Source organism: Trichoderma harzianum, assembly GCF_003025095.1.
Source record: "Trichoderma harzianum CBS 226.95 unplaced genomic scaffold M431scaffold_2, whole genome shotgun sequence".
In the NCBI taxonomy this organism is placed as follows: Eukaryota; Fungi; Ascomycota; class Sordariomycetes; order Hypocreales; family Hypocreaceae; genus Trichoderma; species Trichoderma harzianum.
The window spans coordinates 1,287,891-1,542,615 of record NW_020209250.1 but is presented as its reverse complement, the minus strand read 5'-3'; the positions used below and the strand labels follow the sequence as shown (position 1 = coordinate 1,542,615).

The following is a 254,725-nucleotide window of genomic DNA, read 5'->3' as shown; positions in this document are numbered from 1 at the left end:
GGAGTATAGACACGTGGATGCGGATTTCGTATTGTGATGCGGCTGCGCCGTCGGCGTCGATCAGCGGAGCAGCATGCGATGTCTCAAGAGAGAGTGCGTTGTGGAGACGACAAAGCGATGATGTGGTGATGATTTGGTGATAATGGCTATGGGCGGTAGCTTCACGAGAGGGCCATGGCCGAGTAAGGCGAGGATTGGAATCCGTCCTGAAGGCCTTTCAGCTGGGTATACAGACGGAGTAGCTTGAACAAATCAGGCGCCTTGCTCAAATCAGACAAATCATGTGGCGAAGCTGAGGATCTTGGGCAGAAGGACCACGCGACCGCACAGCTGGCACAGCATTTACCGTTGACAGACAATCGATCGGGATGGTGTACCGGTCTCACAGATGCTAGTCCTACTGGTGAGACACACAGCCTGTAGAGAAGAAGAGGCCTTTGGTTACGCTGAGATGACGGCTAAGTCAAGTCGCATCAATCACGAGCTCAGGGAGCAGGTCGGTGGGCATCGTGATGCGTCATGTGGGCGTTGGCCAATCAAATTCGTCAGGCTCTGACGCAGGCGCTGATGTTCAGGCACGAAGAGCGCTGAAGGTCAGGCTGATGGGTCAGTGACATCACTGAGGTCTATATTTGAACCGACCAATCACAGCGGCGGATGAATGGCCTTGTACAAGAATGCACATTGAAACTTGAAGTCGCTCGCATCGCTTCGAGGCATTGCCTTCAGAAATTTGAAGGGTTATTTAGAGTAGATTGATCGTTTAAGCTAATATGACACACTCTATGTGATACTACAATGTCAATCAATAGAAGTTAGACAATAGACCAAAGTACATGTATCAGCCTTCTAAGCTATAAGCAACATCCAACTACATGTTGTCATTATGTTGCTCTAGAGCCGCCGATTCACTACTAATTCATATGAGCACTTGTTTACCCAACTCTCGTTTTCCTGCTAAACATTCTATCCAACTTGCTGGAAAGCGCCGTAGCCGAGGCGTGTATGGCAGATGTCAACCTGGCAAAGGCTGACTTGATGCTAAAGCTTGGCGGTGGCTCTGAGTTAAAAGGCAATCAATCTGAATCTCCAAAGAAGCTTTCATATGATTCATACAGACTTAAGCGTCCGCCTCGTGACTTTACATTAGATCGAGCAACTCAGAACTGAAATCATTCCACTGGCCAATGTCTCCCAAGCCCGGAAAAGTCAATACAAACAATACTCCATAGCACCAGGTATCTTCCATTTCAGAAGACGACTTGAGCTGGGATGATGTCTGTGAATTCTACAATTGCCCAGGCGACCCATTTATTGCGTTTAACGAGCGTGCCCACGGCAACATCTATCTCAAATCCACCATTACGTTACATGGCAAAGAGGCCCCTGACATGGCCCCCGTGGAAACCCCCGTGGAAACAACCATCCCAACAGGACCATGGGAAGACAGACATAGACAGAGCGCAAAGTCCATTGCAAATATGAGAGGAGAGACTAAGAAGAAGGCATTACTATCGCGAATTGGGGGCGCCGTAGTTGGCGGCGCATTTCTTATTTTCCCGATGTGGCTGATGGTGCTCAAACAAGAGATATATCTAAGCCTTGGCGTGACAACGGGCTATGTAGCTGCGTTTGGTTTACTCATGGCGTTATCCATGGGGTCGCTGGATGCTGTTTTCGCGGCTACATTTGCTTACGCAGCTGTTCTTATGGTTTTTGTTGGTGTTATGATGCAGAATACCAGCTCAAGTACTCCATAGTTGACGGATGAACGTTTCAGTACGGAGCATATACACAAATATTTGGGTAATCAAGGTTGGTCATTTCTCAAAAAATGAGGCAAAAAATGAGGCAAAAAATGAGTGGAAAGTCAATGCAATCTATTTTAAGTTGCATGATGCTTAAGAGACAACTTTGTCCGCAGGAATGTCAAAGCTGCATGAAGAGCTTATCTTCAGATCATCCGCCCTTATTGTCCATGGATGCTACCGATATATGTGGAGCATCAATTGAGAGCGCAGATCAAGCTTCAGCAAAACTCAATGGGTTGCATGCAACGTTCCAGACCAAACATTCCAGAGCACTTCTAGCCCAAGCACGTTCCATGCAAGTCTGCGCATCACGGATGTTCCGAGTCCAACAAGATCAACGCCTTGGGCACATGGTAGCATAGCGATGTCAGGTTGAACAGGGCTGTCTCAGCTCCACCCATTGTGTTTTTTTCTTCTCTTTTTCTTTCAATTGTTGAGTTGGGTCTCAGGCCCGCCAATTGAACAGACACATGTTGATGATACTCGACCTGAATGGCTCCGGGAAGGCCTTAACGGAGTAATAGTTCCTCGTTGTTTTCGCCCTCTCAACAACCGGGAGGCGAAGTTGTAGATGCTAGTGCCGCCACCTTAGGAAAGACACTGTGGCTGACAACTTGCCAAAAAATTGAGGCGCCCGCATCGGAGACGACGAGAGATCAGCCTTGTATCGCCGGTTCTTTACGGGACGGCACAACCGAGAAGAGGGTGCAAGTAGATTGTGGCACCGACGGAGCCCGCCACAGCCGCTGAAGACGCAGAGTCGAAGGCCTTGGCGAAAAAACATCAAGCGCCTTTCAGTACAGATCGCCAAGGGCTAGAGACACGGCTCACCCGCGGGTCAATGCAGAGTAAAAGACTTCAAATTATAAGTCTACGAGCGTGCCATGCGGGTTTATGCCGGCGCAATAGGAGAAGGTGAAATCATTTTGGGGGCGGAAGTGCCGAGGTCGAAACAAATTGTGTTCTCAGTGCATAAATGGGTGCAGATTACTCGTGCATGGTCCAGGTCCAAGTCATTGAAGGCAAAATGTTATTCCCAGGACATCCCGTGTCCGCTGAGCCCAGATCTGTGGCCGATCGACAGCGACTGACATCCATGGCGGCTCCGTTTGCGACTGTCACGGGCCTTTGCAGAGTCGCATACTGCTAATACGCTAAGATGGTGTGCGACATCCAGCGAGTCAGCTTCTGGTGAGTGTGACCGAGAACTGCGCGGATTCCTTCGGCGACTCGGCATGTGTGTGTCGGTGCCAGAACTAAATCGAAAAGCTGTCACATCAAACGCCACACCAAACGGAATGCGACATGGAGGTTTCACGCCAGATAAGGACATCGGAAGAGGACGAGACCAAAGGCATCTCGTTGAGACATCTCGTTGAGACACGCCGCACACAGCAAGATGGTCTGGGCCTGCTTCCGGCCGCGTACAATCACAAGCTCGTGAGAAAACGGAACACGAGAGACAAGACACATGCAGTGTCCACCCATCCGCGGGCTTGGGTCCGAATCCTTGGACAAGTCCGGCTTACTAAAGTGTCTCGCCGTCTCCGCCCTCTTCTGACATTACCTATCCTGGCACCCTCAGCCTCTGACAAGGAGAGAAAAAAAAAAAGTTTGATTCAGTAAGATAAGAAGACAGGATAGGAGAGCCGAAGTGGTAATTAAACATGCATACAGTACGACGCTGCGGCAGTGGCCAACATTTTCCTTCCTGGGTGGCGTTCCAAGGTTCTGGCGCCAGATCATGGCTGCAGAACCAAGGAAATTAAAATCTCGGAGAGGACAGTTAGCGGCGCCCCCGCGAATCTACGCGCTCTCAACGACCCCAAATATGGCCGTCGGGTTGGACGATGGCGCGCGCATTCGGGGAATTGGGCTCTTGGTTGGCCCAGAGGCTGAGAAAAGTTCCGCCATGGGGGGGAGGGAGAGAGAATCAGGAGGTCGCTAAAAAAAACCGCTCCAGAACAGCGCCCCCCTTCTAAAACAGGCCGCTAAAATTGGGCAGCTGCAAACAAGGCCATTCTCCGGGCTGCAGCTCCATACTGACTTCATTTTCAGTGGAGACTGCGGGAACCCCGGGCTGGGGAATTGCAGCTTGCACGAATTCCTGGAGATTCTGGAGTCGGCCAGGCCCAATTTACCGCCGGCTGGGCCAATCCCAGCCGCAAGCAGCTCGCGTTGGGGCCCTGGTCGTTTGGCTGCTGCCTTCGTGGTGGTTTCTGCTCCGCTCGAGAAAGGCCGAGCGCTGGAGTCGCCACTGGGGGCGCTCCGTAAAGGGAACACGGACTGTGCTGAACAGTACTCGTACACAGTAATGCTGAGCCAGTAGTGTTGGAACATTGCATGCTTGTACAAAGCCCTGACTAGCAATAGTTCGCATACATTTGCCCTTTGATCCGTGAGCGGTTTTCGCTCGGTCCCCTTTAATAGTCGTCGATCTGCTCCCGCCGCGCCTGCGTTGGTTTTCCCGTCTATCGTGGCGCCAAAGCTTCTTCAGCCATTCACAAACTCTAAGCCTTGGGCTTGAAACAGTCAATACCTTGATGTACTCGGAATAAAAACAGCGAGCACCCCCGTCTTCGGCTCCTTATTGTGATACCCGAGTTGCTTTGCTTCGCGGCTACATTCACAGCTGCACACCTGCATACAAAGTACCTGCATATAACGCATCAGCCTCTCGTCGCTCTCGACTTCGAATCTACTTCGCCCTCTACGGCACACATCCGGCATCTCTTCACATCACAATGGCCATCCGGGACCGATTTCGTCGCGCCCTGCGCAGATCTGACGACTCAGACACTATTTCTCAGACAGACTCAAATGCCACAACAGACTCGACCCGACAAAGCTCCAGCGACGAATCGGCGCCTCAACTGTCGCTGAAAAAGACAAGCTCGGTGCTTTCAAGGCTATTCAAGGACACCAAGGAGAAGGAGGCCAAGGCTGAGGAAAAGAACCGCAAGAAGAACAAGGGCAGGACCTGGAAGCATCCCAGCGAAAAGCCCCTGACGGAACAAAACCTCAAGCACCAGGAGATGCTCAGCCATTTCACCATGACATTTGGCGCCAGCGACCCGAGCCAAGTCGTTGATCTCGACTTTGACGGCATCAGCCCGTGCTGCACTCGCAACGGCAGCCTCGACCTTGGATCGCCAGACAGCATCTGATCTGAGCTTTCTGCAATATGCACGATGCACAGCCGGGAACCGATGCTTATGCGACTTGCGACCGGAAATTTTCCCCATTCGCCAAGTCGATCACCGGCTATATGGCTATATGCACGCAGCGCATCGATTCACACTTTCGGTACCTGACCAGGCACACAGCAACCATGTGCTGGTTCAACAATCCCTTCACTGGGGAAAAAAAATTCAATATCGCCATCCCTCGACGACTATACATCCTCTTCGACCTTGTCTTATTTTACCTCTTATTTTTTCGACCTCCTTTTTCTCCTACTTTCGCTGTTTTAATATACACGATGCGGAGGATGGACGCCACCTACACCTGCGCTAAACACCGGTGCCAAGCGTACCTGCATGAGGGGACAGATCTAGATCTACTAGACCGTCGAGCCTCATGTGACCGCTGCTTTTTTTATTTCCTTGGTTCAGCAATATTCTTTCTTCGTGCAACCCACACCTCGGCTCCGGCACGAGGTGTGCGCGTTCACCCTGTGTTATGTTTTATCACGACGCAAACGGCTATGACTATGGGGGCGGCTTTTACAGCTAGATATGGGGGGTTCTGGCATCTTGCACCGGCTTTTCTTTTGTCTATTATGGAATTGGGCACATTCTACAGGAGTATCATGCTTGCTGTAGACGGATCATGGCGTTGGACGGGAGCACTCGACACAGCTCGAGCAACTGGGTTACATATACAGTACACAATAATGTGCTCGTATTTTGGTAGTTTTAGAAAATATTTTAATGCATTTCAGTATTTACTTACACATCATCCCTGTTCGTTCCTGAAAGTGAGCGTAATCTGCCTTGTATCTATCTGATTATAAAAGAGGTCGGGTAGTGCTCTCCAAACTCTGAGGCTCTTGAAAATTACGTCGCGTTGACGATTTCAGAAGCTTATTCCAATGTTTTCCTTCTACATGTCCGTGAAGCAAGTGAATGTGAACCCTATCCGCCCGTCACTACTAATTACTATGTAGGTGCTCTCCCGATATTGGGTCTTGATAGCCATGGCGTTTCATTTCGCGTTCTCTTTACAAGCCATGAATTCACAACACGAGGCATCCGGCTACTCTGTAAATAATTACTTTACCTTCCCAGTGTAGTGCCGCCCCTTCCCCCCCGTATCTATGATATCCTATAAATGTCTCCCCTTTTTTTACTTTCTCTTGAAACGTTGAGTCTTCTCTTCCACATCATTTTTTACACTGCCTGTTCGTGATGCAACAGTTTCTCTGGAAACTTCGGGTCTCCACCAGCCACCAGGCAGCTGGCGAACGTCTCATAAAGCTGGCAGGTGCCCTCCTTCCCTCTTGTTTGGAAAATCTCGTCACTGCCCAGAGTTTAACACTCTGCCATCTTAAAAACATTTTGAACGGCAGCAGCTGGATCTGTGAGACTCTAATCTTGCATCGAGAAAGACACGCTCCCATCAACTACCTGTACTCAAATTCATCGTGAGCGGCCTGCCATCAACCATGCCTCTCAAGTCGTTCTACACCCTCAAGACCAAGGCCGTGCCGGCCAGGTACGGTCTGAACAAGAACATACAGGACCTGCTCATTGCCCTCGATGACCACCATAACGGCTCTATCGACGCAGAGGAGATTGGCAGACTCGTGCGGTTGAGTCCAAAACGCCGAGCGGCCATCGCCAATACTATTACGAAATGCGCCAACATCATCAAGAATCAACCCAACGAGATTCCCACGTGTGTCGACGTCATTGAGATGTGTACAGAGCTTCTGGAAATTGCAGGTCAGTCAAGACTCGGGTTTTGCGCGTTCTCTTGGCCTCGACATGTCATCACATATTAACACGTCAATAGATAGGAAATCTCCGGTTGATGGATTCCCCTTCTTTCGGTTGCCAATGGAGATACGAGAGCGAATCTTCGCTCTGATGATAAATAATGTGTTCCGCACCAAATCCGTTTTGCCGGCAAGCAACAGGCCGGGCCCCTGCAAATGTCCTCGTTTCGACCGAGACAACACCTTTCAGACAACGCAAATGAAGGACCTGAAGCGCATCTTTGGTCCCAATCTAATAACTTTAGAATTCTATCGAGTATTTTTCCGCACCAAGACGTTTCGATTCCGCTGCCCCTGCGAGCTACGATCGCATTTAACGAATAACAACATACTCTTTGACAACGTAAGGAAAATCGTGGTTCAGTGGAGCGGTCCCGAGGCGGCAAAGACGTTTCAGCTCTTGAAATCGGTTCCCAAGCTTAAGAGTCTGGGAATCGTAATCTCTAGACTGACATACATTCATCTCAACGAACGATCGGCCTTGATGAAGTCTTACTTCCCTCTGGCATACAAGAATACACGACTGGGAGACGTCCTGGGCCTGGACGAGCTCTTAGAAATACGTGGGCTTAACCAGGTTGAAGTCATGATTGCGCATTCCTCAAGAGGTGGTACTCAATCAAATGAGATGGATCGGGCAAACCTCTTGGATCTTTTGTCTAGCAGGCTGACGCAGCCAAAAGAGGTAAATATACAACTCCTAACTCTCTATAATGAGCGGTCATCTAACAGCATATAGTACGACAATGATGTGGAGTTGTAATGAGAGAAGAGATGCGCCAAGGACAAAAAAAGGGACTGCTGAAATGTTTTGATCGGGTAATGGTACTAATAGCATGCGATCGAGTAACGGGGTCTGTTTCTTCTTCGGCTGATGGGTTTGGTAGTCTTGGTTGTGGTTGTTTTAAGCTTCGGGTACAATGGGTTGACGGACGAATAGATAGAGCAAAACGAGCGAGCAAGCGTGGTCATAATGGATAGAGGTCAAGGTAATGGACCACAATGACCCGCAGGCTCAGTCTTATAGAAATGTAGATCATAGCATGTAACAACAGATAAATTACGAACAGCCTTCACGAAGAATAAAGACCTCGTACTCAAAAAACGTTGTGATTGTTCTTGTCTTATACTCATACAAAGTATGGGCATCCGGCTCAAGATCAGCAGGCGAGGACACGCTGGTCGAGCAATGGAAAAAGACGATAAGGCGTATCTACGTTTTGAAGAATCTACGAGACACTTACCGTTCAAGCAAGGTGCTTCTGGACACTGCAGTGAAAATCAGATCCATTGCCATTACAGTGAAGCTCCGCGGCATATCGTAACGACGGCTTCCAGCCTTGCGGGCATAGACTGTGGAGGAGGGCAAAGAAAGAAAATATTTGCTCTACCGCTTGGAGAAGATTAAGGGTGTAAATAAAAATGCGCACGGTACATAAATACCGTACGAATATGTCCTCGGTCCAGTGAGTCACGTGGGTATGGCACGTGATTGCTTACGTTGGCAAGTCGCTGTGTGTGCCCTACTTTGTGCCCCCACAAGGGCCGAAAATTCCACCATGTTTAGCGAGTCCTGGGAAATCCTCCGCCCTCTTCTCTTCAACCCGAACCATCGAATCTAACGAGCAGCAAGGCAACGTCCCATACAGTTGCCCAGCATGTCGCTCGTCACGGGAGAGAAGACGAACTTTCAGTTCGTAAGTGGTTTCCAATTCATCCCGGACAAAACGTTTCCAGCTGCTACGGAATTTACGCGGCGTGTCGATGTCATCATCGCAAAGAACAAAAATTTCCAGAGCATTGGAGATGCTTTTGCGGCGGACTGGGAGAGGGTGGAAGAGAAAACATGAGAGCAACGTTTTTGGGCTAACAATCATTGTCTCATCTAGATTCTCCGTCTTCTTAACACCAATGTTGACGGAAAGCAAAAGGTTATGTACGCCTTGACCAAGATCAAGGGTGTCGGTCGCCGATACTCCAACTTGGTCTGCAAGAAGGCCGATGTCGACCTGAACAAGCGGTACGAGAATCCACCAATCCATGCTATTTCTTTGTTGGCGGAGGCCGCGAGTTGAAAACCACAAAAATTGAAAGGAGTTTGGAAAACTAACATGTGTTTGAATTATAGCGCCGGTGAGCTTACCTCCGAAGAGCTCGAGCGTATCGTCACCATCATCCAAAACCCTACCCAGTACAAGATCCCCGCCTGGTTCCTGAACAGACAACGCGATATTGTTGACGGCAAGGACTCTCACATCCTGGCCAACGGTGTCGACTCCAAGCTCCGTGAGGATCTGGAGCGCCTCAAGAAGATCCGTGCCCACCGTGGTCTCCGACACTACTGGGGTCTCCGTGTCCGTGGTCAGCACACCAAGACTACCGGTCGTCGTGGCCGAACTGTCGGTGTCTCCAAGAAGAAGGGTGGCTAATGGTTTTACTGTTTTCGGTCTGGGGTGGACAGGCGTGACGGCTGGGTTTTTCATCACTGTGATGAGCATTTCCATGGGACTGCTTTCTGGCATACGCAGCTGGTGCTGTACTCTAGATCAGAGTCAAATGAATTAAAAGCATTTTCAAAGCGTTACCATGATGGTGTTGATATTTGTGATTGAATGGTGATAAAATCCTACTGTAGCCGTGGCTGTCGAGATGTGCACATTTTTACGACGTGGAGAAGACTACAGCCGATGAATTTTTTTTTTTATTTTTTTTTTTTTTTTAAATCTATCACCCTTCCGAAAGTCAAGTTGCAGTCAAGTTGCCAGAGGGTATCATTTTATTCCTTTTTTTGGTTCCTATCTGATTTCTGTGCTTTAATCCTCATGTGTAACCGCCATATCCAAAACCTCGACTCTGCCTTGGCCCTTGGTCTCGTTGCCAATAAAATCAGACAGAGCCTTGAAAGCGCCCGGCTCAACAAAGCCCACAACTTCCCATTCCGAGCCCATGACGTCCTGACTCTCAACCTGCTCCACGTAGCTCAAAATCCGGTCTTTGACGGTGCCGGCTGCTTTTGCTTCGCCATCCTCCTCCTTTGCGGCGGCTTTAGGCGCTTTGACTGCCTGCTTGAGAACATTGGTAGAGCATGAAACTCGGAGCTTCATCCGAGCTCGCGCGACGGGAATGGGCTGATATGCGATGAGTGCCTTCATGGCATCCAGGGCCTGACTCTTTGCGCTCTTGGTGGTGACAACGCCCGTCCAGGTGTGCTCCCTAGTCTTAGGCTTGGCCTCGCCAGCCTCTGCCGTCGTGGGCGTTGCAGTTCCCGAATCCGTCGTCTTTTCTCCGCTGTGCGCCTGCGAGCTCAGCATATCGAGGGCCTTTTCGATCATGCCGGGAGTGTACACTCTCTTCGTCCGCGGATCGACCAGCTTACTGACCACGATGCTGATGACCTCATTATGCACCCTTTCTAGCTGCGCCGCCCGCTCTTTGTCGCCAACTTGTAGTTCTCCTTTTTTCAGGATCTCGAGGACGATTTCGTCGGTGCTCTTGCCCTTGCCAAACGCCTTTTCGAGATCCTCCTTGGGCGCAGTCTGGCCCTTGGAGACGTTGAGGAATACGTTTGGGATCTGGAGGACGTTGTCGAGGTCCGTCTCGATGCCGGAACGCCATTCGAGGACTTTGTTCTTGTAGCAAGCGATTTCGAAGCGCTTCTTGCCCTTTTTCAGGCGCACGAGCGAGACGTTTGTGAGCTTGATCTGGTTGGAGGGAAGGTTGATTCGTGACATTGTTGCGAAGAATTATCGAGTAACAGTCGTGAAATGCTGAGAGTAACGAAAATAGTAAATGGAAAAGATAAATATCAACGCTTTATGAAGGAAACGGGTGTTGGTTTTGTTGTTGCTGTTTGGAAGGACGTGCAAGAAAAAAAGAAGACGTCAAAGTTGGATATAAATGTCAAGGCTAGCTGACTTGCAGAGCCTTGGCGGGGGATTATCTATGTACTCGTACCTGAGGATTACAAATCCGGACCTGGCTTAGACTGAATCTGGGCGATGATGTCTTTGCCACTTCTCTTCCATGCTTTTACTTTACAACCCCTTTGTAGAAAGAGTCATAAGAGAAGGCTTTTGAGAAAAGTCGATCTACCACGATTTCATTCCTTTCCGATTTTCTGCCATCATAGTGTAAATTCAGACTAGAATGTTAAACACCTACCAGATGAGCGATTGTATTGTCATAGTAGAAGTGACCCAATCCAGCTTAGTCTCAGGTGTATTTTTCTGCCGCCTGGTCATATCTGGAAGCTGATGCACACACTTTGAACTTTTTTTTCCTCTTGCGCTACCCCACCAAGAATGCGAAGCAGCCTTGCAAAACACCCTGGCCTTTGAATTCTTGCTCTGCTGATATTCGCCTGGTACTGCCCCGCCTTTGAGTGTGTTGAGTCACAAGGAGTCACAAGAGGGTCTTGAGAGTCATAGAATCCGCATAAGCCTTGCCGTGTTGGATCTGTTTTGTCCAAGATTTTTATTCACAACGCTCTTGTTTTGTTCGACGATATCCAGAACTATAGCTAAAAATGGCTGACGCTACGATTGCCCCAGCCGTTGAGGACACGACGGTTAATGCCCCTGCCGCAACCGGCAAGCAGGACATCAACCCGTGGTCCGTCTCTGGAGAGGTCGGCGAGGATGGCAAGGTCAAGGCCATCGACTACCGAAAGCTCATTGACGAGTTCGGCACCAGCTTGATTGACGATGCGCTGTTGGAGCGCTGGGAGAAGGTGACGGGAAGCAAGCCGCATCGATTTATGCGCCGTGGAATTGTCTTTAGCCACAGAGATCTTACGACAATTCTTGATCGTTATGAGAAGGTAAGAAGAGGATGCGAATGGTGTTATAAGCCTCTCTTCAGTATGAGACTTTGAATCTAACGCATTTTTTACAGAATGAACCTTTCTTCCTCTACACTGGACGAGGCCCTAGCAGTGACAGCATGCACATTGGACATACTCAAGTGTTTGATTTTGTCAAGTATGAGTTTCATGGAGGCCTTGGCTTGGGGCGAGTGTTCTAATGTGTTGTCACAGGTGGCTCCAGGATGTTCTTGACGCTCCCCTGATTATCATGTTGACAGATGGTGAGTTGTCTCTATCTCAAGATCTTCATTGAATTGTTGCAGGAAAACTAACTCTTTTATCCAGATGAGAAATTCCTCTTCTCTGAAAAGCGAACAATTGAGGAGGTCATGAGCTACACTCAAACTAACGCCAAGGACATCATCTCTGCCGGCTTCGACATGAAGAAGACCTTCATCTTTTCTGATTACGAGTTCATGGGCGGCGCTTTTTACAGAAACATTTCTAGATTCTCCAAGAGGGTCACTTTCAACGTGGCCAAGGCCGTCTTTGGCTTCGATGGAAGGTGGGTTGTCTTTCGAATGCTTCATTTACGTAGTTCACCGCAACGAACAACATGTCACTGACCTTTCTTCCCTCATCAGCTCGAACATCGGCAAGATTCACTTCCCCAGCATTCAAGGTGCCACATCCTTCGCCACATCCTTCCCCCACATCTTTGGTGACGATGAGAAGAAGACGGCCAAGATCCCCTGCTTGATTCCTTGCGCCATTGATCAGGACCCCTACTTCCGTTTGACGCGAGACTGCGCCGTGAGCCTTCGCTATGCCAAGCCCTCTCTGGTGCACATGAGATTCCTGGATGCTCTGCAGGGCCCTGGCTCCAAGATGTCGGCCAGTGACGACACCTCTGCCATTTTCATGAAGGACTCGGCCAAGGAGATCAAGAACAAGGTCAACAAATACGCCTTCTCAGGAGGTCGTGAGACTGTTGAGGAGCACCGTGAGAAGGGAGGCAACCCGGATGTCGATGTTTCATACCAATACTTGCAGTTCTTCCTGGAAGATGATGAGGTTTGTGCCCGTGAGATCTTGATAGGAGCAAGTATCGCTAATACTATGACTATAGGAACTGGCCAAGATTAGGGCAGACTACCTCAGCGGCAAGCTTCTGACTGGCGAGGTGAGTGCTTCATGTAGAACCCCTATGAGTAGCGGCCGGTATACTGACTGACATGTAAATAGCTCAAGGCGATATGCATTGCGAAACTCCAGGAGTATGTCGGCGCATTCCAGGAGAGAAGAGCCAAGGTTACAGACGAGGTCGTGAAGCAGTTCATGGCCGTCCGCCCGTTAGAGTGGCAGGGAAACCCCAAGGTGCCCCGTGCAGATCTCGTTGTACCGGTAGTTAAGGCAGATGAAGCCGCTGCCTCTACAGAAGGTGGCCCCGAAAAGTTGACCAAGAACCAGCTGAAGAAACTGCTCAAGGAGCAGCAGATTGCGGCGAAGAAGGCTGAGAAGGCGAAACAGAAGGAAGAGGGAGCGGCCAAGGCTGCGGAAGAGGCCAACTAGACTGCGTCTCTGTATAGGGTATGCATTGTTATAAGATGAAATAAGAAAAAAAAATGTTAAACACCGCTTGCAAGTATCACTCACTCCACAGGCTTGGGGAGGAGTTTACAGATATGCATTGAATGGTGTTTGGTAATACGATATACTCCCTAAAAGTAACCACATCCTTGAGAATGCTGTATTACATACTAAGGTATGTAGTCTTGTTCGTTCACGTCAATCATACAACCTGATCGAATAAAAGAGTCACACGGCATGAAGAAAATCCATTCTATAAAAGTGAGACGAAATACAGGTAATATTCTCCCTGATTCTGACTGAATAGGGGCTACACAGTATCTCTGTACATCATCAAGTATAGATACCTAAGTTGCCCAACTGTGAGGCCTGAAGCCATAGCGATACTCGTACTCGTACCTCCTCACCGCGTTCGCTTTGAGTGCTGATTGGGGCCACGTGAACGGTACGTGCCGGGGCCTGAGAGCCTCCACACCCGATATGGCAATATGTGGGGGCTATCAGTATCCCGGGGGGACCTTTGTTTTGCATGGATAGCACGGAGTACTTTGTGTATGGGCGTTACAGACACAAGCACGGAGCATGAAGTCCTAGGAAGAGCCTAAAGAGATGTGAGACTCGGCGGGTATGTGAGGCCTGTAAGTACCAAGAATGGCTTCATTCTATTTGCAGCTTATATAGGTGTGACAGGTACCTGCTTTTGTATTGTCTCGTTGCTTCAGCGATCGTCTTTCGAGTCTCCGATGGCGATCGCTTGCGGGCCATCAAGGGACTCGGACAGTGCTAGGCAGGAGATCCGCGACCGGCGAAGGGGGCTGGCGCACTAACAGGCAGCAACGCTACTGCAGCGACTATCTGTTACCCGACTCCTATAGCCAGGAGCGAGGGGGTCACAGTGCGCCTCAGCAACACTAACAACAGGTACCTCACAGTAAGAATGCGTTAGGCAAGGTTCCTGAGCGGCTTTGGGTTGAGTTTCCCCGGGCTTGAACCAAGAGGTTGGGCTGCCTGGCGACTGCTCGCATACGTAATGACCGCCTCTCTCGGCCAGCCACGCCCTTTATTAGCCGGCCCTTCGTCCTTCTTCCATCTCTCATTCATCAATTCCTCTCCCATCTCTATCATCATCTCCATCTCAATCCGCATCGAGAACTCTGGTACCTGACATCACTACCATCAGTCACAATGCGGTTGTCTACTTCCGCCCTCGTGCTGGGCGCTGCCTCGTCGGCCATGGCCTTCCAGGACCAAAAGGTCCTCGGCGACTCCAAGCCGGCTGTCAAGTTCGGCGGCGACTTTGAGGCGTTGGCCTCGTCCCTCAAGGAGTCGTTTGGCGAGCTCACTGCCGATGCCAAGGCCGTCTGGGAAGAGGTCTCTCTGCTCGCCCCGGATGCCATGGAGGCGTTCATTGCCGAGGCCAAGGGCATCAAGGCCAAGAAGCACGACCGCAAGGCCGATGGCGAATGGGACCATGTTGTCAAGGGTGCTGACCTCCAGAAGGTGTGGGTTGAGGACGACAAGACTGGAGAGTCCCGCCGTCTGGTGGGCGGCAAGCTGTCCAACTACAGCCTGCGAGCCAAGAAGGTCGATCCCGCAAAGCTCGGTGTCGATAAGGTGAAGCAATTCAGCGGATACCTCGACGACGACGAGAAGGACAAGCACTTGTTCTACTGTGAGTTTCCTAATCAATACAATTCCCCTATACGCAGGCCTCATGGCTAATCAATGTTGTGCTTTACAGGGTTCTTCGAGTCCCGCAACGACCCCAAGAACGACCCCGTCATCCTGTGGCTCAATGGCGGCCCAGGCTGCTCCTCCCTTACCGGTCTCTTCTTTGAGCTGGGCCCGGCTTCTATCAACCAGAAGATCCAGATTGTCAACAACCCACACGCATGGAACAACAACGCTTCCGTCATCTTCCTTGACCAGCCGGTCAATGTGGGCTACTCATATGGCAGCGGCTCAGTCAGCGACACTGTCGCTGCTGGCAAGGACGTCTACGCCCTCCTCACCCTCTTCTTCCACCAGTTCCCCGAGTATTCTACTCAGGACTTCCACATTGCTGGAGAGTCATATGGCGGACACTACGTCCCCACCTTTGCGTCTGAGATCCTTTCCCACAAGGACCGCAACATCAACCTCAAGAGCATTGCTGTCGGCAATGGCTTGACTGATGAGTTCACCCAGTACGCTTACTACCGGCCCATGGCCTGCGGTGACGGTGGCTACCCCGCTGTCCTGAGCGAGAGCCAGTGCAATGCCATGGACAGCTCCCTCCCTCGCTGCCAGAGCCTCATCAAGAACTGTTACGACTCGGAGAGCGCCTGGCTCTGCGTGCCCGCTTCCATCTACTGCAACAACGCCTTCATTGGACCGTACCAGCAGACTGGCTACAACCCCTACGATATCCGTTCCAAGTGCGAGGATTCCGGCAACCTGTGCTACAAGGGTCTGGGTTACATCTCTGAGTACCTGAACAAGCCTGATGTCATGGAGGCCCTCGGTGCTGAGGTGTCATCCTACGACTCCTGCAACTTCGACATCAACCGTAACTTCTTGATGCACGGTGACTGGATGAAGCCCATCTACCGCCTTGTTCCCGACCTGCTGAAGGAGATTCCCGTCCTTATCTACGCCGGTGACGCCGACTTCATCTGCAACTGGCTCGGCAACAAGGCCTGGGTCAATGCCCTCGAGTGGGAGCACGGTGACGAGTTCCGTAGCGCCAAGACCAAGGACCTCACTGTTGGAGACAAGACATACGGTAACGTTCAGTCATCACACAACCTCACCTGGATTCAGGTCTACGGCGCCGGCCACATGACACCAACGGATGAGCCCGAGGGCAGCATCAACTTTGTCAACCGCTGGATCGCCGGCGAGTGGGTTGCTAAGAAATGATGATGAATGATTAAGATATCCGATGGGTTTTTTGGTATAACTGGGCAGTAAATGACATATGGGCGCGGGCTGCATGTTTTGTATTATGAATTATTAGTAAGAAACAAGAATAAAGACTTACCTTTATTATTATAACTTTGTATTTGAACGTGCCATGTTGCTTTTTGTTTGCTTGTTTCGCAATCATGGTATTATGATGTTTGCGTATCTCGGAGATGGCATAGCAATGAAGCAATTAGTCCGAGCGGTGTTTGTCGGTGATGTTGCGATGGGATGGTTGATCTCCGCAGGTGTTCCAACCCCCCGCCCCCAATTGCCTTGCAAGGCAGAAGTTCCGGTGCGGAGATGATGGCATTAGACGGAGGTTAGGAGTACATCTTTCCTCGTTCGCGAGGACAATTTCCTGCATTTGCATGGGGTACAGGGTATGCAAGGATGTCCCAACACGGTGACGAAGTAGTATCTGTTGGAAAGGTAGCAACTGATTCCGTTCCATTTCCACTCTCCCCTCTCTATCTCCTGACGGCTACGGCTAAAAAGAAAAGGACGTTGAAGATATCTTGATGACGCAGGCAGTGTGGCGATGAGCTTGGCTTTCTTGGAAGTTTGGTCGCCCAAATGCCGATATGCATGGGGTGGTGGGATCATTGAAAGGTGGACTGATTTCTTCTCCCCTCCATCTCTCGCTTTCGCATTCTCTTCGATGATTGACTTATGATGCCTGGGGCTGGATACATGTAACTCGGCCAGCACATTGAAAGTGACAAGAAACGAGCTGTGCATTGGGTTGATATATCCAATCATTTGGAGGTTGAGATACTGCACGTGCCTCAATGGGTTGACTGGCGTCTAATCCTGAGCCCGTTGCGGCCGCTAGGTGTTTAGTGAAGGGCCCTGCTAAAGTTTACTGGTATAATCTGTGGAGAACAAAGTCCTAGCACCCCCATTCTCGCGCTTTCAAAATACTTGGGGTGGTAGGCAGCAAAATACGCGGGGGGAGAGCCGAGGATATTCCTCCCTACGACTAATGCGAAGTGCTCGCATGTGCCCTCCTCGTGAAGCTCCTCGGCATGAATATCCATTAATCTAATCGTGCGGGGGGGGGCCTATTAAACACGGGGTTCAGGATCAATATAATAGCAGACAAAAATATCACTGCAGGGTAGCATCCCAGCGATGCGGCGCTAATAGCTCTCCCCCAACAAAAAAGTAAAAAGAGAAAAAACTTTTCTCTAACTGGCTGCTTGTGAGAGCTGAACTTGGGCCGTTTGCCGCTTCCGGCTCCGCATATCGCGGCCACAGCACGGAGAAACGGGGTAGATGCAACCACTCCGTCTTTCTTTGGTGCGGCTGGCCGGGAGGCAAGAGGAAGTTGGTGTGGCGATACGGGAGGCTAGCATTGATTGAGAATGTTTTTGGTGCCTTTTGAGATTTGAGTGTCGCGTGGTTCCTGAAAACTGGAAGCTGGAAGCCGTGCGAATAATTTAGGTGACGCTGCGAGTAGTTAGGTATCCCGTGTATTGCACGGAGCATCATTGCCGGGTTTGCACGGCAATGGGGGATGCGAGTGCGAATCTGCTTGTGTGTTTCCGCCGATTGAGCCGAACCAAAGTGCTGCAGAAAGCAAGGGAACAGCCCATGCACAGGTGCTACTGTACCGGTATACAATCGCACTCGCATCGCTGGAATGGAAGAAAACGGGCGGCATTTGCTGCATTCTCGTCCTTTTGGGCCTAGAGCCGATGTTGGGTTCTGGGTGGAGATGACAGGGGGGGCTCTTAGAACGACCAGAAGCTGGGCATGGAAGAGCCTGGCCAATGACCATGCCTGGCGACTGTCGAAAGGAGATCAAGCATGGCGCAGGGCCTTCATTACCTGGGCGAGCACCAGCTGGGTCAAGAGTTGCGCCATGGTCGCGAGCATAATGGTACTGCCGTGATAACGTCCAATGGATTGTACTCGTATGATTTTGACCTCCAGTGCTGATTGAGTGACCGCCCGACCCGGTTCGGCTGGCACGGCCCCTGATGCGGGAGTTGTTGGTCGGATCGATAGGCGACGAGTCGCAATCGTGGGGAGAGGCGAGAAAGCCGATGTTGGTGCGAGCATGAAGTGGAGGGGAGAAGATGGGATGAGGGAAAAAAAGAAGAAGAAGAAGAAGAAGAAGAGAGAGGCTATCTAGATGACTTCTACTGCAGTCGATATCAAGGCAAAGGCTGTGTGAGAGCTGTGTAGTCCTCGGCACTTGTTGGTGCCCCCTATATCCCCTATCCCCAAAATCTCGTTAGGATAGGCTACAATACAATTGAGTTTTTCTGTATTCCCTCCTCTCAGCTCAGCTGCTCATCGAGGCTGGCTTCAAAAGCGAAAATCGGCTCCTGCTCCGCGGGCTCCGAGACGACCAGGGGGACGTCTGCTTGGTTATCGCGCGATATGTAGCAGCTCTTTTTGACTTTGGCCCCTGGCTTGCCGAGCGGCCGCTGAAGCTGAACAAGGGAGCCATTATTAACGACCGACAAGTTCGAATTTTTTGAAATTAATGCCGTTCGTGGTTTAGAAAACAAGTACCGAGCGGTGGTGCGTGACGTCCATATCGCGTTGATGCGAAATGAAGCTCCCGAGAACTAGGAGTAGTATAAACACCAGCTCGCCTCCCTCGATGGCCTCTGTCTGACACGCCCCAAATAGAATCTTCACTGATCAGGCTTATCTCTCTCCCTTTGGCCCAATTCGCCAGCCCTGCCGTTTGTTGAATAATTGCTACTCCATCCGTATCTTTTGTCAAGCACACCAAGTAATACTGTACGATACTAAACGTCACATATCAACGGCGGTACTTTGCCGTCCCATACAATAAACCGAAACCAGCAACAACGAGAAAGTTACTTCGCCTTCGCAGCCTCTGATCTGCTGGGCCACCAATTAAAAAGAGCAATCATCTACCACCATCTACATCTGGGTGGTTCATTGTTATCCCATTTTTTTTTTCTCTCGCTTGCATCATTGAGACTTGGTTGAACTGCTCCGTTGACCCGCCTGTTGCCCCAACAAATTCGCCAGGCGTGTATTTTTTTTTTGGCCCTCTCTTTCTCACCCCTCCCTTGGATCCAGCCTCGGCGGAAGCGGGTATCCAGAGCGCCCTCTTTTTTTATTAATTTTCCTCTGCACTCTCGAGCTTTTTTAATATCTTTGTCATCGGGGACGAATTCCTTCAATCCTTCTTCTTTTCCCACTTCGTTTTTCATTATAGCCTGTTTGGCGTGCGTTTTGCATTGGCCAATATAGCCTGGAACTTTATTTTGGGGCAAAAGCAAGAAGCTTGGAACAAGCTTGTTGTGTTTGTTAGCGACAAAAAAAAAGGTACTTGCGACTACACTGAGGGCCCCCAGTAGTTGAACGACGACTTACACCGGTTGGCAGCAGAACTTTTGTCTTTTCACCACAACAAATTTGACATTCGTCTACACAAAACTTGCACGGTTTCTTTCACCTGGCAGGTAGCATCTCGACATTCACCATGTCCAAACTCCAGATCTGGGCCTCGATGCCCGAAGCCCACCTCTTCAACTTCCCTCCTGCCAACCCTCCGGCGCCAATCCCGCCGGCACATGTCCCTGCCACTATTCTGAGGCCCTTCAACATCCCAGATGATCTCTATGTGTCTGCTCTGGATGCTCGAGTTCCGTTGACGATTGCCGCTCTTTATGCCATCTCAGCCAAGCTGCTCAACAAGTACAACAAGGCGCGCAACAAGAAGCCCTGGGGCATCAGCAAAACACGCCCCTTCTTCGTCTTTGTCGTCCTGCACAACATCTTCCTTGCCGTCTACTCTGCCTGGACCTTCTGGGGCATGGTCGGCGTCATGCAGAGGAGTTTCGTCAGCCCCTTTGGTCCTGGCGGCGTCGCTGCTACTGCTGATGGCTTCTGCCGCCCCCACGGACCTCGAGGCCTGGGCAACTCCATCTACTTCAACGAGACCACTTTGAGCTGGGATAGTGCTTCACCGAGCTCCGTTGCGCATCTGCTTGCTTCCAATGGCATGCCTAGCACCACCGAGCCCGGCCGAATGTGGAACGAGGGTCTCAACTTTTACGGCTGGATCTTCTACCTGAGCAAGTTCTATGAGGTCCTCGACACCTTCATCATTTTGGCCAAGGGCAAGTACAGCTCTACTCTGCAGACTTACCACCACGCCGGTGCCATGATGTGCATGTGGGCTGGTATGCGGTACATGGCCATCCCCATCTGGATCTTCTGCCTCTTCAACTCCTTCATCCACTCTTTGATGGTGAGTTTTTTTCTCCTGCTGTTGACCTACAGCTTTGTCCGCATCTTCCTTTTGCTAACCCTGCTCTCTAGTACACCTACTACACTCTATCGGCCTTCTCCATCAGAGTTCCCACGGCCCTGAAGCGTTCCCTGACCTCCATGCAAATCACCCAATTCATCATTGGAGCTACATTCGCCATGGTCCCATCTTTCGTTACATACGTTTCCCCCATCACCTCTACCCACGTCGTCACCGAAGAGTCTCCCGTCACCAGGAGCGCCCCGATCGACTACATCATCCCGACCGCTGTCAGTGCCCTGGATTCGCTCAAGCAGCTTATCTTTGGATCTGCCGAGGTCGCTGGCGCCGCCGAAGCTGCGGCCGCGCCCACCATCAGCAAGTCCACCACCGTCACCCGGACGTTCGACCTTGTCCAGCCCTGCACTCTCACCACTGGTGAGACGTTTGCCATCTGGATCAACGTCGTCTACCTTGCTCCTCTCACCTACCTCTTCATCAGCTTCTTCATCGCCAGCTACGTCAAGCGAAGCAGCGCTGCCCAGAAGCTCGGCGGCAAGGCTGCTCGCGGCATGGGCGATGAGGTCACCCTTGCTGAAAAGGCTGGCTGGGAGGCTGCCCGTAACGTCGAGCGGGAGGTCTACGGCGGCGAGCAGATGGCAGAGGGAAGCAGCAGCCCCAATGGCAAGACCAAGCGCAGGGCTTAGAATGGCCTCGTCGTGAAAAAGGTCAAGACAAAAAGGCTAGTTGGCAAAAAGGGGGGCTTGAAAGTTGTAGGATACTCGCGCTGAATCAATACCATCGGTTTGGTTTGGTAATTCGTGAGATTTGGTTTTTGCTATATCATTTTTTACTTATGGGCATGGTGGAAGAAAAGACAAAAACTTCAGTTGCCCCGGGCATGGCGTTGTTTTATTTTAAAATCCTTAACTGGATGGGCTTTGGGGGGAGTGGAAAATTATTCATTGGTTTCACTCACACACATTAGTATTGCATGGACAAGGATAGTGTTGCATGTTCACTTGTCGTAATTATCAAAGCTGAAAAAAGAGATACACGACTCGAATAGAATCTGAGAACTGACCGGATTATCGGATCAGAAGATGTTTCTTTGGTTTCACATTAGATTTTGTGATATGTGTCTGATACCTTATTCCTATGCTTTGTACTGTAGAGCGATGCCCCTTTTCCCTGCGTCAAGAGGTGAGATGTCCCCTTTTCCTTGCGTCAAAACATGTGTATTTGACTTGACAGAGAAACTACAAGCAGAACCCAGGAGAAACGTTTTGAAATATGTGTAAAGAAAGTCAATTATCTGTCTATAGAGTTCGCCCTCCGGCTCACAAAAAACAAGCGGCTAATCCGCCATCGGGGTATTACCTCCTTTCCAAACAATCCCGCACAGAAAAGGAAAAAAATAGGATATAAAAATGTAAAGGAGCTGCCCAGGAGGGTATCCCGCTAAAGAAAACGCCCGCTTTCCCAAGTCTAGTAGTTTGTCTGTTGTCTCTGAATCTGAATTTCCGTCCTGCTCGGCGAGTTTTGTCCGAGATGCGTAAAGTTTCCATGCAGTATTTCAAGAAAAAGAAGAAAAGATGGAAAAAAGGGGGGTTGAGATGTCTGACCAGATTCGCTGTAGATCGAGTTTGCCCCATTATCAAGGAATCGGTTGGGGTTTGTGTAAATAAGGACAAGGAAAAGAAAAACAAAAAAGAAAAGAAAAATCATCAATCTGGTCTAATGGTCTATCGTCATTTGAGTTGCTCGTAACTTCATGTGTTCGCTCTGGGTATCGAAGATGCCGCCGCAGCGGCGACACGAGTGTAGTAGGTAGTAGGAAAACCGGCCTGCTCCCTGATGGATCTTGCCCACCAAAAAGGAGTCATATCGGCCGTGTAGGTTGATATTGCGGCTCAGCCGCCAGGTCTCTCTTAAAAAGTGCTCCAGTTCCAGTCTCGCGGGACGCTGGCCGGAATCTCGGGGCCCTGGGGCAAGCCAAACGGCGTCGCTGGCTGAGCAGCGATGGGTGTGGAAGGGACCGTGCGATGGGCATCCGAGGATGCTGGGCTGGACACTAGGCTGCTTTCGCGGCTGTGCCATGTCTTGAACTGCTCGAAGCAGTGGTTGCACGTGCGTGACGGGACAGCGCGCGGGTTGAAGTTTGCGTTCTGGTCGAGCGGAAGCGCATAGCTAGAGTGCCAGTCGCAAAAGATGTTGCCACATTTGCGGCAGTGGTGCCGCCGGACAAAGTAGCTGAAATTGCGTTTGCACGTCGGGTCGTCGCAGATGGTGGATTCGGTGTCGGGCTAATCAGGGCAATGTTAGCGATAATCTGTCCTGTAGATGAATCTCCGGGTTCAAACAAACCTTCCAGTGCTTGCGCGTAGGTGGCTCCGTGACGTCGGGGAAGAGGTCGAGATTCCACTCGCCATCGATGCTGCTCTTGCCGCTCTCGCTGGCGCGACGGCCCATGCGCTGGCCGACGATGCCACTGAGGCTCATGAAGCCAGTGTTGGAGCGGCGCAGCGTCACGTCAGACCCAGAGTCGGAGCTCGAGTCGCCAGATCTTGACTTGGTCAAGGGTCGTTGTGGGAACTCGTCGTTTGGTCGCAAGGCAGCCGGCATGTAAACGGGCCGTACATTGGTGGCGTGATGAGCCTTGGGCGACGGCGGTGTCGAAACGGGATGCTGCTCATGGAAGCCGTTTGAGCTGTTTGGCGACAGCTGAGGTCCTGGAGGCAGCTGGAAGGACTGCGAGCGGTTGTGGCCATGAGGGCGTCTGCTGTTTGGCAGAAAGTGCCGGGACTGCTGCTGAGCACCCGGTACAGAAGGCATGATGAGCTGGGCCGCCATTGTTGTCTACTTTCTTTTTATTACTTGTCCGTCTCTTCTCTTGTTGGGATTTCGGTTAATCCACAGGTTGATGCAAGAGAATAATGAATGGCGGAGTTGTGCCACGTTGATGCCGCCGCGCGGTGAGTGGCTTGGAAATGTGTAGAGTTTGTTTGGTGATGAGTGAGATAAAATGTAAGAGCGGTTGCCCCAAGGGTGTGTCGCACGCTATGCAGTAAAAGAGAAGAATGGAAAAGATGAGAGTTGACGATGGATAGAAGGTCGATTCGACACTGCTCTACTTGGGGAGATGAGGTCGAGGGATGTACTCGGTATCGAGATCGAGGGCGAGACGAAGATATAAAGCAACCAAGGGCTGCAAGTGCCAGGTACGTGTACAGGCGGGTACTTGGCCGGTCTGGAGCTTACTTTGCTGGTACCGACCGAGTCCGTCGAGTCGAGATTGATCCTCTGAGAATCGCACTGGGTCCTCCTATTCTGTGTTATGTCGGGTGTGTCGGCGAGTGGCCGGATTGGTGCGATTGGACAGGGGGCGGACTATCGCAGGGCGGCAATTGGACGGATGCTGACCGGTGGCGATGCGAGTCGCGGATTTTGGTATGTGGACGGCGTGGTAGTAATATGGAGCGTGGAGTAAGTAGTAGTTCCAGTTATTGTATTGATCTGGAAGAACAAGGTTGGTGCTGGTAATCCAAGCGCAGTAGTTGGCCGTAGCCAGGAATATGAATGTTCCTGACTGAGAGAGTGGGAGAGGTAAAAAAGAAGAAGAAAAAAAAAAGTTGCGAGCAATATCCTCCCCCCAACTGCCTTAGTACTGCTACCTTGTGCAGCTCTGTCCGCTTTCCCTGTCTCATGCACGTCGTCCAGGCCACAGAGGAGCTAATGTACGTCTGTCCTGGTATTGAAAGCAACTACGGATACCTCCTACCTGACCTTACGGAGTAATATGTACGAAGCTGCGTCAGGTAGCCTGTACAACGGGTCTGGACGAGGTACGGAGCACAAGAGAAGAGCACCGTAAATGCATGTACTGTATATACTCCGTATGTGTAATGTACTCGTCCTACTCGTACGCTGCGAGCCACTCGGACAAGCAAATCCAGGCCTTGCTCGGGGTCTGTGTCCCTCTCTCGGCGTTTGGCTCCAGTTGTGTGGCACAGAACTTTGGGCCTCTGGGGAGGATTGATTGAATTGGTGGGCACCCCATTGGCCCGCTCGGCCACTCCCACATGGGCTAAGGCAGCATGCTAACAATAAGACAAGATTTATTTTTACCCAAGCCTGGGCCGTCGAAAGTTTCGATTGTTTTGATCCATTGACGTTTTTCCTTTGCGTGGTCAGTACTCTGTGCAACTGCCGATACCAACAAGTAAGCATAACCCGGTATAAATCAGCCAGCACTCAGCTGAGCTTACATGTCCTGATAGGTAGCACCAGACAGCCGTACAGCACTGTAATACCTTAGTACTTCTCTGCCCATCCATGCTAAATCTCATGCCTAAAGCCGTGACATGTCAAAATTGATGAAGATTTTTGGGGTCCCCGGCCACAAATGCAGCTCGTTCGTCATAGTAAGCTTAACGAGCCAGGGTGGCAGGTGCCTTGTTTCCCTTTTGCGCTCTCAGCCTGTCCGTCCTCGATTGCCTCGCGATGAACCTGAACCCGATGCTGCTGCTGGTGTGCGTACAGGATACCCTCCGCAGCGCCGGCGGATGTAAGGCTGGCAAAGGTACCCCGTACCTGTTCGTGTATCACCCAGAAACGGCATCGACCAACGAAATGCGCTAATTACCTGCTTGTTCCTCCCCCCAGCGCCTGGCTGCAGCGCAAAACGCGCGCCCCGTTTGTCGTCCACTGGTCGTTTAAGCCGTTCCACCGCCTACGGCCAGCGCGAGCATCTCCCAGCACGAGCGCCAATCTCGTGAAGCGGAGCGCCACAGGCACCAGCGGCAACACCAACGGCAACACCAACGGCAGCAGAAGCAACGAGAATGCAGACGCCATTGAGTTCTGTCAACTCTGGCCGCCCGCTAGCACTCGAGATTCGCCCCATGGGTATCCGCCCGATTGGCATGTAAGCGGCGTGGTTGTCCAGATGGGATTTAGGGGTCCTGGAGCTACACTGGAAGTTGCCGTACCGTACGAGTTCCGCCAGCGTCGGTCTGCTTATATACGGAGTACTTGAAATTCTGGTATTACTTCCAGACAGACAAGACAACACCAAACAACGCCAGAAAAGATTGGCATCCATGAGCGGCAGCATCTCGATCGGCTTGTGGCAATGCAACGTACCTACTAGATGTATCTAGTCACCGCCGGGCCACGGCTAAAGCGTCTGTGATCACGGACATTAGGGCTCTCGCTTCTCGCAAGCATCGGCAGTGCTAGGTGCTGAGACGCCTGCTAATGTACTTGCCTGGTACTGTTAGCTTCCACATTCACATGCTCTCTTTTTTACTTTTCTTTTTTCTCCCGAGCCAAACTCGCAGCACCTCAGCTATGCTTTACCTTTGTCCTTATTTACTTTGTTCCGTCGAACACCATTCCTCATAATTTCTCTCGCCGCCCTCCTGTTCCCTCTACTAATTCGTCTCTTCTCTCCTCCTTGGCATGAACCTTCTCGGAGATGCCACTCTCTCTCTGGTCCCAAAAGTGCTCCCCCACCCCCAAGAAAAAAGACCCCAAAACGGCCCTCGCACTAGTCCCACCACAAAGTTCTCGGCGTGTTGATCTTCTCGCTCGTAGCCTCTTGGCTCCTGTTCCTGGACAAGAACCTTGAGTCTTTTTTTGCTCTTCTCATTTTATTGACATGGTTGTTATGCGGGAAACTGCATAGAGGCCCTGCAAGTCCGGAGCACGGAGCACAGCCACGGATGGCAGCCGACACACACAGAGCCACCTATTCACTGCCTTTGCTGCTGTATTTGTCGCAAGACAGCCGACCTAGCGATGTTTTACGAGCATTTCGTTCCGGACATGCTCCGGAGTGTTCCAGGTTCTGCAGGGGTGCCCAAGTAGGTAGTCGCGCTACGGGTACTCGTACATGGTTGATGCCCCAAGAAAATAAACCCCAGGATATCAAACCATGCCATAGCTCCGACGACCTCGGTGAAACAATTTCGGCTTGGCATTTTGGTCGGCCTCATCCTCCGTCTTTTGCACCGGCTTGGGCCTCCAGTTCAAGCGTCGTTGCAGCTCAGGACCCCCGTCTCATGCCTTCTCACCGTCTCTGCTAGCCCATTACACTGAGGATAGTTACACCGCCAGGTAATCCAGAAAGACGGTGTTGATTTAGGGCGCGAAATGGAAGCACTACAAGATTCCAGTGCGGCTCTGCGAAGATCTTGCATAAACAATCAGCTGGCTAGTTTGCCACCGACCGCCGCAAGCTCGCCAGGAACAAGTGTTTGCCTTTACCGTATTTGCCGCCAACATAATACCGTACCTGTCTATTCTCCTACCGGTCTTTTCTTGAGAGATGGAACCAATCCTGGTCATCGTTTTAACGACCAAGTCAACGACCCTCGGCCCGGTCTAGTGGAATGACCCGGAAAAAAAAGCCAAATCCACAACGGGCCATACAGTGGCAGTATTCACGGTTTCCCCCCCCCGCCAAGTGGACGCAGAAAGCACGGCAAGCAGAAGCCACCTTGACTCGCGGTTTGTTCTTCGAAGCTCACTAGAGCGAGTCGCCACAACGGGCGCCCCGTCAGTGGGAATCTAGCTTGATCAACAAACAGATGGCGGCCTCTCTTCTGAATTGGGCACCGCATCTACGGAGAAGGTGGCATTTGGGCACTCGTACTTGGTACGCCGTCATCCATATGGGCCAACTAACAAACTCAGTGTTGTTGTATCGTGGCCACCGTTGACATTCTCTCTTCTGTGTTCAAGAGGACGCGCTTGGACGAGTACAGAGTACATACTACGGTCATAAGTCTCCGCCTGCATATGCATGTACATGCAGTCATACAGATACATATTCTGTTGAGGGAAGATATCATGGTCTATTTTGGCCGCGTGCCTCACCGCGGGGACGACTCGTGCTCGAGACCATCTCTTACCCAGTCAGAGAGGCAAAGCGAAGCTGTGGAGATGGGCTCTGCGCTCTGCAAGCTGCAAGCTGCCACGAATCGCTGAGCGACGGGAGAAGCGGGCTAACCCCGCCTTCGTTCTGGTGGACATGTGTGGAAGCTTCGTGCATCGTTCTGCTTGTTCCAGCGTCTCATTGAGCATTCCGTGGGCCGTCTCCCAACGAACTGCGTCCTGAACGTCGCAGTGCGGCAGATGAATGTTCCGGCTTGATATATGCCATGCCCCCTTGGCGGCGAGAGGAACGATGGGGTGGTGTCGTGCTGCGTACGGAGCAGAGCTGTGCCAAATCCAGGGCCATGGGCACGGGAGAGCTTGCCATGTGGTTGCAAGTTCGCAAGGCATCAGCCCGGTATTACTTGCTGGTGCGGTACTGTACAGGTACTCGTACATGCTCGTACGTTCTTCGGCAGCTGGACCAAACGGGGGTTCGAAATGGCTTGTGTCAATCATGGCCAGCCCGGCCAAACGCCACACACCTTCTTTCGCCTCAAGTAACTCTGTGCCGTTGGTTTGATCTTTTCCGAATGGGGCAATCGCCTGCACGACTTGATGCCCGCCTTATCGCCACGCTGCTATTGGTGCATCTATGCCTTAACCATGGCTTCATACCAGTCATCTCAATGTCTGTGATATAATACGAGTGACGAGCACTCTGATTGGCAGATCCCTTCCTGCGCCTTCTGGCCACACACGCTGCAGCCTCAAGCCGGAGACTGCCAAATCACAAATTCTTGCTGAGAACTCAAGGGCCAAAGGGGGGTAGGAGGGGCCAACTTTCTCCGCCCATTATCCCGCATCGTCGTCGCACTGCAGCTTGCGGAGGAGGGGCAGCTGGAAGAGGGAACTTGAAAATACACTTTGTAATAGGGCCTCAAAGGGAGTTGGGTCTCAACGTGCCATCCACACAGGCCTCAAGGTGTGGCCGCTGGCGAGCATGTTTTTCTTGCTTTTTACCTTGTTTTGTTTAGGTAGTCCTCCTCACCGCTTGACATGCATACGATACGATATTTGACAACGCAGACCGGGCGCCTCGTTTTTTTCATTTACAGGCGTCCTGCGGGAGGTCATTCGGACATGTCGCTGCTGCGTTGTTGGGAGCCCGTTGGCTCGTCTTGGTCTTGATGGTTGGTGAGATGGGGGCCTTCTTGCAGAGTAAGTTCTATGATTCATGCTTGTAGATGTATGTATGTCAATCACATGGGTCGATGATCGTCAAAAAGGGGGCCTTGTCTTTTTGAGGGGCCGACCTTATCGAGCGAGATCGACTTGTTACTCGTTGAGGTACCGCCAGGAGAACTGTGCTCACCGATACGGTAAAGATGCCCAATGGTGTCCATATTGCTCCAGTTCCGGCCGAATGTCTCGCGTATATAGGTCTAACAGCGGAGGCATTGTTCCGCTCACGAGTAATAATTCATTCCACATCCACAATGGGAGGTGAGGATTTTGTACATTGTTTTCCACATTCATTGGTGATCTTATTCTACACACTGTAAGATAAGGTATCCAAATGTTTCTTGGAACCAACATTGGCTTGTAAAATCGCCATTACTTTGCTATGCCGATCTCTTGCTCTTCCCTCGAGAGGGTACTATGACGTCCATAACAGATAGCTGCTAGCATTGCTTGCATCCTGTATCCATGTAAAAGTGCACATCATACATCATACATCAAGGCATCTCCCATCTGCCACTCTTCCCCCCGTCCTTTAGAACGACCCGGAGCCCCTCGATCTTCATCCCCTTATCCACAGCCTTGCACATATCGTAGACCGTCAGGGCCGCCGATGACGCCGCGGTGAGCGCCTCCATCTCAACCCCCGTCTTCCCATCACACGAGACCGTCGCCCGGATCTCGATCTGGCGACTCCCCACGACCTCCAGATCGACGCTCACGCGCGTAATGGCAATGGGGTGACACAGGGGGATGAGATCCGGGGTGCGCTTCGCCGCCATGATGCCGGCAACTCGAGCCACGCCGAGCACGTCGCCCTTCTTCATCTGGTTCTCCCGTATAAGCTTGATTGCCGTGTCGTCTGAGAAGTGCACTGCGCACGCGGCCGTGGCTACGCGCGACGTCACTTGCTTTTCTGAAATGTTGACCATGTGTGCTGATCCTGACTCGGATACATGCGTGAGGCGTGCTGAGCTTTGGTTCTTGTCATCTTTGTCATTTCTCAGGCTCCGTGAGCTGGAGAGTCGCCGTAGTTGTCGCTGTTGTCCAAGGTAACCGGGGGTAGCTGTTGTTGATACACCAGACCATGGCATAACACGACCGATAAGCTGCCGTGTTCCAGGTGGCATAGTCGTGAGTGTCGGCGCAACAGGATCTATCATGTATTTACTTAGCATACATCGCCAAGTTATATCAAAGGCCGGTGATGGATGGTAGGTGATATCGTACATTCTCATTCCCATTCGCTTCGACACCATAAGAGTTACGAAACGGCGCAGAGGGGCTGAACAATGCTACCCTCCTGGCCGTGCTTTTAATTTCAGGGGATATGCTATGCAGCTTTATTACCCACCTATCAATATCATCGGCCGGTTCGGCATGTGCTCTAGCTCTCCAAGACCGGCATGCTTTGCTTTCTTCCCCTTGACAGCTATTCTGATGACATCGAGCAGCTCAGCTTCGTTTGGTGCCACCCCTAATGGAAGTTCGGTGCCGGCGAGACCTTGCCGGCGGTTCATCTCAATCTGCTTCATGGCCTCAAACGCCTCTTCATCTATGGGGTCTCCGCTGTTGGATTTCCTCAAGATATCCCGCAATGATACCTCGGCGTTTCCAAAAAGGCAGACCTTGAGATTGCCATCACTCGTAATCCGGAGCCGATTGCAGGTGCCGCAAAAATTATGTGTCATGCTTGTGATGAAGCCAAGGCGGCCTGCAAACCCAGGTATTTTCCAAGTCTTGCTTGTATCGTTCTTTTCATCGCGAACCTTGTGCAAGTCAGGGTACTTGCCCCGGATTACGTCCAGCATCTCATCGTACGAGAACATTTTGCCCTTGTTCCACTTGTTGCCGTCGAAAGGCATATACTCGATGAAGCGTACCTCAAGGTCTTTCTCTCTTGTCAGTTCGACAAAGGGAAGGATTTCCCGGTCGTTGAGGCCACGCATCACGACGCAGTTGATCTTTAACTTGACCCCGGCACCTAACGAATTCATCTCTAGGACGCGGTCGATACTTTTCTGGACAGCATCAAATCCCTTTCTCCTTGTCATGATTTGGAATTGCCATGGATCCAAGGTATCAAGACTTAGATTTACTCCAGTAAGTCCAGACTCAATCATGCTATCCAGCTTCCGGTGCAATGAAATGCCATTGGTGGTTATACATAGTTCCCGGAGCCCGTATGGGCGTAGCGCACCGAGTTGGTGCATGAGAGGCAAGATGTCTCGCCTTACCGTGGGCTCCCCTCCTGTGAGCCGAATTTTGGACACGCCTTGTGATACAAAGATGGAAGACAGCATAATAATCTCGGGGCTGGTCAGGAGATTCCTATCAGGAGACAGCGGAACACCTTCTTCTGGCATGCAGTACAGACATCTCAGGTTACACCTTTCAGTGACGGAGATGCGCAGATAGTCATGCTGCCGGTGAAAGGTATCTGTAAGAAAGTCTGAGAAGGGCTTAGCATCCCGGATGCGATCCCGACGCGAAAGGACACTCGGAGACGGAGGAGGCGGCGGAATCGTATGGTTTGGCTGAGGCTCTGGTTGTTCAGCAACCGCCGAGGTTGACGCAATGTGTCGTGTCAAGACAAGGGCGCCAACAGATGACCGTGGGAGCGAGACACTCGAGGGCAGCCGAGCTGCAAGATGGTGTATGGACTTCATCTGGCTCAAAGCCGATGGCAAAGCGCGCCGAGACATGTGCGAGTGCAAGTATTGGCTGCCGGCTGCACTCTGTAACTTGGGTGGCCAACTGGCCGGAGGAGGTGGATGTTATGTATAGAAAGGCTTAATATGCGGTAGCCTGTTTGTAGACTTATTCTCTTGCCATGCTTCTGCAGACCAAGTAGAAAAGAGGGCGCCCTTGGCCGGAAATCAATGCGAAAGAATTTCGTGTAAAGAAGACGAAGCTGGACTGGAGAGCGAGCTGCCGTGCACTTCCGGACCCTGGGCCTAGTAAGATCTGTCGTATAACCGGTCGAACTAAATCAATGGACGACTGTGGTTTGATCCAAAGCTGCAGATGTATATCGAAACAGTTGAACAAGCAAAGAATCTGTTTCGAACCGGTGGGTTGAGACAGGAAAAAGAACTGAGTTTCGCCTCCGCGGTCATGAGTGCGATAATGCAACCAGGACGATAAAGCCTAGATGCTTACCTGAACGTGCTAGCAGAAGAGGGGAACGGGCTAGGCGAGTTGGAGCTGCGGGCGCTAGCTGGAAGCGTTCAGAAGGTTTACAGCTCTTGCAGGTGCAAAGTACCTGTGCGTTAGGGCACTTTCGGGCATTGGGACCGGTACTGGGGACTCTTGCACCACACCACCTCTAGCTTCAATGGTTCCGCCCGGCATCGCTAGTTGAACCTCTTCCCGTTTTCATTCGCTCGCTCGCCAACGGAGCAATATCAAAAAACAATCCCACGGCCGCGCCAATTTACTGTATCTTTGCGCGTGAGCGTCTTTTGGTATCCAGTTGATGTTTTGCGGCTAAACGACGTGCTGTCTCTTGTTTCCTTACCAGTTTGCTGGTCCCTCCCAGTCGGAAGGAAAAGATAGGCGTGAGCCCTCAGTTCGGCGTTCAGCCTCCATCAGCCGGCATTACCTCTAGGAGAGAGTACAGGCGGAACGTGGAATAACGACGGAATCAGAGAGAAGTATCCATTTCAATCATTGAAGAAGGATATCCATATCGAGCATTGAGCGAGGGAGAGACCCCCCATGTGGCGCCAGCCAATCTCCCTCTCTCTGTGCTTTTGAAGTCGTATACGATAACCTGTCGTGTAAGAATTCCACGGGGTGACTCTCAGGCCAGCCCAGACCACCACAATGCATTCTATAGTAGCTTTGGATTGTATGTAATCATGCTCATGTTATCCCCAATGCTTTCCACCGCTTGAATGAGGACCTAATTGTTGGGCATCACAGCTTCGCCTCACTGCAGGCCGAGTCCAGATGGCCGATTTGTTGCAACCCTTATATCCTCGGAGGTGCTTGTCCGCTCAACTGAGACCTTGCAAGTCACCAATGTCGTAAAACTGTCCGCTGGACCTGGATCTTCACCCTCCTCTTCGGCAACCGGCGGTTCAGCGAGTGTGCCTACTTTGTTGTGGGCTCCGTCATCCTCCAAGTTCCTCATTTCCATAGCCGATCAGCTGGATGTATTTGGGGCGCTTCATCCTTCTACGTTTCACGCAACAGTTCGCAATTACAGCTCTCTGTGTGGTGGGAAGCCGTCCCTTGTTCAGTTTGGAGCTCGAGATACCGAGATCCTAATCTGGTCCGCATCTGGATTAAAGCTTGTAGTCATCGATGTGTGCGGCTCCGGTGCGGTCGAGATTGAGAGTCCCAAATTCCACCAATCCGTGTCTGCATCACGAGGCCTATCCCTCCGCCCAGAGTCCGGGCATTTGGCGTTACTTGGTCGGTCTGGTGGCAGGGATATCGTGAGCCTCCATCATCCCGTGAGTCGGCAAGTGCTCAGGTCTTGGTGTCCAGAGACGCTTGATGCGCAGGGCATTACCTGGTCCCCTGACGGCCAGTGGCTTCTTCTTTGGGAGTCACCTGCTCAAGGCCACCGCCTCCTCATTTACACGGCTGATGGCGAGCATTTCCGTACCATTACAGCGTCTAACCTTTTGAAAGGGCCAGATGCTGACCTGGAACTTGGAGTCAAAATCTGTCAGTTGAGCCCCAACACAGAGCTGTGTGCCATTGGAGATTACAGTAGGGATGTTACTCTTCTCCGTACGCCATCTTGGAGGGCACACCTAAAGTTGCCTCATCCGGCCACCATAGTCCCAAGGGATACTCTCCAGGTAAGCTACAGCATGTACACAGCATCTTCAAGAGCTTCTTTGTGATACTAAGGCCATCTCAGGTATGGCAAGAGAAGATTGAAACCGAATCTCCACAGGCGCGAGCCACCCGCACTTTTGTCAGGGCTACTCAGATATTGTCACCCCCGGGGCCTGCTACCGATGCTCAGTCTGTGACTGCTGAAGTCAAATCCGGCTGCTCATTGGCTGCATTTGACGCATCCTCGACCCTCTTGGCAACAAGACTGGAGGACTCGCCGTGCACTCTATGGATCTGGGATGTCGTTGCGGCCGAGCTTCGAGCCGTCCTAATCTTTCACAGTACTGTTTCCTTCCAATGGCATGCGAGCTCCCGTGAGCTCCTTTTAGTTACTTCGCAAGACCCTGCGCATCATGGAGTCTCGTTCATCTGGGATCCCCTGTCTAATGGGCCGACGCCTCTTGTACCAGAGGACGTCTTGCCAGAGGGAAAAGCGGTGGGCAAAGCACAGGTTGCATGGATCAACCGCGAGACTGAAGTTCCCGTCTTGTTTGTCTCTGATGCGCAGCACTACCTTTTACTCTCTCCGTCCAATGCTGGCCAGGATCCGAATCCTTGGCAGCAAGCTGCCGTAGGCCACAGTGGAATCGCTCAGTATGATAGCCCGACGTCGTCTGACTACGCTATGGCCGATGCAGATGAGACAGCAATTGCGGATGATACCTTTTCTTTCAGAAAATTTGAGAGGGCGTAATAATTTGGAGCAATATTTGATAATATTTGATTTTCAAGTCCACCTGGTCACTATTAGGACTCTGTTCAAAAAGAAATGAACGACCAGAATACCCGCCACTGGCAAACAAGCTGCAACACACGGGCACAGGACAATGCGTATGCGCTATGGCACCAGGCTCCGTTCAACCGAGTTGTGGCGTTTTGGCAGCCATGGGTGCCAAATGATAGTAAGACCTTGCAAGGACAAGTTGGCGCAAGGGGGTGCTCTGTATGTGCATGGTGGAAGGAAGAATAAAAAGGAATGTCTATGCTTCATTTTCTTTTTCTCCCGCGGGGGCCGCATGGATGGCCGCAAAACAAGCTTGAAATAAGCCACTCGACAAACCAATGGTCAAAAAGGAGACCGGGATTTCCGCCTTAATGGTCAGATGTGCGTTCACATCAAATTATCAGAGAACGAAAGCCTCACGTCTCAGCGCTCTAGGCGGCCCAGTCTCCAATATCAGCTCTTTGACCACTGAAGCCAATGGCTGCCGTACAGTGCTCTTGTTTGCTCCGAGTTATCACTCTCTTCCCCTTCTTGTTCATCCACAGGCAGGCTGAGCGGGCCTGCCCTGTCTCCTGCAAGCGATGAGCGAATGTTAATGCAATTACGCCATAGTGTGAGCGTATGATACCCTAGCCCCCGGGATTTGGGTCTGGCTATCCTCGATCACCTATTTAATCACAGCGCAGCCCAGTGTCGTCACTTGAGACATGGTCAAGTCCGGGAGCATGGGGGCATACCATTCGTGACGGGACTGCTGAGTCGGAGAGTGTCGGCGGACTGCTGCCGCTTTGCCGCTGTCGTATCGGCAGTCGGATGGAGCCCACGACTTTACGGACTTTAACTGGTGCCTAGACAAAGAGGGAGAGACAAAATGTATGAGTTGTTGAGGTGTGTTTGGCTGCCAATGGCCGGTAGCCAGCCTGATGTCAGAACAAACACACGGCAAGCGACTTTCCCTAGCCTAAGACATGATGAATGCCACTTACTATGCCAGCGAGAGGCTTCTGTCTGTATGTGGACTTCTCTATAAATATCACTGCTTCTTCCCAATAGTCGAACCATCAAACTTCAACTCTTCCTTCTCTCTCACGTCTACACCAAGTCTCACCATCCCTCCTATCTCTCATTATGCCCAGCAACGGGAACTCTACAACGTCCCTTAAAAGTGTTGAACCGGGCGACATGACTGGGGAATATTATATTCTCTTTTCCAATGTTCGTTACAAAGCAAACCCGATCTTCCTTGCTCACTTCTATATCTTCCGTGTTTATTCTAACATGGTGGTGAACAGTTACCATTTAATTCGACCTGGCAACAAGTAAAAGACTGGGTTTCGGCATCTTGTGATGTCGACTATGTCGAGGTATTTCCCGTCAGCAGTTCGGGATGGATCCGCCTCAAGGGGAAGGGTAATTTTAGGAGCGCATTCAGTAAGTTGCCCAAGGGCTCCAGTCACAGAATGTTGAGCTGATGGTGTGATACTAACCTTGGGCGATTTAGCATACATGGATAACGAGCCATTCAAAGATCGATGTATAATCGTTGATGGCCGAAACGAAACCGAATGTGTAAACATCAGGGTCAAACAGCCGGCGCGCTTCAACCGGAGATCGAGCCTGACCGGGGGGAATCGGGGCCGGAGAACGGCACTGAGGCAATCCCAGTCGCCGAACCAGGGCCCCATGCCACAACACCGTCGCACTCACAGCCTCGCTCAGACTGAGGTTGATGCTGCTGATATTGCAAACACTACACCGGCGCGGGCAAATGAAGATGTTTTGGCTCTAGCCAACTTAATTCTCGGCCTGAGTCTGCGGAGCACTCTGCAAATGCAGCAGCAGTATGCTCTTCCACTTGGCTTTCCTTTTTATGGTGGGGGCCTTTATACTATGGGCAACGCCAATACTTTCCCTTCTTATGATGGCGGTCATGAACAAGATGAAGCTATTTTTGCGGATGATGCCTCTCAGAGCTCCCATTGATGTTGATGGCACTAATGATGGCACAAAGTGGCGTGCACCATGCAAGCCCCCCGGCTTTTGAAAGGAAAGAGCTGGAGATGACATTTGTGGAGGATTTCGTATTCGAATCCGGGATAGTTTTCTTTTCTTTGCTGCTCTTTGCTTTTTCTGGTGCGCTGGCGTTTATGTTTTTGCTTTTGTCACAAAGATTGTCATGAAACCCATCCTCGCTCTCTGTGTAGATGGGGGCTGCAATACTGTTTTAGTTTTCAGCTCATTCCCTCCCTTCGATGCCCCCTCATCAATCCCTATATTGTCACTCATTTATTGTATTTAATGTACCATGTCTTCCTGCATTTTTGATAGTTTCGATACAAGTACACGCAGTATCTATGCTACAAATCCCCCCTTATCAACGTGAAGTGTATTAAGCCGAAAAGGCCAGCAGTCTGCCCCCAGCTGCCTCCCCTATGGCTAATACTGAAAATTATAGGTATAGACTGATGCGACGGCAACACGGCTCTCTACCGTGGTAGAATCGTACTAACGCGCGGAGATGTGAGACGTCAAGAGACACGACTAAACATAATTGCGCTACGGATACCGGGTATTCGGAAAGACGGGAGAGATCCGAGCCTACGGAGGTCAAACATGATGGAGGGGGCGTGTATGAAGCTGAGAGAATTGTGATAGCTCATATGGATACTCTTGTATTCTCCCTTGCTTAACTCAGTGGAGTAGAGATGTGCCTTGGAGCAAAAGTTATGGTTCATGCCGGTGATTCTTTTATATCTAGATACGGTATGTTTGCTGATGGTATGGGAAGCTCCCCTACAAATCTCACTTACCGTCATCTGATACGCCTTGCTTTTCTTTTTCATTTCATCCTTTCCCCAGGCTTCCGCGAAGAGAGTGAGACATTACAGGTACATTTTGTCATTTGTCATATACAGGCGGGATCTGATGGCGGTGGTCGAGATCGTCATCTGTGAGTGCTGCCTCAGTTGTGGCTTTGGGACATGCATTATCACACAGCTAGGGTGATGTGATTGGTAAATCACGCGATTAGTTATTGTCTCTGTGGGCATGCATCTCCCATGTACCAGCAGATGACATAAAGTCTCAGTATTGTTCGAGCTAGCTGTCATATTTGATTAAAGTGCGTGTGAGTACGTATAATATCTGGTGAAGTGTGAGACGACGCTGACACACCGGTGATATCAGTGGGCAAGCTCTTAGAATAATGAACCTTTGCTGCAGCGAACAAAACAATAGTCACGATGCTACGGATCCGATCCTTATTAAAAAAAGAATTATGCCATGCTTCCCTTTTTGTTCTCTATTCATCAATTTATTTAGCCGTATCTCGAATCTATTCGCGCGCCTTAAGAAATGAACAGACATGCGATTAGATGGCATATCCTTGTCTGTTCAAAGGGAATGTCTTTCCATGAGCGAGTTAGCTCTAAAATGTAATTTCGCTTTTATAGGAGATTTTCCTTTTTTGAGACAATTGCAAAATCTCGACCCTGGTTCAGCAAATCATGCAAGAGAGAGACATTACGATGCGGAAACTTTTCTTACTTACAGGTAGGATACCGCTGTTCTGGTGTTATAGTCGAAAGAATGCCTATAAAACTCATAGATAGAGTTGTTTGGAAATGGCTGCAAATGTTACATGCCTGATTGTAGAGAAAGATGCGGTCGGGGAACGATACATATAGAGCCTCATTAACCTCACAGCTCTATGGTTCAGTCCGATCGGCTGTCCCAGCATAATTCTAGTCGTTCGATTCAAAAGCTGAGCATATAAAGCCTTTTTCTGAACAGCATCTGACAGATTATTGAACCGTCCTGCCGTGCAAAAAAGGCCCTCTATACCTCTCAATACAGTAGCGAGCGGGCAATCCGCTGGCGGCATCTCAATCTGATGCCAAAGTGAATCGACAGGTAATTTGCCAGCTGCCCACTTCTCACTTTGCTCGTTGATTTGAACACCTTCCAGACTTTGGAAAATAAATTGAATCCTTCGCTTCTCCATCATCCCGATCTTGAGTTAATCTTGTTCATCCTTCCTTCATACACCCAATATAAAGTCGTCCATCTCTATCATCATGCCCAAGCACGCTCTTACCCTTCATGACGATGAGAACCCTAGTGGCAAGAAAAGCAAAGTTGAACGCGGCCTGAAGCAGAATCACATACCAACAGACGGGGAGATGGAGACGATGTCAGTGCGAGAGAAACTCCTTGCGGGTGTGTCTTTTAGCTTCGTCAGGAGGCAGCAGGATCAACAGCAGAAGCAGCCAGCGCACAACCAGCCAAGCTATGCTCCAGTAGCTATCTTACAGAAAGCTTTGGATGAAGCCTTTCGCGTGAAGCCGAGCATTCGCCACAGTTTAGATGATGCACCCGAGTCTGGAATGATGCTTCCAGGGGAGATAGAAGAGAGGTTCTACGATGAGAGTCTGGATCAACGAAGGAAAATTCTCACAGACCATTATCATCAAAGAATGACCCAGAGGTAAACTTACAGTTTGAAGCTTATTTATAAGAAAGACTGAAACTAACGCGTTGGTGATATAGACGAGATGCAAGTCGGCGATTGCAGGCAGTCTTGAGGCAAGCGAATGACAATCCGTTTGCGCCTCCAGTGGAGACTTCAAGCGAGCAAGGACCAGAAGACAACTTACGGCTATTTCTTCAATCTGTTTGCCGTATATATGGCTACAGAAAACTGCAGATGGACTTTTGTGGCTTCATGAGAATCAAAGTTCAGGACGACCTCAAGGGAGAGCCCCTTGGTTCTGTGCCTAGGGAGCCCACCGTGGAGCCAGCAGACAGCGTGAATCTCGATGCTAGCGAGGGGAACATCGCCCTATATGAATGCGACGTGTAAGTACAAAGATAGGTGGTGCTTTTGAGCTTGACTAACATTAACTCTATCAAGGCCCAACCAGTTCGGCCGTGTCACCACGTGGATGTGGCTCAAAATTTGTAGACCACTTGCGGCATACGAAGCCGGACATCATCCAGCACCAGATGTGTGCAAGGAAGAAGAAGAAAGAGAAGACGAAGCCTGGGTCATCATCGCAATCCCAAGGTCTCAGATCGAGACGCTAGAATATGCCTGGAGCTTGAGCCATGCTCCTGAGAATGAGACGCATGGAGACTACATCATGGACCTTACGGTTCCACATAGCGTGCGGGAGGATTCACAAAACTATGAAAAGCGAAAGGGGCTGGCATTTCGATATAGCCGGGATGGGGTACCCAGTATTGCATCGTCGAAGAAAAACAGCGACGGCGATTCGATGTGGTTCGGATTCCGGACTGACGTTGACGAGATGCAGTGGGAGAGGATACAGGAAGACATGGAAACGAACTCGTGTCTCGTCCACGCACTTTCGAAGATCGATGCCGAGTGGGTTCACGTAGGCCAAGAGCAAGGCAGAAAGATTGAACAGTCTAAGAAGAGAACTGAGGCTGAAGTGCCTCACAAGACGAAGGGCGCGAGCGGTGTGCGGAGGTTTTCGAACCTCAGGAACGAAGTCCATTCAGAGGACTGTTAGCTTTTTTTTTGTCTCCCACGAAAGGGTGATTTTGTTGAATGGCATGATTGTGTAGCTAGTATTCTATTTTGTCTTGTGGGTTGGTCTTGAGTTTAAGGGTTTGAAATATATCATTTTGCTTCTTGTATGATTAGACGTCGCATGAACAAGTAATCGCCGCCCGTGGAAGATGACGGCAGATCGAGCGGTCTTTACATGTTGGATTCGTCGATTGTCAAGAGTAGTCTGTATCATAAATGTAGAGTTCCTCAATGTGGTATGATGTAATCAGCCGTTTTCATTGGTGTGTGAATTCGGTTTCCAATGCCGTCGAGGAGCATCAAGTGACTAGACGATGCTTCCAGTAATGCATGTCTGAAGACATTACGCACATCCGCTTGCCATATAATATCAAGACACGGGGTTTGAAACGATTGGAATGCTCATGTACGAATTGCCTCAGAGACAACTTCTCTCGTGATTCTACGAACGCTAGGTATCTCAATAACGACCGGATATCGTGGGTTTCTTTGACTTCAACACGAAGCCAGCACTTTAAACAGCGACCAAAGGAGTTAAGAACCAGAAAGAAAAAACATCAAGGAACGAAATTTTCGGGCCGACGGTGCCCAAAGGATGAATTATTCGTGCTTACACCGGGTTGGCGCATGTCCAGCTGATCAAATCTAGGGATATGGGGAGCGGACTAGGAACTTTGTATGCCACCTGAAACACGCTGCTGTGGTATCATGAGATGCCGCCAAAGATTGTATTGGAATTCTGCTTTTAGCCTCTACATACATAGCCCATAGAGACTTGATGCGGCTTTCGACAAATGCATCGTTTCTATACATTTGCCAATTAGGGAGAGGCATGAGCTTCACTGCCTGTGAATGCCTGGTTGGGCAAATGGAGGAGCTGTGGCCGCCTCTGATTGGCCGGTGGCACTCGGGACGTCGATGACAAATGCCACATTGGGGATCAAGGAGAGGTTCCAAGTACCGGTACCTACACATGGCCTGAAGAGGCTGTACCTCTTCTATCATCACCAATGAGATGTCTCCAAACTATTAATTACATAGTTTGGCGCACAGATACACCAAATCAAGAGATGGAATACAAATCTCTTCAATCGTCACCCATTTCAATTCTGGCTCCGATCCTTGTGGCTCAGCAGGCATCAGTATAATCGCAAAGTCACCAAAAAGCTCCTACGTGGGGCAACTAGTACAGTGTACCTGTACCATCAATGTTCCCTTTTCCCTTTTGCGGGCCGGGTTAACATTGCACCAGGTCAAATGCTGGCAGCTACCGCCTAGGTGAACCTTCTAGCTGGCCAACTGCAGCCTCCCCACCAAAGCCCGCCAGGCATCGTGGGAACTTTTCTAGTGTGCGCCCCTCCAAACCACCACTTTCCACCACCTCAAAAGCTGCTCCTGGCCTGACTCTGAACTGTTGCTCTTAGAGGCGCGTCCAGTCTGACCTAAAGCTCCTTTCAGGTGCTATCTTTGTGTTTCACACCCTCACAGCCTCTTTTCACCCCGTTGCGAGCCGCCGAGCGCGAAGCAAATAGCCCACCATGCAGGCCCCTGTGTTGGTTATGAGTGCGTATACCCAATGCCCGCCTTGCCCATTCTATCAAGAGAGAGGCGGTGACTTCTTCTTGACACGCGAGTCGGGATGGATGTTGGTCCCTGTGATTATAAGCTGACGCATTGCTCGCAGACACCAATGCTGGTGAGAGACAGACCGGACGGAGAGCTCAGCTGTCAAACATTGCTGCCGCCAAAACGTGTGTTGATGCACCCGCCATGTTGATCAAAGCCGAATAAACCTAGCTGACTTACTTTTTTCCTATTCTAGCGTTGCCGATATCATCCGATCATGTCTCGGTCCCAAGGCCATGTTGAAGATGCTGCTCGACCCCATGGGCGGTATCGTCCTGACCAACGACGGCCACGCCATTCTCCGAGAAATCGAAGTTTCCCACCCTGCTGCCAAGAGCATGATCGAGCTCAGCCGAACACAGGACGAAGAGGTTGGCGATGGCACCACCACAGTCATTATTCTGGGTATGTCAGGTTCTCGTTTCTCCCACTTGCTGAAAAGGATTGCCCAACGAATGGAGGGGGGAGGGGCAAAAAAGGGGGGGAGACTCATGAGAGGAGAAAGAAGTTTGGTTCTGACTTTGACTTAGCTGGAGAAATCCTGGCACAGGCCCTCCCCCAACTCGAGCGTAATATCCACCCCGTCGTCATCATTTCCGCCTTCAAGCGTGCCCTGAAGGATGCCATCGAAATCATCGACGAGATCTCCCTACCGATCGATGTCAATGACGACAAGGCCATGGCCCAGCTCATCTCCTCCTCGATCGGCACCAAATTCGTCTCTCGATGGATGGATCAGATGTGTTCTCTGGCTCTCAAGGCTGTGCGGACCGTTACCTGGGAAGCTGGCAATGGCAAGACCGAGGTCGACATCAAGCGATATGCCCGTATCGAAAAGGTCCCTGGCGGCGAAATCGAGGATAGCAGGGTTTTGGATGGGCTCATGTTGAACAAGGATATCACGCACCCGAAGATGCGACGACGCATCGAGAACCCCCGAATTGTCCTGCTGGACTGCCCCTTGGAGTACAAGAAGGGTGAATCCCAGACCAATATCGAAATCACAAAGGAGGAAGACTGGAACCGAATTCTGCAGATTGAAGAGGAGCAGATCAAGATTTTGTGTGATACCATCCTCTCCGTCAAGCCCGACCTGGTCATTACCGAAAAGGGTGTTTCTGGTGAGTTCGATCCAATGACCCCTACACGCCGCAGAATTCAAAACTAATGGTGCCATCAGATCTTGCCCAGCACTACCTAATGAAGGCCAACGTTACGGCCCTTCGCCGAGTTCGCAAGACGGACAACAACAGAATAGCCCGTGCTACGGGTGCCACCATCGTCAACAGAGTGGAGGATCTTCAAGAGTCAGACGTCGGCACTCGCTGCGGTCTGTTCGAGATTGAGAAGATTGGTGACGAGTACTTTACATTCCTCACAAAGTGCGAGGACCCCAAGGCCTGCACAATCCTGCTTCGTGGCCCCTCCAAAGATGTCCTCAACGAGATTGAGCGAAACCTCCAGGATGCTATGGGTGTTGCCCGAAACGTTATGTTCCACCCTCGACTATCACCTGGTGGTGGCGCAACCGAAATGGCCGTCTCCGTCCGGCTGGCCCAGAAGGCCAAGGGTGTTGAGGGTGTCCAGCAGTGGCCATACAAGGCCGTTGCCGATGCTTTGGAGGTGATCCCGAGGACACTGGTGCAGAATGCCGGCAAGAGCCCGGTTCGCGTGCTGACAGAACTTCGTGCCAAGCAAGCCGAGGGCAAGAGCTCATGGGGTGTCAACGGCGATACTGGTGCCCTTGCGGATATGACTGAGTATAACGTGTGGGAGCCCGAGGCTATTAAGCTGCAGAGTCTGAAGACTGCTATTGAGGTATGTTGCCGTGATGCTCATGAAACCCTTTGCCCCGATCGGAGCAACCGAAGCTAACTTTGTGATTACTAGGCTGCCTGTTTGTTGCTAAGAGTAGACGATATCTGCAGTGCCAAGAAGATACAGGGAGGTGGCGCTCCTGGAGTTGGAGGTGGTGACGACTAAACGAGCGGGTGCAAGGTTGAGGATTGGAGACGTAAATGATGCCCTTCAAGAAGCCATGGTCAGGGAGGATAGCATGTCAGGTTTGCTTGGAAGGGCCAAAGCCTGTTCCAACACATGTTGGGACTGGGGTGGGAGCATTTTCAGACGAATCTAAGGGGGAAACGAAAATTTTCAAAATAGACACTGGTATTAAACTAAGGGCCGCTGAAAGAGGCGACACATAGATCTATGAAATGGCATTCTATACGGGTATCACTGCTTCTATCTATAATATCATTACAACATCACCAACTCTGTCTGAGAAGGCGATAAGAGAGACCTCTTCAATCATATGTTCAACCTTATTTTGCGTTCTTCCCCTTTCTCCCAGGCCCCTGCTCTTTCTCAGTCGTCATCGTGAATGACGAGGCCCACGGGTTCTGTGGAAGTGCTGGTAGCTTTCTCACTGCCATTTCTATCGGTTCCGCTCTCCTTCGTGTTTGAATTCCTGTTTTCTTGGGAGGCTTCATCTGTTCCAGGTGCCGCCGATGTCTTGTCACCATTGCCATTAGGTCCTTTTGCGTTGTTGCCGTTCCCTCCTCCTTTGCCCTTGTTCGCCTTTCGAGCCTTGGCCTTGTCCCTCTTCTCGCGATTCTTCCTCGTCTTCTCCTCATCCTTGCGCAGCTTCTCCGCCTTGTCCTTTTCAAAATCGTCCTGCTCGCGTTCCCGCCTGACCTCTTCGTCCATCTCCCTCAGGCGCTCGTACTCACGCCGACGGGCGGCCTTGTAGACGTGGAACTCGCCGGAGCCGGCACCGGCGCTGGAGCCCTGGACATTTGTGACGATTTCGGGCGGCGGCGGGCGCTTGCTGCCGGGGGCGAGGGCGGAGGACGGGACGCGGATCTCCTGGTCGGGCTTTTTGAAGAGGGCGTCGACGGAGGCGGCTTGGGCGGACACGGGGGTGAGGGCGCGTCGCTTGGTTGGGCGCTTGGAGCGAGGGTCGGCGGAGGTTGGGATCGACTCTGGGCCTTCGGCGGACATGGTGGGCGAGTTGTGTTGATTTTTGTGCGAAAGAGGTAGGTTTGATGCTGGGTTGGTGATGCTTGCGACGCGATGCGACCAGGAGGGTAGAAGTTGTGAAAAGAGAGGCAGCGGCTTGTTTTTAGGGCTCAATGAGATAATGAGTGTTCCAACAGAGCTGTGGACAAATTTCGATGCGACGAGGAGCGAATTGGCGATGGAGGATGTAATGTTGTTTGTCTGGTGAGAGCTGGTAGAGGCAGAGAAAAAAAAATCCATCACAAAATACAGGCAGCCATGACGGCCTCTGTCCAATGTCGATGTGCTGCTAAAGGCACTAAGCCAAGTAGAGGTTACAGGGACTAGGAGCCTTATAAGGAGTGGAGGGGTACCGCCGGAAGCCGAGATCTAGGCCGCTACAGATTCAATGCACGCAAGGCACGCATAAATAGGATCGTTGAAGCCATGAGTTGAATATTGATGCTGTTGAAATTGGAATGACAGACACTATGAAGCCTATGAGAAGAGGAGGTTAGTGTTTTCAATATTTGATAGTAGGGGACAACAACTTCAATACGTATTATCTGCGACAAACTCCGTAAGGAGGCCAGGATTGTATGATGTGCTACAGCCTCGAAACTTCCATCACCCACTGCGCCACATCCGAAGCGCCTCCTGCTCTCCCCGGGGCAGCTTTCTAAGCATTTCCTCATCTTGAAGACAGCTTCAAGGACCACTAGCCGAGTCACTTGAGGCAAAATCTCGCCGGTCAGGTGGCGGAGACGCTGATTTCAGCTTGCACGGGGTACATGCTTAATCTCAGTACAATTGTCCATGTTGATTCCATTAACACACTTGCTGTATCATGTACGCCTAAACTCTGCCGGCTCTCAGCAAGTTTATAGGGACCAGTACTTGCATTCGGTATTGATCGGTACCTCAGCCTTACCAATAGCCGGATGCCGCCACCTTTAATACCCATCTACCATAACCAACCATCTACCGCAACCCAGCCTCTGTCGCTTTTAACGACTCACCGTCTTCTAACCTCTGGCCGTCTTTTTGTTTCATCTCCCTCTACTTCATCTTCTTCTGCCTCCTTCGCCCAGTCCTGATTTTCCTCTGGGAGCCGATTTCGGGACAAGGGGTGTTTGACGCCAGTAGTTCGAAACACAGCAACATCCAAACTATCATCCCACCAACGCTTACAAAACACACCATTCACCCCACCACCATCTATTAATATCTGCCAGTCCCGCGGATCGATCGATCGATTTCGACCTCCCATCTTGAGCCTCAGCATCTTACTTGATACCCGCACGTGCGCATAGCGACCATGGCAAAGCCGCGGCTGATTATTCTCATCCGCCATGCTCAATCCGAGGGCAACAGTAGGCCTTTCTCCCCAGTCTCCTCTGTGCCCTTGACCAAGCCATAACTGACCGCCCTCGTCCAGAGAACCGCGAGATACACCAGACAATCCCCGATCACCGCGTTAAGCTCACGCAAGATGGCTGGGCCCAGGCCCACGAGGCCGGTCGCCGCCTGCGCAAGCTGCTCCGCCCAGACGACACCCTTCACTTCTTCACCTCGCCGTATCGTCGCACACGAGAGACCACAGAGGGCATCTTGGCCACTTTGACGTCCGACGACCCCGAACCCTCGCCCTACCGTCGGTCCAGCATCAAGGTCTACGAGGAGCCTCGTCTACGAGAGCAGGACTTTGGCAACTTCCAGCCATGCAGCACCGAGATGGAGCGCATGTGGCAGGAGAGGGCGGACTACGGCCACTTCTTCTACCGCATCCCCGACGGAGAGAGTGCTGCGGATGCCTACGATCGGGTTAGCGGCTTCAACGAGAGCCTGTGGCGCCAGTTTGGCGAGGACGACTTTGCCAGCGTGTGTGTCCTAGGTGAGCTTCATCCCGTAGCATTCTCGCTGTGATTCCGTCTAACGAATAGTGTGCAGTCACTCACGGCCTCATGTCTCGTGTCTTCCTCATGAAGTGGTATCACTTCTCTGTCGAATATTTTGAGGACCTTCGAAACATTAACCATTGCGAGTTTCTCATCATGCGCAAGCAAGACAATGGAAAGTACAATCTGGAGAACAAGCTTCGCACTTGGTCCGAGCTACGAAGGGAGCGAACACAGGCTATCCAGGACAAGGAAAAAGACGGCGAAGACAAGAATGGTGACGGCACCAAGAATGGCGAGGGCTCCAAGGATGCCAAGGATGCCAAGGATGATTTCAAGCTGCAACATACTCAGAGCTTCGTTGCCGTTCGCCGGTGGGGAGGCTGCCCGAATGGTTGCAACCACGCCGCTCATTACAGTAGCCATCAGAGGGCAGCACATGTGCCGCGGCACGAGGAAAAAGGCTCTGCCACGAATCTTGCCATGAGGAGACAGCAACGCCATGTATCGAACAGCTCTGATGAGGGCGACAGTGAAGAACCCCCGAAAGAATCCAAGAAGAAGGTTAACATCGAAGCGGCTCGGGCATTTGACGAGATCGTTTCCTCTCCCGACGGCACGCCGTCCTTCATCACCGCGGAGGATCGCATACGCCACATCAAGTATCTGCACGTTGGACGGGATGCCGGCGGGACGTACTCAGGCCACCCCTCGATTGCGGGTAGTGACACCGAGGCATCGGACGATGAGAACATTCGTCGCACCCGTATGGCGTCCCTGGATTCTCGAATCAAATCTGGCAGTGCACTAGCTAACCGCCTTGGAGATGAGCCTGGGCCAGATGCCAGCGCTGCGGACCATGAGCCCGAGGCAGAGGATCTAGATGAGGTTGAAAGAGAGGACAAAAGTATTAGAGGAAGCGTATACTAAAAAGCAGAAGAAGTAGAAACTGTTGTCGTTGTATTGGGCTGGGTTAACGTGTCATAAACGTGTCAGACGAAGCGACTTTGGGACTGTTTTGTTTTGGGTGATTTGATACCTATATAGACTGGATTGTCTGGCATTTCTGAGTGGGAAACGAAAAGCGTGTTGCTTTATTGTTAGATTGATTATGAAATACATTGGCTTTGGCTTTGATTTTGACATTACGCCGTATCGAAACATCAAATATCAGACACAGTTGAGATACTTGGGCAGTCAGTCTTGAACGAATATCAACTTTGATGCTAGTCTTTGCTAACCATATCCTTCTGCCTATGGCATTTTTGCTACCAACCTTTTTACTTCTTCTCGGCCGCCTGTTACCATCGCATCGCTATTAACCATAACATCCCTTGTCCCCAAAGCGCATGAGAATGCTGCAAAAAAAAAAAAAAAAAAAATTCCCCCAAAGCCAATATAATCCAGCAAATGTAGTTTTTCTTCTCCACCCTTTTGTCCCACTCCCCTATCCATTTATAGAAAGAAACCAAGTGTCCATGTCCCTTCCCTCCTCCCTTCAGATCGTAGTATTGGAAAGGCCCCCTTTTTCCTCCGTCCTATTTTTCAAAAAAAAAAATGGCAATGTCAATAATCAAATTAATACAAACGACCAAATCAAAGCAAGCATGCAGCACGCAAATCGACGAGGTCAGGAAGTGGAAAAGAGAAAGAGAAGAAAAGAAGTAGAACAGAAAAAGGGTACGGATGAAGGATGAGAGGCTAGAATATAATCCCGTAATATGAACAGAGTAGAAAACAACAACACACAGCCCCATTGCGCATACAAAGCGGTCCTTCTGACCAACATGTCCACTCCCCCCAGAAAAAGAAATATAAAAGACAGCCCAAAGAGAAAAAACGAGCTCCGTCCAATCCTGTCCTTTATTTAATTAACCCTTTGCCCAGTCTTTCCCAGCCGTAGCCCTGAATAATTGCCTCCCTAGTCTTTTCCCCTGTCTTGCCAATCTGATGCCAGCACTAAGAACAGAGAGGAGAAGAAATTCCACAAAAAAAGATTAAGAAAGGAAAAGAAAAGCTAAAAAGAAGGGGAGTCAAAATGAATTCAACCCTCCCATCTTTCCATCTCACACTAAAAGCATCCATAGAGTGGACCAGGCGGCCAAGTGGCCAAGAAACCCGTTAAGAAAACCCTTCAAAACGTGATTTGCCTGCTGTAGAACGTGATGCCACATGACTGCTCGAATGTCTCGGGTTAGTCATGAAGAGCGAGAAAGAAAGATGAAGAGATAAAGAAGGAGGAGAATGATGATGATGATGATGGCGATGATGCAGTAGAAGAAGAAGAAAAGAAGAAGAAGAGGCTCATGAGAGGAAATTGTTGCATGTACATCCTCTACAAGCCGCCAACCTTCGTTCATGAGATTTCCCCAACACAAACGGTGGGTTTTGAAATAGAACGAAAACCAATTTTGGGTAAAGAAGAAGAGAAACCCGGAGGTTAGAAGAATCTGGCCATCGCTCTACTGAGATCGATGAAGTCCACAGGTTTCGTCACATAGTCGCTGAATCCCGCTGCAGCACATTTTTCTTGAACGTCCGACATTACGTTTGCGGAAAGCGCAATGATTGGCATCTGAGGAAAGCCATACCCAAGTTCCCATTGCCGAATCTCTCGGCAGGCTTGATAGCCATCTTTGCGTGGCATGTGGAGATCGCACTGCGACAGACGTTAGTCAAACAAGTTCATCTTCTTTTGTCAAAAATCAGAGGGCTCTCATTAACTCACCAATATGAGAGAGTAGTAGTTGTGAGGTTTCGAAAAGACCTTTTCGAGACACTCCTCTCCGTCGACTGCAATGTCTACATCGACAGCAACCTTCATCAGGAACTTGGTCATTACTTTTTGGTTGACCGGATTGTCTTCCACCAACAGAACTCTGAAACCTTTGTTGCCCATGCGCTTTTGAAGCTCTAGGGAGCTTGCCTTCTGGCTCTCAAGCATTTGTTGTGCGGTCGATCTATTCCAGTCGGTACTCAAATCCCGTCTTCTGTCCGGGTCGAAGATAACTGCAAAGCGCGATGGCTTAACGGGCTTGTAAATGAAGTTGACCAAATTATCCGAGAAAAGCTGCTCGTATTTGGTGCCAGATGAGTATTTCATCACTTCCTGACGCTGGACCGAGTCCGAGAGAATCAGGATCATTGTGCTATCCATCTTCTGGGACTTGGTAATCTGGTCCATGACGCTGATGACCGCCTCGGCCTCACCCAAGTTAATGACAATGTGAGTGAACCGGATCGGGTCATCGCCGCCAATATAATTTTCGGCCTCTTCAACACTGGCGACAGCGGTGATCTGATGGGGTACATCTTTTGGTAGTGTCATCTCGATGTGCTGTGTAGTAGCTTCACGGCTGTGTGTTTGCGGGCAGATAATCAGTATCAAGTACATTGGCGGGCGGAAGATTTCAGATAGCAGTTTCTTGTCTGGCGTTACGCTCCGTGCTGCTGAGCTCCGATCGGATGGCATTTCAAGCTTCATTTGTGACAAGTCTTGGCCGCTAGCTTTAGCAGCCTCGCTAAAACGAGCCAGCCCCGTATTCATTGATGTAATGGACGACCGATCGGTAACAAGTGACTGACCAGAGTGAGGAGATTGGTTAGAGCTCCCCGTCGAATCGCCTCCAGGAGAAATGAATTCGCCACCCACAAGACTTGCCGCATCCCCGACGTGCCCACGCTGGGCTGGGGTGGGAGGGAGCATCGCATCATGGGCACGCTGCCCGACCTCAGCAGATGTGGGAGGCACGAGTGTCGCGGTTGACCCTGGACTACTTGGCATTATAGGCCGGTCTTCGAGCGTAGGTAGCGAGCAGCGAGCCGTGAATGTGAAGGTTGAGCCCTGGCCCATGACTGCCGTCCCCTCCATCTTGCCGCCATGGAGCTCGACAAGCTGCCTTGAAATAACCAGACCAAGTCCGCTGCCACCGTGCTGTCTAGTGCTACTCTCGTCGATTTGGCTAAAAGGCTTAAAAATAAGAGCCTTTTCTTCTTCAGAGAAGCCACGACCAGTGTCAGTGATGATAAACTCGAGCATGATTTCGTTTTCTCCCGCAGTTGAGTCGTCCCCAGTGTATACTCTGCACTGGCTAAAAACCTCTCCTTCCGACGTGAACTTGATGGCATTTCCAATGACGTTCAAGAGAACCTGGCGTATCCGAACTTTGTCTCCCTTCACCCATGCTGGGACATCCGCATCGACCAGGTAGTTGAGCTCAAGTCGCTTGGAAATGGCCATGGTCGAGACGAGTTCGTTGACGTCTTCGATGAGCGAACGTGTGTGGAACCATTCATATCTCAACTTCATCATCCCCGCATCTACTTTCGACAAATCCAAGATGTCGTTGATGATCATGATGAGACTATTGGCGCTAGTCTGAATGGTATTGGTGTAATCGCGCTGCTCTTCGTTGAGCGTGGTATCCTGCAAGAAGCTCACCATGCCCGATATCCCTATAAGGGGTGTACGAATCTCATGAGACATGTTGCTCAAGAAACGGCCCTTTGATTCCATGGCCTCTTTCAGCTTCGCCTCAAGAAGCTTGTGATCGTTTATATCCGTGGCAGAGCCAAAGTAGGAACTCGCGCCGCTACCAAAGTCAATGGTGTCAATCTCGACACAGCGAATGAGATGCCATCGATATTCTCCAGTCTTTGAACGCAGCCGTACTTCCGTCGTGTAGGATAGTCTGCCATTGGAGTCTGTACCCACTTTGATGACGCCCTTTTTGGCAAGCTCTGCTATCTCGGGATTGGCAAGCTGATAGCCAGTCTCTTTGCCAGAGTCAACTTGCTTGCTCGGTTTTCGTCCATGGCCCTGAGACTGCGCCAGACGCTCCTTTGTTGCGCCGGTAGGTGTGTTTGTGGTGTCACTAGAAACAGAGCTCCCATTGTCTTTTCGGTTTGATGATGACGGTGGAGATGTCGGCTGCGAAGAAGGAATGCGACACCTGGCCAAGTCCTCCGGATGGACAAAATCCATGAAACCCAGGCGCAGTGCATCATCAAAGCTCTGGCCGGTGTAAGACAGCCATTGCTCGTTTGCAAATGTCACGCCGTCCTCTTCAGTCGCAGTAAATATGATTTGCGGGATCAGGTTGGCCAGTAGGCGGTGCTTCGCTTCCGAGGCCTCAACTTCCTGCTGGCGGGCGGCCTTGATTTCTGCTATGCGCTGCTCATGAATATCCAGATATGAACCTAAGAACTGCACAACAGCCCCACGCTTGTCTTTGGAAGCCACAGCGCGAGCGTAAAACCACCTATAAGCGCCATCAAACCTCTTGATTCTCACGGTACTAGAAAACTGCTCTCCAGTTCGCAGTGAGTGACTCCAGGCGCTAAGATATTCATCGCGCTCGTCTGGGTGGATGCTGCCCCAGGGATCTGCGGACAAATCTGCTACTGTCTGTCCTCGGTAGGACAGGTAACGGCTATTGACCCAGACGATTTCGCCCGTCTGCGGTAACGCAACAAATACCTGGGCGGGTAGCGAGTCCAGGATGAGGCCCTTCAATTTGTCAGAAGGCGGTGGCATGTCGGCAGCTGAGGCGATAAATGAGCTGCTCCTATGCAGAACGCCTACATTAGACGCCAGCGGGGGCCGGCCGGGCAAACTGGCGCCAGGGGGCAGGGACTGGAACGTCGAAGCAAAGTCTGCCCCGTAACTGTGCAGAAGGGTGTGGCTTCGTTTGAACGGGCCCTGCTCGAGTTTCAAAGACTCAGGGTATCTATCACCCGCCAAGGGGTCCAGGTCAACGCTCCCATCCAAGCTATTACGGGAGTGGACGTCTCTTGGATTAGGCTCATCAGAGCGCCCTGTGTGCCTATCTGCCAACTCGTCGGTGTCCATCATGGCAGCCTGGGGAGTTTGAGGAACTTTGCTACCAGACAAGCGAGATGGTCGCACATCTCCCGAAGGGTCGTCCTTGGACCCAGCTCGAGACCGCTGTGAGTTCTGCCTCGCAAGCTTGCTGCTGAAATAACCTCCCGAGGACTGGGAGATGCCAGCTGGGCTCGCTGCAGGCTGCCGTCTTTCCGCAAGATAGACCAGAGCCCCTGAATCCCATCCTGGAGTGCCGGTCGGGGAGTCAGTTGTACTCTTAGAAATGCCAGAATAGTCGCTTGGGCTGGTGATGCTCCCCGCTAATGACTGCTGTAAAACAGCCGTCTCGTCAGCCGCGAGATACGCAGCGCTCTCAATGGGCCGCCCATATGCCGAGACTGCACCAAATCCAGCCGTAGATGGTCTTCTACGCTTAAGCCCGGCAAGTTCTGTCTCGAGGTTGGTATAGTGCCGAGACAGCGAAAAGGACGTGGCGAGATGTGGTGCAAGATGCTCTAGCGAGTGCCGTAGATTGGCCGGGTATGGGATGACGGGGCTCAGAATGGACAGAATAGCAATTGGAGCAGGCTTGTCTTTCTTCTGAGTCTCGGGTTCCGTAAGATGCTGGCGATGAGTACTCTCTGGTGATTGGCTGCTTCTCGAATGCGATTTCTGGTGCATTGTCGTGGCATCAAGCTTGAATGGGTGGGGTTGTAGCTTAGAGGCTAAGACGTTCGAAAGGGGTATGTGTAAAACCGTCCATGAGTGATCAACGCCGATGGCTTCGGGAGGGCGCAGTGTGGTGTAGTCTGTCGGCGTGGGATCGGGGTTGAAAGACTCCTCGTCAACGGTGGCATCGGTGAAGAAGGGGTTTTCCTTTGGATCAGGTCTAACTGCGGGTGATGGGGCCGGAGATTGCGACCATGGCGATGGAGGAGTCTGCTCGTACTCTTCATATTTGGGGGTGGGCGGCCGTGGGCTGTCGTCATCTAGTATGGTGTCACCAAAATGAACCTTAGCTCTGATGGAGGCACGGGTGGCACCAGTGGCGCCGGAAAAGAAGGACGACAGCTTGGTCGCAGAGTCGGATCTCTTGTTCTTTGGTCTCTTCGGTAGCTCTTGGCCGGGTGTTCTTGGACCAGACCTGAGGACACCTGTCTGACCCATCGGCGGTACAGACGGAGCCACTGGCGCCAAGTAAGGATAGTTCCTCGTCAAAGCTACAGGTCGCCCACGCTCTAATACTCTCATGACGCCGGTGTTGTCAATCAGGGGGTCGGCTTCATAATCGAGAGCCTGGAGAACCGGGAGGACTCTGCCCTGGCCGTTGTATTTGGCCGCAAAAGACGCCTCCCAGCTAGGAATGTCCCGTTGTTGCTGTTGCTGTTGTTGCTCTTCTTCAATACAGTCATGCTGCTCCAGGGTGCTCTTGTTAAGCTTGGCGTGGTCATTTTCGGGTGCTGCCGCTGTGTGGATGGACGCAGAGTGTGTTTGGCTCCTCGTCAAGTATGCAGGCCGACGAGGTGCCGCCATTACCAGTCCGTCCTGCGACCTCTCCTTATTTTCTTCGAAGCTGGTAAACGAGTGACGGCTTGCGAAAGCAGGTCGCTTTGGCCCGTCCACGGGCGTGCCGGCGGTAGGGCTGGCGGCGACATCATCGGCGGCGTCGTTCTCCGTACTTTGCACCGCACTGGTGCCCCTCGCCAAGTATTCCATACTGAGGTCATCCTGCTCATGCTCATTATATGTAGCCTTTTGTCCCCACGGCACATTCTCAATGTCAGTGGTATCGGCCGGGATTGCCAACGTCACACGCTCGGCTTTGTACACTTCTCGCATGACCTGGACGACAGTGCTCCACCAGGCGTCGAGACCTGGCTCTGCGGAAAGCATTAACGAGAGATCATATAGATTAGGGGTGGGGAAATCAAAGTTATCGGGTTGCGGGGTGGCTCCCGGTTGAAAATTCAAAACCGAAGCCGGTGTGGACGTCTCTGATAGGACTCTATCGAGCACGCCGCGATGCTCAAAGGCTATCGCTTGGGGAGAACGGGAGTAACCTGATGCAGGAGAAGGTTGAGTGGGGGGTTGAGAAAAACCTGACGGGCCAAGGCTTCCAGGCGGCATAGCCATCCGAGGGAAAGGGTACGACGGAGTGCTAGCGATGGGTGCCGGGGTCATGCCTCCTCGGATTGTGTTTCCAGACTCGGTCGACGTGGTGGTAAAGGCAGAGGAGGTTGGATAGGGGGAATTCAGGACTGCATCCTCGAGAATGGGTGCCACGCGGGCCTTATCGGGCTGGCCTAAGGGCAGTTCTTGAGCGGAGATGTCCCGCAGCTCCAGATGGCGGATCAACTTTCCCCGATGTTCAACAAGCTTCTGCTGCGATTGGTTTGGTCCCTCAGCCGTCGGCGTCTCACCTTCTGCGGAACCGTTGACTACAGAGGAGCGTAGAGTAGTGGGCGAGGAAGTATGGCTGTCGTGCTCGTCATCGACATTTGCGTCGAGATTGGCACTGGCGTGGGCATTGGCATTGGCACTGGTATCGACATGGAGATTGACATCAACATCGTCCCGGTTCTGGTTCTGGTACTGATTTTGCTCCTGGTCATGATCCTGATCCTGGTAGTCATCATCGTTGGCACCCCGGCCATTCACATCAGTTATACGCCGCGAAACCGAGGGCCTAGAGGCAGTCGAGTCTGCAGTTGGGTTCGAGGAAGAGAACGGATAGCTAGAGCGGCGTGCTGCCATTGCGCTTTTGGCATGCGCATATCGATCCTGAGAGGTGTTGGCCGTCACTCGTCCATTTCTCGCAGCGGTCGGGTCGGTATCATCGACGGTCCAATGAGTAAAGGGTCCGGTGGGCAGCTCCAGTCGACGCGTCCAGGAGGCCGTCGAGGTTGGAGACGGAGTCTCAGTCGAGGTTGTGGTTGAGGAAGAAGACGCCGGGATGGGGAGAGAGGGCGAGAACAGGGCTCTCTTTTCGGCCGAGTAGCTCTGGCGTGGCATGCCTCATGCCTCTTCTCACAGAAGAGGGATGGCGGTGGATCTCTCAGGTCAGGTCGGCAAGTGGGATGCCGCATACGCAGGACAGGGCGGCAGCATCCAAGGTGCAGGAAAGGCTCAGAGACGACGGCAGCGGTAACTGGCGAGAGGACAGCAAAGGCGGAGAGGAGGGGCCAGCCAGTGCGGTGATGGCTTCTCGGATCTGTTTCTGGCGTCTGCGTGGTCTCTCTGCAGGTGTCTGGTCTTTTTGACTGACTGAATGACTGGCCGTCTGTCCGTCTACCTGTCTTGTTTTCCTGCTTCTTTTTTTCCTTGCCCGGCTCTTCTCACTTACTTTCTTCAGACTATCTGTCGTCTGCCTTTCTGTTTCTGTCTGTGACTCGTGACTCTGCTTCCTTCTTTGTCTCTTTGCTTTTTCTTTCTTTTCTCTCACTCTGTGTCTTGTTTCCTGCTTCTTGTCTCCGTTCCCCTTTGGCCTCGGCTTCTATTTCGCTCTCGTGTTCTCGCTACGCCGGGCAAAACGGGTTGGTTGTGTGGAGAGGTTTGGAGGTCAAGTGTCTGGTGCGGGAAAAGCGCAGTGCTGGTGGTGGTTGTGCTTCCCTGTAGGGCCTCCTCACACGTCACAGCGGTGCGGCAGGTATAGCGAGCACAAGCAGTGCAGTGCAGTTCTGGTATCGTTGCGGTAGTCGAGCCACGGGCCAGGGCAGGGGTGGGGAGATGGCAGGGAGAGCCAAGTCGTGCTGCTGCTACTGTTCCGTCCAGTCGTGCTGGTTGCTGCAGCCGCCACTGCTCCGTACAGGACAGTACTGCTGTCACTACTGCTGCTTAGGCTCTCCAGGTCCAGGCCTGCTGCAGAGCCGGAGACCTTTTCTTTGGGGGGAAACAAAACTTGGAGAACGCTGCAGAGGCTCGCGACGGGGGCGCAGAAACTGGATGGATTGCATGGTCTGGTTTTGGCGGGCAAAGTTTGGCTCTGCATGCCAAAAAAGCGCTTCCACAAAACCCCCCATGTCATCGCCCCCCCAGAAACACCCCCCGGCAAGGGCCAGTGCCAGGCCGCTTAGGGGAGCGAAAAAAAAAATTATGACGTAGGTGACGACAGGAACTGGAGGCTGGCGTTCATCATCAGCCCAGGCCTTATTCACTAAGAGCCCGCTAAGCACCAGCCAACCCCCAAGGCCCTTCCGGTGAACCAATCCAGCGATCCCAGGAAGCCCCACGTCAAGGGGTGTGAAGAGGTTTTTTCTCTCTTTTTCATTACCACGGTCTATCTGGGATTTTGCCTTTTTACCTGTACTGTGCTTGCGGTGCAGGCACATGTATTCCTCGTCCTTTGCGCTGGGAAACGCAGGACTGAACCGACGCCTTGGGTTGTAAACGCCAAACACATATGAAGCACGTTCGTGGATACATTCAATGGATCAGATCAATGTGCTCGTACAAGTACTAAAGCCGCTTGAACACGCTAGCAGTGCCTGTAGCCGCACCTAAATTCGTGCTGAATAACTTGAAGTTAGCAAGTACTCCGAGCGTTTGTACCAGGCCGTTTCGTACAAAGCGATAGAGGGTCTTGGTCGTGCTAACGGGCATCATGAAGCTCGCGTGCCTTTTCCCCCAACTCTAAATTGCGGCCACGCGGATTGTCTACACAAATTACGGAGTACAGAGCATCTCAGCTCTCCGGCTTGGCTTCCAGGCTAACGGGACTTACCTCAGGGCGGGCTGCTTTCCACGCTTGCCTGCAAACGGGGCATATGTTGTCGACGTGTCTGTTCCATATTCACATTTGCATACATGTACGCTCGACCTGTCGTCGATGCCATAGGTACAACGTGTATCCAAGCAACGGCAGCTCACGCAACGCCTACATGTAACCTCAGCACGGTGCTGACCGCTGACCGCTGACAACGTGAAGACATTGATCCATCCCATATCAACGGATGGATGACTACAGTGCAGGTACATGTACAGAACCGGCTGGCTGGCTGCGTGGCGCCTGTTGAACCACTCCCTCGCTTCAGGGCCTTGAATGTGCCACAGCTATTCGTATGGGAAGTGTCCAGGTAGATAGGTGAAACATGGGCACTTAAAGCAACATTGAATGCGAAATGCCTCTGGTAATACAGCTATCTGTCAGCCAGCTGCGAGTTGAGGCTTCAGCGCCAGTGGTGTAGGACATGTACATGGAGTCAAAACAGCTGTCTGCTCGGTCCGGCCTAAAATGCTGACCGCCGTATCGATGCAATGGTGCGGCCCGATGCTGATGCTTTACATGCGGTTGAGGATACATGTCGATACCTTACCCTCGAAAGTGCCAGGTAGAGTGGCACCGCCATGGAAGATTGGTACCATCGCGAGGAGGTTACGAGCCAGGCCAGTGCTTGTACATGTTTGGGACGGGTACCAGGTGGTGGCGTGTCCGAACAAGGAACATGAGCACTTGTGCCTTTCGATCCCTCGGGAATCAAAGACGAACGACACGATGGCCTCCTTGACCCTTCGCTCAGGCAGCTCGACTTCGGGTCCACCAGCCAGGGGCGCGTGGGTTACGCAGATTGCACGCTAGCAGCTTACAGACCACAGCGGCGCCGAACAAAAAAGCTTCGATGCCATCCATGGATCTCTTAGCACATGTAGCCAAGTTGCGAGCTTGCCTGCACTCGTACGGAGCACCGTACCAGCAATCTCGAGCCCTGCAAATTGATCTCGACTAGCATCCACATCCACGCAACCTTTCCCCGGACGCCAGCCAGGACTAGCCCTATCCAACGAAGCTCCGAACTGGCCGTTTGAGCAATGCCTCATGCTGTGTTGCAATCCTGTATTCCATGCTTGCCACAGCTGACTGGTCCCCGTCCAGCGGCTCTCCTATCCGGCCGCTCCCTGCTTGTGTGTACATGACATGTGCCTATGCCCTTCCACCATCCATGGAAGAAAAAGGGCATTCATGCAATGGATCCTGGCCAAAAGGCTGCGAGGCCGACGCCGTGCTACCGCCTGCAGGGGATGGCCAACACCGGGTACGAGGGACGAATCACGGCCACTCGAAGTTTGTCAGGCCATGTTGTGACGTACATGTAATCATGCAGACCTCAAATGATACTGTACATGTTTCGTGTCCTCCGTGCAACGCGAACAACATGCGATGCCCTCCGGGGAATAGACCGACAGATCGACCGCTGATCCGTTGGCGGCGACGCTCTCAACTTCTGCTCTGTACGTCTGATGACGGCGCATCACCGTACAATCATGTCTCACAAATGGGAACAAGACACAGGCAGGCCCGGCTTCGTAAGAGCAAAACAAAAAGTCCCCCCAGTCAGTATGTGACATCTCCCCCACGGGGCCTACTGCAGCAACGTCATTTGTGAAGCAGGGCAAAAGGCTGTCTCCCGGTGCAGCCGCAAATACTTCGTATTATCCCTTCTTTTATCGAGAGAGAAGAAACTTTGTGATCCTTGGCGAACTCATTATCATCTCATATTGCTGTTCCATTTCCGTCACCTCCCCCGAGGTCACCTGAACGCTTGTGCGCAGCTACAACCGAAACCCCCCCGCTCCCACGACTACATACCTTGACTGTCCGGGCTTGCTTGACCCTGTATGTTGTAAGTGTAGGTAGATTGTAGGTAGACTTCTTTTTTCGGATGCAAGCTCTTCGCCAAATGAGGTTATTTTTAGTCCGTTATAATTGGTAAAAATCCCCGACATAATGTTCCAAACCTAGTATACATGGTAAGCGAGAATTTCGACTCAACTCCATGCCCTTCTTTGAGACCGCCACTGACATGTACAAGTATTCCTCACCCAAACACAGGCATCGTGCAAACGGGAACAAAAAGGAAAACCAGACAGCTAAACAGACACCTCCTATGACCACCCAAAGCCCGGACCATTCGCCTGCGTCCGCGGCCTCTATACCCACCCACCTAATAGGATGCCAAACTATCTGTCTTTGGGATACTTCAAAGAACCCCCCTGTAGGCCGTAGCGGTGGGGAGTGGATGATGTCTATCCGCTAGAAAGAATCGGCCACCGATATAAGTGGCAGGGAAGGTGATGCAAAACTTGCCAAAACCAAACCCACCTTGGCACTGGATGCAATGCAATACAGCCTGGCGGAAGGGTGATCGGTCCGAGCCATCGAAAGGTGAGAGTGGCCTAGGGAGAGGGAGAAACGAAAGGGCGAAACTCTGACGATGGCTCACCCCCTAAAGCACGAGCAAGCTCACTCGAGTATCTCTACATATTTCCACTCCGGTGCGACTATCCAGCTGGACCTTGGAGGGCTGTGCAACTAATCAAGGTATTCGCTGACTCGCACGTACATGTAATATGAGATTGTGGCAACCCAAACCTCGTAATCTATGTACTCGGAAGGCCCTTTCATCGACGGCCCCGTCAGGTACATAATAGTTCTCCGTCTTTCGACGAAAATCCCAGAGAAGCGGGAGCAACTTGTCCGGGACACTGGATTGTATCCACAGTACTCCGTACATAGCTCATTTCAATGTTGGCAAACGACCCGCTTGCCGTGCCAGCGGAATCGCTTGCTCGCGGCGTGGATATGCTCTTTGCCGGGCCCTTGGGGGCTTCCTGTCTGTCTTCACCGCATCACGCCACCATCCACCACATACCTAAGAAATGAGAAAACCGGCCCAAGCTACAACTGAGACATGCGACGAGACCGATATCGCGAAAGCCACAATGCCGCTACCCGAGCTCTTTGTCACGATGCGGCATTCTGAGGTATAACGAGCACAGCGTCCAGGAGCGCAATGACGTAGTAACCCGCTACTAAAGCAACTTGTCGTGGTAGCAAAGGGGGAGGTTCAGCCGCACTCGCTGGCGGGCAATTTGTTCACCTATTTTAACCCTTAGCATGTTGGGTACGATGTGACATGTTGCTGCAGGAGATGATGGGGAGAGGGAGCGGGCAGTTGAAAACAGACATTAAGCATCCGGCACTCGGGAACTGGAGAGAGCCATGGAAACTTGACGCCACAATCGACAGCTTTCTATTTCCAGATCACGGCTGGTCGTGGTCCAAAAGGCGTCCGTTCTTTGTCATCAGCAACAACCGAAACCCCCAGTACGAGCACCTACCGTACTGTGCCCGTACGGGCGACAAACCGGGAAGGCGCCTTGTCCCAACGGGTGGGTGACGTCGAGAGTGAATTTGCGGCCCGCTATTGCGTCGGTGGCGCACCATTGGAGATCCTGGCCGAATCCGTATTGGGGAAGTGGACACGACGGAGACACGTGTCGCTCTGAGCCTGCTAATGGCTAATGCAAATGCACGGCGCTGCGAATGGACGATTTAGAGGTAAACTGACATTATGCCTGTAGTCATAGTTATTGGCAAGCAAGCCGTGAGGCGGCAGCCTTGATATGCTTAGTATGGAAGACCTCTACAAGAGAGAGGCCAAAGGTAAGATATCTACAATACCTACTACGGAGTACCTAGCTAGGTAGTCGTATTTAAGACAACGGGCACTTGTACGTTTGGTTCTAAAGCCAACAGACCTAAGCCCTGCCTAGAGGCATGCTAGCTGTTGCTGCTCGGAATCGCCTGTATTGACTCGTCGCTACACCAACTGACATGTGCAAATCCGCACTCTTCCAAACGCTGTCAACCACTGCGCCGTCTCCGCGTATCCGAGATCAACAATGAATCGTACCCGAATTCCACAGAAATGGCGATCTTAGATCACCACGGGTCAGGAACAGGTCTAGTTTTCCAGACAACGCACTCTGCGCTCCACTTCGGGACCCTTTCCCAGCCTTCAAGCCGAAAACTTGGAGTCTTTTCTTATTTATTTTCCTTCTTTTTTTTTTCCCGAAGACAATGGCTACCGGGGATGGAAAAGTCCTACCTGGACCTAAACGAGGACTCTCCACTCGTCATCACTTTCGGGAGTCCGGTAATATTAGCACTGCAATCCGGCTCAGTTGAGGCTTCCTTGTCAATTCCTTGCCAGAGACTCCACCATTGAAATTGCTTTTCTTCATACTAGAGTCCAGGGTCGGCGGATCCTCGTGCTTCGGCATTGTAAAGCTTAACATGGCCAAAAATAAACTGCTGCGGTTCTCGACGAGAAATGCGCTCCCATTACATGGCTGAGCTGTTGTGGTATCTTTCTTCTTATCCGAAACTGTGGTGCTTTGTATTCTATGCACAAGATTGATATACGAGCACATGCACCTAGGACTGGGTACTTTAATCAATGGACGAATCTTGGCCAATTTGCATCAAATGTATTGTGTAGGTATAACTACATAACTGAAAAGAGAAGAGAGGCTCAATTACATTGCAATGACCAGGTGATAACGAAGCACTTTTTCAAACAAGCTGGCTGGACTACAGACCGGACCTTCTCGACCAACTCAAAGCGACACACTCGGCCGGCTGAAGCCCAGCTTCTGTTTTTGAATCCGGGGGAAAATCCCAATAACAACAAGAGCCGACAAACTTAGGGTAGCCCAGAGCTTCACCTTCAACACGTTCTTGTTATAGTCGGTCTGAGTCGCACTGTTGATGGTAGCCAGTAGAAGCAGCAAAACAAAGTATCCGCTGTACCGGTGGTACTTCCAGATGGCCTTGGCGTTGTCCTCGCCTCCATACAGCTTCGGCGTAGCCCACATGGTGAAGCCGACAAGGTATTGCAGCAGGAGCACGATGGAAGTAATGACGCCGAGATAGCCGTGCGCCGAGTGGAAATGCGCATTGTGGCTCTTCTCCTTGTTGTACTCGATGATGGTAACGCCAGCGACGAGGGAGAGGAATGCCATAAGGTTCAGCAGGCCGTGGACACGCTGCCCGAGGCGCTTCTGATCGCTTGTATGGGTGGGCTGGAGGAACAGAACCGACTGTACCAACACCAGCACGGCGAAGGATTGGGCAAGAGGGTGTCCCGAGAAGAGGATGAGAGGCTTGGTGAAGACGCTAGCCCAGACGAGCACGACGAGGAGCCAGATGCCTATCTGCGCGATGATGCCAGTGCCTTGTTTGCTTCGTGTTAGGGAAGCTTACGTCCGATCTATGTGTGGTGATGCAATCTCGAGGAGGTACATACCTAGGACCAGGTTATTGAGAGTTGATTTGCCCTCTTCTTGCGCAACATCTCCAGGGCGGCCAAGAAGCGGCTCAGTCTCACGGCCTGCCAGCCCCTCCTCGGAGCCGTTGGGAAATCGTTCTGGTAAGCCCGTAGCGCTCGCCATGACGTCGATCTGATAATGTAAAACAAATAAATGATATTGAAGGATGGAAAGTTTTGATAGGCTAGCGGACAGAGCTCCGACGCAGTCCTGCTGCAAAGCTTCGGAAAACAAGTCCCGTGATGATCCAGCAACTGGAGCTGGAAGTCTGATTGGTATTCTTTTGCCCTTGGCTACTTTGAGCTATGCCGGCTGATCACAGGGTATTGATGGATGAAGAGGAGAAAAATGAGCAGCAATCAAGAGAGATGAAGGCAGTTCGGATCAGTGACGAGTTATTGATGTAGATTCCGATTGCAGCACGTCATGGCCGCGCGACCAGGCTTAAGCACCGATTCGGCTTAGGATGCCGCTGTGGGGAATACGATAGATAACAGCAATCGGGAAGTTGGACCAATCAGCACCGTCGATTAGCAAACCACAAGCACGACGGTGGCCAAATATGGGGGCCGTAGCGCGGGGAAGCCCTGAAGCAGGCGCTGGGATAGCGAATAAACATAATTGTACCTTGGCAGCACGTCAATTGAGTGGCATTGGGGCGTGGATACGAGGTGGTGGAAGCAAAGGTGTAACTCCATGTGCAGTGTCCAAGTAAAGACGACACTTAAGCCGTGTCACTGCGTGTTATCTACGCAATAACCCGGTTGTGCCTTCATCTCATGAGCGTACGTCCACCGTCAGCGAGTATGGGGAACTGTTGGACTTCAATTGCGTATTGGCACAGCATAGGTTCTCAAATGCAGTGGTGACACATCCCGTATTAGAATGCGCGTGCTCAAAAGCATTACAAAATGGCCTTGGCAGATGAATTTCTCGGACTGCTTCGCTGATCCGAAGGCGCAGGTCCAGCCACCTCTTCTCCGCAATGAGTGTACCGGCTGGCCTCGGACATTTCTGGGGACCGCATCCTTCATCTTTACCCTACATTTGCCTTGTCTCATTCTAATCAAAGGAGGGGAGACGAACGAACGGTTACAGGCCCCATGTGCAATCCCAGAAGAAGACAATTGGTCGTGTGTGCATCTTTGAAGGCTGCCGGGCTAAATAATCTGGTCCACGATATCGGTAACCAATAGTTAATCTTCCGATTGACGTTGCTGGAAGCCTGAAAAAAATAAAGGTGGCGGCTAAGGGGCCAAGCTCCGCGACTGGCTGCTTGTACATGCCAAAGCACTCGTAAGATATCCTTCGTCTCATGATATATGCACCACGTAATAGAATTGTTGATTCATCATTTTAATCTTAATCTAGGGTGGCTATCGCCTATGGCTATCCGCTCGAGTATCCCCTCGACTACTTTTCATTGAAGACATTGTCGAAGCATAAACTCCAATCAGCCAGCTTCTTTGGCTGCATTCCATTGATAAGACAGCAACCACCAATTTACAATTACAAGGGCCAACTGATGTTAGACGGCCACAGACCTTAATACAAGCCACTCTTTGGAAGGATTGATGCGCTTCCCCGCTTATTTGGCCGGTTGACGCCGGGTCTCAGCGCCGGCCGGCTTCGGAGGTGGCCGATTATCTACAGCACATGCAATGTCCACTTCAAGGAGGGGGCCGCAGTTCTGCTTATCAGGCGGTCGGGGCACGCGACTTCAACAGAAAACAACATCAACCGTATTCTGCTTCTCTTAACTCTCATCTCCCGAGCGAATTCACTCTCTAGTGTCATATCAGACTGTCTACTCTCAGATTTCTCACACAATGTCTTCGTTTGCTGATGAGGTCGAGTACAAGCTCGATGCCGTCAAGGCAACACAGCTGGGTGCTGAGGAAATTGACAAGACATTTCGGCCAGCATGCATCGGTAAGCTCATCCTTCCCATTTACTTATGTACGGACATGGGCGTGTATTTATTGACACGAGTTTCAATGCATCAGATCTCGTCTCAGCGGGATTGGGTGGCAAGGTTCTCGGGTTCTCAGATGAGTGGTTTGCTGAGGCCAACAACCTCTTAACCCCAACGGCCCCCATCAGCCAGCCAGGCAAGATGGTCTATACCGGAGCTTGGTACGACGGCTGGGAGACTAGACGCCACAACTCTGAAGAGTTTGACTGGGTCGTGATCCGGCTTGGTGTCGCTTCTGGTACCGTCAAGGGTGTTGAAATAGACACTGCCTTTTTCAATGGCAACAATGCTCCTGCCATCTCTGTGGAGGGATGCTTCAGTGACAATGACGAAGAGGTCGTCTCATGGAAAGGTGGTCGAGGCAAGTGGGAAGCCATCCTCGACATTCGAGAGTGCGGGCCAACTCAAAGGCACGGTTGGAAGCTTGACGCGCCCACCAACAAGCAATACACCCACGTAAGACTCAACATGTACCCGGATGGAGGCATTGCCAGATTCCGTCTGTTTGGACACGCAGTGCCTGTATTCCCCGAGGACAAGGACGCCGTTTTCGATCTTGCAGCGGCGCAAAACGGTGGCATTGCCATCTCGTGCAGCGATCAGCACTTTGGTACCAAAGACAACCTGCTGCTGCCAGGTCGCGGAAAGGACATGGGCGATGGCTGGGAGACGAAGCGTTCGCGAGGCAAGGACCACGTCGACTGGACGATTGTCAAATTGGGTGCCCCAGGGTACATCCAAGAGTTTGTCGTGGACACGGCGCACTTTAGAGGAAATTTCCCGCAAAAGGTTGCAGTCCACGGTCTGTCATGGCAAGGAGAGGGCCAGCCCGAAGCGAACTCTGAGGGATGGGTTGAGGCTGTATCACCCAGCAAGACTGGGCCTGATCAAGAGCACAAATTTGTGTCTGCGGTTGGAGATGTACCCCTTACGCACGTGAAGCTTACCATGATACCTGATGGAGGAGTCAAGCGATTCCGAGCCTTTGGCAAACGTGTGGCGTAGAACGGGAAATTGCATTTGGGCATTAACGAAATTTCATTGTACTTTAGCACCAATTTGTGGTTTAGCCACCGAAACAAAGAAGAAGGAAAGAAAGCTTTGAGAGGAGAAAAATAAAAGTTTAAGGGTATCTAAAAAAGCATAAATAGATAAATCGTTTCCCCAGTCGCTTGATGAAGCCGTCCGTGAGCACCTTAATTTTTCTTCAACGGGGAATTGATCGTGCAATAAGGTGCACTGAGTTGGCCAAGGAGATTGCGCACGGACCACCCGGTCGATGTCCGTATCCGATGACGAACCTATAGCTCACAACCGTTGAAAGTGGGTAGGATAGTAGACCGCTCTCTTGTCAAGGCCACCTCCCACGCGACTCCAGACGTCGGCCGAAACGCGCCTTTACTCGAGCAAACAAGCAGCGGCCTCTGATACGATCGCAATACCAAACTCGAGCTCGAGCTCGCCCGTGCATCGACCACCGGCTGCGGCATCCCATGAGCCAGACACTCTGGTCCTGCCCCTCCTCCCACCATGGATCCTGGGGACTCTGGCAGCGACAATGGCGGCGAGAAGCGGCGAACCATTCCGGCTGATCTTCCCACGTCGCTGGACGATCGAAGACACGCAGCGGGAGAATTCACAATGCCGGAGACGGAGATGTACGACGGCTGGCAAGGTGCGTTGCGTCGTGGGTTGTGCTGTGTGGCGAAGAGAACAAAGGCCCCCTTTATAGCCAACACCTGAGCATCCCTTGCATAGAATTGGACTTGCTAACTTCTGGATAGGCCAGTCCCAGTTTCTCACCTCACCGGTGCTCGCAAAGCCACTCAACTTTGGGGATCTGTCCCTGAACGATTCGAACCAGGACGACTTCGTCGGTAGCGGCCCAAAGGATAGCGACGCCAGACTCATGGAAATGCTGGCGGCCCAGGCTGCGCATCGCAACGAAGCGGCGCTCGAAGATGAGGATGCCATTATAACAAACGACAAGATGACGGAGTCGGAGAAGAAGGACATACTACAAAGGGCCTTGACCATGGCGGCCAGCAACGGCGACACCGAGAAGGTCAAGAAGCTCCTCGAGGGAGATGCAAAGCCCTTTGTCGACGTCAATCTTCCCGACGACGATGGAACCCCCGCACTGATATATGCCAGCTGCTTTGTTCGTCTCGCTCTCACAATACCAAAATAAGAAATCAAATATGCTTGTGACAGCTAGCTAACTTATATCTCCAGGGTCACGAGAAGGTCGTCGAGGCTCTCATCGAGGCAGGCGCCAATGTGAATCAACAAGACCGCAACCAATGGACACCTTTCATGTGGGCAATGACGAATCGCCACAAGGGCATATCGAAATTGTTGCTGGACAAGGGGGCATCCTCAGAACAAAAGACATCTTCCGGACGGACGGCGTTCGACTTTGTGCCCCCAGATAGCGACATGTCATTTTACCTACATGACAATGGTTATTCCATTGGTAGTGCAGGTATCATGGGCGATTTCTATAACCCCGGCTTCTCTCAGGACCGCTTCGAGGAGGAAATGGCGGAAAACGAAATGCGGAGACGGCTAATGATGGAGAGTGCCCGCGATCTAGAAGTTGATTTGGGCAACGTTGGTATGGACGATCAACCGGAGGTATGTCTGAATAGTCCTAGTTCTTTTTTGTTTTATTTCCTCCATCTCTCATATCTGTTTGGTATTGTTGGCTAACCCCCCACGCCCTACTACTAGCCGATGGATGACTTTGAAGAAGAACAAGCAGAGTTCGATTGGAGTCGCTGCCTCCACGACCAAATGTTTGTCTTTCAAGAGCACGAGTTGGATCGGATACTGGATATTGTGGTCACCAAGATGACCCCCCAGCGGTCGCCATCACAGAAACCAGTCCCGGCCAACATGATTTTCCTCAGCGCGAGATATGCACACTACCATGCTAGTCCAGAATTACTGAGAAGACTGCTCGTATCTGCAATGGCTCGCATCAACGCTGTCGTTGAAAAATCCCAGTGGGACATGACCATTCTGGCTTTTTGGATTTCAAACGCGACGCTCCTCCTACATTATCTCAAGAAAGATGCTGGATTGGTCGAGGCAACAACAACATTCCAGGCCCAGCTTGCGGAACTCATCAATGAGATATTTGTGCTAATCGTGCGAGATGCCGAGAGACGCCTGGATAAAGTTCTTGATCCTGCCATGTTGGAACACGAGACGATCCCGGGATTCGAGGACATTGCATTCCAAAACGAATGGAAGATCTTCAAGAGGAAGTCTACAGTTAAGGAGCAGCCTCTTGAGAAGCGATTCCGTCCGCCGTCTCCAAAACAGAGGGCGAAGCCCGCCCCTAGAAATGTCACCTCACTGCTGTCGTCGACGCTCTTCGTGTTGGACTTGTACGACATTCACTCGGTCATCACATCACAAATCATCTCTCAACTCCTCTACTGGCTTGGATGCGAACTGTTCAACAGAGTCATATCGAACCGTAAGTATCTAGCCAGGACAAAGGCAATGCAAATCCGCATGAACGTCTCAATGGTGGAGGACTGGGCGCGGACAAACAACAGACAGGCGGAGCACTACGAAGGCGGCGAGATGAACTCAACTGGTGAAACCACAATGGATGCGGCCAAGCGACACCTCGCCCCCGTTATCCAACTTTTGCAATGGCTACAATGCTTTTCATCGCTGAATGCTGATGACCTGGAGGCCTTGGTCGACACTCTCCAACAGCTGAAGAGAATGACACCTCAGCAACTGATCCATTCAGCCACGCATTACCGCGCCGAAGTTGGTGAAAAGGGACTACCTCCCAGTGCTATGAAATATCTTCTGGCAATCCAAAAGGAGGGGGCACTCAAGAAGAGCAACCAGGCGTCGGAAAGCGTCCCAACTACGCCAGTAACGAGCAATTTCAACGGAAATGGACAGTCAACTCCCAAAAGTGTTCAAATCAGAACGCCTGGTGGTGCAGACTCGGATGACGAAGATAGCACTCCCAAGAGTTTGCTACTGAATCCATCTTACATGCTGCCTTTTGCACTACCATCAGTAACGGACATGCTGGTATCATATGGAGCAGGTTTTGGAGGTGTCAACAGAGAGAGGGAGCGCAAATACATCCCGACCGTCCCACCAGAGTTTCTGGAAAAGTTGGAAGTGAATGGTTCGCGGAACCCGCCCATGTTTCAGGAGAAGGACTGGGAAAATGAAGAGGTGTGATGAGTCAAACCGATGTGCTGTTTGGAGAAACAGGGGATCGGGGGTGATGATGTTTCTTTGAAGGGAGAAAACATTGTGGTTGGCAGCATCAAAACACACAAAAGCGTCGGTGAGCGTTTATTTCCAAAAGGCCAAGGTGGACAGGGAGGGAGACAATATATAGAGAGCAACATCTACGGTTTATTGCACGTTGAACGAGTACATGACGAATTCCAACTGAGCGGGTGCCGCAACTTGTTGACCGACGCATTTGAGGTCCAGTTATGTGAAGTGATGGGGAAAGAGGAGGCCCGATTTTTCTTTTCTTGTTCTTTTGTTCTTTTCCTTGTTTCATTCTCATTTTGATTTCTCATTTTTAATTCATTTGTTTTCTTTTCTCTTCCTCTTTCTGTTGCTCATAGGCTAGCAAAGGTCCACCAATCGGAGAGCATGTGGATGGAAGTGAAGACGAGGAAGCCTTGCAAGACGACGCAGCGGACAACTGTCTCTAACATTATTTGGGAAAAAACAAAGCCGAAAAGAGGGGACGCATAAAGAGCGACAGCATGGCATGCAGCAAGGAGGAGACGACTTTGGGGGCCAAGAGGGGAAATGCTGATGGATAACGCATGCTTGGATCTACTAGCAGGATTGAGGATGACTCTTGTCTGTAAAGAGGACAAGGTCCGAGGCTGCATATGTATGTACGTTGTAATTGGGCGGTTGAGTTCATATCATGACAATTGGAAGCTTGTTGGGGATCTCTACTGCATACTTGAGGTACATACTGTACTGTACGATTTTTAATCTACCTATCTATATTTTTGCACCTGGTATTGGTCTAACTGAAATGAGTGTCATCTTTCTTTGGGTTTCTCGATAAGTTCCGAGTGCGGGCACAGCTTGAAAGACGTCTGGATTAATATTACCAACGGAAGGCGTAGAACTCACTCCACCAATAGGAAGCTCAAAACTTTGGCTATAAGCTTGGAGGCATTAGCCCGGCAGATGGGTAGTAGACGTGCGAATTGGGAAAAAGAGTTGCATGCTAGTTCTCATCGGTGATATGAACGGGCAAAGTTGACAGCTTTTTTTTATAGCTTTTTTGCTGCAATTGTTCGTGTCATTATGTTGGATGACAGGATATTGCGAAAAGTTTTCGCTTGTGGAGTTATGTAGACGCCCTTCCCGATTTGATATACCAATCCTTTGACGAGTACTGTGTCGATGCAGGTCCCCTTCCGCATTCGTCGATTGTATAAGAGTGGCTTTTGCCATGTAGTTTTAAAGGCATTCTACTGCCCTTCGATTTATAATACTCGCCGCTGACGGTGAAGCTAATTTACGACCACGATTACCTATTCAATCCAATTCCAAGTAGCAAATGGCTTTCCATTCTCTAAGTGTACAGTTGCCTCCATGCCCATAAGAGCTCTCGCGCTTTTACACTTAACGCCAACTCACAGTTGTAAAAACCTCGCATTCTGGGAAAACTGCACAAGGTACGTAGTCTATACTTAAACAAGTATAGTAGCAATGAAGAGGCAGAAGCCTTGCATCGGTCAACTCTGTATTTGGCTAAACCATTTGACAGGGAAAAGAACAAGAATAGAGAGCATGGAGAGAGAGCACCAGGAGAAAAAGGCTCGATCGGCTCGGAGAGGGTCCGTGGCCCGGGGAGTGGAGCAGGGCCCAGCTTAGTCGGGTCGGCATTTTGGGCCCCACTAGCGGAATGCGCTGGCGGGATTGTGCCATTGATGTGAATTAAAATGGCCACGTTGAGCCCGGAAGGATGAAGAAGAGGGTGGTCAATTAATTTATTTTAGTTTGTTTTGCTTTGCTTTTTTTCCACTGTGCTCCCTTGCGGTGTTTGGGGGGACGATCGATTGGGAGCAAATGGGCTGATTTGTGATAAGAGCCTGCGCGTTGGTGCCGGGATACCCTGGAGAAAGAGGGCTTTCTTTGCTGGCACCATTTGTCAATACATATTGATAATAGGCTCTGTGCGTGGCGAGCCTCCGGGTAGATGCTAGATATGCGAGGGAGAGCTAGTACTTTTGGAGATGCGACGGATGTTTGCTTTTCTCTCTCTCTCTCTCTTCCGGCGAGTCGGCCTACGTTGAGGTAGTTGATTGGTAAAGAGGCGGGTTGCATGTAAGGCCATCAAGGATGTACACATACGTATGCTCTCGTAGGAGTTTCTTACAGCTGTAGACATGTGAATTACTAGGAATCCTTGCTGGAGGGATGTAGGTATTTTCACAGCCGGAAGCCCAAGGTGTTGCGCCAAGGTAGCACTATCGTCTACTTAGTAGATGACAGGCCACAAGCAGGCAGCAATCAATGGCTGGAGCTGAGTCTCTCATTGGTGCCATGCTGGAGCTACCCGACCTGAATTGTTCCTACGGTCACAAAGTATACTTGAAAGAGAAGAAAGAAAGCGAAAAGGGCCACAAAATCCGTCAATGGACGGGTAACCCGGGCGTAGTACCGCCGAACTCAAGCGGAGAAATGGGCAACATGTTCGCAGCACTGGAGAAGAAGGTTCAGCTTGGCGAAGAAGCCTCACCGGACGCTTGGTCCCCAAAAGCGTCAAAATTGAAAGAAAAAAATGAGCCGCAGAAAACTCAATTGAGCAGAAAGGAGGGGGGAGGCGGCAGGACGATTGCCGAGCTGAGTTCCCTTCCCCCCCTCTCTCTCCCTTGCATGAGGATTTTTTTTTGTGGTGGGCAGACTTTGGGCGACTATTGCGTTCCTGCGTCGGCGTTTGTACTGCACGATGCCGAGCTTTAGAGGGAGAAAAGAAAATTTGGGGGCGGATGAATATGCAAAAGGCCCCCAAGAAGAGAGAAAGAGAAGAGAGGGGAGAGAAGGCTAAACGAATCGGCAGAAGGGGTGCGGACGGATGGGAGTCTGACCCGAAAGGGCTGGGCAATGGCATCTGTAGTGTGTGTGCGCGTCCTTGTGTGTGTAAGTGCCCACAATGTGGAGGTACCCAGGCGAGAGAGGGAGATGGGGAGAGAAGAGGAGTGGAAGGGGGAGAGCGTGTGTACCTGTACAGCATTGGTGTGAATAGGTAGGATCGGGTCTATTCGGTGGCATCGGGTACCTTGCATCTGTTGAGATGGAGGGCGTTTGTGAGAAGTGACACCCCTTGCAGGAGGCGGCGTCTCCTCTCGCTCGTCGCTTGTCACGATGGTAGCGAATTAGGACGAGAAGTAATACAGCTGAGGGGAAAAGAGGGGGAGAAAAAGGCAAAGAAAAAGAAAAATCTAGCAGCCGGCTACTACGTGTCCACCGCCCATGCAAAGCTGAGCAATGAATGGGGAGGGTTCATTTTATTCCTGCGATGCGCGGCGGTGCGAAATGCAGGTTTGTGATAGTCCTGCCGGTTCCTGCATCCGCGGACCAGTAGAGTGAAACCTTTTCCGTTTAGCACCGAAGACGTGGGAGGGTTCAATTTTTTTCTTTGCTTTCTCCTTGGGTGAGCATGAGTGGCGTGTTTTCTTTTTGCTTCCCGACGTGAACAGAACATTTAGTTTGCATATGCATTCATTCGTTTGCTTCGGACGCAAGGGTGCATATACGAGCTGGCCTGGAGGGCCAATGAGTAGTATTACCAATCCACGGCAGTTTATGCTCTCAATTCTACCTCTGAAGTCAATTCCTTTTACCTTTCCCCAGCGTACTTGTTTAACCATGATTTTAGTACCGTAATACATGGGGTGACCAGTATTTGTGCGTCCTGTCAATTTGACATGCCCGTCTGTCATCCCCCGTTTGACGTCGGGTCTCATTTGCTCGTTTGCTTGGACCGCACTCTCGCCAAACGACTTGAAACAGCACAGAAGGTAGCCGAAGGAGGCGGTGGGCTTCTGAGTGCCTGACAGCCACATCAACTTACAGTACACGAAGGAAGCATCATGGAAAGGTACATCCATCGAGGCCCAAAAAGACATGGAGCCCAAGGCGACAAACCGCTTCAATTGACGCTAATCAAGATGCCGGTTCCCAGCAGGCTGGAGTCTGGCCTTGTTAGCGGGTGCCCGAAAGCCGTGACCGCTGGAAAAGGGCCCTGTAAGTCGAGCATCGGTGATCCCTGTCCCGCCACTAGCCAGCGTCTTAGTGTGTCCAGCTCTATCGCGGGTCCCCGATTGGGTTCTGCCGGAGATGGAGACTGAGCTCGGCACCTCTTTTCCACTCATACAGTTGAGCGTGTTGGCCATTGACTTCAACTCCAGCTCCTTGTTGGGTGCATGAAAGTACAAACTTGGCGTCAATATACTCGCATGCATGTGCGGGCGACATAGAGCTTGCAATTGAATTCCGTAGTGCAAATTCTAAAAGTCCTCGAGGAATCAGGACTCTCAGGGCCTGCAAGGTATTACGAGTACGCAACGCAATATGGCACATCAGCAATAGTCGTACCCGTCATCCCCGACAAACCATTGATTGCGCTGGCCTCTGCCCTGCATGAGCATCATATATGCGCAATGCCTATTGGTATAGAAACAAACGAGATCCTCTCTCTCTTTTTCTTTTTCTTTTTTCTCCCACTCTCGTTTCTTTTCCTATCCCGTCTCTTGGTTTTCAGCTCTCAGTCACTCTCATTTTTGATTCGCCGCATTTCCAAGACACATGTCTCAGCTCTACTTTGCTTTTGCCTTAGTACATGACTTGGATGCAAGGGACGGCTTGGCCCGGCGCTCTTCTCGAGACAGAGAGAAAGGCATTCGCTACGCTCTCCCCGGATCTTCACAGCGTTAAATTACTTGCTTCTGCTCTATTATAGGTATATAATTCTCCATCATCTCCCCCACACATGCTCGTTTTGCTTAGGTTGTTTGTCAGTGCCAGGGGCTGAGAGTCAGCAGGAAACCGAGTTGCTTCTTACACCGACTGTCGGATCAGATCCAGGCACTCGAGTTGAAAACATCTGCATTTGCATCTGCGTCCCGCCTACCCGCCGTGATAGTGCACCGCTAGGGCTGCGGACTGCCCGTTCCTCTCGTTTACAGCAGTTACGACTTTATGACTTGAACGATTGCCACGTCAACACTCATTCTCTTTCATCTTCCCGCTTTTTTCTTCCTTTTCCATTGCTTCTCTCGTCTCTCTCATCTCTCTCACTTCTCTCGCTATCATTACCCCCTCGTCTGCTCTGCGATATTCTCGCTTCCTCTCGCTTCACATCTTATCGCCTCGGCAAGCCTCGATATACATTCCGAAGGAAAGACCACAGCAAAGTGTCACTTGCCAGCCTCACCTTCGCTTCTCACCGCACACTCGGCATATCGGCGTAGTTATAAATACCAAACGCCTCAACAATCTTTCAAGCTGGCTGTCTCACGCTTCACCAAACTGCTTCGACGCTTGGCTCGGGGCTTCCGCTCGCATAGCGCTGAGAAAACTAGTATCAGCACTCTCGCCATCATTAGCACCTCCGCCATCAGCATCAGCAACAACAACCCATATCCATCTCGCTCACAAGCTCAAGTTCAAGGTCATTGCGGCCGATCAGCTCCTCCAACTGCCATAGATAGAGCCATGGCCATCACATCCATCCGACCGGCAACTGGCTCCAGATCGCGACGGTCTGCCGACAACACCATAGGCCTCCGTTACGAGAAGACAGTCCAGGCAGAGCCTCCCATCCCGCTGCCTCCCAGAAGCACATCTCGCAACACCATTCGTACGCTGTCGATACGATCGTCAGCATCGTCTCCCTCTCCCTCTTTGTACTCGGTGTCACTCTACTCGCCAAGTCTGGTGGTTGTTACGCCACCGCAGCTCTCTTTATTGCCTATTACGCCACCAACAGAGCAGCATCCGGCGTTAAGGACGCCGGTACGCCAGGCAAAGCTTGCTCACGAGAGTTGGAAGAGAGACTCGGGGCTCGCGCCGACGCCAACCTCAGCAAATACCATTTACGAAGAGGACTGCGAGGAAGAAGAGGCCAAGCAAGACAGCAAGCAGCTGGCAGACGCCCAAGACTCTGCCGGTGACAAGCCAACCAAAGTCGACGAGGTACCACGACATCGTGTCCCACAAGTACAAGCACAAGCACAGCACGGAACAGCTGTCGGCCCAGTGGCGGCTGGTTGGCAGTGTTCGACAAGTGAGACAAAGTTTCATCAACCAGCCGCGTCTGCGTCATTTCCCTGCTTCGAAAAAGCCAATACCGCCGTCGCTCCGAGCCGTGCTCAACCTCAACCTCCCTCACCACCTCGCTCGTTGTCGTCGCCAGTGTCGCCAAAGAGACAAAGCATTCTTAAGCGCCTTAGCGTCTGCTCCTCTGCTTCGGCAAAGGGGAAATTAGCCCTGCAAGCCCTGGCAATTGACGAGGGATCTGCTGCCGCAAACGCGCCAATGCAGCCCCTGATGCGGGGCTCGCAGCAAGCCTCCACTCATAAGCAGCCACAACGGTCAACTGCAGAACAGTCGCCTCTTCCGCTACTGCAGATACAGACACTATCTCGCGACACTGCTTCTCCGGGCGACGTCAACGACCACTTTGCGCCTCTGGGCATCAGCATCCCAACGCACAGCCTGCTCGAGGATGATTTTATGGCCACGTTGTCCTTCTCGAACCGCGGCAGCATCATGTTCGGCGGGCGACGCGCTGGAGCGCTGGGCCTCGACGGGGCCAACGACAGCAGAGGCGATGTCTCTGCTCCTTCAACACCCACTCACAACCATGCACGATCCAGCAGCACCAGCGTCGACCGCATCGAGTCCTTGGCCGCCAGTGCCTCCAACCCCAACCTCGTGCCCCGCGCTCAGCCGCCACCCGACATCCGCCTGCTAGCATCCGACGTCGACAAGGAGTCCCAAAAGGTGAGATCGCTCTATGGAGTCGGCGATGCCATCAATTGGGAGGATGGCGCAAGGCGCTCGTACTGCGAACCCTTGGAGCCTACCCCAGAGCTCCCAGCAGAGGAAGATGGGAATGACTCGTATGGACTCCCTTGACGATTTCCTGGCGCCGTGTGTCGGGTTGTCTGCTTGTTCGTCTTCTGTGCATCTTGTTGCTAACGCTTTGCGCCTATTCGACTTGTAGCATAATACTGCCGCCCCCCATCCCTGTCTGGGGAACCCCGAGATCTATCAGGTCTACGAGCTCCTCGGTTCACCTTGACTATAGGCGAGACACGGAGCTCGCTGGCGGCCTAGAGGACTGGGAAGATGTTGACGGCGCCAGCGTCGATCGATATGGCTTCATCACCGCCCCCCGATCACGGCTCGGCACGCCCACGGAGATGAAGTCTGCCCAGTACTCGCCCAGGCGAAGGAACATGCTACAGAAGCGGGACTTGGCTGGCCTATCTCCCTTGGGCCCGAGCAGGAAGATGTCCGCCAGGTCACTCAACACCCAAGCCTCGGAACTGTCTACCGCCTCGAAACGATCTTCGCGATCCGTCATTCGACAGGCTAGCAATCTGCTACCCCATAACCGAGATCGGCGATGGTTGGACGAGGCTGGCGACATGCTGACGCTTCCAACAAGCCTCCAAGATGCCGCAGAGGAAGCCCATATAGAGAGGATATCAGAAACACTGAAGCGCAAGGAGTGGGAGAGGTCAGAGAAGTGGCGCAAGATGGCCAAGGTTGTCCGAAGGGGCGGCCAGGGCGAAGGCATGGAGTTTGAGTTTGACAGGAAGAACCCTAAGCTCATTGAGCGAACGTGGAAAGGCATTCCCGATCGCTGGCGTGCAGCCGCGTGGTGGTCCTTTCTTGCCAGTTCCGCTACGGAACACGGAGTCCATGCCATTGAAGAGGAGATTGTTGCGTCGTTCCACCGACTGCTGGAGCAAAGCTCGCCGGACGATGTTCAGATTGACCTCGACGTGCCCCGAACCATTAGCCGACACATCATGTTCCGCAAAAGGTACCGCGGCGGCCAGCGGCTTCTGTTCCGCGTGCTGCACTGCCTGTCCATCTTCTTTCCAGAAACAGGATACGTCCAGGGCATGGCGTCATTGGCAGCAACGCTTCTCTGCTACTTTGACGAAGAAAAGTGCTTCGTTATGCTGGTGCGCATGTGGCAGCTACGAGGGCTCGATCGCCTCTATCGCCCAGGCTTCGAGGGCCTGATGAAGGCGCTGCATGAGTTTGATGAAACTTGGCTGAATAAGGACGTGGCCAAGAGGCTGGTGAGTCCTGACGATGACAATCTGAATACTTGTATTAATCTAACATTCTCATCTCTCTTGTTTTGTAGACCGAGCTCAGCGTAGACATAACGGCGTATGGTACACGTTGGTACCTTACCCTCTTCAACCTCTCCATCCCATTTCCAGCCCAGCTGCGAGTATGGGATGTCTTTCTCCTGCTGGGAGATAGCGCGGCCGAGGCGAACATTGTCACGCAAGTTGACGACAGCGAAGCAAGTCCGGCAACAGGACTCGACATTTTGCACGCCACGAGCGCTGCCTTAATCCAGGCCCTCCGCGAGGTACTCCTAGACTCGGACTTCGAAAACGCCATGAAGGCCTTGACGTCATGGATTCCCATCAAGGATGAGGATCTCTTGATGAAGGTGACCAAAGCCGAATGGAAGTCACACCAAGGCAAGAAGAAGACGTAGCACGCTTGCCTCTCCCGACTCTCACCCCGACGGGTTGATTCTTCCCTCTTATTCTACTGTATTAAACTTTATCTTGCCTTTGTTTTCTTTTGAAATTGGCGCAGGGGAACGGGACATTTAGCTTCCTATGGCTCTACCCTTCTTTTGTCACTTTCATCTCCGTACCACCCGATACCCCCCTTTTATTTGTTCAGCTACTGATACCCTCTATTAATGAACAGATGGTCTATTTGACACCTCTTCATATATGGTCTCTCCTTTGTCTTTGTTTTGATGCGTGCTGATTTAATCTTGCTTCGGCTCCTCCCTCACTATATTGATCTTTTTTTACTTTGTGTTTGTGTTTGTCTGTTTGCTTGCTTCATATACCAGGATCTGGGACAGGGTGGCGCGGAGCGGGCGTACGGTACGCCCTGACTTATGGATACCCTTCCGTCACGGAGGCGTTTTGTTCTTTTTGAGCAGTGGGTGGTTGGAGATGGTTGGCGATGTAGTTTGTCAGATTGGCTGGAGTTGGCGTCCTGGGGGCGGACGGGACCGGCAGATGTTTGTAACTAGATGGCTGTTTGCTTGATGGAAGGGGTAACAAAAAGCATTACTAGTACTATTAATACAGGCGGAGACTTGTTCAGCCAAGCTTTTACAGTATGAGCGCTGATCCTTTTTGCATTTACACCCCCGTAAGCACTTGGCCGTGGTGTTTTGGGCAACGAAGCACCCGAGTAGGTTCTCGGAACTGGGTTCCCGAAACTGGGTTCCTGGATATGGAATATGCTTCATATATCACACGTGAGATTTGTCTCGCTCGGGGGGGCTCCCTCTGTCACGTATCCTTGCCCCATGGCCTTGTACTTGTTTCTTACTACCCACTTGCGCATCGGTAATAAAGCTGTTTTGGGTTTCTTGACACTTTGGAAGAAATATAGCTCGTCGTTACATGTGTATTTGTGTATGTGCGGAGAGACCAGATGTTTGTTATGCAACACTAAGAGCGTATATATGTATATATATATATATATAGAAATACGAAAAGGAGGGTGAATTATTCAGGATACTTCGTCAATTTTTTTCCTTCTTTTTTCTCGGTTGAGCTGTCGTGTGCTAGGGGGCGTAAAGTGGGAGGTGGGAATTGCCGAGAGTGAAGTGTTACAATTGGGTGAGATTGCGAAATCCCGAGGGGCCAGGGGTGGTGGAGAAGGTTTAAAAAAGGTTCTGGAAGTTGATGTGATGTGAGAAGGGGGATGGGGAGGGGAGGGGAGGGGAGAGAAGAATGCAAGCTTTGACGGAGGGGGGGTGTTTCATTATTTCTTCTTCTTTTTCTTCGTGTTTTGCGTTTTGTGTTTTTATTTGATGCTACTATGTGGGATAGCGAGACAGACAATGCATTGACCTTTTTTTTTTGGTCTTAGTATTGTAATTTATTGATGTGTTCTTTTTTTCTTTCACATGCTTGGTCATCAACCGTACCGCGAACCTAATGAACGAAGCCGGGAGAGAGACCCCCTTCCAATCCACTGGGACCTTTTTAGGACCCCTAGATGGGGAACCGCTTCGGCAGATGGGGTTACGACTTTCCGTTTTGGAGACCCATGGCTGCGCTTCCTTTTTAAGCAGACCGAATGCTACCATGCCAAGTGCCAAGTGCCATTTTCCGGGTTGCTCGCTACGGGTAGCCAGACTAGAGCACGAAGCTTTTTCCTTTTTTTTTTTTACTGGGGATCTTTTTTCATCCCACCCCATCACCTGTCACAAAAAGAAAAGGATACAAGGGGACCAGATGACGAAAGAAAAGAAGCATGTGAAGAGGAGTACTACCTTATATTCGTATAGCAGGTTAGGTACTTTCGCAAGTGCCGTACGGAGCGAAGCACTAAAACGGGCACCCGGCTGTCCTCCGTACTTCCGTATCGAGAAACGGTGCCCAAGAGAGAGAGAAATAAAAAAAAACGGAGCACGCAAACAAAGTACCGTCTCTCTCTTATTTCTTTTTAAGGCTTAGCCGTCTTTGGGCATGTTGGGGGTTTTTTTTCTGTCGCCGGTTCCCCGGATTGGGTTTGAATGTCCGGGAAGCGAGAAGAAAGACAAAAAAGGATGAAGGTGGGTGTTACGAATCGGGTATCGCACCGAAGATGGACGGCTTGTTGCTTTTTTCAGGGCGCTTTTTTTTTCATGTGGTTTTTGGGTGCAAGCTAAAAAAGTACGAGTAGCGGTACTCGGGCGTCTGTTCGGAGATGCATGTGAGAAAGCGGTAGGTACATGTACATGTACTTTTGAGTTTCGGGTTGTGGTGGTGGGAAAGGGACGGGATGTTGCTGTACGGGTACCTGGCGTAAGAGCACACACACACACACACGCTATAATTCTTCAAGTGTGTCTCACCTCTAATTTCCTTTTGAGTTTTTTGACAAGTGTGTGCCCGGATTGCCTTTGTCTTCTTCAGCAGCTTTTTATGTGACAGGTCACATTTTTTGTTCTTCTGCCGGGCCCCTGGGACAGAGTCTTGGCGCGCGGGACAATCCATCATTCCGAATCTTCTCAATTCTGCAAGTGGACTTTTCTTTTTCTTTTTCTTGTTGTTCTCTCTTTGACGGCAGAAAGAGGGAATTGCTTCGTGTCACTAATAAACTAGTGTATGTCAAAAATCCCACTCGGGACGGGAGAACGAAAAGAAAAACCCTGTTCCTGACTCACAAAAAAAACTACGCGTATGCGGGCATTGTTTGACTCGTCCATGATCCAAGATTGTCATCTTGATACCCCGTAGCAGCTAGATTGTTCCATAAAAGCCCTCAATGATGCCTTTTATTGTTAGTTTCGGATGAGCAAGTAATATTCACACCCTCTTCACCTCTTGCACGCCATTGGGGAAAACCCCCCCCGAGATTAGATCAGCGCAATGCCTACTATATATATTTCCTCTCAGTACGATGTATACGAGTGCAAGGACTAATTCTAGTAACTTATAGTAGAAGCAGAGCCTCACCCACACTCCCCCTTTGGATAGCCAAGACGTGCTATAACATTTCAGGTATTCAAAAGGGCAGTACGAGAAGAAGAAGAAAACCCTTTTCAGATTCCCATCCACCCACAGCAAGCCCCGAAGCCTTTCCACTTCCCGTTCCCATTTCTTCCCCCTTGTCGGCAGGCTCACTCTGGACAGCTACTAGACTAGTATTGCCAAGTTGGTGTTAGCAGCCCGACCTTGATTACTCCGTTCGACCTCTTTTCTCGGCGATGCTCCGGTTCCCCATAATATTCCTCGAGCGATACCCGGGCCTGTCCCTGTGTGTACTTCGTACAGTACATGCCTTGTGTACACACGATATATGCACCCAATAAGTCTGAAACACACAACAATTTTGCTCTCTTGTCGTTTCCCGCCTCATTTTTTTCGTTCTTTTCTTCTTTGGGTCATGCGTAAATACTGCCGACTCCGTGTTAGGCACAAGACGGAGAGAATGGTCCGCATATGGCACTTCTTGTGCTACCGAGATGCTAAAGAGGTACAACACCATTGAGGATACGTGTTGCAGGTAACTCCATACTACTGCAGTACTGGATAAACATTTACCCCCTGCCTCACCAGGTACTACCTTAACCCACACCAACAAATCCACAGCGTACTACGAACTCCCATCCATCCTACGCCCGCAGCAAATCCCAGTCCAAACCACCTTACCCAAGCAAAGCAAGCCCTCCGTAACGGGCTCTTCAACATCCCGCAACTTTCCTCTTCCGTCCGTCACCCGTGCCCGTAAAAAGGGAAACCTGTACACAAACTCCTCGCAAACTTTGGGAAAACTTTTGCTCCACCAATTCTCCGATTCCCATCCCATCCCATCCCATCGGCCGCTACTGCCAGGTACGTTGCCTCGGTACTCGCTCCAAGGCCTGCCTACACACCTAGCAACCTAGTAGGTACTTGCAACAACGCACCGGATTTGCCAGACAATAATCGAAGACAGCGGTCAGGCTGCCCAATTCAGGTAAACCGTGTAAAGGAAAAAAATTTGAGAATCTGGAAAAAACACTGGTAATGCACTAACACAGATACGTACCTCCCTGGTAATAATACCGAGAACCAGTATACTGCAAATCTAGCATCTTTGTGCCTGTATATATACGCAATATTACCCATGACTTCTGTGCTTCATATGCCCTTATGAGAACAAAGTAACTTGTACTATCCAACTGTATACGTGTACTCCAAAAAGGAACCCCTGCTGATGCAAACTGCCTCGTACATGTAATCATTCCAGGAACCTGCAGCCTCCGAAACGTTGCTCCTCTGACTGCCACAGGGCCCGAGTGCCGTAACTGACCGGCCGGGGGGTAATCAATGGCATTTGGTTATGTACCTTCCTACAAGGCAGCACCACGTTTTGATTGCAAACCGGCTCTCTCACACTCTCACTCATTCACTCATACACACATCCTCGTACAGTAAGTAATTTTGGGTAATGCTGCCCTCCTGCATAAGTGCCCCCCTTGGTTTAGTAATGAGAGGTACCTCTATATACGCAACCTTTACCGCCAAACCATCCAAAATACCCGTCCGTCCAAACTACGACCACAATCAGCCCTGCCTCGGAATCCGGATGCGCCTTACGCGGCAGCCGCGATATCATATGACCGATCGCTCGAGTGCCCTCTTGCTCGGGCCCGAACCCTTGCCCGTCTTGCGTGGCTTTTTTTAGCCGGCTCCTGGACTGCACCATCCCCATGGGTCGTCTGTTTCATCTACATGCCGTGATTGGCAACCCAAAGACCCCCCTGTGCAACCATTCGCGGCCGTTTGCGCTCGGATATCAGTCCTAAGCCCCGACCACGGCGAGCCCAATAGCACTTTTATTTCGGTTGCCATCAGCTAGCTGCTTCGATAGGCATCAGGCAAAGGAGTCGTACTGGTACACAGGTACGGGAGTACTCGCAGTAATAACTCGGAAGGCTTCATCTGTATGCTGCTTGTATACATGTACCAGAGGTACTTCGACGACGTTTGCACCTAGGGGGGCCATTTGGAAATGCTTTTGATTCGTTTTCTTCTTCTCCTTGTTCCCTCCTTTCCTCTCCATGGATGCGTTCCTGGCATCCCCGTCAAATCTCATCCTATCAATACACTTTTTGTTCCTTGTGCAATGCGAAACAGCTCAAAATCCCCTCCCTTCCCAGTAAAACGAAAAACGCCTATATGTGCATGTCCCCCTCAAACAAACTATGCTATCCGGCCGCCATTCTAGTCTGTGAAATGTAATGACCAGTCTGGTCTTTCCTGCCCCGATGGTAGCCTTGAAAGATGAAAGGAAATTTGCGCGGATGGTGCATGACGTATACCAAAACAAATATACAAAAAGGGGCGGCGATCCAAGCCAAACCGGTCGGCCATGATCATGAAATGGACAAATGTTTTGAAAAAAAGAAAACAATGTGTAGAAAAGAAGTGAAACTGAAATTGAAAATGACAATGAAACCCAGAGTGAAAATGAATGTGAGAATGAAAGGTGAGAAAAAAAAGGTGAGAAGAAGAGAAATGTGGTAAGACCGTAAAAAACAGAGGCCTCCCGAGTTGGCGACACTGTCGTCATGCTCTCACAGTCTTGATTGATGCCAAATGAGCCCGTCACCCGAAGCATCCCATTGGCAGTCATCTCCAGAAACCTAATCAGGCCTCTTTCTCGTGCATCCCAGCCCCTGCCATTCGGGACCTTGGATCGGCTTCTCCTGCAGATAGCGGCGTCTCTACCCCAGCTCTTTGCTCTCCCGGTCCTCTGGCTCGTGGTATCGGCGGCGGCGCCTCGAGCCGCGGAGGCTGCGCATTTTGTCGTGACAGTGCACCCGAGTCATCAGGCTCGCGGGATAGCAGCGAGGATACCGACTGCTTTGCACTCCTCGAATCCTCCCTCTCGCGTGGTGAGGGGCCCCAGGACGGGGCTTGTGTTGGCGTTCTCGCTCGAGGCCGGTCTGGGTCCTCACCGTACATCTGGCCAGGAGGCCTATACCACGACACATCGCTCCGTTGGCGCTTGTGCGATTTTCGACTGGGCGACGCCGGATTCGACGAGCCGGGCTGCGTAAATGGCGGCGGGGATCGATATCGGTCTTCGCTCGGAGCTCTGGTTACCTGTTGAGAAGCTCCTCCCGTTGTCTTTCGCTTCTTCTGAGCCTCCCCTGTTACAGCGGCACAAACCCAGGTTAGCTTAAAGGGAGTCTCGCTTTCTCTTGAATTTTGACGAACCAGACGGTGTTCCGGGCCGGTTCGAGCTGCTGCCGCTCTGCGTCGCCGGTGGCTGCCAGTGGTGGAAATAGATCGATGGGCTCGTGTCATGCTGGGATGACTGTGACTGTGTATGCGCGTGTCCTTGGTAAGGCGGCATCACAGGAGGAGGTCCTTGCCCCGGGGGGTGGGGAGGGTTGGCGACGCCCACCATGTTTGATGCCATTCCAATTGGTCGGCCCATTGCGCCAGAGATAGTCTGGCCTCTTGGCCTCGTTGGCGATCCTGGATACGGCCCATACCCACCGGGGCCTTGAGCTGAAGTCACCTGTGCTGGAGAAGTAGCGTACACCATGCCGTGTCCTACAGGCTCCCTCGAATGGTCTGGCGAGTGCGGTCGCTGGGGCGGAAGTAGCTGGGGATGATGCCCTTGAGCCGGAGCCATGAACTGCTGTGCCCATTCAAGGGCGGCCTGGGGAAGAGTACCTCCGCTTCCCATACCAGCAAAGACCAGAGGAACCATGGGAGGTGGGATGCCGCCGCCAAGAGAGGCTCGCAAAATATCCATTTCGATTTTTCTCTGTTCTAGACGTAGAGTCTCTTGCCTAGTCCTCTCCTCTTCTTGCCTCGTTTTCTCCTCCTCTGTCTTGGCCTGGAGCCAGGTCCGCATAGACTCCTCAGCTCCTTGCCATTGCTGTGGTGGCGGAGGCAGGCCCGCCGAAGGCGAAGGCCATGGTTGTTGTGCCTGGTGAGAGGGCTGTGACAGCGGTAGAGGAGGTGGTGGTTGAGCGTGATGTGACGGCGGAGGGCCAACGGAAGGAGGCTGCTGTGGAGGTAGAGTCATGGCCGCCGGAGGAGGCAGGCCACGATGGGAAGTAGACATGGGCTGCACCGGGCTGTTCTGAGAGACAAGGTACGGTTTGTAGGATGGATCTTGATAGTTCAAGGGAGGAGAGGGCCGGGAAGTGGAAGGCGGAGTTGGCAAATCATGGACGGACTTGTAGCCGTATGTCGTCGATTGCTGCTTGATGGTGAGCATCATCACATATGCCGCGAGTTACAGGAGTGTATGCATGTGTTTAAGTAGACATCAGAGGATGGTGCAAAAAAGAACCAGGCTGCGGGGCATGCAAGAAAGAAACAATACTTGTAACAATCAAAGTCATAAAATGAGAGTACGATGACTGGGGATGGGGGAGTTGGGCAAGTAAGAAAACAGGAGAGGAGGAGAGAAGGACAGGATGGGAGGTTGTGGAGGCGTACGTGGTGGATATAACGTTCGTTATAACAAGTCGAGGCGTAGGCTGGAGGTGACGGCCCAGCTCAACAACAACAACAACAACAATGACTGTCGACTGGGGCTGGACGGATGACGCTTGAGGATAAGCTAGCCACCCTCATTGAGGGTAGTCTTGGTGTCAACAGACAGTACTGGGTACAGGGAGAGAAAGCAGATGGAGAGGGCTGAAGTAACCCTGTCGGGCACATGCAGGCTATCCAATATCAGAGATGGTGGTCCATCCGCTCCTTGTGTACAAGTAGTGCTTCCTAGAATGGAGACAGAGCGCCGCGGGACGGAGTTGGCCAACGAGGGGCTTGCCCCAAGGGGGGGGGGGGGGCCTGAGAATATCGGCTGGGCTAGAAGGAGGGTGAACAGCAAGACAAGGGCCGGAGCGGGCACCGTGCCACTGTGGAGAAGGCGTGTGGTGTGCCTGGTCTATTCACAGGAGCGTGCACGTATCAGAGCGTATGATCTGATTAGGGAATCGATGGGACGTCAACTAACAGGGAAGTGGGCGGAGGGCGTGTGCGTTTCAGATAGGGAGTGCGAGAAGAAGGGGGGAATTCTAAAAAAGAAAGGAAAGGAAGAAAACCCAGAAATAAAATTCTCAGCCAAGATTTGTGGATTGGCGGCAAGCAGAGCCGAAATAGACAAGGGGGACGAGACCGAGGGAAAAAATGTAGAGGAAGCAAAAAAGGAAGCAATAAAGAATGAAGCTATGAGAAAATGTTGGATACCATGGTGCAGCAAATAGAGGATTGCTCTTTGGTGCTTTGAAAAGTACATACCAGTTGCAGGGGATAACACCACAGATGGGCAAACAAGCCGGCGATGATACGGGAATCATACAGGGCATCAGATTCAAAATACAAGAAGACAAATAGAAATCTTATCATACATTTCAGAATACTCCCGCACATGCAGCGCAAGGCAAGAGAGACAGAGGAGAGGAGCGGCCGGCTATCGCCGCAATCGAGGGAAACGTGAGATGGCGTCTTTCGAATGCGGGGGGTTGCTTATACCGACGGAGGACCTGTAAGACGTATACTTGTAAGTAACTGTAAGCTGTCGAGACAAATGAGACGCGCGAACGAACCGGCCGTTATCAAAAACACCATTGCAGGGGCAAGTCAGGGTCAGCCATCGGGCAGAGAACAAACTGTCCCAACATGATATCCCTTGATAAGACTAGTTTGAGAAGAAGCACACTCACTCATGTGCTAGGCAGGCAGGCAGGCAGGCAGACAACAGCCAAGCAGGGAGCACCACTCTGCAGCTCCGGCATCCTTGTGCGCCTGTGTGCGGCTGCTGCACGTCTTGGGAGATGTGCAAAAAATAGTACACGATGCAACGGGGCTCATCCAATGAGTGGCAGCTTGCCCTGCGCTTCCGCGGTACGGAACCCTCTGGCAGCTACGCCGCATTGGGTCACGGAAGTGCTCCGTACTGTACTGTACAGTACAATACAGTATACCAGTAAGTAGGCAACGAGCTGCGTGTGTTGGAAGAGAGGCAAATGGGCGACATCTTGCGCGCCCGACCCAATCGCCGCGGGTCTGGCCTTGGCCGTGGCTGCCACGAGCATGGGGCGCTGGAGTTGCGAGATTCGTCCGTCATGCCAACTTGGTGCTGTAGCGCTACTCATCAGCCTCTAGAACCGATCTCAGTGACCCATCTAAACTCATCGGCTCGGAGCTACCCTCTCTGGATGAGGCAGATGTTGCGCTTGAGAGAAAGCCACAGGGCTCTAAGAGTGGAGGGGGAGAGGGGTTGGTGGCGGGCATGGCTCATTCTGCTACCAAGTCGTCGTTCATTAGCTGAGCGGGCGGGTGTAAGAGATACGGACGGAGACTTGCGGTTTCTTAGGCTGAATGGCTCACCTATCGTCTTGTGGCCTTGCCGTGTCTTGACCAGGACCAGGCCGTTTCAGAGCTGGCTCTCGTCTCAAGTCCGCAGGACGAGATGGATGCGCCATAATACTCGGTGCATATGGTGCGCAGGAAGTACAGTAGCTACATTCCGCCTGGGCAGTGCTCCGTGCGCACGCAAGTACTCGATAGTCTCTGGCCATGCGGTGTATGTATGCAGGTGCACGCACCGTATGCATGTCGTGTCCGCCGTTTGTCGTTTGTTGTTCTTCCTGGCTGGTGTTTTTGTTTTTGTTGATGTTGATGTTGGCGAGGGTGGTGTTGATGTCGTCGCTGTCACGTTATTGCCCTGTCTACGAGTACCGATTAAACGGATCTCGCCTCGTTATCGATATGAGTGGCTAGTGGCCTCGTTTTCAATTCAATGTTTTATATGTGGCTGCTGCGTACCGACCTCGAGGCAGTATTTTGCTTTACCAAGCACCTCTTGATTCCTTTCCCATTCTCTTGATGAGCCTATCTTTAGTACGAGCTCTACCAATCCAAGGCACAAGGCAGCAGTTATAGTTGAGCATGTTTGAGAAACCTGAGCCGTGAGTGCATATATTTGCATGGACAAGTCCAAGTATGGGGTACCTAAAATCTACCAGCCTCGGCACCAACATGGCCAAATATGCACTGGTTCGGTACTTGGCACATCATGGCCAAGCCGGTCTAGACACATGTAGGAGTCCGCGCAGCCTCCCTTTGCGGTCCGTACTTGTAGGTATCTAGGTACCTCTACCATTTATCCACTTTGGGAACATGGAACGACAGCTCAGCCCCAGAGCTTATCGCGAGGAGCACAAGCTCCCCCAGCAACGCATTCTCTACAGTACAGTAGCGCTGCACCCTATCGACTACCGGCCGACGATTCGCAAACGGCTATGGCAGGTTCGTCCAGATGGATGCTTGCAATGCCAGGTTGCGAAGCAGGGCTGCCGTAGTTGGCCAGGTTTATACCTGTACAAGGGCTGCTGGGGGGGACTTCACAACCAGCTTCCAACGAGGGAGACGCGAGAGGGAAACAGGGCAGTATCGCCCGCCGCCAGGGATGCTAAAAAGCCGATCCGATTGAACAAGCTCGGCTTGCAAACAGGGACGGAAGTGCGGACAGACAAGTGGACTGACTCGATGGGGATCTGGACCTTGTCTGTGTGGCTTGCTGCTCGCCTTACGCCCCTCCCCCAAAGCCGCTAGTGAGTTTGGCCCAAATGGATGGCCTGGCTGGAGGAGGGGGGCTGTTTTATTCGACTATGGATCTAGTTGAGAGGAGCCACGACTCAGTCACCTTGATGATGCAGCTCTGAAGCTCCAACATGTCCTAATCGAGTCGAGCTCTGTTAATGCAAGAGCAGAGTCGACATGGGTTAACTTTGGGTGGCTGAAAAGACGGCCTGTTGCTGATCTGTCACCGCCGTCAGCTCCGCAGAGCCATGGGGAACTTTGGGGTATGGGCTATGCTTCTTTAGACGAAGCAACAGCGTAGGTTCACAAAAACCAGGCTGGTGGCAAGGTGCTGCAGAAGCTGTTCTGCAATGACGACAAGACAGGGTTGGCAACAGCCTCGGGAAACGGCGACATTGAAGGGCTGTGGATGCTTCAGCATGCCTTGAGTTGATCAATGTACGGAAGCACAGAGTACATGTACACGCCTCGTGTTTGTTGATATCAGTACGAGAAACCAGGCTGGTGTTTTACAAGCTCGGACATTGTATTGGTCGGTGTTCCCACCTCCCTCCTCTCACACCTCCCACCTACAAGTAAGGTATACACGGTTACCAATACCAGAATAGCGGTGGCTGGTGCCATGTTTGATATCCATGCATTTTGTCTTTGTTAAGTATTACAACGCCAGCCTGATGCATCTGCCGTTGGTGTGTCATCGTCGCCATGCAAGAACCGACTTCCAGCCGACAGATGCTCGATGCGCTAGCACTCTTGAACGGGGAATAACAATCCCGCCGCCATGCTAGTCAGATTCTATATTTATATATACGAGTATATATGCCATCTACAATACTCTGCAGTACATTACTACCTGTAAATACTACAAATGGAGTAGCATCAACAGATGCACAGCTAGTAGTCGTTAGCCGGGATCCTTGCAATGAGACCACTAACAGAAGCCGTTGCGATGCGGGCTCGCAACGCACAACCGCCAGGGAGGGTCAAAATACGACCGACTACCTTAGCTCAGATGCCGTGTCACAACGCAGGCTCACATTAGCACAAGTATCTAGGACGCATGCGTATCTGTCACTTATGCGCAGGTAAGGAGGCCAAGTACGAGAGCAGGGACAGAGCATGGAGACAAAAGTACGGAGAACGGAGCAGATGCTACATGGAAGCACCAAGTCGAGCCGATCCATGCCAGACTTGACGGGGGTGACACATCTCAAACGGTCAGCCTGATCCAGTAATAATCCAGAGTTGCCGTGTGCTCTGAACAAGCGCATTTCGGATGCAGACAGTCGGAAGACCTTTGCACGCGAGGACCCTGCAAACCGCTGGTCATTGCCGCTTTGGCCATGGTCCAGTCCATTGAGGGCGAAAGGGCAACGCTAGACAAAAAACGAAGTAGCATACGACGACGGGAATTGTTGAGGAAAATGAGAGAAATAATCTATATTATTACGGAAAGATGATCTTTGAAAATTAATTAAAGGAGAGAAAAAAAAGAGGCATACAAGGTATAGGTGGTGCCCATGCACTCCGTACCTACATAGGCACTGCAGTTTCGCAATAGTAAAACGTGTATACGGATATCCTCCCAGATACGGCTGATTGCCTATTGCTCTCCTCTTGTTTATTCTGTCCACCGCTTGCAACGGTACGGTTATGTAATCCGCTTCTTTTGCCCGAGCCAGGACCAGGGTCTGCTACTAGGAGGAGGCATGTCATTGCCACTATCGCTGGACCATCTCAAAAGCTCCAGCTTCCGAGCAAATGCGGGCGGCTGGATCTGCATGTCTAACGGAGAGAACTGCTGTTGTTGGGAGGGGCAGGCAAGCCTTGCCTTGCTACAGCAACCACTAACCATTACAGGTAGTATTCAAGGACTAGCAGCTCTCCGTGCCTCTGCATCTACCTACGCATAATGCATAAGAGGGCTATTGATATGTACCTACAGCCTACAGGTAGCACTGAGCACTAGGTGCAGACCAAGCCGGTATATCCACCAAGGACGGACCTCGTCCTTTTGCAGTACCACCTGGAGGTGCAGAGCACGGAGTAGGTAGACCTGGAATTTGCTCGTGCGGATACCAGAGGCTCCGTCTTTGCTTTTGTACCTACCTACACAGGCAGAATACCAGTATCTGGATCCGTGCGACCTCCCTTGTTGGTCAGCCAAGTTCATGTGAGGTCCGGGTGCTAATAAACACGAGGTCAGCCTCAGCTCCTCGGCTTCCCACTTTAATCCCCAAACACGCATCCCCAACTCCGTACTCGGTGCTCCGTAACTTGGGCCGCATCCACGGCCGCGCCATGAGCCGTCTCATGATCTAAGACACAGGTTGCTCAAGCAAGATACGAAGCAGCCAGCCGGGGGGAAACGACCGCCGCACTAAGCTCGTTGCACCCTTGTGAGCCGAGAGGCGGCGGCGTGTCTTAGACCCTTCATGTTGCTCCTCCGATTTCAGCTTGTGCCATCTACATGGAACCAGTAAGATTCCAGGGCGCTTTCCCCTGCTAGGCCTCTGGCGGGTACTCGTCCTTGTACATGTCATCAATTGTCTTGATGACGGCCCTACGGAGGATCTCAAACTACGAAACTTGGCACCAGCATGGTGGCATGTGAGCCAGGATTGCCGCATCGCATACGCCTTGAATAACGCGCAGAATGCTGATGGACCAGAGGCATTGGCGGCCGTGCATCTGCCTGTAAGGCTACCATTTCCAGCGGAAAAATTAACGGCAGCAAAAGGGAACCTAAAGAGAGAAGAAGAAGAAGAAAGAAAGAAAGAAACTCACTTACTCCGTAGTCTTTGCTGAATGGTTGCATCCGACGATTTGTCTCTCCTGTCAATACCCATTGTTGAGTCAAGCTGCTGCCACCTTACATACATGTACTTGCAGAAGCTCTCCCTACTGGCTTGGTTCTTGTACTAGCACTTGCTGCTACTGTACTCTTGCTTGGATGCTCCATCGTAGCATCTACAGCTGCATTAGGACGAAGACTGCATGAGCCAATGACGGTCCACGGAACGCTTCTGAGCTTCGTCAGGCCCACTTTGATTTAGCTTTTTTCCGCAGTCGGCACCTTCCGTGCTGAGCGTGCGATGAACCTACTTTGTAGAGAGACGAAGCCATTGTTAGCGCAATCTGCATCTCCTCTTCTTCTCACGCAACGATCTGTATTGAATGCTATACTAAGACATGAAGAGCTGGCCATTGGAACGACCTCAAGCACTATGCACGGAGCACCATGACTGCAGATCTACCTACCTAGTTCGTACTGTTGCTAGGACATAATAAGTATTGAAATCAATCTAGCTGAAGGATTGCTATGCTATATTGCGGGAGCCCGTGTTTGACTGTCTTTAAATGCACTGCTTCGAGCAATGCTCGCTAGCGGTAATAATGCCGTAGACGTAACCTCCATCCTGGCGATACTTGACCAGGCACTGAAGCCGAGTACTATCGCACCACTAGCACAAGGACGAGTGACCTCTCGTCCCCCACTCCAGAGGTACCGCTCTACCACCTCGTACACGAAACTCAAAAGATTGATCCCAATTGGGTGCTGCGCCTCAAACATGTCGTCAACTCCTCCGTGCAGGTACGATGCAGAACTGGCAGCGCCAGGATACGCCTTCCCAGGCAGGTACATGCGGTGAGTTTCTGCTACTACGAACTTTAGGCAGTTACAGCCCGGCAGTTCTGCAATTAGCGTTTGATCCAGGGCAAAGGAATATGGAGAATGATGCAGCCTCCCTCAATCCATGTCATATCAGTATCGAGTCAAAACATTGTTTGTCAGTACTCAACTTCTTATACTAACAGACCACTCTGGTTGTCGTTAACCAGAACTGTGTTGCTGGGCGGCTAGGAGCAGGCCGTGGGTACCTACTCGTTCTCTTCCCGTCTTCTTCTGCCGTGTCGAGGAATATGTGACTGACAACACTGCCAAGCATGGTCAGAGAGACTATTGGAGATGACATCGAAACCAAGGCCGCCCAAGGATCGCCCAAAGCAACCTCGCAGAGCAATTACCGACTTCTACAGCAACGCCCCTGTTTACAGTACAGTACATTGCTTGGCTGCGGGTGGATAATCTGAACACACTTTGTACTAGACATTCACCGCTCGTTCTCTTTTGCCGAAACTGGGATGACTTCGTTTCACAAAGGGCGGGAATAGTCTCTTGTGATACCTCGCTTTCGCGCTGATGCCCTCGGCCTCGCTGGATTCGGGACTACTAGCTCTCTTCCAGCCTTCTCTTCTTTTGACGCTCTTGGCAACCAAGATCGAGATCAAGAACCGTCTAGCCCCGAGCACACGACCAAACTAGCAGCAAGCCAACCTTATCACGCCAAATTCGGTCCATTAGCTTAATCCTCCAGAGGCTCCTGTCGGTCATCGACCAAAATGTAGGTCGAGAACCTTGGCTTTCTGCAGGCCTTTCATTTCAAAGTGGCTTTTTGGAGAATCGGGAAACTAGTTTGGAGGGGGGCTTGGCTACAAAGCCCTGATTCTACTCGGTGTTATAAACATTGTCTCAACTTGACACCCAGCAACTGCCGGCACAGCCGCACGTGGTCTGAATGGCCATGTTGTGGACGAGCCAATTTCAACTCAGAGCTGCAGAAAGAAGGCTTTTCTGACCAAAGTGTTCGGGTAGTACACAAGAATTCGGTTCACCTTAATCAAGTCTTTCCGCTGTATCTTCCGCTTCGGCCTACTGAGCCATACCAGTTTGGCAACACTATTCGGATGCTACGCCTTCGGCTAGCATATTCACATCAAGTTTCCACACATTGCAATTTGTCCACTAAGAATCGAGCATCTGGCGCCAGCAAACTGCCGTTCGTTCTTGGCTGGCCGGCCTCGATACGCAGAAAGATAAGAATCGAGTCAGCCAATAAGCCGAGGCTCAGACTGTTCTCCAAAATGATCTGCTCTACTTGGTTGGTAATGATGTCTCCCTTCTCTAGCCACGGAGTATGCCGTCAAAGTCAACTCAGGGCTTATGATAATTATTGACAAGTCATTTGTATTCAGCTGGTGAGGCCATCGCCTTAACACGAGTTTCTTCACAAGCGGCATCTTGTTGGGTACGCAGAACCGGGTACGAGATAGCTTACAATGAGAATCGACGGCTGCCCCCCCGCATTCGCCACACCCTCAGCTGAATAGACTTTCATCTTTGTCCTCGACTTCGCAGCCTTTGAGCCCCTCCTAACCTGGAATAAACAAGAGGCAGAAAAGTAAGCCAGGCAAGCCACGCACCATGCCGAATTCGAGTGGTTGCTGAAGCAGAGACTCGAAGCTACCTCACAGTGCCGCCATTCAACCATGAAATGGCTGAGTTTCAAATAGATTAAAGCAACCTTTTATTTCCTTTCTCATTTGCTACTTGAACGCGGTTCCGGGACTAACAAGCCCGTGGGGATGGCCTGATCAGCTTCTATCCGATTGGACCAGTTTTCAGATGCGATGTGCCTAGAGCAGGCATTCCTGCCGCGAACTTATGTTGAATTTGTCGAAAGAATTTTCATTTATCCTGGGTCATTGCCCTAATTGGGATAAAGCGAATTTCTGCTTCATCCTTGGACTACCTACTTGGGGAATATGGGTCGCCACATTCAGCTGCGGCCCGCGAGACCAGAGTCCTAGCATTGGCCGTGTTGAGTTCGGCTTTGACGTTATGACCTTATTGCCGTTACACATTAGATATGACGGCACACAGCGTCAGAAGGATGTGCGTCGTTTCGTCTTGCTAGTGTCACTATTGATATTCCCTGCATCATTGGTAATTACACCCAGGATTTTTTGCAAGTCTGATATTACGACAAAAAAAGATGTGGCTAGGGGGATCCACCCAAATCTGCCTTTTAGCTTCTGTTACATATGCAGCTTAAAAAGCTTCAGCATCAAGCACCAAGTTCAAGTTGGCTTATTTACATCGCCGGGCCAGACGGAACAGCAGCTCCAAGAGCCAATGCCTAGAAAGGGAAGAGTCACACCGGAGCCAGGACCATTTTCAGCCGTCCTCTACCCCTGGCCCGACGAGCTCAGCTGCAGATAACCGAGATAAAATTGTTGCATCGCCGTAACTATGTTGGAATTTGCTGAAGAGAACCGGCGGGCAATACCAGTGACGGCCGGACAAAGGCGTCTTACAGTGCGTCCCAAGTCAAACGAACTCTTCATGCTCGAATGTGTGCTTCAGAGTAGCACTGCGCTACTGGGACGGAGAAAAAACGGTTCGTACGGCACCCTTAATAGCGGCTTACAAGTACGACGCCCAGTCCAAATGTGAACATGGTATAAAATTCTCAGATGGCCGCTACGTTCCGTCTCGTCTCGTCTCGTCACAATTTGTTAAACGGCTAGACTCGTGGAACCTGCAGCCACAAAAGACCCACGCGGCGCTCAAGGAAATAAAAAATACTGCGTGGCAGTATTTATTCCTTTATCCCTCATGTTTGTTAGGAGAGAATAGGGCGCAGCCACGGCGGATCCGCCATCTGTAGTTCTGCTCAATGGAGTAGGTGCAGTCGGGAATCTTTCGGGACTAAGGTAGACATTGCGAGTCGAGAGAAGTCCGGGTACGGAGTGTCTTGAGTCAAAGACCATGTTGTGGCCATTTGTAGACTTTCATACAAAGAGTGGCTAACATCACACAGTGGCGTTGAATCCTAAAATCGGTCCCATAATACCGAGAACAACAGGCGGTTCCTGGCAATCAGCCGCACAGAGCAAGGTTTTCACTTGCCGGTTCAGCTTTCTTCATCAAGGTTCCTGACACAGCTAAGCTGATTATGCTTCTGACAACTCTAGGGCGCATGGAGGGGGGACAATTTCGATGCCCCTTGAGCCGAGATTGTACGTCTATCACACCCAAACGAACACCCAGCTGTGACGTTTTCTCTCCTCCCTCCTCTCAAGGGACGAATTGATGGTCAAGGGAAGGGAACGGTCACATACGAGTACAAGTACCGGTATGTTGTTGGCTGTGCGTCAACATGAAGTAGCCGAACTGCCGCTATTCCTTGTCCCATGCATCAAAAGAGAGAGGGAGAGAATTATACTTCTCCACGCTGTTAGCGGGAGACGACGGATTCTGAAAGAACGAACTGTTGTCGTCTTCGCCACCACACATGCCGCCTTGCAATAACCGCTGGGTGCTTTGTAGTGTGGGCGATGACTTAACTTCCCTGCACATGCAAGTGCTGTTTCCGCGTGTGGAACATATGTTCCCTACATCTAGGTTGCCCGGTGGGATGGAGGCATGCACGCTTTTGTTTAGTCGTCGTTGGGTGCTCTCTCACACCACCCACACAGAATATCCCGACAAACTCTATACTATATTCATCTAGTTGCACCCTCACAAGTAGGGACACTTATTCAGCTTCGGGATAATACCACCAATTCCCACTGGCCGCTCGCAAAAGCCGCATCTCTCCAGGACGTCGCTAGCTGAAAGTCCCTCCCTTGCTTCTGCCCCCTCGCCACCAAGACTATTGGCTCCTAACATGTTGGATTTCTGCTTTAAAGCCTCAACGATGCGTTGATGCTCCGCTCCCTAATCAGGATGGGACGCAGAGACGAAACTGGCCCCCAGCGGCCGTAGCTAGTAATCTATGCGAAGAATGCCACAGGCGCTGCGCCTCCAGCCCACAAACGGATCATCCGCAGCTGGGTTTTTTTATGTCCGAGCGCCGCTCTTTTACACGCGTGGAGTCGGCTGAGGATGGGTTTTTCCCATTTGAGAAGGGAAAAATATTGGATCTACTTTGTGATGAGAAGGGAGTGAAGGCTAATTCAGAGCTAGGAATGAATGCGTGCAGACTTCTAGACTCTCAGATTCTTCTCTGTGGGTGACCCGAACCTAGTGTGTGATCGTCTTCTAGGCACACTACCTGGGTAAGTCAATAGCAACATGTCAATGAAATGAAAAGGGGGCGGGATGAAATCACTCCCCTGAAAGAAAATGCAGAATAAGAAACTTGTTGAATTACCAATCAATCAATCGTCGCCGAATGCTAGCAAAAGCTTCTTCACCATACAGGGAATGATACAAAATCTAACTGACAATAGCAAACCGTCACAAACCGGAGCTTCATGATAACGCTATATCCTGTAAAAACACCACCACATCAAAGCGCTTCCCATTTCCCTCCCCCTTTGCCAAAGCGGTGTGGAAAAAAAAGTATAAAGAATCAAAAGCAAAAAAGAAAAAGCTCATCCTGATTTCGATTTGCGGTTATCCGCTTCCCCTTTCCCCCTTCCGTAATGTTTCTTGCCATCAAACTGTTCCATTTTCCCTTTTGCCAAATTTTTTTCTTGACGTTATCTTCTTTTTTTCGTCAACTTTGTATCGTTTCATATCGTCCAGCAACTCGTAAAGCCATTTTTTTCTTGTTTCAGCTGCCCCTTTCCTTGGTTCGTTTCCATCCATATCATTTCGTATCAAATGTTCATGTCATGCCCCGAGTAACGCTAACCGGTTGCTCTTTTGACTCCAGCATCAATCAAAAGTGATTAACGAAGGCAAAAGGAGAAAGGCAAAAAAGAAATCAAAGTGAAAAGCAGAAAAAGGAAAAGAACAGGGGAAAGTAAAAAGGGGTGAGAGAAAGAATAAGATCATGAAAGAGAAACCAACCAAGGCGTGAAAGCCAAGAGACGGAACAGCTGGGATCCCGGGGTGCTCCCGTCAACTCGAGAATGCTACCTTCGTCCATTGATTTGACCTAGGCCCTGATGTCCCCCGAAAAAGTAATCCATAGGCGTTGGGTGAAAAAAACGCCCGTAAAATGTCCGTCTATCCAAATCCGTAGCTGTTGTGTCGAACATATGATGCGAAAGAAAGAAATAGAGAAATGTAAAGTATAACGGTTAAAAACAACACGACAAATCGGAACCAAGGATGAGCAAATAAATCCTAGGCCTCTCTGACGGGAGGCCCCTTCTCGTGAACACCATTTTCCATCTTGACCTCGCTGGTGGTGCTGTTCCCTTGACTCTTGTTCAGTTTTCGAGGCTGGTGGTTCTGCGCGGACCCTCTTCTTGCCCCAGAATCGGAGAATTCCTGATCGCTCGAGGTCCTGCTTGTTGAGGGGCTCTTTGTATCAGCTTGGCTGGCAACTGAATCATCCCCGTAGGGAGTTTCCAGCTCTTCGACGTCAAAGATGGGACTTCCAGGGTGCTCGTGCTCCAAATCCTCCGAGTTGTGAGGCCCGTCGAATAGTGACTCGTGCAATGAACCCGACCCCGACCTGACAGGAACCGGTTTCCGAATCACCGGCTCAGAACTTGTGCTGGACGCGCTACTAGGAAGGGGCTTTCTCGGGGGTGGTGGCAATTTTGGCACGATCGAATTTGTTTCACTGGTATATCCATTCGTCGTATTCGGATATGTCAACGCGTTGGGAGGAGAAGGGGTAGAAGACGGAGGGCTCGGCCTGGAGTTGCTCATATATGCATCCAGCTTCCGCTTGAGAACCTCAGCACGAACAGGCTTTGCAAGGTAATCGTTCATACCAGCAGCCAGACATTTCTCTCGGTCGCCTTGAATTGCAGATGCTGTCATGGCAATCACGAGGATTTTGCGCACCTCGTCGATTGGATCGTTTCGGATGAGCTTGGTGGCCTCGTATCCATCAAGGACCGGCATCTGGACATCCATGAGAACAATATGGTAAGGGATACCCTCTCTGGCCTTTTGGCGGAGACCCTCTACCGCTTTCAAACCATTCTCATATGCACTAACGTTGGCGTATCCTAGACGCTGTACGTATTGAATGGCAATCTTCTGGTTGATGGGATTGTCTTCCGCCACGCAAATGCGAATGTCTTTCTTGGGAACCCGGGTCAGGTCAAGATAGGGGTTCGGAGAGGCCGCTCGCTCCACGAAGGCAGCAGACCTGGCCGTGTACCTGTCGACAGGGCCTGAGGTTTGTGTTTGAGCATCTCCAGCAGCAACATCAGGCTTGGCCTTCTCAAAAGAAACGGTGAACCAGGCAGTTGTGCCGAGGTTTTCCTCACTCTCGAGTTGAATCTTGCCCTGCATCATGATCTCGATGAGTGATTTGCAAATACTCAGCCCTAGGCCACTTCCACCATACTTTCTGGCCGTACTGGCGTCGGCCTGGCTGAATGGTTGAAATAGCTTGGCCAATTGCTGGGGTGGAATGCCGATTCCTGTATCTCGGACCCAGAAAGTCAGAGTTACCCTCTCCTCGGTTTCTTCGTCTAGACGAGCGCCAATGGTGATAGATCCATCTTCTGTAAATTTCAAGCTATTGCCAATGAGGTTCCCGAGGACCTGGTGAAGGCGAATCGGGTCGCCGTAGATCAGCATGGAAGGCAGGTTAATATCCTGGATGATGTTGACATTCTTTTTGGACGTCTTCTCCCGGTTGCTATAGGAAACTGCCCGGACGACTTCCCTGACCATCTCTTCTGGATTAAAGGCGATATTGAAAAGTTTCATCTTATCCGCTTCCATCTTGGAAAAGTCGAGAATGTCGTTGATGACAGTGAGCAAAAGGTCAGCCGAAACCCTGATCGAATCTGCCATTTCCAACTGGTCCCTATTCAGGTTGCTGTCGCGTAGAAGCTCCGAGTTTCCAATGACTCCGTTCAAAGGTGTCCGCAATTCATGCGAGACGTTGGCCAGGAAGATGGATTTAGCCTTGGCAGCCTCTTCGGCCAGTTTGACGTTTCGCTTTGCCTCCGCTTCCGCATTCTTCGCCTTCGTCTCTGCCTCGAGAGCCTTCTTCAGCGCGGCCCTCTGCACATCCAACATGGAAAGATTTTCGGCCGAGACCTTTTCAAGGTTCTTTATTGACAGGGCGTTAGAGTAGCTGATGCCAATTTGGTTAACCAGAAGCTGAAGAACAGTCACGTTGCGGTCTGTAAAGGATCCAGGGACGCCTTCGAGATACAGGACGCCTAGCAGCGGCTTGTCCGCATGACGAATCGGAATGGCAATGATGGCCTTGCTTGTCGGATTCCTTTGCATCCAAGACTCGCTAACGTTGCCAAATCTCTCGTCGGAAACGATGTCCGGTATAAAGACGCTTTCCATGAATCGCGTACAATACAGTACAACGTTCTCGGCAATCAAAGGCGTGCTCGCGAGGGGCAAGGCTGGTTTGTGCGCCGAGGCTCCCTTCTCCGGGTCGCCGCTGGCAGCTACACACCAGCCATCGCTGTCAGTATCAACCACAATAGCAGCGTTGGTAGCTGAGCCGCCGCAAGTCTGCAGAACCACATCACACATGGTCTTGAGCAGCTCTTCCACCTGTAGCAGTGATGAGATGACTTGTGAAGACTTGAGGATCGCATGCAAATCGATCATATCGAGAGCAGGGAGCCCGCCATTGTCTTCCGTCTGCATGTGCATTGAGTTTCTCCAGGCCCCAATCTGCTCCCCCTTGGACTCAGTCAAAGCATTAGAAGGAATCTGGGTCAGCGCGTCATCATCTTCTCCATCCACGGGTCGATACTGAACCGACGGCGCATCGGTGACGAAATCGGTCTGCACTCCCATATCGGCCACACGGTGGTTCCTAGTTGGCCCGTGTAAGAGAAGAGAATGCGCATCCTCGATGGCATGGGCGACACCAGAAGCTGCCATTTGTCTAAACGAGCTCAAAGCATCAAGAAGAGCAGCCCGGGCAGATCGCCGTGCTTTACGTCGGATAAAGAAGCCTGCCATGAGATAGTTGCCCAGAGCTTCCTCGAGCACAAAGTCATGCTCGGCAGCATGATCCAGAGCCTCTTCGTAGCCCTGGACACTTTCGCCATGGTGGTCGGCCAATTCTGCCATTTGTGCTTCCAAAAGCTTCACCCATGAAAAGTAGTTCACATTGGACACCGTCGCCCAATCGTTAATCATTTTCAAAAATCCAGTGAGTTTCTCAACAAGCTGCGCGATCTCTTCGGTAAAATCTCCAGGTTGACTGCGCGGGTCCTGCATTTGTCGAAGCAGACGACCAGCAAGAGCCAACCCATAGAAGAAGATAATCATCCTCGTATTCCTCGCTGACCACAGATCGGCGAGTTGATCAAAACATTTCTCTCCAATCTCAATGGCTCGATCGTAGTGACCGTATAAGAAGAGTACGACGATTTCAAAGCTTTCATAGAAAAGCATAGGGCGGCTGCTGCCTCCTGTTCGTTCCACCATCCAGTTTTTGTACGATGCGCTATTGTGCTTTTCGTCCGTCATGATCTCCAGAGCGTTATGGACGCGCGTCTTGCCTTGCAGCGCTCGGCAAGCTTGTCTGACAGCAATGAGCATCACTCCACCTCTACTATCACAAGCCCATCTAAAAATCTCCTCGCAGGCTAGTTCGCAAAACGTTTCAAGTTCGGTGCAGTTTTCGCTCGCAAAGAATTTGATTTGCGCAGCCAATCCATAGCTGTGGATTGTCGACATCCTGTCGCCGGCAACAGATGCCAGTTCGATTGCGTCCTCCATCTGGGAAATAGCCAGTGGCATGGAGCAGTGTATGTGTCCAACGAAGCATTGATGTAGCATTTCACCCCGTGCCAATGAGTAGGCATCGCGGGCCCGGAAGAGCAGGTCCTGAGAGACCATGCTAAGATCTATGGCAAACGAAACCATGTTGAAACGCGCCAGTGCTATAACGGACAGGTTGAGAAACACCATTCCGGATTGTGGAAACGAGCCTCGATCGTGGTAGATATCAAACATGGCCAGGCTGAGATGATAAAACTGTAAGCGGTCGCTCCACCAGGCTGCATTGGTTACCTCGGCAAGCACAGCACCGATGGATGCAATGTCGGGATCGCTTGATTTCTTGTGGGTGATTAGTTCTTGTCGATCTATATCTTGTATCTGCGCAACAATCTTGTGAAATTTCTCGTCGCATTTCTCATACGTCGGTTCGTCGTCGAGCGAGACGCCGAGCAAGGCCAATGACTCCTTCAGAGAAACCAATGCCGCTGGCGAATTGCCGCTCTGAGCATATATCCGCGACTGCAGGACATATGCCGGCGCCTTATCTACCGGGCTTTTGGCGTTGGCGAAGATTATGGAAAGGAGTTCGCCAGCCGCGGTCACGTCGGCCATGTAAAGATGGCACTCCGCCGACCGAAGATAAAGCTGGATTGTCTCGTCGTAAGATGCGTCTTCAACATCGTCAGACCATGGATCATCCTGTAAGAGCCTGGCGGCGGCACTGTAGTATTTCGCCGCCGTAGGCCTAGCCCCGTTCTCAGTCGCATCTCGTGCGCACTCCATCAGCAGTTTGCGGAACTCCCTACGACAGCGTACACGGCGCTTGATAATTTCCACGGCCTTACAAATGTGCGAAGCAGTGCTGTCGCGTTGCCTGGCCTCTACCGCGTAGTATTTCAGTAGAGTCTGTGAAATAATGAAGTGCATTTTTCGGGCATTGCACTCCTTTAAAGCTGAAGAAGCCTGCACGTATCGATCATGAGCGAAACGAAATCGGTCGTCTGACTCGGTTGGCACGATGATATAAGCTTGAATGGCTGCTTGTAAGCCTGCAATGGCCTCTCCCTCGGTGTAGGAGCGCTGGGTGACATGGTTCGAACAGGCTAGAAATTCGTCTTCGTCATGGTACTCAAACTCTCCACTCATGAGCCGACATAGCAGCTCAAACGAAAAGGAGCCCCCAAGGAGAGCCGCCCAAGCAAGCACCGCTCGAGCAGCTGACGGTAATTCGCCCAATCGGTGGGTAATGAATGCGGTATCCAAAACGTCGTAATCTTTCTCGCCCTGAAACTGGGCGAATAGTCTATCCATGTCATAGTGCCATTGACTGTCGCGGTAATCATACCAGATACACCTCTTCCTGTGGCAGGCGCTGAGCATCTCTCGCATGTAAAACGGGTTGCCGGCTGTCTTGGACTGAATAACTAAAGCAAGGGAAAGAATTTCGTCTTGAGGTCTACAAAGGGTTGCTGACACGTATTGAAGAATATCACTCTCACTAAGGGGATTCAGTACGATTCTCGTTACCTGCGTCCGTGAGCTGCGAGGGTATTCTGCCACGGTATCAGCATCTAGCAAGGCCGGGCGAAAAGAAGCATATTCACCGTCTACTTCTATCGGCTGTACAACAGCCTGAAGCTTGGCAGGTGAAAGCTCTTCTGGTCTGTAAGTCACGATGACAACCATTTTCATCCTAGCGGCTATGATTTGCGAGATGAGCTCCAGGGATTCGTCGTCGGCAAAGTGCAGGTCCTCCAGACAAAAGCAGATGAATTTGTGGGTGGTGAAAACCCTGAGCACATCTAGGATGGTGTTAATCAGACGCGTGCTTTTGGTCGAGGCTCCAGCACGGAGGTAGTCTTGGGACGACTGGGATCCGCCACCCGCCAGATTTCGCTGCAATGGTCCGGGAGATTCGGTTCCAGGGGATGACGTTCTGCGCTTCAGTACCGGCCGGATATCCTTGCGCGAGGCTGAGCTCTGAGACGAGGAGATTGGCCGTGCAAGATTCATGTCGGGTGGGCCAAGTAGAAACTCGGGCAGCCCCAAGATTCTGTGCAGCATTGGCCATACCGGACGAATGTACTGCTTCAAGCCCTGGTGGAACTGAGTATTCGTATCCCTTTCGCCCCACACCTGTTTGAAAAGGGACGACAACAGCTTCAGCAACGGTCCAAAGGGCGCCCTCTTTGCAGTGTCGAACTTGGCCGTAGCGCAGTAGCCATTGCGCCGAGCGTCAGCCAGCACTGACTGCACAAAGATACTCTTTCCTACGCCTCCAGCACCCTCAACGGTGATGACTTCGCAGTGCCCATGGCGTCGAAATTTGGACGAGCCAAGCTGCCGAGACAGACTGGACGCACCTATATCGAGCGGACCCCGGGGTCCTTCCACATTTAAGCTATCAACCATGCTTGAGGAGTCCAGCGAGCCCAAGGAAATAGACTGATGCCGTTCCCATCGTTCCCATGGCCTCGTAAATCTAGGATACGCGGCAGCAGTAGATTGGGATGAAGAGGTGGTATCAGTTGATAAGGTCATGGTCTCTGATATAACTGTGGGGAAGAAGTTGTTCTTCGTTGCTCTAGTCTCGGACGATATTGTTTGGGCAAACGATCCGCTCCTGCGGTTGTGACCATCGATTGAACTGGCACCGCCTTCGCTGGAGATGTCGTCAAATGCCATCATCTCGGTGAGGCTAGCTCCGTCCGAGAATCTGCTGGTAGGGCCTTTACGAAGGGCAGCATGGCTCCTGGCAACACGGTTGATAACCCTGAGAACGGCGGCCTTTTCCTCTTGCCGACCAATCATGGAAGTTGGAAGTATGAAGAAGGATGAGACATCGCTCGTGCCGATTTTGAATTCCTTGAGAGCTTTTGAGTTGCCATCTTCAAGGTACTCTTTAATGCTGATTAGATCGTGGCGTAACCCGCTGGCCGAGTGATATCGGTCAGCAACATTTTTGGCCGTGCATTTCTGGATAACCCGCCCAATGACATCTGGTATATCCATCCGTACGGTCGCGACATTGGGAATTCTGCGGCCGAGCACTGCCTGGACTATGTCGAGAGCTGATTCGCCAGTGAACACGGGCTGTTGAGTGAGGAGGGTCCAGAAGACAACACCGAGCGAGTAGATGTCGGTACGGGTATCGGGTTCGGCGGGCATGCGACCAGTTTGTTCGGGGCTGATAAAGAGCAGCTTGTTCCTGCCCCCCAGCTCTTTCGAGAGCATCGACCAGCCGGTGCTAGTCAAGCCATGTTCAAAGGACCGGACGCCGGATCCGAAGGACATGACCCGGACCTTGTTTTCTTCGGCGTTGAAGTGGAACGCATCTCCCCGAATCTCTCCGTGGACCATGCCTCGGCTGTGGTGGAGAATCTCCAAGCATTGAGTCGCACCAATCGCAAAGTCGAGGAAGAGTTCAAGCTTTATGGGGGGCTGAAGGGTCGGTCTGCTGTAGTAAGCTCGGTATGCATCGCCGTCTTTGCGCGCATGATAAAAGGCCGGCCCCATGTCCAAGAGATCAAGCAGTTGATTGGGGCCCGGGTGCTGATATATGGCCACGACGATAGCCCCGCGGTCGCCAGTCACCGGGCTTAGCCGGATCAAATCAAGGGGTTTTACTATATGGTCGCCGTTGGGGTCGGCCGTGTTGGAGACGCTCTTGGCGATCTGGAAGGCCCTCTCCTCTCGGAGGGCATGGTGCGACACGCGCGCCACGACGGACTCTTCGATATATGTTGCATCGGTAGAAGGTGAGGCGAGGGGATTGGAGTGGGCGGTAGGTTGTGGAGAGGCGGGCGGTTCGCTGCTGTAGCCAAAGCTGTAGCTGGAGAGCGGGCCGCCATGATCGGAGGGAGTTGGGCGACCGGACTGAAGCTTGGAAACGGAGCCGGGACTGGAAGCGTTCTGCGATGAGGAGGAGGGGGGTAGCGAGGGAGAAACATATCGGGTGCCGAAGACGTGCCTAGGGAGGCGGGAGAAACGCCAAAGGTTAGCCTCTCGATCTGGCCATCTGGTGGGAAGTTGTAGTCGTCGTTGCGATTGCTGTCATCATCTCCAGCACATCCTCCATCCAACTTCTTCCTGCTCCCGCTGCATTTCTTGTTCCATCTCGTCATCTTTTTCCCTGATTTTTTTATCCTCCTCTTTTCCTTGCTTTTCCACTTTGTTCGTGCACCACACACGGCGATGCCCGCAAGATAGAAAGGGCGACTCACCAAAAGTCATATGTTGAGTGGAAGGGCGGCATCGATTCATCCCAGCTATACCCAGCTATCTGGCGAAGGCGTTCGAACAGCCGCGGCGGCGGCGGAGGTAGAGGGTCGAGCACATCGTCGGGCACGAGGGCTGGACCGTCCATGATGGCGCGCTCTCATAGGAAAAAGAGAAGCCCCCAGCTGGCTGCTCTGGCGGAGGGGAGATGCTCGGCTTCGTTCACTTAGTCGACGGTCATCCAAGCCCGCACGCAGCGCCCATCGTCGGCCCGGTGGCTGTATCGGCAAAAGGAGGATGGTTATTGCGACGAGCAGCGCAGCGACCAGTAATGGCACGGCGGTCGGCTACCCTTTGGTGGGATTTTGGGGAATTTTGCTATTTTCCTGCGTTGCGGTGCGGGCTGCAAAGTCGGGGTGTGAGGTTTTGGCAGAACTGGGGCCCGGTCTGGTGGTTGCAGCGGACTGCGGTGGTGGTTGTTTGGCAGAGGCTACGAGTAGAGCACAGGTACTAAACTTGATGCATTCTGTACTGCGCCCGGCTTGAGGCTACTGCAGTACTTGATACGCAGATTCAGCGACCTTGCGCTGTCGACATGTGGATATACAGTTACCTGCTGGTTGCTCGCAGTTATTAGCGGGTTGCCGCTGCGACAGAGGGTCTAGTCAGGTACCACACTAGACCCTTACAGGTACTGTGCCTCCCATACAGGGTACCTCTGGTTCTTTTGGAGCCCGGGCGACTACCATGGTACAAGCTCAACTTTACAAATCTGTGAGCGCTTCCTTAGAAGGGCGGACAGGCCAAGCATCGAATCAGAAAACCCGGGTCGGAATGTGAAATATCTCGACTCCTCTGCACGTTCTCCCACCTTCTTCAGCCTGTTCCCTCTTCCCTTTCCTCAACGATTCCCCCTCCAAAGACCAGAGCAACAGCCAAAACGCCAAAAAGGTTTCTGCCGGAAGAGGGGACGAGTGATTTGCTTGACAGGCCCATCATCTACCCGCCACGCAGCCCATATCTTCAACTCGCACCAAAAAAGGACGGCAACGCGGAAGACGCTGTGCCCCGTTGCGGCTTGGGCCTGAGCAATTCGGCGGGAATCCCAGAGCGAGGCGCTAACAGACCGCCCAAGTTCCGACTCTTTTCTCCAGTCCCTTCAAGTTCGTCAGCTAACGCGCCTTTAGCTCGCTACAGTAATTTGATCGGTGCTTTCAGTTAGCACACAGAGCGAAAGGGCCTGGGTTGCCCGCAAAAAGGCACTCCAGTTATATAACCCCGCCAATCGTGCCCCCCCTTGGCATCGTCGGGTGATCCGCTGGCAAACTGCTGGTGGATGAAATTGTTGCCTTACTTGCATAGGTATGTAATCCTCGCTGAGGGCAAAGGCTATACACGTACATACATGTTATGGATCCTGTGCGAGATCCAACAGCGCCGCGGTGCAAGCCCAAGCCCACATCACTCCGGACACATCTGAGGGAAATTTGGCATATCGGGCCTGTCTGCTGATCGTCGACTGCCAGGCGCCAAGGTATCAGAGAAATACCTGCAGATGCCTTAACGTCCCCACCCAACTCGTGATACCAGCGCTTTTCTCTGAGCCACAAACACCAACAATCATGTTGCGTAGACACACGGTATAGCAGTCGGATCTGGCCCGTAGTTACATATACTCCGCCGTGGATGACATCCTTGGGCGGCGTTACTTCACGTGGCTTTCTTCTTTTTCATTTTTTTTTTCTCTGCTCTTCTCCATCAAAAATGCTGTAAAGTACAGTTACATTCGGACAATGGCAACCCAATCCTATCTCAAAGTGCACTGACCACGTCTGAAAACGGCAATGATGATACAATGGTTGAATGGATACCCTAGAATTGGGCAAATGCTTTCGTCAGCTGTCCTTACTCAGGCACAAACCCAGAAATTTTTGACTCATTCCCGCTTCTGTGTTACTTCCATGGAGACAGAATGAGTAGGAAAAAAAAATCTTCTTTTTTTTTTTTTAGCGCCTTTGGCGTCTAGTGCCTGAGATGGAATGATGTAGGTGGCCAAGCTGAGTTTCCTAATCCACTAAAAACCACAGAGTTGATACAAATCTTCAGCAGTTGTACCCAATGTTTCAAGTGAATTAATTTAGCACGCTCGGCACATGCTCGGGGTCCAAGTAGGTACGTAGCGGCACAATGAAGTTCCGGCTTCTCATATCACCGAATGCGAGTTTCAATATTTGAGAACATCTGTAGAACGGGGAAATGTTTTAACAAAAGTTTCATTTATTGTTGAAAGAGCTGGTCAGCTCCCTTTATTTCTATCGTAACCATGTCTCGCTATTAAGTAGCGAGAGAATCTATACTATGCCCGACTGCCCATAGACAACCCTAGGCGTTCGAATCATTCGAGCCGTTTCGTGAATTTCCAGATCCTAAGAATCCCATCCATAGCAAACCATAGATAGCTTAGATCCGCTCTGATGGCTGCTCCCTCATACGTACAAGTCAAATTACAGCGCACATGCGCCCTTGGTTTTATTCAATTTCATAACAATGTCAGAGAAGCTTAGTTCCTCTCCCGGGTGGGCAGAGGCTGGGCGCCATAGCTGAAAGCCTGAGCCAGACGCTTCTCGCCGTTCTGTCGGCCGTTGACAAAGTCGGGGTAGTTGAGGGTCAGCTCAACGGCTCCGCTGTGGATGTGGTCGACAGCCTCGACACCCAGCATAAAGGAGTGGTCCTGGTTGCCGACCTCGTATCTCCAGCTGCCGAAGCGGCCTCGAGAGTAGATGCCGAGATCCTGGAGCTTGGGCAGGAGCTCCTTCAGGACACCCTCACGCTCCAGGGTAGGGGTGGGGTATCCGTGGTCAAAGGCACGGTGGTAGGTGGAGACAATCTCGTCCTCGGGCTTGAGCATCTCAGTGTTGATGAGACCCTGGATGCAGTCCTTGAGAAGGTTGTCCACATCCACGGGCTTCAGGGTGGACTGTGACACCTCCAACATGATGGACCAGTAGGGGCCCTCCTTAGCCTCGGATGAAGCAGCCTTGTCGCCGTTGGCAAGGTACAGGGTGGGCAGCTTCTCACCCTTCTGGGGCTGGTTGTAGGGGGAGTAGTTGGAGAAGATGGTGGCACGGTAGAAGGGGCAGTTGTCCTCGGGGAAGTACAACTACGCAATTGGGGTTAGCATCTGGACCTAGGAAACGTTATGTTGCATGTGTGCAGAGGAAATCTTACCCAGCACTTGTCGCCGATGCGCTCGGGGCGCGCGCCGCGGATACCAACACCAATGACGTGGGTGGTAGAGTAGTAGAGGCCCTTGGACAGGCTGACGAGCTCCTTGTTGCCCATCTTCTCGACGAGGTGGTCGACGGCCATGGTGTTGACCAGCTTGCCGTAGCCAATGGTGGTGCCGTCGGCCATGGTGACGGTCTTGTTCTCGGCGTCAACCTTGGTAACCTCACCCTGCTTGCCGAAGCGCTTCTTCTCGTTGGGGAGAGTGTCAGCGACGGCGATCCAGATACCACCGGTACCGTCCCGAGCGGGGAATCGGAAGGTAGCATTGGGACCCCAGTTGCCGGCGACCTTGTTCAAGATGATGTTCTTGGTGACGGTCTTGACGTCGGGGGCAGCAACTCGCTCGCCGAGCCACTGGCATTGCATCTAGAAAAAATAACCATGTCAGCGTTTTCTGAGACCCAGACACAACGCACACAGGCTGGAACGCTTTTTCTTACCTTTGTGGTGGGAACAGCCCAGACCTTGTAGTTGTAGGGGCGCATGAAGATATCGGCGAGGCCAGGGCCCTGCATTCTGAGAATCCACTCGTCAAAGTCCTTGGGCTTGGTGTTGGCAACGCGGTGCTCCAGGGCGGCGTCGATCAGGCCATCCATACACCGGACCTGGTCCTCCTTGGGCAACATGGAGATGTTGTTCTGGAAGGGGTAGGGGACCCAGAGGCCCTTGTAGCGGACGTAGGAGACACGCTCGTGGACGAACCAGTCGTCATCCTTGGGGAGAGCCTCGTCGAGGCAGTCGTCGAAGTACTTGTAGTGGGAGAAGATGACATGGCCACCAACGTCGTACAGCTAGGAGATTGCAGCTGTCAGCGCAACGATTCGATGCGAGATTTCCAAAACGCGAGATGGAGACTTACGAAGCCCTCAGGAGTGGTGTCGGTACCGGCAAGACCACCGGCCTTGTCAGAGGAGTCCACGATCAACCATGAAGGACCGTTCTGGCGAGAATATTAGCATCAACAGAAGCTTATCGCGGGGTACCAGAAACCTGGCGGTGAAGGAGCTACGCACGATCTGGTTCAGACGCTTCGCAGCACCGAGACCAGTAGGTCCCATGCCAATGACGAGGACGTCAACGTTACTGCAATTGGGTCAGCAACTCGTTACACAGAAGGCTTCGGACGCGAGTAGCATCGCAGGAGGCGTAACTATTCGCGCTGAATAGGGGGAGCAAGGCAATACGCACATGTCGGCAGGCATGGTGGGGGAATTTGGTGGGATTAGCTTGTGGGAAAAAAAGAAGCTGAAGCTGGAAACTGAAGATGCAGGACAGAGCCGCAAACGCGCCAAAAACAAGAGGCGAAGAAGGGGTATTAGATGATGCCTTTGCGAGAGGATGGAGGAGCAAAAAGAGAGGCAATGGTTCGCAGCAGCAAGACGATTTGCATTTCAACGCCTGTTGCAACCGGGAAAGGAGTCGGTGATGGAGGGGCTGGAGCGGTTCTGGCTACGGGACAGGGGCTTGTCACAACGCCCAACCCGCCCATTTTCTTATTTCTCCCATCCTTTCTTGTCCTTACCTGGCCTCTCGAGACCCTGGCAAGCCCGATCCCCCACCCCTCCATCCCACTCACAAGCACAGGTGCTAGCACGCGTACGGCGTTAGTATCACCAGCCTCGACCAACGGCGGGTGGCCAAGCCGCCACTTGGAGGGGCCAGGGGATAGTGGTAATGAAAAAAAGAGTAGTGGTGGAGGGTCCCACTGCAAAGTGTTGGAGACCGTTTGCGAGAGAATTGAGGCGAGAAAAAAAAAATGACTTGGGCCAGTCCATTACGAGCTACGAGGCAGAGGTAGCAGTACTCGGGGCTCCGCCGAGTCGAGGTCGAAGCCACTGTGTTTGCGGCGTTTCTGCATACTGTATCTGGGCCAGAGTTTTTTTTTTTTTTTTAACATTGAGAATATACGGAGTACGGATACTGTCGATAGCAGTGCCAGATTGCCAACGTTCTGCACCGTTCTGGTCAATAAGTGTCCACATGAATTCAATGTATGAATCCATAATTTGCTCCATGTCTTGGCCACTGCTCTAGCGCGCAACATTCAACGCCGTTCCTGGGCCTGTTGCGGCCCGCTATAGAGCATTGGATGGACCTTTTCCGTCTGATATATTGCTTCAGGAGTATCGTGGCCAGTGCCTGATGACATTTGAGCTGATGGATGGGTGAATAATTTACTCATCTGGGACACGCGTACGGTCTTCAGCTCGAGGGGAATCGATCTTGTTCGTGGCCGTAGGGAATCATCCGTTGTATACTGTACCACGAGCTACTCGCACTTGTACTACAGGGTACTATATTCATCACCTCACCCAATATTACAGCTTTGGGCGCTAACCTGGCCAAATAATCAAAAGTCTCCATAAACAAAGCCATCGTAATTTCTCGTCGAGATAAAAGCCAATGGCTGCAAATAAGCCGCTGGCGCTAATAAGCTGCATAGAAGTAGGGGACTCCTCGTACATGTTGATGCCATCACACATCTGTAATGGTCGCTCCACCTGCTTCACGGCGATATGAGCCCAGTCCATCCATTGTTGCACAGGACAAGTTTTGCAGTAATGATATGGTCGTCTTCGATTGAGCGAGGGTTGCGATATCCAAAGCAATTCGGATGCAATGTTCCCATGGCCGTTTGCGTTGATCCTCACGGAGCTGCTCCCGTTCACCGCAAACCGCATGTACTCCGTACATGTACCAAACGTTGCAGCCGTGCGACTAGCGGCAATTCATTGGCCTACATCCTCCTGGAAAGGAGGCACAACGGAAAGGGAAGCTCGCAGCACAGGTACTGGTACGAGTACGGTATTGATTAACCTGCTCGTGATACCTGCTCGTGATACCGGAGAGGCTAGTTGCCGCCCTCGGTCGCCGTCTTTCGGTACAGATGGCCTGGCTTAGATAGATCTACAGCACGGTATTTACTCGTGCCAAACCCACAATGGCAAACAGGTTTGCAGATTCTGCCAGCCGGAGGAATGATCTTCAGGGAGGCCAGGAGATGCCGGCCGGGTCATCTCTGTGTGCCTGAGCCAGAAGACGGTGAGTTCCAGTCAGATTTGCAGATCCTCGACCCAGAAGTCTGACCCTCAGCTTCGATGATTCGGAGCGATGCGTCGTCACCTCTCTGGAGCCCCCGACGTCATTGGATCCCAGGCTCCTTGTGCGATCAACTGGCCCGCTCCTAGAAGTGGCCTAGTTTCCACAGTTGCTGCACGACTCTTGTATCCGTATTAATCCTGAAACAATGGCAGATCAAGATCGACCTGCTCCGTGCTCCGTAACACGCCCGAAATCTCTGTAAACGTTCCCTTACGGCGACCTGCTGGGTGTACCTAACAAGAGACATTGGGAATTCTGGACACAGTATGGCACTCCGTACCTGGAGGTAGTGCAAGTAAGGTTAGGTCTAGAGGTATTCCAAACGCCGTGCGACCTATTGGATTGAGACACCGCTGAGCATTAATCGCGTGTTTTACCACAGACCCACCGCCATGATGCCACAATGAACAAGGAAGATGAACATTGTGTCCTCTGGTCCGTTGGCTTCAGAACATGAAAGAGCCGAGTAGAGGATTTATAGGCATGGACGCTTGGCTTGTTCGAAGGAGGCACTGAAGGGATGCGAGAGTGTATTCATCGGTTGGTGCCATCCTATCTGTGACCCAACGGAGCATTCCAGATGCACAGCATTTGCTAGCACAGAATACCTATACGGGATATTTGATGATTACTTGTACTCTTGTATGTGAATACCGCCTCCGGCTCCTGACGGATCATCAGTACATCTGGGAGGAGGTACTTGTACACATCCAATGCATGATACATGTTTAGGTACCTACCCGTAGTAGCAAGAGGCAGGGTTTTTCTCTTCAATACCGGCTGGGGGTCCACATCAATACAGTGTGAAGGCTGAGAGCGACAATGCCCTCATTGTACCGTCCGAGTACCGTCAGTTTCCATGGCATCCATGACTACTTGAACAAAGGACTGAGAGACAGTCGTGGAAACAAACAATTTCGACAGAATCACGACAATTATAGAAGCTGTATCAGACTTGTACTCGGACCTGTAGGCTAAACGGACCCGGCAAGGCCACGGAAGGAAGCTCAGCGCCAAGCTTTCTCCTAGCGCACCTCGCATCGTGGCCTACCAGGTTCAACAGTTGGCGGAGAAAAGTTACCGCCTCAATGGCATCAATCAGATAAAAGCATCGCGGCAAAAAAAGGGATGCGGCGCATCACCAGACCGCTTGGCATCCCCGCGATCTTTATCTTTCCAAACCTTTTCGGCCCCGCCTCTGGCACGGATCCGATACGAAGCGCTTTACAAACAAGCAATTGAATTACAATAGTTGAGACCAAATGCTGCGTCCGGGCTGTCAATCAATTGAAGAGGGACGAGCCAGAGGGTTCAGACTTGCGCCGTTTGCAGACAGCATGTGAAGATCAAGTCAAGGTCTCAAAAGGCTGTGCTGCGACAAGACAATACGAGTACTTACGTGTGCTGTAGGCTGTGCTGCAGCACTGTGCATAAGACGAAACCGACATGGAAATTGATACAAGGGGAAAACGGGGTAGCCCTATTTTATTTCGCGATTATTCTGTGCTCTCTTTTCTATTTGGGCCAGGCTTAACTCAACATACTAAACACGATGAAATTTGCTCGACGTTAGCTTATGAGAGGCTCGATTGATGTGACCGTATTCAGCGCCCCCAGCTTACCATTACCCATCCACAACTAAAATTATCCCTACGCGGCACGACCTCTCACAGGGCAGATACTTGCCTGGCACGTCGCGCTCTGTACTTGTACACGGCTAGGGCTGTGGCGATGCACTCTGTTGGCACCCCCGTTTCTCCATAGATGATCTTTTGGCTCTTATCTCTCAAACGTGGGTGGATTGATTCGCCAGGGGGTCTGAGGGATAGTGGCGCCTCCCCCCTGTAGCGCTCCCTCTGCTCTGTGCCAGGGCCCTGCGAAACCCCCTGAAGCATCCAGCCAGACAAGAGCTGATATCGGTTTTTGTACCTGGACCGCGCCGGCTGCCGTGGTTGGACGCCCCGTACCTGTACTTTGCGCCAGCAACGGCGCTCAGCACGCAGGAATTGGGGCCAATTTCCAGGACAAGCGTCGGATTGATTTTAATTGCCTCGATGTGATGTGCCGTTCTGGCTGGCTGTGTTGTGCTCGTAGTGGTATTGGATTTTCTCTCTAGTCCCCTATTTGACGTCCCCCTTCCCTCTCACGACGCCATTATTTTCTGTCTCTTCTCTTTCTTCTTCCCGGGCACACCATCCCTACTTTCGTGCAACTCGTATTTTTTCCCTTCTCTCTTTATATTGACTTCTCCTCGTGTCTTGACCGAAAGCGCCGGTACCTTTAGCTCTCACTGCACTGTTGGCTGCTTGCGCAAGACCATTCTTTTTCCGGGCAGTCCCTGTTTTTCCCTTTCTTGATACGAGCCCTCGCTTTATTGCATATTGGACGCCCCTCACACTCTTTTTTCTTCCCACCTTGGTTTGCGGCCCCCCCTTGTCGCCTTCTTGAGGCTACGTACCCTGCCTGCTAAAAAAAGGACTGCCTGTCTGTCCGTCCGTTCGTTCGTTTGCGCGTCTCCCCTAAACCTCAAAAGCAAACCTGCGAGCATTGCCTTCGCAACCATCTTCATCTTTTGATACACGCTGCGAATTGCATCAGCTGCTGCTGCCATGTCTGCTGAAGAGAAAACCAGAGTCTCGGGCGACATCACTCGCTCCGAGCCAGTCTTGCCCACTGTCAATCCCGCGGCCGACAAGCCCGCTCCCGCAAAGGCTTCTCTACACCCCGTCTTCTACGTTGTGTGAGTTTGGACTGCGTCGAGAGCGAGTATGATGGAATTGTTTTGGCTAATGCGCGCGCAGCACATGGATTGGCTTCAGTTCTTCCGTCATCCTGTTCAACAAATGGCTCCTGGACACGCTCAACTTCCGTATGTTGCTCCCTCTTTGGCCCCAGTTCAATTCGTGATGGCGTGTACTGATGCCCCCGATGCCAGGCTATCCCGTCATTCTCACGACTTACCACCTCACCTTTGCCACCGTCGTTACCCAGGTCATGGCCCGCTGGACGACTATGCTCGATGGCCGAAAGACGGTTAAGATGACGGGCCGCGTATACTTGCGAGCCGTTGTGCCCATTGGTATCTTCTTCAGCTTGAGTTTGATCTGCGGTAACCTGACCTACCTCTACCTCTCGGTCGCCTTCATCCAGATGCTCAAGGCTACCACGCCCGTTGCTGTCCTGATCTCCGGCTGGGCCCTGGGCGTGTCTCAGCCAAACCTGAAGCAATTCCTCAATGTCTCCGCCATCGTTGTCGGTGTCATCATTGCGTCGATGGGCGAAATCCACTTCGTCGTTATTGGTGTCGTCTACCAGATTGCCGGTGTCATCTTTGAGGCTCTCCGACTCACCATGGTCCAGAGACTGCTGAGCTCTGCTGACTTCAAGATGGACCCCCTGGTGTCTCTGTACTACTTCGCTCCCATCTGCGCCGTGATGAACGGTGTGGTTGCTTTGATCTGGGAGGTTCCCAAGGTCTCCATGGTTGAGGTGTACAACGTCGGCTTCTTCACCTTCTTCCTCAACGGCCTTTGCGCTTTCATGCTCAACGTCTCCGTCGTTTTCTTGGTATGTCACTCTTAATCACTCGTCTACACCGCATCGAGGTATTCAACGTCAGATTTGCTAACCTGGTCCTTTCTACACAGATTGGCAAGACCTCTGCTGTCGTCCTCACCCTCTGCGGTGTTCTCAAGGACATCATGCTCGTCATTGCCTCCATGATGATCTGGGGCACCCAGGTGACTGCTCTTCAGTTCTTTGGCTACTCCATCGCCCTTGGTGGCATGGTTTACTACAAGCTTGGCTTTGAGGCTCTCAAGGGCTACGCTGGTGAGGCCGGCCGCCAATGGGCCGAGTTTGGTGCTCGCAAGCCTATCCTCCGCAAGCTGTCCATCATTGTGATGGCTGTGCTCTTCATTTTCGTCGTCTTTGGTGGCCTGGCTCCCACCTACGCCCCCGAGTACGACCCCTCCAAGCTCGCCTCTGAAGTCACCAACCACTTCAAGGGCAATGCTGCTGCCGCCGCCGCCGCGGGAGCTGAGTAAACGTCACATGAATGAAACCATGGCTTCTTTTAGGGCCAACTGTAAAACGAAGTACGATTGCGTCAACGGCGTTGTTTGGTTGGAAGGACAGACAATCTAAAAGGTCAATCTTCTGTTTCTTGTGAGTGACGGGCCCTGAGGAGGTCCCAGCGCTTTGTTTCATTCTTCGCCAAAACCAGCAAACAAAAACGGAGCCCCCCCTAACTTGGAGACAAAGAGGGGGGCTTAAGCATTCTTTGGCTGTTGAGACCTGTTATTTTTTTATTGGTGTATAATTATAGAGCGTCGAGCGGCACTCCAGGTCGATGCTGCTCGAAATCAAGTTTGTTTTGCGCCAAGGTCTAATCTGATGTACTTTAGACGGCGTGAGAGACGAGTTCATAGAGAGATGTAGAGATGAAATCACTACAAAACTTTTTAATATTTCTAAATTGAGACTCAATCAATTCAGCAATTGCATGCACACTTGTAACTGTTTTGGCTTCCTTCCATACACACCGCGCGCGAGGCAAAACGACATTGGTCATGGTCATTGTCATTTTAGGATGCAGAAAAAATCAATTGGTGTAGCTACAAGCCAAACGGTCTATCTTTCTCTCCTCCTTCGTGCCATTTCATGAGCAGTGTCGGTTGGACACTGGCGTAAACGTGTTTCCCTCGAGTTCATTTTTGTTTGTCGCTGTTGAGTCCCACGTCACTGGCAACGAGACATTCACGTAGTAAAGAAATAATTGTGAATAATTGATAATGAACTTCATATTGAGCCCATAAACCGACCGTGGTTCCTTAAAAGTACCAATCGATGCTCTTTACATCCCGCCAACTCCCAAACCGTGATGGAGAAAACGATTTTTAATTTAGAATCCTAGAAAAGAAACGACACCGTTAGTTTTTGAAACGCTGCTGGAGTTCGCTCTCCGCATCTCCCATTTTGCCCATTTGGGGTAAAGGGGATGAATCGATAGAGAACCGGAATAGGACAGGAGAAAACATACTCAGAGGGGTGAAGAACCATCGGTTCTTGCCGCTGGTGTATCGCTCCTCCAGAACCTTCTTGACAGTCTTCTTGGCATCCTCCCGCTGGCTGACCTCCTTGAAGGTGTCTGCGGAGATGGTTCCCTTGATGCCCTCGAGCTCAAGGGTGTATCGGGTGGGCATCAGGTGGTTGTAGTTGATGACCTTGATGAAGGGCTTGACCTTGCTGCGCTTCTCCTGTCGGGTCTTGGACATGCGGCGGGTGATCTTTGAGGGGTAGCGCTCGATGCCGGCAACGATGGCGTGGCCGAAGGGGTGAGGCTTGTTGCCGTTGTCGACGGGCTGGATGATGACGACCTGAAAAAGAAAGAGTGTCAGCACTTCTGTATGGAATTGTGAAATTTGCAATTCGCGAAAACGTAGATGAAAAAAAACCACAGCGCTCGTTCTCAAATCAATATCGTCCTTCTCTTTTCCCTCTATACTCCTCCCTCTTCCCATACAACAACAACAAGAAGCGAGCCGTCCAATATGGGAAGAGAAAAAAAATATTATCGAAATTGTCGACGCAAATTTGAGAACTGAGCGGCGCGGTGGGAAATTCGTAATTGTTTCGTACCTTCTTGCCGGCATATCGGCCTCGGGTGATGATGGCGACTCGGCCGACCTTGAGGAACTTCATTTTGTCCTGCCTGTGGGTGGTCGGTATGTGCTGGAGGAATAGGATTTCGTCGTCGTAGAACCGTGATCGGGAATTTGGTGCAAAATTTGGGGTTTGTGGGCTGACGATTTGGGGCAAGCGACTCGCAGGTGCTATGTCACGTGGTGATTGCGCTTCTTTATCCGAGGTGGCCCGTGCACACAAAAATTAGCCCCTCCCTATTCGCTCCTTGGTGTCCAAATGAATCTTCGGGATAAGATAAAAAGAGCGTTATACCCACTTTGAGCTCATCGGGTTGCGGCAATAGAAACAAATTCAGTCCCAAGCATGCCTGCGCCGACTTATATCATTTCTCGGGTCGCCGACCCTATCTTTGCTGTCGTGATTGGATTATCGGCGGCGGCAACCAGGATCAACCGTGAAGAGAAGGCCAAGGGAAAGACGACCAATGAGACAATAGAAACTGGTCTACGGTATGAGACTGACACATGTGAAATTCTCAACGCTTCATGTGCGCTGATTTATTTTGTTATAGACGCGTTGGACTCTCAAAGAAATAGATTTTATCGCCATTTCAAGGCATCAGTTCACGAAACGCCACCATTTCATGCTCTCTAGATACACAAAAACGCCATATTCGGGGTCAAAGCTGACCTTGGTTGGCTAAATTTCATAATTCATCCGTCTTCTCCTGACATATAAACTCAAGGAGGACTTCATGTACCCAGCTGGCTCTTTAATCAAACAAACAAAAAGGAAACAAAATTTACATCTCAAACGCGGGACCATACTCCTTCTTCATCGCTTCTCGAACCATCTGGCCGCAGAGTTTCGCCGTTGGGTTGACGCTGACAGCCAAAGCCTTTGCAATCTGGTTTCCATATCTGCCTCCGAGCGCCAAGTCTCTTGAGGCAGCTTCTTCGAATTCTATGCGGGACCAAGTGGCCTCCTCGCGGCTGTCGTCAATGTCCAACTGGCGATCTGACAAGAGCTTGGCGGTTCTTAGGTAGATTGCCGCTCGTTGAGTGTGCGCCATGGACAGCGTCCGCGCAGCCTGTGAAGACATGGGAGTTGTTGGCGAGGGTGGAGTGAGCAGCCGGATTGCAGTTTCCATATCCTCAAGTGCATCCTTTGCCGCCTTTCTCTTCTCCGACTGCTCTGGCTGGGGAATCAGCGGCATGGGCATGGTCGATGTGTAGTTGAGCAACATGCAATCTCCATACAGCCGCCGCATGATTTGCGCGCGGTTGTTTCTGGCGCTAGCATAGAGAGGATAGTCTGAAATGAGGTTGCTAAAGTCTGACACGCAGCTCTTGTAGCTCTCAATGGCCTTGTCGGCGTCGTCTTCGCTCTGGAAGCTGCTGAGCTGCATCTCGATGGCTTGAAGAGTGCGGATGATGGTGCGCTCTCTCTCCACCACTCTCTCATACACGCTGTGATCGACGATTTGAGGATCACGGGGCAGCGCAGGGTCAATCACCACGCCTGCAGCCGGGTTGGACTCGGGGTCCTTGATCTTCTCGAGCACGTTGATGTCGTGCCGGCTCAGTGATACTGTTGTCATTTTGGCGGTGGTGCGCTTTGTGGTAGACAAGTGGAGATGGCAATGCAAGTTGATATCAATTGTCAAAGGGTACTCAGTACTTGTGAAAGCTTTACAATGACGAGATGGTTTGAGCAACTGTCAAATGGATATGGAAGAGACAAGAATTCATATGAAATTTGGACAGCCTATCCGGTGTCTGGGATTACCTCGAGTAGCCGCGTCAAGTGACTGGCTCTTCCGCTCGACTAAAAGTTTACGACCAGGACCTTCGGCACAGCGGAGCTTATCAGCACCAAAGTTACACCGCAGCGGAACTTTTCTCCTATCAAACGATCGATCGCCTAAGCTCAACCGCCAGATTCAAGAGCACGCTGGAGAGTCTCGGGCGCCCGCATGCGTCATCCCCAGCCCAGTCGGTGGCAACGGAACTTAAGCCGGGCTCTGGTGGGGCGGCCATTGTCGGCTCTCCTCGGCTGGCACCGCCGGAGCGGCATCATTCCGCACGGCACTCAGCGTCTCTGTATCCCGGCGCTACGGCCGTCGACGCTGCAAAAAAGGAGCTTCAAGGGCGCATTGGACGATCGCGGCTTGGCCCCCGCATGGCACAGCAGCCAGTGAGAGTGCTTGCTTATGGGAGATTGCAATGGGATCGGAGCTAGCGGAAGGATAAAGGAATAGCCCTACGAACCAACGTAAGCCGCCTCTCAAACCTTGGAGCAAAGGGGCGGAGAGAAGGCCTTGGGCCGCTTGAATCCATCGCTTTGCTCGGCGTGCGGGAGCTTTCCGATGGCTCAGAAGTAACTTTGGAAACAGTCTCGCCAGATTCATATATCAGTGGTGTTGCCCTCTTTGGGCCACACAGACCTGTCATTGACACTCAACCCGAGCTCTGAATCTGATATATATCAAACAGCCAGCACACCATTCCAAAACTCTTTCAAGACCCTCGAGTCTACATCAACAACTCTTACATCTTAAACAAAACTGCTTCAAAGCATATACACAAACCGGTTTCCCCCAGTTTCACCCCCAAATACCTTCTGAGTGGCAATGTCCCCTTCTGCTATCAGCAACTCCCCAGAGCAGCGACCTGCAAACAACAACGGCACCACCCCCGACAACTTCGCTATCCAGCCTCCCGCCGACTTCACCGGCTATGACCACGTAACGTGGTGGGTTGGCAACGCCAAGCAGGCGGCCGCTTATTACACCACCCTCTTTGGGTTCGAGACTACGGCCTATCGTGGACTCGAGACTGGAAGCCGATACTTCGCTTCCTATGTCGTCTGCAACAATGGCGTCCGCTTCGTCTTCACGTCGCCTCTGCGATCGGAGGCTCACCTCCCTGAAGATGAGACCATCTCTGATTCTGAGCGGAAGCTCCTGAAGGAGATTCACGCTCACCTCGAGAGACACGGCGATGCCGTCAAGGACGTTGCCTTTGAAGTTGACAACGTCGAGGCCGTATACAACAAGGCCGTGGCTGAGGGCGCCATCGCCGTCCAAGGCCCAACCGCCACCAAGGATGATCACGGCTCCGTCACCACGGCCGTCATCTGCACCTATGGCGATACCACCCACACTCTCATCAACCGCCGGGGCTACACGGGACCTTTCCTGCCCGGCTTCCGCGCCGGCAAGGAGCGCACCTCGTCCGTGGAGATGCCCAACGTGCCCCTTGCCCGCATCGACCACTGCGTCGGCAACCAGTCGTGGAACGAAATGGTCTCGGCCTGCGCCTTTTACGAGCAGTGCCTGTCCTTCCACCGTTTCTGGTCCGTCGACGACTCCCAGATCTGCACCGAGTTCTCGGCCCTCAACTCCATCGTCATGGCCTCGCCCAACAACCTCGTCAAGATGCCCATCAACGAGCCCGCCCCGGGCAAGAAGAAGTCCCAGATCGAGGAGTACGTCATCTTCAACTCCGGCCCGGGCGTCCAGCACATCGCCCTCCTCACCCCGGACATCATCACCTCCGTCTCGGCCCTCCGCGCCCGCGGCGTCGAGTTCATCAACGTGCCCACCACTTACTACGACACCATGCGCCAGCGCCTCAAGACGGAGAAGCGCAACTGGCAGCTCAAGGAGGACCTGGACACCATCCAGCGCCTCAACATCCTCATCGACTACGACGAGGCCGGCTACCTCCTGCAGCTCTTCACCAAGCCGCTCATGGACCGCCCTACCGTCTTCATTGAGATTATCCAGAGAAACAACTTTGAGGGCTTCGGCGCCGGCAACTTCAAGAGCTTGTTCGAGGCCATTGAGCGCGAGCAGGCCGAGCGAGGAAACTTGTAATTTTTGTAATACCCACCTAAAAGGAACGGCGTGAAAGAGAAGCCGCCGATCTATGAATTTTCTATGTATCTTACTACACAGCTTCGGGAGTTTGTTTACTGGGCATCCAAGATGATGCATATGGGAGCATTCAGGTAGTTTGCAGCCACGATTACGAATCATGCTGAAATGAAATTTGAATATATTTCAAAAAGCTCACTGGCTTCTCCATCGTGATATCTTGTACATCTACCCCCTTTTCATTGTTTTTTTGAATGACACTACCTTGAGTAGGCAGCTGGAATGGTATCTCCCCATCAGCAGGGTTCCAACCGTAATGCTCCGTAAAATGCTCATATCTAAACGCCCTAAACAAAAACAAAGAAGAGAGACGATATCTTTGTAAGAAAATCCAATTATATCCGAAAAGGAAACATCCCTCATGGCGCTTCTTGCAGTAAAAAAGAAATTGCAGCCTCGTGATGCCATCCACAAGTCCCAAGCATCTATCCGTCTATAGCCATGACTCCGCCATTCGTATACCCATTCCCGTTTGCCTCTACAGGCGGCACCCCATCAGGGGTTGGCGCAGCTTGGGATTGACTCTGGCACCCAGGGCAGTTGTGTATCACCATATGAGCAAAGACGTCGCAGTCAATGCAGAAATGATTGCCGCACACTTGACACTTGTATCTCCCGCTTTCGCTCACACCCTTTGCGGGCGCTTTTGGGGGGGCTTCGTCTTTGCCCTTTTCTTTGTTTGGCTTGGGAGGTTCGGGGAAGGGACACTGGCAGGAGAAGCAAGCTGTTGATCGCGGGGCCTCAGCCCAAGGGACTTCGACCCAGTTCCGCAAGGGGAAAAGGTGGTGATAAGAACGAGCAAGATGCGTTGATAGAATGAGCGTCAGGCCACAAGCGGGGCACTCCGAAGGTAGCCTGCACACCTTGACGCCGCATCGTGTGCAGAGATATCCCTCTCGGCAAGGTTTACTGTGACAAGCGCAGTAGCTCGTAGTCCCACCAGGGGCAAGCGTTCGTGAGGGGAAGCCCATCATCAACAGACTAGATATGCTTTGTTCCTTAGTCCGGTTCACGGGTGGTGTCGTTATCGCCAGGAAGAGATCCTTGAAATGTGTTTCATCCATGGCGACATTGTACTGTGAGTCATCTCCCACATTTGTTCTAGAGCAGAGTTCTGCGCAGATGGCAACCTGGGCAGACAATCCGACCACAGATACCCGTATTCGGTCGGCGATGAGGTTGCTGATTGTATCGTGAATGTCACCGGGATCGCTCGAGAGCAGGGCGCCGTAGATGATGAGCACCTCTCGCGTGCCGTGAGAAGGAGCATGGCTATCATCCAACATCAAGTTAGCATATCGTGTATCAAAGTGGCGGGCGAATAGAATCTAAGGTAGATGGCAGGTAACACTCACAATAACGCTCCTCGACACATCTCCAACGCATTCTGCAAGCTCGGGTTCCCCTGAGGATCCTGCCCTTCCAACTCTCGCAGCCGCTCTAAATGCTCCGCAGGATTCCCTCCCATATCACTGACTCGAACCGCCACGCCATCCCTCATGCCCACAATCGCTAGCTGCGAAATCGGGTTCTGCTCAAAGTACTCCCGCACAAACGCCGCCGCGTAGCTCAGCGTCAGCCGATACCGCGTCGGCAGCAGATCCTTTTCTGCCATGGCGAATGACATGTCTAGCACCAGCACCAGATGCCGTATGATGCCGCGCTGCAGAGGCGTCGTGTCGCGCAGCAGGCGTCGGCGTCGCTCAGCCTCGTAGCCCGCCAGGTTAAGCATGCCATCATCTTCCTCGGGGAGATCCGTCTCCCACGTTCGTCTAGACTGCTCCCATGCTTTAGATGCGTTGCCGCCGCGCTTCTTCTTGGATACTTTCGAGCCCTTGGTGCGAGCCGCGCTCGGGTCGCCGTCCGTCACGGTATGATCCATGATGTCGTCGTCGGACATGTCGTCGGCGACGAACTCGCCATCGGAGTCAGCCATGGTGAATTGGGTTTTGCAATGAGGCGTAGATGGGAGATATTATGCTTAAATACTAAAATAAGATTTTGAGCAAGTCAAATGAAAAAATGCGTGCAGTTGACAGAAAGGAAAAGGTGAATGACGTGCAGTTGGAGAGTTTAAGTGATGGAAATCGATAAGGCTGCTTTAGCTGGAGAATTATCTCAGCCTCGTTAGTGCTCCTAGTTCTCCACCAAAGCACAAACGGCCTATCAGGTTCACGCTATATTTCACACCTTGAGATGAACGACACAATGTCATACAAAATAAAAAAAATCAACTTTCAATTATTACTCACTCACTCCCCCGGGGTATACTACAAAGTCATATCTAAACCACTGTACAAGCTATCAAGCCTTGAAGCCCGCTTAGCGAGTAACATAGAAACCAGAACATATGTTTTTCTCCCACAATCTTTCTCCAACTCACCAGATGCCTTTCACCCAAAGTGACACCAGTACGCAAAACATTATTACCAAAGAAGCCCAAGCCCCCTCATAGAGAGCTGAACAAAAGAAAAAACACATAAATATAAGGTAACTTTAGCTCCAACATAATGGCTGGTCACTCAGTCTCCCCGCCTTCCTCCAACCAAAAAAGAAATTCCATCACTGCTGGCATATTTCAGCCAGTTCCATATGTGCTGCGTGAGCGCGTCGTTCGACTCGTAATCAACTCGTCGGGGAAAACGTATATATATGAAAAGCAGAAGTTAACAAAAGAGTGAAGCCGTCAATGCTGCCGCCTGTAAACGCCGAGGTTCGAAACCCAAAATGTTGCAAGATTATCTTAGTTGTATGGTTGAGAGTTGTAGGATTGGGAGTGCGAGTGATTGTTGGAGTTGTAGCCTTGCGAGGCAAAGCCTTGGTTGGAATAGCTCTGGTTGGCGTATCCCGTGTTAGCATAGGCTGCACTGGTAGCAGTATAGCCTGGAGAGGTGTAAGACTCTGTTGCTGGCATGGGCCAGTCGTCCTCGGTGATGCTTGACCAGAAGACCCAGACCATGCCGACGGCCAGAAGCGTGAACAGTGTCTCGAAAAGGGCTCCGTCAATCTTGCCGTTGGTCCCATCGCAGATGTATTTGCTGATGACGTAGTTGAAAACCTGACCGATGGCAAAGAGAAGGGCGGCGGCAGTCAAATAGATCATCGGGCGGAGCTCTCCCAGGATTCGAAGGACCAGAATGGTTTCGAGGACGAAAAATGCAACGAGGAACAGCAGAGGGATAAGCTGGTATAACACATAGAGGGCAATGTTGCGGTTCGGGAGTTGATAGCTGCTGTCCCAGAATCCGGTCCAGCTGAATCCTGTGTCGAGAGCAATGTAGCCAGTTCCAACGAGGAGGGCGCCGGCAGAGCCAAAAAGCAGGGCCAGAGATAACGGGGTGCCGTCATCGAGTAGCTGAAATCCAACAACAGCGTTGAGCATGAGGATCCATGTGGTCGCGATGATGGCGCCAATGTGAATGCCACTAAAAGCCTATATCACGGGTGTTAACAGATTATGAACGAGAACCTTGACAGCAGGGGTAACGAAATGGGATGGCTGGTAAACGTACCACTCGTACGGTTTTGCCGAGAGGGATTTCGCCAACTGAAAAAATTTCGCAGATGCTGATGAGAATATAGCCAAGAAGGAACAGTTGAATTTCGCTGTCACGCCAATGTTAGTTCTGTTATCCGAGGTGTATGCACGGTAGTACATACCGACGGCCCACGGCAGCCTTTTTCCTGTCCGATTTTATGATGAGGAACGATGCCATGGCAATACCGATGCCACATAGGATGATTGATCCAACGTTACCCAAATGCCGGCCGCCGCTCAGCGAGATTCCGGTGAGCGCACATCCTCCCCAGGGGCCGGTTTGGTTCTTGAATTCTTCGGATAGCAACTGTGGTTGACGGCTGGTTAGCTTCCATCCCTGAAATCGATCCTGTCTCTTGTCGTCTCTTTCTGTCCATTCTCATATCCCCAACCAGCACTTACGTTGCAGACCGGCAGGGTCGAATCTTTGCAGAAGTCCTGTTTACACACTTGATCAGCCAGCGACACCAAAAGCGCAGAGATTGGACGATGGCGTACGTTAAAGTTGCCAAAGGCTGTGGACCCCATTGTGACTGCGGATGCTTTGCACTTCGATCAGCACGCGAGCAGCATCCAGCGATGCAATCACAATCGGGGGTGGAGGAATTGGCGAGATGGGCAGCAGGATAGGAGCGAGATCGATCGTCGGATGCTGCAAGTCGGCGTCTCGTTTGCAGGTGGCGCTAAGGCAGCTGCAGAAGCTGGTCGGGAGCGCGTATCGGGGCCGAGATGTAAAAGAGGCTTGAGCCCTTGCTTTTTCCCTTTATTTTTCCTTTTTCCTCCCTCTCGCTTCTGGGGTCCGTTCCGGTCGGATCGAGGGTTGGAGGCCACAGGAGGCTGTGAGATTGCTGGTGCTTATATTGACGTGCCTGCGCGCTACTGTTGCGATAGCAATGGGGCGAAGTACTCGACAAGTAGCCCAAAATAAAGAGCGCCGCCGGCGGTGTATGTGTAATACTTGTATGCGCGGTGTCGAGGCCCAACGATGAATGGATCGCGTTCAATGCGTCGCCCCGTCTGTGGCTTTGGTTTCGGCCGTTGTTTGGGCCAGGCCAGACGCTCCAAGCTGGTCAGAGACGAGGCCTTCTCGCTTCTAGGTGGGTTATTCTGGCTGTGGAGGAGGAGAATGTCGAGTCCTAAGCAAAGAAGCAAGGGAGACTCGTTGGCTGTCCAAGGGAAAAACCGGGGGTGTTCGACGCACCTGCAGCAACTGGAAGCTTGGGCCGGGGGACAGCGCCTGGCGATACCCATTGTGTCTGAGGCACGTACCAAGGGAGTCTTACCCAAGGGAGAACCGCCGGCCGTGTACCCAGACAGTACATAACGCTGCTGTACGAGTACTGTACAGTCATACTACTACTCCTACTAGGACAGTACTCCAGCACCTAAAAACAAGCACAGGATCTTTTGGTGTCGCCAAGGCTCGTTCCATAACTGCAGTGCAGGCTTTTCCCATCGCCAGTGGTTGGGTCGCTGCCGCTAAAACGGGCAGCCATGTTGCTCGTCTCTCCCCCTAAGCCCCGTCAAGCCCCCCGGGGCCAACGCTGAGTCTAGCGCATGTTACTGAGCCCTAGCACCGAGTCTAGCACGCCCGGCCTCAACTTTTAGGCCAGGTCCAGGTGCTGCTGGGCCAAACTTGGCAGCTAAAGCAGGAACGGGCTTGCTGAGTGGACGAGGTGGGTCCTCGGGTGATCCCACGCTAGGATTGCAAGCCCTGTGATTGGTTCGTTAGCTATTTTTGACAAGGGACCACCCTTGTTTAGGAAAGCTGACCATTCTGCTGAGACAAAGAGACGCAAACGGAACAATGAGTGCGACCTTATATCACGTTAGGGGCTGGTGGCCTCGGGATGGAATATTAATGTCTGACTATTACGAAAGTGCAGCGCACGAGTGCAGGTACCTGGCATGGAATACGGAGTACAGCAGGGCCTACAGTTGGTGCATCAATTACAAATGCCCTCTCATGGACCAACTTCATCCAAGATTCCAGTCCACAGCTCCAATATGCAGTAAGACACCTTTAGGATGCGCTATAACGCTCTATAACTCAAGATGTTGCCACTGGCACCAAATACGCGTGCTAACCAAGCGGCTTTCCTCGTATGGCTAAAAAGCGGCAGCCAATCGACATGTGCCTCAGACATCACGTACATTAGCATGGAGTACTACGAGTACTACGAGCCACGATGTAGAGCTACGTGGCGCCGCATATCGACGTGTGGCTCGTAAAGCCTGGCCTTGATGCTCCAGCTATTGCGTCGCCTTGCTGATACGCATTGCATCGTGCAGCTGATCATCATGCATGTTGGTTTCGTATCTTCTTTTTTGCTTTTCTTTTTCTATTCTATTTTTCTTTTCTTTTCTTTTTTCTCTCTTCTGCACAAACTCCCCCAAACCCCCTTTAGCGAGCCAATGGGAACTTTTGAGTATCCCCTTCCATGCACACTAGGTATTACACGAACTCTGCAGAACAAAATCTTTCCATATCAGCATCCCGGCTTACTTCCAACCAAAGTCCTGCTGTAAAGCACAGGGCACGTTCATGCATGCCCAGGTAGCGCCGTGCGTATTTTCGGCTTTGCATTCTCCACAGCAGCTCCGTCGGCCAGACAGAGCGCCGCAAAATCGCTTCTCTGCAGAGCTGCGTCATTGCTAAAAATGGCAATTTCATCCTTCTTCCAGTCATGTGCTGCTGTCGTAAAATCGACTCCTACGCTCTATAATTGTTGATAGATTACGAAGGCGTACTGCGTCCAGTTGCGTGCCTCCGATTACCTGCGGTGCAAATACTGTGCATACACCATCCACGGCTCAAACTACAACATCCCATAAAAGAGGCCCGTCTCCGGCTTATTAGTGTGAATCGTGTGTTACGATTAAATTGCTTCGACAAGCTAAGCGGGTCCCGTCCCGTGGTTGGACGACCTTGTTTTTTTCTTTTTTCTTTTTAAAATTGCGCTTTCGCTTCCCTGCCTGATCGATGACCGGCACAGGCGATCGTCGGAACAATCGCCTACTTTGTTTCCGTCGCTCACTCTACGGAGCACCATTCCGTGTTTCTCACTTTGCGGAGTGCTAACTGTCCCGATGTCCCTAGCGAATGAAGAGTGTCTTGCTCTTGGCAGTAAAATTTCGTCTCGTCCTTCGTAATAGAATACCTGTAAGAAAGACGACCAGATCCACAACGGACACTGCTGTAACAGTGAGAGTATCTCATCAATTAAATGGTATTGGAGTTTGTAAAACCCGTCTAGGCGGCCCAATATCCCGGACCATATACTCCGTGTAGTTGCTGCATTAGTTGAGTTCAATGTGAGCGCAAAAAGTAACAGAGCACGATAGCACCCTATCAGCCTCTGAAAACAAGATATGTCTTTACAGCAAATGGGCAAAAAATCTCTCCCGCCGGGAATTGAACCCGGGTCTCAAGCGTGACAAGCTTGCATACTGACCACTATACTACGGAAGATGTTCCAGGCGTTGGGCGCCTGTTGTAGCGGATCACGTGCTTGGTCTTGATTTATTTATAGTTATGAAGCCATCGTGTTAGGCCTCCTAAGGTGTGTATTAATTCTTCGAAACATTTGTGCCCGCTTGCCAATGTTTGACGGGTTTGAAGCATGTGCTTCAGTGTCAAGGATGAACGCCCACAAACAGTGCATCGATTTGGGGTCATTTCATTTACAGTTCCCTATATTTCAGTGTAAAATAAATTTACTGACGAAATTGTAAAACCTTCAGTCTCCCAAGAAGAGGTTCTCGACCGAAATATCCAATCATAGGTACTCTTCTGCAGGGTAGCTCCACCAAAATTCAGCCAGCCGGATGTATCTTTGATCTTGGCCTGTAGATGATGAACTTGCGAATTAGATGATGGTGCATACATGGAGTGCGTGCCGTGCGCTGGTTGAGCCAGTTACAATTTAATGTGCGTCTCTGCCAGAAAGCTACATGTAGCGGCCAATCAACATGCATTTGCGAGATATGAGCAAATCAATCCCCGCCTAGCGGATGAGGCTGTACCTCCAGGCAGCTCACAGGTCAATTTATACACGCATGTATTCATCAACATTATGAACCATCATAATTTCCCCATCGGTCACCTATTGAACTCTTTATCTTCCGTGCTGCAGGAATTTTCAAAGAAGAATGCCGCCCTTCTGGACGAAACGGAAAGGAAAGCAGCCGAATAAAGACACCAAAGTACATTTGTCTGCCGAGCCTGGTTGTCCAACTGTGCCCAATGAATCTGTACCCGATCTTGAGCCTGCGCCAAACTGCGAGCTGGATACCGAACCCAAGCCGCTTCAGGGGAGGCTATGGAATGAAGCATACGAACAGCTGAAGTCAAACAATACCGAACTCGTAGAGTCATATGAGAAAATCCTCTTTACACAACTCTTTCGTGGTCAAAATGGCCCTTCTGAGTCTGCCTCTCTGGAGAATCGAATTGATAAGGCCTATATTGAGAGATGGAAGCAAATGCAAATGATTGTGGAGGCGGCCCTAGAGAAGAAGAAACAAAGCATCGAGAAAAAGCAGAAAATTGGCAATGGATTAGCAGCGGTTAGCATTACCATGAGCCAAGCCGTTCGAGCTGTTCCAGAAGCTGCTGTTGCATGGACTGGAGTCTGTTTTGCTCTCGAGGTAAGCTTATAGATTTCATTCGCTTTGAGCCATCACTGACAAAGATGACTGAAGATGGTTTCCAATTCCATCCAAGAAGCCAAGGCGAACAACGAAGGCATAGTATACGTTGTATCAAGGATGGACTGGTATTGGCATCTCGCGGAGCTACTCTCTGACGGCAATATAACTAAATCTGCTCCGATTTCATTGCGAATTCAAATGGAAAAGCATATCATTGATCTGTATCAGAAGCTTCTACTTTACCAGATGAAGAGCGTGTGCCGTTACTACCGCCGACATGGACCAGTCATCTGGAGAGATGCAATCAAGGCTGATAACTGGACTGGTCAATTGGATGATATTCGGAATGCTGAAGCGACTGTTCAGAAAGACTCAGGAATATTTAATGCTCTGGAGATCCAAAGACGACTTGGCGAGCTTGATTCTGCGAGTCAAGTGCTCCGAGGCGAAATACAGGACATTTCGCCAACAATCAAGCACCATATCCTTAGCAAAAAAGAAGAACGATGCCTGAAGGATCTCCGAGTCACTGATCCCCGCGATGATAAATCTCGAATTGAAGATACAAATGGCGGCCTTTTGCAAGGAGCTTATGATTGGGCTATAAAGCATGGCGATTTCATAGCATGGCGAGATGAGAAGGCAGACCATATGTTGTGGATCAAAGGAGATCCTGGAAAAGGGAAGACGATGCTTCTATGTGGTATCATTGATGAACTGCAACGCCAAAACATCAATCCCTGCTATTTCTTTTGTCAGGCTTCAGATCCACGACTTAATAGTGCGACCGCTGTCTTGCGTGGCCTCATTTATCTTTTGGTGGATACAAATCGGCAGCTGCTTTCGCATATTCAAGAGAAATACGATCAAGCGGGGGCAACTTTGTTCCAAGACGCCAATTCCTGGGTCGTATTATCCCAAATGTTCACTGAGCTATTAAAAGATCCTAGCTTAGAAGGCCAGGTGTTTATGATTGATGCGCTTGATGAATGTCAGGAAGATTTAGAGCGGCTCCTTGATCTTATCGTTAACAGAGCCATAGGTTCTCGCGCTAAATGGATTGTGTCGAGTCGAAATTGGACTGGAATTGAGGAGAAGTTGGGCACAATCTCGCAAAACATTCGATTCTCTCTTGAACTGAATGAGCAGTCAGTCTCCGAAGCTGTTAACCATTATATCACCCAATAAACAGCCCAATTAAAAGAAGCAAAAAGGCTGGACGAAGAGACGGAGCTCGTCGTTCGAAATTACTTGACCGATAACGCGAGAGGAACTTTTCTGTGGGTGGCCTTGGTGTGCGAGGAATTGTTGAAAATTGCAGTGCGCAGACGGCATGTATTGAAGAAGATGGCGGAGTTTCCACCCGATCTTGGTCCTCTTTATGAAAGAATGATGCAGCAAATTCGCGCGTCGGAAGATTCTGACTTATGTGAGAGGATTCTTAGGCTGGTTTCGGTCCTCTATAGGCCTATCACCTTGACGGAATTAGCATCTCTCTTGGATGTTGAGAACAAGTTTGACAGAGAGGATCTTGAGGAAACGGTTGCCTCATGTGGATCTTTTCTAGTTGTGAGAGACGACTTTGTACGATTTGTTCATCAATCGGCCCAAGACTTCCTGCTCAAGGACAGCATCTTCGTTTCTGGACTCGGAAGCCAACACTATACCGTATTTTTAAGGTCGTTGGACATTCTATCGGTGACTCTACGACGAGACATGTATAATTTACGCCATCCTGGTGCCCTGATCGAAGAGTATACACCAAACCAAGCTAAAGATGTACTGAGACACGCGAAATACTCCTGTGTATATTGGGTGGACCATCTCCAAGCCGTCAATGGTCTGGAAAGAGAGAAATGTATGCTGAGTTTAAGGGACAATGGTATAGTTCACCATTTCCTCAAAGAGAAGTTGTTGAATTGGTTGGAGGCATTCAGTTTAATGAAGAAGATGAGGGATGCCGCAAGGGTTGTTAGGATCTTGAAGACATTGGTAAGTGAATTTTCTGATGTCAGGATAAACAAAGCCTTACCGATGTCTAGTCAACAAGTGATGAATGCATCATGAGGAACCTCATAGAAGATGTTTTCCGGTTTGTCCTCGCACATAAAATTGGGATCGAGCTGGCGCCTCTGCAAGTCTACAGCTCGGCACTCAGTTTTAGTCCCAGTTCCAGTATGATTCGGCGGATGTACGAGGAGACTGAGGGATCAAAGTGGATTATTACAAAACCAAAGATGCAGGTAAAATGGGCCAAACGTGTTCAATCCCTCGAAGAAAGTAAATCACTGTGCTTGTCCTTGGAATTCTCACCAGATGGAGCACAGATAGCATCTGCGAATCATGATAGGGAAGTAAGAATTTGGGATATGGAGACAGGTGTGTGTTTACATACAATGAAGTGCCTGGAAGATATTAAGCTGCTAGCCTTTTCACCCAACGGCAAACATCTGGCCACTGTATCATACCCCTTGATCGAGATCTGGGACTTATCAACGTCGAGACGCCTATTTAAATTTGACAGCAAAGCATACATGTACATTTCCAGCTTGGCATTTTCATTCGATGGAACACAATTCGCTGCAGGCTACATTGACGAAAATATCGGTACTTTTATTCGAACCTGGGATCTCGGCACGGGAATAGAGTTGAAGACATCCAAACTCGGCACCGATATGGCTGTGTGTAGGCGCACCGCATTTGCACCGGATGGAACGCACTTCGCTTGTGTGGAAAATAGGTTCGATGAGCGGATTAATATCTGGAATTTAACTACAGACAGGCATCTACCTGCTCTCGAAACGACTCCTCCCACTTGTGTTCTACCCGTTTTCTCAGCTGATGCTGCGCGGTTAGCAGTAACAGCGGCATCGAATGACATGATTCACGTTTTTGATACTTCGACAGGCGTATGCGTTCAGAAAATAGGTCAACTCGGTAAACTCGAAGAGCTGAAATTTTTAGCGACCCATACTAGGCTGGTGACAAAGTCTAGTTCTGGAGATCTCAGGATCTGGGATTCAGTCACCGGCGAATGTCTGTGGCGATTCAGTATTGACTGGAGATGGATATCCGCAGTTTCTTCAGATGGCATGCTGGCCGTGTCAGGGTTTTCCGAAGTAGAAATATGGGACATGGCTATTGACGGGCCCATGGACGTACTTGGAGCCACTATAGGTGGTTTTGTTCAAGCAACTGTTATTTCGCCAGATGGTACACAGCTCGCAATAGCATCGTCCTACTTTGGAGAAAGATGTGCTATCCGAATTCACGACCCTGCCACTGGAAACTGCTTGAAGCAATTTGAACATACACAAGAAAGCCGAATTGAATCCATGGTATTCTTTCCAGATGGCAAGCGGTTGGTGTCTATAGGACGGAAGACAATTGAAGTCTGGAATGTTTCTTCAGGCATGAGCCTACAGTCAATCGATTTACGAGGCTCAGACCTGTGGGAGACCAATTTGCTGGCAACAGTCTCACCAGATGGTAATCATTTGGCAACGATTTTGCATGGGACCGTCATCAAAATAAGGCATTTACCCTCAGGCAAATCTGGACGTATCGGATATTCTGACGATCCGTGGTGTCCTAGGCCCGTTGCTGTGGTATTTTCACCAGATGGCACACAGCTCGGCCTGACATTAGCATCTGGCGCTGTCCTGATCTTCGATGTACAGACGGGTGCATGTTTACAAGATGTCGATAACTTCTTCGAGCCACTAATTCACGGTTGGGGATTTCCCAAATTGCGGCTTAAACCCGATTTGCGTATTTTCGGTTACCAAGACTGCATAAAGACTCCGCCAACCTAACAAGCTTTGATGAAGAGAACGGCGTCAGCATTTACAACGTCTGAAGAAGGGATGTGGATTATGAGGGGCAAAGAGCGGGTGCTGTGGCTCCCCCTCGAGTACCGACCATCTATAGTGGAAGTTTATGATGGATTTGTCACATGTCTAACCGATCATGGAGGGTTTTCGTACTTTCAGTTTGCTATTGATGAATTGGACAAGGTGCTGGCGTGAAATTTGTTCTATGGCTACGGTTCAGACGGTTAAGTCAACTCCTATAGATATGGCTACTCGTTGAGTTGGAGGACTGAAAAAGAGATCTCTTCAAAATGTGTTCTTTATAAAACTGAAAACACAAAATGGCACGGCATTCATGTTTGTTACATCCATAGTTGTGATTATAGATTTGCCCCGGTCGGCTCCCCGGGTTCAGTATATGGATCCGACCCGGCGCCGATGCGTGCTCCGGGAATTTTGATATCCACCGGGCCAAGGCCGGGGCTAGCCTTGAAGGCGACAATAGTTGATCTACCGAGTGTCTACGGTATACTGTGTGCTGAGTGCCGTTGGCTACATTTCGGCCGTCTTGATTCACGACCAATTGAATATTGTACTGCTTAACATCAAAGGTTGACGTGTTCTGAACAGGTGCTCTTATGTATTTAGCCTTAGCTGGACTGTAAGCTAACTGAGCTATATGTAAGTACCGTTCACCGGTGTCTCGTGCTCCGTGCCATCTAAGGGTACCTAATCGCCCATCCGTCATCTGGCAAGTTCATCTTGTAGAATCGCCTGATAAGAGTTGGATTCTCGCAAAATTTTTAAACCTGTTGATGGTTGCGCCTCGCCCGCTTAATGCTGAGAAGATCGGCGCTGGACCTTGGCCAAGGATGTCGTCTGACGTCGGCGTCCCACAGCTGAGATTGAGCGGAAATGCACGTGAGGTTACAGGCTGGAATAGCGCTTGGCATTCCTGTTGATCACTGGGGGGTTTTGCCATTCGAGGCGCCAATAATACGAGACGCGTTGTGTACGGGCAAAACAAGGAGGTTGACCCAGTTGCTTATCAGTTTGTTGAAAGTCGCCTAGTTATATGTGTTCTTTTCCATTGTCTCCTAGACACGTGCCGCAGTTTTAACTCTTACAGTTCTTGATTTGATCCCATTTAAAGTCCTAAGAATATAAATGAAGGAATGCATATTGAAAATTAATGCTTTACTTATTCCTGGTCAATGTGGCTTCAATAGTCCGATGGATTCATCACCAGGCGAGGCGCAAGCTCTGATTGCTGCCCCTGAGAGGTGCGTTATCGCGCGGATCTGGCGGGCGAGAGCGCTGTAAATTAGGCACGTCGTCATCTCGGGGCTTCAATATTCCCTGAGCCCGTCTAATCAATCGCTGTACCTGATTTTTTTTCTCCTTCAACCTCTCTCTTCCTCTCTTCTTCCATTCAAATCCAATCAATTCTTCTTTCAACTTGACGGATGGCATCTTCACTTTCTTGTCCCCTTTTGCATTGCTACGCCTCGCCTCCTTTTCAGCTGGAATCAAGACTGCCGCGCCACAGAGCCGCCACTTGACGGTTTGCGTCTTCTTCCTCCCCATCTCCACCTTTCTGCTGCGTCCGTCTTTTGTCTTGTTCTTGTCTCTCGCTTCTCCAAGGCTTCAACCATCCAACTCGGGGTCCCCTGCTGCTCGCCTGCTACCTAAAAAAAACTTGTCTGCCAGCTCTTCTTATTCCCCCAAAAAGGCCCCCCTCCCCTCACATTCGCTCCATCGTGCATCTGTCGCAAGGCCACGAAACTCCACCCGCACTAAAACCGGACCCCCAGTGACGTATCGTGAGGCTCGTGGCTCTCGAAATCTGGGTCATCTGCGTCCAGGCTTGAGGCATCGCCGTATTGCCGGACCGGATGCTGTACATGCACCAGGACATTGTCGCGCTTCTGTTTTTACCCGTCTCTGGCTGATTATCGAATGTACCGTTGTTGTACTTTTTCCGCATTGCCCGTGTACCTTTTGCCGGCACCCCCAGCTCCGAGCCGCCAAGTTGTTTCACTCGGCTTGACTCCAGTCGGCTGGCTCTACCAAGACATCACCGTCTCTGATTGACGCCAATCTGATCTGTCTTGTCACCCGACCCCATACTTGGTCTGACAACACTCGTTTGTTCATCTGCTCCCTTGCTCTCCGCGCCCTTAGAATCAAGAGCCTGCAGGCGGGTGCTGCTGCTGATCAGCCCCAAAACCACCCAACATTCCTCCTCCAACGTCGACCCGGCTCCCTTCCAACATCCCTCTCCGGACGCTCCCTTCACGCTCCGACCTCGACAAGGACGACCAAGACTCGCCATCGGCATCGCTCCTTTCCACCAGGGGATACGGCGCCCCTCATCACCGCCCGTCGTCCGAGTCTGAGACATCGTCCTGGACCGACACTGGCGACATTGGCGACCAGTACGGCGACGACAACGACCCGGTCCGCATCCAGCTGCCCGAGGACATTGAGAACGAGCTACTCGCCAGTGTCCAGCGCCGACAGTCGAAACCGCTGTACAAGTCGCATAAGAAAGTCCGGATTCACGACCCGTCGCCGCACCGGCGCACTCACTCGTTTTCGCCGGCTCCGTTCGTCGATAAAGAGGCCATAGAGATCCCCAACGTTCATCATCGACCGCCGTCTCGAGCGCAACGCTGCATCGGTTCCATCATGGCGGGCTCTTCAGGCTCTATCCACGGCCTTACGGGCAAGCCCCTGCTGTACGAATTCAGTCCTTGACGTGATGGGATTTTGGTCGTGCTAACAAAGCTTGCGATAGGTATTTTACGAGCATTTTCGTGTCTTTAGGAGTTTTTCTTTTCGGATATGATCAAGGCGTTATGTCGGGCCTTATTATGTAGGCTTCTACTTTTCCCTTTCTACTGCGCAACAGCAAATTGATGGATGAAAACTGACAATTTTCTTCACAGTGGCCCGTACTTCATCGATTATTTCAACCACCCCTCGAAAGCCGAGGTAGGGACAATGGTTGCCATTCTCGAAATCGGAGCCTTTATATCGTCCCTCATTGTTGGCCGCGTCGGTGACATCATCGGCCGCCGCCGTACCATCTTATATGGCTCTTGCATCTTCTTTGTTGGAGGAGCATTGCAGACTCTCGCCACGTCAATGCCAATGATGATGCTTGGACGAATCGTTGCTGGTTTTGGTGTTGGTATGCTTTCCACCATCGTGCCTGTTTACCAGTCCGAAATCTCCCCACCCCACAATCGTGGAAAGCTTGCCTGTATCGAGTTTTCTGGCAATATCGTCGGTTATACGACCTCCGTCTGGGTCGACTACGGCTGTGGTTTTATTGAGAGTAACTTATCGTGGCGCATTCCGCTTATGATGCAATGTATCATGGGCGCTCTTTTGGCATTGGGAAGCTTGATTATTGTGGAGTCGCCCAGGTAAGGAACCATTCCGCTCTTTATAACACAGGCCCCTTTTATCTTCTGCTAATCACGAAATGCTAACCCCCATATCTTACAGGTGGCTCCTAGACAACGATCATGACGAAGAGGGCATGGTTGTCATTGCCAACCTCTATGGTGGTGGTGATATTCATAATGCCAAGGCACGCGATGAGTACCGCGAAATCAAGATGGGTGTGCTTCTTCAACGTCAAGAGGGCGAACGCTCGTACGCCGAGATGTTCCGGCGTTATCGTACTCGGGTCTTCATCGCAATGTCCGCCCAGGGTCTTGCGCAGCTCAACGGCATCAATGTCATCTCCTACTACGCACCATACGTTTTCGAATCCGCCGGCTGGGTTGGTCATGATGCTGTCCTCATGACTGGTTTGAACGGCATCACTTATTTCCTCTCCACCATTCCACCGTGGTATCTCGTTGATCGATGGGGCCGACGAATGATTCTTCTCACCGGAGCCATTTTTATGGCTATTTCCTTGTCTCTCATCTCATACTTCCTCTATCTGGATATCAAGTGGACTCCCAGGTTGGTGGTCTTGTTTGTCATGATATATAATGCTGCCTTTGGATACTCATGGGGACCAATTCCCTGGCTTTACCCTCCCGAAATTCTGCCTCTGAGCATTCGATCCAAGGGTGCTAGCTTGTCGACTGCTACGAATTGGGCTTTCAACTGGCTAGTTGGTGAAATGACACCGATTCTGCAAGAATGGATCAAATGGCGTCTGTATCTTCTCCACGCCTTCTTCTGTGTGGCTAGTTTTGTTATTGGTAAGTGACAAGCCTCTGACCTTTTCACGACGTTTTCCTACACCTGATCAAGTGCTAACCCAATCCTGTTTAGTTTACTTCATTTACCCAGAGACTTGCGGACTACGCCTCGAGGAGATGGATTCTGTATTTGGCGATGCTAGCACTGTGGCCACTCCGTCCATCCATGCGGAAACTGGATCCCTTATCCGGGGTGGATCACCCATTGGATCAGGGCGTACGCCGTTCCGCTCGACGACTCCCATCCCTGGACTGTCTCTTGACCCTCCTGATGTCAATGATAACAAGGCCGTGTCCCAGAGCGGCGGTGATGACCGAAGCATTAGCGGATGGCTATCGAGAGTTGTCAATCGTGGCCGTTCCGGCAGTCCGAGCAGTGGGCAAGGACGATATACTCCACTCGGCCAGCAAGAAGATGAGGGTCGTAATGACAATTGAGATGGTTTACCATATTGATTTCTGGAGTACCCCATATAGACTTTTCTCTTTTCATTTTGATTTTTTTTCTTGGGGCATATAGACAGCGGAGCGCGGCTATAGTATCATGCTTCTCGCTCCATTGGATACGCAGCTTGGCCTAGATTACTTACTGGCAAAAGAACATTGGTTTGAGTACATAAGATGTACATGAATTGCACAGACTAGATCTGTGCTGAGAAGGAGAAGGAGCAGGAGCAGGAGCAAATGATAGCTAAGAGCGAAGAGAAATAGAAACTCTCAAGAGAATTCAGGTGTAGCCGAGAACGTATTACAAACTGCTGTGTGTTTCGGTCAGCGGCGTAACGGCTTGTATAGCTCGTACTTTGAAATGAAAAGACTGATGGAGGAGATACTAAGGTATCGGTATGAACCATGTACTGGCACTATTAAATAATAGACTATATCAGCAATGCATTTAGTAGCGCTTGATGAATTATATGATCTATTGTTCATATACCGTGCATGGGAAAGGGATGAGTGCTCAAGTCACATTGTGGTGGGAATAGGTCTGCGTTCTCCGTGCGCGGAAAATAAAAAACGTACAGTGTAAAAGTCAGCGCACGGCTCTGAGCAGCGTTGAAGTTGCTTCATTTTATATACCACTCCAGGCCCTTCATCGCAACTTAATACAAAGCAGAGTCATGAAGACCCACGCACACAGGAATTCAACGCCGACACCATGACAGCCACAGCCCCCAAGCTAGACATCACCCACGCATATCGGCACCTTTACCGGGGCCTCCTCCGAGCGGTGCAGTACTCGGCGCCGGCGCGGTACGTGGTGCGGGACCAGCTCCGGGCGGCGTTCCGGGAGCGAGATGCGGCTCTGGACAGAGAAGGAGTCAAGAGGACGGTATGGTTCCTGGAGGCAGCGGCTAAGGAGAGGGGGCTGGAGCACAAGATTTTGAAGAATCTGATTCGGGTGCGGCTGGATCGGTCGTGGGGGTTGAGGACCTGGAAGAGAGCTCTGAACGAGACAAAACAAAAGTAAGTGACGTTATTTGTTGTTTGATTTAGATTAATTTCATGTTCTCTTGAGTCTTTGTTTCCACAGCGGTGGTGTTGGGATGAGTAAGGGTTCAGAGTTTGTTGTCAGATGGGATGCTAATGAGATCCAGATCCGACACAAGAAAGCTGCAGCAGGATGCGATGCAGCACTACAATATGACGATTGCAATGCTGAACAAGAGCATGGGGCTCTGTCTCCGATGAAATTTGTCAGATGAGACGCATCCGAGAGGAGAAAATTGTATGGGTTGAAGATACCAAGAGGTAGTGCGTGAGTTGATGAAAATCAGACGGATACGAAGGAAGTGAAACACAATTGTACGAGTATTGCTGTCAATTTTTTGTTGTTGTAATATTACAGAGCGGAATATATCATTTGCGATTCTCGCTGGTCAACCTCTATTATAACTTTCTGGCGCAAACACCTTTGTAACTCCATGCCTCGCGTTGCAATGCCAGCCCTCCCGCCATACCATGGACATTACAAGCCAACCTCAATTTCATTGAATATAAGCTCGTCCAAACTCGAATTGTCGCGTGCATATATCCAGGTTCCCAATCCTGTGCCCTCCTTATCTCCCTGGCCCTCGCTGGCAACGCAGAAATCGTATCGTTTAGGACCGGACAGCGGCGACGACAGCCAGATCTGCTTGTTTGGAGGCTGCTTGTTAATAACGTAGGTGCCCTTGCCGACTACGGTGATGGTCATGACACCGGACTGTTGGGAGACGGTTAGTGAATTGCATCATGGGAGGGTAGTGGAGGGACAAGTCTAACTGAGTATTCCACGTCAATCGGGGCGCCGTTGTCCTGGTGAGTCTCGAACTTCTCAAGAAGATCGTGCAAGTACTCATCCGAGAGATCGTTGTACTCGGCATCAGAGAGCTCGGCAACGGCAAATGTCGTCTCGGTCTTTGGGGCCGCCTTGTCCGGATTGGAGGTATCCGGCATGATGCCCTTGCGCAAGCTCGCGTGAGCCGAGAATTGTCGTCGCTGGGAAGACATCGAAGGCTTAACTGCGCGCGAGACGCTGGGGATGAGGCGGAAGCTTGCGGGAACGGCTCTTGGGGTGCGCATTGCTCGGCCGAGGAGGCTGAAGCCTTGTCTTGAGATGCTCGATGATGCCATTGTGCTCGATGGTGGGGTTGAAGAAGATGCTGGTTGACTTTAAACGGAGATGCGAGGTATGCAATTGCGCAATTCGAGCTTTCAAAAGCTTTGATGGGTTGTGAGATAATATGTATCCTCTAGATGGCCAATTGTCGGCTGGCTGAAGTGGAGGGCGTGAGGAGAAGAGTGAGAGCTGAAGAAGCTTTGAGCTCGATCTTTAGAATGACTGGAAGTCAATTGGAGACTGAAAGGTTCGTCACAGCATGTACCCCATACTTGGGGCTCGGCATTCGAGGTATGACCGGGGACACAGAGGGACTTTGATTGCCTCTGTTTGCACTCGTCCTTAGAGGTACCTAGAGGTTTCTTTTGCTTAGTCACGCAGACTTGGCAACGTCACTTGGAGCTCTCAGCACGCCGTCACCTGTATCAGCCCCACCAGGCCACTCTCTTCCATCAACATCCCGCCAAACAGAAACAGGTCTCTGGGCGATGATGAGCCTCGTTCCGCGGCCATGATCAGCGCATTCTTGGTTTTCAATAACCAGGGCCAGCCTCGGCTTACCAAGTTCTACACCCAGCTGGTGAGTTGCGACCAAATCGTTGCGCAGACCGGGACAGGATACTTATTCAACATCGTCAACAGGACACGAGCATCCAGCAGCGCCTGATATCCGAGATATTCACCCTCGTGTCGAATCGACCGGCTGGTTCTTGCAACTTTTTGCCTCTGCCTCCTCTGCTCGCAGCCTCCAGCACGTCGCATAGCTCGACGGAGGAGCAGAGCGATGTGCCTTCGCTGGTGACATACCGCCATTATGCGACCCTCTACTTCATCGTCATCTCGACCTCGACGGAATCGCCTCTTGCTTTGATCGATTTGATACAAGTATATGTCGAGGCACTTGACAAGTTGTTTGAAAATGTCTGCGAGCTTGACCTCATCTTCAACTTTGAAACTTTACACGCAACATTATCAGAAATGATCATTGGAGGCGTCGTCATCGAAACGAGCCTCGATCGTATTGTCGCTGGCGTCAGAGCTCAAGGAACTGTCGCCAAACGGCCGGTAAACGAGGGACGGAGCACGATTGGGTCAGGAATGGGTATTGGAGGCAACTTTGCCTGGACAGGGCGGGTATAATGATAATATTACGGAATGTAAAGAGATGGATCGGATAGAACTATGGCTAGCATATGCATACATTTCTTTGTCTCCTCCCTTGCCCAACATGGGTATCACGCCAAACGCCATATATATCCAAGTACTATATTACACGCATCGGAGAGCTCCATTATCCTGCGACTTATTTCGATTCTGGGGGTTTCGATGACGGATTTACTTCTGGGGCGTCCTTCCGGCGCTCGTATCGCTTCTCAGGATCAAGAACGCCAAAGAGATTGGTGTAGTGTTTCCGCAACTAGAAGCTTGTGTGAGCGCATTGAACTCAATAAATCCGCGTAATTATTCTGTGACAAACCTCTTCTGACGGCTTATACTGCCGTCCCCACCACTCGAATTCAGAATAGAAAAGCAACCATACCAACGCGGCTGTCCTCGTAGTCAGCTAAGATGCGTCTCTCATATAGCCATTTCCACTGCAAAGGACCAACTGACCTCCAATTGTAATAAGCTGCGCATACTTGACGCCCTTCTCCCATCTTGGCGAATGGTGTGCGAGGGTTATGCGACGCTTGTACTTCTTCTCAAACCGAAGCTGTTGTTGATGAGTCAACCCTTTGAAGTCAGGTGGCCATACTTTTCGAGCCTTGTAGGGATTGTTTATGATAGTCAAGGGAATCTGTTTGGTGAGGGGCTCCTTTGCTGATTGCGCCAGCCGTCTGACGAGGGTTGGAAACATTGTGAGGTGAGATTCCTGCGGTACAGATGACTCTTCTGCAAGCAAGATCGGAGATAATTGAGATAGCAGAGCATAAGTAGATGACGCCGTTGGAACTAGCAAAAGTTGTGAACAAGAGCCTACAAAAACCGGCAGCCACTACACCGCCACACCAATGACGCCACAATTTCTGTCTGGAAAAAGTGCCCCGCGATCACTTTTCACCCCTCCTCGTGCGCTTTTCGGCTGGAAATCTGAACCCCCGCCAATTATCCTGCTTGCAGTGAGTCAACAGAGAAAATACTCGACGGTATTCTCTCTGCGCAAGTGAGTCAAAAGGGAGCAGAGTTGTGGGAAGGAAACATAAAGAGAGCCAATCCTCCCCGGGCTGTTCTTCTGATCCTCAAGATTTTTTCTTTTTTTTTTTTCTTTGTCAGCGACCAAGAATTGCAAACATGTCGACGAACTCGGCGTCAAAGGCCTTGGAGGCCCTGACAATCTCCAAGACCAAGGAATTGAAAGGAGTATGCGAAGAATATCTTGAGTGTATATTATTGCTTTAATCGCATCTACTAACACCTACCAGACCGAGAAGCGCGATTCCCTGATCGTCATCGAGAAGAAGTACCAGCAAAAATGGCAGGAGGATCGCGTTTTCGAGACGAATGCCCCAACGACAACCGAAGTGCCCTTCCACTCCATCTCGCCCGCTGAGCTGCGAGAGAAGCAGCCCAAATTCTTCGGTACTATGGCCTATCCCTACATGAACGGCACCCTCCACGCCGGCCACACCTTCTCAGCCACCAAGGTCGAGTTTGCCGCGGGCACGGCTAGAATGCAGGGCAAGCGCGCGCTGTTCCCCATGGGCTTCCACTGCACCGGTATGCCTATCAAGGCCTGTGCGGATAAGCTGGTCAACGAGATCAAGCTGTTCGGCGAGGACTTCTCCGGATATAAGGAGGAGGAGGAGCCTGTTGTTGAGGAGAAGCCCAAGCCTGCTGCTAAGCAGACCAAGGAAGATGTCACCAAGTTCACGACCAACAAGAGCAAGGCCAACGCGAAGACCGTCAAGATGAAGTACCAGTTCCAGATCATGCAGGCCATTGGAATCCCCACCGAGGAGATTCACAAGTTCGCTGATTCCCAGTACTGGCTGAAGTACTTCCCTCCCCTGGCCATCAGAGATCTGACTAGCTTCGGTGCGAGAATCGATTGGCGACGATCATTCGTTACAACCGATGCCAACCCTTACTACGATGCCTTTGTGCGCTGGCAGATGAACCGACTGAAGGAGCTGAACAAAATCAAGTTTGGCAAGCGATATACCATCTACTCTATCAAGGATGGCCAGCCCTGCATGGACCACGATCGTGCTGAAGGAGAGGCAGTCAACCCTCAGGAGTACACTGCCTTGAAGCTGAAGGTTCTAGAGTGGGCTCCCAAGGCCGCTGAGGCCATCAAGGGCAAGATCCCCGAGGGCGCCAATGTTTTCCTGGTCCCTGCCACCCTGAGACCGGAGACCATGTACGGACAGACCTGCTGTTTTGTCGGCCCCAAGTTGACCTACGGCCTGTTCAAGGTTGATGAGAACAACTACTTTGTCATCACTGAGCGAGCTGCTCGCAACATGGCCTACCAGGGCATTTTCGCCAAGGAGGGCTCCATCGAGAAGGCTGCCGACATCCTGGGCTCCGACATTGTTGGAACCTTGGTCAACGCCCCTCTGTCTCTGCACAAGGAGGGTGTCCGAGTCTTGCCCATGGAGACTGTTCTGCCTACAAAGGGTACCGGTGTCGTCACCTCTGTCCCGTCAGACAGCCCCGACGATTTCGCTACCGTGACCGAACTGGCCAAGAAGGCTGATTACTATGGAATCCAGAAGGAGTGGGCAGAGCTGGAGATTTTCCCCATCATCGAGACCCCGTCTTATGGCGACCTGTGCGCACCTTTCCTGGTGAAGAAGCTGAAGATTGCGTCGCCCAAGGACACCAAGCAGCTGGAGGAGGCCAAGGAGCTGGCTTACAAGGAAGGATTCTATCAGGGTATCCTGAAGGTTGGCGATTTCAAGGGCGAGAAGGTCGAGATTGCCAAGCCCAAGGTCAGGAGTCAGTTGATCGAGGCTGGCGAGGCCTTTGCCTACTCAGAGCCCGAGCGCAAGGTCGTCAGCCGATCTGGCGATGACTGCATCGTCTCGCTGATGGATCAATGGTACCTGGACTACGGCGAGCAGTCTTGGAGGGAGACTGCCCTGAAGTGGGTTGACAACGTGGACGGTAAGGGTCTGGAGACTTGGGCTCTCGAGACCAAGAATGGCTTTGAGGGCGTGCTGAACTGGCTGAACCAGTGGGCTTGTGCTCGATCGTTCGGTCTGGGATCAAAATTGCCTTGGGATCCTCAGTTCCTGGTCGAGAGTCTGAGTGACTCTACCATCTACATGGCTTACTACACTGTTGCTCACTACCTGCACAAGGACCTGTTCGGCCGCACCAAGGGCCTTGGTAACATTGGCGCCGAGCAGATGACTGATGAGGTTTGGGACTCGATCTTCTGCCGCCGCGACCTGTCGGACGAGGTGGTTGCCAGCTCCGGCATCCCTCGCGAGACTCTGGAGAGCATGCGACGAGAGTTTGAATACTTTTACCCTCTGGACCTGCGAAGCTCTGGCAAGGATCTGATCCCTAACCACTTGACCTTCTTCCTGTACATCCACCTGGCCATCTTCCCGCCCGAGTACTGGCCTCGCGGTGTACGAGCCAACGGCCACTTGATGCTGAACGGTGAAAAGATGGCCAAGAGCACTGGTAACTTCATGACCCTGAAGGACATGGTGGAGAAGTACGGTGCTGATGCCTCTCGTATCGCTCTGGCTGATGCTGGTGATGGTGTCACCGATGCCAACTTTGAGGAAGATGTTGCCGACAACAACATCCTGCGTCTGTTCACCCTGCGTGAGTGGTGCGAGGAGATGGTCAAGGACCAGAATGAGCTGCGTACTGGCGAGATCAACAACTTCCAGGACGGTCTGTTCAACAACGAGCTGAACGCCTGCGCCAAGGAGGCCATCGAGCAGTACAAGCTGACCAACTACAAGCTGGCCCTAAAGGCCGCTCTGTACGAGCTGACCAGTGCCCGTGACTTCTACCGCGAGGCTTGCGCGGCTGGCGGCATCAAGATGCACAAGGACTTGGTCTTCAGATACATTGAGCTGCAGGCTCTGTTGATGGCCGTCATCGCCCCCCACTGGTCCGAGTACATTTGGCTGGAGGTCCTGAAGAAGGACTCCACCATCCACAATGCCCGATTCCCTGAGGTGCCCGCAGTCGACGCCGCCTTGTCAGCCAAGCGCGAGTACGTCCGAAACACCGCTTCCAACATCAACTCCGCCGAGGGCCAGCAGCTGAAGAAGAAGGCCAAGGGCAAGGAGCTGACGTTCGACCCCAAGAAGCCCAAGAAGCTGACCATCTACATGGCGGCCAAGTTCCCAGCCTGGCAGGCCAAGTACATTGACCTTCTGAAGGAGCTGTGGGATCCCGCGGCCAAGTCTGTCGATGACAAGGCTCTGAACGGCCGCATCGCCAAGATGGGCGAGATGAAGAAGGCTATGCCCTTCGTGCAGAGCCTGAAGAAGCGCCTGCAGGCCGGCGAGCCTGCCACCGTTGTCTTGGAGCAGAAGCTGGCGTTTGATGAGAAGGAGACGCTGAGCCAGATGCTGGCCGGCCTGAAGCGAACTTCGGGCCTGTCGGTCCTCGATGTCCTGGTGGTTGAGGAGGGCGGCAAGAAGGGCGTTCAGTTGGAAGACGGTAAGGAGGTGGAGATATCCGTGCCCGTTGCCGAGAATGCGGTCCCTGGCCAGCCCACGTTCTTCTTCGAGAACGTCGAGGCTTGATTCTAGGAGCGTTTCGCGCTTTGGAGAATTTGTTTCGGGAATTTTTTTGTTTGTTCATGAAGAAAGAAATAAAGTAACAAGCAAAATTGTTAGAGAGAATGAGACTGTAAGTGACAGTTTAGAGAGACAATAGATTGTTTCACGGTTCTCGTTTCCGGTCTGCGTTTCTTTGTTTCACGCGTCTATTGTGACGGGGAAGACATGTTTCTAAAACAACGTCAAGCTTACAAACAGTTGTGCTAGCCGCGGCGCATTTTACCCCCGTAGGATATTGAAGAGAAGTCTCACGAAATACGCAACCTGCATCAGTTCGACTAATCAACTCACCTCAACGACAACTCCGTTCTCGCACTCAATAACTGACGGTAAGCCTAGAAACCTCCCTCCCCCCCAAAAAAACTATTGGATCGGCTTCTGGCCCTTTTTCCCACCGTTCTCGCCGAAACGCCGTGCGTCGGCCATCGGCCAGTGGTGGGCTCTTCCTCTCTCAGGAGGCGCGGCTCGGTTCCTTTAGCGACGCCCCTTATTGCCCCTTGTTCCCTAGTCGAAGCTTGTGCGTGCAGAGTCCCTCGATTAGAATGACTACCCGACTCTAAAATAAATGACCCCCATGCTCCAAACTTGTTGTGCGCCTTTGCGCCAGGCGGGCTGGGGTACAGGTACGTACTTGTACGTGTACTCTGCGTGCGAACGGCTCAAGAGATCAATGTGGGAACGCACGGCTGATGTCGCCCAAAGTCCACAAAAAAATTCTCCTCTTTCCTTGTCCTCGTGGCCATTGTTCTGTGGACGTTGACATTCCCCTTCTGACGGCTGTCGTCTTCACCGAGAACGCGTTTCCGCTGTCCTTCGAGAAACTTTGTCTAAAAGGGTTGCCCATCGGGGAAACAGTGACATTTGCCCGGTCTGCGTTTCTTGTGGCGTCGGAGACAGCCGATAGATAGACAACCTTCTTACTCAGACCACGGACGGTGGTTGTCGACACCGACGCGTACAAGTACTTGCTGTCCTGTACAAGCAGCTGTCGTCCCAACCTCTCTGAGCGGAAGCGCTTGAGTCGTTGCGATGCAACCTGGGTAATACTGAACAGCAAAGGGCCCCACTGCCGCGCACGTCGTGGTACAGTAGCCAGCGCAGCATTTTGATGTGATAGCTACTCCTGCAAATTGAACTGTCTGAGAGGCCCTGGCCCGCCTAGGGAACTGGAGCCCATCACCCGTCTAAGCCGTTCTCAGTATCCCTGGCGCCATGGGTCCGCCGGTTTTGGCGCGAGAAAGGCAGACGAGGCTAAGGAAAAGAAGAAACATGTCCATGGGCTAAGTATTTCGCATTGACTCCAGCTAGCTCTCAGGAAAATTTCGCCGCCTGGCCTGGCCTGCCTCGCAAGCGAAGTGGTTGCAATTCCCAAGGCCCGCAGAGAGGCTGGTTCCTTTTGCCGGTTCAGGGGCTTAATCCAAGCGCCTCCAGATGTGGATCGCCCTGTAGATAACATTAGTTTTTTCTCATTCTTTTTTTCTTCTTCCCCTAGGTGAGATCCGCATACAGCATGGACAGATTCGCTCATACCGCCTGTTGGTACTAGCAACAGTAGCAGAAGGCCTGGTGTGTCCGTGATATGCTGCTACTAGTGCGAGCAACGGTAGGATCAGTTATCGCAGGACTTGCCACCTCCAGATTGTGGCTCGCTTTGTCCGACAATTGACATTCGTCGCGTGGCGGTATACTTGTACGAGCAGTAGCTGTTGCAACGCCGCTTCGGCACTAATGCTGAGGCAAGTCGATCTTTTGTCCTGCTCCATCGGGTTTATGACGCAACGAAATGAGATATCTCGTAGCCTCCTGCGTCCTTATTTGTTGTCCAGCTCATTCTGACAAGGCCTTGAACGCCATTCGTCCATGCTCTGCTTCTGGATGGATCGACGATGGGTCGTCGACGCGCAACTAGCATGAAGCCATCCTTGCCCCTGCGACATTAAGCAGCTAGACCAAGCCACTTTGGGGGACAGACTGGAGCCTCGCTGGGTCGCAATTCGCGGGTCTGGGAGTAATTAGTCGTAGCTCCTTGTCGCAATACCTGTGCATACACAAGGTATATGTCGCCTTGGTCCGCAACAAAACAAGAAGAGGTCGTCTCTCCACGATGCGCGATCCCTCGTCCCGTTTTCTTGGTTAAAAGAGCTCGAGTAGCAGTCGCTTCTTGTCCACCATTGCTCAATTCGACAAGTCGCTTCGCCCTCGTGGTTTATGGCTCTGTTGGCGTTATAGTCGTCGCCCTTGCTTTTCTTTGCCCTCAGCCTGGTGCTGTCTTTCGCATACCCACAGCTATCACAAGTACGGAGTAGAATTCTCCGCAATCTTGTATACATCTGTCGCCAAGATTCGGCTTCTCGATTCCCAAAAAAGCATCCAACAGCAATGCATACAGCCAAGTTGTTCGTCCTTGCCATCGCTGCAGCAACCGCAGCGGCAAACAGCGTTGCAACTGTCCTCGACACATCAACAGCACAGCACATCTCCATTGGGACTGAGAGCGGGCTTTCGAGTGCGGAGGATGCCACTATCCCCGTTGTTTCAGCATCCGTAACACAGGCATCACGGACGGATGCTGATGCGGCAACGACTGAGGCCAGCTCTTCCGATGCTTCTGCTTCTACCATCGGTGTCACACGGCCTTTGAACTTTCCAAATGCGACATGTAAGATACCACCATTTCCTCGGGCTGGAATTCGTCTTGCTAACATTGATAAAGCGACGTTGGCTAGCAGCGTAGCTCCTACAAAGTCACAGAATACCACGACGCCCACCAGCCACGTAACTGGTGGTGCTATTCCGCAGCAGATGCAGAGCTCCATGGCTGGGCTAATAGGGTTCTGCATCATGGGTTTGATCATGTTATAGACGGAGGCAAGAAAGGCTGTTATGAATAATGACGCTGGACGATGTGCGCGCCACGTATAGAATGTGTCCCAGGTAGGACACGGGCGTTTAAGAAAACCAACAAGATACCACGGACCATCGAGTCCACCCTCCTTCAACTGGACAGGAGTTTATAACTGATAATAGAATAATTGTAATCAACAATTTCACGCATGAATATGCAACACCGAGCCAGACATCAGCTCTGCTGAGAGACTCTTGATTCGCGATGATTCGAGTGATTGATATGGGTCAGTATGTTGTCATGAGTTGTAGTTTGCATTCATGGAATTTAGGTGAATATGTAATACACCCTTGGTATCTTGGTTTGTTATGTTGGCGGCATTTGAGTGAGATGGCCGTCCTAATAGATCCATTCTCTATTACCAACGCCTCGGCAGTGTCTTTTCATCAACTGTCCCCCACACGAGCTTGAATTCTTCATGGTATTCCCGAAGCCTGTCTCTTTAAGTGACTGAATCTTTGCCCTAGAGAGTGCTACTCCCAAGGCACGCATATTTTTGCATCAGTAGCATGGATGCTTGGGATGACTTTCGTCTGTCGCTGGTACATCGTCGTCTTCTCGTCGGCGTCTATTAATACATCCGATTTTAGACGGATCAATCTGAGAAGCCTCTTCAGAACGGCCGTTGAGGCACTGTGGACGCTATGCGGGCCTAATCAGTGCAGTATCTCGATGTATTTGCCGAATAAATCAAGTATTCGCCCAGGGAAGCTTAAATATAACGATGGCTTTAAGCAGCGACGGGTATCTGGCCACCAGTGTTGCCAGTAGGAGGAGGTTTGGGTAAGTCGTCCTGATGCTACGTTAGCGGGGCGCTCTTCTTCAGAAAGGCCTTGGAATATCCCACAAGGTCGAAAATAACTCTAATCATCAAGCTACAACTGGGGCACACGGCAATATCCTGCTCGTCGCGCAGGTCATCGAGAGCGATCTGGAAACGATCGCCGCAGGGACACGGGTAGAAGTATGTTTGAAGAACCTCGTCGAAGGTCATATCTTCGATTTCAATCTCATCGTATATTGAGAGCCCGTCGTCAGACATCTTTGTGGTATTTTCTGGAGACACAAGTCACACGGAACGAGGTATTGTGTTGTTGTGTTGTTGGTTTATGAAGGAAAGGAAAGCGCAAGTCATCACAAGCACTCGCCACCCCGCGATAAAGCCGGCAGAAAACGAAAAAGAAAAAAAAAAGTTACAAACCCCACGAGCGTGGCTGGTGCTGTCATCTCTCTTGTGGCTGATGCTAACAATCACATGCCGGGGCTTTCCCTGGAGGCTGTGGCACTGGAGTCTGGGGAAGCCGCGCCGCATGCTCATGCCAGGCCGAGGCCAGTGGACGCATCTCCACTCTCAGGCCTTATCGTTATTTCCAGCAGCTCTGCCATTGGTATTTTGATGTCATCACCATCCGACATCACCACCAGCCAGCAGCTGCTCTGGTGGAAGAAACAACTGCAAACACCCAAAAACATCCTCACAGCGTACATCATATTAGATTCAATCCAGCTGCCGTCTCCTCCGTACAGCGACCGCAGCTCAATCGCCGTGAGCTCTCGCCCGCGATAACCGAGTCCAGCCGCGGCGATTCGAGGCCAACCAATGCGCCGTGCCATCGACGATAGGTGACGAGCTGGGCACGAGCTTCCCCTAGCCAGGCATTGAAGAGAACAGAGGCAGAGGCAAAGGCAGCACTTGAAGCCATGGCCTGGCAGTCGAAACTCGCCCTGTCCAAGGACCGCACCATTCGCGGCATCATCAACAACCTCACTCGCTTGTACGTCAAGCACCGAACGCGCATCTCGCGTGCCATCTGGATCTCCCTCTTCGTCGCTCTCGCCAACCGCATTCGCCATGCAATCTCGGAGCAAAAGGCCGCCTCTGCGCGTGAGGCCGCTCAGCGGGCCGCTCGCCAGGGCACTGTCACTGCCGGCTCTGAGGAAACACCCAGAAAGAAGGTTGCCTTAAATCGCGAGTTCTTTAGGTCCCTGATGCGCCTGAGCAAGATCGTGGTACCTGGCTGGAAGAGTAAAGAGGCTAGGATGTTGGCTAGTCACAGCTTCTTCTTGGTTCTGAGGACCTTGATTAGCGTTCGTGTGGCCGAGATGGACGGCGCCATTGTCAAGGCCCTGGTCAAAGGCAATGGCAAGGAATTCTTGAAGCGTATCGTCTGGTGGATGCTAATTGCCGTGCCCGCCACATTTACAAACTCCATGGTAAGAAAATCCATTCTTCTACCCAAGAGGCAATGCTAACTCAGCTACTTGTGCAGCTTTCCTACCACCAAGCTGAGCTGTCTCTGCAATATCGAACGAGGCTGACACAACACATCCACGACAAATACTTGTCCAAATTGACCTTTTACGGCATCTCGGCACTTGATGATCGTATAAAGAATCCAGACCAGCTTATCGCTGTCGATGTATCAAAGTTCTCCAACAGTCTGGCAGAGCTGTATAGCAACCTTGCCAAGCCAGCACTCGATATGGTTTGTTATCCTCGTCTCTCTCTTTCACCCTGATTTAAAGAAGCGAACATCCGAAACGACTAACTATATTCCTCCGCCAGACCATTTACACATATGCATTATCTAAAAGCGTTGGAAGCGAAGGCGTCATTTTCATGTCCTTATTAGTTCAGCTCTCGGCAAACCTGATGCGTGTCTTGACGCCACCCTTTGGAAAATACGTCGCCGACGAGGCCCGCCTGGAGGGAGAATTCCGATTCCAGCACTCCCGCTTGATCGACTACAGCGAAGAAATCGCCCTCTATGGCGGCCATATCGCCGAGAAGGATACTTTGGATAAGGGTTACTTTACGCTCATCAAGCATGTAAACTACATCCTTCGACGACGCTTCTACCACGGCTTCATGGAAGATTTCGTCATCAAATATTTTTGGGGCGCTCTGGGCCTGCTACTTTGCAGTGTCCCCGTCTTTGTTAAGCTTCCCGGGCAGCTCGTCATGAACATGGGAGATAGGACCGAGGCCTTTGTGACAAATCGCCGAATGCTTCTCTCTGCATCTGACGCCTTTGGCAGAATCATGTTCTCTTACAGAGAAATCATGGAGTTGGCTGGATATACTTCCCGAGTTGCTACCTTGCTCAACGTCATGGATGACATCCAGATGGGCCACTTTGAGAAGAAGCTCGTTTCTTCTTCTGGTACAGAGGACAATGAGGCAGTTCTCAAAGGCCGCGGTACTGTCCACGAAAGCAAAGACTACATCAAATTCGAGGATGTGTAAGACTTATGGCCCCCCATCATCTTTTTAAATACCTGAACGCTAACAGATTCATTACAGACCCATCATCTCACCCAATGGCGACGTTCTCGTCAAAGCGCTCTCCTTCTCCCTCTCACACGGCGACCATCTCCTCGTCGTTGGTCCCAACGGCTGCGGCAAATCATCCCTGTTCCGCATTCTCGGAGGTCTTTGGCCCGTCTACGGAGGAACCGTCTACAAGCCCCCCTTCACCTCCATCTTCTACCTCCCTCAACGCCCATACCTGTCCCGCGGCTCCCTTCGCCAGCAAATTATCTACCCCGACTCTCTGCGTCAGATGCGCTCAAAGGGCGTCAACGACTCCGACCTTCTCTCGATCCTCACCACCCTTGGCCTGGAACATCTTGTTGAGCTCTATCCTGAAGGCTGGGATGCCGAAGCCGAATGGCGCGATGTCCTTTCTGGCGGCCTCCAACAGCGTGTTGCCATGGCGCGCCTGTTTTACCACCGGCCGCAATACGCTATCCTTGACGAGTGCACAAGCAGCGTGACCCTTGAAACCGAAAAGGTCATGTATGAAAACGCCAAATCTCTCAACATTACGCTCTTGACGGTCAGTCATCGTCGCAGTTTGTGGAAATACCACACGCATATCCTGCAATTTGACGGGCAGGGAAACTATGTCTTTACGAAGCTCGATGCCGAGAGACGGCTGAGACTGGAGGACGAGAGGGAGGAGCTGGAGATGAAATTGAGACAGGTGCCTGAGCTGGAGAGGAGGCTGGAGGAGCTGACTACTCTTTGAATCTGATTTTTTTGCGTCAACAATATAGGTTATCTGAAGGGGTGGGGTGTTTGCTATTTGCTATATACTATATACGTGAGATGTGTGTATGACTAGGGTCTTGTCTGAGGAGCGCATTTTCGAGGTGTCGACATCGATTGATGCCAGTTTTCTTTTGATTACGCAAATTTATTATATTTCTAGCCAAGCCTTGAATCTCTTTCGATACCAATCAAGTAACTTGGCGTATAAGCTTTGTGGGGGGAATATGATATATACAAATTCCATCGGTATAACCCAAGTTATTTAAAACGCCTAATATTACCCCTGATAACGATCACTTCCTCTTCTTCATCCTCTTCATCTTCAAAATCTCCCTCGTCAAAATCGCCCTCCTCAGTATCATCACCATCGTCGTCGTCATTGTCCCTCACCTCCGACTCCTCTAAATCTCCTAACTGGCTCGGGTGAAATTTACAGTCCTCCTTATGAACAGTATTGTCCTTCTCAAGAATTTGCTTATGGTCCGCACCGCACTCGTAGCAAAACTGGTGCTTGCACTTGACGCCTATAGGAAAAAAAACAAACACGGGTCAGTTTAAAATACCGGCGTATACCGAAGCTATTTTATCCTGTGCAGTAGATGTTATGGCTGTCGTTCCAAATGTTGCCGCAGCCCCAGCAGAACTCGTGGCGGCATTTGATACCTGTTGCACTCTTTGTTTAGCGATTTCCCGGCGATGTTTTGTTGTAGTAAGTTGGGAGGGGGATTGAGCCTCAAAGAGAGGCTTGATACATAAAGAGAGTGTGTATTGTAAGTACCCACCATAGGAATTGGAGCAGAATAAAACGAGTGAAAGTCAAGGAAATGAATGAGAAAAGCAAAGGGTACCACTTACAAGTCATATGCGAACTAAGAAAACCGTTAGCAATCTCTCTTTCTCAGTGACAAACATGAAAGCGTAGAATCAGTAGCAACATACCATCCGTCGTTCTTTTCAATTGCCCATCCGCACCCAGGGCAAGGTTTTGTTGTTCTCCCGACGGTTTCCCTGCTCATGTCTTCTTCAGCCTTCCTCCTCGCCGCGATTTGCCTCGCTAGCTCTATGGCTTTCCTCGTCCTCTCCCTCTCTTCACGTTCTCTCATTTCTCTCATCTCTCTAACCCTCCTCTCTTCTTCCAGCAAGCCCTGTGCCATGGCTCTGTCGGCTTCGAGCTGTGCCTCCTGCGCAGCAGCCCATGCTTCGTTATCGATTTCAAGCTTGGAGCGGAAATTGTCTGGGTCAGCAAGTAGCTGATCATACTCGTCGCATGTCAATCCCTGGTGCCATGCGACATTGTGATGAAAACAGGATCGATGGGTGCAGTGAAGGCATATTACTATGGGTTGATCTTGGCCAGACTCATGTATCTGACCAGAACCACAGCCAGATGTGCACCAAAAGAAATTCTCAGCTTCAGCCATAGCAGCCCGGAGAGCGAGCGTCTCGTATCTAACCACACGCGTCAGGTGATGTGTACTTGATTGTCAAAAGGGGGGGAGTAAATGACATTGGAGTATGCACCTTTTGAATGTCTCTTCATCAGCGTAGCGCTGGATGTCTGTATAGTCTAAAAATTCACGGCACTCAGGACATCTGATATCTGTCCAGATCTTGCTTGTCAGATCAGACCGGATAGACCTCTCCAAGCACTCGAGACATGCCGTTGGGGGATGCAGGCAAGACGCTGTTGGGGAAAACCGGGGGAAGAGAATGTCTTCCTTGGTATCAGTACATATTGAGCAATCGCGATCACCGCTGTCATGATCCGACGGTACACGCTGGTGCGTAACTAGGACAGTAGCTGTCCCGGGGTCTCTTTGATATCGTTGTCCGAAACTAATTCAAACCATATTTAAGTAAAATATCCCAACAAAAACAGATCCGTGAAAACTAAACCACGCCAGTGATTGAAACGTCATACGAAGGAGGCAGTTGTGTAAGAGCCCAAACAAAAAAAAGAAACAACGAATAATACAAGCCAACCAAAGCCGTCGGCAGGAAAGCCCATCCGCTATTCTATTCATCTGTGATACAAAAAGAACCAGGCATGCGGGGAGTCGAAAGGGGCAGAATATCGGGAAGCCTACCTGAAATCATCAGCTTCATCATCTCCACGTCTACCAGACAGGTCCAGACGGCGCTGATATGCCACCGTCATGGCCGAGTCTTGCTGCTCAAGAAGATCGACGTACGGGTTGCTTGTGGCAGGAGTAGAGGAGCCATTGGACGCAGCAATCTCGTCTTGGCTACTGCCCGGGCGTCGGAATGCGTTTACAGCTCTCAAAAGCTCCGCTGAATCGATGCTAGGCGACGGTAGATGCAGAATGTCGTCCTCGTCCTCGTTTTCGTCCTCATCCACAAAAACCGTGACTGTCTCTTTTGGCGGGGCTGCAAACTCGGCATCGTCAAACAAGGCAAGATTAATGCGATATCTGAATCCGGTGTCCGGGCTGGCCGTTGAAGCTGGTTCAGGTACAGTTGATACTGGGGGAGGCTGATTCGTTGGTGGTAAAGCGACAGCTGGCTCATCTTCCTCTTCCTCTTCTTCGAGCTCCTCCTCTTCTACATCGTCTTCCTCCTCGTTCTCTCCTCTCTTGACTGTCGTTGTTACCTCTTCATTTTCTTCCTCAGTCTCCTCGTCATCCACCAGCCATATGGAATCGTCGTCATCGTCTCCAAAGCCGCCCATGATGGCAGGGTTCACCATGCCGTAGTGCGAATTGGCAGAATGAACAAACATGTTGCTCCTCATTGCTGACGTTTCTACAAACGGAACGTATTTGGTTGTATATGAGCCTAGCCCAGGCTGTTCCGCAACATCAACCTCGTCCACGGGATCCTCTGCAGGCACTTCTTCAAGCGCAGGTGTATGGAGAACACTCGTATCGTCTTGTTTGAACCGAAACTGCAGCGCTTGATCAGCAGGCGTCAGTTCCTCTTCCGGCTCGGTTGTATTAGTCGCGGTGCGATCTTCCGTGGAAGTTGACGGCGGATATGAATCGCTCTGAATGGGCCAGTCAACGTCGACGGGGGTTATTTGGTTGATGGACTTGTTGGTCTTTCGTCTGCGAAGAGCAGCCTCAGTCTTTCTCTTGATGGACCGTAACATGCTTGTCGCGAAGGTGTGAGTGTGATTGCGGCCACCCCCTGGTCCAGCTTCTACTTATACCGCGGACATATGCAGGGGAGGGGTGATGGGCGCGATGCAATTTTGTGTGTGACTAGGCCAACGATAACGCAGAATCGATTTGGTGTGAGATGTGGTTAATGATGCAATGATCAAAGTGGAAGATGGTTAAAGAAGTATAACTTTACGTTGAAGAGGGAAAAAGAAGGGAACAAAGGCTGGTTGCAGGAGACACAGGTACCTCTTGCTGTACGGGAGCAAAGCTGAGGTTGGCAGCCGCCTCGCGATGGACAGCGGAGGCAGACGAGCCCCAGAGCTTCGGTCTAGCGGTTGTCATAGCGCTGTAGCAGGCTGCCAGCAGGAGCATTCAGCCTACAGCACGCTGTAAGTGCGCTAGCGGCTAGTGCAGTCCATAAGCTTTCGGACTGAGGTCATGTCGTGTACATGTACAGTACTTGGCTGAGGAGAGGAGTGTGCCTTACAAGGGTCAAGGCGTGTGCATACAAGTTGAGCACTTTGTCACTTCTCACACCCCCAAAGCAAGAAGAGGAGGAGGAGAAGCAGCCCGTCCGACCATCGGTAAAGACATCGCAGCGCGGTCGGCAATCATATGATTTGCGCGAGGGGAAAAGCTAACGCCATTCAACGTGGCCCTGCCTGCACGAGTACGAGCCAAGCTGCAAGCACGATGACTGCGTGGTGAAACGAAGTCGGATGGGATGAGGGACAATCTACTATATCCAGAACAGATCACATACGTGGCTCTGCTATCATCCTATCAATAAACTGCCAGATGCAAGACATGCGGCAAATCAAGTATAAACTAGCATGTGCATGTAATGTAGCCAAAAATAAAGAGAGAGTCCGAAAGCCTTGTAAACGCCCACTCTCATGCTCCCCCATACATGATGCGTGGTTTCACATTATGCATGTGGCTCGAGTTCTCCAATCCCATAGAACCAAACCGCAAATCCCTGTTGTACTCACATACGATAGAGCTACTCGCTTGTGCTCGTGCTACTGCTACCACCCAGTAGATAGTACTCGTAGGTACTAGATAGTCAACCCAGCCACCCTTCTCCTTTCTTCCGTGACTTTGGGAAGCAGAGGTAAGCGACAAGTGACGGGTCGCCGTCTTCTACAAACTTGTCTCTCTTGTCCTCAGGGCCCCAGGCCACCAGCATCTGCTGCTTGCGTACGATCGACGGGGCCTTGATGGCATCACGCTGCCCAATCTGGCGGATGTACAGAGCTGGGACAACGGTGCAAACGTTGAATAGATCCAGGTAGAGATCCTTCTTTGAAGGTCGAGGATCAAGCTTGGCCATGTTGAAGGCCTTCCTGCTCTGTAGAATGTTTCGGCAGTCAAGCTTGTCAACGTTTTCGACAAACTCTGGCGAGAGGGCAAACCGAGAGCCGCTCCACGAGATGTACGGCTGGATGTCGAGATAGAAGTGGTGCGTAGATACCTGGATCTTTTCGTAGAGCGCCATGGCGGGCTTGACGCAGTTCTCCTCCATATTCTGACAAAACCACTGGAACTTGTCTTTTTTGCAAAAGATGCGAAGGATATCTGCAAGATCCAGTGTCAGGTCCCTGCTGCGCCGCGTGCGCACCGATTTAAACTGCGGCGCGCTCATCAGGGCGCTGTAGCTTTCGGCAGTCCATGTGCGAACTGCAAACAAGTCTGTTTTCAAGGCCATCATTGTTAGCTTGGGTCCGTCTCTGTGTCTCGGGAATTCGCAAGCGCCTCACCTCTCTTTGGCTCGACCGAAGTCTGCATCTGCGTCTCGATAAAGCTCACCATCTCGGTGTAGTTCTGTGCAGAGCCGTAAAGGACCTTTTGGAAGATGTGATCGTTGAGAAATCGCATAATAATGCCAGCAATGATGTCTTCATCCGTCTCGGGAAACAGGCAGGCGTGGACTAAATCTGGATGCTTGTGCAGAGCTTTCTTAAACTTGGACGCTTCTCCAGACTGCTTCCTAACGCTGGTGGCAAGAGCCTCGATTCCTGCTTCGTAGTCATCCAACCAGGGTTCCATGAATTTCTGAACCCAATCTTGGACTTGTTCAATGAGGTCGTCGTATTGCTATAGACAGAGACAAATTACGTTAGCAGCTATCAAAGTAAAAGGGGGGAGGGTGTTGACAGGGCTTGTTGTTGTATCAATCAACCACTTACCCGTCCTACTTCCTCTGGCGTAAGGTCCTTGCGATACGGCTGGAGACTAAAGATGTGCGACTGCGCATCGTTTAATTCCTCTCGCAATAGGCGATTCTCCTCCTTGAGCCTGCTCAGCTCTTGGCCAAGGGAGTCCGCGTCCTTGGCAATCTCCTCCATGTCAGAGTTGAGCAAATGTTTCAAATCTTGTATCTGCTGCATCGCCCTGCCAGCTTCTCTTTCGGCGCTCTCTTTCTCGGCCGTCAGTCTGGCGATGGAGTCTTGGAGCTGCCTGAGCTGGGCCTGGTCTCGGAGCTCGTCGCGCTGTCCGATGGAGAGGCGTCGCCGCGGTGTGAAGCTTTCACTCTCCATACTGTCAAAGCTCTCTGCTGATGCATATATTGAGCCGGGAATATTGGTCAAGTCAAAGCCGTCGTCAGAGTTGGTGTCATCGAGAAAAGGAGCTGGCACGCTCAGGGTGTACTTCCTGGCAGGTACAAGCTCTGGGTCGATAGGCTCAGTGATTTCGTCTGAAAAGTCAAGGAGGTCTACTTCAACAGGTGCGTCGTCTTGCTGTTCCTGGCTGCTCCTGGATTTGTCGTCATTCTGGTCCATCTCTTTCTTGCCGTCCTTGTTCTTCTCTTCAACCTCGTCCTTGTCGCCAGATTTGGTCGGTTTTCTCTCCTTGCGGAGGACCGCATGGCCATTAGATGCTCGGCTTCGCATGTCGTCGAGAGGGATTGTTCCTTGTCCTTTGTCGGGAGACATGGCGGCCCGTGCGATGCAGTGAGGTGTAATGCACGCTATCTAGGAATGCATTAAAGAAAGATGGGATGAAATCGGCAGCGTCTAACTCTGGCAGAGACAAAGGGCATTCAGATGCAAAAACAAACAAACAAAAAAGTAGTATTTCTAGAGCTCAAGATCCAATGCTAGATCTTCCCTCTGGCCTGCCCTTGATGGTGGCGCTTGCAGCTCACTATCCAGTGATTCTACCGCACGCTTCACAGCCCCGGGCTGAATGAAGCAAGGCAGCCAGAGCCAGGGCCGTCTATCTTCCCCTCCATGGCGCATGTCACCAGTATGCCTGGTACTCGTACATACATGCTAACTGGAATGCCTGCCAGCTGCTACAGCGCAGCACAGCACAGCACAGCACCATTCAATCAATATCGCTCAACTTGCACGCCCCCTCCTTCATGATCCATGATCCCAGGATGCAGGGCGAGAAGTGACTAGTGGAATTCAGCCTCACAGTAGCTCGCCGTGGAAGAAAGAGGGGACATGGAGCCCATCCGCGGCCCGTATCGGACGCGGGAGGCCGATATTGTCCCGGCTTCACTCAGATGAGTTTTGAGGTATTCGTACATGCGCTGTTGCTCTGTGTACCTGCGACCAGTCTGCACAAGTTCGTTTTCAGTGAGCCGGGCCGTTTTAAAAACAATGTTGGCGCTTGATGACTTGATTTAAGATTTAGGGAATAAGCAAAGACTTCCTAATTAGAGTACTCAACAGAACTCAATCAAGGTGTTTACTTTACATGTGAGTGGTTGCTAGCAACGCCATGGCGTACATGTACCTGGCGTGTGCCGCCATCTGTGGCTAATACAGTGCGTCAAAGTCGGTTCAGTACACCGTATAGGTAGGTATACAGGCTTGACAGGCAGGCATCAAGCTCCAACGCATTGTACATTTTGCAACAACATCAGCCTCGGCCAGATACGACGCCATATCGAATCAGCCCCATGATGGCTCCCAGAACGATGGCTGCAGGCGCTGAAACTCCATAATATCTGCCCCCAACATATGCCGTGGCTGTAACCACAACCCACCATGGATCGTCACCCAGGCTTCGTCCAGACTGGAACCCTTCATCAAGATACCCAACCTGCCAGATTCGATAGACGGCTGTATAAATCAGCCCAACAGCGCCGGCATTCACACCCCTCAACCCGGACTTGACCCATCGTCTATTCCGCAGCGAGCTCCAAACGCCCATTGTGCCGTGGACGAGGGCGATACCCGGGAAAAAGATGCCAACAAAGGCGATGATCGCTCCGGCAATCGACGAGCTGCCACTATTGGAGGCAGCCAGAGTTCCCAGAAATACAGCAAAGTTGAAGTTGGGACCCGGAAACGCCTGAGCAAGTGCAAGTCCGATCAGAAAGTCTCGCGGGCTGACCCACCCTTCGGCAACGACGTATTCTCTGAGTAACGGGATGACAACTGGTCCACCGCCAAAGATGATTGTACCTGCAAGATACAGGTTGGCAAACAAGCTGAACAAGAGAGGAGGGCTGTTTAAAACGCTCCGCAAGACCATAGTAGCAATAAAGGTCGCAACAAAGGCTGCTATAATGGCGGTCCCGACCTTCCAAGAAAAATTCAAGCGATATTCTTGCGGGATGACCCTAGGCTCAGATTCAGCCCCAGAGAGCCTTCGTTCGCTCAGCCGATCCTCATGTTGAACATGGCCCGAGATGGCGGCTCCCGATGAAGGCCCGGCTGAAGATGAACTCTGCATAGCTTGCACAGGCTCCTTGCCTTTGAGGGTATTAAGCTCTACTCCTGTTCTTGGACTCGCAATACCCTCTTCGATAGCAGTTGTGCTTCTCTTCCTCCAGCTTAGCAAGGCCACCATCGCCTTGATAGGCTTATGCAGCCAGCGGTAGTCATGCACAACTGCAGCGACACCGCTGAGAAACATGAGCAAGGGGAAATACCAAAGGGCGTTGTACAGCATGCCAGCAGCACCGCTGAGAAACACCAAAGCTCTAGTGAGATTATCCGTGACGGTGCTCTTTGAAAGCTGCACAGCTGCCAGTGCAATGATGCCGACAGTAGCCGCATTAAGTCCTGATAAGAGGGCATAAACAGCACGGGGAAGAGCCGATCCGATGTTGGAAACACCGATGGCAAGACCAAACATACCCAGCGCTCCGGGGAGACTATCAAGGTGAGTTGCATGGTTTGCTACCAATTGACTCGTGCGTTCTTACCTCCATATGAGAAAGCCGAGGACTGCACCGAAGAATCCATCATGGATCAAGTTGATGCAGTATAGCATCTTGGTGCTTCCCGGTCCGCATAGTGCCTGAGCAATGCCAAAGAGCTCTTGATACTAGAATTGGACAATTGGATGAGCCTGGTGGTTAACTCCTAGCGGAACAGAGCATGAACAAACCAATTGCTCATCAATCCACTTCAATTTGCTAACAAACTTGTCATGCCACTGGATTCGCGTTAGTTGAGCTCACGCCAACTCTCTAATATTAGGGTTTCGAACAATCTTAAAATGAACCGGCGGACCGCCAAACGCGGTGAAACCGAGGTGCCATTCGGCCGCGAGGAGCTCGACAGCACGCTGGCCGTACCGGTTAATGGTATATTCCCAACTTGATACGCCCATTTCGAGAGGGGAGGGGATCGTGTTGATTCAGAGTTTCATCACAATTTGCTTCAAACTCTGTCACCGTTGTCTGTAGGTACGTGTGCTAATTTCATACGAGCTCTAGCGCCTTGCACAGTGACATTCCTCCATTTCATATCCCTTTGAGTGCGAGAAGGTGCGGGCGAAGTATCTTTTCAGCTGTGACCAATCAAGCAGCCAGATTTTGAGTATTTCTCCCCGATTAATAAGAAAAGTGGACATGAGTACTTCGCCCGCACCTTCTCGCACTCAAAGGGATTGGCCGCTTGACTCATAGCTGAAATGTCCCTGGCCACCACGTGCTCGCCCATTCATATAGCCGAGTCTTTCCGATTTGTGTTATATGTAAGCATCAATGACAGCCAACTTTTGGCTATATCTCTATTCCGCCGAGAAACTCTGAAATGTGTACGGAGTACCAAGAACAACGCAATAGCAGATGGCTTAGAGTTAAGTTCTTCTTTTTTCTATTTAGGGACACCGGCGGCCGAGATTACCCCGTATTCCCGTTCTTAGATCTGTCAAAGAATGAAGCTTTGAGGCTTCGGCGATTTTCCAAACTGGTAACCCACTGTCGGCAGCACACGCGTGTCAGTAACACGATGAAGTTGAAAGTCAATTTAATATAGTAGAACAGGCCGTGCCTGAATGTGCACTGTACCAGCCACATTGTGCCACAGGGCCTTATCAAGATCACGCCGTCAATCTCGAGACGCAGCAAATGTGCTCAATGTTTCGTATTTCAGCCGTAAAAGACTTGCTACCGCCAGTCAGACAACTTCCAGCTCCATCACCGCGTCCATCGTGTATTCAGTCCACTTTGCAGCCCCCATCCATACGACTCAGCGGTGTCCAAAAGCAGTCGTTGTGCCCATTGACTGATCTTAAACCGGCACGGCCAATATTGACGGAATTTATGGAGCACGAGTAGTCCAAGTACCCAGAAGGTAGTTGGAGCTCAAGCTCCAGTTAGAGCTCGAGCTCAATCCACTAAATCCCTCCACGCCAGCCGCTGCAGGCGCTACTCCGGAGGCCCTGCAGCGCTCGTCCAGTGAACGGCCACGCTGGGCGGCGCCATCCGACCGCCAACGACCACTGTAACCCCCCGCTCTTCTAGAAGCACGCCCCCCATCTCCCTTGAATCCATCGTCTGGTATCTTCCCCTCACCACCAAACTCTGTGCTTCGAAACAAGGCAGATTTCCGCCTCACTTTCTGCTCAACTGTATTGGTATTGGTACATGTGTCGACGCCCTGCAGAGTCCAAGTACTGCTACCGACCAGCGACAATGACGAGACCTGCCAGGCATCAGCCCCACCCAGCTGAATGCCGTCTGGAGGCTCAAGGCAGCACGCGCTCGGGCTTCTGTAGGTGTTTGGGCGTGGGCTGCCGTTTGCTATCTATCAACCTGCATCATATATTGCTGAGGTGAAGCAGTTGAGCGCTTAACTCTGGCATGCATCGACATACAATCATTGCCTCTTTGTGACTCTCCGCGGCTGCGACAAGTGGTCAGCTGCACCTCTGAAGAAGCCTGTCCTGGGAACGTATTCCTTCTGTTTCCTCCAATTCACTTATATGCTGCATTCTTTGTTCCTTGTGTGCCACGAAGCCTACGAGTCCTTGGCCGTTTATCTTCTGCCATTTGTCGTTGGTAAACGCCTTGGCTCTCCAATCGCCTGCTAGCTCGGCCTGACAGGGCACATATAGATATAGACAACCGCAAGCCAAGCTCCTTCTTTGAACTCTCCTCTTCGGCCACATCCTCTTCGGCCACATCCTCCTCAGGACCTGTTCCTTTCTACTTCTTCTACTTCTCCGCCCACTCATCCGTTCCCTGTCTAGCGCTCTCAACATGGATTTTGATAAGCTCTCCATCACTGATCGCAAGATCATCGTGGGCATTGATTTTGGCACCACCTACTCTGGTGTCGCGTGGGCAGAGACCCAGCGGCCGGACAGGCGGACGGCAATCACCACTTGGCCCATCAACAAGACGACCCGCGAGGGTGAGTCTTCGGACAAGGTGCCTACCAAGCTTCGCTATGCCAAAGACGAAGTTCAATGGGGGTTTTCCATCCCCATTACCGCTCCTCAAGAAGAGGTTATTGAGTGGTTCAAGCTGTAAGTTGTCACCATCGCCATTCTCAAATCCACTTCTATTCCTTCGTATGAGCCGTGAGCTGACATTATGCCAATAGCGACTTGGATCCATCCTTGAAAAATATTGGTCAGGCCGTGGCCAGTGATGGTGCTCGCGGAGGCAGAGATGCTGATAAGCTTGTCACTGATTATCTGACTGCCCTTACCGAGCATCTCCTTTATACTCTGCGTGAGAAGCTTGGTGAGAGCGTCGTCAAAAGCACCCCTCTGGAATTCATCATCACCGTACCAGCTATTTGGAGCGATCTCGCCAAGGACAAGACCAAGAGAGCCTGCCAAAGGGCCGTTCAGTCCCTGCCATTGGCGCCTGGCTCGTCCAAAACTCTCATCCATCTCGTCTCCGAACCCGAAGCCGCAGCCATCTATGCCCTGCATGGATTGGACCCCCACGGCCTCAAGATTGGCGACACCGTTGTCGTCGTCGATGCAGGTGGCGGCACTGTCGATCTCATTTCCTACACCATCACTGGCCTGAAGCCCATTCTCCAGGTCCAAGAGGCTGCTCCTGGCTCTGGTGCCCTGTGTGGCTCAACCTTCCTCAACATGCGCTTTGCCAAGTTTCTCAAGGCAAAGCTAGGCAAGGAAGAAGGCTTTGATGAGGAGGTCCTCGCTGAGGCCATGGAGGTATTCGAAAAGAAAGTCAAGCGTCAGTTTACCCTTGCCGCTCAGCCCGATGAGACATATACAATCCCAGTCGGTGGCCTATCCAACAACAAGGCCCTTGGAATCACTCGTGGGCGATATTCTCTCAAGGCTTCTGATTTGAATACGATATTCGAACCCGTCGTCTTAGAAGTCATCAAGCTTGTCAAGGACCAGATCACCGTCAGCAACGTGCCAATCCGCGCCGTGCTCCTGGTCGGCGGTTTCGGTGCCTCCAATTATCTCAAGGAGCGCCTCAGAAACGCAGTCGACAAGTCCATCCAGATCATGCAGCCTCCAAATGCCTGGCAAGCCGTCGTACAGGGCGCCGTCATGAAGGGACTTGCCAACAGCGCACCCGATACTCTCACCATGGTCAAGGTGCAGAACCGCAAGGCAAGGAAGCACTACGGTACGGAGTGGCGGACCAAATACGACGAACGTGTTCATGGCCATATTTCAGACAAGAAGAGCTGGAGCGGCATGGAAGGCTATTACAAGGTAAATGCCATGGAGTGGTTCATTCGCAAGGTATGCTATTCCCCTGTTCCTCCTTCAGCGATGCGAGCTAACGCAAACGCAAAAAGGGCGATGCCGTCTCCGAGAACGAGCCTTACATCACGTCCTTTGTCTGGACAGGCCTTGTGGCACACGGCCGTATCCGTAAGATGCGCATGACCATCTACTGCGACCAGTCGTCCGAAGAAGCCCCCATTGATAGGAACGCCAATGTGCAAGTCCTGGCCCACGTTGAGGCCGACGTCAGCCACATTCCCGAGCATCTGCTCAACCGTCGCCAGGGCAAAGACGGGCAGATGTACTATGAACTCAGCTGCAAGATCGAGGCTGTCTATCTCTCCGCCTCGACTACGTATACGCTCTTATACAACAGTATGTGGTTCCCCTTTCTTGCTCTCTTTACATAGCTGGCTAACCATGACATGTAGATCAGCGGTACGATACGGTCACTTGCGAATACGTCTAAGTGGCCTAGATGAGGCTGTTTTCTTCTTGTTGTTCTTTTGCTTTCTCTTACGTGCTATTTATTTGGTGTAAAAGGTCGATTTGGGATGATATTAGCGAATCATCTGTATATAGAATTACCCTAGGTAGGCAGGATTAAGGTTCACGGTCGCAACGCACTCTAGCAGATATCAAATCGAATCTGATACAAAGGATGAAATTATATTTTAATACACGCGAAGTGTCTACACTTTTTTCGCGGAAAACATTTATATGCCCCTCTTCTCACCGGATACAAACACGTAACAGAGAAAAAGACGAGCGAGTTTATCGACAGCAACATACAGACAAGATATCATCAAAAGTAAGGAAAAAAAGGAAAAAAGGAAACTAGTAACACACAAAAGACATGTAGAAAACAAGCAAAGCCACTTCATCAATGCAGCCAAGCTCTCGCAATAAAAAAAAGAAACAGTGTCGAGATATATGAGAGGACAGAAAAAACAGACAGCGAGAAAAAAAAAAGAAACACGAGATTTTTGAGGAAAGGAAAAGCGGCGGCCTATGCGCAGTGTGGCCAAAGTGGTATCCAGAACAACCCGGCCATGAAATAGAAAAAAGAGGTATATAGGGAAAAAACAAGGACGGAGGGCGGAATCAAAGAGATGTATGTGTATACAGCCAGGCAGTGAGAGAGTTGCGGCAAAAATCCAGATGCCTTTCTTTTTTGAAATTTGAAAAAACAAAGCAAAAAGAAAGCAAGCAAGTGTGGCCAACGATGAGAGGTATCGACAATATCCCGAGCCGAGTACTTTTCCTCCCCGGGGTGATATAAACAGTTCCGAAAAAAAAAAAAGAGATATAGAGAGAGAGATCCTGCACAGCCCTTGTATGTATTCCGTCACGGTTGCCACCCGCCTTTGTGTATGTTTATTCGTGTTTGTATGTTGCGTTTGTTTGCTTGTCTTCTAAATGAAAAGCGAGACATTGAAAGCTGGTCGCATGGGCGCTGCCCTCCAGCATTCGTCGAGCTTCACTCATGTAGCTCCGTCGTTACCGTCGTGTTGTTGGCGGTAATCCGTGTATGTTTGTATGTGTGTGTGTATGTGCGAGTAATTTGTATGATAAATATCCAGCGAAGAAACCCCGTGGTTTACTGTTCCTCGTCTAGGCTTCCCATTGCAGTTCCAGCTTTGTGATGCTTCATGCCAAGCTTGAGCAAGCTGAACCTCTTCCTCACGCTCTTCTTATTCTTTGTCTCAGGCTCATCCATCGACGGTCGGTCTTTGGTGAGCGCATCCAAGCTCACCCTGCCGACTGAGCCGCCTCGCTTCTCTCTATGAGTGTCTTGATGGACATTATCCATGCCCTGGGTTTGGGACAGGTTATGGGGAGCGTTGTCCTTGCTGAGGCCGCGTGCATGTGCCTTCGTCTCACCTGGATTACCGTTGGCCTGATCAGTAGCCTCGCTGCCGTCTAGCTCTTTCTTTCGGCCTCCCAAGAAACTCAGGCGGGCACCGCGTTGCCGAGGCGTGATCTGTCGAATGACAGTCGCCTCCTCAGCCTTCACTCCGTTCACTGGAACAGCAATGCTCGTCCACTGTGGGCCCTTCTCGCCGCCGGGTGTTGACCCTCTCCAAGTAGGGGACGGCGTTGAGACTGGCTGTAGGACTGGCTGCCGGGGCGCGAATAGAGCAATCTCTGGTGCAAAGGTTGCCTCAAAATCTAACTTGGTGTCAGTTGTCTATCTTTTGCAACGCAAGTCATACACATGTAAAGAGTAAAGAGTGTTACTTACAGCCTTGAAGCTCCGAATATCTCCGGGAAATGGCTTCATTCTTGCTCCGAGAAAAGAGGGTCAAGCATCTCTTGAGCATCATAGCATGATCTACCAGAGTCATCTTAATTGCGGTTTCTTGAGGATCAAGTTCAACCTCGTCATCCTCTTCCTCGTCGTCGTCTCCATCCGAGCCCTCTTCTCCGCTCGATGGTTCGGGGAGCAGTTTACGGTACTGCACAACGCTATTCTCAGATGCTGGACTGACAGAAATGTTGACAGCTTCGATTAGCTGTTGAGCAACCAAGTCATCGCCGTCAGCTAATCGGCGTTCCAGTAGAGTCATCTCCTGCGTCTTCCTAGAAATGCGTTCCAAGGCGGTCTCCTGGGCACTGAGCCTGACTTCGCGAGTTTCGAGAATCTCGCTCCGGCGTAGAAGTGTAGGGAAAGGCTCTGCAGTCGTGAAGACTAATTTCTCAGCACAATGCTCCTGCACTGGTCCAGAAGTGTTCCTCTTGGTTGTCACGGAGAAGACTTGAGGATGGGAGGACAGTAAAAAGTCCCGGACTATATGCGGCACCCGAACTCTTTGGTATACTTGATGTGAGAGGTCTCGGTGTGGCGTAAGAGCCGAAACAACCAAAAACTGGCCTTCCATCTCATCAACGTCACCGCCGGTGATGATCTGAGCCGATGGGTATTGCTCTTGCATGCGGTCTGTAAAGGCAGAAGCGCGTTCAGATGGAGACCCTTCGTAGACAAACTCCTTGTCTCGCACAGAAGTAGGAAATCCAAGTCCCTTGAAGACCACTCTGTAGTACTTTGGCGTAATCTTTTCGCTCTTTGAAATGCTCTCGTATATCGTTGCGATTGCCCTCCCAGTTCTGGCGAGCTTGGCAAAATCGTACACGTTGGTTTCGTACTGAACCTGGAGCTCCTTATACGCAGTCAGGGCGTTGCTCCACGATTCTCCGTCCTCGAAATGCTTGATCATCTCGAAATAGATCCTCTCTTTACGCTCAAATGGGGACTGCGCTGGAAACTGGGGATCAGTCAACGCCGGAACATGCCCAATCGGGTCCCATTCATAGAGATCCGCATGGAGGCGGAGCGCCAGACCAGCCTCTGTGTGATTCCTAGACTCGGCCTGCAACTTCGCCAGCTGATGGACATAGCGAATGAAGATATCCTCCTTCTGCATGTCGCGCAGGAACTCCATGAGTCGGAGTCGGTTTATGATGTTGGATGCTTCACCGCTACCATCACCACCACTGTGCACAGCAACTAGTAAATCGAGGAACTCGTCCAAAGTGCCAACAAGCTCACGCACAGCTGCGTAGAGAGGCTCTTCCGCAACCTCTGAAAGGGGCCGGAATCGTTCGAGCAGCTCTGAGACGAACAGTTTTTGGAGGATGCTTTCTGTGAGAGGATTCGATTTGAAGTAAGTGTCCAATGAATCAATGAGTTCTGTCTGAATCACAGATAGGTCCTCACTCAAAGTCCACTCGCTCACAATCATAGTCTGTAGAACCTCAACCGCCATTCTGCGGAGACCTTCATGGACACTCAAACAGAGCTCTACAATAGGGCCAACCAGAGTTGGGACGTATTGTACTTGGTATCCACCGATATTGCTGAGTCCGTATTTATCATGCTCTTCTGACGTGGTTTCCCAACCGATAGCCTCCCACATTCTTCGCAAAAGATCAGCTCCGTGTTCCCGCACATCGCCGGCAATCTTCCACACTGCTCTTCTCTTCTGCTCGGGGAACGTCTCCAGAGCAAGCGAGGAGCTTCCCACAAGTTTCAGCAGCGTTGTGAAGAACAACTTCCAGAGCTCGGTGTTGAATGATTCTGCCTCATCAGGATCGGGTAGACAAGATTCCAGAAGAATACTGGCCATGTACTGCAAGATTCTCATCGTCGACTTGTGATGATAAATAAGCACACTTAGCCATCCATTTGGAAACGCTTCGCCGGTCAAGATACTCATTTGCACTTTGAGGAGATTCTCCAAAAGAGTTGTCAAGTCGTCCTCAGAAGCCAACTCGAGCTGCATGCCCGAGGGAGAGTTCGCCAGAGCAGAAAGAATTGCGGACAGTTCGGCTAGGGATTCGTCAAAGGATATCTCTTCAGCTATTGGCTTAGTAGGGAAGGGATATGATGAAGGAAACAAAAGAGAGAGCTTGTTTCTAGGCTTCTGCGGGGAGGCGAGAATGGCTAGATAAGAGTCGACAATATTAGGGATATGATCAGGGATTTCCGGACCCAGATGGTCAATCTGGCTGGCGAGGATAGAACAACACAGTCGAATTTGCTCTCGCCACTGATCATTAACCTCTTCAGTATGACCCCAGTGAGGAGAGATCCATCGCACAGTGTTGGCACTCAGGGCTGATTTCTGCTCTGGATGAGCAAATATGTCCAGTTTAGAGTAGTTGATGATAAGGCACAGCTTGTAAATGATAAGCTTGCCCTTCACCTCTTTGCACGAGTCCATGAAATCAATGGCAATGTGCAGGATCTCTTCTGTCGTCAAGAGACCCGTCAGCTCTGGCAACCATGTGTGGAAATGCTGCACCGCCAACGTCTGGCTACCAACGAGTGCCGGTGCCGAGTTTCGCATCATCGCATCAAGAGCTTTGAAAATGCTTCGAAGGCTCCTAGTGAATCCCTGAGTAGAGGACTTGATCCCTATTCCCGCTTCCTTGACCTTTTGCTGCCCTCGGGATTGCGTGATGAATTTCAAAATGTGTCTCACGACTTTGAAAGTCGCCCGCAACTTGCGAGCTGTCTCAGGTTCCGTGGGGCGTTTGAGTAGCCGAGTGAAAGACCGTATCAGACAAGGGGTAGCAAAGGGATAGTTGAACTGAGTTTCCACGTAATTGTCAACCAAGGGACTAAGATTGAATCGCCGATCGTGTACGATTCCAAGTACCCTAACCATAGCCGTAAACACCAAATCTTCATATTCATCATTCCCAGAGTGCTCCACAAGGATTCCAAAGAGCCCATCTAGCACATCGCTGAGGAGCTTCACGACCTCAATCTCTGAGACAAAGATAATTTGTTTCAGAATCGCGGGGATTTCGTCCTTTGGCAAATCTTTCCATTTGAGAAGCCCGAGGATAACTCTGTCTTGAGAAAACTTTGTGCTGCAGAGGTAGGTATCAACCAGCATCACAGCAAGCGGCCCAGTGACCTCGACTGATCCATCTTTACCTCGTGGTGCCCAGGGGGTAGAGAGATATCCGCCTTTGCCCGAAGGGCCTGCCTGCGCAGTAGAGGTGAACTCGTCTATTTTATAGAGCAAGAGTCCATGGGGCCCGTCGCGAATAAAGGCTTGGCTCTCCCACAGAGGCATATGAGCAACAGCAAATGGCGGGTTGGGCATATCCGACAAGAACATTACCACGTGAGCGTTCATTACGTCGCTTGGTTGCAGCGACAGGCGGAGCGTCTGGTTCCAAGCCTCGCCCCTTTCCACAGCACAAGATTTGAACGTGGTTAGAGCCTCGGTATTGGAAGATGTGAAGATGCATCTCTCGAATCGTTCACCGGAGGACTGGCGGATCTCTAGCGTAAGTTGCAAGTTCGCTCCGCTGACTGTGCTGGGTAGGTTAATTGCGCTACCCGCGAATCTTGAAATGAGATGTTGCTTTGCCAAGGCGGCAATGTTGAGCGTAAGATATATATCTGATCTTGACTTCGTTGGTGCGGCAGCAAACCCGATTCTACTCGTCTTTGATACACCAGACAAGATGGTGGGCGTAGCCTTGATCAGCCCATCTGCATCCGGATGATGGAATTTCCTAAGAGAAACCTGCAGTCGCTCGCCACTCCTCGACTTTTCATATTGGCCGGAAGTGCTGGTAATCAGCTCCCGAATCAAGGGATCGAACTCTTCGGCAGCTTCCCTGTCAGTCTGAGAGTAGCCAAGTGACGGCGACCAGATGTTGACGACCTGTTCAACCTCTTCTGTCTGCTTCATGATGGAGTTGAGCTTCAAAACTCCGACGCCAACGGTACGCTCAACAATCTGTCCTGTTTCGTGAAGACTTGCCGCCGAAGTACTTTTGGATCCGGCAGTGCTTGGTGGATGGCTGCTCCCGTCTTGGCTATCCAGACGAGTTGTAGAAGGTCTCCCCTCCTGCGACTCGGAAACGGAGTCCATTTTGGTCACTGCGTTCCCTCGAGAAAAGGCGGTTCGTGAACTTTTGCTCCCCCACATCATGCTTCTCCTAGAAGCCTTTCCTGAGCTTGCTGGCGGGGTTTTTACGTTTTCTCTCGTAAAGCTGCTGTCGGTGCCGGACCGAGATAAAGGTTGGGGGATAAATATATGCTGTGATCCCAACACCTTCACAACAAGATACAGCTCTGAGTCGGCGGACGGCGCATCTCCAATGTCATGGGCAGAGAGATCTGTGAACAGAGTTTTGGTGCTCGCGTTTTGAGCAAGACCGCTGATTGAGCCGCCAGCGGGGATCTCAATGCTGAAACACTCAGAGAGGTTGGATCCCTTTGCATATTGCGGTTTGCTGACAAGGTAAGCCACAATTGTTGTCTCTTCGGTGGAGCTTCCAGCAAAGCCCTTGACGTCTAGCAAGATGTGATTTAGACTCGCCAGCTCGACCGTGGTTTGGGGAGGCTCATCCAGTAAGCTCATAACCGATTGGAGCTTGGTGACATCGACAACAGAGTCATCCGCCGTGAGAACTCTACCGCGCGCTGCCGGATCACGCACAACCACCTCACCACCACATAGTTTGTTGACCGTGACGAGATCCCAGACTGTCTTCTCCCGCAGTCGCTCGTATTCGTGCGCTGTAAGAACATTGTAGAGAAACTGTTGACGGTGGAGGTTCAAAGAGTTTACGAGCTGTGATAATTTTTCGAGCTTTGCATACTGTCGCGAGAGAAGCAGCTCATGCAGATATTTGGAGTGCCACTCTCGCAAGCACGACGCGATTTCGTCAACTAGGGGTTCATCTACCGAGGTCGGCGTCTCATCTCCAATCTTGAGCATCGGAACAGGTGCTGGGGGTCGAGGCACATTGGGGTCTCTGCGAACCGGGACTGAGAGGTTCTTGACCGCGTCGCCCGTGAGATCTCGCAAAGTCTTCTTCCACTGGCTCGAATCCGTTGTCGTCCTGTCCTGGCCTTTTGACTCTATGCCACTTTTGGCAGAATCGCTACCCGGGCGATCGTCAATGCCACTGTCGCTTGCAAAATCTTCATCGTGTCTTTCGTCCGTTTCGCCAAGCAGCTCCCGAACCTCTACACAGCTTCTCGGGAAGATGCCACTGAAGACACGAGCTTCCAACGTCTGTCCCTTGACCGATGTCAGACCAGCCAGCAAACTGGGGGGCGCCACGAGGTAGCCGCGCAGCCAGTTGCCGTCTGGCGTCTCTTCGATTATGTAGAGCTCATCGCCGATTTCGAGTGGGAGATCGGCCGGGCTCGCGGCTGTAAAAGGGTAGGTCGCGACGGCGAAGGCGATCCGGGGGAGAGGCTGCCAGGGCATTGAAGCTCAGGATGTCGGCCTCTGGCGAGAAAACTGTTCGATTGGGCCAGGCAGAAGCGACTATTATCTCGTCGTAGACAGCGGCTTGCTGATTGGCAAGGCTTGACGAAGTAATGCGCTGATGGGTGGAAGTTGCGAACGCATCAAGCTCCAACCTTGAACGCGGTGGTGCAGATATATCGTGACGCCTAGGCTGTTATTTCTTAGTCGCTGACAAGGTTCTCTGGCTAGCGGGCGCGAACTCGACCAAAAGAAAAGAATTCAAAATCGATAGAGTTTTTTTTTTTCTGCAAGACTTACGATGTGTGAAGATCGTTTGCAAAACGCCGGTTGGCTGACGGCTGGCCGTTCGAGAACCCCTGAGCAAACACGACCAAATTATGCACACCGGCGGGAAGAGATAGCGATCCGATAGCGCAATTAAAGCATCCGCCCAAAGCTGATCAACATGCCGAGTTGTCTATTGCAATGCCAAGATGCACGGTGCTTCCCAAGGCTCGCCCAAAAAAAGAAACTGTGACACAAAATCTCAAACAAGAAAAAAAAAATTATATGACAGATGCAGCGAGGGGAAATTTCTGGCCCGCGATATCGTGTCTCTGAAATCAGCAGCATCAAGTCTCTCCTCAACAGGCCGCACGCTATAATACCCGGTACCAACCGTCGGGCGTTTTAGTGCTGCAGCCCCGCTAAATGGCCGCTAGGAATCAGCGGTGGGCTCCCTGTACGGGGGGAGCTTGTACGGGGTCGTGGCCAGTGGAGAGGGAGTCGAACCCTCTGAAGGCCGCCGGCAGGGGTTAGCTGCCAGGGGACGGTTTTGTACCTGCTTCATCCACCTGGACAGGACGCGCATGTAACCACTCACCACGATGAACGCACTGCTGCAGCCCAACTTCGAGCGAACCGCTTGTCGCCTCCTGTCCCAAAGCGGTGCAATGAGGTGGCCTGTGCGACGAGTCGGACCAAATAGGCAGTGCCCTGTATTTTTAGGCAAAGTGTCTCGCCATCACACGCCGGCGCTGCACGACGCAGGAGGCGATGTCACAACGGCATCAATGGGCTTAATCTCTCTGTCTCGCTCTCGATGGATCCATGTAAGTATATCTATTTGATAATTGCTTCCGCCGACCACTGTAACATGCCTGCGAGTACATGTAGGTACATATACTGCTTATGGCTCATACCTAGGACATGAATTTGAACAGCTTCCCCTGGTAAAACAATCAGGTACAAGCCATCACGGAGCTTTGACGCCCATCACACGTGGTTGTTAGTGCCCGTATCATACCCATCTGCCAACTTCAATTGTTCTCATCCATCAGGCCGATCTCCTGGGCATTTTGGGGGTTTCATCTCCATCGAGCCACCTTGCCGGGAATTCGAGTCTCCCCTTCTGTACCCGTAATACTCGAGGCCACTCCGTGCTCCGTAGATCTCTTGATCTGTTACCCCTGACCCATGTTGGCAATCAAACCCGTCGCTTATCGATTATGTACAATGCGCCATTACGGAGTACAGGTACATACAGTACGGAGTACGTGTAATTCATCGAGCCGGGTGTGCTCAGACCGTCTGCTGAGAAATGTTTCTTGTTTCATATTTGGTAGGTAGCCATGCTACCCGAGACTCTAACAATAACAATGCCTTGGTAGACGAGTCTAAGTCTGTGAATGCATTGGACATTGATTTCTAGTCATAAGAGGTGTCATTGATACTTTGAGGTTGTTTATGTGTCTCAAAGGTCCTGCCCACCTGCGTACCTTATGAAGGCTTTTTCTATATATGCCTGCATACTTTTTTGCAGGCCATATGGATAGTAGTCAACATTGATCTCAAAGCACAGTAGAAGAGCCTGGCTCGTGAATCAAGCCAAAAAATGCCCAATTATACTGTAAATAGCGTCAGTACCGATAGAATAGTCAGACAAGAATAGATTGTCAAAGAGATTTAGTAGATATTGATGCATACCTAATACCTGTATTGGGGGCGAATAGCATTTGATGCTTAGGCTTGGGGAATCTAATGGCGACGATACTACTGGTAGATTGAACCAAACATGGGCATCAATCCATCACGTTGTAATCACTGTTGTCTATGAACTAGATTGGAAAATTATTCATCAGGATATGCCTCAACGGAATATAGAAGCTCTGTACTTATATCCCATATTCCATCAAGTTGCTCTGACATGCTGTCTTCCAACTGAGTATTGGGCTATGTAAAAGGTGGGCAGCCAATACCAGCATCTATGACTTGCTTCCTGATAGACAACCCCGAGTTCACAAATGTTTAATGTTTATGAAATCAGTGAGAGTTTGATGCTAAATCCAATTCAGATCAACCGGATGTGCTTGTTCATACAATATCGAGCATCATTAATACAGATGCCGTGCACTGTAGCATTCTGTACGGAGTCACACCCACATTTGGTGCTACCCACATCAATCCTTCTGACTGCATAAACTCTGTTAGAGAAGGGCTGCCACATCAATTCCTACCTAAGATGATAGATGAAATGGGATCAATGAGCTGTGAATGTGATTTTTGACCTCTTATAACTTCAATGACTTTATACTAAAGGTAGAATGCAACTATTCTATGAGAAGGTATCTAGATTTTAGAATGGAAAGGTGCATTGTCTTAATGCAGCTAGCGGCACTGGACATCCATCCATTGGTGTCTCTGCGCCCTGTGCAGCAGCAATGCGCCCTATTCTAACCTTAATGTCTAGACTGCCACTCGCAGCAGCATTCACTCATACAAATGGATGTTTGATGTTCGGCTTGCAGTATGACTCAAAATAATACAAAGGCCACGTGCATTGCGCACGCCATGAATGGCGAAAAGTTTCCTCTATATAGACCCGCAACTTCATAAAGACTTGGCCACCTGTATTTTCTCTCTATAATTTTTTTCTTCTCTATTCAAAGACGGTGTGTCACCAGCTGCAAAGCCTACTATACACAATAAATGCCCATACCGCATATATAGTCTTCGCCCCACCAAACAAGAACACCAAACCGCCTCTCGTCATCCACGGGAAAGGAAGCAATCATGGGAACCCCTTTCGTCAGCCTTCTCGAGCCTAGCAAGCTCGATGGCTTCCAGCTTGGCGTTCCTCGAGACACGCTTCCCTCAACAATCCCTCGGACGTTCCTCGATGCCATGGAGGTTCGCGAGGAAGTCTTCGTGAAGGAACAAGGCGTTCCACAGGAAAATGAGTTCGATGTCGATGATGCACGATCTTGCCATTGGGTCATTTACGTCAGCGTCAACAAGACAGAGGTGCCCGAGATTCGGAATGAGGAAGGAAACGTCGTGCGGCCACGCAAGAGTTCTACTCGAAGCACTCCTGTGGGAACTGTTCGCATGGTTCCCTTCCCACATGATCCTCATCCAAAGCCCGGTGGAGATTACTGGAACGGAGTTTTGAAAGGCGAAGAGGATGATGCCAGCAACCACGATGGCCCGTCATCCCGGCCGTTTGTTCAAGATCGGCCGACGACATTTCATGACGGCAAGGAACCATACATCAAGCTGGGAAGATTGGCAGTTGTAAAGGACTATCGAGGCTACCGCTTTGCAGGCCAGCTTGTCAAGAGTGCACTCGACTGGATCAAGGCCAACCCGTCCTTCTTTGACCCCAGTATCAGAGAGCTGGGGCTTGAGCAGTTAGGAGCGTCGACAGAGGCCCAGGCGCCGCAATGGGGAGGTCTCGTTTGCGTCCACGCACAGGAGCAAGTTGCCAAGGCATGGGCGAAATGGGGGTTTGAAATTGACGAGGGCATGGGGAGGTGGTATGAAGAAGGCATTCCCCACGTTGGAATGTTTCTGCGTCTAGACATTGGCCAAAAGGATATCCAGATCTGAGCACCACGGCCAGCAACCGAATGGTGGAGGGGAACAAGTAGAATCGCACATGGTCTTCATCAAGAACATCACCTATGGCATTGAGACAGAGAGTATAGTTCAAGATTAAAAGAAGCCTGGCACGTAACGAAGTAATAACTTTTTTTTTTTCCTTATTTGACGCTCCATGTTGCACTTTTGTTTTGGTCTCTCTCTTATAATCACAAATAAGAAAAATATGGTAAATTAGAGACACAAAAGGCATGATTCATAACAGCCCCTTTTTGAGCCCAGCTTTTTATTCAGACTCTAGGAGCCACCTGAGATAAATCCATGTCCGCGTTCCCAGACCCGAACGCAAAATGCAATTCTGAAAAATGCCTGATCCGCGCCAAAAGCCACACTCCATCCAGCCAGGTAACCAACCGCACAACCTTTATCGGTTGCTCTTGGCGACACGCTCCAACTCGTCCTTCTTCTTGATAGCGTATGAGTTGCTGCTGCCCTTGGCGGCGTTGATCAGCTCCTCAGCCAAGCACTCAGCAATGGACTTGACGTTGCGGAAAGCAGCCTCGCGGGCACCGGTGGTGAGCAGGGCAATGGCCTGGTTGACTCTCCTCAGGGGGGAGACATCGACGGCCTGACGACGGACGGTACCGGCAGAGCCAATTCGGGTAGAGTCTTCACGGGGACCGCAGTTGACAATGGCGTCAACGGCAACCTGGATGGGGTTCTGGTCGGTCATGAGGTGAATCTGAAGTGAGGAATTGGTGTTAGCAAGAATTTTGAATTGTCTTTCGTCTGCCTTTGGCAAAGACGTATTCCTCCTATCTCTCTCTCTCAGGGTCGCGTCCAAATACGTACGATCTCGAAGGCGTGAGCGACGATGCGGACAGCCATCAGCTTCTTGCCGTTGTTGCGGCCGTGCATCATGAGCGAGTTGGTCAACCGCTCAATGATAGGGCAGTTGGCCTTGCGGAATCGCTTGACGGCATATCGGCCAGCAGAGTGGGTGACGTAGACGGGGTTTCGCAGGGAAATGTAGTCGCTATTTGATCAATCCATCAGCACAAGAGAACTTCCTCCAATGTTTGGCGAAAAAAAATTCAATCTTCTCCAATCTCGCGATTTCGAACGTACGTCAGAGAGATGTCGCGGACCTCGACATCGTAGTCCCACTTGTTGAACAGCTTGACGTTGCCAACCTCCTTGACAATATCCTTGGGGAGGGCGTCGGTAACGACAGAGTTCTCGATCTCGATTTCACCACCGTCAGACATCTTGGGCTATTTGCAGTCGAAAATTCCGGTGCTGGGCGGGACTGCGGTTAGTATTGCGGATTGTCGAGATGTGATTTTTTCAAGAGGTTAAAGGTGGGCTTGGTCGGCGTGGAAGGGAAATTTTGGTGGTGTGTGCATCGGGCGAATCAGATGGCGCGAAAAGTTAGGTACGTACCCTGCACCCACGTTCGGTTAGGGCTCGGCTGCCCTGGTGAATTCGGAAGTGGGCAAACCGTTGAAGCGGGAGGGCTACTCTAAGTCGTCGCCAAAAATTCCAATTCCTCCACCACTCCTCCGTCGACAAGCCAAGCACATCACAGACAAAATGGTATGCCACCATCACCGCCGCCGCCGACCATGATGAAATGGGTGTCGCTATGCAGATGCTGATCTTTTAAAATTCACAGGCGCCTGCAGCTGGAGCAAAGAAGCAAAAGAAGAAGTGGTCCAAGGGCAAGGTCAAGGACAAGGCCCAGCACGCCGTCCTGCTCGACAAGACCATCTCCGAGAAGCTCTACAAGGATGTCCAGTCTTACCGCCTCGTCACCGTCGCCGTCCTGGTCGACCGAATGAAGATCAACGGCTCCCTCGCCCGCCAGTGCATCCGCGACCTCGAGGAGAAGGGCATGATCAAGCCGGTCATCACTCATAGCAAGATGAAGATCTACAGTACGACTCACCAATCCGTTCCCCTTGTGCGCGCTTTGAAAGATGACAAGAGACACTGACAAATTGCGCAGCCCGTGCCATCGGCGAGTAAATTTACCACCATGTTTGAAAGTTAAAGCATTGAGATTTGGCGCCTGGTTGGTCTGAAAGGAAGAAAATGGGACCATGAGTGAAGAGGATGATACGAGGTATATAAAGCCTTAGTTGGGACGCTTTTCATGCTCGGTGTAGCATTTCATGGGAACCGGAAACGCTTTAGCAAATGGCAACGGAATGAAGAACTTCAAAAAATGACCAAAACGACGCGAATCCCTCCTTGACCTTTGTGTGACGCACATGTCCGTTCTGCGAATAATTGTGATGAGATTATGGGATGGACTCATGCTTTGTTGCCGCAATATTAGTATCGCATTGGCGGGCTTATGCTATCTCTCTTTTTTTTATGACATGCGTAATCGCGATGTTGATGTTGCGCCATGCCATGCAGCATACGCCATCGGTTCAACTGCTACTACTGCATTTAGATCAACATCAATTCTGAATGTGCGGCCTATCCACTCTAGCCCCTAGCTTTCTGTCATCGTCTTACTCCCGAGGTATTACCTACCAACGTCCATACAGAGAGGACCATGTTCCTTCATTATTACTCTCATGTTGCAAATAACCAAAACCTTGCTCGCGAGAAGATTTTGGTGGCATAGGATTGACCCATGCATCTATAGCTATTCTCGCCAACTCCCTCAGAATGTTGTGATATTCCCAGAGTGTGTGGCGTTGGACAGTGGCCCAATCAGATCAAACCAGATTGTGATAATGCCGAGCAGGTCATCAGCCACGGTCCTTAGCCCTTCTCCGCCCTCCTGTTCTTAGGTATCAAGGCATCCATATTTGCCTTCCAATGTTTGGTGAGATGCAACCAATGGAAACTGTGAAGATGGCGATGGCGGGTATCGTGCAAGTGAACCGGGGCAAAGCCATATTATATACTACGGTGTGTTGTCTATCTCACCGATTATTACAAGTTGAGATTTTCTATTCGTCGCAGCATTCATGAAGAGTCGGAGTTCTGCAAGTCCTCGACCAATCAACGCTTTGTGAGTGAAAACATTTCGCGCTTGAGGCGACACTGCTATCAAGGTCCACAACCTGAGGCAGAATAATGCCAGGCCGCTCGGGAAAGGGGACACTTGACTTGTAATACGCGGCTACTGTACGTCTGCTGGAGAACGAATGTGGAATTCAGGCACGAGTCTCATGGAACAGGGGAGATATGCGGCTGTGTTTCTTTTTCTTTTTCTCCAGGTTTTCTTTTTCCCTTCCTGTTCTTGTCTTATTTTCCTCTTAGTGCGACAGGTACAGCACAGCCTTTACCCCTAACAGCGATAGACCCGATTAGAGTTTTTAGGAGAGATAGATTTCTTCGCCCGTGCTCCTGATACGAGTCTTGAGGCAAATACTGGCCGGCTCTGAACCAAGACCGACAGTGTCCACCTGTAACATTGTAAGGCTGGAGACCTCGGCCTCCCTTGCACCGGTGGAGCCGGAGTAGGCGGGATGGCTTCTCACGGCCGGTCAGATCGGCGGCAACGGTGTGGCAATGCCTGGGCGAGATGGACAATGCGACTTCGGGATGGTTGCACTCCTTATCGTTCGCTGTATGTGCATTCCCACGGAAGCCGGGGTGTCCGCTAAGCCTCAAGCTGTTCTCGCTCCAACAGTGTTTGGGATCTGGAGTCATGACAGTAAGGGGCTGACCTCAAGTCCCGTGAACTAGACATTGGTGCCATATGATGGCTGCAAGGCCCCAAGACTACGCGGCTAAATGACGAGCTATATTTGTCGTCTCTCAGCTGCCAGCTGGACTTGCATGTTACGGAGCACGCTTCACTGATAGGCCTCCATATGTATCTTCCATGCACAAATCTGGGGGGCCATGGCTGAAGCGGTGACGAGCTGTGTGGACATGAAGAGCGCAAAGTGCGTGTCCAACATTCTTCTATACGGAGTACTTTGTTCTCTGGGTGTCTCGGAGACGCCAGGAATAGGCAGGTTGGGAATTTCGCACTGGCGGGTGGCCTCGGCGGGAGCAAGATCGGGGCGGACCGGGTGCAAGTTGTTGTTTGCACCCAGGGTGACATCAAGGCGTTGTGGCCGTGGGTGGTACAGCACAGTGCAGAGCCCAAACAAAGTGCAAGGCAAAAAAAAAAAAAAAAAAAAACGAAAAAACCTGGCGCGCATCTCCTGGCGCCTGAAGGTCGCTGCTCCGGCGCCTTTAGGCCGCTGGCACGGCCCTTAAAAGGCGCTCTGCCTGAGGCTGCCACGCGCTGTAGCGCTCTGTTGCCGTGGAAGGCAAAGCAGCGCGGCCCAAGCCTGCAGCGCTAGTGCGGCCGGAAAGAGTCGCTCTGAAAAAGTGTCCCCTTCGAGACCCGCCGCAATTTTTTTTTCCCTCCCCCCCCAAAGCCATTCGCCCGTCGGTGCAGAATTTATTTCGCTCGACTCCCCCCGTTGTCCTCCTCTTCCTCCTTTCATCTCCATCTCCCCTCAATCCTTTCTTTTTTCCCGGGAAAGCGTTTGCACATCGGTCAAAATGTCTGAGAAGCCTCAAAAGGTCCTGGGCATGCCGGTAAGTTGATTCTGCCTGCCTTATCTGCCCGCCTCGTCCCCCTCCATTGGGTACGCCACGGGAGGATTCCGAAACGACTCCGAGAGATATTTTGCCAGTATCATCAATTGAACCGTCTAGATGACATTGAGATGCTGTGTAATGATGTCTGCCAGGGCCTCGCTCTCAGTCGTGAAGAATCTTCATCGTGCGCCTAGATGAGAAATTTTTTTGCATCGCGTTTGCACATGTGAAACCTGACCGCTAACAATGTTTCTCTCAGCCCTTCATGGCGGACTTCCTCAGTAAGTCACTATTCGATGCTTATGCGGGATAAGCATAACACATAGACGGCGGCTCGCGTCAAATATCAAGAACTCAAACTAACAAACTTCAATAGTGGGTGGTGTCTCCGCCGCTGTCTCCAAGACTGCTGCCGCCCCCATTGAGCGTGTCAAGCTCCTCATCCAGAACCAGGTTTGTCTCCCCTCGGGGATCTACAACTGTGAAAACTCTTTTCTAATTAGGACAACAGGATGAGATGATCAAGAACGGCCGTCTCGACCGCCGCTACGCCGGTATTGGTGACTGCTTCAAGCGTACCGCCGCCGACGAGGGTGTCATGTCCCTGTGGCGTGGTAACACTGCCAACGTTATCCGATACTTCCCTACCCAGGCCCTGAACTTTGCTTTCCGTGACAAGTTCAAGAAGATGTTCGGTTTCAAGAAGGAGCGTGATGGCTACGGCATGTGGATGCTCGGTAACCTGGCCTCCGGTGGTGTAAGTTTTTCTTCTTTACCTTGCGGTAATAACCCCTCATCTTCACATGCTTGATACTGATACTCTACCAGGCTGCTGGTGCCACTTCTATGCTTTTCGTCTACTCCCTGGATTATGCCCGTACCCGTCTTGCCAACGATGCCAAGTCCGCCAAGAAGGGTGGTGAGCGCCAGTTCAACGGTCTTGTTGACGTCTACCGCAAGACCCTCGCCTCTGACGGTATTGCCGGTCTGTACCGTGGTTTCATGCCCTCCGTCGCTGGTATCATCGTCTACCGTGGTCTCTACTTCGGCATGTACGACTCCATCAAGCCTGTTCTCCTGGTCGGTTCCCTCGCCAACAACTTCCTTGCCTCTTTCGCTCTCGGTTGGTGCGTCACCACTGGTGCCGGTATCGCTGCTTACCCTCTTGACACTATCCGACGACGAATGATGATGACTTCTGGTGAGGCCGTCAAGTACAAGAACTCCTTCGATGCCGCCCGCCAGATCATTGCCAAGAACGGTGTCAAGTCTCTCTTCAACGGTGCTGGTGCCAACATTCTCCGTGGTGTTGCCGGTGCTGGTGTCCTGTCCATCTACGATCAGCTCCAGATCCTTCTCTTCGGAAAGGCCTTCTCCGGTGGCTCTGGTTAAATTGCTTTTTCTACGTTCTGTATAGACATTCTCCGGGCGTCTCAACGCGGAGATGGGGTTAATTGGCCAGGTGGGTGTAATGCGGCGTCCACTGGTTGATCAAAAAGGAGACCGGAATGGAAGGTATTGAGGGAAGTTGGGCCAGATATCCCGACCTGTGTAACAGTTGCTATTTGCGGGTTAGACTGGCATGGGCACGGCGTATTAGTCGTTTTGGCTCTTGCCGTGCTTTCTAGGTCGCTGTAATTATACACCAATGCAAGTTCCCTTGATTTAGAGATTTAAACAACAACGCTCTGATTTGATACTCCAAGTGCAATCTGTACCGTGCCTCAAAATTGCATTTTTTTCCTTCGCGATTGTTCTCAGCCTTGCGGTTGTCGTGTGCGTTGCTGACTAAGAAAACGTATCGCGCTTGCGATTGGGAAGGCAGCAAGCCCAAGCTCCAAGTACCTGCCTATAAACCACCTACATGTATTGCGTATCATCGTGAACATTTCAACACAGCGCGCAATTTACTTCAGTCACTGCTGTCCAAACATAGCCCTTGTCTAGCTGTGTATACAGACGCCGGAGAGCAATCGAACTGATCGCAAAAGGCTCCAATGCCACCTAAACAATCTTCCACCGGAGCTGGTCGCGGCCGGCCAGCCAAGGCAACCAAAGCTCAACCGCCTGCTCGCGATGCCTCGGAGTCTAGTAACCCGTTCGAGTCTTCAGATGACCAGGCCCCAGCGGCGAACCAAACAATAAACATAGGGGAAGAGCAAGCAGAGCCAGAAAAGTCAATCCCTAAAGCCCTATTGACCCGGATTCTCCACGAGTATTTCGCCAAGGAGGCTACGAGATTGTCGAGGGATGCCAACACGGCGGTGGGCAAGTACGTTGATATCTTCGTTCGAGAGGCGATCGCAAGAACAGCTGTCGAGAAGCCAGGCGGGTTTCTAGAGGTAAGATTACTGGTAGCATGGAATTCGTGTTGTCTTTTCCTGAGTTGCTCAGATGATGTTAACGGTTTCCTCGTAAAGGTCGAAGACCTGGAAAAGGTCACACCTCAGCTGCTGTTGGATCTTTAGGGGCCACAGGACTTTAATATGTCACGTCCAGCTGCCATTACTTGTATCTGGCCCGTGAGGGACTAACCATTTGCTACAACATCGTCCGGTTGATCTGGTTGGGAGATGATGCGCGTCCCGGGCCCCTGCTTTCGGCCATCCCATGAGCTATCGAAAGCCTTCGCGGGTGTGTAGATTCGCCATTATCTCCTCACAGTGACACAAATCTCAACTGAAGAATGTCTCCGCAACAGTTTCATATTGCACGGAAGGCCAAAACAACGCCGGCCGGATGCCTCCAGCTCCCCTCGAGAACCACGCGAGAGACGGCGTGCATGAAACGCATTGTTTCCGATGCGATGCTAGATTCACAATGCAAAATCATCCATGACCATGGTGGGAAAGGGATGAAAGTTTATTGGTCAGATTTACTATTACACCTGGCTGAGAGTGTCTGCGATTTATTTCGAGGAATTTGGTTGTACAAAGAGCTGCTTCTCATCTTTTCCTTGATGATCATTGAGAAAAACTCATCGCCAACTAGAAGTTTAATCGATCCGTCTCTGACACGGATTTTCTACGCATAAAAGAGCAATCGACACGAAATAGCATCATTTAAATCTACCGGACCCTTATCTTTTGCATTATTCATCTTGGTGCTGATAAATTTCACGGCGACGTTCCGACTCGAAGCGAGAAAACAATTGCCGCCTTTGGCCTTGGTCGTTTCTCAGAAGGCGGATCATGACTTGTCCGTTATTGCGGCTCAGGGCGTGCGCATGGCTGTCGGTTACTAGAGCGTTTCACTAACGTATTAATAGTCCGGCATTCTGCAAATATACGACAGGGGGGCTTGTGGCGTCTACGACTCTGCGTCTGCCCAATTGACAACGGCACTTTGACGCCATTGAGCCTTCAAAATCCCAGGCACGTTGTCAAAAAAGAACTGCCTGGACGCAATTGGAAACATCAAGCCCATCAGGACTAAATTTGCGTCGAGGCCATGCGGTCACTGCGTTTGCCTGCGCTGAAACCGACCACGTCTCGCGTGTGTCGGAGACGCTCGACTTGAAGCAGCTTCAACATCAGACCCCGGCCCCGGCCCCTCAAAATTAGGTGTGGCGCGGCCTGCCTGCAACAATGCAATTCCGGCTTCAGCATCGCCCGGCGCCCATGACGGTTAGTCAGTGTGAGAGACAGGTCCCGGTCGAGGCACCAGGGTCGAAATGTTTCTTCAGCATGGCAAGGAGAACTGCTGTCCGTGCTAGCGGCAGGCCAAGCAAGGTTAGCAGCTTGACTTCGTCTGTCATGACCCTTGCCATTGGGAGAGATGCGTGGTGTACAGCATCTGGGGCACCGCGTTTCGAATACCCGATTGAGCTGAGTCTACCATGTTTCTGGACCTGGGAGAGTCGAGACCAGCGTCTATGGCCAAACCAGTCTCATACACGCTATGAGCGGCCTCAACTCGAGCTACGCCCCGTTGTTTGAGGAAATGTGATAGGCGCCTCCTAGACGACTGCGTTCCCCGTAAACGATGCCCCCCTCAAGCAAGGTGCAAGGACGCTAATGGGGACGTTGAGAGTGACATGAATGGAGATTAAAAGCCATCATGTTTCCGTTGTTTCTTCAACTTCTGTCAACCATCGTTCTACTGTTTGTCCGTGGGGTTTCTTTTGTATCCTTACTTTTCTTCTCTTCTCTTCTATCCAGTTACATTTACATTCCAAAGGCTAGTCCTTTGCTGGTTCTATCGTTTTCATTCACATTCTCTTACCTATTCAAGACTTAATCTTGCTTCTTTTTTCCTCTTCCTCTCTTTTTCAAGGTTTTATTTTGGGAAGTCTGGTACTCTCTCTCTTTAGGCCGGCCTATTCTTCAGAAAAAAACAAACCAAAGCTCAAAAACCTTTATTCAAGATGCAATTCACTACCCTCCTCGTTGCGGCCTTTGCTGCCATTGCCCAAGGTACGTCGAGTTACTCCGGGTTTTGCCATTGTTTAAGCTGATGTGTTAACGCATTTGTCCTTTAGCCGTCGATGTCCAGGTCGTCTCAGTTGGCCAGAACCCCATGGCTGGTATGGCCGGTCAGCCTGCTCTCAAGTACTACCCCGACAACATCAAGGCTGCTGTCGGATCCATGGTTCAGTTCCAGTTCTGGGCTGGCAACCACACTGTCACCCAGTCCGACTTTGACCACCCCTGCACTCCCATCTCCCAGGTCAACAGCTCCGTTACTGGCATCTGGTCCAGCTTCATGCCAGTTGCTGCCGGCGCCTCCAAGAAGGAGATCCCCGTCTTCACCGTCATGATCAACGACACCAAGCCCATCTGGATTTTCTGCAGCCAGGCCAAGCACTGCTCCAGCGGAATGTCCATGGTTATCAATGAGAAGTGAGTGTCCAGGATGCCGATGACAATAAATCAAGCGCAATACTAACATTGTTCAACTTGTAGCACCTCTGCCAACTCTACCCGTTCTCTTACCAACTACAGAACCGCTGCTTCTACTGCTCAGGGTGGCTCTGGTTCCGGCTCTGGTGCCCCTGCCGGCTCTCCTCCCAGCTACGGTAGCCCCAGCCCCAGCTCTGGCTCTGGATCAGGTAGCGATGCTAGCGCTCCTCCTGCTGCTGCTCCTACCGATGCTGGCTCTGCTCCTGCCGCTCCCCCTGCTTCTGCTCCTACCGATGTCGTTGCTCCTCCTCCTTCCGTCACAACCGGTGCCTCTTCACCCTCTGGCACTGGTGTTCTTCCCGGTGGCGCCACAGACACTGGCATCCCCAAGAGCGCTGCCTCATCTGTCGGCGTTTCCAGCAGCCTGCTGCTGGCTCTGGCTGCTGCCTTTGCTTTGCTATAAACGGAGTGACGTGACGACATGAACGTGGTGTTGATCGGGTAAAAAAAGGACGACGATCTGTAATATCATATTTTGGGGGGTTTTATTCATATATGCATCTTCCTTGCAAGCAAGGGTTTTTCTATTTTCTTTTTTCTGAAGCGGGATGGAAGTAATCTGTTCCCTTAGGTTTTTATGAAAGGGGAAAGGACAGCAAGAGTCCTGGGTTAGAGCACATGCTAGGGACCATGTGTGTAAATGTATCTGGATACCTTATTTAAAATGAAGGAGTTGTTTTCTAATCATAATTTGTTCATATGATGCCTTGTGACGTGTGATGAATTGTTCTTGATTCTGCTAAAGAAACTGCACTGGCAATTGCCTTGTTCAAGCAGGCAAAGTGAGTATCTAGACGTAGACGAGGATGAATCTTTTGGAGTCATTGATCATATGCATGCTGTTCTCTCCCCCCTCTCTTTCATATACATCTACTTCTCTTCCTTGGAATGTCTTGGCTTTCTTTTCGACCTGCCCTGCTGAGCCGGCGCACAAAGCTCCCTCCTGGGCTGCTTCTCCAGCCAATTCTTCTCCCGCTTGACGTAGCCCACCTTGTGGTACTTTTTACTGTTTCCAAAAAAGTTGACCCAGTGCTTCAGCGCATCATGCACCTGACGCTGTGCCCTAATCAGCTCCATCTCCTTCATCTCCTTCATCTCGGCCGTGGTCCACTGGGCGTCCGTCTCAGGATCGTCCAGCGGCAGGAACATGTCCTCTACGCCTCGCATGTCGGGCGTGCGATCCTCGGCAAAGCACCCTGTGACAAAGGCTCGGGCGGCATCGCAGCCTGCAAAGTAGTTGTAGGAGCCTCCGGGGCCGTAGATGTGGCGCCCGAGGGAGACGTCGAAGATGGTGCCGTTGATGGCGACGTAGACGGGCTTGGAAGGGTCTTTGCCGTCGTAGGCGGCGAGCTGCTCGGGGGTCAGGTAGATGGGACCTTGCTGTCGGATGGTTAGCAATTCATCTTTTTTCGGCTTCTTTGTTTGCTTGTCAGGCGGGGATGAACGAACCCATTGGGCTTTCCACCAATCTACCCTCAGGTAGTTGGGCTTGTTCCTCATGCCCCAGAAGAAGCTCTCGCCATTGCTGATCCAGTAGCTGAGCGCACACGAAGCCACGAACAGGAAGCTAATGACGCGCAAGACATCCAGCCACGGGGAGTAGGCATCTTCATCCTCGACCTTTGACTTGCTCGACTTTTTCTTTGCTGGGCTGGTAGCCTCTGCAGCGTCCGGCTGTTTCCGCTGGCGCAGTTCCGAGTCCGCCATGGCTGCTGAGCTGTGAGTCTCGTTGATGAAGCTCTTTTATGGCAGCGATTGGATTTTGGAGAATGGGATTGAAATTGACAAGGTCAAGTTCAAATCGTGGCCATAAGCTTACAGCTGCATACCCGCATCGGGACTTACAAGCTCCCGTTGCTGATGCCCGGGTGGTCTGATTGGCTCTGCTGCGGACACGCCAGGTTTGCAGCTGCGGTTCTTCAAATGTTAGACGTTGGCAGATGCAAGTCATGAGGGCTAAATGTCGGCTGAATACCTCGGTACAGCCCACCCCCAGGCGTTGTCTTGCTTGAGCAGTGGGTACTCGTGGCATCTAGTCCTAATAAGGGTTGGGCATCGCTAATATGGGGCGTCACCACAGCAACTGAAAGCAACAAGAGCCCACTTGGCACAATCTTTGTGGTGGAAATTGGTAAACAGCATTAGCACCTTATTGTTGTATTATTAACAAGCCCACAACTGCATAACCCTGCCCAGTACGGAGTAAGGCTTCATCTGCAACTACAAGAGAAAATATTCCGCGATACATACGAGTACGGATCCCCTCGAGGGAATCGCCACGACGAGATACCGGCCGCGAATCAGACGCGAGACAAGACCCTAGCCGTTCACAACAACTCACGCTGCAGCAAATGGAAGAGCTGACGAGTCTTCCCGACTCCCCCGCGACCGCTGGTGGACCCCTCCAGATGGCATCACCCGATCGCGTGAACCAGCGCCGCGAGAATCTCTTTGGCACATTGCGAGCTCAGGGAGCATCATCGGATAACCTCGCGAGCCGCGACAGTACGGTGCACGACAAGATCAGCCAGTTCAACAACATGAGCATGCAGGCGAGGCAGCAGGAGCGCAAGTCGGCCGATGCGGCGCTGAAGCGGGCCATGCTGGGTCGCGAAGAGGCCGAGGCCGAGATGAGGCGCATCAAGGACGAAGCCGGAGCCTTGCGGCGGGAGATTGAGGAGGGCAAGGAGCGGGAGAGGAGAGTGGGCGAGAGATTGGAAACCGTCATGGTAAGCTGGCAGAGCCCTTTGCTTCCATCACCTAACCCCCCAGCGTGGCACACTTTATTCTTTCTCGTCAGTATGGCCGGCTAATGTGAGCCTTTTTTTCGACGAAAAGGAAAACTATGGACGCGCAAAGGAGACACACGCACACACCCAGGCTCTGTGGGAAAAAGAAATTCGACGCGCGCGGAAGGAAAACTTCAAGGCGCAATCGACCATTGTCAAGCTTCAGGAAGACCTCAAATCCACCCGGGCATCAACGCAATTGATCGAGGAGACTCTACAACACGAAAAGGATAGGAACCATGTTCGAGAGGAGCAAAACATCAAGGCTCAAGCCACCATTAGCCAGCTCCAGGAGGACCTCAAATCAGCACAGGCTATGACCAAGCTAGTCGAAGAATCACTACAAAAGGAAAGGGACCGGAGCCTCGCTCGGGAGGAGCAAAACCTCAAGGCTCAGTCCACCATCAGTCAGCTCCATGAGGAGGTCAAAGCCGCGCAGTCCATGACCAAGCTAATGGAGGAATCACTACAAACCGAAAGGGAGAAGAGCCGCACCCGGGAGCAAGAAACGTTTGAGGCGAAATACCAGGCTAGCAACCTGCAGGACCAGCTCGAACAAGCATTCGCCCGCCTTAAGTTGGTCGAACAGGAGCGTGATGCCTACAAGGTGGCGGCCAAGAACGAAGAGGTTGCACGTCTCGCTGCCGAGGGTCGTATTCCCCTGCCAGCCGAGGAAGCAGATGACGAGTTTGCGTCACCCCCCAGGAAGCGAAGGATCGCATCGACTATCAGGTGCAGGGATCCCCGTGTTTCTCTTTCAACAATGGAGATCGTCTCGTCAGCTGCTAGCGAGCTGGAAATCGAGCAGCTTACTGAGCAATTGCAATGGGAAAGGCAGAGAGCTGATCGGGCTCAGGAGATGATTGAGTTCATGCAAGCCGAGTGCCAAATGCATTGTTGTCCATGCTCCAAGTCTAAACGTCGGACGAGCATGATGCAGCAGCTTCCCCGAGCGACCCCTGAAAAGACGAGACTTTCTGTGGAGGCTTCCATTGAGGAGAAGAAGGATGTGTCTACTCAGCCTCTTCCGTCACCCGCCCAGCAGCAGCAGGAGTTGAAGCTGGGAAAGGTGAGGAAGGGTGCCAGGCGAAGCACTGTCTTTTACCCTAAGGAGGGCGTCTTCCGCACAGTATCTGAACAAGAGGCCATTGAGCTGGAGGCACAGCGCAAGGCAGAGATTGTCATTGAGGCTCACGAGGAGGTTGAGCCAGAGCCATCTCCTCTCAAAGAAAAAACAGAAGCACATCAACGTACGTTTGCGAGAACACCGTCTACCGAGCCATCAGCCTATGATTTATCCCACGGGAGATCATCGCTCATGTCGCTCATCAATGCTCCGCGAATTGACGCCCTAGCTGACTCTCTTCCGAACTTTCATAGCATCCCGACGGTCCGTGACAACGAAACCGCTCAGGAGAGGATAATGCGATATCAGGAGGAGGAGGAAGGGGGCTTGAAGCTGGCACCAGCACCAGAGCCTCAGCCAGAACAGTTTTCTCTCCCCCGGAAACGCCCAGCCCCCGACTCCCGATCTACTTCCAAGAGTACCTACTCAGTAACTACCACAACCGTCCCAGTTCGAGACGAGCGGTCCTCTAGCTCGTTATCTTTCACCCGGGGCATGCGAACTGCGTCCAACAGCAGCAGTGCGAGCTTTGACACGAGCGATCCGGCAATGATACCGACCATGACGCGCGAAGAAGCTCTAGCCAAGATCCGCGAGAGAAGAGGACGCGCCAGGAGCACAACTAGGGGCGCAGCTACACCACAAAGCCGGCCAACATCCGGCATGGGCCGGCGGAACGTAAGCAACCCAATAGGCACGGTTGGAAGCAGATCCAGGTCCAGGCCCAGGAACGCATGAGGTGTCTTTTTTTCTTTTTTTGCTTCTTCTTTCAATTTTCATTTTCCCCTATGCTTTGAATTTATGCAACGGAGGGTACATAAAGAGTGGTATAAGCGGCGACGTTTGGGCTGGGCTGGGTTCGGTTGGCTGGGATATTTATATTGATATGAGGAGATGGATCACCTTGTTCATCCTCTTTACATATTTCTTGTTTTTTTCTTCCTCTTCTTTTTGGGGGCAATCCCCCCCCCCTTTTCTTCTTCTTCTCCTTCTTCCAGTCATTCTTTCTCTATGTTCTTTTTCCTTTCTCTCATCATCGCGCAATGCCCAACACGGAAAGGGATTCAGGGGAGGGCAAATTTGGAGCGCTGGCGAAGGCGGCGTTTTTTGGATGTCATGCTTGTGTTGGCGTTTCTTTTCTTGTGTTTTACTCTCCAAAGGTCCTTGATAGGTTCTCTTTGAAGTCAACAAAATTGGTATGAGGGTGTTTGCTTTTCTTGTTGTTTTTACTTTGTTTCCTTTTGGTCTTTGGCTACTTTTGCTCCTGGTGTTTGATATTTTGAAATTGATCCCCAATTGCATTGCATAATTGCTAGGTGTTTATGATTTTTGCATTTGTGCCGCTTCTTTAGTTTTAGAAAAAGCCCAAATCCACCATGGTGCCTGAAAAGCGACCATTTGCTTGATATCTCACGGGAATATTTCATTTGTTCAAAAACAGAAGAGAATATATGTAGTCCAAGTCAACGTATCTTATCTTACGCTCACATCAACACAATGGCATCAAGCTCAAAATAATTCTTAATAAGGACAAGGCAGAGAGATGTACAATTACCTCCGAATATTTGGTATCGCCTCGTTCCCCCAAGCAAGCCAATTCAATAAACTCCCTTCTCTTACCCTTTGCTCATTACATGTTATATACAAAAATACCTCCATTTTTTTCTCCTCTCCAGTTATTCAAAATCAGTCGCTAAGGAATTTTCTCGTCTTATTCCTACCCCTTTCCGAGCTCACAGCATCAATCTTCACGGCCACGAAAACGCACTCGACAGCGCTTTTGCCGCTCTTGCTCTCCTGAATGCGTAGCCTAAACTGTCCGGTCTTAACAGCCCATTCTTGGCCCTCGTGAGGAAGGCCAATATCGATGCTCTCGCCCGTCCTCCGGCGCTTTCTGGGATTCACAGGAGTCTCAGTATCAGGGGTAATAGCAGGAGTGGCATCTTCGGCTTCGTAGTTGCTCAGATCTGCCTCATAGTCTTCACCATTAAGGATGATTGACGACTCTGCTTCAAAGACGACCCGTACGAGATCCTCACTGAGAGGAGTGTTGCCTGGCGTGGCTGGTTGCGAACTGGCACCCCCTGACGCCATGAGGAGGCCCAGTGGCTGCGTGGTCGGAGGCAGATTGAGCTTTGTCGCAACCACCTCTAACATTCTCGCCACCCTAGCCTTTGTGCCGCCAAAGAACTCGGCTCTCACCCCTTCTGCTGAGAAGACGAATTTGGCCGTGGTTCCTCCAATCTCCAATACCAACTCTGCCGGCTTATTGTCGACATATGGGCGTGCATACTTGACATGCCTGACGGAGGAGCGCGAGGCCCCGTCGGACTCTTCAGTTGAGATGCTAACGCCACTCTTTTGCACATTCTCCAGCCGCAAGGCAATCTCTTCGATTTGGCGCAAAGGGTTATAGCTGATGGAGTGCGGAACAAGCTGCTGTTCGATGCCTTTAAAGTGAAAGTATCGAGCGTCGCGAAGGAGCTCTTGTCGATGATTCTCGTCGCGAATGCTGACCGGATACCCACGCAACAAGCGTAGCAGCTCGGCAAAGGTGTCGGCGTTGCGGTTGGGAACCGAAGGAGGAAGTATAGAGGGCGGGCGTATCAGCCCCTCGCGATCGAGGCCAGGGAAGAGGTCGTTTGGCTGGGAGAAGAAGAGAGCGAAGCCGAGGGAGAAGTAGTTTGGGGAATTAGCAGGATCGTTGAGGACGTCGCGAGGAATCTGGAATTCCCGATGGCCGATGGACATGAAGATGCTCTCCTCGTTAAGCTGAGAAATGAGCTTAGGAACTATACGTGACAGAGGTGGTTAGTGCCTTGGGTATCCTGTAAGGCAATTGGGAGCCATTGGGCTCACAAGAGAAGCATACGATTATAGAATTGGGCGTCCGCAAATAAGCGCACAAAGTGCGTCCCGTCCCGCGGCTTCACATGATATCCTTGTAGGTGCAGCGCAATGTCTCTAAATGTCTTGGGATCGCGATCGATGTACAGCGTCCGGATCGTGGAGGAGGGGTCTTCGCCTTTGCTCTCAGCCACTTTGATCTGGCAGAGAAAGTATTGCGAGAAATAAGACGGCGCTATATCAATCAGAAGAAGAAGAAAAGGAAAGTTAGCAAACAAGGGTACCGAGATCAGGGGTTGGTCTCGCCAAAGCAAGCCACAGCACGCGACGAACCATCAGAGGATAGAGATGCGCCGGACAGCTTGAACAGCTCGCCGCCAATCTGGATGGGAAAGACGCGCTCTCGCGGCAGGATCTGCGGGATCTTGTGGACGTCGGCTCCCGAATGCAAGGGAAGCCCGGCGGTGCTGGGCGCCTCGCTCGGGCTCGCAGAAAGCATGGCCACTTCTCTTGGGGAGGCGGACATGGACATCGAGAAGCGCCCCAGTTCCGGTGTCTTATTATATGTGTTGCTCTGTTGTCACCACAGCTAAGACGCCGGCTGCTGCGGGCGGCTACAGCGGCAGATGCAGGTAGAGCACGGCAGAGGCACTGATATGGGTCGAAGAAAAGAGAATAGCGATGGCGAGCGACGAACGATATTCGCGAAGACCAGCTAGAAAAGCGAACTGTTACTCCGTGGGTGGATTTGGATGGATTGCGGCGCTGGCCCCGGGCAACAACAGCGCCCCGGGCATTAGTTGCCGATAAGCAGAGCCCCAGACCGGCAGAGCCCCATTGCTGGGGGTGGCGGGAGAAACAAACAAACAGAAACAAAAGCGGAATTTGCCGGGGATGCAATTTGGAATCGCCGATGAAGCTGACAAAAGAGAGACGAGTTGCAGTTGCAGAAGAGAAAAGAAGTTTGTTTCGTTATCTTTTATCTTTTGCCTTAATCAAGAAGACTTGGCACTTGCTGTTCCAAGAAAGAAAGAGCAAAGGAAAGAAAAGAGTTGCGCCGTGATTGCCAATACCCGCGCGCGTTTCTGACGTAACGTGAAGTCTAAATCCCGCCGGATGGGGAATCTTCAGGGACCTTCAGGGACTTTCAGCGAGTCGTGAGTGGCTGGGCTGTTTAACTGCTTGAGGCTTCTTCTGCGCCACCCGCAACTAAAACTCGCTCTGTCCGTTTCGCGAGAATATGGCCCGGAATATTGCCCCAGATAATGACAATGATACGATGCGGAATAACGGAGTAATTAGTCTTTTGATGTTGTTATCATTATCAATCAATTAATCATGACGAATTGTTAACTGCAATGCGAGTGACTCAATTGCTTGTCCCTCGTATAGTCTCTTACTCGTTTGCCTGTATTCATTTACAGACACGGCGTCAACTTGCTTTTCAAACGGCGTTGCTTTGCTCACTTGCTCATCAATTCTACCCCTCCTCGCACAACTCCCACCACCGCTCCTGTCTGGACCATCTCGCTGCCTCCTCCAGCAACTCTGTGCTCAATCTCCGCCAGGCCTTCCAGCCAGGTAATCATAACCTCTGCGCTCACCTCGAGCTTCGTCAGCTGCTCCATCAGCGCTGTGATAATATCTGCCAGCGCTAGGCCCTGCGTTGTCTTCAGCGCATTAATCGTATTCAGACAGCTCGTCACGTCCGGCGTGCTCAAGAGCGTCTCCATAATCTCCTTGATGGCATCAGGCTGAGGCGCCGCAATGCAGTTGTAAATCGTTTCAGTCGTAATTGTCTCGCGCTTGATCTCGCTTTCCGGCGGCTTGGGTTCGTTCTTTAGTCTCAATGGTGTGCCTTCACGCTCAATAGTTAGCTTGGGACAGCAAATACAACCTCTGCGTGTAATGAAACTCACTTGATGCATGACAAGCCTGAAGCACGTTCAATGCCCTTCGCATGTCGCCCTTGCTCAGCTTCACCAGTGCATCCACGGCTTCACCCTGGATCTTGACATTCTCCTCCTCTACAACCTTCTCCACCAACACCCTAATGTCCCCCTCCTTCAACGGACTGAACCGAAATCTCGTACAACGGGACAGCAGGGCGGGGCTGAGCTTGTGAGCGTAGTTGGCAATGATGCAAAACCGTGTGTTTGCCGTGTACTTCTCCATGATTCTTCGTAGTGCCATCTGTGCGGTGTTGGTCATGGCATCCGCCTCGTCCAGGATGATGAGCTTGAACCCTGCAATCGAATTGCCCTTTGCTGCACTGCTGCCCATGGAAAAGATTTGTTTTGTGCTAGCAAACGTCTTAATCTGTTCTCGGACAACATCGATGCCTCTATCGTCGGAGGCGTTCAACTCCAACACCATCTGGCGCATGTTGGCAGTGCCGTAGATTCGTCGTGCTAGGGCCAAGATGGTAGACGTCTTTCCCGTGCCGGGAGGTCCGTAGAGAAGCAGGTGAGGGAGGCGATTCGACTCGACAAACTTGTTGATGGTAGCTAGGATGTCTTGGTGGCCGGACACATCGTCGAGCGTTACTGGACGATACTTTTCAACCCTGAACAAGGTATTGTCAGTGGGCTGCTTTGTTCAAGAGCACAAATTTCGATTCCTTCGTACCATGGCAGGGTATCTTCAACTTCAACCGGCAGGTTAGCAGCACTCCGTTTGCCCTTGGTCGCCTCAGCCGAGAATGTGATATCGGCGGATGGACCAGGACCATCAACGTCCATCTCATCCTCGTAGTCGGACATTTTTGGCGGGGAAAAGCAGTTGCAGAGGTAAAATTCAAGCTTTTCGATTCAATTCCACTTGGTCTATGGCTTTATAATGAGCTGATCCCTGGGTGACAAGATGCAATCGTCGTCGTTAATTTTTTGTCATGTGCAAAGTATGGAGCTGAACAAGTGCAGCAGCTACACGCGCCGAGACGTGTTCTGCCCATTAAAACCCCTGCAACTGCGCCACAGCATGGAGCAAGGTTAGCCACTAAAGGACTGGAAGCCACAACACTCAGCACGATGTACTTTAAGCATCAGCACATCACACAATGCATCTACGACCAGGTAGTAATATATGCTCTTAATGACTACTGCTAGTAGGTCCTGTATGGTACATTCTTATTTCTCGTAATTGTACGTCCTCTGGATCAATGTTGTATTCATTTCTCCTATTTCTTCAATCCCGCCCAATACCCTTTCCAATATACACAAAAAGATGATTATGATAATAACACAAGAATCGTAAAAAGAAGAAGAGGGAGAATAAGAGGAAGAAGGAATATTAGGATACATGCTCTCTCCGTTTATTGTCTCATGGCTGTCTTTCACATGATGCGACCAGTCGCCGTGCCAGAACAGAAAAATAGAATGGCTTGAAAAGTTCCCAAATTCGTGAAGCAAGAAAGGATAAAAGAAGCAGAACAAGGCAAGAAAATGAAAACGCCCCATCATGTCCCTATGTTCATCAAAAGGAAACGTATACGTGTAAACGATTTGCGCCTACCATGAACCAATTAAGCGCAACGGTCACTGCTCAAGAGGCAATTCGTTCTGCAACCGTACGGACAACGCCGAGACCAATGAAGCTGAATACCATGGGCACTCCTGCCACTGCAAGCCACGAGATTCCTGTGATGGTTTTGTCTCGTTAGTCGTCTTCTCGATATTCAAGGGTTGCAATGTTGGATTCCTACCTGCATAAACCACGAGTTTCGTGACAACTTCGACATCATATCTCACTCGCGGCTTCACCAGCTGAGAAAAGACTTCTTTCTCGTCACGCGCATCCTCCATGGAAAGATAAATATCCGGGTTCCCGTTCTCTGATCCCTGCATAACCAGAATGTCATTGGGACCTCTCAGCGACTCATTATCATTAAACGCTGCCTTCTGGGCACCTGAAGTTTGTGCTCCCTTGCCTGACTTATCTTCCTCTTTGCCATTGAGATCCATATTGCTTGATTTGCTCTTGAGACTTGCATTGCTTCCAATGCTGTCCCGTCGCTGCCGTTCCCGGTAAGCCAAGGTTTCGTATGCATCCGCCGCGCTCTGAGGCCCGATAGAGACCGATCGACCTCGAGTTGTGGGATGTCGAATACTCTCAACCATGCGAGGAAAATCAGAGGCTGTCGGGAATAATGTATCCAACCGCGATCCGGGAGGCACAGACTTGTACTCGCTAGCGGGCGTAAAGAATCTTCGGGGCAGGTCAAAGCCGGTCGACTCGATAAGACGGAATAGGTGAGGCAAGACCTTGAGCAGTGTAGGCTTCATAGTCTCGCGCCAAACAAAAATGGCAATGATTCCCACAACCATCCTTGCCGCTATAACCCACGACACATACGGCAAAACACCCATGCTAGACTCAGCGCCAGCTAGGAAAGTCCTTCCGACAGTCCAAGTGCCGACTTCCAAGCCGATTACTACGCCGGCGAAGGCGACACTATCGTCGAAGCACGGACAATCATCTGCAGGCTCGGGATGAATTCGCACAAAGACGACAACAACCAAGCCAGCGATGACGGGAACCAGCCAAGTGCCGTGCTGCATTGCGGCGTCCAATGGCGGCCCGTAATAGTATTCCAGGACGGTGATACCAGCCCCCATTATAGATCCGATGATAACGTCCAAGAACCCATGCATACCGCAGTAGAGTCGCCCAAAGACAATCGACACAGCATAAAAGTACGACAGGATCTCGAGGAGCAGCTTTGTCGTGTCGGAAAAGGTGTTGAGGGGGTCGCGCAGGTGCAGAATGGCGTAGACGGCAACGGACACGGCATTGGCACTATGAGTCGAAGGGAAGCCATACTCGAGCGCGGCGGATCCAGACATGGTGATGCGGTTGAGCGGCGGCGACAGTGGCCGGGGCAGCGAGTAAAAGTCCTTGATGAAGCCTGTCCAGAAGACACCCAGCGCCAAGATGTGGACCAATCTGCGCCCACGACATTAGCAATCCCAAGCTCCAAACCCATATAGCAAGTAGATCAAGCGACAGTAGATGCCGCCGCACTTTTGAACGAAGCAGGTTCTTCATCCCCAAACATACCCCTTGGCAAAGGCCGCATAGCCACCCCAGAACAGCATGGGCAGGAAGATCATGAAGAAGGTGTGCGTGCCCAGGTTGGCCGTGATGGCGAAGTAGCTGTCGAGCGCCGGGGTGCGCAACTTGCTCTGGAGAGCAGCCAGATACGGCGTCTCCCAGCGGATGAGCGGGAGCGCCTGTTGTCGCAAGTTATATCTCCATTTTGGCAGCGCTCTTTTATCTACAGGTGGCCTTGTGTCAGCGCATGCGTCTTGCTGCCTTTGAATGTCACCGTCCCCTCTAATTGCTCCTCTCGTCTGCGCTCCAGCTTCAACTCCTCTCCCCCGATGCTCGATCTTCTCATGACCGTCGCACAACACCGATCCTGCTCGAGGATTGTCTTCATCTCTTCTACCGCCACCACCGGGAGCTGTGTTGGACCTACAATGATCGAGACTTCTCAGCCCCGCGTCAGGAACGCTGTCCTTGTGCTTGTGATGCGGCGGGGCATCGCGTCGCGTGCCGCTCATGGTGGGAATCCCAGGCAGTCGACAGCGCTGTCAGGGAGGATCTCAATGTGTCGTGGGACGATATTGGGAACCGACATGGAGTGACAGCGGAGGGGAGTGACAGGCAGAGTAGGCGGAGGGAAAAGCGAAGACGTGGCCCCGGAGTCCGCAGTTTTTTATTAGTGAGATGCGATGCGACGAGCCCTGGCGCAAAAAAAAAAAAAAAAAATCGCACTGAAGTAAAAAGGCAAGCCACCAAACCCTGTAAGCCTCGTGCTCCAGCAGTTATTTACAGTACAGCCAAGAGACTTCTATCTATGCCTGGATATTAATCAAAGCCACCACGGGTAATACGAAGAAAAAAAAAAGCCAAATGGAACATGCCCTTTTTCCAAGTTGGCTTAGCTGCCGAGGGATTTACCAAATTGGGTTCTTCATTTACCACAGATAGCGGTACGTTGCCGGCCGTAAAACCAAGATAAAGGCCGTCGAGGCGTCCATCCGCTTTGCTTACACCAAATGTGCTGTACTGTAGATCCTACCAGCGCTACTCCGCACCGAGGTACGACCTGCAAGCCAAGGGTCCATAACCGCTTTTGAAACGGCCAAACACCAGTATTGCAGGGTACTTCTGTTTCGTGAGTATGTAGTAGGTATTTGGCGGCTATAAGCGCTTGTGGAATCACAGTCGGCTGAATTGCATAGTCAGTCCCATGGATATCCATCATGGATCGATGTGTATCAGGGTCCATCTCAGACAAGAAGTTATGTCTCCGGGACATGGATCACATGCATCATCCAGTCCATCCGCCAGACACTAAGGCATAGCACCTTTTAGTGGATCAACGGATGGCTTCAGGCCCCCAGCTCCCCCACTGATTCCCCAAAACAGCACCGAGCATCTCCCGCTCTCCAGTAAAAACACCAAAACTCATTAAACGCATCCTCAGCCCTAAATCTCAATCCAAACCGATCGAGGCTCAACACCATGGCGCTGCCCCTTGCAGGCAAGCACTGCGTCGTCGTCGGAGCCACCGGCGTCATCGGATTCTCCATAGCAAAGGCATTCTCCCACCAGGGCGCCGTCATCTCTCTGCTGGGCCGCTCCGTCCTCGATGCGCGCCCTCGTCTGGAGCCGCAGCTTCGTCCGTACAGCCTACCCGGGACTGACGCCGACACTCCCTCGGCTCACCAGTTTATTCGGCTGGATGCTTCGAATCGGGACGAGATTAAAGCTGTGTTTAGTCCACGCGGATCATCCAAGGTAATTAATTGTCTACTATAATTAAAAAAAAGAAGAGAATTGATATCCCTGTATAAGCCACGTGCCTCATGAATTTCTTCTAATGAACCGGATCTACTCATGTATAGTCATTCGTCGGACCAATTGATATCCTCGTCAACTGTGCTGGCATCTCTCAGACTACCCTGTTAAAACGAACTCCAGATGAAGAGCTTTCATCCATCGTTGATACAAACTTGCTGGCTACTATGCTTGTGTGTAAACACGCAAAGATGAGGCCAAACGGTATAACCCTCTTCTCCATGATGTTACCAGCCGTCCCCCTGTTGTGATTCCCAGACTAATTAACAGCTGTATCCTTTCCTAGGCTGCATCATCAACGTCTCTAGTCTCATGGCAACAAAAGGTGGCTTGGGGGCCACGGCTTATGCCGCGTCCAAGGCCGGAGTAGTTGGTAAGACGGCATCATGCTTGCATCTCTGTGTTTTCTTTTGTGTACTAAATACATTGTTTTACATACATTTCATGTGGTAAAATGCTCATATCGTCTTAGGCTTTACCCGTGCCTTGTGCCTTGAGATGGCGTCTCGGTCTATCCGTGTAAATGCTCTGCTGCCCGGCTGGGTTAACAGCTCCATGTGGACTGGTGTGTATATCCTCCTCCCTATTTCTTGTCCCTTAGAAACGATGATTGTTCCTCCTCCCCTTGTACCCAAGCTAATGTACAACCCAATATTAGATCTTAAGCCAGAAATCCAGCAAGCCTATCTCAGAGATACTCCCCTCAACAGAGTGGCAGATCCCACAGAGGTTGCTGATGCTGCTCTGTTTCTGGCATCCAACGGCTTTGCCAACAACTGTATTCTCAACCTCGACGGCGGGCTGAGTGCTGCTTGAGACATCACAGCAGCTTCTTTGGCGCTCAATGCAGCAATGTATATCATTAATCATCGATGACGATGGCTCCACCGGCGTCTTCCACAACCACCACGTCATCGGCCGAGCCGACAAGCTTCGCTTTTTTGAAAGGTGGGCTGCTATCGTCGGGAAGTGGTCTCTTGGTGCCTTTAGACTCCTCTACCACCTCGTCTTCTAACGAATGCTTTCCGTTTTGCTGGCCGTGGCTATTGCCGTTGGTCTCGACTGGAGAAGACTTCTGAGTCTTGTGGGGGATTTCAGGACGGCCAGCATGTACCGTGCGGAATGACTCTCTTTGGTTATCCAAGATGCTGCACTCGATTAGCTTCTCGCTCCTGACAACTTCATTACATGGTACATACCCATTTTGAATATCAATCACCAAATTGACGAATGGGGCATCATCGTCCTCATCGGTGACAGTGAGAAAACTACCCCCTTTAATTCCTACATAATTGTTAGCTTCTTTGTTGTGATCGGGAGGGGAAGAGAATCGTTGAAATGCCATACCAAGCTCAGTGAGTTTCTTTCCGAGGTTGTCTGTCTCGTCTGGGTCATACAACACGCCAACGTCGTTGCTCACGACAAACTCCTTGTCTCCATAACCGAACTGGTCCTTTACCAACTCCTCGACGATGTCTCCAAGTGTTGCCCGGGACAAATCGGCAATGACACTGGTGTAATAAACTCCGCAGACGGGGCAGTTGGGATTTGGTTCTCGATTCTTATCTGGAGCCAACAGTCTTGCATTGGCAAAGGGTGTTAGGAATACTTCCTTAGCCTGGCCGTATTCGCCTTTGAGAACTTTGAAGGACTGCAAGACACAGAGACCTGCGACAATGGCGTTTGTTGTGGCAATAGCGGGGATGATATTGCCGGCCATCTGTTTGATGTCGAAACGAGATTTCACATCGATGCCAAAAACTGTGGAACGAATGTTTGCGCTGGATGCTACAAAGTCCAGAGTATCGTCGTCGTCTTTGTCAAAGGTGATGGTCGGCTCAGGAGCGGATGGATCCTTGTTCGCCCTCATTTGAAGCAGTCGCTTGCTGAGCCGATCAAGACTGTCATTGAAGACAACAAGACTTTCTTCAAGGGACCAAACTTTCTGTCCATCCGCAAGTATGGCATCTTTTGATTCGAGAGCCTGGCCGGCTCGTGCCATCACTTCATCATACTTGAGCGCTTCAGGGGCGCGACGTGATTTCCACATGTCTTCCACAGATCGCAGGCGCTCGATATCAGAATTAAAGACTTTGTCGAACAGCAATCTTGGAAATTCAGATGTCCCTATTGCTCCTCGGATTTTCTTGAGAGCGTCTGACTCTTTCTTTAGTTCTTCAATCTCCTGGGCTGATAAATTTGTTCAGTATAAAGCTTCTTCTTGCGCCGGGTATGATGGATGGCCTACCGTTATCCGCATCCGCTGAGTGATCAAAAGCGGATTCATCCTCACTGACGCCAAAGATTTCACTGAGTAGAGTATGTTAGAAAGGACGATGACGAAGGCATACCGGATGCAAGGAGAAGCCTCTTACTTGAGTAGATAGCTTTTGCCCCAAACTATGCAATGGATTGGCTGGCTCGGTGTGCTTCGAATCGTACATACGGGAAATGACTTGGGGGTGTCCTTGGGAGTGCAGTCGTAGCAAGCAGTGACGCCCTTTTTGATGACCTGGACTTGGCCATTGAAACCAGTCGTGCCGCTCTCAATTAGGGGAACATCTGCCGCCAAGCACATCTTATTCACATGCCGCCTAGCGTCGAGATTGTCGAGGGCATTGAAAACGATCTTGAAGTCACGAAACCACGGAACGCTGAACTCGGCGTCTTTGATGTTGGCATGATGCGCGACAATCTTGACGTTTGGATTGAACCTTTGTGCCGCCTCTTTGGCAACCTGCCCTAGAAGTTAGCATTGCGAAACTCGGCCGATCTCTAGCGCAGCCTCGGCATCCAACGCACCAGCGACTTTGATTTTTTAATATGCTCGTGTCGGAAGAGGAATTGTCGGTTGAGGTTGGACAGATCGATCGTATCGAGGTCGACGATGTGAATTTCGCCGAAGCCGTTGAGGACTAGGTTTTTCAGAAGCTCGCATCCGATACCACCAGCGCCCACCATGAGCACTCGCGCCTGTGACCAAGGTCAGTGTCCAAGTTCGAATCCAACAGGGGAAAAAAAGATTATTGAAGCAAGAGAAAATGCGAATTTAGTAGAAGCAACAGAGGGGGTGAATGGCTCAGATCAAATGGGGGAGCTGACTGCCAGCGTGGGTTCAGATCGCGGGACAGTAGAGTTTAAGCTTCCAAAACCACAGCCTCATCATCCTACGTACATGCTTGACTGAGGAATTCAGAGATGCGCCCAGCGACTGGTGATTAAATCGATCGCGCGTAGCCATTGCGTTTCGCTGAGGAGGTGCGGGATGTGACGCGACAATCCGCGGCGGCTGCTGAGGCTCTTGGGCAGCGGTGGCAGCAGCAGCAGTTGACGTGCTCTCGACTGTATCCACGGCAGCCTCTCTGGGAGCCTCCATCGCTACCATCAGCGCGAGTGACGGGCACTGAGGCAGGAAATAAAGACAGTTGCGATGACGAGAGATTCGGGGTTTGTATTTGGGGATGAAGTTCGAAGGCGGTCGGTCGTAGGTGAAGCAGAAGGCGTCGAATCGATTGCGCCAAACCTCGTCACTTTTTCAGCTGTTGGTCTGGCGATGCTCGGCGCAGGTGCAGCTCCAGGTCTTCAAGTACAAGGTACGAGGCAGTTGGAAAACCGGATTGCGACCAATGAGATGAGGTCAGAGGCCCGGGGAATATGCCCGAGGGGCCCGTGCGTTCCCAGCGTGCTGATTGGCTGAGCTAAGATAAGAGATTGGCGGGAGTGACTTTGAGAGCAAGGCTGCGTGTGCCTGACTGGATTTTTATTTTCCTTAGTATTTTTCAATGGATGATGTATGAGATACTTGGGTGCATAAAATTTGAGGAATATGAGTGATGAGGAAGAAAGGAATGCAAAAAACAGCCTTGATAAAATATCGTAGACAGAAACCTGCTGCAGGCATATTTGTAACTCTTTTGGACCCAACTTGCCGCCTGATAATCCACAGCATCCCAGATTCCAACACTGAGAAAAGCCCTGATTGGGCTCTACAGACACCAGTCCTCGGCTCAGCGGGGTGCTATTCACAGCGCTGCCCACCCAAGCCAGAATCGCTTTTGGCCTTTCCAGTGAACAAGATCTTGACCTCACTTCACTTGGCTATTCTGCCTTTCACATACAATTAATTTTCGCACTCTTCCCTCTTCCCTCTTCCCTCTTTCCTCTTCCCATAATGTCAGATGACGAGGTAGATCTCGAGCTTCTCGCTCTTCTTCGCCAGCACCTGCAAGGCGTCTCCATCAAAGACGAAGAGCCCGAGACAGGCGTCCTGCCCGACGCCGAATACGTCTACAACCATGGAATCGACGTAGCCATCGACATGCAGTCGACAAAGCGAGCCGCAGAGTCCATCTATGCGCAGATGCAAGAGAAGAGCTATTCCACCTCCACCTGGTCATCGCACGAGCTGCATCCCAAGGCAAAGGATGAGGCCACCGCCGCCTTCATCTTCACCATGGACCTGCTCAACTTTTCGTTCTGGTCTGAGCTGCCTGATGATGAGAGGTTTGCTATTGAGTACAAGGGGAAGCGGTGGACGGGGTACTGGAGTCTTGTGGCAGCCATGCAGAGGGCCCTTGAGGAAGGTTGGTTCTTATGTTGCCGATTTATATCATCATCTTCTCACACTGACTTTTATCAGACATCCCCATTACGGATCCCCATTTCTGGCAAAATGAGGAAGAGTGCAACCTGGAATCTCTCAGACACGTCTTTAGATCCTGCACAGAGGAAGAGATGCCTCTTCTCCAGGAGCGACTAGACTGTCTCCGAGAAAGCGGAAACGTGCTGTACAGCGTAAGTTATAGACTCTCTCATACATGATATGCATAGTATATAAGTCTAACTCCATCACTCAAAGAAATACGATTGCTCTGTTGTCAACCTCATTTCCGCAGCCAAAGGCTCCGCGGCCCAGCTCGTCAACCTGCTTGCCAGAGATTTTGACTGCTTTAGAGACGAGCACCCCTTTGAGGGCAGACGCAACCCCATTCGCATCATGAAGCGCGCTCAGATCTTCGTGGCCGACATATGGGCTTGCTTCGAGGGCAAGTCATATGGCGAGTTCCGTGACATTGACAAGATTACAATGTTTGCAGACTATCGCGTGCCTCAGATCCTCTCTACCCTCGGCGCATTATACATCGGTCCGCAGATCCACGCGGCGATCCGCGATAAGAAACTTATTGAAAGCGGAAGCAAGTGGGAGATCCAACTACGAGGTAAAAATCTTACTTCATTCCAATGTTTGTGATATCTCTTATTAACATTGTTGCAGCTTGTAGTATTTGGTGTGTTGAGTTGATACGGAGGGAGATCCAGAAGGCACATCCCGATACCCACGTCAATGCTATTCTGATCGACTTCTTCCTTTACGACACAATGAAAGAGATGGAAGCAGCGGGCAAAGAAACTATTCCTCATCATCGAACACGCAGCATCTGGTACTGATTCCACACTATTCTTGGATGAGGACTTAATCAAAGCATATGGCACGGAGCATGACATCTCGAATTATAGAATAAACATACACCATCTCTGTACATCTGCAAAGATGGTACACCAATCAACTCGTATACCCATCATAGCTCCAAAAGAAATCATGAAGATGAAAAATAGAAAAAGAACATATTACACCAAACGCCGCGACCCTACCCCTGCTGATGTGTTTTCTTATGTGGACAAAGCCGTGGCATTCATTATCCGATCCATGTGCGCAGTCTCAACTTCGTCATTCTCCTTGTTCTCCTCTTTCAAAAGAACCGCTAAAACTTCAATCGGAGGCTTCATGCCAAGACGCTCAGCTCGCTGCCATCGTTTCACGCGAGTGATTCCGATACAAGGCTTCATGAAGCTGATGTTAACACATATCCAATTCAAACATTTCTGCACCTCCATATAAGAGAGGAGTGGGGGTTTGTAAACTTACGCCATACTGCGAGCTCACATCAAAGTATCGCAGCACTTTCTCGCCCAAGTCAAGGTCCTCCTGGTGCACTCGAGGCGCCTTGCGCACCTTCTCAATCGCTTTCCAGTACGACTTGATCTGAGCATCTGTGATCTTCTCTGCTTTGAGCTCTGCTTCCGTTTTCTCTGGGGCTTTTTCGGCGACAGGTTCTACTTCCGCCTCCGACTCCTCGTGGACTTCAGGCTCGTCTGCAACAACATCGACGACTTTTTCCTCCTCTTCCTCCTTGGTTACTGCGCCCTTTGATGCTGGCCTCTCCGGGATGGTAGTCTTAGTAATTGCGGGAGTGTCCGTCACCGCCTTCTTTAGATCTTTTGGCACAGCCTTTGTAACCCTGCCCGTGAAGCTGATTGTTGACTGTCCCTTGGCGGGGCCGGGACGACCCCGGGCGGCCGCTGCTGCTCGTCTGGTGGTAGGCATTGCTCGATGATGATACCCTGTAGTGTTATTGAATACCGATAAAATGCAGCAATTATGGTGGTAACTCCACGACTATAGTTGTCTTGCTCGTATCAATGCTTTTGTCGTGTGTATACACAGTCAAGATCGGTCGAAAATGAGATGCAGGAACACTGGCGATCAGGGTGGAGCGTCTGCCTATTAGCTACCTGTGATGTGTATGATGCGCAAACTGGCGCTAAAGTTTGGCGGGGCAACGCGAGACTGGAACGATGTCACGTGGTAGCCATGAAGCTTCAATTTCTTGTTCTTTCGTTGCAATCACACATCTAATCACGTGGTAAACTTTATGAGTTGGATGAGGAGCAGAAAGTCCAATTACACAATTCAACATGCTGTGTATCCTTTCTAATGCTCCCGCGCCCGCCTGTGAGAAGCCTAGCTGCCTGTCGCCTCCCTGTAGAATGAAATGCTCCTGTTTGCGCCGGCCGTGCAAAACATCTCGCTGCGCCCAGTCTTGGGCAGCCACCGGACGGCCCAGAGTGCCTTGTCCGTCTCGCTATGTGTTGCAACACAAACGCTGCGCTCGATTGACCACACCTTCACTTTGCCGTCCATGGAGCCGCTCAGCAGATACTCACCAGTGTCGCTCCAGTCCAGTGAAGTGATCCATGATGAGTGTCCCGTCAAGTTGCCGACGTGTTCGCCGTGCTTTGTATCGTATATGGCAATGATGCCAGCATCACCTGCCGCGGCTACCCTGGTGCCGGCAGGCGAGATTGCTACGGCTCGGACAGGTTTGGCAAGGCCTGTAGATTCCTGTTAGCCTCAAGATCGAAGAAAACCAGTAAACTTGAAGATGGGGGTGTAACCGACCAGACAAGGAGTATAGAATCCTTCCCGTGTCATTGTTGAACACGTAGACGGAGCCATTCTGGTGCCCGCTGGCTGTAAACTTTCCATCTCTGCTGAGATCCACGCACATGCCAAAGCTGCCTGAACCCGCGCTCCCAGTCTCATACTCCCGAATCTTTGCTTTACTCTGGTCTGCGACATCCCATACATTGATCCTGCCGTCATTGGTAGTGCTTGCCAGATAGCCTCCGTCCTCGCTGAGAGCAATCGCCCACACTTCACCTGGCTTGATGGTTGGGCCCGTGATTTCACCGCCGCTGCTCCAGTCTCCAGTCTCCTTGTTCAGCTCCCATATCTTGACTTCACCTCCGAAGCCAGCACTGGCAGCATACAGGCCGTTGCGTGATGTGCAGACATGATGGCAGCCTAGTTTGTGGGCGTCAGGAATGGACTGTCTCAGAGGAAAGGAAGGGTCCGTAGTGTCATGGACGTGAAGAGTTGAAGAGCCGCTGGCCGAGAGCAATGTCCTTGGCGTTGCGGCCAGTGAGAAGATGTCTGTGATGTGGGCTAGGGATCACTCATTAGCTGTCTAGCTCTTGACGAGCGAAATGACGACGACAAACCGTCATCCACCGTATGGGTGGTCAAATATTGCTTGGACTATATAGTCGGATAAGTGAGCTTTTGTAGTATCATATTGAATTTGACGAGGGCCATACCATTGTCTCCTGACTGCGATGTTGCTGTTGCTTAGTGGTTGTTTTGGCTGGGCCGTGGTAGAAGCTTGGTGCCTTTGTGAGTTGGTGGGGTTAAATGGTCCGTTACAATGCCAGCGTCATATGCAAAGGCCAAGATGAGACAATGAACCACATCGACATGTTGCTCTCATCTAGTTTATGCCAATGAATTGCAATTGGATATAATAATTCACAAAAAGGGTCTTCTCTCTTTTTAAAAAGCTGATAAATTGCGCAGAGATTCTAAACTACGCTACGCATAGGTCATTTGGCGGAAACGGGCAAATGTTGTTCACATGTTCGTAATTTTTTTTTGTATCTGTTTAAGAGCATCGCTTTTCTACCACCCGATTTCTCTATCCCGATCCTCATACTAGTAGTACATAATGAAACAAAGCCTTGGCTGAGGCAAACGCTAGCCGTATGCTTGGTCAGGCAGAGGTTGTGGTATACAGGCCTCTGGCAAAGGTGTCGGATGGAATCCAGCCATCTATCGCTTAGAACCCTCTGTTTACAGGATAATCTTGACGCCATATTCTCTTCATGTCTAATTTCAGGGAGACCATCGTTAGCATTGCACGAGCCAATAGACCCCTCATTTCGTGGCCGTACCTTCTAAGCAGTTTTGGCATAGCCTGTGCGTCCTCTTGACCTCTCCGCAGCCGGGACATTTGCACAGATGATTGACGTCCTTTAGAGCTTTTCCAGCCATCTGCCTTGATCTCTTCTTAGAGTGTGAAACCTTGTTCTTGGGGACTGCCCGCAAGACTGATTCCCAAATATCGCCCAGTAGTCCGGGGATGTTGATGGTGACGCCGGGGACGGCGATTGATAGCGCTGGAAGGAACTTGAGGGTATATTGTGTGGTGTAGAAAGTCGCCCATCGGGAGATAGAGAAAGAGAGAGGCGACGCCAGTCTGGGGAGGAAAGCGGTGGCCATGGCAGCCATTATGATGCTTTGATCTTGTATTCGAGGTCGTTTGGCGCAAAAAGCAGCTTGATTGTGCGCACAGAGAACCCGAAATTCCGATTCCCTAATGCAAAGCACGCCGCAAGTAAATATTCGGCTGTACTTATCCAGAAAATTCAGAGCTCGGAGCCGTGTCTCGGTTTGTCGTCGTGTCTCGTTAGCAGTTCGGCGCGGGATTCGATATTGTCGTGGTTCATCGGCAATGCGCCCATCGAGAAAATCGAATCATCAAAATCTTGCCTCTAGCAAGCTTATCCCACCTAGCATGAAGTACCCAGGTACCTCCAGGTTCCGTCCGACTCTGGGGCATCATTCCGCCCACGACTGGGGCGCTGGCGTACCGCTGAAGTACCGAAGTACAACGGCTTCTCGCAGCGCCACTTTTTAGCAATCAAACAGGCCAATCGCCGGCCAGAGGGTCCCGGGACGGCTCCACAGCCAATCAGCAGCTCGCAATGCTGTGCTACCCCTGGCACCTCTTTCCCCCCCTTTCTCGTGTCCCTGGCCTGCTCCTGCCCCTACGCCGAAATTATTGCAGTTACCTGGCAAAGCAAGAACACGCCAACTGGTCCAGTAAGAGTAAGGAGCCACCGCCAGGTCCAAAAAGTTCCCCTTCTCCAGTTCACAAACCTCCAATTCCACTTCAATCAGGTTCCCGCTTTGTCACTGCCGGCCTCGCGTCTGCTGTTCTCTCACGCGTCTTCGCTGAAAGCTCTCGCTCTTTTTCTTGGAACAGGCTCATCAGCAGCATCCATCGTCGCCTTCACTCGTTCCCCCCCTACCACAAGCAGAACCAGTCAAAATGGCCACTCCCTCCACCATCACGCCCTCCAGCCATGTCGGTTTCGACAGCATCACGTCGCAGATTGAGCGCAAGCTGCTGAAGCGCGGATTCCAGTTCAACGTTATTTGCGTTGGTAAGTTGCGCACGCGCTGAGGATGGCGATGCATCGGGTGCTGAATGGGAACACTAACCGCCTCTACAGGCCAGACTGGCTTGGGCAAGTCGACGCTCATCAACACCATCTTCGCCTCGCACCTCATCGACTCAAAGGGTCGTCTGCAGCCCGACGAGCCTATCCGCTCCACCACCGAGATTCAGGGAGTCTCTCACCTCATTGAGGAGAACGGTGTCCGTTTGAGGCTCAACATTGTTGATACCCCTGGATACGGAGACCTCGTCAACAACGACCGCTGTTGGGATCCCATCGTCAAGTACATCAAGGACCAGCACTCTGCGTACCTGCGAAAGGAGCTTACCGCTCAGCGAGAGCGTTACATCCCCGACACGCGCATTCACTGCTGCCTGTTCTTCATCCAGCCTTCTGGCCACTCTCTCAAGCCCATCGATATCGTCGTCTTGAAGAAGCTGTCCGATGTTGTCAACGTTGTGCCCGTCATTGCAAAGGCGGATACCCTGACTGTCGAGGAGCGATTGGAATTCAAGGAGCGTATCAAGGCCGAGTTTGCCTTCCACAACCTCAAGATGTTCCCGTACGATAACGAGGAGTTTGACGACGAGGAGCGAGCTTTGAACCAGCAGATCAAGGTAAGCACATGATTGTTTCTCCCTTTCATGTTTTTTATTTTTCTCTTCTTGTTTTCCTTTTGGTCTTATTGCTCAGAGAGCTTTTTGCTAACGTACTCGTTTGTAGAGCTTGGTTCCTTTTGCGGTTGTTGGCTCTGAGAAGAACATCATTGTCAACGGCAAGCAGGTCCGCGGTCGTCAGAACCGCTGGGGCGTCATCAACGTTGAGGATGAGAACCACTGCGAATTCGTCTACTTGCGAAACTTTTTGCTCCGAACCCACCTCCAGGACCTTATCGAGACCACCTCCCAGATCCACTACGAGACATTCCGCGCCAAGCAGCTGCTTGCGCTGAAGGAGAGCAGCGCACACGGTGGTGGTGCCGCCAGCAGACCGATCAGCCCTGCCGCTGACCGTGAGATGAGCCGGGGCTCCCAGCGAATGGGCATGAACGGATACTAAGTTTCCTCCATGTGCTTAATATTCAGTTGATAGGGAGAGCGATGGCGTCTCTAAGCGGTCACGGTGATTAGCCAATCTTGCGATAATTATCACCTCGGGATTGGTGTTGTGCGCAGTAAAGGGAAAAGCAGTGTATTTTCTAATTTGAAGAGGTGAGGATTGTCCGTCTTGCACCGCAATCCGGCTCAACAATGGCCTTGTTGGCATGAAGCAAAGGCACGAGAGGTGGAGAGCACTGAGAGCCGACGTGCGATCGAAAACGACTGGGCGCGTATACCAGCCATGCGATGTTTATAAGGGCGGCATGCACTGTGGCTATTGTGAGTCGCTCAATGGCACGACGCACCTCGCTTACGGTCCTTTTATACGCATTTTATTTTGTCCTTTTTATTTAAGTAGTATCGTCGGAGCCTTCCTTGACCATTTTTCTTACGTTTTAATCAAATCCCCATACCTGTACTTTCCAATATACCTACAGTTAGTTGAGTCGTCGAGGAAGAGTGGCAGAGTGTGGAGAGATAGAGAGAGTATGATATGTTGATTAATTTTGCATTTGTCTCTTTGCTTTTTACGTTTTCAAGCTTGCTTTCTATGTTTGTGTGAAACAATTGGTGACCGTCGCCGCTATTGGCTATCTAGAGCAAAGGAATCGTTGTGTCCAATAGATGCGCCATGCCCTGGTGTACATAATTGTAATAAATGAAAGGGCATCTCGATGGGTATTTGCTAATATGAAAGGATACGTGTCTCGTTTACTGTGGAGGGCTGTAGACGAACTCCTCGAACTTCTTGTAGGACGCCTCAAGGTCGTCGTTGACAATGATGATGTCGTGAACGCCGGGTGTCTTTGAAAAGTCGAGCTCCTTTTGGGCCTGAGCCAGTCTCTCCTGGATGTTCTGCTCTGTCTCAGTGCCTCGGCCCCGTAGGCGCTGCTCCAGGGTTTCGATGGATGGAGGGGAGACGAAGATGTAGCGAGCGTCAATGCCGGAGTTTTTGATTTGCTTGACTCCCTGTTGTGCCCATATGTTAGCTGTCTCTCTCTATATATGTGTTTTCATTTCCTTGTAATAATTATAGACGGATGTTTGGGTGTTTTTTGGCGGCTAGGCGTACCTCCATCTCAATGTCCAGCAGGACGACCTTGCCCTTCTTGGTCTGCTCCTCAATGGTCATCTTGCTGGTGCCGTAGCGGTTGCGGCCGTACTTTGCGTGCTCGACGAAGCCGTCCTTTGCAATAAGGTCCTCAAAGTCCTCCATCTTGACGAAGTGGTAGTGGACGGCATGCTCCTCGCCGGGGCGAGGGTCGCGGGTGGTGTGCGAGACGGAGAGGCAGAAGGTGTCTGGGTGGCGTTCGAAGAGCAGGCCGTAGAGAGTTCCCTTGCCGACGCCCGAAGGGCCGGAGACGACGATGGGCCGGCGGTCAGGAGGAGCTGGAGGAGGGTGTCAGCTGGTTTTTTTTGTCCTTTTGTTCTTTTTCCCATTGATTTGAGGAGGGATTGGCAGGGCTGTTGGATGGAGCTTACGAGTGGCCATTGTGCTTATATACTTGACTCTCGGAAACTGGGAGATTGGGCGGCGGTAGAATGATATCGCTGGGAGCTGGAGGCGGGGAGGCATATGAGAGCCGCTGGGCAGATCTGGAGGGGTTGCTGGACAGGATCGCGGGATCTTGAAAGTCGCTGTCGCACTAACTGCTACGGTAATGGAGAGGGCAGAAAAAAAGATCAATAGGCTCTGGAAACTACAGAGGGCAGGCGGTGAGAGCGTGGGATGCCGGGCCAATCAAACGCGGGGTTGGGTGGTATTGGTTACCCTGAAAAGCAACTGGGTCGGTCGCCTTACTGCTTTGGTCAGCCAACCAGCCCCTAAGTTGGCAACTGGGCCAGGGACCTGGACGCTTGTGCTCATCTCATTTTAATATTCCCTGCGCTGCAGAAGCGAGATTCTGGGGAGTGAAAGCGCTGGAATCACCCAAGCCCTTGGCGAGCTACTGGCGTTATTTGATGTCCATGGCTTTATTTCGTTTTTGTGACATGAGATCAATTATGGCTTCGCCCCCTTCGTGCCAAGCAAGCAGACTAATTTTCTGTTGCGGTTCGAATAAGGTTCCAATGAGGTCATTGAAGAGGGCTGTGAAGAAGAAGTAGAGCCTGGGGGAGAAAAAGCTTCTTTTGCTTTGAATTCGCATTGGATTCCTAAAAAACCCCTGATACGATACGAGCAGATCAAAGTCCGGTACGAAGCTAGCAGCTGAACCAGCGCAAACAAAAACGCCGTTCCCGAGGGCCACACACGAGGTTGGTGCTCGTACCTGCAGCAGGTACTGTTTCTGGATCAGCTCTTCGTTGCGCCGCTGCAGCTGGTTGGCCGTCACAGAAGAGCACACGGGGCTACCTCGTTGTTAATAGCGGGAATGTGGTAAGCGTAATAGCCCATTGTGCCATTGCCATCCATCCGTTTGATACGAGTACCTGCTATAATGGGCTGCTGCACCAGTAAGCGGGGGTTTTCATTCGTGCTGTTTAGCCCGAGTCTCGTTCGGTGTGAGCGAACGGGGTTGCGGAACACGAGAGAGGGCTTTTTTTTTTGATTAGATTCTCGTATGCATCTTTTACCCAAGATAGTGCATGTGTCGCCTATTCCTAGGACATTGGTAGCGACAGGGAATATCTGCCTACCTTACTTAGTACCTATGGACCTACCTGGTATAGTCTTTTGCCATGGACGTGGGTTGACGAGAGCCCGGGCCCAGCAGTCTCGCCACATGAGTAATGATGGCATGGCAGACCTGGACGGCCAAGAGGCCAACGGATGGTGAGAGAATATGAGGAGCAGCCTCGGCTGGCTGGGCATTTCGTATGATGGCGCAAAAGAAGAGAAAAAGGGATGAGGATGATGGATGATGCTACCTGTGATGACGGTTTGTAACGTTCAGTGGGAAAAGATGCAGATACAACACCTGTACTCTATTTGGCGGTGTCGAATATAGATCGAGTTTCATGCTGGCTCCGTCTAGTTTGTCTCACGAATGCAAAACCGCATCCACGGCATTCTTCATCCAGGATCAGCGTCTTTGATCTGCAGCAGCAATCAATCAATCAAATCCATCCCGCTGATTCGACCTCTTTGCACCGTTGCAGCGGGGCCCCGCCCGTTCCTGGCCTACCGCCACTAGCGCTGCGACATGGTGCCATCAGGTGCTCCATCACTCTGCCTGTAGGTGCCATTTAGGTGCCATTAGGTGCCCGTTTAGCAGCCTCTGCAGCCCACCAGCAGCGCCCTCGACCCCTGGCCCAGCAGCTGCGTCCGCCCAGAGATGGCCAATTGCAATACGAAACGACCCTTTGCACGGCCAAGAAGGGACGGGACCTGGACTTTTCCGCTCTTTGTGCTTGTGCCCGCCCCCAGCCCAGGCTTGTCAGGGTCCTCGAGGCTGCTCCGTTCCAGCGAAGTACTTGTACGCCCGGAAACCCTTCCCGCCACAAACATTCCCTTCAAGCTTCGTCCAAAGACACGCCTCGCGCTCGTTTCGACACTCGTTCACTCGTTTTCGTTGCTCGCCCGGAGACGCATCTTGGGCTTTTGGGAAGCGCCTCTTTTTTTTTGCTGCTTCCAGTCACTCTTTTTGCAGAAACCTCGAGTCGTCGTTGCTTCTTTCCTTTGGCCTCCGTGTCCTCCCGACTGCTTCGCTTCGCATCATCATCACTCATTTAGCTACTGCTTTTGACCAAAATCATCTACCTAAGCTTCCATAAAACTGCTTTGATCGTATTCTTTTCTTTCAGCTTGGAGAATTAGCTAGCATTCATCAGCAAACCTTCATCATGCTTGTAAGTCGTCTTCCTGCGGTGGCTCACAGGCTGTTTACATCTGGAGATGCATGACACAGAGAGAGCCTCATCTGGGGATGAATACAAATCACCCTCTTTGCTGCTGATCTCGCCATCTGGGTTTTTCATTTTCGTTCATATACGTGTCTCGACGCATTTGTTAACTCGTACTCGCCATAGATGCAATCTGCTCTCGTGGCTCTTGCCGCCACCGTCGTGGGAGCCGTCAAGCCTCTCTCTATCAAGGGAACCGACTTCGTTGACGATGACGGCAACAAGTTCCAGCTTGTTGGTGTTGCGTACCAGCCCGGTGGCAGTGCAGGATACAACCCCAAGGCGGGCAAGGATCCTCTCAGCGATGCCGATACCTGCCTGCGTGATGCCGCTCTTCTGCAGGTCATGGGTGTCAACGCCATTCGCGTCTACAACCTCGACCCCAACCTGAACCACGACGAGTGCGCCAGTATCTTCAATGCCGTACGTATCTGCATTCCCAGAGCTTACTCTTTTTGTATTGGTGTATACGCAGCTGCTAACACTCCCTGCGCAGGCTGGCATGTACATGATCCTGGATGTCAACTCTCCTCTGGTCGGCGAGGCTATCACCTCGTTCGAGCCCTGGACCAGCTACTATGAAGCCTACTCTAATCGCACCTTTGCCATCGCCGAGGCCTTCAGCAACTATCCTAACACCTTGCTCTTCTTCTCCGGAAACGAAGTCATCAATGACGTTCCTTCCGCCGAATTCGTCCCCCCCTATCTTCGTGCCGTCACCCGTGACCTGAAGAACTACATCAAGAAGAACATCAAGCGTCAGGTTCCCGTTGGCTACTCGGCTGCTGACGTCCGCGAGGTCCTTTGGGACACCTGGAACTACATGCAGTGCTCCGAGGACGGCGATGCCAATGACATGAGCCGTGCTGATGTCTTCGCCATCAACTCGTACAGCTGGTGCGGCCCAGATGCCACCTACCAGAGCTCGTCCTACGATGTCTTGACCGAGAACTTCAGCAACACCTCTATCCCCGTCTTCTTCTCCGAATACGGCTGCAACACCCCCATGCCCCGCTACTGGAACGAGACGCAGGCCATCTATGGCCCCGAAATGACTCCCGTCTTTTCCGGCGGTGTCGTTTACGAGTACACTGAGGAGGAAAACCACTATGGCCTTGTTAACATCACTGGCGACACCCTGCAGATCCTCGGCGACTATAACCGTCTCAAGGCCCAGCTTGCCAAGATCAACTGGGAGAAGGTCCAGACGCAAAAGGCCACCACCAAGGCCCCGGCTCCTCCCAAGTGCAACTCCAAGCTCATCCAGGTCAAGGGTTTCGACAACAACTTCACCCTGCCAGTCCCCCCTCCCGGCGTTCAGGGCCTCATCGACAACGGCATCAGCCACAAGCCCAAGGGTGCCCTGGTCAAGATCTCCGACTGGAACGTCAAGCTCAACGTCGAGGATGCCGAGGGCAACAAGATCACCGGCCTCAAGGTTGTTCCCCTCGATGACGATGAGAGCAACTGGAGCGGCAAGAACTCGGCCGACACCGGCTCTACTAGCAACAGCACCTCGAGCGACAAGGATTCTTCCTCGTCCTCCTCCAACAACTCGTCATCTAAGAGCGACACCAAGGATAAGGACAGTGCCGCTGCTTGGATGCGCCCTGTTTCGGTGGCCCTCGCTCTGCCCTTGGTGGCCATGTTCTTTATCTAAATGGGCGGGAACTGTATGTAGGCGACCGTTGTTGATACTTTAGTACTGCACTGTTCAAGGGGGATGAGGGGATACACAAGGAAATTAATGAAGTTGCTTTAATGTAAATATACATGTTCTTTCTCATTCTGCTTTGGACCTTTAGATATCCCATTTAGCTCAACCATGATGATGATTATCTCTTGCCTCTTTCTCGCTCAAGCAAACTGGTCCGAATATTCTAACAACTTCTAAAGCATTTCGCAGTACCGTAAATATCTCATAGCCCCAAACTCCCAGCAATGGTTTGTCTGCAGTAGTGTAGCGGCAAGCGCGCGTGGGGGCCAGCCCCCAGGACCCCGAATCAGGGCCATATGCTATTGTGTCCTGTTTTTGTTTTTTTTTGCGATTCTGCTTTTCGCTCTTCTCTCCCCCTTTCTGTCTCCTCGTTTCATTGATGCGAGCCATAGGGGCCCCTGTGGTCCTTATCCTGAGAATCCCCCTTCGGCGGCTGGTCAATGTCCTTAGTCTTGTCCAAGCTGGTAGTGCATGATGGGTTGGTCTCGCATGGGAGACAGTAGTCGTGGGTGCCAAAATCAGCAGCCTTGCAGCACCCGGAGCAACAGTAATCGACGGGAGTCGACGCTTCGACGAGGCGAGCCATACTTTATTCTTACACCGAGGATATGCAGATGAGTGAAAAGATGAAATGGGCTCTGAATTGCCTGCGCTGATCGGATTGTCACCTACCCCATAGGGAACTTGGTTAATAACAAAAGGTAAAGCGCAAGAGAGATATGTGGATAGTTTCTAGAAGCAATTGCATGATAGGATAATAGACAGTCAAATAAGAGGGCACATGATCCCAAATACCCATGCAGCAAGACGAAACAGAGAGAATCCACACACCTTGAATGCACTGGCAGTGGATTACTGTACCCACGTGCCAGCTCAGCAAGGCGGGAAAAAAAATAATCGAGGTGCTGCAACTGATTTGCACTGCTTTTGCGCACTTCCGGATGCGCTCGTCCCTCGGGATATTCCCTTTTGACTTCTGACGGGGAGTCAACTGGGCTGGGCTCAAGTAACACAAAGGCGTGGCGGCTTATTAAGTGCAGATAATGACGTGCGTTTGACAGGCTCCCAGATAGAGGGTGGGGGTGGGGTTTAGAGTTTGTGTCCGACGCAGATCGATATCGTGACTCTTTGGTTCCGGAAAAGACTTGAGAAGGATAAAAGGCGGACAGGTGATGGGAAAAGGGTGAATCGGGAAAAGAAAAGAAAAGAGGGAGAGAAAAAAAAAATTAGAGAAAAAGGTTGTGCGGGAACGAGAGATTTCCCCTCCCCTGTGCCTGGATATTGCACGTTTCGGGGCGTCGTTTATTAAAGGTCTGGCTGGAAGGTGGTGTGGGCGCTCTCTTTGCTTGTATAAGTGCGGATTTGGTTGGCGCTTGCTGTACGGAGTATGGGGCACGTCAAGGCAGGAGCCAGAGAAAGAAGTTAAAAAGCAAAGACGAGAAGCGGGACTCTGGACAAAAAAATGAGTCGGCGAGAGAGACGCAGAGGCGGATACGGGAAGAGGCCGAGAAGCTAGAACGGCCCGGCGGTTTCTTATATACGGGCACTAGGCAGGCAGGCACCTTATGATCCGAGACTGACGCCATCGTGGGCAGAAGAGGCAACCAGGAAAGAAGGAAGCCCTGTTTAGGTGGTTCCAGAGCAGCCTCAGGGAAAGCGCCAATGGGACTGGGATAACGGGAGATGGCAGATGGGAGAGAGGGGAAGGGAGGAAGGGAGGAAGCAGGAAGGAAGAGCCGCGATGGGCTTCAGCAGAGTTGGAGAAGCAGCAACTGCCACTGCCACTGCCACACCCCCGGATCCGGCACAGGGCAGGGACATGGACATGGCAGGCACGCGGCCGGAGGGGCTGGATGCTGGATAAGATAACGAGTGGGAGTGGGCAACAACAACCCTGCCCTGACTCTATGACTTTACCCTGTGGAACTGGACGACGCTGGAAAGAGCATCCGCGCTGCATTTTCGTTGACTTATCACATCGGAAGCCGCGTCACGCGCTCAGCTGAGCTACGACTTGGGCAAGAAGCATCATCAGATGCGTCGAAGGAAGGCGGCAGAGTCTCATTGCATTTAATCCGGCACATCATGAGGTCGACGGACGACAGGCGAGACGAGGGCCTAGAAGTTGCGCACAGCAGAACAGCTGGCGATGACTCTTCCCCCCCGGCCAGTATGGGATTGAATTGATGGCAAATGGAAATCCACAGCGCAGCAGAGCCAGGCAGCTACTAAGGCCAGTGCTATAACGGCCTTGTACTCGTACGCACGACCTGTCTCCCCGGTTTCACCTTTGCGGTGTGCTCTTCCTCCCCGGCCTAGCCCTAAGCCTAGCACCGTCTCCAGGTCCTTTCTCGCCGTCTCTAAGCAGCGAGATACGAGTACAGTGTTTGAGTGCCTAGGTGAGTGCCTAGGCATTTCTAATCAATGCATGGATCGATCCGTCTTGAAGGGGGGTGGTGCCGGCATCCCAGTGAGCTGGCTTACATCACATCACCATCACCAGAGGGATCGAGCGTATCAAGTTTGCGGCTGGCCTACCAGATAACCCCCAAGGAAACGATGCGGTGAAGGCGAATGAGGAGAAGAGAAAAAGAGAGGGGTAGCTGGTCCAGCTGCTCTTCTCAGCTTCCCTCTCAGACAAGATAGGACTGCTGAGATGGGCAATTTCTGCTTCTCCGGCTTTATCCTATTTCCTAAACCCCTCTCGCTGCGCTGTCACGATCCGTCCCTACGCACCGCCGACAGCTCCGGGGACGAGGAAATCGATGCGAGTGATGATCCCATCTCAGGGACCGAGGTCCGGAGCCACTTATCTGGACGGAGTAACCACTCAAGTTGGCAGGCCCTTTGCGTGAACGACTTGGGCCTCCAGCCCGCCACGTGGGATGTGCGGCTCAGAACAGCAGCGAGAATCGATCTCTGTCTTGCACGCAAGACATGCCTCCTTTACCCATTTCGAGACACGGAAGCAGACAGCCGAAGGACAAAGCAAGTCACCGCGCACACACACATACTCATGCCTCTCCGCCTCAAACTGCAAATCCCTCCTGTACATATCGTCTCCACTGTGAAATGCTCCGCAGATGGGCTAGGCACAATCGAGGCAGGCATCCTATCCCAGAGACATCAACTACAAGGCCCTACACACTTATCGATCTAGGGCGTGCTTGGAGTGGCACTTCTGTCACTTGGATCAAATCCTCGTATAACCTACATTAGTGTCTGCTGCAGTCCTCTTGGCTTGACGTCACCTGGACGGATGGCACAGATTTGACAGCTACTATATCGGCTAAATCGCGTGGACATGTCAAATTGAGTTTGTATTATCATGTTTGTGTCGTTCAATGTCGTCTCGTCTCCTTACTTAGGTGCTGCAGACATCAACTTTCCCTTTACCCAGCCTTTGCTTTCTTCCTCTTTTTTTTCTTCTTCTGCGAAAGTCTTCCCAAGGCTAAAAATAAAAACAATTAAAGCTTTACCCCACCATTCCCGTCTAGTTTGCAAAATACAAGAACGTAACAATAATAACTTGAGCTGATAGATAGCTATATCATTGTCCGCAATCCGACCCCCCTTGGCCCTCATGTTTTAGTCTATCCCATCTAAGCCTTGAACTCCTCGACACCACTGGCCTCCCACTTGCCGGGGATGAGAGCCAAGGGCACGATACCCGAGACGTGCATCTCAGGGCCGAAGATCTTGGCGTTGAGACCAAGCTCCTGTGTGGCAGACTGCATGTTCTTCAGACCCTCCTGGTAGTTGGGGCCAGCACGGCGCACCCAGATCTGCACGTTGTGCTCGATCAGCTGGGGAGCGAAGTCGCGGAGAGCGCGGATGACACCCTTGAAGGTGCTGGCGACGTTGGTGAAGTTGGCAATACCGCCACCAATGAAGAGGACCTTGCCCTGCTCGGACATGGGAGCACGCAGCATCAGGTCCAGGACAGTTCGGGCGTAGTGGTAGGTCTGGGACTCGGTAGGAGCACCGGAGTATTCACCGTAGTTGGCGAGCTCGTCGGCGAAGCCAGCTGAGGCAATGGCATCGGCGTAGACGACGGAAGCACCACCACCGGCAACCAGAGTCCAGATGCGACCAGCGGGGTTCAGGACGGTGAGCTTCAGGGAAGCACCAGTCTTGGCATCCAGCTCGGCGATGAAAGCCTCCTCCTTGGAGAGCTCACGGCCAAAGGGAGCGGGGAACTCGATCGGGGGGCCAGCATCGATGCTGACCTTGTCGCCGCCGGCCACGTTGGTGAGGCCAAGGGCGGCGGGGGATCGAGCAATAGCCCACTTGACACCGCACTCGAAGTCGGCAGTCTGGTCGAGCTTGGCAGCAAGATCCAGGAAGTGAACAGCAGCAGAGGTCTTGTCCTCGTTGGGGATCACGACCAAGGGGTTGATCTCAAGGTAGGTGAACTGGCAGTCCACATAGACGGCATACAGCCGAGTGATGAAGTCAACCAGGACATTGTGAAGACCAGCGGGAACCTTCTTGAGGAGGGTAGCGGCAATCTCCTCGTTGGAAGGGTACTCTGAGAGATCGACGGGGATTAGGAGCTTCTCAGCCTTGGCGTCGACATCACCGACATCGACACCACCCTCGTGAGTGAAGAGAATCCAGTCACCCTAGAAAATGAAAAAAAAAAAAAAGATATAAAGTTAGCGAGGCTCTCGTAGTAGTAGACAACAAGTTAAGATAAGACGAAGCCTAGATATGGTGTGTAATCGTGCGGACAGGGGTCCGGGCTAAGTCAAGCCCAGGACCCTCCCTATTGTGACATCCGTTCGTCCGCCCGGCCTCTTGTTTCGGCACGTTACGGCACCGCAAATTTCACACCGGCGGAAAGCGCCACGGCTTTATAAAGAAAACGCTCCTTTCCTTCAGGCAATTTATATCTCACCCAACTTCCTTCAACTTTCCAGTTGAACTTTCATCCACGCAACCTTTTTTCTGTCCGTGACAAACACAAAGTCACTTGACTCCCAGCCACCACGATGTGGTGTTTTGCCAGGTGAAGCATTTGCCCAAGTTTCGGGAAGAACCAAAAAAAAAACACGCAGACAAGATGAGAAGAGAGAGGAAATTTACTCACATCACGGACTGAGTTGATGTTGATGTAGTACTCTGTGTCTTGGGGGTGGGGAACAAAGGGCTCGACCAGGAACTGACGCAGAACGCCGACTGTGTGCTCAACCTTTTGCTCCTTACCAGCTCGCTCAGCAATCCAAGCCTTGGCCTCCGCCCAGGTCTTGTTGAGAGCCAGCAGGCCACTCTTGCCTCGTCGCTTGATGAGCTGATCGGGCTTTGCAACAAACTTGGCACCATCCTGGAGCAGCCAAGGGTAGGTGACCTCGGCCTGGTTCAGAACGTCCTCAACAGCAGCATCCTCGGGGAAATGCAGCGAGGCCAGTCTGGAGGGAGGGTTGTGAGTGGTGGGCGCAGGGAGAGGACTCGGCTTGATGACGGGAGCACGGGTCAGGTGGTAGTTGAGAATGGCCTTGCCATCGGCTTCGAAAATCGCTTTGGCGGACATTGTGGATGAGCTGTGCCTACGACGAGGATGAGAGATGAGGAAAAGGCGTGAGTCAAGGAACGTCTGGCCTTTTTATACCGTCAGCGAGGTGTTGGGAGAGACGATGAAGCAGAAACGATGGCAATTGCTGCGCCAGAGCACACGCAAACGCAAACGCAAACGCGAGAGGCAAGCTTGGGCACCGAACCGCTCAAAATGCCGTTGCAGGATTGAAGAGTAACAGCGACAACGACACAATGCGACGAGCGCGGGACCAGAAGCTATTCTGAAGAGGGGCGTCTATTTGCACCTACCGCTGAGAAGAAACTGGAGCGACTGGGAATTGCAATTGCAATGTCAAGAGGCAAAATGCTGGATATCTGACGAAGGAGAGGGAAAGGGAAAGCGAGCCTAAAGACGAAGAGGTGGATGGCAGGAAGAGGATGACTTTCAGCCTTTCAGAAATCCGGCCGAAGCTCCACGCTGGCCAGCTCGAAGGAGGGGGGTTGAGGGGTCATGGAGCTGCCGTGAGCATACAGATTTCGGGGGTGCGCTTTGGGAGGGCGGTCAGGGGACTTGCCACTAAGGGCGTGCAGACGGTGCTAGAGCCCAGTGCCAAAGTCGGCCTTTGGCGGGTGCCCATTCAACCAGGACGCCAAAAAAAGCATTGGGGCAGCGATATCTCCCAATAGCTCGCCATCGTTCGAGTACCGGTACCTCGAGCAGCCTCCCCCCCAGTTGTTGAGCAAACCCAAGTGGATCGTCAATCTCTCAATCATTTTTTTTTTACCTCTTCGCAATGGGCAAGGGAGTGTTGCCTGGCTCTAGCAGCGGGGAATCTGTCGAACACGGCGGATGCGCCCCGAACATCGCAGCGGCCATTGCAAGGATCTCGGCATCGCAATTCCTGGCCCTGACGGACGGAGCGCGGCGCCGAAGGAATTGCGCGCTGTTCTGGAACCTACGATAATACGGCTTATCTGGGCTTGTCTCACGCCGAGTCTAGGACAATTGCTGACCTCGATTGTTTCTGGCTGCCCTTTTCGCTACCCTGGAGCGCCCTCTTTGTCTCGCATTTTTGCCCCGCCTTTGATACTCCGAAGCCTTTGATACTCCGAACTCCAACGTGGGATGCGGACGAGCCCAACAAAGAGACGCTTTTGCTGCACTGAAGCCCAGGACTGCCCAGTGTTGAGCCGTTTTGGCCTGCTATTGAGCGGCTGCACGCTTTAGTGGGACAAGGCTGAGGGTCTCCTGCGCTAAAAGTGCAGCGACGAAACAGCGTACGAGTGGCTCAGGCACAAGCACAGCACACGTATTCGTACCCGTTCAGAGGGGGGTGGGCCGTGGTTGGGCGGACAGGGGCCCAGACGAGGCCAGTAAGCCACCAGCGACTCGGCAACCCCACCATCATGAGCCATCCATTGCATTGCCCCTCCATTTGCAGAGAGGACGGGAGAGCCCAAAATGCAAACGGCCACACCTAGCACGAGAGCGATATCTCTTCCATGTTGACTGCCGGACGATGCAATGCTAGCTAGCGGCACACGCGCATCCCTCGGACTGGGTTCGATTGGATACGGCGCTCGCTCGCTCGTACACGGAATGCGATTGCGATTGGGGGCCAGGGCGCGGAATCCTGGATTGCGAGGAATTGATTGTGATCCCATCACGGGCACGATTACGATCCATTTACAGTATCGTGCTGCAACGCTGGGATGACGATGACTTGACGCATGACACGCGAATGCGAAGCAGCCAAGGGGCGTAATCTTGGGACCAGTCGATGCAAGCAAGGGGCTTTCATTCGATTCCTCGGCCGCCAACGGTTTTGAAGTTTTTGATGGAACTTCCGACACCGCATTGGCATTGGCATTGGATGGGCACACTGGAATGAGGTACCGGTACCACCGGGTCCAAGCCGGTGTTAGCGGCAAGGCCAGACCGCGACCGGGATGCTACGAGTTATCATTGTGTCTCAAGAGGCTGCTATTCAACAATTCGCAAAATTAGACATTGCGCCCCAAAAAACCAAAAAAGATTTTCCCCAACTCGTTTTGGTGGCTTGGTTGCCGTGCGGATTGACTTTGGTGATTCCCCCTTACGCTTGGAAAGCCAAACGCCGGAAGCACTCTTACCCGCTGGCAGAACGAACTGAGCAGAGCACTAGAGTTAGGCTGCTGGCGTACAAAGGAGCCGCCATTTCTTGCATCTGATCGCATCTCCCCATCCTGCGTCAGCACTGTCGCAACTGGGTGTCATCATTGAGCTACGGCACAGGTAAGCAAGCAGCAATGAGTGATTCCCTTCCCCTGCCCACACTTTCGCACAGGGCTGCATGCACGCGCACATGCTGGCCCCGATCGACGCTTTTGGGTTCCGTTAGGCGGTGCAAGCTTCGCTGGCCGAGTCCGCCCTCCCCCACCAACTCGGCGCCCAGGTACCCACCGGGCTAGCGTTCGTACCGGGTACTCGTACGTGCTGGTACGATGCGCAGTGGTGGGCGTTGGTGCTAGAGGAAATGGTGGACAGGGTCCATGTGCCTGGTACATGTACGGATACGGCGCAATACCTGGCAGCCCATCCCTCTGAGCTCTAGCCCCGCCAGCAGCTAAAGCAGAGCAGCCCTCTCGCGGTCCCAGGTGTCACTGCACTCCTGAAATCTGGCTCTCCCCCATTGAAGTTGTTCTTTGCCGTCTCAATCCTTCAATTGCCCGGCTCTCTCTCTCTTCCTTTCTTCCTGCAATCCATCTGCCTCATCTCCGACTTGTGTTGTGGTCTTTGCCTTGGTGGGCCAACACTGTATAGCCTCTATTAATTCAACAGCTGTTGACCGGTGTTTTTTCTGCAGGACTCAGCTCACCCCGCCATTTCTGCTCTTTTTCCCTCCTCACCTCTTTTTTTTTTGACGAGCTCGCATACACATCACCATGTCCGGTTCCAAGGATCTCTTGTCGGCCAACGACAGAATCCAGCGCTTTGCTGCTCCCAGCCGACCCCTCAGCCCTCTCCCCGCGCACGCTCTCTTCTCCGAGAAGACGCGATGCTTCGTCTACGGCCTGCAGCCCCGCGCCGTCCAGGGCATGCTGGATTTTGACTTCATCTGCAAGCGAAAGACTCCCTCTGTCGCCGGCATCATCTACACCTTTGGTGGCCAGTTCGTCAGCAAGATGTACTGGGGCACCAGCGAGACCCTGCTGCCCGTCTACCAGCAGGTTGACAAGGCCATTGCCAAGCACCCCGACGTCGATGTCGTCGTCAACTTTGCCTCTTCTCGAAGTGTCTACAGCTCCACCATGGAATTGATGGAGTGCCCTCAGATCAAGACCATTGCCATCATTGCAGAGGGTGTTCCCGAGCGAGTAAGTTTGTTTTTGTTTCGCCATTCTTTGGTTTCTTCTGCCCCTCACAGATTTTCTTGAGAGCAGCAGAAATAACCCCAATTGGAACCCAATTTGCTGACCACCTGTCATTTTAGCGAGCTCGTGAGATTGCTCACGTTGCCAAGAAGAAGGGCGTCACCATCATTGGCCCCGCCACTGTCGGTGGCATCAAGCCCGGCAGCTTCAAGATTGGTAACACTGGTGGTATGATGGACAACATTGTTGCCTCCAAGCTGTACCGCAAGGGTTCCGTTGGCTACGTCTCCAAGTCCGGTGGTATGTCCAACGAGCTCAACAACATCATCTCCCAGAACACCGACGGCGTCTACGAGGGTGTCGCCATTGGTGGTGACAGATATCCTGGCACCACTTTCATCGACCACTTGCTGCGATACCAGGCCGACCCAGACTGCAAGATCTTGGTCCTGCTTGGTGAGGTCGGTGGTGTCGAGGAGTACAAGGTGATTGATGCCGTCAAGCAGGGCATCATTACCAAGCCCATTGTCGCCTGGGCCATTGGTACCTGCGCCAGCATGTTCAAGACCGAGGTTCAGTTCGGCCACGCTGGTTCTTTTGCCAACTCACAGCTCGAGACTGCCACTGTCAAGAACCAGTCTATGCGCGACGCCGGCTTCCACGTCCCCAAGACTTTCGAGGACATGCCCGCCGTTCTCAAGGAGGTCTACGACAAGCTCGTCAAGGAGGGCACCATTGTCCCCCGCGCCGAGCCCGTTGTCCCCAAGATCCCCATCGACTACTCTTGGGCCCAGGAGCTCGGCCTTATCCGAAAGCCCGCTGCCTTCATTTCCACCATTTCTGACGACCGTGGCCAGGAGCTGCTTTACGCCGGCATGCCCATCTCCGATGTTTTCAAGGAGGAGATTGGCGTCGGTGGTGTCATGTCTCTGCTGTGGTTCCGCCGCAGGCTGCCCGACTACGCCTCCAAGTTTTTGGAGATGGTTCTCATGCTTACTGCCGACCACGGTCCCGCTGTCTCTGGTGCCATGAACACCATCATCACCACCCGTGCCGGCAAGGACTTGATCAGCGCCCTTGTCTCTGGTCTGCTGACCATTGGTTCCCGCTTCGGTGGTGCCCTTGACGGCGCCGCTGAGGAGTTCACCAAGGCTTTCGACAAGAACCTCAGCCCCCGTGACTTCGTCGACAGCATGCGCAAGCAGAACAAGCTCATCCCCGGTATTGGTCACCGTATCAAGTCGCGAAACAACCCCGACTTGCGTGTTGAGCTTGTCAAGGAGTACGTCAAGGCCAAGTTCCCCAGCCACAAGCTGCTCGACTACGCTCTGGCCGTCGAGACCGTCACAACCTCCAAGAAGGACAGCCTGATCCTCAACGTTGACGGCTGCATTGCCGTGTGCTTCGTCGACCTGATGCGTAACTGCGGCGCCTTCTCCGCCGAAGAGGCCGAGGACTACCTTTCCATGGGTGTTCTCAACGGTCTGTTCGTCCTGGGCCGAAGCATTGGTCTCATTGCCCACTTCCTCGACCAGAAGAGACTGCGCACCGGTCTGTACCGTCACCCTTGGGATGACATCACCTACCTGCTGCCCAACCTCAACGAGGGCCAGCCCAGTGGCCAGGGCAGAGTGGAGGTCCAGATGTAAGCAGAAGCCGAGAGGAAACAAAAGGAGCAATCAGAATATATTATACAACAGTTGTGGGAATTTGATGAAGGAATTTTGGGAAGGGAAAGTGGTTTGTCAAGACCTAAAGTTAGCAGCACACATAGCCCGTAGTCGCTGCGGTGGGAACGTTATGAAGTATTAAATCATTTTTTATTGATGACAATAGAGACCAAAAAATTAATTCACATGCATTTCATTTCCTGTGACCCTTTTGCTGAATTGGAAATCAGCTATTTTGTGTCTAACAAATTAATTGTTTGTCAGTAAATCTCTTGTAAGTGGTAGATAGAACTTTACGCAGTTCATTCTCATTGTCCTCTTGCACCTCATCACGTGACCCGCAAGGCTGCCTCGAAATGCAGTTGCATGATATCTTATCGCGCAACCGCAGGCACTTTAGCTCCAGGCTCAATGCAATCGAAACAGCTTCAATTCCCCAAACCCAGCCTTTCTTCACAATCCCCAATCCTCTCCCCCGAGGGAACGAGACGATAAGAACGGGGAGCACTTGTAGTGTGCGGAATCCAATTTTTGTTCTGGTTCTCCATAGCCAGCGGGGTCGAATCGCTTTTTTTGCCTTGGTACGAATGGACTTGCATCTTTTTTTCTTTCTCCCCCCCAATCTCTCTTCAACTTCACTGGATGTAACTCAACTAACGAATGTGTCAGCCGAGACGTTTTCGAATCAACGACACAGAGCAATTCCATTAAAACCAGAAATAAGAAAAAAAATGACCTTTTTCCGCATCACCCTCCACCGCTCGGCCATTGGTCTTCCCGAGCGCACCCGGGGCGTGCTCCAGGCGCTCGGCCTGCGGCGGCGCATGCAGACCGTCTTCCACCCCGCGGAGCCGCAGTTCGCGGGTATGATCATGAAGGTCAAGGAGCTGGTGCGCGTGCAGGAGGTGGAGCGGAGGCTGACCAAGCGGGAGGTCAAGGCGGAGAGGACGCCGGATAAAGGGTTTTACGTTGAGAGGGCGGTGCAGCGGATGTGAAGAGATTTGATTTGTGGTTTAGGGGATAAGATGTTGATGATTATGAGCGCAAAAAGGGGGAAATATATGCAAAGCGAGGGGTTGATGGTTTGTGGGAGTGGATGTTTGTATATAAGAGAGTGTATGGTTGAGGAGGAATTATAGCGGGATGGACAAGACGAGCTTGTACGATATCAACGGCAACAATGTACGAAAGAAACAAAAAAGACGGATATGCCCGGCTTCGAAATGGGGCGGGCACAAACAAGTCATGTGGAATCACCAAGGTGGTTAAAAGAGCCATATACAAAACAAAGCATTTTCCCATTATCTTGAAACTAAACTAACTCCCCGTCTCCCCCCCAACTCTAACTAAAAACTGCGTCATCGAAAAACCAAAAGAAAGCACCAGTTTCATCGCATTAACACCTTGCTAATCCTATCCAGTGCCGTGACCAAACGAATCCTTCAATAAGACGAGAATCCCACGGAAAATGCGGTATCAAGGCGCAAGTAAAAACCATCATCGACCCAACAAGTTGCTGTCGCCGACTTTGCCGGTTACAGCGTGAGTGTGTTGTCGTGATTCCAACTAGATATTAAAAACAAACAATAAACAAGAGGGGAGCGGGTAAACATAGCCGAGAGAAGATAAACAAAACTCTGGCGACAGACGAAAGTGGGCAGTTGTGTTCTCCTTTTGTGGCAGCCAACAAGATAAAGACATCTAGAAGCTTCGAGCCTTGTCAATGTACTCTTGAGATGGAGTCTCGTACTCGTTGACAAAATATGATTGACAATTGCGGCCCAGCCAAGTGGTGAACTTGCCGATTTCCTCTCTAAGGCGTGATACGGACTGTTGATCCATATTCGTCTGCGCAAGGAGCTCGGGCAATGAAACTAAAAGGTAGAAGTTAGCCAGTCCGCGATAAGAAGAGTGTGTCAGTCTCGGCGTATACGTACCAATAAGACGCGCAAGATGCTCTGCGCCATAAACATCGCAGACATTCTTGTACTGCGAATTCTCGTCGGCATTATCCCACAGTTTCCGCACATCCATGTACTGATGACGCTCAAATCTTGGATCAATGTTAGTAGATATCCCACCAAAACCAGGAGTCGATCCACTTACCTGTAGAGAAGTATTCTGCTGAGAGCCTTTTCGAAATATTCCCGAAATCCGGCGATAACTTCCTCCAAGATGTCCATACTAGATGAGCCCTCTTCTCTGCGTGGCCGCTCAACAGCAAGATAGTCCTCAAAAATCTTGGTAACTGGGTTTGGATGAGGCAATGGTACAAGCTGGTTGTTTTTGGTGATATTCTCCCAATCGTCCACAAGCATGGCCTGGATATGATCGGGCACGGAAATGTTGATCATTGGTTTGCTGTGGAAAGCGTCCTCCTGAGGGTTGTTAGACTGTGCTCAGAGAAAGAAAAAAGATCTCTTGAAACAAAATCTCGGAACTTATAATGTGAAAGCAGAGGTAGATAGAAAGTGACCGAAGTAAGCCAAACGCAAAGATCCCGAGATAGAAAAAGAGAGAGAGAGAGTAAGTTGAGGTAAACCATAGAAGCCGCTTGGCTCTGGCAACCGACAAATTTGTGATAATCAGGAAAACATGTTAATTTCCAGTTTGGGCAACTTGGATCAAATATGGATATCCGGTGTTTTCCTCAATCTTGATAGGCACAGACGCTGGTTCGGCCTGGGGAATTGATTCCGGAACCATCTTCCTAGGGCAGATAGGCTTGCCATTACGCGTGAGAATTATCTAGATTCCTTTTCGTGTTGGCCCAGATTGCTCAATAACAGGTTCCAGCTCAGGCACAGGCTTGGAAACACGTTTAAAAAAAGATTCAAGTTCAGACTTCGTAGGACAAATTGGCTTGCCGTTCCATGTCCAGCTGATCCAGTTCCTGTTCCGTGTCAAGGTGATCCGGTTGCCGTTTCGTGTCAAGGTGATCCGGTTGCACTTTGGGATTGGCTCGGACGGCTTCTCGGCAGCCGATGATGAAGCCAATTTTCTTTTCAGGGTTGGCCTGAGGATGCGCCCGTAACGGGAACGCGGCAAGGGGGTTTCGTTTTTCTCCATTGGCATCTTGTCTGACTTATTGCTGGTGAAGGGCATGTTGCTTCACTCAATGAGATTTGTAAACCTATTGATGGTGGAAGGCGTGTTGTTTCTCTCAATGAGATCTGCAGTTGTAATTGAAGGGGGTGCTGTGGGAAAGAGCCGAGGGAACAACAACATGGGGGAGAGCAAAATGATATAGGTCGACGAAAACGCCACAAACAATCAAGAGTTTCTCACTTGAGTCATACAATACTGCAAAACGGCCGGAGAAGCAAAGTATAACAAAATAAACATTGTTATGCTCATAAGTTTTCGAGCGTATGAAGCCACCAGAGAGAAAAGACTGCTCGTAGGAAAGCTAAACATGGCCTGTAGAGTCTGGTTTTCCCTCTCATCAAACTCCCTCCGTGCAGCTTGCGCGGCCCGGCACTTGCCGGCGGGGAGTTGTTGAAGATACTTCAGGAGACGCGGCTCGTGGAGTACATAAACACCATGAGCCAAAGAGAGACGAGAGAGAAAACGCCGCGAAATTTTGAAAGATTCGAGATAGAACAGCAAAAAAGATGAAGAGAAAAAGGGAAAATCGGTTGCTGATGGCAAATCAAGTCTTACCTGCTCCAGTTCCCAGTCCTTGCCTCTCCTGCCCCCTCTGCCTCCCTGAGTGACGGCAGACCCTCGCTCCTCGCTGCCACGCGCCGACTCGCCGCCGCTCTTGACGATCTTCTTGGGCACCTTGGACGTCTTCTGCATGCTGTTCTTGAGCTGCGCGTGAAGCTGGGCTGCCAGCTCCTTGTGCTCGTCGTCAAAGGGCCGGATCCGGTCCACCAGAACCCAGTCATCCCACGTGTTCTTCCAGCCTTTGTAGTGAACCTTGTACCGATATCCTTCATTGGGCTTCTCCGCAGGCTGCACGTCCATGATCTTGGCCTCATACAGCATGTCCATGTGGAAGCAGAGGACTTTTTCGTCCTTGCCAAACGGCGGAGGCGGCTGTTGTCGCGCAGGAGCCATGATGAAAATATGATGAAAACGTGAATGGGCCCCCTTTTTAGTTTTGTGAGTCAAAGTATAGCGGCTGACGGATGGAATGAGATGGAAAAGGCTTTCTGCGGTATCTTCTAGCGAGATATCTGCAATTGGTGATGATAGAGTTGGGAATGGCGATGAAGAAAAGGATTGTACGTACAGGGAGACACGTGAGTGAGATGGAAGTGAATAAAGTACGGAGGAGTACCTTGGCGATTGAGCCCCTGGCTGCTGTGCCGGTAGCCACTAAAAATGTCCTGTTAGGCGGTCCTTGCGGCACCCCAGCAGCCTTAAAGCGCTGTGGCTACGAGAAAAAAATCAGCCCCAAAATGGAGTACAGGTACCTGCAACTACAATTAGCCCCAATTTGGAGCAGTTGGCCTGCACGTAATACGAAGCACAAGAAGCGCGCAAAAAGCAAGCAGGTGTTTACAGATACCCATTGAGTTCTATAAAAATTCAATCACGCGACGCGAAGTCTCCCTACGCCAGCATCACCTTATTGGATCAATACCGTTCTGCTACTTTTATTGGTTCCCCCTTTTACGTCTCACTTGTTCCTCCGTCTTAAAACAAAATCCAAGACAGTCACATGTATAAGGAGCCAGTAGTTGCAGTAAATATTCACCAGGTTTAAATTTCTTCTCCTTATTTTCCCAGGTTGAATCGGGGTATCTATTTGCTAACTGCCGACCTCATAAAACTCATTTACCTTTGATTTCATCTCACCTCATGAACGCCTTGTTGAAGACTTTTGGATAACCATCCTAATGAAACTACCAATGCTTTTTCTCCTAACCAGGAGAATCAACGCACATATGCATATGTTGAATGCTCGCCCAACCGACCTTTCCGAATTCCCAAAATGATGAAAAGAACCTTTTTTTGGTGGGTGCCGTAATAACCCAAGTCTTTGTCACCTAAACCATGCCCAAACGCCGATGTTGAAATCGTGCCCAGCTACAGGCGCAACGTAGTTGAATGTTGCTCCCTTTAAAGCCAGGCCATCCTACGTTGCAATCGCAGGAAATTATAAAAAACAAAAAGTGATTTGTTTATTTGGCGTACTTGGCACGGAAGTACTTGGTGGCGGCAATCATGTTAGCGAGAGCCTCCTTGGTCTCCTTCCACTGGCGGGTCTTGAGACCGCAGTCAGGGTTGATCCAGAGCTGCTCAGGCTTGAGGTACTGAAGCATCTCCTCGATGCGGTCCTTGATCTCCTGCTCGCTGGGAACACGGGGAGAGTGGATGTCGTAGACACCAGGTCCGATGTGGCGGGGGTAGGCAGAGTCGACGAAGACGCTCAGCAGCTTGGCATCAGACTTGCTGTTCTCGATGGACAGAACATCGGCATCGAGGGCAGCGATGGCGTGGAAGAAGTCCTGGAACTCAGAGTAGCAGAAGTGAGAGTGGATCTGAGTGGAGTCCTCAACGCCAGTGGTGGACAGGCGGAAAGCGTTGACAGCCCACTTGAGGTAGGCATCACGCTCAGTGCCGGAGCGGAGAGGGAGACCCTCACGGAGAGCAGGCTCATCGACCTGGATGACGTCAACGCCGGCCTTCTCGAGGTCGACGACCTCGTCACGGAGAGCCAGAGCAAGCTGCTCGGCCTGGACGGACTGGTGGATGTCGTCACGAGGGAAAGACCATCGCAAGCAAGTGACGGGTCCAGTCAGCATACCCTTCATGGGCTTGCTGGAAACGGAGACGGCGTACTTGGACTCCTTGACAGTCATGGGGGCGGGACGGGAGATGTCACCGACAATGATGGGGGGTCGGACGCATCGAGAGCCGTAGCTCTGAACCCAAGCGTGGGTGGTGAAGGCATAGCCGTCCAGGCGCTCACCGAAGTACTGGACCATGTCGTTACGCTCAGGCTCACCGTGAACGAAGACGTCAATGCCAAGCTCCTCCTGGATCTTGACGTTGTCCCGGATCTCCTGCTCAATGAAGGAGTCGTACTCCTGGGCGGTGATCTCGCCCTTGGTCAACTTGTTTCGTGACAGACGAATCTCCTTGGTCTGGGGGAAGGAACCAATGGTGGTGGTGGGGAACAGGGGGAGGTTGAGCTTCTTCTGCTGAGCGTCGATACGGACAGGGAACTCAGACTTTCGGTTGTAGTCGGCAGGGACAATCTTGGACTGGCGCTCCTTGACCTTGGGGTCGTTGGTGCGGGGAGAGGTGGCACGAGCCTGGATGGACTTGGCGTTGGCCTCGAGCTGCTCACGGACGGCGGCAGGGCCCTCAGTGACGGCCTTGGCGATGATGGCAACCTCAACGACCTTCTCGGAGGCGAAAGAGAACCAGTCGGCAATCTCAGCGTCCAGCTTCTTCTCGCTGGCCAGGGTGTGGGGAGTGTGGAGGAGAGAGGAGGAGGTGGCGACAATGACACGGTCCTTGCCGAGCTTCTGGATAGCGCTCTCAACGGTCTCGATGGCGCGCTTCAGGTTGGTCTTCCAGATGTTTCGTCCGTCGACAACACCAGCGGACAGGATGGTCTTGGGGCCGAGAGCACCGAGAACGGTGTCGAGCTGCTCGGGGTTGCGGACAAGGTCAATGTGGATGGCATAGATGTCCTTGGGGAGGAGGTCCAGGTTGTGGACGATGTCACCGAAGTAGGTGGTGAAGACCAGCTTGGGGATCTTGTCGCCGAGGCTGGCGAACTTCTCATAGGCGGGCTTGAAAGCAGCCTTGGTCTTGGCAGGGAGATCGAAGACGAGGACGGGCTCGTCGATCTGGACAGTCTCAGCACCAGCCTCCTTGAGCTGGGTGAGGAGCTGCTCGTAGACAGGCAGAAGGCTGTCGAGCAGGTCGATGGGGTCGACAGACTGGCCACGGTCGGCCTTTCCGAGGTGCAGGAAGGAAACAGGGCCGACGAGGACGGGGCGGGTAGTGACACCAGCCTCCTTGGCCTCGTTGAACTCAGCAACGGCCTTGGGGGTGGCGGTCAGCTTGAAGGTCTGGCCATCCTGGAGAGTAGGCTTGACGTAGTGGTAGTTGGAGTCGAACCACTTGACCATCTCCAGAGAGGGGACGTCGACGCCTCCCTTCTGGTGGCCACGGCCCATGGCGAAGTACTGGTCAACAGTGTCAAGGCCATCCTTGGTGTAACGCTCAGGAACAGCCTGTCAATTCACAGTCAGCATTGGTCCGGGGTTTATTGTTGGGGGAAAACGAGGCAAGTTTGTAACATACACCAAAGTCCTGGATGTGAGAGAGAACCTGGTCGTACAGGGCAAAGTCGTTGCTGGGGATGATGTCAACGCCGGCATCCTTCTGGATCTTCCAGTGAGCCAGACGAAGTCTCTTGGCCTCAGCAAGAAGCTCAGTCTGAGAGATCTTTCCACCCCAGTCTGCACATGTCAATGTTAGAAAAATTTTTCTCTGGGCGTGGGGGTGATGAGGTCGAGCAAGGGAAGACTAACAAGCTTCGGTGGCCTTCTTTAGGTCACGGTTAACACCCATACGGGGGAAACCGAGAACTGCGGACTGAACCATTTTGGCAATTGGTTTGGATACGGACTGGACAAGCTGTGATAAAAAAGTCGCTGCAGAAGAGAGAAACCAAGTCAATTGAGATGTTCGGCGGAATTGAAGCCCATGCAGAGATGGACAGCGGAAGAGCAGACGCAAGACTCACTGGTTATCAACTAAATAGTCCTGCCTGTATCAGCAGCGGAAGAAGATGAGTGTGAAGGAGGAAAAGGACACGCTGTGAAGAGAATGGAGAGGAAGAGGATGGAGAGAAGTGCGAGAGCAGCACCTATTAAGTGTATCGAGGAAAAGCGCCGAGCGGGGGAGGGGTAAGACGAAGGCGGTCGGGTCTGCTTGATCGGGTCTTTTCTTCTCTGCGGTGGAGCAATCACCGTTCAACCAATTTCTGATTGCTGTCTGGCCACACGGCTCTCTGCTGGGGACTAGCCGGGGCTGGGCGTCAGCCGAATTGCGCGATTTGCGCCATCGGAGCTCTCAAGCTGTGAGGCCGAATCTTATTCATAGCCGTGCGTAATGACAGGCTCTGCCCATCCTTGCCGCTGGCGGTATCTAGGATCAATCCATCTTCTTAGCGCGGGACCTGTGGTTGATATGGAGCGCTTGCTACTGGGGCAAGTACCTGCTTAGTGGCCCTGTGGGTTGCAGGTGGGTTTAGCAGCGAGTGATTATCGTTGAGCACATGCAAAATTGGACCAGACGGCATTGCATTCCTCTGGCAACTCGTACTCGTACTCACCTTCACGCTACCAATCCGTTGAAATGAATGAATTCGAGACCAGAAGAGGAGTGGGGGAAAGAAGAGCATTTGGGCATCTACGCGGCATGTACATGTACGTTTGTGTCATTGGGAGGTGGATGGCAAAATGATTACACTGCACTTTTTTGCCATTGCCCCCCGTATTAGAGATCACGCTGCAGTCGAGGTGCCTTGCTAGCGAATTGTAGTGCAGAATTTTCTGCATTTTTATTGTTGAGCTCTGCGGAGTACCCCGAGCACATGTACATACTTGGTCTATCTACCAACCCCCTCCATTGATTGTTTTCACAGCAGAGTGATACAGGGACCTTCATTCACCTCCAGTGATTCTTCCTACAGGAGTACAGTATGAATCCTATTGGCAGATCCCTTCTCAATGGTATTTTTGCCTTGTATGGGGGAGCTGCAAGTAAGCGGCTTTTATCGCCGAAAACTCACCTACATGAGTACCGCTGGGCCAAGTACCTGTATGTCAGACTACGAGAGTCGGGCATCATGTACAATGAGATAACGTCTCTACAGCGATCCAATATCAAATTCCCATTGCCTCTGTCAAAAACAAAGAAAAAAATAGATCAATTCAGTGACTACCAAGTGCCCGAATAGGAGGGCGCCCCGTGTTCTCCCATCTGCACCTTTGGCACCTTTGAGCGTGCAAACTTTTCCCGTGCTCCCACAACAGGTTGGCGATCGCGGATGAAACAATGCAGCTTTTCACTTATGTATCTAGTACGGGGTTGCAGGCAGCCGTAACAGTACCTCCGGGCCAGGTACACGCCAGAGAAAGTACCTTCTCGTGCTGTACTGTAGCATTCTGGAGCTAAAATCCACCCCACGGAGTTGGGTGCATTGGTAGATTCGACGACGGACGATTTAAGGGTCTTCCTAGTTGGGTCGAAAAAAAAAAAAAGTCGAGCTCCATTGATCCGATCTCGCAATGCGGCCACAGGACAGTCATTGAGTCAAACTTTTCACACGAGACAAGTGTAGAAGAAAACCCATTGCTGCTGGCAACTTCTTTTGTCCGGGGAGGAGAAGCCATCATGGAAAGTTCCAGTACAACAAGAAGTCATGCGCATGACGCTACTACTAACTTTTATCCGCCGCGATTGTCGTGATACATGTAGGTATGTAGGATTCACCGTGCTTATCTGCACATAAGCCGCAGTAAACCCCCGTATGGCAGCAGCGCCTGGTAGTATCGGGGCCCCGGACGACATGGTCCAGCTTCCAGATTCGACGGCCTATCTTGGATGGTCTGGATGGTCTGGATGGTCTGGATGCCTCGGAACAATCCAATCGCAATCCTGACAGCGCCATGAAGCAACCCGACCGAGTTTGTGTGGTTGAGACGGCATCGTCAGAGTGTCCCAAACGCAACTTCATCTCTCAGCATCTTTTCGCAGGTTCCAATGATCTGGTCTGCTATCTCGGCGACGCAGGCATCACCAATGACAATGTTGCCATGCTGTGAACGTACTCGTATCGCTCTGTTGACCTGGTGGTTGCTGCCATGGGCATCCTGGTATGGCTGACCCTTGACCTCGCAGGATGAAAGTGCTAATGCTGATGCTGTACAACTGGCTAGACATTTGGTGTAACCGTGGGCGAACCGATTCCTTGCACAGTACCTCCCAACAAGATAAGTTTTTTTTTATCTCGAAGTGCCGAACGCTGCGGATCAATAGCCCGAGGGTCACATTCTTGTCGGTGATGAAATGGCCAAGATCTCCCTCTTCGCGGCACGTATTATTTGATAGTATTGTGCCAGCGGAAAAGGACTGTCAAAGTCTCCAACATTTCATCGATATGTGATATACTTGACCATGTTCTATTTCACTAGAGATCACCGAAAAACTCCGAAGATGCGTCGAGCGAGAATTTGAATGGATGGGAGCAAACCACCGGGGTAGCCTCAACGCAAAATCGGCTGTATCGCAGCTTTCTCCCTCATGAACAGAGGGCAATTGCAAGATACATTAAGTAAGCTGCTAAAGCAAGGTTGAATGGTCAAGCGGCTCGAATTTTTGACACCGACGACCACTTCCTACAATGACGCAAGCTCCCGGGCTTGAAGCACCAATGCCCACAAAGGCGCGAAGTATATATGATGCGAAGATCTATGAGAGCGGGGGCAGTAGAGTCACTGTCTGGCGGGCTGGGCGATACAGATTGCCCATGATGACAATTCTGGACTATAACTACCTAGTTATTAGAGCGCAGAAAGTGTAAAGAAAACAAGTCCGTTATAATATGGACTTGCCGTGATGTCGCAGTATTGAGGCAAGCAATGTATCTTGTTTGATACTGTATGATGAGCCTGAAGCTTGGTGTGGGTTTTCGTTCACCGACCCACTCTGCCACCACTGCTAATGCTCAATGTTTATTACAGTACACCCTCACACTCACTCTCATAAACGCGTCAAGCATTTCACATAAGTACAACAAATATCCATGGAACTTATACTTACCGCCGCCACCAAACCCAAAACCCCATTCCACTCCATCTGATTCAACTTGTCAAAGAAAAAGCCTCTCCACCGGCACCATCTCAGCCGCAGCCACAATGCCGCCACCATCAGAATCCGACATCCTCACAAACTACCTCCTTCAGCCAGCACCCCTTCCATCCATCACCACCTTTAACCAATTCGTGCTCCTCTTCCCCCGCCCGCTTCACAACTCGCCTCAGCTGCGGTCTCTGTACCGCGACTTGCAGGCGCAGCGCAATGCGGTGGTTGACGCTGTGGCTGCGAGCATCCAGGATGAGGTGAAGCGCGGGGTGGTCATGAGAAGGGAGGTTCTACGGCTAAGGAGAGAGGCGGAGAGGGAAGATATAGATGGCGAAGTTGAAATGGAGCGAGCGGTAAGTTGTTGAAATGTGCTTCTCTTTTAGAAAACTTATGCTGATGAGGGTGCAGCTATTTGGTCACGATTCTGGTTTGAAGAGCGCAACGCACAGCCTCAACTCTGTGATTCCCGAGCTAGAAGGTGCCGTCGGCGCACTTGAAGCAGAGATTAAGAGGCTTGAAGAAGAAGAGGCGGCTCTCCAAGAGTCCATCCAGCAGACGATTGGCGGGCTGAGCGATCTCCGCTACGGCAAACTGGCCAACGGCAAACTCCGAGATGAGATTGTCGACGGCTTGAAATCACTCCAAGAAGCATGCGAGAACAAGTCATGACTGGGATTATTCGAATTTTTCCTTTTTCATAAACAGCTACGTAACTCATGATACCCAAAAAGCTTACGAAACCAACGGCCCTCGGGTTGGTATTTATCATTCAAAGAAAACAAACCGCCGGGGGGGTTGTCCCCATCTTAAATCATGTACATCATTGCATCCAATGCTCCAGGTTGGGTCATTATCCAAAGTCCCCCCAAAGGCAAACTCATACAGATTTTCCCTAGATGGTTGATTATTTGGAGGCGGGGGCGGCAGCAGCCGGGGCACGTTGTTGAGCCCGCTGCTGAGCACGGTTGCCCCTGATCACAGCCGTTAGCTACATGCACAACCGAATGAATGGAAACAGAGAATGGACTTGGTTTCAGACTTACATCATGCTTCGGCTGGCGAAGGAGACAATAAGCATAAACGCCCACTGGGGAACGAGGTTGAAGACCCAGAGAAGATAGCCAAGAGGGATGGACAAGCCAAGCTCGGCGGCCTTGCCGTTGAAGGGGTGCCAGAAGGACTCGAGCAGGACAAAGTCCTCCTTGTTGCCAGCCTCTTGCAGCTGGACAATCTCATCTGTAGTGACGGTGGTAAGGTTAAGCCTCTTCTTGTAGATGTCGACGGGGGCGGGCTTGGGGAGCATGTGGAAGGCCCAGATGTTGCCAACGTTGGCGGACCAGGAATTGCAAAGGATGGGCTGGTCGTCGCAGTTGAGGACGCCCATGTGAGGAGTGGTTGGGAGCTCCGCAAATTTGGCAGCAGCACCTTGGAAAGCGGTTTCAAGCCGGTCACAGCGGCCTAAAACAGAGGAATTAGTCAAACACATTAAGCCATTGGGGAGATTCTGCGCCTCAGAGCAAATGAAACAACTCACCAAAGCACGTCTTGTTTCCACCAGTGATCAAGATCCACCACTCCTCGGGCGTCTTTGCGCCGGCGGCCACAGGCGCATAGAGAGTGTCCTCCCAGTTGTGCTGGGCCAAGACAGAGAGCTTCATGGGGCCCGTCTTGGATGCTTCGGCGGCAGCGGCATCATACTTGTTAGGAGATGGGATATAAGAGGCGGCCTGGCCCAAGATCTGCTGGGCCTGAGCAATGTATTGGTCCAGAGGATTCTCTTGCGCGGCAGAGAGAGCGGGCAGGGCCGCGACGAGAGCAGCTGCGGAGAAGCGCATTGTGAACGGCGATGTTTGTTGTTGTTGCTGTTGTGGGGAAAGAAATTAAGTCCGGCTGCGTATGTATACAAATCCCGAGGTGCAAAACCTAAGCCAGGGAGAGAGAAAAGAAGAATAGGTATAAGAAAACAGATAGATCTCCAACACAGAAATTGTTATCTACTACTCGGCGTACAACCCGTCCACGAGGAAGAAGAATGAATGGAAGAAGATGGAAGCAAAAGAAAAGCTCCGAGACGGCGGGAATGCCAATCTAGAGTAAAGTTTGGAGAAATGTGGCCCCTGTCGAGCAACGCCGCGGATCAAGTGCTCTGGCCGCTCGGTTTGATTTGTTGAGCATTTATGGGTATGTATTTAGTTCAACAAAGTTGAGAGCCAAGCGCTTCCAGCTCAGGTCTTTTTGCTTTAGCGCTGGTGGATTATTGGCGCGGGAAAGGATCAATTTTGATCATCTCATTTTGCATGTGCTCGGGGGTTTGATGCTGTAGGAAGTTTGATAGCCTTGATTGAGAGAAAGGAGATGAGGTACTACTGCAATAGCGGATGAAGCTCAATAGTTTCTTGATATTACGTGACCAATTGAATCGTCGAATGGAAGTCTAAATAGGTGGTGATATACCAAGGTGATAGGTAAGTATCGATTACGATTCGAGTCATAACAAACGGGAACATGGAAGGATTCTAGCTACAGCAGCAGATACTACAGCAAAATATCGATAGTAGCATAAAGAGGTAGTGACAGTAGCAGATACTCCCAGCTAACTTACTACCTCAGATACTAAGCAAGTAAATAACAGTCTCCCATTTGCATCCCGTTTCGACACTTGAACCTCACGCTGTCTCTGGGGTGCTGGATAACAAAAGCCCCAAAGATGGACCTACGCAAGCGCCAAAAAGCTACAGAGCATGCACGTGCTGTAACAAATCCGGACGCGGGGTTGCAAGCCGCCTGAAGCCGCTTCGATCTAGAAGGCGAACAGCGCACGGGCCCCGCTGGAAAATGCGTCACTGGGCGAATTAGAGGCTGTTGCAGGCCTGAGGCGATGATTGGAAGCTTCACGGAAAGCGTCAATCATGCACATGCTCGTTTGAGGCATGGCCTTTTTTTTTTTTCTTCTTCTTTGGGCGTCTGAATAGATTCGCATCAACTCGATTCGACAGTTTCTCTTGCGCAAGCATTGTTTTACAATTACAATGGTAAATGAACCCTTTCATTGTCCACCTCACATTCTTCTACTGTATCTTCAATCGGGACCGTTTCATTGCATGGAAATCTAATTGCTTCACAGGCGCCAGAGTCTTCAGCCCCGAAGCGCAAACGCGGGCGGCCATCCAACGCGTCCAAGCTCGATATCGACGCGTCGCAAGAGCACAACTATGCGACTGAAGCATACGATACCGATGCGCCCGATCAGATGCGCGCCAAGAAGCGCGGGAGGCCGAGGAAAAGTCTGAGTTCCCCGGACGATGAGCCCAGCCCTTCACCAGAGAGCTCCAAGCCCACGAAAAAGAGAGGGCGGCCGTCGCTAGGTGGCAAACCAAGGAATCTAATTCACGAGGATAAAGCGACGCCGCCTCAGCAAAAGCGGAAGCGAGGACGTCCTTCACTAAAGAATCGAGAGCTTGAAGATGAAGACACACCAAGGCGTGGGCGGGCACGGCATAGCGAGGACGTCGAATCGCAGACAAGTCTGCAAAGCAATAGCGCCGCGCAAGACTCGGAAGAGGATCAGCTGCTAAACGAGACCCCAACCCAGAAGCAATTGCCCGCGCAGCGGAAGAGAGGCCGGCCCTCTCAGCAGTCTCGACGGGAAGACGAGGAAGAGGCGCCAAAACGTGGCCCAATAAAGGGGAAGCAAGGGGCGAAGCCACGAAAGCGAGGGCGACCATCGTTACGAGATATCAGCGCTCCAAACAAGATCCAGAGCAAACCCAGCGACAACGCCAAAGGAAAGACAGCCACTGACAGCCCGTCAAATACGACATCAGGCCGACGCCGTGGCCGTCCTACTGGGAGGACAAGAGTCTCAACTGGAGCAACTGCAGAAGATTCACCTGCTCCTAACGCAAGAAGGGCTCCCTCTATTGAGTCCGAACCAGCGGGAGACGCACCTGTATCGAAGAAGAAACAGCGCCGACCTCCCCCAGATGCTGACGTCGAGGACGAGGACGACGACGTCGCTCCCTCACCCGAAAAGCCATACCCTCATGTTTCGCCTCACATCAATCGCGTCCGCCAATCTACCATCGAATCTAAATGGAGCCCCCTGCCTGAATCTACCGTCGCAGCCGCCAACTCAATGCTCGTCATGGCCCACCGTCCCGTCCTCCAGCGTCTCTCCGGCTCCGAACAGCGCCAAAACCACACCTCCGCAGCGCTACGCCTCGTTTCTCATCGCATCACTCGCAAAATCGCACGCGGCATCCCTTTCCCCCCAGCAAGCATGCCATCGGCCCGGGTACCTCGTGGGAGACAAGCGGGCGCCGCGCCGGGCGCCGCTGGCGTGACCGACGGCCGTGCCACAGAGCTGGACTTTGAAAGCGTGCTCGACGCGAAGATGGCCCTGGAGCGACAGCTTGATCCGGCGCTTCACGCTGTCGAGTTGCTGACGAGGGAGAAGGAGAAGCTGGAGAGGGAGCTGGAGAGGGACTATGAAACGCTACGTAACTTGGAGTCCAGTGCCAAGGCTCAGGGGAGGGAGTATCGCGGCTTGTTGAAGAAGGCGCATGTCCTGGCACCAACACCCGAGACAATCCATTCACAGCGAAAGCAAAAGGCAGAGCAGGAAATATCCTTTACTCACTCCGGCGCCTCTCTCTCCGGAGGTCTTTTTAGTGTAAGTTGTCACACCCGCTCTTCCCTCTTTCTTTTCTTTTTTCCCCCGACAGATAGGAACAAAAAGGTTGTATGAAATAACTAACAGTGATGCCTTTCTAGAATCTTCAGGATCCAGAGCTCAAGTCTCTGGCTCTTCAACTCAGTGACCACATGGAAAGCATCAGGAGTAACCTCCAGCAAGCTGATGGAATCGTACCGCAGCTGGCACGTAGCCGTGCTGCTCTGCAAGATGTACTTTTTCGGCAGTTGAGTCAAGAGCAATATGAACGTGTGGTGCTTGGTTAGTAGAAAGAGAGAGAAATTCCCTCCATCTGTACTGGAGAATTGTGTGTTTTATATTTGTTATGGGCGTATAAGGTAATTGGTTAAGCGGAGTGTATTCTAGATATCAAGGAGACTGGCGTGTATATATATACCAGCTATGCTACGATGGGTTTGCTTTGACGAATGAACGGCGTATATATAAAAGACAAAATATTGTGATATATCTTTAGGCAAGTTTGGTTAATACATTCTCATCACTCATTTTGAGTTAAAAGACATAGTCACATCATTTTATAAGGAAGACGGGTCTTTAACGTCACGAGTCGTTCAGTTCAGAAAAAGTGGTTGCCCAGGAACCGTCACTGACGGCCATCTCAAAGAGCAATATCAAATATACACACATGAATGTTAAAAGAGTGTCAAGTACAGTACAACACAGCAAGTTTGTCTTCCGACCAAGCCTCGCCAACCAAAAAAGAAAAAACAACTCATGAAAGGAGAAGGAAAAAACAACGTGAATCCAAAATAGACGTCTATCATGTAACAGCGTAGAGAAAGAAACCTATATTCGTTTTCTTGGTTCTTTTTTGGACTATGATTGTTCTTTTTCTCATCAAGTGCGTTCCTCTTGGCCACGAGATTTCCAAAAACCAGTATCCCATGCCCCCCAATTGCTTTCTTCCCACCTTTGGGTTTCACAATATTCTTACAAGGGTAGTTCCCGCCAAGGAGGCGAGTCCTTTATCGGCGGAGACGGCGGGCAAAGCCAGAAGCGGTAGGCTGAGCAGCACCGCCGGTGGGAACAGTGCCGTTGTTGATGGGGTAAGGCTGGACAGTGACAGTAGCACGGACGGTGGTGGTAATGTCAGTGGGGCAAGGGGTGCTGGTGGTAGCAGAGGCAGCAGAGTCGCCAGAGCCGTTGTTGTTGCCGCTGCCCTCAGAGCCGGAGCCAGAGCTGCCAGAGCCAGAGTTGGATCCAGAGTTGGAGCCGGTGTTGGAGCCAGAGCTGCCGGAGCCAGAGTTGTCGGTGGACTTGTCAGTGACGGCGGGAGCAGAGCCAGAGTCACAAGAGCTGGGAGCAATGGTGACATAGACGGTCGAGGCGGGGACAGTGACAGTCTCCTTGGCGACGGTGACGGTGACGGTGGAAGCGCAAGAACCCTCGCCGTTACCGTTACCGTTAGCAGGAGGAGCGTTGTTGGCGGGAGGAGCATTGCCACCAGTGTTGGAACCAGAGCTGCCGGAGCCAGTCTGAACCGGCTGGACTGTAATGTAGGTCGTGTCAGTAGTGGTGGCCGTGGTGGTGGTGGTGGGTTCAGGGCCGTTCTCACCGTTGCTGAGAGTGCTGGTGAGGGTGATGGTCTTCTTGGTAGTAGCATGGATGGTGGTGGTGACGACAGACGCATCGGTTCCCTTGCCAATGGTGTAAGTCAGGGTCTTGTCGGTGACAACATCAGTGACAGAAACGCCAGCGTTAGGCGGGGGAGTGACGGCAGCAGGAGGAGTAGCCTTGATGGTCGAGCCGGTGATGAGGCCGGAGGAGTGAGCGGCCTGCAGAGAGGACGAGATGCTGGAAGCCTCGGCCACGGGGCAGACGGTGGTGGCCAGGACAATGGTATCGGTGACAACCACGGTGCTCCTGGCCGACTCGGGCAGGCTGCCAGCACCGGTAGAGTTGAGGCGAGCCGGGCAGTTGGTGACGGTGGGAGCACAGCTGATGACGGTGTGAACCGAGGTAGCAATGACGGTCAGCGTAGTGGGAGCAGCATCGTCAACTGCAGCGGTGGTGGTGTTGGACCTGGGGAAGTGCAGGTGGCGGATGGGAGAGCTGGCAGAGGCCAGGCCGGCGAAGAGGCCAAAAGCAGCAACGGCAGCGGACTTCATCTTGATGATTCGTGTGATGTAGTTTTTGTTTTTTTGATAATGCTCGGAGAGAGGGCGAAAGTCGATTCCGCGTTTATATAAAAAGGGATTTCAGAGAGTGTAAGTCGACGTCAAGCCGATGGATGGAAAAAAGTCTAGCTTGTTTTCCGTTGTAAGGAGTGGAAGTTAGCTGTCAAACAGACGAGCCGGAGCAAAGACAGACAAAAGCAAGATTTTCGTTCGTTGAAGAGAAGAAAAGAACAAGAGGAGAAGGGAAAAGACGAGTCAGGACGGGATGGATATCGAGCCTTTTTGTCCGCGAGAGCAAACACCATCGCCAGTCAAACGAAACGTAAACGCCCCCTTCAACGGCCCCTCCGCACGCCCCTCTGTTGCCTGCCGGACCTCTGCCAGCTCTCCGAGTTTGCGTCAATTGATTGCTGACTCTCCCCCGAAATCCCATCGGTCTATCCATGTCCGCCACCCCTGATGGAGTCGCAGGCATGCATACATGTCACCAATCTGGCGGCGCTAAACATCGCCGGCCACTTAGCATTTGGCTGAAGGCCTGCTAGTGCCAGGGGCCGATGCAGGTACGCAGCACCAAGCCGGAGCCGCATCAGCACCTGAGACGCGCCCAGAGCCAATCACTCAGCCATCACGGAAGAGGCGCTGTTTGGCTGAGGTGTCTATTGTTCTCAAGCTGTGTTTTTTTGCGGTGGCGCTGGGCTGACTTGCGGGCATGGAGGAGTAGCTGAGTTAGTTGATATTTTCACATGATAACTGCCCAAGTCTGTTCTGCCTTGTGGTCGGTGAAATAATTTAGTAGTCCAAGGCGGTCAACCCAAAACTTCCAATTGCCGGTACGTACATGGAATGCGTATTCGTACAACGGCGCTCAACCGAGTCGGTCAGTTCCGTGTACTCGTACGACTTTGTACTCCTCCGTATACTTTTTCTTTCTTTTCAACACCAAACAGAGCTTCTTCTGGATGCTTCCGAATGCAAATATGCCCCGAAACGGATCCCGCAACCCGGCCTGGACAAGTCTCTAATGAGCAAAAACAAAGTGCCAAGCGACCCCCGACCGAATCAATTTCGACGATAGTCTCCCATTGGCTCGACCTTGTCCAGGGCGGCGACCAAAACACCAGCAGGGCCCTTAATTTGCATCGCCCAACATGCGGTTTGCAATGCCTTGATTCTGTTCATTTCAAGTTTAATATATTCGCCTGTTAGTGCGCGTACGGGTACATATCCGTACGCTTCGCAGACTCATCCAATTTTGTTTGATTGCTCTCCCCAGTCTGCCCATCTCCTCAACACCGCCATTTGCATGCGCACGCACTTACATGATAGCGATTAATTCACTCAGTGACGCCGTTGGCTTGGCCTCGCCTGCATCCTGACACCAACGTTCTCAACGGCGTGGGTCATATTCGCCTTCATGCTCGCTTGATGCCACCGCCCCCCCAGACTTGGGAAAAACCACCCCGCAAGACACCCCCTTGGGCCCCCTGCCGCTGCGTCGTTTTGTGAAACGGCCAACTGCGGGCTTGTTTGGACTTGTACCTAAAGTTCACGCAACCGCTCAACTTGTTGTGCTGTTCCGCAGTGGCATCCAGAGCTAATAGTCGCAAATATATTGACTTGAGCTGAGTCTCTGGCGATCCATCAAACGCCTCACCACGTTAGTCCCCAGGATCACCGTTTGTGTCACTGGTGTTTCCCCCGTGTCTATTATTGTCCATGGTGCCTCTCCAACTGCTCGCTTCATGTTTTCACAAGGGCCGGGCCAGCCAACCTTATTCTCCAGGAACCGTTTGAGATAAGAGAAACGAGAAACACATGCGGCCCCTGCGTCACCCCCAGCCAGCGCCCTTGCTTCGCTGCGTTGCGAATGCACGGATACACGTATTCATCCCAGGCCACGCCAGCCAGAAAAAAAGGCGTTTTGCTTTTTCCTTTCGCCTTTCTCCCGTCCCTTGCCATCGGCGGGATAAGAAAAAAAGAAGGATTTCTTTTTTTCCCTTAGTTGACATGTCACGGACCGCGGGGTGGGGAGCCTCCGAGTCAGCCACGACCACAACAGTACGAATCACGGCGTGACGGTGACTCTAGCACCGAACGCCTGAGAGCGACTACACGATGAGCCGTGCCATCTTCGGCTGGCCGGCTTGGCAAACCGGCACGCTGAGATTGCGTCTTAGCGGAATGTCATCATTTTCACAGGTCAGCGCTGCGTGTAAAGCAGCTTTTGGGCATATCGGCTCTTCATCCGTACGGCGTACTCCGTGTGATTACTATTGGTGATGATTTTGTCTTACGGCATCTTTCAAGCTTCCATCATTCCACTTCCTCTATCCTTGGCCGTGGCCGTCCAGAAGCGTCCACCAGGGTGCCTTCAGGATTGACATGCAATCCCGCTAATCTCGTCAAACCGGGCACGGCGCTCGCCTCTGTCTGACTCGGCAATAGGCTTGCCATGCCCCAATTCTCAAGGCTCTCCACGACATCGCGTGCGTGCTGTTGGACCAGTCCGTCGTTGTCTGTTGCCGCAATGTAGCTGAGAGTCCTCTGTATATCCTCCCGGCTCTGGCTTGTCAATCCAAATCCCAGTTTCTGTCCAGACTCCTTGGCCTTGTCCAAGGCTTTCACAAAACTGAGTATAACGAGGATGGCTGCTCGTCGAAGTATGCCCTTCTCCAGCTCAGGCTCCATGGCGAGGACATTGATGCTGAGGTCGACTCCTGCCGAGACTATAGTCGGCCCCATACCAATAATGTTCGTCTCAATGGCATTTCCAAAGATGGAAAGAGCCGAAGTCCGCATTCGAATATCCTCGCTCCCCCTTTTGCTTTCCCAGCCTTGAACAATTTGCGCCAGTATCTCATTATTGGCCAGTTGCTCCGGTGTTTCTTCCTCATCCGCCATTTCAATGTCCTGGTCAGCGTCTCCACTAGCTTCTGCCTTTTTCCTCTTCAGTTCGTTCAACCTTTCCTCTCGTGCCTGCTTGGCCATCGTTTTGGGTCTGTATCCCCTTCTACCTGCAATCGACAACATGCTCTCGCCTGCATTCTGGGCTGCCTCTCCCGTGAAAGTCTCTCCCAATCGCTCGATAACCTGAAGTATTGCCTCACCAAACCTGAGACGAGTGTCTGTAGATGATCTTTCCTGTGCATCCAAATAATGGTCGAGAAGCTCCTGCATTGTCGCCTTAGGATGCTTATTTGCCAGTAGCGTGAATATCTTAATAACTCGCAAATTGATATAGTCCTCATTTTCCTTCAAAAGATTTGCCATCAGCACTGTGACGGCCGATATGTCCAATATTGAACTCTCTGCCACGATCAGATTTGATAATAGGTTGAGGCCTTCGGACACCACCGGTGGCGGGTTATCGCCTCCAGTCATGTAGTTCATTGCTAGATCGTAAGTCTTACGGTCTTCAATCTGGCGGGCAGTAGGAGCCGCCGTTTTGTCAAATGGCTTTTCCACATCATCCCGGTACTTGAGCAGCATCGTCAGATTGCCTGCAGTTGTCGATGCTTCACCTCGATCTGCATTCCCAATCCTCGCCAGTGCGTCCTCGACAACTTTTAGCTCAGTCGGGTTAATGTCCGACTTCTGAAATGTCGGCGCTGTGATTACCAAGTTTAGTAGACTGAGTACAACTCCAATGATATCGTCCCCAAGGGGTGCCTGGCCGTCGACTCGCAGTACATGTGATATAAGTTCCAGCAGCTGGTCGAAATGGCTAATCAATTTTTCCGGAGCTTTGTCCATGAACTTTTGCAACAAAGTCACGTCGACAAGATCTTGGATAGCAGAAGCAGAGTCTGCTTCCTCATCATGAGTGACCAGCTTGATGGCCGAACTGCTTTGTTTGCTGGCTGACTGTATCCATCGTCGCAAGAGGTATAAGAAGACCGAGGAAACTTCTTCCGTTGTACATACGGAACTCAGGAATTCAACCAAGGTGGTTGATTTACTCTCAACCTCTCCCCAGTCTAGTTCCTCGTTTTGCTTTCCTTCGGCAAACGGACGGCGAATGCTCTCTATCCCTCCTTCGGACCCATGGTGGTATCGCCATTGTAGACCATCTGCGTCATACAGGGATCCTTTGCATTGAATATTACGGATAAACGGGATGAGGTTGTTCACATCACCGAATAACCTGAAGTGAGTCTGCACAAGAATCCGCGCAGGCCTGCAGAAGCGCTTTTCGGTTTCTTGAGAGGGATTCATCCAGGAAGCGAGAGCCCAAAGTTGCAATTGGACTGGCTTCAGGACTCGTTTACAAAGGCCGGGTGATGGGTTTGACATGATGAGTAGTTGCAGCCGTTTAAGTGACCTCTCGAGGTCGGCAGCAGCAACAAGGACTTTTTCTCGACCCAGTTCCACAACTTCGTCGTCGTCGTGCAAGCCAAAAGAATTTCCCCTTGAAGACTTCAGCGATGGGTTAATGGTTTCCATCAAAGGCTGTACGAAAGCGTTCCAACCAGGTGCCCCTGTTTTCTCTCATAAGTAAACGCGTAGAGAAATACGGTGCATGACTATATAAACGAAAGTTATGTTCTTACCTGGGGCTCCGAATTGCTTTTTACCCAAGATACCGAACCCAACAATCTGCGCAGCAGTTTTCGCAACATCAGGTCCAGCTTCGCCATCAAATAAAGCCATGAATTGGCCCGCTATACCATCGAACCATTCCTGAGCATTCATCAAAGCCGGAACAGAGGAAAGAAGTTTCGTTGCAACGGCTACCGCCTCATGCGTAATGGCAGCTCCTTGTTTTCCGCGGCTACCGCTGTCATCCGCGGGTTTCCCAGTGTTGCTCGGATGAACTGCAAACACGAACTCCATAGTAGCTCGAACGCCGTCGGACCGCAGTGGCAGATGCGTCAGACTCCGCATCAGCGGTTCCCTTAGCCATGGCGGAAGCACATTGGGCTTGATCAGAGCGTTGAGAGCATGTATCAAGATCCATGTTTGCGTTCTGACCGCATGTCAGGTTTGATTTGAATGTCTGTTTCCCCCTCTAAGCAGCCTCACCTACCTCTCGATCAGTTCATTGTATTCACGCAAGCCATCTTGTCGGCTTTCAGCAGCGGCTGATGGATCGAATGCTTTTTTTGCAGCATCCACGATATCCTGTGTGATCTTCGGCCGAGATTGCTGAGTATCCGTCAAGTCTGCCATAGCACTCAGACACCATATAGATGTGATTTATGAGCTTTACAGAACCTAAGTGCCAGGCTGGTTTTCGAGGCGAAGCTCTTTTACAAATGAGAATAAGCTGCCTTGTGGCACAAGGTAGGAAGTAGCTGGACGTTCTAGTAAAAAACTGTATGCACTGTACAAATGCGCTGTAAGCTTAACCAGTTCATAGTCACGTGCTTACGCGTTCCTGGGCTTGCTTGGTCCGTGCGTCGAGCTCTCCATCATCACATGCCTTCCCCACGCGTTTCCTCATGTTTACTACTTCACTCATCAACCACCGTCAGAACACTTCAGATACGCCAATTCCTCGATTTATTGCCGGAGATTTCACCGCTATCCAATACAATGTCTTCTTTGTACGCATCGTCTCTTGGATCTCCTCATGTAGCTCAAGGCAGAGCCTCCTTCGTTGCCCTCAAAAGCAACACTCCATCTGCACGTCGCCTCCCCCACAGTTTCCCGATTCTCGTTTTCCTTGCTTCCGCAAGGAATGTCTATCGTAGGCCTCTCTTCCAGGCTTGGTTCACCCGCAATATGCAGCTTCCGAGCCTGCTCCAGGACCTCGTCGAATGCTGCAGTTGGATCCATTGCGGTCGGTCTCTGTCTGGCACCCGGACAGCCAAGTCTAGCTGAGAGACACGAGTTTCGGAACTTAACCCTAAGCATGCATCTGGTTTAGTTTGCGCTCAGTCGTCCAATCTCCTTTTTAAATCGCGTTCTTTGTCGATGGACTAGGAGAGAGGACATCCAGTCACTCAACAGTGCGCAAGAGGAAGGATGCCATGGGTCATTATAGTCTCTGGTCTGAGGACGCCCGTCAGCCCTCTCCGCTGGAATTCGCACTATGGTCGAGAATAGGCTGTCCTTGTGATGCAGCTGGCATTATAGGCAGAGAGATTGGCCTTGTCTGTTGGGATCTGCAGCGGTGGCTTCATTGCCCCGGTGCAAGGTCTATGGCATGGGGGGCTTGAGCACAGAAAGGGCTTCAAGCTGTCAAAGATCGCATTTCAAAAACTACACTCTGTCCTTATGGCACCTTGCCGGAAGCCTGCTTCATAGCAGTGTCGCGAGGGCCATCTGGAATCACACAGAAATGCAACGGTTCTTGACCGGCCCAACGCTGTTCTGCAACGCTCTCGGATGCTCCTTATATGCCCGCCTACTTTCTGGATACACACCAACACGACCACCAACGTCATGATCTCTGTCTGTTAGCCGTTTGCTCCTTGGACCACACCACAGCACCCGCTTTCGGTGTGTGATGCTGCGGCATCTAGTCTGACCAAGCGCATTAACCTTCGGTCGTTGGCTCTGTCCCTCGATCTTGCAAGGACGCCAGTTCCTGGCTGGGCTACCCAGCAACTTCCTCAGTAGATTTCATCAAGGAACTGCTGAGATGATAACGCGGCTTTTACAGATGTGTTTTGTGCGCGTGTTGATGCCCTCCTAACCTTGAGGGTTCTGGAGAGGAAACAAAAACAAGTCTTCGTTGGCAGTGCGAGACAAACAGAAGGAGGCTCCCCTGGCTACATCTGGAATATCTAGGCTACAATACGCTACTCGGACTTTGGACTCGGCGAACTTGAAGAAGGCAGCAAATCCATTAGAGGATTGGCTCCGGGCATCGGTCCATTGCGGATACCGCGAATGCGGCTCGGTGTCGAGTTTGAGCTTGATTGAACAAGGACCCATCTTGAGTTGGTGTCAAAGTTTAGCACTTGTCTCGTTCCCTGCTCAACTCGCATCTTTGAGTCCAATTCGCGGGCTGCCACCATTTGACTTGTTCATTGACACGACGTACTTTGTACAAATATTGGATTATAAGGACACACCATAGATTTGGAAGGTAGTCCTGGTTGTCCTTCTCCCAGCAATGGTCGGAGGGCAACCCCCCGCTGGTGAGGGGATAAGTAACCCCTGTTCCGATGGCTATGAGACTTCTCGCTAACAATGCTCTGCAGGTCAGGCTAGGTCATCTAAGGATGTTCGAATCTCTCCGCTGATATGCTGTAAACTCACCGCTGCTTGCAACTTCATGCTTGCAACTTCCTCTTGTGTGCCGTTGTGAAAAGGTGCAATGACGAACCATGTTAGCCAAGTTGACGTCAATGAGTATTCGTAATCGCTATCGCCAAATTTCCAAGCCAAGAAATCGGCTCTGAGCTCCTGTTGCGATCAGTAAGCGGGAATGGTTAGCGATCAAGATGAGGCATCTCTAGCCTCTCATGTCTTTGGGGGATTTTTTTAATAGATAGGCAGCCCTGGTCGTGTACACATCAATTTCCCGAAACGAGTGGGTGGCATCACGGCTAAAGCCGGTGTCATTTTTTCCATATGACGACGACACCAGTCCCTGGCAGACAATGGCGCGGCAAACTTAACGATGTCATGTACAGGGTTCAGATGCAGCGCAACCTGAGAAAGATTCTTGAAGCCTACCGCATTGAGCGATGGGGAGCCACCGCGGACCGTCGACCTTGTGCCAGTGGAGGCAAGAGTGTACGAGTATGGCTTTGAGAAAACAGGCCTAGCCGGGGAGTCTTGTCTAATATTAATCAGCCGAGAGCCCTCTAAACAGGAAGTTGAGGAACAATCTATCGAGCTTCGATTGAGGGGATTCATGTTCCAATGGCAGCGCTAGCTCCAACGGCTTTGGCCGTGTTGATCAGCCCCACAGGGAGCGAGGAAGAAGAGCGCGAGAGGGAAAAAAGTCTTTGTCGCTTCTCAATCAGGACGTAGGGCGATGCAGGGAGGTGGAGCGCAGCCCTGGTTGATGTCGCAAGACGTATGAAACAGCATCTATCCTAGGGCCTGGCAAGCCTGGCTGCTCGGAGGAGTTCCCTGGGCGGGCAATTAACGTCGGCCAGCTGCTCCTCTGAGTGGTTCACCCGGAGAACTGGGCTGGTCACCGAGAGCGCTTTTGGATCCCTTGTTTTGCGTGTGAGTGTGAGTGTGAGTGTGTGTGTGCAGTGAGATTAGCCTGCCTATCGTGGGCTATAACTAAGCCGTGCGAAGGGCTGGTGTTTTGAAGCTCGTGGGCGGAATTGGAGATGCTTCGACTTCCTTGTAATACTACTCGACGCCTAATTAACGGGACCTACTGTACCATTGCTCTAGTACTACTGCCAAGGTAGCAGTGCTAAAGGATTAAGGTCCGTCCAGGTGAAATGCAGCTGCCTAGTGGCTAGTACAGGCAGATATAGTGTGCAATCCGCACTCCGTATAGTGCTCCAGTCCGTGGATAAACCTGGTAAGGCCGAGAGCTAGCAGACCGTACATTAGCAGCACTGCTGGCGTCAATTGAACATCACAATGCCTCACCACAGCAGGCAATTGAGAGACGCTCGCCCAGGTGGGATTGGAAGCTGGAGGGCATCCAGGGAGAAATGACATGCAACGTCAAGTTGCAGCTTAGCGTCATCGCTTCGTACCTGGGTACCGCAGACATGTCTTGCGCGAGAGTATCGAGGACCAACGCCAAAAGTACCCGCAGGTACCAGAGGTACCGAACACTAAGGCCTCGGGTGAGATTATCGGCAAGGCGGTACGGGGTTTCCTCTGCACGGAATACTCTGTACGGAGTAGCTTGTACGGAGCATTCTGCCAGGCACGGAGTATCCGTACAACCTCGGCCGAGAGGAAAGTGGACTCCCTGGGAACGGCAGGCATGACTTGCATCTGGGCCAAGACGCAAGAAGCACCCAGAAGCCCAAGGCCATCGCCCCACCATGCCAGAAGGGTGAAGGTGTGTTCTTGCACGCTCTCAGCTCAAACAACAAACTTGACGCTCAAGCTCGTAAGCAGCCAACGGCAACGGATCCGACTCGCCAGAACGCGGCCTCGAAGCAACTAACGGCAAAGGGATCGCTCACCTCTTGCACCGCTCTTAGAAGTTAGAACCGCGCGGCCGAAACTGAGGCGTGGCGGCCAGCATGAAGGGCCGATGCCGTCTGAGTCCTGCATCGCCGGTTTACGGTTTGCGGGTTGCGGTTACGAGTACAACCTCACCAACGCTTCACCGAGCCACTCCTTCGACCACGGACCACTCTTGGCTCCCCGGCCCTTAAGAGGAAAATATCGCCGTACGATATGCTATCCATGCTATTCTAGTCAAGACTGGCCTAAGCCCTGTAACGACAGTCCGAGGTAACCATGAACGAGAACCAAGGCAGAGCCTCACCGTTCCGCCCCCAAGAAAAAAAAAAAAGACAAAATACCCTTTTCCCGCCCCAAGCTTGAGAGTTTCCCGGCGTTTCCCAGCGGCACACAAATCCCTCCGAGAACAAAAAGTCCCCAACTCCCTTGCCAGTTTCCAATCCCTTGTTTGCAGCCCTTTTCAGATGCCAGTTAGTCCATCCGTGGGCATCAGGCCATCCCGCCGCAACAGCCAAGGACTGCTGCAACAGGGTAGCGCAAAAATTTTTTATCTCAATTTTTTTTTTTTGCTCTAATCCGGATCTCCTTCTCTTTTGAACCAACGCCGAACTTTTTCCCTCGCTTCAACCAGTGAACCTATCCTAGCCAATTCCCATTCCCATCCCGTGTTCTTCAAAGGAATGTGTGAGAGCAGCCCTTCATTATCCATCAGGTCATGACACTTGTTACGACTTGAAGCAGGAACAGAAAAGGCCTGCGTCTCCTACCTACATAGTTGCAACATCAAACGGTTGTGCTGCCGAGATCTGATTCAAAAGACCCCTACCCCATCGTTAGCCCTTCGAATCAAACAAAAGCGGGCCTGGCGTCCTCTTACTAGAATCAATCGAGCTGGCTGCCATTGGGCAATTACCAACGAGCATTGGCTCGATACGAAGATGGCATGGCGCTGTTTCTCAATGGCACAATCTGTGACAGTTCGTCATTGTCGATAATGTCATTGCCCTTGTCGTGGAGGATCCAGCTCTCTCCAACGTCACTTGGGGCAACAGATTCCATGAATGTATCTTGTAAGATGTCGTCTCGGATACGAGGTGCGACAATGTCAACTTGACAGGCCGTCGAAGATGGCAACGATTGCTCCTCGGCATCTCTGCCTTCAGCCTGTTTTTTTCATCTGATGTTAGCTTTACGAGACTGGTCATTCTGAACCCACCCACACAGAGCTTTCACATTGTCCGGATGTTCGATTCAATCATTGATGTGACTTACAATACAGGTCGCACATGGCGAGTTGTTTACCCACACCCAATTGGGACAATTGTGCGAGTAAAAGTTCTTGCAACGGTACTTGTAGAAACCTCCGCTGCTCATTGTGATGACGAGACAAGGTGTATGCTTGGAGAAAGGAAAGGTAAGAAGGAACAGGTCAAGACTTGTGGACAAGGGGAACAAAGTGCTAAGATTGCAGAGAGGTGTGCGGTATGACTTCTTGGAATACTGAAAGTGATGCTAAAAGTGCTGATCGAGATAGAGGCAAAAAAAGAGGTCATTTGACTGCTTTATATATCGACATCTCGGACGGCCGGCTTTACAACGAAACTTCGACCCCGGACACCGTATCAAGATACGCACATGCTACGGTGCGTCACTGTGAAAAGATTCTCACCCTGGCCTATCCGCTTCCTCCGTATTTTGAGAAGCACTTGTCGCCATGTACTCTGGGGGGTGTTTGGCCAACGCTGTATTGCATTAGCTATCCTGACAAGGTCATCCTCCATACTACATGGGAAAAAGGTGGCGCCCGGGGATCAAGTCAATTGTCCAGGGGTGTCTGGCTAGATGGCCCTCAACTCCCCAGTCGCCTTGACGCAAAGAAAGTGCACTAGCCAATCCTTGCCTGCATACGAGTACTGCAGAGCAGAGATTGCCAACTCCAACCGACTTGACGTCCAGAGCGCAACAAGATACTGTGACCTGCAGGTAGCGTGGGAGAGCTCCCTATCTCGTCACTTACGAGTATGTGAATGCTCCTGGTGGATGGCCTCGGGCCTGATGATTGAGTTTACAGCAGACACGCAAGGCGCTATTTACGATACTAACAGACGCAAAGCAGCAACTCCTCTCAGCTGCCGCGACTAAGGATGGCATCCCATCCCAGAGACTAATACTACTAGCAGCTCAGGTTACTGTACGAGTACTGCTCTATCATTTAGCGCGTCGTCAAAATTTGCCAGTTTCTGTGGGTGGCTTTCTGGCACCCAGTCAGAAGCAGCTAGGGGCAGCCCTGTGCAACTTGGTCCACACACTCTAATATCCAGCTGCATGTACGTACATGCTCGTACTCTCGAATGAATGGGGCCGTTCATGTGCATCTCACACACCCCTTGCGTCCTTGAAGCCAAGTTAGCCTGCGAATCTCAGTTATATGCCGCTTGTCGAGAGATGACGGCATTGGCCTCGTACGCAGAAGAGACGAACTCGAAATCCAAGTTGGGAACAA

At 51.4% G+C, this 254,725-nt stretch overlaps 94 protein-coding genes, 1 non-coding gene and 1 pseudogene across 96 annotated transcripts in view; 48 read left to right on the top strand and 48 right to left on the bottom strand.

Annotated features, from left to right (window-relative positions):
• The window catches only part of M431DRAFT_503964 (hypothetical protein), a 2,763-nt gene extending 2,312 nt beyond the window's left edge, over positions 1–451 (bottom strand). The window contains exon 1 of the mRNA XM_024918385.1: positions 1–451. This exon is cut by the window's left edge and continues 2,312 nt beyond it. The gene's annotated coding sequence lies outside the window, so the exon portion shown is untranslated.
• Positions 452–1,286: 835 nt separating this feature from the next.
• Positions 1,287–1,760, top strand: M431DRAFT_74212 (hypothetical protein; the record flags this gene model as incomplete). Its single annotated transcript, XM_024922208.1, has 1 exon — positions 1,287–1,760. A coding segment is annotated over one exon (474 nt), but the record flags the coding sequence as incomplete, so codon positions are not given.
• A 1,356-nt stretch (positions 1,761–3,116) lies between these two features.
• M431DRAFT_478134 (hypothetical protein) lies at positions 3,117–4,085 on the top strand (the record flags this gene model as incomplete). Its single annotated transcript, XM_024915641.1, has 3 exons — positions 3,117–3,251; positions 3,489–3,653; positions 3,870–4,085. 3 exons carry the CDS (start codon positions 3,117–3,119, stop codon positions 4,083–4,085), a joined length of 516 nt encoding a protein of 171 aa, XP_024778678.1.
• A 470-nt stretch (positions 4,086–4,555) lies between these two features.
• On the top strand, positions 4,556–4,978 carry M431DRAFT_75563 (hypothetical protein; the record flags this gene model as incomplete). The annotated part of the gene is made up of 1 exon (XM_024922351.1): positions 4,556–4,978. One exon carries the CDS (start codon positions 4,556–4,558, stop codon positions 4,976–4,978), a length of 423 nt encoding a protein of 140 aa, XP_024778677.1.
• On the top strand, positions 4,556–5,768 carry M431DRAFT_544201 (hypothetical protein; the record flags this gene model as incomplete). The annotated part of the gene is made up of 1 exon (XM_024921159.1): positions 4,556–5,768. A coding segment is annotated over exon 1 (773 nt), but the record flags the coding sequence as incomplete, so codon positions are not given.
• Positions 5,769–6,477: 709 nt separating this feature from the next.
• M431DRAFT_544198 (hypothetical protein) lies at positions 6,478–7,964 on the top strand (the record flags this gene model as incomplete). Its single annotated transcript, XM_024921158.1, has 3 exons — positions 6,478–6,757; positions 6,828–7,495; positions 7,550–7,964. The coding sequence occupies 3 exons, from the start codon at positions 6,478–6,480 to the stop codon at positions 7,571–7,573; spliced, it is 972 nt and encodes a 323-aa protein (XP_024778675.1). The 3' UTR covers positions 7,574–7,964.
• A 421-nt stretch (positions 7,965–8,385) lies between these two features.
• M431DRAFT_503960 (hypothetical protein) lies at positions 8,386–9,494 on the top strand. The gene is made up of 3 exons (XM_024918384.1): positions 8,386–8,507; positions 8,700–8,830; positions 8,939–9,494. Exons 1-3 carry the CDS (start codon positions 8,469–8,471, stop codon positions 9,237–9,239), a joined length of 471 nt encoding a protein of 156 aa, XP_024778674.1. The 5' UTR covers positions 8,386–8,468; the 3' UTR covers positions 9,240–9,494.
• A 43-nt stretch (positions 9,495–9,537) lies between these two features.
• Positions 9,538–10,685, bottom strand: M431DRAFT_503959 (hypothetical protein). The gene has a single exon (XM_024918383.1). The coding sequence runs from the start codon at positions 10,539–10,541 to the stop codon at positions 9,624–9,626; it is 918 nt and encodes a 305-aa protein (XP_024778673.1). The 5' UTR covers positions 10,542–10,685; the 3' UTR covers positions 9,538–9,623.
• Positions 10,686–11,113: 428 nt separating this feature from the next.
• Positions 11,114–13,441, top strand: M431DRAFT_503958 (hypothetical protein). The gene is made up of 7 exons (XM_024918382.1): positions 11,114–11,629; positions 11,704–11,789; positions 11,846–11,895; positions 11,960–12,179; positions 12,259–12,688; positions 12,744–12,797; positions 12,860–13,441. Exons 1-7 carry the CDS (start codon positions 11,336–11,338, stop codon positions 13,184–13,186), a joined length of 1,461 nt encoding a protein of 486 aa, XP_024778672.1. The 5' UTR covers positions 11,114–11,335; the 3' UTR covers positions 13,187–13,441.
• A 453-nt stretch (positions 13,442–13,894) lies between these two features.
• Positions 13,895–16,171, top strand: M431DRAFT_133914 (hypothetical protein). Its single transcript, XM_024912509.1, has 2 exons — positions 13,895–14,876; positions 14,946–16,171. Exons 1-2 carry the CDS (start codon positions 14,390–14,392, stop codon positions 16,103–16,105), a joined length of 1,647 nt encoding a protein of 548 aa, XP_024778671.1. The 5' UTR covers positions 13,895–14,389; the 3' UTR covers positions 16,106–16,171.
• A 118-nt stretch (positions 16,172–16,289) lies between these two features.
• On the bottom strand, positions 16,290–17,083 carry M431DRAFT_292562 (hypothetical protein). The gene has a single exon (XM_024914098.1). The coding sequence runs from the start codon at positions 16,907–16,909 to the stop codon at positions 16,460–16,462; it is 450 nt and encodes a 149-aa protein (XP_024778670.1). The 5' UTR covers positions 16,910–17,083; the 3' UTR covers positions 16,290–16,459.
• Positions 17,084–19,622: 2,539 nt separating this feature from the next.
• M431DRAFT_490622 (hypothetical protein) lies at positions 19,623–21,100 on the top strand (the record flags this gene model as incomplete). The annotated part of the gene is made up of 2 exons (XM_024916824.1): positions 19,623–20,393; positions 20,465–21,100. The coding sequence occupies 2 exons, from the start codon at positions 19,623–19,625 to the stop codon at positions 21,098–21,100; spliced, it is 1,407 nt and encodes a 468-aa protein (XP_024778669.1).
• Positions 21,101–22,186: 1,086 nt separating this feature from the next.
• M431DRAFT_292539 (hypothetical protein) lies at positions 22,187–23,370 on the bottom strand. The gene is made up of 2 exons (XM_024914097.1): positions 22,761–23,370; positions 22,187–22,699 (listed from the first exon to the last, which is right to left on the bottom strand). The coding sequence occupies exons 1-2, from the start codon at positions 23,244–23,246 to the stop codon at positions 22,325–22,327; spliced, it is 861 nt and encodes a 286-aa protein (XP_024778668.1). The 5' UTR covers positions 23,247–23,370; the 3' UTR covers positions 22,187–22,324.
• M431DRAFT_292777 (hypothetical protein) lies at positions 23,247–24,053 on the top strand. Its single transcript, XM_024914100.1, has one exon. The coding sequence runs from the start codon at positions 23,496–23,498 to the stop codon at positions 23,934–23,936; it is 441 nt and encodes a 146-aa protein (XP_024778667.1). The 5' UTR covers positions 23,247–23,495; the 3' UTR covers positions 23,937–24,053.
• Positions 24,054–24,829, bottom strand: M431DRAFT_292594 (hypothetical protein). Its single transcript, XM_024914099.1, has one exon. The coding sequence runs from the start codon at positions 24,621–24,623 to the stop codon at positions 24,171–24,173; it is 453 nt and encodes a 150-aa protein (XP_024778666.1). The 5' UTR covers positions 24,624–24,829; the 3' UTR covers positions 24,054–24,170.
• Positions 24,813–25,309, bottom strand: M431DRAFT_527597 (hypothetical protein; the record flags this gene model as incomplete). The annotated part of the gene is made up of 2 exons (XM_024920713.1): positions 25,039–25,309; positions 24,813–24,966 (listed from the first exon to the last, which is right to left on the bottom strand). The coding sequence occupies exons 1-2, from the start codon at positions 25,248–25,250 to the stop codon at positions 24,813–24,815; spliced, it is 366 nt and encodes a 121-aa protein (XP_024778665.1). The 5' UTR covers positions 25,251–25,309.
• Positions 25,310–28,802: 3,493 nt separating this feature from the next.
• Positions 28,803–31,601, bottom strand: M431DRAFT_503946 (hypothetical protein). The gene is made up of 2 exons (XM_024918381.1): positions 29,869–31,601; positions 28,803–29,670 (listed from the first exon to the last, which is right to left on the bottom strand). Exons 1-2 carry the CDS (start codon positions 31,217–31,219, stop codon positions 29,012–29,014), a joined length of 2,010 nt encoding a protein of 669 aa, XP_024778664.1. The 5' UTR covers positions 31,220–31,601; the 3' UTR covers positions 28,803–29,011.
• Positions 31,602–32,342: 741 nt separating this feature from the next.
• M431DRAFT_478123 (hypothetical protein) lies at positions 32,343–34,065 on the top strand (the record flags this gene model as incomplete). Its single annotated transcript, XM_024915640.1, has 3 exons — positions 32,343–32,367; positions 32,442–33,331; positions 33,394–34,065. The coding sequence occupies 3 exons, from the start codon at positions 32,343–32,345 to the stop codon at positions 34,063–34,065; spliced, it is 1,587 nt and encodes a 528-aa protein (XP_024778663.1).
• A 755-nt stretch (positions 34,066–34,820) lies between these two features.
• On the top strand, positions 34,821–36,213 carry M431DRAFT_292533 (hypothetical protein). Its single transcript, XM_024914096.1, has 3 exons — positions 34,821–35,310; positions 35,388–35,526; positions 35,597–36,213. The coding sequence occupies exons 1-3, from the start codon at positions 35,224–35,226 to the stop codon at positions 36,076–36,078; spliced, it is 708 nt and encodes a 235-aa protein (XP_024778662.1). The 5' UTR covers positions 34,821–35,223; the 3' UTR covers positions 36,079–36,213.
• A 1,958-nt stretch (positions 36,214–38,171) lies between these two features.
• Positions 38,172–39,629, top strand: M431DRAFT_76705 (hypothetical protein; the record flags this gene model as incomplete). Its single annotated transcript, XM_024922491.1, has 3 exons — positions 38,172–38,581; positions 38,644–38,952; positions 39,008–39,629. The coding sequence occupies 3 exons, from the start codon at positions 38,172–38,174 to the stop codon at positions 39,627–39,629; spliced, it is 1,341 nt and encodes a 446-aa protein (XP_024778661.1).
• Positions 39,630–41,095: 1,466 nt separating this feature from the next.
• Positions 41,096–43,450, top strand: M431DRAFT_292244 (hypothetical protein). Its single transcript, XM_024914095.1, has 6 exons — positions 41,096–41,212; positions 41,334–41,400; positions 41,472–41,680; positions 41,806–42,396; positions 42,456–43,093; positions 43,166–43,450. The coding sequence occupies exons 1-6, from the start codon at positions 41,188–41,190 to the stop codon at positions 43,256–43,258; spliced, it is 1,623 nt and encodes a 540-aa protein (XP_024778660.1). The 5' UTR covers positions 41,096–41,187; the 3' UTR covers positions 43,259–43,450.
• Positions 43,451–43,642: 192 nt separating this feature from the next.
• M431DRAFT_76939 (hypothetical protein) lies at positions 43,643–44,278 on the bottom strand (the record flags this gene model as incomplete). Its single annotated transcript, XM_024922514.1, has 1 exon — positions 43,643–44,278. The coding sequence occupies one exon, from the start codon at positions 44,276–44,278 to the stop codon at positions 43,643–43,645; it is 636 nt and encodes a 211-aa protein (XP_024778659.1).
• Positions 44,279–45,593: 1,315 nt separating this feature from the next.
• M431DRAFT_490610 (hypothetical protein) lies at positions 45,594–47,103 on the top strand (the record flags this gene model as incomplete). The annotated part of the gene is made up of 3 exons (XM_024916823.1): positions 45,594–45,648; positions 45,714–46,169; positions 46,226–47,103. 3 exons carry the CDS (start codon positions 45,594–45,596, stop codon positions 47,101–47,103), a joined length of 1,389 nt encoding a protein of 462 aa, XP_024778658.1.
• A 1,510-nt stretch (positions 47,104–48,613) lies between these two features.
• Positions 48,614–54,751, bottom strand: M431DRAFT_76013 (hypothetical protein; the record flags this gene model as incomplete). Its single annotated transcript, XM_024922417.1, has 2 exons — positions 48,614–48,832; positions 48,902–54,751. The coding sequence occupies 2 exons, from the start codon at positions 54,749–54,751 to the stop codon at positions 48,614–48,616; spliced, it is 6,069 nt and encodes a 2,022-aa protein (XP_024778657.1).
• A 1,701-nt stretch (positions 54,752–56,452) lies between these two features.
• M431DRAFT_478116 (hypothetical protein) lies at positions 56,453–57,811 on the bottom strand (the record flags this gene model as incomplete). The annotated part of the gene is made up of 4 exons (XM_024915639.1): positions 56,453–56,504; positions 56,718–57,046; positions 57,310–57,522; positions 57,581–57,811. 4 exons carry the CDS (start codon positions 57,809–57,811, stop codon positions 56,453–56,455), a joined length of 825 nt encoding a protein of 274 aa, XP_024778656.1.
• Positions 57,812–61,237: 3,426 nt separating this feature from the next.
• On the bottom strand, positions 61,238–62,489 carry M431DRAFT_503936 (hypothetical protein). The gene is made up of 2 exons (XM_024918380.1): positions 62,083–62,489; positions 61,238–62,010 (listed from the first exon to the last, which is right to left on the bottom strand). Exons 1-2 carry the CDS (start codon positions 62,225–62,227, stop codon positions 61,394–61,396), a joined length of 762 nt encoding a protein of 253 aa, XP_024778655.1. The 5' UTR covers positions 62,228–62,489; the 3' UTR covers positions 61,238–61,393.
• Positions 62,490–63,933: 1,444 nt separating this feature from the next.
• Positions 63,934–68,303, top strand: M431DRAFT_490605 (hypothetical protein; the record flags this gene model as incomplete). The annotated part of the gene is made up of 6 exons (XM_024916822.1): positions 63,934–64,036; positions 64,111–65,080; positions 65,582–65,754; positions 65,864–66,240; positions 66,315–66,716; positions 66,813–68,303. The coding sequence occupies 6 exons, from the start codon at positions 63,934–63,936 to the stop codon at positions 68,301–68,303; spliced, it is 3,516 nt and encodes a 1,171-aa protein (XP_024778654.1).
• A 1,398-nt stretch (positions 68,304–69,701) lies between these two features.
• On the top strand, positions 69,702–70,045 carry M431DRAFT_490604 (hypothetical protein; the record flags this gene model as incomplete). Its single annotated transcript, XM_024916821.1, has 2 exons — positions 69,702–69,784; positions 69,877–70,045. The coding sequence occupies 2 exons, from the start codon at positions 69,702–69,704 to the stop codon at positions 70,043–70,045; spliced, it is 252 nt and encodes an 83-aa protein (XP_024778653.1).
• A 485-nt stretch (positions 70,046–70,530) lies between these two features.
• On the bottom strand, positions 70,531–71,595 carry M431DRAFT_544171 (hypothetical protein). Its single transcript, XM_024921157.1, has one exon. The coding sequence runs from the start codon at positions 71,344–71,346 to the stop codon at positions 70,645–70,647; it is 702 nt and encodes a 233-aa protein (XP_024778652.1). The 5' UTR covers positions 71,347–71,595; the 3' UTR covers positions 70,531–70,644.
• A 3,068-nt stretch (positions 71,596–74,663) lies between these two features.
• On the top strand, positions 74,664–76,869 carry M431DRAFT_74152 (hypothetical protein; the record flags this gene model as incomplete). Its single annotated transcript, XM_024922198.1, has 3 exons — positions 74,664–75,238; positions 75,343–76,435; positions 76,504–76,869. 3 exons carry the CDS (start codon positions 74,664–74,666, stop codon positions 76,867–76,869), a joined length of 2,034 nt encoding a protein of 677 aa, XP_024778651.1.
• A 6,081-nt stretch (positions 76,870–82,950) lies between these two features.
• M431DRAFT_503929 (hypothetical protein) lies at positions 82,951–84,564 on the bottom strand. Its single transcript, XM_024918379.1, has one exon. It carries the CDS (start codon positions 84,120–84,122, stop codon positions 83,067–83,069), a length of 1,056 nt encoding a protein of 351 aa, XP_024778650.1. The 5' UTR covers positions 84,123–84,564; the 3' UTR covers positions 82,951–83,066.
• Positions 84,565–92,841: 8,277 nt separating this feature from the next.
• On the bottom strand, positions 92,842–93,125 carry M431DRAFT_74534 (hypothetical protein; the record flags this gene model as incomplete). Its single annotated transcript, XM_024922235.1, has 2 exons — positions 92,842–92,963; positions 93,059–93,125. Coding segments are annotated over 2 exons (189 nt in total), but the record flags the coding sequence as incomplete, so codon positions are not given.
• Positions 93,126–96,383: 3,258 nt separating this feature from the next.
• Positions 96,384–104,298, bottom strand: M431DRAFT_478109 (hypothetical protein; the record flags this gene model as incomplete). The annotated part of the gene is made up of 2 exons (XM_024915638.1): positions 96,384–103,902; positions 104,156–104,298. The coding sequence occupies 2 exons, from the start codon at positions 104,296–104,298 to the stop codon at positions 96,384–96,386; spliced, it is 7,662 nt and encodes a 2,553-aa protein (XP_024778648.1).
• Positions 104,299–106,399: 2,101 nt separating this feature from the next.
• On the bottom strand, positions 106,400–108,832 carry M431DRAFT_291724 (hypothetical protein). The gene is made up of 6 exons (XM_024914093.1): positions 108,627–108,832; positions 108,452–108,521; positions 108,298–108,378; positions 107,879–108,229; positions 107,379–107,804; positions 106,400–107,310 (listed from the first exon to the last, which is right to left on the bottom strand). Exons 1-6 carry the CDS (start codon positions 108,638–108,640, stop codon positions 106,711–106,713), a joined length of 1,542 nt encoding a protein of 513 aa, XP_024778647.1. The 5' UTR covers positions 108,641–108,832; the 3' UTR covers positions 106,400–106,710.
• A 4,317-nt stretch (positions 108,833–113,149) lies between these two features.
• On the top strand, positions 113,150–114,586 carry M431DRAFT_76152 (hypothetical protein; the record flags this gene model as incomplete). The annotated part of the gene is made up of 4 exons (XM_024922432.1): positions 113,150–113,280; positions 113,342–113,409; positions 113,476–114,107; positions 114,188–114,586. The coding sequence occupies 4 exons, from the start codon at positions 113,150–113,152 to the stop codon at positions 114,584–114,586; spliced, it is 1,230 nt and encodes a 409-aa protein (XP_024778646.1).
• Positions 114,587–115,065: 479 nt separating this feature from the next.
• On the bottom strand, positions 115,066–116,317 carry M431DRAFT_13388 (hypothetical protein). Its single transcript, XM_024912508.1, has 3 exons — positions 116,181–116,317; positions 115,582–115,918; positions 115,066–115,451 (listed from the first exon to the last, which is right to left on the bottom strand). Exons 1-3 carry the CDS (start codon positions 116,241–116,243, stop codon positions 115,444–115,446), a joined length of 408 nt encoding a protein of 135 aa, XP_024778645.1. The 5' UTR covers positions 116,244–116,317; the 3' UTR covers positions 115,066–115,443.
• Positions 116,318–116,549: 232 nt separating this feature from the next.
• On the top strand, positions 116,550–116,782 carry M431DRAFT_490594 (hypothetical protein; the record flags this gene model as incomplete). Its single annotated transcript, XM_024916820.1, has 2 exons — positions 116,550–116,695; positions 116,758–116,782. The coding sequence occupies 2 exons, from the start codon at positions 116,550–116,552 to the stop codon at positions 116,780–116,782; spliced, it is 171 nt and encodes a 56-aa protein (XP_024778644.1).
• A 206-nt stretch (positions 116,783–116,988) lies between these two features.
• Positions 116,989–117,786, bottom strand: M431DRAFT_76787 (hypothetical protein; the record flags this gene model as incomplete). Its single annotated transcript, XM_024922499.1, has 1 exon — positions 116,989–117,786. One exon carries the CDS (start codon positions 117,784–117,786, stop codon positions 116,989–116,991), a length of 798 nt encoding a protein of 265 aa, XP_024778643.1.
• Positions 117,787–118,818: 1,032 nt separating this feature from the next.
• On the top strand, positions 118,819–120,066 carry M431DRAFT_490592 (hypothetical protein; the record flags this gene model as incomplete). Its single annotated transcript, XM_024916819.1, has 1 exon — positions 118,819–120,066. One exon carries the CDS (start codon positions 118,819–118,821, stop codon positions 120,064–120,066), a length of 1,248 nt encoding a protein of 415 aa, XP_024778642.1.
• A 485-nt stretch (positions 120,067–120,551) lies between these two features.
• M431DRAFT_490591 (hypothetical protein) lies at positions 120,552–122,062 on the bottom strand (the record flags this gene model as incomplete). The annotated part of the gene is made up of 2 exons (XM_024916818.1): positions 120,552–121,398; positions 121,482–122,062. 2 exons carry the CDS (start codon positions 122,060–122,062, stop codon positions 120,552–120,554), a joined length of 1,428 nt encoding a protein of 475 aa, XP_024778641.1.
• A 638-nt stretch (positions 122,063–122,700) lies between these two features.
• M431DRAFT_291587 (hypothetical protein) lies at positions 122,701–124,366 on the bottom strand. The gene is made up of 5 exons (XM_024914092.1): positions 124,163–124,366; positions 124,067–124,102; positions 123,787–123,971; positions 123,639–123,732; positions 122,701–123,559 (listed from the first exon to the last, which is right to left on the bottom strand). The coding sequence occupies exons 1-5, from the start codon at positions 124,190–124,192 to the stop codon at positions 122,870–122,872; spliced, it is 1,035 nt and encodes a 344-aa protein (XP_024778640.1). The 5' UTR covers positions 124,193–124,366; the 3' UTR covers positions 122,701–122,869.
• On the bottom strand, positions 124,367–125,073 carry M431DRAFT_291586 (hypothetical protein). The gene has a single exon (XM_024914091.1). The coding sequence runs from the start codon at positions 124,913–124,915 to the stop codon at positions 124,541–124,543; it is 375 nt and encodes a 124-aa protein (XP_024778639.1). The 5' UTR covers positions 124,916–125,073; the 3' UTR covers positions 124,367–124,540.
• A 1,991-nt stretch (positions 125,074–127,064) lies between these two features.
• On the bottom strand, positions 127,065–127,136 carry M431DRAFT_t27. Its single transcript has one exon. It is a non-coding gene; the product is annotated as a tRNA-Asp (tRNA).
• Positions 127,137–127,754: 618 nt separating this feature from the next.
• On the top strand, positions 127,755–132,481 carry M431DRAFT_516127 (hypothetical protein). Its single transcript, XM_024920300.1, has 4 exons — positions 127,755–128,314; positions 128,369–129,465; positions 129,532–130,309; positions 130,360–132,481. The coding sequence occupies exons 1-4, from the start codon at positions 127,817–127,819 to the stop codon at positions 132,130–132,132; spliced, it is 4,146 nt and encodes a 1,381-aa protein (XP_024778638.1). The 5' UTR covers positions 127,755–127,816; the 3' UTR covers positions 132,133–132,481.
• A 2,339-nt stretch (positions 132,482–134,820) lies between these two features.
• On the top strand, positions 134,821–136,796 carry M431DRAFT_76605 (hypothetical protein; the record flags this gene model as incomplete). Its single annotated transcript, XM_024922479.1, has 5 exons — positions 134,821–134,870; positions 134,930–135,007; positions 135,081–135,563; positions 135,646–136,358; positions 136,432–136,796. The coding sequence occupies 5 exons, from the start codon at positions 134,821–134,823 to the stop codon at positions 136,794–136,796; spliced, it is 1,689 nt and encodes a 562-aa protein (XP_024778637.1).
• A 721-nt stretch (positions 136,797–137,517) lies between these two features.
• M431DRAFT_74073 (hypothetical protein) lies at positions 137,518–138,050 on the top strand (the record flags this gene model as incomplete). The annotated part of the gene is made up of 2 exons (XM_024922189.1): positions 137,518–137,825; positions 137,969–138,050. The coding sequence occupies 2 exons, from the start codon at positions 137,518–137,520 to the stop codon at positions 138,048–138,050; spliced, it is 390 nt and encodes a 129-aa protein (XP_024778636.1).
• Positions 138,051–138,327: 277 nt separating this feature from the next.
• On the bottom strand, positions 138,328–138,923 carry M431DRAFT_74487 (hypothetical protein; the record flags this gene model as incomplete). Its single annotated transcript, XM_024922230.1, has 2 exons — positions 138,328–138,564; positions 138,624–138,923. The coding sequence occupies 2 exons, from the start codon at positions 138,921–138,923 to the stop codon at positions 138,328–138,330; spliced, it is 537 nt and encodes a 178-aa protein (XP_024778635.1).
• Positions 138,924–139,471: 548 nt separating this feature from the next.
• On the top strand, positions 139,472–140,100 carry M431DRAFT_74422 (hypothetical protein; the record flags this gene model as incomplete). Its single annotated transcript, XM_024922222.1, has 2 exons — positions 139,472–139,540; positions 139,603–140,100. The coding sequence occupies 2 exons, from the start codon at positions 139,472–139,474 to the stop codon at positions 140,098–140,100; spliced, it is 567 nt and encodes a 188-aa protein (XP_024778634.1).
• Positions 140,101–140,263: 163 nt separating this feature from the next.
• Positions 140,264–140,818, bottom strand: M431DRAFT_74731 (hypothetical protein; the record flags this gene model as incomplete). The annotated part of the gene is made up of 3 exons (XM_024922258.1): positions 140,264–140,377; positions 140,438–140,508; positions 140,575–140,818. The coding sequence occupies 3 exons, from the start codon at positions 140,816–140,818 to the stop codon at positions 140,264–140,266; spliced, it is 429 nt and encodes a 142-aa protein (XP_024778633.1).
• Positions 140,819–141,252: 434 nt separating this feature from the next.
• Positions 141,253–144,683, top strand: M431DRAFT_75651 (hypothetical protein; the record flags this gene model as incomplete). Its single annotated transcript, XM_024922368.1, has 2 exons — positions 141,253–141,321; positions 141,384–144,683. 2 exons carry the CDS (start codon positions 141,253–141,255, stop codon positions 144,681–144,683), a joined length of 3,369 nt encoding a protein of 1,122 aa, XP_024778632.1.
• Positions 144,684–147,098: 2,415 nt separating this feature from the next.
• On the top strand, positions 147,099–147,581 carry M431DRAFT_74330 (hypothetical protein; the record flags this gene model as incomplete). The annotated part of the gene is made up of 2 exons (XM_024922213.1): positions 147,099–147,378; positions 147,433–147,581. 2 exons carry the CDS (start codon positions 147,099–147,101, stop codon positions 147,579–147,581), a joined length of 429 nt encoding a protein of 142 aa, XP_024778631.1.
• Positions 147,582–148,354: 773 nt separating this feature from the next.
• M431DRAFT_76021 (hypothetical protein) lies at positions 148,355–148,666 on the bottom strand (the record flags this gene model as incomplete). The annotated part of the gene is made up of 2 exons (XM_024922421.1): positions 148,355–148,417; positions 148,472–148,666. 2 exons carry the CDS (start codon positions 148,664–148,666, stop codon positions 148,355–148,357), a joined length of 258 nt encoding a protein of 85 aa, XP_024778630.1.
• Positions 148,667–149,325: 659 nt separating this feature from the next.
• Positions 149,326–151,655, top strand: M431DRAFT_74775 (hypothetical protein; the record flags this gene model as incomplete). The annotated part of the gene is made up of 4 exons (XM_024922265.1): positions 149,326–149,838; positions 149,895–150,110; positions 150,191–150,867; positions 150,929–151,655. The coding sequence occupies 4 exons, from the start codon at positions 149,326–149,328 to the stop codon at positions 151,653–151,655; spliced, it is 2,133 nt and encodes a 710-aa protein (XP_024778629.1).
• A 281-nt stretch (positions 151,656–151,936) lies between these two features.
• On the bottom strand, positions 151,937–155,033 carry M431DRAFT_527571 (hypothetical protein; the record flags this gene model as incomplete). The annotated part of the gene is made up of 5 exons (XM_024920712.1): positions 153,766–155,033; positions 153,200–153,514; positions 152,618–153,127; positions 152,534–152,547; positions 151,937–152,202 (listed from the first exon to the last, which is right to left on the bottom strand). Exons 1-5 carry the CDS (start codon positions 154,785–154,787, stop codon positions 151,937–151,939), a joined length of 2,127 nt encoding a protein of 708 aa, XP_024778628.1. The 5' UTR covers positions 154,788–155,033.
• Positions 155,034–155,866: 833 nt separating this feature from the next.
• Positions 155,867–157,340, bottom strand: M431DRAFT_76631 (hypothetical protein; the record flags this gene model as incomplete). The annotated part of the gene is made up of 3 exons (XM_024922484.1): positions 155,867–156,492; positions 156,561–156,897; positions 156,990–157,340. 3 exons carry the CDS (start codon positions 157,338–157,340, stop codon positions 155,867–155,869), a joined length of 1,314 nt encoding a protein of 437 aa, XP_024778627.1.
• Positions 157,341–158,549: 1,209 nt separating this feature from the next.
• Positions 158,550–160,469, bottom strand: M431DRAFT_291348 (hypothetical protein). The gene is made up of 4 exons (XM_024914090.1): positions 160,255–160,469; positions 160,153–160,200; positions 159,968–160,089; positions 158,550–159,916 (listed from the first exon to the last, which is right to left on the bottom strand). The coding sequence occupies exons 1-4, from the start codon at positions 160,375–160,377 to the stop codon at positions 158,674–158,676; spliced, it is 1,536 nt and encodes a 511-aa protein (XP_024778626.1). The 5' UTR covers positions 160,378–160,469; the 3' UTR covers positions 158,550–158,673.
• Positions 160,470–161,822: 1,353 nt separating this feature from the next.
• M431DRAFT_516115 (hypothetical protein) lies at positions 161,823–164,439 on the top strand. The gene is made up of 4 exons (XM_024920299.1): positions 161,823–162,522; positions 162,600–163,734; positions 163,791–164,094; positions 164,151–164,439. Exons 1-4 carry the CDS (start codon positions 162,254–162,256, stop codon positions 164,186–164,188), a joined length of 1,746 nt encoding a protein of 581 aa, XP_024778625.1. The 5' UTR covers positions 161,823–162,253; the 3' UTR covers positions 164,189–164,439.
• A 500-nt stretch (positions 164,440–164,939) lies between these two features.
• Positions 164,940–171,677, bottom strand: M431DRAFT_291323 (hypothetical protein). The gene is made up of 2 exons (XM_024914089.1): positions 165,965–171,677; positions 164,940–165,891 (listed from the first exon to the last, which is right to left on the bottom strand). The coding sequence occupies exons 1-2, from the start codon at positions 171,465–171,467 to the stop codon at positions 165,320–165,322; spliced, it is 6,075 nt and encodes a 2,024-aa protein (XP_024778624.1). The 5' UTR covers positions 171,468–171,677; the 3' UTR covers positions 164,940–165,319.
• Positions 171,678–174,521: 2,844 nt separating this feature from the next.
• Positions 174,522–175,337, top strand: M431DRAFT_478088 (hypothetical protein; the record flags this gene model as incomplete). Its single annotated transcript, XM_024915637.1, has 1 exon — positions 174,522–175,337. One exon carries the CDS (start codon positions 174,522–174,524, stop codon positions 175,335–175,337), a length of 816 nt encoding a protein of 271 aa, XP_024778623.1.
• A 415-nt stretch (positions 175,338–175,752) lies between these two features.
• Positions 175,753–176,596, bottom strand: M431DRAFT_75914 (hypothetical protein; the record flags this gene model as incomplete). Its single annotated transcript, XM_024922401.1, has 3 exons — positions 175,753–176,070; positions 176,181–176,364; positions 176,457–176,596. The coding sequence occupies 3 exons, from the start codon at positions 176,594–176,596 to the stop codon at positions 175,753–175,755; spliced, it is 642 nt and encodes a 213-aa protein (XP_024778622.1).
• Positions 176,597–176,863: 267 nt separating this feature from the next.
• M431DRAFT_503901 (hypothetical protein) lies at positions 176,864–177,786 on the top strand. Its single transcript, XM_024918378.1, has 3 exons — positions 176,864–176,924; positions 177,004–177,265; positions 177,337–177,786. Exons 1-3 carry the CDS (start codon positions 176,922–176,924, stop codon positions 177,354–177,356), a joined length of 285 nt encoding a protein of 94 aa, XP_024778621.1. The 5' UTR covers positions 176,864–176,921; the 3' UTR covers positions 177,357–177,786.
• A 768-nt stretch (positions 177,787–178,554) lies between these two features.
• On the bottom strand, positions 178,555–179,503 carry M431DRAFT_544145 (annotated as a pseudogene; the record flags this gene model as incomplete). Its single annotated transcript has 1 exon — positions 178,555–179,503. A coding segment is annotated over one exon (550 nt), but the record flags the coding sequence as incomplete, so codon positions are not given.
• A 365-nt stretch (positions 179,504–179,868) lies between these two features.
• M431DRAFT_503899 (hypothetical protein) lies at positions 179,869–181,484 on the top strand. The gene is made up of 5 exons (XM_024918377.1): positions 179,869–179,888; positions 180,151–180,172; positions 180,268–180,344; positions 180,403–180,648; positions 180,720–181,484. Exons 2-5 carry the CDS (start codon positions 180,157–180,159, stop codon positions 181,281–181,283), a joined length of 903 nt encoding a protein of 300 aa, XP_024778620.1. The 5' UTR covers positions 179,869–179,888; positions 180,151–180,156; the 3' UTR covers positions 181,284–181,484.
• A 404-nt stretch (positions 181,485–181,888) lies between these two features.
• On the top strand, positions 181,889–182,359 carry M431DRAFT_74835 (hypothetical protein; the record flags this gene model as incomplete). Its single annotated transcript, XM_024922273.1, has 2 exons — positions 181,889–182,233; positions 182,312–182,359. 2 exons carry the CDS (start codon positions 181,889–181,891, stop codon positions 182,357–182,359), a joined length of 393 nt encoding a protein of 130 aa, XP_024778619.1.
• A 2,050-nt stretch (positions 182,360–184,409) lies between these two features.
• Positions 184,410–185,195, top strand: M431DRAFT_74072 (hypothetical protein; the record flags this gene model as incomplete). The annotated part of the gene is made up of 2 exons (XM_024922188.1): positions 184,410–184,732; positions 184,796–185,195. The coding sequence occupies 2 exons, from the start codon at positions 184,410–184,412 to the stop codon at positions 185,193–185,195; spliced, it is 723 nt and encodes a 240-aa protein (XP_024778618.1).
• A 467-nt stretch (positions 185,196–185,662) lies between these two features.
• M431DRAFT_75704 (hypothetical protein) lies at positions 185,663–186,499 on the bottom strand (the record flags this gene model as incomplete). Its single annotated transcript, XM_024922378.1, has 2 exons — positions 185,663–186,172; positions 186,242–186,499. 2 exons carry the CDS (start codon positions 186,497–186,499, stop codon positions 185,663–185,665), a joined length of 768 nt encoding a protein of 255 aa, XP_024778617.1.
• A 644-nt stretch (positions 186,500–187,143) lies between these two features.
• On the top strand, positions 187,144–189,445 carry M431DRAFT_1614 (hypothetical protein; the record flags this gene model as incomplete). Its single annotated transcript, XM_024912989.1, has 2 exons — positions 187,144–187,521; positions 187,631–189,445. The coding sequence occupies 2 exons, from the start codon at positions 187,144–187,146 to the stop codon at positions 189,443–189,445; spliced, it is 2,193 nt and encodes a 730-aa protein (XP_024778616.1).
• A 33-nt stretch (positions 189,446–189,478) lies between these two features.
• On the bottom strand, positions 189,479–190,201 carry M431DRAFT_291036 (hypothetical protein). Its single transcript, XM_024914088.1, has one exon. The coding sequence runs from the start codon at positions 190,007–190,009 to the stop codon at positions 189,584–189,586; it is 426 nt and encodes a 141-aa protein (XP_024778615.1). The 5' UTR covers positions 190,010–190,201; the 3' UTR covers positions 189,479–189,583.
• A 192-nt stretch (positions 190,202–190,393) lies between these two features.
• Positions 190,394–197,118, bottom strand: M431DRAFT_490567 (hypothetical protein; the record flags this gene model as incomplete). The annotated part of the gene is given in 10 exon segments (XM_024916817.1): positions 190,394–191,479; positions 191,614–191,789; positions 191,888–192,029; positions 193,078–193,412; positions 193,474–194,120; positions 194,183–194,355; positions 194,375–194,397; positions 195,186–196,498; positions 196,613–196,829; positions 197,034–197,118. The coding sequence occupies 10 exon segments, from the start codon at positions 197,116–197,118 to the stop codon at positions 190,394–190,396; spliced, it is 4,197 nt and encodes a 1,398-aa protein (XP_024778614.1).
• A 967-nt stretch (positions 197,119–198,085) lies between these two features.
• On the top strand, positions 198,086–199,027 carry M431DRAFT_68884 (hypothetical protein; the record flags this gene model as incomplete). The annotated part of the gene is made up of 4 exons (XM_024921774.1): positions 198,086–198,361; positions 198,469–198,625; positions 198,708–198,794; positions 198,894–199,027. Coding segments are annotated over 4 exons (654 nt in total), but the record flags the coding sequence as incomplete, so codon positions are not given.
• Positions 199,028–199,283: 256 nt separating this feature from the next.
• Positions 199,284–201,806, bottom strand: M431DRAFT_74829 (hypothetical protein; the record flags this gene model as incomplete). The annotated part of the gene is made up of 7 exons (XM_024922272.1): positions 199,284–199,569; positions 199,621–199,705; positions 199,769–200,611; positions 200,670–200,731; positions 200,797–201,158; positions 201,224–201,394; positions 201,597–201,806. The coding sequence occupies 7 exons, from the start codon at positions 201,804–201,806 to the stop codon at positions 199,284–199,286; spliced, it is 2,019 nt and encodes a 672-aa protein (XP_024778612.1).
• A 786-nt stretch (positions 201,807–202,592) lies between these two features.
• On the top strand, positions 202,593–203,869 carry M431DRAFT_1608 (hypothetical protein; the record flags this gene model as incomplete). The annotated part of the gene is made up of 4 exons (XM_024912987.1): positions 202,593–203,004; positions 203,061–203,215; positions 203,280–203,640; positions 203,697–203,869. The coding sequence occupies 4 exons, from the start codon at positions 202,593–202,595 to the stop codon at positions 203,867–203,869; spliced, it is 1,101 nt and encodes a 366-aa protein (XP_024778611.1).
• A 222-nt stretch (positions 203,870–204,091) lies between these two features.
• M431DRAFT_478073 (hypothetical protein) lies at positions 204,092–204,806 on the bottom strand (the record flags this gene model as incomplete). Its single annotated transcript, XM_024915636.1, has 2 exons — positions 204,092–204,304; positions 204,348–204,806. 2 exons carry the CDS (start codon positions 204,804–204,806, stop codon positions 204,092–204,094), a joined length of 672 nt encoding a protein of 223 aa, XP_024778610.1.
• Positions 204,807–205,008: 202 nt separating this feature from the next.
• Positions 205,009–206,427, bottom strand: M431DRAFT_503891 (hypothetical protein). Its single transcript, XM_024918376.1, has 4 exons — positions 206,360–206,427; positions 206,264–206,300; positions 205,662–206,207; positions 205,009–205,594 (listed from the first exon to the last, which is right to left on the bottom strand). Exons 1-4 carry the CDS (start codon positions 206,360–206,362, stop codon positions 205,224–205,226), a joined length of 957 nt encoding a protein of 318 aa, XP_024778609.1. The 5' UTR covers positions 206,363–206,427; the 3' UTR covers positions 205,009–205,223.
• Positions 206,428–206,874: 447 nt separating this feature from the next.
• On the bottom strand, positions 206,875–207,317 carry M431DRAFT_74909 (hypothetical protein; the record flags this gene model as incomplete). The annotated part of the gene is made up of 2 exons (XM_024922283.1): positions 206,875–206,924; positions 206,990–207,317. The coding sequence occupies 2 exons, from the start codon at positions 207,315–207,317 to the stop codon at positions 206,875–206,877; spliced, it is 378 nt and encodes a 125-aa protein (XP_024778608.1).
• An 832-nt stretch (positions 207,318–208,149) lies between these two features.
• M431DRAFT_490561 (hypothetical protein) lies at positions 208,150–209,338 on the top strand (the record flags this gene model as incomplete). The annotated part of the gene is made up of 3 exons (XM_024916816.1): positions 208,150–208,264; positions 208,334–208,896; positions 209,003–209,338. 3 exons carry the CDS (start codon positions 208,150–208,152, stop codon positions 209,336–209,338), a joined length of 1,014 nt encoding a protein of 337 aa, XP_024778607.1.
• A 49-nt stretch (positions 209,339–209,387) lies between these two features.
• On the top strand, positions 209,388–209,984 carry M431DRAFT_290938 (hypothetical protein). Its single transcript, XM_024914087.1, has one exon. It carries the CDS (start codon positions 209,544–209,546, stop codon positions 209,877–209,879), a length of 336 nt encoding a protein of 111 aa, XP_024778606.1. The 5' UTR covers positions 209,388–209,543; the 3' UTR covers positions 209,880–209,984.
• A 106-nt stretch (positions 209,985–210,090) lies between these two features.
• On the bottom strand, positions 210,091–210,871 carry M431DRAFT_1604 (hypothetical protein; the record flags this gene model as incomplete). The annotated part of the gene is made up of 3 exons (XM_024912985.1): positions 210,091–210,348; positions 210,452–210,768; positions 210,862–210,871. 3 exons carry the CDS (start codon positions 210,869–210,871, stop codon positions 210,091–210,093), a joined length of 585 nt encoding a protein of 194 aa, XP_024778605.1.
• A 1,559-nt stretch (positions 210,872–212,430) lies between these two features.
• Positions 212,431–213,106, top strand: M431DRAFT_290899 (hypothetical protein). The gene has a single exon (XM_024914085.1). The coding sequence runs from the start codon at positions 212,655–212,657 to the stop codon at positions 213,063–213,065; it is 411 nt and encodes a 136-aa protein (XP_024778604.1). The 5' UTR covers positions 212,431–212,654; the 3' UTR covers positions 213,066–213,106.
• Positions 213,107–213,162: 56 nt separating this feature from the next.
• On the top strand, positions 213,163–214,882 carry M431DRAFT_478067 (glycoside hydrolase family 72 protein; the record flags this gene model as incomplete). The annotated part of the gene is made up of 3 exons (XM_024915635.1): positions 213,163–213,168; positions 213,349–213,645; positions 213,719–214,882. The coding sequence occupies 3 exons, from the start codon at positions 213,163–213,165 to the stop codon at positions 214,880–214,882; spliced, it is 1,467 nt and encodes a 488-aa protein (XP_024778603.1).
• Positions 214,883–214,961: 79 nt separating this feature from the next.
• Positions 214,962–216,111, bottom strand: M431DRAFT_290929 (hypothetical protein). The gene is made up of 2 exons (XM_024914086.1): positions 215,735–216,111; positions 214,962–215,607 (listed from the first exon to the last, which is right to left on the bottom strand). Exons 1-2 carry the CDS (start codon positions 215,736–215,738, stop codon positions 215,042–215,044), a joined length of 570 nt encoding a protein of 189 aa, XP_024778602.1. The 5' UTR covers positions 215,739–216,111; the 3' UTR covers positions 214,962–215,041.
• Positions 216,112–217,595: 1,484 nt separating this feature from the next.
• M431DRAFT_490558 (hypothetical protein) lies at positions 217,596–218,099 on the top strand (the record flags this gene model as incomplete). The annotated part of the gene is made up of 1 exon (XM_024916815.1): positions 217,596–218,099. One exon carries the CDS (start codon positions 217,596–217,598, stop codon positions 218,097–218,099), a length of 504 nt encoding a protein of 167 aa, XP_024778601.1.
• Positions 218,100–218,327: 228 nt separating this feature from the next.
• On the bottom strand, positions 218,328–220,541 carry M431DRAFT_503886 (hypothetical protein). The gene is made up of 2 exons (XM_024918375.1): positions 220,032–220,541; positions 218,328–219,564 (listed from the first exon to the last, which is right to left on the bottom strand). The coding sequence occupies exons 1-2, from the start codon at positions 220,470–220,472 to the stop codon at positions 218,542–218,544; spliced, it is 1,464 nt and encodes a 487-aa protein (XP_024778600.1). The 5' UTR covers positions 220,473–220,541; the 3' UTR covers positions 218,328–218,541.
• Positions 220,542–221,710: 1,169 nt separating this feature from the next.
• On the bottom strand, positions 221,711–222,121 carry M431DRAFT_490556 (hypothetical protein; the record flags this gene model as incomplete). Its single annotated transcript, XM_024916814.1, has 1 exon — positions 221,711–222,121. The coding sequence occupies one exon, from the start codon at positions 222,119–222,121 to the stop codon at positions 221,711–221,713; it is 411 nt and encodes a 136-aa protein (XP_024778599.1).
• Positions 222,122–222,711: 590 nt separating this feature from the next.
• M431DRAFT_503885 (hypothetical protein) lies at positions 222,712–223,241 on the top strand. Its single transcript, XM_024918374.1, has one exon. The coding sequence runs from the start codon at positions 222,746–222,748 to the stop codon at positions 222,905–222,907; it is 162 nt and encodes a 53-aa protein (XP_024778598.1). The 5' UTR covers positions 222,712–222,745; the 3' UTR covers positions 222,908–223,241.
• Positions 223,242–223,345: 104 nt separating this feature from the next.
• M431DRAFT_503883 (hypothetical protein) lies at positions 223,346–225,608 on the top strand. The gene is made up of 2 exons (XM_024918373.1): positions 223,346–223,813; positions 223,930–225,608. The coding sequence occupies exons 1-2, from the start codon at positions 223,382–223,384 to the stop codon at positions 225,457–225,459; spliced, it is 1,962 nt and encodes a 653-aa protein (XP_024778597.1). The 5' UTR covers positions 223,346–223,381; the 3' UTR covers positions 225,460–225,608.
• Positions 225,609–225,880: 272 nt separating this feature from the next.
• Positions 225,881–226,780, top strand: M431DRAFT_133758 (hypothetical protein). The gene is made up of 2 exons (XM_024912507.1): positions 225,881–226,061; positions 226,150–226,780. Exon 2 carries the CDS (start codon positions 226,212–226,214, stop codon positions 226,473–226,475), a length of 264 nt encoding a protein of 87 aa, XP_024778596.1. The 5' UTR covers positions 225,881–226,061; positions 226,150–226,211; the 3' UTR covers positions 226,476–226,780.
• Positions 226,759–229,687, bottom strand: M431DRAFT_503880 (hypothetical protein). The gene is made up of 4 exons (XM_024918372.1): positions 229,144–229,687; positions 227,587–227,858; positions 227,418–227,533; positions 226,759–227,354 (listed from the first exon to the last, which is right to left on the bottom strand). Exons 1-4 carry the CDS (start codon positions 229,540–229,542, stop codon positions 227,182–227,184), a joined length of 960 nt encoding a protein of 319 aa, XP_024778595.1. The 5' UTR covers positions 229,543–229,687; the 3' UTR covers positions 226,759–227,181.
• Positions 229,688–230,612: 925 nt separating this feature from the next.
• On the bottom strand, positions 230,613–233,055 carry M431DRAFT_490551 (hypothetical protein; the record flags this gene model as incomplete). Its single annotated transcript, XM_024916813.1, has 3 exons — positions 230,613–232,682; positions 232,753–232,910; positions 232,983–233,055. 3 exons carry the CDS (start codon positions 233,053–233,055, stop codon positions 230,613–230,615), a joined length of 2,301 nt encoding a protein of 766 aa, XP_024778594.1.
• A 3,320-nt stretch (positions 233,056–236,375) lies between these two features.
• M431DRAFT_1597 (hypothetical protein) lies at positions 236,376–236,991 on the top strand (the record flags this gene model as incomplete). The annotated part of the gene is made up of 2 exons (XM_024912982.1): positions 236,376–236,675; positions 236,731–236,991. 2 exons carry the CDS (start codon positions 236,376–236,378, stop codon positions 236,989–236,991), a joined length of 561 nt encoding a protein of 186 aa, XP_024778593.1.
• Positions 236,992–238,625, bottom strand: M431DRAFT_503877 (hypothetical protein). The gene is made up of 3 exons (XM_024918371.1): positions 237,857–238,625; positions 237,366–237,780; positions 236,992–237,293 (listed from the first exon to the last, which is right to left on the bottom strand). Exons 1-3 carry the CDS (start codon positions 238,155–238,157, stop codon positions 237,227–237,229), a joined length of 783 nt encoding a protein of 260 aa, XP_024778592.1. The 5' UTR covers positions 238,158–238,625; the 3' UTR covers positions 236,992–237,226.
• A 670-nt stretch (positions 238,626–239,295) lies between these two features.
• M431DRAFT_133743 (hypothetical protein) lies at positions 239,296–241,515 on the top strand. Its single transcript, XM_024912506.1, has 3 exons — positions 239,296–239,354; positions 239,447–240,994; positions 241,096–241,515. Exons 1-3 carry the CDS (start codon positions 239,352–239,354, stop codon positions 241,279–241,281), a joined length of 1,737 nt encoding a protein of 578 aa, XP_024778591.1. The 5' UTR covers positions 239,296–239,351; the 3' UTR covers positions 241,282–241,515.
• Positions 241,516–242,001: 486 nt separating this feature from the next.
• M431DRAFT_478058 (hypothetical protein) lies at positions 242,002–243,144 on the bottom strand (the record flags this gene model as incomplete). Its single annotated transcript, XM_024915634.1, has 1 exon — positions 242,002–243,144. One exon carries the CDS (start codon positions 243,142–243,144, stop codon positions 242,002–242,004), a length of 1,143 nt encoding a protein of 380 aa, XP_024778590.1.
• Positions 243,145–245,403: 2,259 nt separating this feature from the next.
• M431DRAFT_503873 (hypothetical protein) lies at positions 245,404–248,441 on the bottom strand. The gene is made up of 3 exons (XM_024918370.1): positions 248,183–248,441; positions 247,707–248,122; positions 245,404–247,634 (listed from the first exon to the last, which is right to left on the bottom strand). Exons 1-3 carry the CDS (start codon positions 248,323–248,325, stop codon positions 245,470–245,472), a joined length of 2,724 nt encoding a protein of 907 aa, XP_024778589.1. The 5' UTR covers positions 248,326–248,441; the 3' UTR covers positions 245,404–245,469.
• A 767-nt stretch (positions 248,442–249,208) lies between these two features.
• M431DRAFT_503872 (hypothetical protein) lies at positions 249,209–249,738 on the top strand. The gene has a single exon (XM_024918369.1). It carries the CDS (start codon positions 249,305–249,307, stop codon positions 249,545–249,547), a length of 243 nt encoding a protein of 80 aa, XP_024778588.1. The 5' UTR covers positions 249,209–249,304; the 3' UTR covers positions 249,548–249,738.
• A 2,972-nt stretch (positions 249,739–252,710) lies between these two features.
• Positions 252,711–253,728, bottom strand: M431DRAFT_503869 (hypothetical protein). The gene is made up of 3 exons (XM_024918368.1): positions 253,495–253,728; positions 253,100–253,386; positions 252,711–253,044 (listed from the first exon to the last, which is right to left on the bottom strand). Exons 1-2 carry the CDS (start codon positions 253,594–253,596, stop codon positions 253,132–253,134), a joined length of 357 nt encoding a protein of 118 aa, XP_024778587.1. The 5' UTR covers positions 253,597–253,728; the 3' UTR covers positions 252,711–253,044; positions 253,100–253,131.
• Between the last annotated feature and the right edge of the window lie 997 nt (positions 253,729–254,725).

Excerpts from the sequence above, each read along its gene's own strand:
- M431DRAFT_292594 (XM_024914099.1), bottom strand. The coding sequence starts at position 24,623 with ATGCTTACTTGTTGGTATCGGCAGTTGCACAGAGTACTGACCACGCAA.
- M431DRAFT_291587 (XM_024914092.1), bottom strand. The coding sequence starts at position 124,192 with ATGGGGTCCACAGCCTTTGGCAACTTTAAC. Across the intron at positions 124,103-124,162 it reads CAGCCTTTGGCAACTTTAAC|GACTTCTGCAAAGATTCGAC; the intron begins GTACGCCATCGT and ends GTGTGTAAACAG. Across the intron at positions 123,560-123,638 it reads TCGGCAAAACCGTACGAGTG|GCTTTTAGTGGCATTCACAT; the intron begins GTACGTTTACCA and ends CCCGTGATATAG.
- M431DRAFT_291724 (XM_024914093.1), bottom strand. Across the intron at positions 108,379-108,451 it reads CGAAGCGTCTGAACCAGATC|AACGGTCCTTCATGGTTGAT; the intron begins GTGCGTAGCTCC and ends TATTCTCGCCAG. Across the intron at positions 108,230-108,297 it reads ACACCACTCCTGAGGGCTTC|CTGTACGACGTTGGTGGCCA; the intron begins GTAAGTCTCCAT and ends GCAATCTCCTAG.
- M431DRAFT_516127 (XM_024920300.1), top strand. The coding sequence starts at position 127,817 with ATGCCGCCCTTCTGGACGAAACGGAAAGGAAAGCAGCCGAATAAAGAC. Across the intron at positions 129,466-129,531 it reads TCTCTTGAACTGAATGAGCA|GCTGGACGAAGAGACGGAGC; the intron begins GTCAGTCTCCGA and ends AGAAGCAAAAAG. Across the intron at positions 130,310-130,359 it reads TTAGGATCTTGAAGACATTG|TCAACAAGTGATGAATGCAT; the intron begins GTAAGTGAATTT and ends ACCGATGTCTAG.
- M431DRAFT_503899 (XM_024918377.1), top strand. Across the intron at positions 180,345-180,402 it reads AGCTCCTCATCCAGAACCAG|GATGAGATGATCAAGAACGG; the intron begins GTTTGTCTCCCC and ends TTAGGACAACAG. Across the intron at positions 180,649-180,719 it reads GTAACCTGGCCTCCGGTGGT|GCTGCTGGTGCCACTTCTAT; the intron begins GTAAGTTTTTCT and ends ATACTCTACCAG.
- M431DRAFT_503873 (XM_024918370.1), bottom strand. The coding sequence starts at position 248,325 with ATGGCAGACTTGACGGATACTCAGCAATCTCGGCCGAAGATCACACAG. Across the intron at positions 248,123-248,182 it reads TACAATGAACTGATCGAGAG|AACGCAAACATGGATCTTGA; the intron begins GTAGGTGAGGCT and ends ACATGCGGTCAG. Across the intron at positions 247,635-247,706 it reads AAAGCAATTCGGAGCCCCAG|GGGCACCTGGTTGGAACGCT; the intron begins GTAAGAACATAA and ends GAGAGAAAACAG.
- M431DRAFT_133743 (XM_024912506.1), top strand. Across the intron at positions 240,995-241,095 it reads TCTCCGGAGGTCTTTTTAGT|AATCTTCAGGATCCAGAGCT; the intron begins GTAAGTTGTCAC and ends ATGCCTTTCTAG.
- M431DRAFT_292777 (XM_024914100.1), top strand. The coding sequence starts at position 23,496 with ATGGATAGAAGGTCGATTCGACACTGCTCTACTTGGGGAGATGAGGTC.
- M431DRAFT_503960 (XM_024918384.1), top strand. The coding sequence starts at position 8,469 with ATGTCGCTCGTCACGGGAGAGAAGACGAACTTTCAGTTC. Across the intron at positions 8,508-8,699 it reads AGAAGACGAACTTTCAGTTC|ATTCTCCGTCTTCTTAACAC; the intron begins GTAAGTGGTTTC and ends TGTCTCATCTAG. Across the intron at positions 8,831-8,938 it reads GATGTCGACCTGAACAAGCG|CGCCGGTGAGCTTACCTCCG; the intron begins GTACGAGAATCC and ends TTTGAATTATAG.
- M431DRAFT_503885 (XM_024918374.1), top strand. The coding sequence starts at position 222,746 with ATGAGTGATTCCCTTCCCCTGCCCACACTTTCGCACAGGGCTGCATGC.
- M431DRAFT_503946 (XM_024918381.1), bottom strand. The coding sequence starts at position 31,219 with ATGTCTCGGCGCGCTTTGCCATCGGCTTTGAGCCAGATGAAGTCCATA. Across the intron at positions 29,671-29,868 it reads CCGGCCGATGATATTGATAG|ATCCTGTTGCGCCGACACTC; the intron begins GTGGGTAATAAA and ends AATACATGATAG.
- M431DRAFT_503872 (XM_024918369.1), top strand. The coding sequence starts at position 249,305 with ATGGGGGGCTTGAGCACAGAAAGGGCTTCAAGCTGTCAAAGATCGCAT.
- M431DRAFT_133914 (XM_024912509.1), top strand. The coding sequence starts at position 14,390 with ATGCGGTTGTCTACTTCCGCCCTCGTGCTGGGCGCTGCCTCGTCGGCC. Across the intron at positions 14,877-14,945 it reads GGACAAGCACTTGTTCTACT|GGTTCTTCGAGTCCCGCAAC; the intron begins GTGAGTTTCCTA and ends TGTGCTTTACAG.
- M431DRAFT_503959 (XM_024918383.1), bottom strand. The coding sequence starts at position 10,541 with ATGTCACGAATCAACCTTCCCTCCAACCAGATCAAGCTCACAAACGTC.
- M431DRAFT_503869 (XM_024918368.1), bottom strand. The coding sequence starts at position 253,596 with ATGAGCAGCGGAGGTTTCTACAAGTACCGTTGCAAGAACTTTTACTCG. Across the intron at positions 253,387-253,494 it reads CGCCATGTGCGACCTGTATT|GCTGAAGGCAGAGATGCCGA; the intron begins GTAAGTCACATC and ends TGAAAAAAACAG.
- M431DRAFT_503958 (XM_024918382.1), top strand. The coding sequence starts at position 11,336 with ATGGCTGACGCTACGATTGCCCCAGCCGTTGAGGACACGACGGTTAAT. Across the intron at positions 11,630-11,703 it reads TTCTTGATCGTTATGAGAAG|AATGAACCTTTCTTCCTCTA; the intron begins GTAAGAAGAGGA and ends CATTTTTTACAG. Across the intron at positions 11,896-11,959 it reads GATTATCATGTTGACAGATG|ATGAGAAATTCCTCTTCTCT; the intron begins GTGAGTTGTCTC and ends TCTTTTATCCAG.
- M431DRAFT_291348 (XM_024914090.1), bottom strand. The coding sequence starts at position 160,377 with ATGGGCGTATCAAGTTGGGAATATACCATTAACCGGTACGGCCAGCGT. Across the intron at positions 160,201-160,254 it reads CGCCGGTTCATTTTAAGATT|TGGCATGACAAGTTTGTTAG; the intron begins GTTCGAAACCCT and ends ACGCGAATCCAG. Across the intron at positions 159,917-159,967 it reads CTCGGCTTTCTCATATGGAG|TCTCCCCGGAGCGCTGGGTA; the intron begins GTAAGAACGCAC and ends TCACCTTGATAG.
- M431DRAFT_292533 (XM_024914096.1), top strand. The coding sequence starts at position 35,224 with ATGCCCAGCAACGGGAACTCTACAACGTCCCTTAAAAGTGTTGAACCG. Across the intron at positions 35,311-35,387 it reads ATTATATTCTCTTTTCCAAT|TTACCATTTAATTCGACCTG; the intron begins GTTCGTTACAAA and ends GGTGGTGAACAG. Across the intron at positions 35,527-35,596 it reads TAATTTTAGGAGCGCATTCA|CATACATGGATAACGAGCCA; the intron begins GTAAGTTGCCCA and ends TGGGCGATTTAG.
- M431DRAFT_503877 (XM_024918371.1), bottom strand. The coding sequence starts at position 238,157 with ATGCGCTTCTCCGCAGCTGCTCTCGTCGCGGCCCTGCCCGCTCTCTCT. Across the intron at positions 237,781-237,856 it reads TGGAAACAAGACGTGCTTTG|GCCGCTGTGACCGGCTTGAA; the intron begins GTGAGTTGTTTC and ends CCTCTGTTTTAG. Across the intron at positions 237,294-237,365 it reads TTCGCCAGCCGAAGCATGAT|GGGCAACCGTGCTCAGCAGC; the intron begins GTAAGTCTGAAA and ends GGCTGTGATCAG.
- M431DRAFT_544171 (XM_024921157.1), bottom strand. The coding sequence starts at position 71,346 with ATGCTGTACAGGTACACACGCTCTCCCCCTTCCACTCCTCTTCTCTCC.
- M431DRAFT_292539 (XM_024914097.1), bottom strand. The coding sequence starts at position 23,246 with ATGGCGGCCCAGCTCATCATGCCTTCTGTACCGGGTGCTCAGCAGCAG. Across the intron at positions 22,700-22,760 it reads CTACGCGCAAGCACTGGAAG|CCCGACACCGAATCCACCAT; the intron begins GTTTGTTTGAAC and ends TGCCCTGATTAG.
- M431DRAFT_291036 (XM_024914088.1), bottom strand. The coding sequence starts at position 190,009 with ATGCAATTGGGGATCAATTTCAAAATATCAAACACCAGGAGCAAAAGT.
- M431DRAFT_503936 (XM_024918380.1), bottom strand. The coding sequence starts at position 62,227 with ATGGCGAGCGCTACGGGCTTACCAGAACGATTTCCCAACGGCTCCGAG. Across the intron at positions 62,011-62,082 it reads TCTCAATAACCTGGTCCTAG|GCACTGGCATCATCGCGCAG; the intron begins GTATGTACCTCC and ends GAAGCAAACAAG.
- M431DRAFT_133758 (XM_024912507.1), top strand. The coding sequence starts at position 226,212 with ATGACCTTTTTCCGCATCACCCTCCACCGCTCGGCCATTGGTCTTCCC.
- M431DRAFT_292562 (XM_024914098.1), bottom strand. The coding sequence starts at position 16,909 with ATGATTGGATATATCAACCCAATGCACAGCTCGTTTCTTGTCACTTTC.
- M431DRAFT_503886 (XM_024918375.1), bottom strand. The coding sequence starts at position 220,472 with ATGTCCGCCAAAGCGATTTTCGAAGCCGATGGCAAGGCCATTCTCAAC. Across the intron at positions 219,565-220,031 it reads ACATCAACTCAGTCCGTGAT|GGTGACTGGATTCTCTTCAC; the intron begins GTGAGTAAATTT and ends TTCATTTTCTAG.
- M431DRAFT_503880 (XM_024918372.1), bottom strand. The coding sequence starts at position 229,542 with ATGGCTCCTGCGCGACAACAGCCGCCTCCGCCGTTTGGCAAGGACGAA. Across the intron at positions 227,859-229,143 it reads AGGACTGGGAACTGGAGCAG|GAGGACGCTTTCCACAGCAA; the intron begins GTAAGACTTGAT and ends AACAACCCTCAG. Across the intron at positions 227,534-227,586 it reads AGCAGAATACTTCTCTACAG|ATTTGAGCGTCATCAGTACA; the intron begins GTAAGTGGATCG and ends CATTGATCCAAG.
- M431DRAFT_290899 (XM_024914085.1), top strand. The coding sequence starts at position 212,655 with ATGGCCAATTGCAATACGAAACGACCCTTTGCACGGCCAAGAAGGGAC.
- M431DRAFT_503883 (XM_024918373.1), top strand. The coding sequence starts at position 223,382 with ATGTCCGGTTCCAAGGATCTCTTGTCGGCCAACGACAGAATCCAGCGC. Across the intron at positions 223,814-223,929 it reads CAGAGGGTGTTCCCGAGCGA|CGAGCTCGTGAGATTGCTCA; the intron begins GTAAGTTTGTTT and ends CTGTCATTTTAG.
- M431DRAFT_516115 (XM_024920299.1), top strand. The coding sequence starts at position 162,254 with ATGGATTTTGATAAGCTCTCCATCACTGATCGCAAGATCATCGTGGGC. Across the intron at positions 163,735-163,790 it reads TGGAGTGGTTCATTCGCAAG|GGCGATGCCGTCTCCGAGAA; the intron begins GTATGCTATTCC and ends AAACGCAAAAAG. Across the intron at positions 164,095-164,150 it reads GTATACGCTCTTATACAACA|ATCAGCGGTACGATACGGTC; the intron begins GTATGTGGTTCC and ends CATGACATGTAG.
- M431DRAFT_291323 (XM_024914089.1), bottom strand. The coding sequence starts at position 171,467 with ATGCCCTGGCAGCCTCTCCCCCGGATCGCCTTCGCCGTCGCGACCTAC. Across the intron at positions 165,892-165,964 it reads ATATTCGGAGCTTCAAGGCT|ATTTTGAGGCAACCTTTGCA; the intron begins GTAAGTAACACT and ends ACACCAAGTTAG.
- M431DRAFT_291586 (XM_024914091.1), bottom strand. The coding sequence starts at position 124,915 with ATGGGTATCGCCAGGCGCTGTCCCCCGGCCCAAGCTTCCAGTTGCTGC.
- M431DRAFT_292244 (XM_024914095.1), top strand. The coding sequence starts at position 41,188 with ATGCAGGCCCCTGTGTTGGTTATGA. Across the intron at positions 41,213-41,333 it reads GGCCCCTGTGTTGGTTATGA|ACACCAATGCTGGTGAGAGA; the intron begins GTGCGTATACCC and ends CATTGCTCGCAG. Across the intron at positions 42,397-42,455 it reads TACCGAAAAGGGTGTTTCTG|ATCTTGCCCAGCACTACCTA; the intron begins GTGAGTTCGATC and ends TGGTGCCATCAG.
- M431DRAFT_503929 (XM_024918379.1), bottom strand. The coding sequence starts at position 84,122 with ATGCTCACCATCAAGCAGCAATCGACGACATACGGCTACAAGTCCGTC.
- M431DRAFT_290938 (XM_024914087.1), top strand. The coding sequence starts at position 209,544 with ATGAAGCAAAGGCACGAGAGGTGGAGAGCACTGAGAGCCGACGTGCGA.
- M431DRAFT_13388 (XM_024912508.1), bottom strand. The coding sequence starts at position 116,243 with ATGAAGTTCCTCAAGGTCGGCCGAGTCGCCATCATCACCCGAGGCCGA. Across the intron at positions 115,919-116,180 it reads GCCGATATGCCGGCAAGAAG|GTCGTCATCATCCAGCCCGT; the intron begins GTACGAAACAAT and ends TTTCTTTTTCAG.
- M431DRAFT_503901 (XM_024918378.1), top strand. Across the intron at positions 177,266-177,336 it reads TAGCAAGATGAAGATCTACA|CCCGTGCCATCGGCGAGTAA; the intron begins GTACGACTCACC and ends CAAATTGCGCAG.
- M431DRAFT_503891 (XM_024918376.1), bottom strand. Across the intron at positions 206,208-206,263 it reads CACCCATACGGTGGATGACG|CCCACATCACAGACATCTTC; the intron begins GTTTGTCGTCGT and ends AGTGATCCCTAG. Across the intron at positions 205,595-205,661 it reads GATTCTATACTCCTTGTCTG|GCCTTGCCAAACCTGTCCGA; the intron begins GTCGGTTACACC and ends AGGAATCTACAG.